Genomic DNA, 261,030 nt, shown 5'->3' with positions numbered 1-261,030 from the left:
CACTGTGGTCCCAGTCACAGAGTGCAGCCTGCACTCTGGACCCCAAAGCCAGGCAGGCCCCTGAAAAGAGCACACGGAGGAATTCTGCCCCTCCTTGCAGGCTGTGTGGGTGTGTGGAACTAACAGGCAGCCCGTGGGATTCCACAGCCCTGGTGGGCAGGGGGCGGCCTGCGCGGGGCTGATCGCAGCCTGCTCGCCTCAGCGGCACCCGCGCCCCTGGCAGGTCAGGTGCCTGCGATGGTTCTCCTGCCCCAGCTGTCTAAGCATCCACTCTGCTAGAAGTCCAGGAAGCCTGGCTGAACAAAGATCCCAGGGGCAGCTCTCCAGGGCTCACAAATCACGATGCATTGAGAAGTGTATTAAAATCCTACTTCTGTTGGCAGGGAAGCATTTGGAAAACATAATGGAAGAGACATGAAAGGCTGGGAATCTCATCACAACTGCTCTGTGGCCCTGGCTGGACCCAGCAGCCAGCCCTTCCCCCAACTCGGGGACGAGCTCTCGTTCCACTGCTGCTGATGGAAAAGGGTCTGGACGCTTGAAAGGGCAGTTCTCAGACCAATGCAAACAAAATGGTCCCATGCGTGTGGTCAGAGAAAAGCTATCTGGTCCAGCTCTTCCTTTGAGAGGGTTAGAGTGAGAAGGTAGGGATGAAAGAGAGCTTGAGGCAGAGACGGGAGATGAAGGGATTGCAGGGGAGACAAAACTGTCCACAGGGTAGGGGTGCAGGGGTCACATTCAAGCAACAGCCTACAATTTCTCAGCCACCATGAATGGAAAGGAATGTGTGTGTCTGGAGGAGAAAAGGGGTTAGGGAGGCAAAACTGAGATGCTGGCTGCAGCAGTAGGAGACTTCTTGTGGTCCCCGCATTCTGAGTACATTCTGCCAGGCTCACCACATTTGCCAGGTATGTGTGTGGAACCAGTGAAGGGAGTTGGTGGCGCCAGGCCATCGGCAGTGAGGCAGGCACCTCTGACCTTGCAAAGCCACCCTTGCCCCTGGGATTAGCCAGAACCATCAAGAGAGTGGGTGTGGGCAGGCTGCGGGCACGGGCGTGACATCTGGGCCACCAGGACAGCACGGAAACCAGGGATGTCCCCAGACCCAGGAAGGAACGGGTGCCTCCACCTCAAGAGCCCCTCTGCTCAAGCCCCTTGCCTCTGCCCGGGACCCTTCCACACCTCCCAAACATATGACACTTCGGCCTCTAAAGAGTTCAAAAGTCCTTGTCAGTCTCTGAACAATCTCCAGAGACGGGGACAGTGGGAGTGACCCTAAACCAAAGTCTGGGGCATCATCAGTCCAGCCCCAGGGGACAGAGCAGGTGCTCACGCCAAGAGCTGCTGTCCTCAGGCACATGGGGTGTCTGTAGGCACGAGGTGTCACTGTAGCCTGAGCACCTTCAATCGCCTGCCAGAAACTTCTCCAAATCCCCCTGTGTGCATGCCCATGCCAAACAGGTTGTGCGCTGCCCTTTCCGTTTCTTGGGGTCCAGTTTCAGCAAGACTGAATTCTTTCTCTTCCAGCCAAGGGGTGACTTATTTCTGCAAGTAGGAACTCAACTGTGTGATTAAAGTTAAACACTTCAATCACATCAGATGTCCTGGATGAACAGATTATTTACAAAACTAGTTTCGACCAGTTTGGCTGGAGAAAAAAAAAATCCTCTGGGTGAAAGAGGGGCACAGAAGGCACCAAAAGTTTTCTTTCCCTCATTGACCTTTATGCAGGCTGCTGTGGAATGGCACCTGGTCCCCAGGATGGCTCTCACCCCTCCAGGTGGGGCTCCAGGGCCCAAAGTCAAAGTATGGGTCCCGCCTTCCTGACTCATGGTCCCAGTCCTTCCACGGAAGAGGTAGCCCTGCAAGAGGTAGCCCTGAGCTTCTCGGAGGAGCCTCAACCCTTTGACAGCTCTCGTCCCACTTGAGGCTGGGAAAGGCCTGTGGGAGACACAGGGTGAGACTCGGTCTCCCTGCCCGTGTTGCAGGGAGCAGCTCTGCTTTGCCACACTCACGCCATTGTACAGCCCCACAGCTGATTTCTCTAGTTAGTGAATGTTTTCCTCACATTTCCAAAGGGCCTCTCTCTGTCCTTCTGCATGTCCCTGGACATGACAGCTGTCCCTGCCCCACTCCTCTAGTTGCAGTGACATTTCTCCAGACTTCTGACACCCTCATGGGACAGTCCTGCCTAGTTCTCAAAGGGCCATGGGGAGGAGGCCCTGATTCCCACTCACTCCATTAAAGCTGCCCCCATTTTATTTCTGGGCTTGGCTTAGATCCTCAAGTTGGGCTACAAATTCCACAAGGGAGGGATTATCAAATATAAACTAAATCTGGACCCAGAAAGGAGAGACATTATTGGAAAGGATTATTACAGAGGGAATGGGCCATCGTCATTGGAACAATACCGCTCTGACGTGAGGTGTGCCCCATCTCGGGTTGGAGGCCAGTGGGCAGGGGGGGGGGTGTCTATTTTCTAAGGTGTGGGGGTTGGCTGTGAACAGGATGGAAGGGGCCAGGACAGGGGTTGGGTGGGGCAGCTGGGAGGGTGGAGGGTAGGGAAGGTTCCCCCAGGCCAGCCTGTCCCAGGAGGGGCTGTCTGCCGCTGGCCGGGGCCAAGGGGCCACGTTCAGGAGTCTGGGAAGGGGAGGAGCCGAACCAGAGTCTGGGCCAGGAGACTTTTGTTTTGATGGATCGGTGGGGACAGGAGGTTCAGCTCATCACTGCTGAGGCACAGAGGGAATGTGAGGGTCCGTGTCTGGCCTGGTCACAGGTGAATGGGGGGGTGTCGTCGTGAGTGTCCTGTAGGGGCAGAGGGAGGGGCTTCTCTGCAGTGAGCCCAGTCCAGAAGTGAGGGAGGGGCTCTCAGCCTTCCCTGTTTTCCAGGGTGGCAGGGTTCTCTGAAGGCCAGCACTGTGAGATGAATATGGGTTGTTTGTCCTGCTGTCCCTGGGCACACTGCCCCACTCCAGCCACTAGCCACCTCTCCCACTGCCCCAGCGCCCCCGCTGACAAACACCCTTCATCGGGGCTGTGGACGGGGAGAGCCTGGCCTTGCTTCTCTCTGTCCGTTGTGAGCTCTTGCTGGCCTCAGACCCTGCGGGCAGGTGAGCTGCGCAGGGACCCTGAGTACCTGAGGCAGGAAAAGTGTTTTCCCTTTGTACCCATTTGTGCCTTTGGCATTTTGAATCAGGCATATGATTCACCCATTCAGAAAAACAATATTTTTAAACTATCTTCTAGAAATCAGCAGGCTCTCAGGGATGCTGGCTCTGGTCTGAAATTTGATTTAAATGGGTGGAAATTTATTGTGCCGGGCACATAAGATTTACACACTTTGCTACATAGGTGTCTGAAAGTGTGCCCTAGATGCATTGCGGCCTGGCTTTAGCCCTGATCTTGCTGTGCTTTTCCAAGGTGACTTGCAGACCATGAGTCCCCGCCTATCTGAAGATGGGGGTGTTGCTGTCCCTTCCTCGCTAGCCTTGGGTGTCTGTCTGACGTTGGCCTTGGACCCCTTCATCAGGAGCCACACTGAAGCCTAGCGGTCCCCGGTGTGGGGAGGTAGTGGCAGGGACCAGGGACTCACTAGTGCGGGCAAACAGCCAGGCAGCAGGGGGGCATCCACAGGCCCTGGGAGTTACCTGCCCTCTGAGGGTGGGAGCCTCCAGTACAAGCTGCAGGAGGCATTGGGGCCTGGATGCCTCTGAGAAACCAGGAAGCCCAAGTTTACTAATTTGCTGAAGTCCAGATTCATCGGTTCTGTGCCCCTGCTCTTGTCCTCACCAGGCCTCCCTGGGAGGGAGGGTCAAAGGCATCTTGGGACATTACTGATGTTGCCCCAGAGGAGAGTTCTGGAGCTCCCTTTGGAATGGCCTTCGGGGCTCCACACCCAGGCCCCACCTTGCTGACCCAGGCAGTTTGACCTGGGAGCTTGCCCTGGGCTCTCGCTGAGTGACTCTGGCCCTCGCTGGGCTGCTTCTGGAGGCTGACTCTCCAAGACTCCTTGTGACTGCCAGATGACTAAGATGTATCTCCCGGTGACAATGAGTCTGAACCTCAAACTGGGAGCAGATGGCTACACCAGGATCATCGGGGCCCAGTTTGTTATACAGATGGAGAAACTGAGGCCCAGAGAGAGACAGACAGAAAGATCCTCCGTTCGGGGCAAGACTATATGAGCCATAGATGAGATTAAGTACAAAGCCTGAGCTCCTGTTAGAATTTCACCTTCTTTATCAAAGAGAATGACCTCATTGTTTTCATTAGTTACATATTTTTAAATAGGTCATATAGACAAATGGTGCAAAATTCCAAAAGTTCACAGGATACATATTGCGAGCAGGTTTCTGCGCCCCCACTCCCACCCGCACCCCCCATTGCCAGCTCTCTTCCCAGGGTTCCTGGGTCCTTGTGGCCTGTTCAGAAGGGTGCAGAGCACCCAGGGGACAATAATGAAGTGCCTGGAATGAACTTAAGCCCTAGACTTTAACAGGTTACATTCTAGGAGACAGAGAGAAAGAACTAGAAATCACATCCCTTATGGAAAGGGGAAGGCCCTGGACAGGAGCCCTGCAGCTGCTCCCTCTGAGGGGAAGGAAGAGACCACATGAACTGCCACCTGGGGCGTTTCAGGAGAGGGAAGGGTCCAGAACGGATTCATGGAAGGACAACGTGTAAGTTTACGAAAGGAGGTGAGGATCACTTGGGTCAGTGGCTCTCTGGAAATGTCGGGCTGGTCTGGATTTCATTTTGGGGGCAGCGGCTGTAGGGTTTGCTTGGTTGGCAGAGAACTGCAGCAGGCCTACGGGTTGCACAGTGTCTTGTTCCCGGAAGACAGCAGGGCCGCTGGTGGAACAGCGCATTCATGCTGGTGGGTGAGCCACCGGCTGTCACCCCCCAAGAGCCAATGAATGAATTGTTCATCTGTGGGGGACGCCTGGGTGAACCGCAGGTCTACACCCTGAGCCTTGTTTGTCCATCATTTCTATCCTTGACCTGAAAAAACATGAACAAGGTACCAGGAGCAAATGTTTGAAAGAAATAATGCAATGGGTGTTGCTTTCAAGACAGAGATCCACCTCCTGCAGTGTTCCTAGGGCCTTGCGCATCCGCGCCCCCAACCCCCACCCCTGCTGCCTACTTTTTTAGCCTTTGTAGAACCGCCCTCTCCTTCCTTCTCTACCCCGACCCACGGTGGCCTTCTTTCAGATGTTACACTGCTCCATGCCCGGGACACACCTAGGCCTTTTTGTGCCTGCTGCTTCCTCACTGAGTCGCTCTTTTCACTCCCCCCACAGTAGGTCCCGTCGCTGCCCTGGTCATGCAGAGCCCTCTCTCAGGACACAGAGAGCACAGGGCTCCTCGGCCCCCTTGAGGTTTTACAGAATGTTGTGTATCACCTATTTATTGGCTTTGCTTTTCCTCACTCATTCGTAAGAACATGTTGGATGCTGCGGATTCCTGCAGACATTTAGATGGAAGCCAGAGAACAAGGGATATGCTATCTTGTTAGTCCACCCAGGATCTGAGATGGTCGTTTCTGTGTGAAATCCCAATCCACCACCCTCCAGTCAGGAGAATCTGAGCAAGTTGCTACCCTGTCCAAGCCTCAGTTTTCCCATCTGTGAGGTGGGCTTGACAGGAGGACCCATCCGTCTCCCAGGTGGCTGAGGGAGGGTTCAGGGAAGTGGCTCCACCGCCAAGCACACCCATTTTCACTCCAGAAGCCACCTTCCCTGTGGGCCCCTGAGCCCACTGCCAGCTCCCGAGGCGGAGCCTGGTTCACAGGCACACACATGCTTCTTTGCAGCTCTGCTTCATGAGCTGCAAGTACGAGGCTCAGGGAGCCCTGAGGAACATTTGCTGGGGCCCCTGGGGAAAGCTCCTGGAGGAGATGTTTCCTTCCTCTGGACAAGACTGAGCGCTCACAGTGTGAGGCCTGAAACCACTACTGCTCTGGCTGCAGCAGAGAAAAAGGCCAACGTGCAGGGCTCAGCGTCCAGGGAGCACAGAGGAGCGGCCACCAGGAGCACTCTGACCCTCTGGACGTCCAGTTGCAGAGGTCACTTGAGTTCCTACAGCCCACTTGCCCCACTGGAGGCCGTGGGGTGAATGAAAGAGTCGTCATGAACCAAGATTCCGAGCGTGGCTTTGAGCACGACATCCGTACCCAGGACACTGAAATAAGCGTCATTATCATGACTGTGAAAGCTCATGATCTCTCCAGGAGCCACTCGGGATGACAAGCGTCAGACCCTGACTCTGTCCAGGCCGTGGGAACAAACACTGTCAGGTGCAGCCCAGATGCCCCATCAGGACTGCGCCCTGCCTGCCCGGGCAGCCGCTGACAATGCTCACTGAGCCCTCCCGGACTTGCTCTTGGCTGGAAGGGGCTGTGTGCCCTTAACCAACCCCCATCTGTGGGGTGCCGGTATCCCCTGATGACTGGGCATGTGGAGGCCTCTTCGCCCCAATTTAGGACAATTCCTGGAGCCTTCTGGCCCCAGAGCTTCCATGAGGCCGGCTAAAGCCTCTGTTGTGATGGCATGCAGCACAATGTCCCCTAAGCCCAGTGCCACCTCCCTCACAGCTGTGGTCCCTCGGGGCCACCCCAGGAAGCCTTCATATCACACCTCTGTCTCAGAGTCTTCTTTATGGGAGCCCACCCCAGAGAGGCCACGCAGCCATCTCTTGAGTCCTCTGGAGAAAGGAGCTTGGGCTCTCCCCGCTGGTCTCTCTCTCCTCTCGGTCTTCACTAGAACGCCTGTTCAGTGGTCACATCAAAAGTCGGGGAAACCTGGGAACATGGGAGTTGGTAAAACAAAGTGTCCAATACCAGGCCCCAGGGCACGGCATGTCCCGATGCTGGGGTTGGCGTCCTCCTCGCCTCGTCGCCGGCAGTCCCTTCCTGCCATCTTTCTGAGTCTCTTTCTGAAGAAATATACCTGTCTCTCATCAAACACAAGGCACTCTGGGCCACCCCAAAGAACTTCAAAGATAACAGAGCTTGTTTCTGCCAGTGTCCTGAAGGCCTGCAAGCCAGGGTGTGGCGAGCAGTCATTCATTCTTCTAGGAAGAGCTAAACTCTTTCATCCCAGCAACCTGGTTCAGTTTCCTCCAGCTCTGTACATATTTTTCAGAACCCTGCAGGCAGCAAAAATTCCATTCAGTTTCATCTCCCCTGGATCGCTCATGTTTCTCAATCCCCTGCCCTCTCTCATACCATTCTCTCTGTTTATGCTCAGTTTTTGGCTAAGGGAACACAAGGTGTCCAGTAACAACAGAGTCCTGAATTTTCAGACTGCTTCAGAGGAGCTGTAACTGAGTTCAGCCCCTTTGGAAAAGGCTAGGTAGCATTGACTAAATCGAGTAAATGACTCAGCAATTCCACTTCTGGGGTTGGATCCAGCTGAAAGGTATGCGCACGCACGCCCTGGGCACACGTGAGAATACTGTTCTGGTCACAACAGCCCACACGAGGAAGCACCCAGACGTTCATAAATGGTAGAAAGGAGAAACGGTGCTGTGCTCACGGGCTGGGACAATGACCAGTGAAGGGAACGGCGACCTAGCCGCTGTGGCCCCGTGGAGCAGCGCCACAAACCTGGTGTCGGGGGAGAGAAGCCTGTGCCTAGGGCTACCTGCTGTGCGACCTTGCTTCCTGAAAGCTAGGACCCTGGGGACATCAGTGGAATGACACAGCGGGTGGTAGTGGCTCTGGGGCTGCTGGAACAACTCAGCACACACTGGGATTTAAACAGCAGAGATATATCCCCTCACAGTTTGTAGGCCAACAATTTGAGATCAAGGCGTGGGCAGGCCTGGATCCCTCCCAAGGCTCTAGGGGAGGATCATTCCTGCCTCTTGCAGCTTCTGTGGCCCCAAGCAAACCTTCTTAGCTTGTGGTCACTTCACTCCAGTCTCTGCCTCTGTCCTCCATGGCCTCTCTCTGTGTCTGTGCCCAAATCTCCCTATCCCTGTCACTGGATTTAGGGCCCCACTCCACAACCTCATCTTTTCTTGGTTACCTCTGCAAAGACCCAATTTCCAAATAAGGTCACATTTTGAGGTTTCTGGGACATGTGAATGTGGGGGGTTTGCCATTCAACCCAACGTGTGCTTGAAGAGGAGTTATGACTGGGGTGAGCTCCAGGGGTCCTCCTGCGCCGTGCTGGTCACGTTGGCCATGTTCTTGTTCTGGTTTCATGGCAGTGGCCCTTAGGAAAACCCATCAAGCTGTGGACCCTCAGGACACGAACACTTTATCTGTATGTTACATTTCAATGAAAAGTTTCCAGTAAAGAAGGAGGTCACAGAATACCGAACTCAAAGAAAACATAGATCTGCTCATTCTGAGGCAGGGGACAGCAGAGGGGGAGCTCTGAGACTGGGCTGCTGTTACTGGCCAGCGTCTAGCCTCCTGGGTGCCAGGAAACACCTTTTAGCACTTAGGTAGAATGAATAGTAAACCGAGGCAGGGAGGAGGAGGAAGACACGCCTTACCCGCTAACTCAACCATCCTGAGCCTGGCCCGATAATACTGCCAGGTGTTCCAACATCACAGGAAACACTCCGTGAGCACGGAAGGAGGGCAGCTCTTGAAATTCTATGTAGTGTTTCCTCTCACTGGGAAGGAAAGCCTTGAAACTGTGCTTTCATCCTGAGGCCTGAAATTCGGGAGAGGGTCCACAGTGCCCTAAGAAGCAGCCCATCAATAACTTTGGGTAACTGCCCCAACTTTAATTGACAGCCTCCTGTCACGTTTCTGTTTTACAGCCAGATGAGCAATTGGGGTCTGGAGCAAGATAAGGAATCGAGCTGACAGACCCCCACACATACCTCTGTTTGGGCAGTCACATCCCCCCAGGAAAGCTGGCCCCACACTTACAGTAATCAATATGTAACATTTTTACTCCCCTCCTGCCAACTATATACGTCCTCAGGACAAAGGACTTGTCTCGGTGTGCTGGGCTCTCTTGGAGCTCTGGCTGCCCGGCCTTGGGCCTCCCAGGCACTCGCCACCCTGGCCTTCCGCTGTTCTTACTTTTGCCGCCCTGCTTTGCCCTGAACCTCTGCCTTTCACCGTCCCCCCGCCTCCCATCTCAGCTGGACCCATTCTCTTCAATGGGAACAGATCACTAATAAACTCTGCACGCTAATAGATTTGGGGATACGTTAATTCTTTACATGCATCAGCAGGAAGAACCAGGTCTCTCCAGTCAACAATTCCACAAATATTTATTAACATTATTAGTTTCCTGGGGTGTCTGTGACAAAATACCACAAACTTGGGGGCTGAAACACACATGTATTATCTCCCAGTTCCGGAGAACACAGTCTCACTGGACTGCAATCCAGATAGGACCCATTTCTTTGCTTGTGGCCCCTCTCCAACTTCAAAGCCAGCAGCATGGCATCTTCTCTCCTCACTGACCTCCTGCCTCCCTCTAATAAGGAACCTGTGATGATATTGGACCCTCCTGGGGACTCCAGGATCATCCTCCCACCTCAGGATCCTGAACTTAATCACATCTGAACAGTCCCTTTTGCCCTGTAACCTAACATGTTCACAGGGTCTGCGATCAGAAGGATTCGGCGTGGGCATCTTGGGGCTGTTTACTCGGCTGAAAAGGGGAGTCTGGGCAGGTGAGCTGCACCTGAGCCGAACCCACCCTCCCACTTTGCCCTCAACCCTTGGGTGGGCCTTGGGCTGGGTTGAATGGAAAGGGTGGTGACTCAGGGGCTTTGAGAGCTGGGTTGCGGTGTGGAGTCTGGTGCCATGAGTCAGACCAGATTCCAACGCCCCCACAGCCACAGCTGTTGGTTAGGGAGCTGCAGGACTCCCAGCGTGGGGGCAAAAAAGGAAAGAGGGCCGCGTGCTACTCAAGGTCTCAAATTCTAGGAAGCCCTCTCGCCCCCTAACTTTCATGCCAAGATGCTCAAGTCCGAGATGTCATCAGGGACTCAATATTTCTTCCCTGGCAGAAATGTGGCAGCCACCCTCAGAGACCGACGGAGGTGCCTGAAGGGAAGGATTCCTGGCAAAGGGACGCTCATTCAAGCACCAGAGGCCCCACAGGTTGAGCTGCTTGTGGGAAACAATATTCTCCTGGATTCACCAGACCTTTTTCCCCAGGTTTCCCCAATTCCTTCATCACCTCTTGCCCTAAGCCTCCAGGGAATTGTCAGAGGCTAATCCACCAGTTTCTCATCCCCCAACGCCTTCCTCCGCACGGGAGGATTAGTCAGCACTCAGCCTTGCTGCCCAGCGGGCCTGTGTGCGGGGCTCGGAGAGCAGCCTCCCACAGGGACTTGCTGGGCATTTCTTTTATCCTCGGGTGAGGCTTATCCTCGGGTGAGGCTTATCCTCGGGTGAGGCTTGGGGGTACTCGGGCGGCCGATGTTAGTGCACCGACACTGGGGCTGATGAAAGCTGTTAAATTTTGATTCAAGCTACTGCAAAACGTTTAAGTATTTCTTCTGAGAAGATGTAAAGATAATCTAATGTTTTATGTGACAGCAAGAACATTCAGTATTACCTTGCTTATAAATAACCTCTTTATTGCAATGGGGCCTTGGACAGATCCTGACCAGGCATGTCCAGGGCCTCCGTCTCACATGGCTGTGGGTGGAGCTGGCCTAGTGGAAATGCCAGAGAATGAATCCATCATTCGCAGGCCCTTTGCTTGAAAGGGGAGCCTGAGGAGAGGTGGCATTTTTTTCCCTATGTGATGGGCCCTCCAGGGAGAAGCTCCAGCAGACAAACCCTGTCCACAAGTTTGCTTCTCTCAGGAGATGCAGTCAGGGTTTTCTTAAGTGATCAGCCCATCACTCTGACCATCTTAAGATGTTTTTTTTTTTTCCTCTGTAAAAGCAGCCTATAGGTTTTAAAGGTCTCTGTACCAGTGTCCTGTGCTGCTATAACAAAGAACCACAAACAGTCAGGGGAGAGGGTTAAACAACAGATGTTCATCCTCTCACAGTTCTGGCGAGTCTGAACTCCAGGTGTGGGCAGGCTGTGCTCCTTCTGGAGGCTCCAGAGGAGGGTCCTTCCTGCCTCTGCCGGCTTCCGGGGTCTCCAGGGTCCCTTGGCTCGTGGCCGCACCACTCAGGCCCTGTCTGTCCTCACATGGCCTCACCCCTTGTCTGTGTGTGTCTGTGTGTTTCCCCTTCTCATTGGATTTAGGCTCCACCCTAATCCAGGAGGACCTCCTTTTGATCCTCGTCTTAATTACACCTGCGATGTCCCTATTTCTGAAAAAAGTCACATTCTGAGGCTACGGGTAGACGTGAACTATTTTTTGGTAGGGAGGGCCCCATTAAAACCCCCAGAGACTCCACAGCACTCCTAGCCAGCACTGACCTCTCCCCTCTCCTGATGTGAACATGGCCAATCTTGGTCCATGCAGAAACCCCTGGCATTTTGTAAAATGTCCACCCACAAGAGAGTTCCACCCAGAAACTGGAACCAGGCGATGTGCTTGTGCGTTGGAGGTAGTGGGGGAAGCTGGGACCTGAGGAAACCTGACAACGACCTCCATCTAAACCAGAACCTTTAAACTTTGGAGCCAAAGGACTCTCTCTGGAAACAGCAGCCAATGGGAAGTTGTGAATAAAGCAAACAGATCCAGTGGGGCCTCGGGGTTCCTGATATTAGAGGCCTCCCTTCTCTGTTCCCTACCCCCACCTACAGAGCACCATCCCAGACAGTGGCGGGGGGTGGGGGGGGCGCTGAGGAAGGGACACTGAACTGGGCCAACTGTGGGCTCTCAGGCCCAATGTCGAGGCTCTGAGCCTTGTGTCCTCCCAACATGAAGGTGACCTCATGGGCCCACCTTGAGGATGAAGAGCTAACAGAAGCTTTGAGGTACCCTTCTTACCTTGCATCCAACTGATATTCCCGCAGCTTCCATTTCTGAGTTGGCATCAGTTAGGTGATTTAATTACAGAACCAAACACCCAGACAGAAACCATGGTCCAAGCTACCCCAGGTGGGACTCAGCCATCCTGAACCATCTCAAATGTCAGTGGGTATCGGACCCCACAGCTGGGAACATGGTACCACACTCTGCTCTACGACCAAGTGCCTCCAATCACATTGTGCTGCTTTCTGTCCTACTTAGAATAAACCCTAAATAAATAGGGCCCTGTGCATCCGCCCCTCTCACTCCCCTCAGCCTCCAGGTCATGCTTCCTGTCATGTGAGCTCCCAGCAGTCTTCGCAGAGAAGGCTCAGGTTGGGGTTTGCTCTACCCCAAGTCTCCCTTCACCTGCCACCTCTCAGCTACTTGGAGCTGGCCGCATGCCACATGCTCACTGAGGCCTTTACAGACTTCTCTGATCCCACTGAAGCATCCTCACATCTTTTATCCCAGAGAAAACTCACCTAGTCCAGGCATTTTCCTTGTTTCTCTAGAATAAACACTAGGATGGCCTGGGTATTGGAGGAGGGAGTTGGCTCGTTCTGGCCCCAGAGTGAGGTTCGCATGAGAGTTGCCCCTTCCCTGCATGGCCCTCTCTCAATCCTGTGGCTTCCAGGTGGGGCTATGGATGAGAGGCTCCAAAGGAGGAAGAGAAAGAGATGCAGTCCATACCCCACTTCCCTGCCCATGCTTTGGGGGTGGTCATGCTCCTCCACTGTTTTCATAGGCTGAATCGTGTCCTCAAAGAAGTACGGCCACGTCCCGACCCCTACTACCTATGGATGTGACCTTATCTGATATCATCAAGTTAAGATGAGGTCATATTCGAGTAAGTGGACTCTAAACTCAATGTCAAATGTCCTTATAAGAAAAGGGAGATTTGAGACACAGACAGAGGGAGGCTATGTGATGACAGAGGCAGAGATTGGAGTGATACGGCCACAAGCTAAGGAAAGCCTGAAGCCCCTGGGAGATGGAGGAGGCAGGAAGAATCCTTCCCTAGAGCCTCGGGAAGCAGCACAGCCCTGCTGACACCTTGATCTTGGACTTCTGGCCTCCAGAACTGGGAGAGAGAAAATGTCTGTTGTTTGAAGCCACCGGTGTGTGGCGTTTCTCTAGGGCAGCCTGGGACACTCCCACAGCAGTCCTCATTAGGTTTTGGAAAACTCAGTCTCCCCTTGTCCTGTATCCCTGTGTGTTGGAGGGCGCCTCCCCGCACCGTCCCGGTCCTCCCAATCCCGTCCACGTTCTCACTGCTCAGTGCAGGGACACGTGCCCTGCATTTCCTGAGAGGGGCTGTGCTCAGAACGGGCCTGCCGTCAGCTACTCCTGGGTGCTGAGAATCCCTGTCATAGCAGTGTGATCTCGGGCAAGCTTGGGTGCCAGGCTGGGGCCACCATGGGGTGGAGGAAGCACCTGCTGTTTTCATGGGGATGTGAGAGATGGGCTGGAGGAAGTTGTGGGTGAGCCTGGGGCAGGCCTTGGCATTGGCCAAAGGGCCTATGAACGACACCATGCCTTGAGGGCGCCACGTAGCCACAAGGCAGGCGGGCGTGGAGGGTGCATTAGTGTCCTAGGGCTGACACAACAGATGACCACAATGTGGGGGCTTACAAAAACAGAAATGTTGTCTCTCCCAGTTCTGGAGGCCAAGAGCCTGAAATCGAGGTGTCACAGGACCATGTTCCCTCTTAGGTTCTTGGGGAAAGTCCTTTCCTCTTGTGGCCTCTGGGTGCTCCAGGTGTTCCTTGGCTTGTGGCTGCATCACTCCAGTGTCTGCCTTTGACCTCACACGGCCTTCTCCCTGTGTCTGTGCTTCAAATATAAAGACACTAGTCGTTGAATTTAGGGGCAGCCTAATCCAGAATGACCCCATTTAAACTTAACTAATTACATTTGCAAAGATCCTACATCCAATTTAGGTCATATCTGAGTTTTTGGGTGGAGGTGAAATTTTCAGGGACACACGTCTTCCCACAGGAGAGGACTGGTAACTCACATTTGTAACCAGCTCCCAGAGTGTCTGGTACAAGTTGTCTCGCCCACTCACTGCAGAGTCCTAGGTCAGTCTTGAGCCCCGAAAAGCCCTGCTGGATCCAGGGCAGCCCCTGATTCCACAGGGCCTGGGCTTTCTCCTCGTTCCTTGCGTTCCATGCGGGTGACTTTTTCCAACTTAATCCTGCCCGGCAAGAGGATTAAGTGAGCTCTGACATTCGGATGAGACAGCAGATGGCTGTCACTTCACTGCTATCAGGCGTGCTTTGCAGGCGTCTGTGAGTCTTCTAGAGTGGATGATTTCAGATACACCATTGTCATGGCTGGAGACTTGCTGACCTCTGCCCATTGTTCCCTCACTATGTGGCCACAGAGCCCGAGTAATAAGCGTCTGGTCAGAAAAGGAAAGAGTAGGAAGCAGCAAAGATTTCCTGGTTCCAGGGCTCTCATCCATGTTCTCGGGGGTCAGGGGTACAGGGCCAGATCAAGCTGGAGTACAGGAAGGCTTTCTCCACCAAATGCAGCACCCTGTGCCTCAGGCCCCCTCCTTCCTGCTTGTGTCCACGCCCTGTGTCCTCTCGGGCCAACACACTTCGCCAGGCACAGGGAATTCTCATCCTAAAAAGGAATTTGAGTGCCTGTTGCTCAGAGTTCCAGCTTCTCAGAGCTCAGTTTTCTTTTTTCTTTTTTATGGTTTAATCTTCATCCAAGGGCATGCTTAAAGGGGAAGGGAGGGAGAGAGAGAGAGGAAGAGAAACAACAATGTGAGAGAGAAACATTGACAGGTTGCCTCTCATTCGCGCCCTGACCAGGGACCCATCCTGCAACCGAGGCAGGTACCCCAAAGGGAAATCCAACCCGCGAACTTTCAGTTTACAGGTCGATGCTCCAACCAACTGAGCCACGCTGGCCAGGGCTCATCGCTCAGTTTTCTGAGCTCAGTGTCAGGAATTAAACTATCTTGGTTCCTTCTCTCCAGGTGTTCCTTTAAAAAAAAAAAAATTATATACAGCAAAGGAAATTGTCAACAAAATAAAAAGAGAACCCATAGAACAGGGGAACATGTTCACCAATACATCTGATAAGGGGCTAATATCCAAAATTTAAAGGTGCTTACAGAACTCAATGTCAAAAAAAAAACCCCCAAAACAAAAAACAATCCAATTAAAAAATGGGCAAAGCACCTGAATAGATACTTCTACAAAGAGGACATACAGATGGCCAATAGACATATGAAAAGAAGCTCAATGTCACCAATCATCAGAGAAATGCAAATTAAAACCACAATGAGATATCATTTCACCTTTGTCAAAATGGCTGTCATCAATAAATCAACAAACAAGTGCTGGTGAGAAAGTGGAGAAAAGATAACCCTTTTGTGCTGTTGGTGGGAATGCAGACTGGAACACCCACTGTACAAAGCAGTATAGGGACACCTCAAAAAATTAAAAACGGGTCTGCCTTTTGACCCACTGATCCCACTTTTGGGAATGTATCCCAACAAACCCAAAACACTAATTCGAAAGAACATAAGCACCCCTATGTTCATTGCAGCGTTATTTACAATAGCCAAGATATGGAAGCAGCTCAAGTGTCTGGCAGTAGATGAGTGGGTAAAACAACTATGAGACATTCACATAATGGAATACTACTCGGCTGTAAAAAGGAAGAAAATGTTACCCTTTGCGACAGTATGGATGGACCTAAAGAATGTTATGCTAAGTGAAATAAGCCCGTCAGAGAAATACAAATACCATTATGATTTCACTCATAGGTGGAATCTAATGAATAAACTCAACTTATAAGGAACATGGAGACAGACTCAAAGACGGAGAGCAGGATGGCAGCTAGTGGGGGCGGGGAGGTCCGGGGTGGGGGAATTGCGCAAAAAGGGAAAAGGACTCAGGGACACGGACAGCAGTGTGGTGACTGCTGGGGGCGGGGGGTATAAGGGGACTACAAGGTAATGTAAAAAAATACAATAAAGATTAAATAAAAAATTATTTTAAAAATTATTTTAAAGGATTTTTAATTGAAGTATAATTGTAATTCACATAAGACAATGTCAACCACTCTAAAGTGTGCAATTTAGTGGCACTGAGCACATTTACGATGTTGCACAACCACCACGTCCCAGGACGCTTTCCTCACCCAGAAAGGAAACCTCATGCCCGTTAGCAGTCACTCCCCAGCCCTCTCTCCTTCTGGCTCTTGGCAGAGACTAACCTCCTTGCTGTCTCTACGAATTTGCCTCTTCTGGACATTTTGTAGAGGTGAAACCATACACTTACGTGGTTCTGTGCATCTGGCGCCTGGCTTCTTTCACTCAGCATGATGTTTGCAAGTTCATCTATATATGAGTCAGTGCTTCATTCCTTTTTATGGCTGAGCACTATCTCACTGTATGGATATGCCAGATTTTGTTTATCACCAGTAAACTAACATTTGAGGTGCTTCACCTTTGGTCATTACAAATAGTGTTGATTTGAACACCCGTTTTTCTTTCTCTGGGGCACATACCTAGGAGTGTGATCGCGGAGCCTCCTGACTTTCCTTTGATCTGACCAGAGGTTCTAGCCAGACTTTCACTGATGCTTTCCTTACCCAGCTGCCTCCTCCAGACTCCTGGCCACCTCGCTCGGCGAGAACAGGAGCCTCATTCACAGCCTTCACCAGCCAGGCGAGCCATGTCCTGGGGTGCAGGGCATCCTTCCCAAAGCATGGGTCGGTGCCTCAGAGGAGAGTCCCTGGGGTGACTCGGGCCTGGGGACCCTGCGTGTAAAAACACTGAATCATGTAGTGAGAGCTTCTGTCCTAGCAGCCCCCTCTCAGCCCTTTGGAGCATTCTGAGCAAGTCCTGCTGGTGGGCCCTGAATGCCTCTCAACACTTGTGGTTTTTCTTATAAGCTGACTTGAAGACCCCTAGCTTTTGGTAAACAGCCAAAACCTGCTAGACTCTAATGTGCATTTATGTTGTATTTACTTTTACACTTACTTTCTATTTATGGCTGATATTCTCTGAGTAAGTACACTGAGTCATTTAACGAGAAATAGTAAGTAAGAGTGCAAGGGTAGGGAGAGGTGAAATGGTCAATTGCATCATGGATTGGCCAGAGTTTGGGAAATTGCCAGGAAATCAGGCATAATGGACCAGGAAGCAGGAGACTTGGGTCCTCCCCCAAGGACCCAAGTTTTAAGATTGTATTGGGGGTCTCTCTCTCCCCTCCCTCCTCTTCCTTTCTCTCTCTCTTGCTGTCTTCCTTCCTTTCCTTTTTCCCTTTTTTTGTAAAATTGCGCACAACAAAGTCCTCCATCTACAGAGCATCACTCCATGAGTGTGGACATATACGTATATTTAGTAAACCAACCCTCATCAAGATATAGAACATTATTAAAAAGCTTTTTGAAAAATAGATTCCTGGTGAAACCTGCATGATCCTGATTTGGCAGATATTGGGTGAAACCTGAGGTCCACAGTTTAAGGAGTTCCCAGAAGGGTGTGGTGGAGAAGCCAGTTACGAGGTGCCTGTCTGGGTCAGGATCTGCAAGTCCCGGCCACAGACTCCTTCCAGGATCTTGTCCCTCCCTCCCTGCACCCCATATTCTCTCCTGCCCCAAGCCCCTCAATTGTTCTCTGATAGGCAGGTGTATAATCCATCATGGTCTATTGGACTGGAGCACGTGAGGGTCGCTATCATTCGAGCAGGGGCACAGTCACAGTCACTTATGGAGCTGAGACCTGTCTGACAAGCAGCAGAGGCTGCACAAGGGACAGCTGGGGCCGATGTGGACCCAGAGATTACCCCCAAGCCCCCCCTTACACAATATTTTGAAACAATTTGCATTAACATTTAAAAATTAGAAATACATTTAAAAATAAACACATTTCTGAATTTATCTTAAAAAAAAAAAATCCAGCCCTGGCTGGTATGGCTCAGTGGATTGAATGATGTCCTGTGAACTGAAAGGTTGCCGGTTCAATTCCCAGCCAGGGCCCACGCCTGGGTTGCAGCCCAGACCCCTGGTTGGGGGTGTGCAAGAGGCAACTGATCTCCCTCACACATTGATGTTTCTCTCTCTCTTTCTCCCTACCTTCCCCTCGCTCTAAAAATAAATTAATAAAGCCTTTAAAAAAATAAAAATTTAAAAAATCCACAATCTGGCAATTTAAGGCTCTCATTACCTCCACCTGCCCACCCAACTTATTTCTCTTCCAGGTCTGGCCCATGGAGGCATCTGCGATTTCAACTCCTGATCCACATGAAAACCATGCCCAAGAAAACATCAATCCAAATAAGGCCACCACGTTGCAGATGCCCGGTAGCTGTACCATGTATGGCTCAGGTATGAACACCTTCTCCTTAACCTGGGGCCCTCCTGGAGCTAGCAGGGCAAACAAAATCCAGGTTCAAAGTTCCTACAGCTAGTCAAAGGTTGACTCCAGGGGAGGTAAATGAATTAATTGCTTTTATATGGGACAGTTGAAGGTGGGACTAGGATCATAACTAAACCTCATGGGCACTGCCGCTCCCCACCTCCGTGCACGTGGCAGGCATGAGCCGTGGAGTATAGCACTCTTTCTCTCAACCAGGGCTCTCTGGCTTGGCTTTGGACACTGGGGGCTAGAAAATTCTTTGTGTGGGGGTGGGATGGGGGCTGGGGAGGTCTGTCCTGTGCACTGCAGGATGTCGGGCAGCGTCCCTGACCCGGACGCACTACCTGTCAGTAGCAACCCCTTCCCAAGCTGTGATAACAAAAAAGGTCTTAAGACCCTGTGCAGTGTCCCACCTGCTAGGAAACTAAGCCCAGATGCCACTCCGGGGCCTAGATAGTCAACACAGTTGATTAGAGCTGGCCCGGTGAAGCCCCTCTGTCCTTCCTCAGGGCACAGAGTGTCCTGGTTTGTATATCCTTGCTCTAGCACCGTGACCACTTCCAGAACCTCTGTTGCATCATATAGACAGGCAGAGAGCCACACTTGGCTCCCAGTGCCCCTGCTCACTGTCCTCCTCTGCCCTTTCTTCAGGTGAGGGAGTGGGTATCAGAGCAGCTCCACGGTGCACTTTGTCCCACTACAAACCTCATCTCCAGTTGCACAAGTGACAGCCTGTGCATAAAAGCTGAGGCACATTCTGTTGAGAAAGAAACCCCTGGGGACATGTTCCTTTCTATGAGTCAATAGATTTAGAAGCCAGGTAGCGCCTCTAACTGCCTTCTTGTCTCCACCCCACCCAGCTCCTACCACACAGAGGCTGGCAGCTGATGCAAGAGGCTCCAGGATTGCTTCCTTCCCAGAGACTGCATGTAATTTAAGGACGAAGTACAAGCACAAACTGCCACTGCAGACCACCAGCATTCTGGTAGGGGAAGGCGATGTGTCTGCACCAGCTGCCAGCATTTGCTCAACAGTCAGAATTGGAGGGGCCGGGCTGGAGCTCTACAGAAGGGGAACTTGGTAGGGATCCCCAGAAATGGGGCCCTCCCTCCTCCTGGAGCCCTTACAATTGTCGTGGGCATAGGAGGGAGAAAGGAAGAGTGACCATGGGTTCATCTCCCCAATAGACCTAGTCAGAGGTAGGGGGGATGGCCCAGGAGGGCTAGAGCGGTGAGTCTCCCGTCTTCAGTAGGACTGAGCAGTAAGGATCCGGCCCAGGGACTCTGGGCAAGGCTCTGGGGCCTGGGAATGCAGTGGGGGCTTTCTAGAGGAGAGCTATGGGTAGGATTGGAGAGAGAGGGGCCTGCGTGGCTAGGCAATGGCCTTGCAGCTGCATTCACGTGGCAAGCACGTGTGTTCACTTAGCTCTACATTCAGTGCGGGGCTGTGGGGGCCTGGTGCCTGTAAGCTATCCTTGGTGTTACCATTGCTTGAGTGAAAAGGAAAAGCGGTGGGCAGGAGTCAGGAAGCTGTGTCCCTCTGTTCCAGGATTTCACACTCACCACACAAATGGCATTTAGGGCTGGGTAACTCTCTGTATTGGGGTCTGTCCTGTGTGTTGTAGGAAGTTGAGCAGCATCCCTGGGCTCCACCAACTAAATGCCATGGTACCATCCTCCCACCCCAGTATTGACAATTAAAAATGTCACCAAATGTCTCCAAGTGTCCCCCAGTCAAACCCAAAGGGAAGCTGAACGTGAGGAGCCGGGGAAGCATGCAGCGGAGGGCAGCCCCCAGGGCCCGAGCAGGCGTGGGCAGCAGAAGCAGGGTCTGTAGGCAGCGCACTGGTCCCTTCAGGTCTGGGCAGAGCAGGCTCGATTGTAATGCCAGGTGGCTCCAGGTAGGCTGGAGTCACAAGGGAGGGTGGAGAGGGCACGCTGGATCTGCTTCCAGCACAGGCAGCCAAGGATTAGAGAGTTGGGGTGAGGGCCTGGTTCTGGATCAGTGCGCCTATTAATCATTCTCAGCAATTCAATTCAAAAGAGCTCATGTTAGGCTGAACAAGGCTGGACAAGCTATGACTACAAACCTGTGCCCTGAAGGTGAGGTCAAGTCCTGATCCGTGAGCCAAAGAGCCTTGTTGGCGCCCTCTCTGTTTCCCCCTCCCACGTTCTCCTGGCACCCAGAGCTACCTCCGTCAGTGTCTTCCCCCAGCTCCCTGCTTGGCTGAACTGCCCAGCAGCCAGAACAGGCTGGCACAAGGAAGGGGCCCCTGAGACCGACCGAGTGCTGGAGGGCAGAAGGAATGTGGCGAGGGGCAGTGATGGAGCACCCACCCAGCGCAGACCCTGCCTGCCTCCTCCTGTCAGTAGTGAGGCCTCGACTCGGGGCTGCCGCAGACCACCGCCCAGCCCGCGCGCTGCCCAAAGGTGCCTGGCCCTGGCCCGTGCTCCACAGGCACCCTGTGCGTCCTGGCCTGTGCCTCCTCCAGCTTGAATACGGGGCGTCTGCTTCCCTGCACTCAGATGCCACCTGCGCCCCAGCCAAGCGTCCTGTGGGACTGTGCCCACCGAAAGGGAGTGCTTTTTCACAATATCTCCCCCCAGAAGGAAAGGTTTTTTCAGTCCTCACCAAACAACCTGATCCAGCTGTCACGGTGTACCAGATCAGCCCACAAGTTAATGGTATAAGACGATGTATTTGGAAGGCCCATTGCTCTGGGCAGTTGGGCTCCGCTGGGTGGCTCTTGCTCAGAGGCCCACACAGCTGCAGCCAGGTGGCAGCTGGGCCTGGAGTCAGCTCACAGCTGCTTCTTCCACGTCTGGCCTCTGGGCTGGGCTGGCTGGAACTGCGGGGCTGGTCGAGCGTCCCTCCTCCACAGGGCTTGCTTGGGGCCCCCCATTGCTTGGAAGTCTCACAGAAGTCGGACTTTCTTATGTGGCCATTCTGGGCTCCAAGTGTGACTCTTTAAGGGTCAGGAAGTGGGAGCTGCCAGCCTCCTGAGGCCCAGCCCAGAGCTGTCACAGTGTCACTTCTGCTGGGTTCTCTTGGTCTAGCAGCCATGGAGACCACCCAAATTCAAGGACAGGAGTTGTAGACTCCACTCCTTGATGCGAGGAGGGCCACAGAATTTGGGTGACTATGTTTACTCCACCACTGGGCCATATAGACTAGTGGCGGCCCCTAAAGGACCCGGGACCAGGAAGCAAAGGGACCCCAAAATGAATAAAACCCCACCCTGCTTTCCAAGAGCCTCCAGCCTGGTTGGGCAGATGGAGGTTCATGGAGCAACAATATGGAGCACACAGGAGATTTAGCTGTTTCAGGTCACAGTGTCCTACAGGTGTTTGTGGCCTGCGGTGCAGGGTATGGGGTAGGGAATCTCCAGGGAAAGTGTAAGAAGAGTTCCGTCCTGTCTTCAGGCCTCCAGCATCTGTGAGATCAGCAGGGATCGACTGCATCTCACACCTGCCCAGGTGTTAAGGGTGTGGCCAAGAACCTGCCTGTGTGAACGGTGGAGAGGAGGCTTTGTGGCAGAGGGGGTCGGAGCCTTGAGGAACCAATGAAACTCAACATGCAATGGTGGGGGATGCACTGGAGAATGAGGGACTGTGGAAAGAAGGAGCATTTGATTGTTTTGATCATTTCTCACTTGAAAGACAAGGAGATGAAGGCCCAGAGTGGGAAGCTGCATTTTCCCAGATCCCTATCCTGGCCGTCCGAAAGCCACAGTAGAACTCTTTTCATATTCACTTTAGGCTGGTTACAAACACAGTACAGAAACCTAGTCAACAGTGATAATCATCTCTCCTCTTCTTCCCTGCCTTCCTCCTCAGGGGTAAACCCAACTTGTTCCCTCTCAACACTTTCTCTGGAGATCAGGGGAGAGACAAGCATTCCAGTTGTGCTAGGGCAGGTTGTGAAATTAAAGACTCTCTCACTCTCAGAATTGCAGAGTACTCACGATATATTTGCATTTCAAAAGAAGAGTTAGGTTTGTAGACATAAGTCCATTAAGCAACTGTGTCTTGCCTTTCTTAACTTTGATTCAGTTTGGTTTGTTTTTTTGAGAGTGTATGAGTTTCCTAGGGCTGCTGCAACGAATTCTCATAAGCTGTGCAGCTGAAAAACAGGAACGTTCTCTCTGACAGTTCTGGGGGCCAGAGGTCTGAGTTCCAGGTCCTAGCAGGGCCAACTTCCTCCAGACACTCTTGCGTAGAGCCTCTCTGTATTAGCCATGATCCTCCAGAGAAAGAGAACCAACAGGATGTGTACATACACAGAAAAAGATTTATTCTAAGGAACTGGCTCATGTGATTGTGGGTGCTGGCAAGTCCCATGATCTGCAGGGTGCGTTGGCAGGCTGGAGGGCCCACGATGTTGTTCCAGTCTAAGGGCCAGGAGCCTCCAACCCAGGAAGAACCGACATTTCAGTTTTCATCTGAAAGAAGGAAAAAGCTGTTATCTCCGTCCAAAGGTCGCCAGGCAGGAAGCGTTCCCTTACTCAGAGCCTCTCTGTTCTATTCAGGCCTTCAGCTGATTGTATGAGGCCCACCCACGTTGTGGGAGGCAATCTGCTTTACTTGGTCTACTGGCGTATATATTAATCTCATTCAAAAACACCCCCAGAGAATGATGTTTGAAAAATATCAGGGGCGTCCTGTGGCCCAACCAAGTTGACACATAAAATTAATCCTCACGTCTTCCTTCCTCTTCCAGTTTATTGCAATTCCAGGCATTCCTTTGCTTATGGCTACATCATGCCAATCTCTGCCTCCTTCCTGTGTCTCTGGGTCTCAAATCTCCCCCTCCTTTCTTGCATAAGAACACCAGTCATTAGATTTTATAATTTAATTATCTCTGCAAAGATTCTATTTTCAAGTAAGGTCACGTTCACAAGTTCCAGGGGTTACGATATAGCCTTTGGGGATTCAACCCACTACATCACATTGGATGAGGTTGGACCCTCATCCAAGACTGGTGTCCTTACAGGAAGACACGTGAAGATACAGGGAGAAGGTCGTGTAAAGACAGAGACTAGAGTGGCAGCCACAAGCCAAGGACTCTAAAGATTGCCACTACCACCAGGAGCTGGAAGATCCTCCCCTAGCACCTTCAGAAGGAGGCAGCTGCTGACACCTGATTTCAGACCTCTAGTCTCCAGAACTGGGAGACAATCAACTTTTGTTTCAAATCCTCCAATTTGTGGCAATTTGTTATGGCCACCCCAAGACACTCAGAGACCCTTTTGGTTCCTGTTTGTTATACTATATTTCTAGTACATTGAAGCTATACATCAGACATTGTTGGTCTGTATTTTCCTTTCCATCTTGTGACAGTGGGAAATTGTAACCCACCCCACCATTCTTTTGACATTGTTTCTATAAGTGCTGACGCTTGACGGATGTGTAACTTGTAGATGAACGGCATGTTGTGTAAGAATTCTAAGAACTTCCCTGGCAGGTGTGGCTCAGTGGACTGAGTGCCAGCCTGCAAACCAAAAGGTCACTGGTTTGATTCCCAATCAGGGCACATGCCTGGGCTGGAGGCTAAATCCCAAGTTGGGGGTGTGCAAGAGGCAACAGATCCACATAATCACTTGCGCATTGATGTTTCTCTCTCTACCTTCCCCTCTCTCTAAAAATAAATAAATAAAACTTAAAAAAAAAAATCTCCCTGACTGGTGTGGCTCACTGGGCAAGTCCGGCAAACCGAGACGCTGCCGGGTCAATTTCCGGTCAGGGCACATGCTGGGTTGCAGGCCAGGTCCCTGGTTAGAGGTGTGAGAGGGGACCAATAGATGTTTCTCTTTCACTGTGATGTTTCTCTCCCTCTCTTTCTCCCTCCCTTCCCCCCTCTCTCTAAGAATACATAATTAAAATCTTTTTTAAAAAAGAAAAAAAGAATCCTAGGAACTAACTTCAAAAGATACAGACTCCAATCTTCAGGCATCTCAACTCCAGGAGATTTGCTGACCTTCAGCTGTGAATCTGGGATGATGTGAAGCCAGGATGCTGCACACTGGGCCATCGTTTGCCTTATTGGAATGGACTGTGCTGGCTGGCACGTAGAACACTTTTCAACGCCCTTCCTTGGCCTTTTTGTTCTGTTCCCTTCGCTCTCCTTATAAAACCCTCTGCGTCCACTGAAAGGTGGAGATGGGTTTTGAGATGTGAGTCCTCATCTTCCCAGGAGATGGGCTCTGAGACACGAGTCCCCCATCTTCCAGGAGGCCAGCACCTGAAAACAAACCACTTTCCTTTACCTCAGCATCTGTCTCTCAGGTATTGGCTTTTATAGTAGCAGGGAGCCAGACCTGTGTTGGGTTACAATTTGTTTCTTCTTGGATTTATCATGAAATCAGGCTACCAGGAAAGTATCTGAGCTTTTGACAAAAACAAACAAACAAATTGGAAACATCTTTGTTGATTTTTTATGCACATGGACAAAAGCTCATAGGGGTAACTAGACAAGCAGAGAGGTGAAGAGGCAGGGAAAGTAAAGAGAAAAGAACGTATGGAAGCACCTGTTGTTCAGGGCCTCCTGGGCGTTTGCCGTCAGCCCTGTCCACCCTTTCTGTGCCCCTACACTGTCACTGACACCAGCTCAGGACTTCCCCCCAGAGCTGGGGCCAAGGGCCACCAATCAGCTGAGATCCCATCCCCTCCTATTTCTGGTCTGTCACCACTTAGATTAACCATACCATCCAACTGCCTGGGAGACCCTCAGCTGGCACCTTTCTCTCTGCGTGCTACCAAGCAAAACATATCAGCAAACCTGGGCACCTGGATCTCTCTGCTTTCTTCCTTCCTTTCTGCTTCCCTTTCTCCATCTTCAAAACCAGCACAGTACCATCTTTTAATTTTTCCTCTGAGTCTTGCCTCTGCTTCTGTTGTCATGTCTTCTCTGACCCTCTAACTCTCCTGTCTCCACTTATAAAAACCCAGTGATTATATCAGGACCATTTGGATAATCCAGAATAATCTCTCATCTCAAGATCCTTCATTCAATCCCACCTGCAAAGTCTCTTTTGCCACTGTGTACGGTCACATATGCAGGGTAAGCGACAGGATGTCATTACCCTGCCTACCTGCTCATCCTTCTGTCATTTCACAGTGACCAGAGTGTTCTTTTAAAAATATTATTAATTTTAATAAATAAATAAATAAATAAATAAATAAATAAATATATTTATTTTTAGAGAGAGGGGAAGAGAGAAAAAGAGAAGGAGAGAAACATCGATCAGCTACATTTCATATGCCCCTAGCTGGGGACCTGGCCTGCAGTCCAGGCATGTGCCCTGACTGGGAATGGAATCGGTAACCTTTGGTTTGCAGTCCGGCACTCACCCCACTGAGCCACACCAGCCAGGGTCAGACTGTTCTTTTTTAAAAAAGATAGATCCCTTCATGTCACTGCCTAGCTTACCACTCTTTCCAGCTCCCTATGGTGCTTAGAATGAAACCCAAACTCCTCCCCCTGCCCACAGCCCCGTGGGGAGGTGTCCCTGTCCCTCCACCTACTTCATCACTCACGACACAGCAGCCCACACCCCAGGTTATTCCTGCTTCAGTGCCTGCCTCAAGAGCCCTTCCTTGCCCATACCCTGAAGGAGCCCCTCTGTTTAATTTATTCACACATTATCATTATCCTAAGCCACCTGTGTTTGTTCACTTGTTTCTGTCTGCCTCCCCTCCATAAACTGCATTCGGTGAGAGCAGAGGCCTCTGTGTGCCTAGGGCAGCCTAGCACACGCAGGGCACTCAGCAAATATTTGTAAAATGAATGAAGGATGCCAGCAGGGGCTCATGAGTTAAAACCCGCCCTGTTGCCCGTTTCTTGGCAGAGATTTGTTGTCCAGCTCCCAGCCAGTTTTTTCAGACACACAAAGAGCCCTTGGCTTGGGCTGGGGGAGAACAGAGGGCACAGTGTGCTGTGTAGACGCTCAAGTCTCAGGCCACTGGACACTCCTTGTGCCACTTCAGCTGATGAAGTTCCCTCCAGCTGTAAGGAAAATGCAGTAACTCAGGGAACTGTGCCTCTCTGCCGGTCTTCTCCCCCGCTATCTGGGAACCTTGCTTATTTGACCTGGCACGTCCAAGTCTGAGTCTGGTCGTGGCTACTGACAGCAGAGATCACCATTTGCTGGCTGAGTGGCACAGATTGGCTGAGATTGTTAACCACAATGGGATAAATGACACCCTGTGTCTTGGCAGCAGAACATAGCTTGCTCCCTTCTGAGTGGGAGAACCTCAGGGAGCCAGGAAGGTGGTGATGCTCAGAGACAAATGGCAGCCAAGGCCAAGAGCAAGGAGCATAGCCAAGTCCCAGCACAGGTGCCATTCCTGCCCCATGCCTCAGGGACCATTACGTGGCTCTGGTGTGTTTGTTAATTACAGCAAAATTATACAATGCTCTCTGAAGAATGTAAGCATTGCATGATTTTGCCCAAGGCTGAAAAGGTGTGTCCACTAGCCAAGTAGATGAAAGGCTAGTGAAGGAAAAGTCTTTTCTGAGCTAATACAATGGAAAACTTAATGTGAGTTGATTTATATTTGCTCTCCTGGGGAGGAGTTCTCCAGAGATCCTGGAGGCCAAAAGCAGACACTCAAGGTGGGGAATTGGTTTGCTTTCTATGGGACAGGTCCAAGGGGTCCAGGGCAGTCATATTGGAGCCCTTGAAAAGCCTCAGGGTGGGGGCTGCTGTGGGGATGCACCAACCACTCACAGTGCCGTGTTGAACCACATTTTGCACAATGAATTTCTGCATCCTTGTTAAGCCCATGTTTGTATCATGCAATGTACAATCGAGCTGGCCTCTGACCATCTCATGGACAGGGGAGCTTGCCACATCAACTCCTGCCCTGTGCGCACAGGGCAGCACTCCTCAGCTTCATACCTGGGACCGTGGCCTCCAAAGCTCTGGGCACATCCCGTTCCCCTCTCCTGTCTTTGTTAAAACCTGCAGGATCCTATGTGTTAATTCCCAAGGAATGAAACAGCTGGAGGGACCCCAAAATTGCTGGGTTCTTATTCCAACGGATTAATGGCATCCCTAACCCAATCAAACAAACCTGAGAAGCTGCTTTCTTCCAACTTGACTTCCCTCTAGTCATTTATTTTTCATGTCAGTTTCAGTTCACAAAAGATTTTGAGCAGTGTGTGAGTCTTCGATCTTAAATAAGGGAAATGGCCAAGTGCAGACTTGTGGGCCATTTCAATAGCCTCTCCCCGAAGCAAAGAACACCGGCAGCTCCTGACATTGCCCTTCGGGGCAAAAATGAGCCAGTCATTTTCTGTGTGAGTACCGCGTGTTAACCGATTGCGCCACTGGAGCTCTGAGCCAGTCATTTTCTAATGAAAACAACAAACTGGTTTGGCTTTGACTTTGAAATTGAGGCCTCCTGGCTACTCCATAAACTGCCAAAAAACTAAGATGATGACAGGAGAAGCCAGTGGGCTCAGGTGGGGAAAGCTGAGGCACGTTGGGGCTCAGAGTGTTTGTCTAGTTTCTGTGAGAGGTTAGTGGAGGGGCTCAGAGACGCCAGAACCGAATTCCCACAGACCCTGATCCATCACCAAATGGTCAGGGAAAACGCTGCGGTCACGTCCTGGTTTCCTCTTTACTTGAAGTTCCTTTGGTGCAAAATGTGGGAATGTGCCATGAAGCCACTTCATTTGGGATGAAAGAAATGTGTTGGTTTTCTGTGGAATCATGGCGTGTCCAACCTCTCACCTGTACATTACGTTGCATGTTGTTCCCTTCATCTTGAACAGCTAGAAAGCTCAGTCCTCCACATCTCCTTTTTTCCCATATTGTCTTTGTCGTTCTCAGTCTTTTGTTTTCACGTTTAAGTTTTAGAACCAGCCTGTCAGTTTGTACACACACACACAGCCTTCTGGATTTTAGTTTGGGAAAAATTGACACCTTTCTAGTTTTGAGTCTTCCTCCCGTTATTAAAATCTACCCCTCCATTTATTTAGGTCTCCTTAAATTTCTCCTCAACAATACCTTGTATTCTTCAGTGTAGAGAGTCATGCACATCTTTTGTTCAGTTTATTCATAGGCATTTGATGGTTTTGATGCTCTTATTAATAATAACTTTTAAAGATTTTAATTTTCTATTTGTTTCTTGCTGCTATGCAGAAAAATAACCAATTTTGGTATGTTGATCTTATATCCAGCAACCTAGCAAAATTTACTTGTTAAATCTAATAGATTATCAGTGTATTCCTTTGGTTTTTCTATATTATATTGTGTCTGAATAATTACAGTTTAGTTTCTCCTTTCCCAAATCTTATGCCTTTTAATTCTTTTTCCTGTCTTTTTGCTCTGTGCAATGCTAAATATATGTGGTGAGAGAGGACATTACATCTTTACCTGTTTCTTATTCCATCTTCCACCAAAAAACTCACAAAGAATTCTGGAAAGATGGAAGTGGCAGCATAGTTTTTAGATATTTGAAAATCCCCACTTAAAAACAGATAGTACAAGTAGATGGAAAAATAAAAACGTCAGGGACTGTCATGAGTGTACAGTGGAATTTTCCAAAGAAAACAGTGCTGTAGCCCAACAGATTAAATGCAAAAGCAGACATAAGAATCAACCTGTTGTCTATTTTTAAAGAAAATATTTATTTATTTTTTTAGAGAGGGTAAGGGAGGGAGAAAGATAGGGAGAGAAACATCAGTGTAAGAGATAAGCATCAATCACCTGCCTCTCACATGTGCCCCAACAGGGTACTGAACCTGCAGCCCAGGCATATGCCCTGACCAGGAATCGAAGTGGGAACCTTTCACTTTGCAGCACAATGACCAACCGAGCCGTGCTGTCCGAGGCTACCTATTGTCTGTTAAAGCAGATGTTAAGACATTTGCAAAAATATAAAACATGCCAGTCTTCTCACTAAATGTTGTGTTTTCAGAAATACACCTTTTATTTTTAAAAAAAACATGTCGTTTATGTTAACATATAATAGGATTATTATTGCTATTTTAAATGAACTAAGAAGAGAAATATTTAAAATAAAAATATTCATGGATAATATCTAAAACAAGAGACCACATGAGGACATGGGGAGAGACAGCTGTCTGCAAGCCAAGGAGAGAGGCCTCCGGAGAAACCACCCCTGCTGACACCTTGATCTCGGACTTCCAGCCTCCAGAGCTGCGAGGAGGTAAATCTCTGTGGTTGAAGCCGTGGTCTGTGGGACTTGGCTATGGCAGCCTGAGCAGAGTAATGTGGGGGAGCGGGGGACAGGTTCTCAAGGCCCAGAATGGCTGCACAGGTCCTGCTCTGCAGGCAGTGTCTGCAGGGCCTCAGGCTGCTCTGTGACCCAAGTCACCCACAGAGGAGAGCCCTGAGGGTGGGCACTGATGGAAGAGGAAGCTGGAAAGGACACTGGGGTGAAGGAAGGCAAGGAGAGCAGAAACAGGGATACCTGCTGCCAAGGGGACAGGACCCAGGGTGAGCGCACGGCGGGAATAGGGTCAGCCAAGCCACAGGTGCTTGCCTCTCTTTTTTAATATACTTTTTTTTTTTTTTTTGAGCATTTTTAGGTTCACAGCAAACTTCAGTGGCAGGTTCAGGAGGTGCTTCCCCACACGGACACCCCATACCACAGGGGTACACCCGTCATAGTCACGAGCCCACACTGATGCTCACCATCACCCCGCCCATAGACAGATAGTGCTTTTAAGAACAAGTGTATTCTTTTTTTGGGTTGGGTGTTAACTTTCCTAAGCCGCTGCTGTGAGGTATGATTGTCCAGAGGAGATGGAGGTGGGAATGAATGTGGGGGTGGTCACAGTGTACCAGTAGAAAGGACAGTCACTGAGCCACTGTGGCAGCTGAACAGGAGAGCCAGAAGGGCTAGAGTGGGCTCAGGGGAGGTGGGAATAATCGCTCACCTGCCTCTCCCAGGTACAGAAACTTCCAGGGCTGATAGGACCTGGCAGTCTAAGCAAGTCAGCCTCACGGGCCCAGCAAGTTTGCAGCTCCAGGTTCTGGCTGCTCCGTTGCCTCCACAGAGGCTTAGTTTCTTTGTGCTCATCTCTCTGATTTGCAAAATAAAGCAGAGGTATTCTGCAAGCCCAGCGTATCAGGGGAAAGAAAGAAGACTGTTAGCAGATCAGCCTGAATTAATGTATCTCCAGAGCTGGGAGAGGGCTCGGCAAGCAGGCGAGGAGAAAAGTGGCTCCCCTCATCCTGAACTCCCAGCATTGTCAGAGCCAAGAACTCGCACTTGGGAGCCACTGCCCTGTGCCAGGCACCGCTTTGAGCACTTGACCCACATCAGCCCCCTCAGCTCTGCTCTCACATCTGAAGGCGCCGCAGCCGTGCCGGTGCACAAGAATCGTGTGTTTTCCCATCCCGATATTGTCCAGAGACCACTGGACTCAGGGCAGAAGGCTGTCCTGTTTCTCCAATTCTGGTCTGAAGGGCTGAGTGACTCAGAACTCTAGTCAGAGTGAGGCCCATCCCCTCCAGTGTCCCTCAAGGTCCTTATGGCTTTATTGTGGTCACTGATTCAGAAACGCAATGCTTCTCTCACAGCACTGGCACTTCTCAGAGCCTGAGACATTTGTTCATCTGAGAAATATTCAAACCTGTAGAGAATTTTTGTGAGCTTATTGGAGCCACACTGACGACAATTGCGAAGAAGCAAAACCTCAAGGAATTGAGAAAATGCTCTTGAGAATGAATGGCAGGTTTGCACCTTATTTTATGTGTTACAATCAAAAGAGGTGGTGAAAGGGGTCACATGAAATCCATTGGTGATAGATTAGGGAGGTGGGAGAAAGCAAAGTGGGAGCGGGGGTGAGGGGGACCTCTGGGATCAGATAAAAAGTAGAATGATAGAGACATCTTTTCCATAAATGGGTGCGAGATAGTTAACAGTCAACAATTAACAGGACAATGATAACAATGAGATCTGTGGTCTCTCTGGTGCAGTGCCTGTGCTAGGAGGGGTCTGGAAAAAGGAAATTTGACATCCCAAAGGTATGTTATCATAGATGCAAAAAGACAACAGACAGGCTCAGTTAAGGTAAAGAATGACCTTTGTTAGGGAAAAATGCCAGCCTAAGACGTTACTACATGCCATGACCTGCTTTTAGTTAGAAAGTTTTTCATTTCAGACCACCCTATGTGGTTACGTTAGATCTCTGAGTTTGTAAGGCCACCATGCAGCCCTCTCCTGAGCTGGTCAGGTGTAGTGTGTGGCCCCTTTTCTTCCACATGTTTTGAGCTCATTTTCCAATCACAGCAAAACACAGGTCATCTAGGGGCTGAAATGCCACTGACATTCTTGCTCTCTGTGGCCCCCGAGCAGGAAAAACAGGTAACTCAGCATTCCCTCTCATGTACTGGTGAGATACATTTTGATTCCTGGATCAATGATTCCTGGTCTCTGGACGATATCGGGATGGGAAAGCCCATGGGTTTGTTCTGACTTTCTGAATGGAACCCCATGACCTTTGGGCAGCTGGACAAAGGTGTTGGAGTTCTGGAAAATGAGCCTGGGAAGATCTGACCTCGGATTTTCTTAGACAGGGATTCTCTTCCATTTTCTAGAGTAAAGAACTCATCTCGACAGCCTCTCAGGGCTACGTGGAAGTGTGTCTCAAAGATGCCCCATGTCTGCACTTTGGCTCTGGGGTTTGGGGAAGAATGTGGAGGGTGGACATTAGTGAGACACAGCTAATTGTGAAAGCCCTGGAGGCAGACATTTCAAAATTCCAGGCCATTCCAGGCATCCCAAGTGTACAAAAGGGCCAGTCACAGAAGGAGGTGATTCTGTCTAATTAATGGGATTCTCGGAGGCTTTAATCCCTGCACTACTCAAGATTCTAGATCATTCCTGTCCCAGAGAACTCCCCCTCTTCACATCTCAGCAATGTGTGGCACAGCAGCAAAGCCTGTGGTTTGTGCTAAATAGTAAATGACTGATACTTAAAAGCTTGAGAGTGAGGCCCCTGGAGAGAGGAGAAGGCCAATGGACACCCCAAAGGGATGGGGGAAGACCAGTGTCTCGGCTGCTTGGGGAGAGTCAAACGGATGCCCTCTGCCTTTTTCATCAATCACCCAAAGGCATTTAAGAGACAACTGAGAACTACTATCAAGGGTGTCTTTTTCTCCCCAGAACCCAGGGTAGAGGCTACAGGTTGGCGGGATGGTCCAGGGCCTGCACTCCGAGAAATGAGCCACATCTACACGCAACCCCCATACCCTGCATGGGATCTTGGATGGGACCAGACAAAGGGCATTATTGGGAAAACCTGCGAAGTCCCTATGACGCTTGGAGTTCAGCTAATTGTCAAGTCCCAATGTTGGTTTCTGGGTTTTGATGGATGTGCCATCAAAACGGGAGAGGGATACACAAGAACTCTTGGACCTATCTTTGCAACTTTTCTGCAAATCCAAAATAATTCCAAAAGAAAAAATATATATTTAATTTTTAAAAAGCCACAGGTGAAAGCACTAGGAGGCTGGGGATAGTGGAGGGGGCAGGTCCAGTGGGCAGAGGGCGGGGGTGGAAAGCTGTTTATAAACCCTGCAGTAGGAAAAAAAAGATCACAAACCCTGCGTGGGAAGGAAAGATCACAAACCCTGCATAGGATGGGGGCAGAGAAGGGAGGCTGGCTCTCTCTGTAGGACACTCAGGGCGCAAGCTCTGGATTTTCAAGCGCTTTGAAAATGAGGATGTTGAAGGAAGGATTAGGGGCAGACAGTTGGCAAACGGTCTCCTGCGCCCTGAGCCCTGCGCAACTGCTTTACCACTTGGCAGGCAGAAAGGAGGCTTCTGTATCATTCTGTTTGCAGAACAGTTGAGCAAACAGTATTTAGGGGTTTCCACAGAAGTCTGAAGATACTGGGTGTCAGTGACGAAGGAGATTGCAAACATCCCAGTATTTGGTTGGCCTTCTCTCCCCAGCTCCGCTGTCCTGTTGGGATCATGACAGGCTGGCAGCCCCCCCGGGGCACCCAGGGCACCAGCCATGCCCTCTCCCGGGGTCCTATGTGTGTGAGTGAGTAGATGTGAAAAGCGGCGGGCTCTATCTCCTCCGTCATCCTGTAAAACAGTTGCTAAATCGGCGCTGAAGCCCCCTTTAAGAACAAAGAGGACAACAATGCAGCTCCTAACACGTTATTCATGTGGGAGGGAGCGGTGCGTTCGGAAAGACTGCTTTTCTGAGCCATCACAGCCAGCCTGGAGAGGGGACCGGCGTGCAGGGGCTGGGCTCCTGGGGACCCACAAGCTCTGTCCATGACACCGACAGCAGGCCAGCCTCCGTGGCACAAAACACTCGTGCCCAGGTGCTCTCCCATGGGCTCAGCCCTGGCGGAGGCAAGTCGGAGACAGAGGCGAGGAGTGATGATGCAAGGCTGGCATCAAGTTGCCTCTGGGGGAACCCGCCGTCTGCATGCCAGGGCTGACCTCTGCTGGCTGCCTACTACACTGCCGAGCACATGGTTCCCTTTCCTGGGCCATGTTGCATCAGCCAGAGGGAAACTGCAGGCGCTGCTCTGAGGGTGTGGTGGGTGGGGGAAAACGTACCTCTCAGGCTCCTTTCTCAGTGCTGGGGGAACTGTGTCCACAGCCCATAGCCCTGGGCCTGACTCCAGCCAGGGAAGCTAGTGACCCATTACGGCCATGGCACTGCTCCACACCTCTAAGAAAGTTTGCTCTGCTGTTGCTGAGCCCAGGCCCTGAGTCTGATTTGACCTCTTGGCCTCTGGCCCTTTTTGTCTACATCCTTGGCCCAAGATAGGGTCAGGTTGTCTGGTCTTTGCAATGGCCAGAAAGTGCCCAGTCTACTCCACCCTGACCACCTGGAGAGCAAACCAAAGTGGAATGATGTTAAGAGAAAATAAGACATTGCCTTCTACTTTTAAGTATATTATCACAAAGAAATGGAGACCTCTTCCCCAGGACTGGGCAGGCATGGGCTAAGGGTCAAAAATGGGAGGTGAGGTTGCGCACTTCACATAGCACCTGGTAATTTTTAAATGTGGTAAGGCTTTTCTCTATTTTCGCTTACCCTTTTATTTCTACTATCAAATATACAGGGTCCGGTACAAATAATGTCCCTTTTTAGTGACAAAATCTTTTATTACAAAATCATAAGCATGTAATTCTGTAACATATCACAGTCAAGGACACCATATGACATTTTAGGGGAAATGTTCAAATTAAAACTATAAATCATGACACTCATATTATTACCCTACCAACCACAGTCAAGCAGGCATTACCTCTGCCAGACCCTGAATACTGTATAACATTTCACATGTGCCTGTGGAGGAAGCTCATTTTCCGTGCTGTGATTGTTGCACCCCCTGCTGGCCAGCCATCTGGTACTCTGTGAAGGGCGCGTTCTTTTCCCGGAAGACTTGACGTCAGTCAGCCAGGAAGCGGTCTTTAACGTCATGGGGACCACTTTGAGTCAGCGAGTGGGTGGCAATGGAGCAACAAGCCCCGTGAGTCCCTTAACCCTACTTTCCGTGAGGTGGGCATGGCTTCCCTGAACCCATCCACCGTCATCTCCTGACCTCTTCACAGCACTGGTCTTACAGGCTTGCTACTTTTGGGGATGAATTGAGGGTAACATTGAGTATATTACTCACGTGAAGTAATGGAGTAATGGGCCAAAGTGGAGGCTCACATGGGAAGGTCCAAGTAGTACAAAAGGAGCATAAGTCATAGCAATGACACAAAGTTATAGCAGTGTTACAGGTGTCCTGATTTTGCCTTGGATCAGCTTCCACCCATTCCCGGGAATAGCCTACCTTATGTTTTTCCCCTCAGCACTGGCAGCGTTTCCAGGGCCCATTGCTGAAGATTTCCCTCTGTCCACCCCAGGCCTTCTCAGGTTAGAGCGAAAAACAGAACAGGAGGGGAGGGAAGAAATGGTAAGAAACAAATCAGTGAGAGCCAACACCAAATGTGTTAATGGGGATATTAAGGATCAGAATTAAGGGTTTGCAATGAGACCATCAAACCTCATGCGAAGCCCATTAGTAGGGGAAGCAGGACTTCATCTTATTCAGGTTGCATCAGAACTGGCTTATCTCTCATTCTAGCAGCTGTAAATTTATCCATCAGTCCTATGTTTCTCTGCTAGATCTAAATATTCATTTCTGTCTCACTTGAGTTTTGATTTGAAATGTGTGAGACTTTCAGTGTTTGGAATGAATGATCTGTGTATAGCACTTATACTAAGTAAAATATCCATCCAACTAAAATATTCCCCTCCTCTGACCATGCCAGACAAATGTTCTCTGCATCAGTTTGTGAGTCATTTGGGGACTTAATAGAGTCACTGTTTATTCATAATTTATAAGCATTTATTTTTTAAAAAGACTTAATTTATTTTCAGAGAGAGGGGAAGGGAGTGAGAGGGAGAGAAAAATTGATGTCAGAGAGAAATGCCGATAACTCGTTGCCTTCTATATGCCCCCCGACCGGGAACGGAGCCCACAGCCCAGGCACGTCCCCTGACCAAGAATCGAACTGGCAGCCTTTCACCTTTCAGAGTGATGAGCCACATCATTCAAAGTATAATTTATTAGCATTTAACAAACAGTGCAACATTTTGTTCCAGGGATAAAAAGATGGATAAGGCTTGATGATTAAAATTTAGTGGGAGATACAGCACATGGATAATTAAGATGTAGTAAGTTTCTAGAGTATTCTTGTGACCATTGGAGAAATTGCTTTTAATAGGAAAAATCTTTTTTTTTATTGTTGACACTATTATAGATGTCCCTCACTTCCCCTCTTTGCTCTCCTTAGCCCTCCTCAACCCTCCCCATAATCAGAAAATCTTGACTTACTTGGAAATTAGACGACATGAATATTTTTCCTAGCATGTCTTTGAAATAGTGGGCAACACTTAGTCAATTCTCCAATCTTGTTTCTGAGTCCTTCTTACAACATATCAACCCTCAGATTCTGATACAGAAGTTTGTTGATTTTCCATGTTTTATATTAATTACATCATTCACTACTGTGGCCAAGTATAGGAAGATGTGGTTAGCTCTGTGCCCAGAATGTAGATTTCAGAACTGTGTTTCTGTGAAAGATTAACTTCTGACCTCCTCCAGGTGGCCTGAGATTGGATGAACAGTGAGAGAAAAGCCCTTTGGGAGAATTTCCTTTTAGTGGGTGCAATCTATTTTCATGGGTCGGCAGTTGGAATTTAAGGGGCTGCTTACTGCATGAACCCAAAGCTTAAGCTGTTGGCTAGGAGATGATTGGGCTCGACAATTGAGCTGGTCCCTGGATCAGGCAGGATTAAAGAGCCAGGTGTCCAAAACAGTGATATTATAAGAATTTAAAAATGTCAACTTAACTTTAAGAATCATCAACAGCTTCGCAAAGATTATCAATTCCCAAACAAAATAAAAAGAAATCTATATTTAAATATATTTTAGTGAAACTGAACATCATAAAAGCAGAGAAAAAATTTACATTTCAAGATCTTTAGAAAATCTCCAAACACCTGGAAACTAAATAACACACTTCTAAGTAACCCAGGGGTCTAAGAACCAAAAGAGGAAGTACCTTAATCTGAATGAAAATGAAAACACGACTTACTAAAAATTGTAGGGTGCAGTTGAAGCTGTATTTAAATGGAAATTGAGAACGCTAAACTCTTAGATATCTTTAATTAATTAAATTAGAAATAAATAACAAAAAGATCTCCAAACATTTGCACATTAGGCAGCATTCTTTAACCTCAACGAAGAGAATGTTGCTTTTGTCCACACTGGAGCGATGAGACCGAATTTATCCTTTTGCTTTAGACAATTAGAAAACTGGACACAATATGTGAAATAATGGTTTTGATTTCACTCTCTCCCTTCTCTTCCCTTTCCTTTTTTCCTTCTCCCTCTTTCAATATTCCTTACTTGGATTCACAAAGCATTTGCAGAATATCATGTTTTTCTCATTAGAATGAAACCTTTAAGCTGGTGGCTAGGTCTTCTGTTTTGTATCTCAGGTGGCTTGGTACAATGTCCACACGTTGTAGTATCCAGTTAATGAAATGATCGTCAGCCAGTTCAAACCATGATCTCATTTTTCATCACATAGAATCTCTTAAATTTGCTTTTTATTTTTTCTAAGCTTTCCTATGTTTTCACTTGATTCTCCCAAGAATTCTGTGTAGTAGGTGGGCAGATTTAAGTCTTTCTCTTCATATGGGAAATGTGTAAAGAACCACCTCATCTATACCATGCTTGAGACACCTTTCCAATTACAGTGATTCTTGGTGGTGACAGAAAATTAGCAGTTAGTTAGGTCCATTATTAATATTTTTCTCCCTTCTGGATTTCAACTTGAAGATGGCAGAGAGCGCCTGACCACACACAAATGCACCTGAAAGTTAATGATGCATATTTAGACTTAAGATAATCCATTAAAGTTTCAAAAATATGAATTTCACTATAAAAGGACATTGCATTTAATCTTTTTACTATTTTAGGACTCTGCTCTCATTTTTAATGTTCTATTCTCTTTCTTTCTCATGAGAATTTCAACTTACATGTGAATCACCATGACACATAATCCAAGAATCTTCCAATTCAGCTTCAAGATTTTTTCAGGTAATAAAAGTATGAGGCCCCACATCCACCAGAGCCTTCTAAATCTTCAGTAGGGAATGTGCTCTGCTTTTGCAATCCTTAAGAGGGGACTTCTGTAATGTATTGCAGACAAATGTGCTGTGACTGAAGGGTCATCTTGCTTCAAGTGCATTGCCTCAGGGTTACCTTATATTCTTAGAAAAGTATAAAAGAATTAGGCATGTTGTTAAAGTCATATTGCACTAGGAGGAGAGTGATATTTCTGCAGGTCAATAGTCAGGGTTGGTCTTTTATAGCTCATTGTCAAAGACGATTATGTCTGGAGCCAGGTTTCTGTGAAATTCTGCAGCTCCATCTTTATCTGCTTCTTTTTTTTTGTTTTGTTTTTAAAATCATCACAGGTGTTCTATTCTCTGAAAGGCAGTCAGAATCCTATTCTACCTTTTCTTCCCATAATATCCCCAAATTTCATTTTCTTTTTAGAGAACAAGATTTCTGGATAAGCTTGTAGTTGTGTGGAAAAGCATTTCTCCCTGCCTGTTCAATGATTAGTAGATTAATTAGATCGAAGGTAATTTCTTTAAGGCTGAGCTCTGTGGCAGTTCACCTACAAAGTAAGAAGCTAGGTATTTTTTTATTTGTGCTTTCCTTTTGCCAAACATTTTCTTGTGATTGTCCTTAATTTGTCCTATTTCTTTGACTAGAAACCATCTTCTAATCAATGACAATCATTTTCAATCTGCTATGTTTAAACCATAGTATTCTATATCCTGCACACTGTTTTCCCATTTATTACGATATTTCAGCTCTGGCTGGTGTCACTCAGTGGATTGAGTGCCAGCATGGAACTGAAAGGTGCCAGTTTGATTCCCAGTCAGGGCACATGTCTGGGTTTTGGGCCAGGTCCCCAGTTGGGGGCTTGCGAGAGGCAACCAATTGATGTATCTCATGCATTGATGTTTCTCCTTCTTTCTCCCTCCCTTCCCCTCTCTCTCAAAATCAATAAGTAAAAAATTTTTAAAAAGATATTTCAGTCAAATACTCCAATACAATTTCCTAGTGGGCGGCTCTATGTCCTCAAGTTTGATAAGCTGACTACCCTTGGAGGGGAGATGTCATTAGTCTTGTTCTATCATGAAGAAACAGGTCCTCTAACACAGGACATTGAGGAAAGTCACATAGAAAGCAGAATGGCAGGGCTGAGGTTTGCTTGTTCAGCACAATATTCCTGATAAGGGGAACTCAAGAGTTAAAGATTTTAGTTTGAGTTACAGTTCATAGGCTTAAGTGATTAACTCACGTGGAAAGCTATTACTCCAAGAACTGGAACACATGACCTACGCAACTCCAGGAGGTGGACAAGCAATTCAACCTTTGTGCCCCAGGAAAGTCTGCAAGCAACAGAGATGGTATCTGAGCCTATGTCCCTGATGCAATAAGTAAGTGTTGATTAGTAGATGAAGAAATACTATGAAATTCCTCACCTGATTGCAACTCTTATCTGATTAACCTTTCCCCAACCCCTTACCTACCCTTTCCTTCACCTTACAAAAGGGTTGGCTTGAGATGAGGTTTTTAGGGTATACAACTCGCCATCTTCTCAGATCACCAGCATCTGAATAAAAGCATCCATAAATATCAATCCTCATCTCTAGTTACTGGTTCTGGTAGTGTCCGGCAGCTGAATGCCAACTTTCCCAGTTTCATACTCCGCACCTAACAGCATTGGCAGTGTTGTGTGGGAGAAGGGATTGTCTACACTTAGGGTCCGCAAGTCCTCCTAAGTGCCTGAACATCTTTCTGGGGATGAAACCACATCATTTTCTTACCAAAAGGGTCCAACGTAGAAAGAAAATATGTGGCTCCCTTACGGAGTCACCCAATTGGGTCATTCTAGGGCTAAGAAAATAGCCCAAATGCAATAAACACGAAAGACAGCCTTCAAGGCCAGGTTGTACAGCAGAAGAACTGCAAGTTCTGCGCCGCCCGGACCCCAAGGAAGACTAAGGAAGCAGGGTGGCGGGGAGCAAGCGCAGGTGCCCTACTATTGCGCGGGGCCAGCCACTTCCTCGGCCTCCACGAGCCTGAGCAGGAGGCCCTAGCAGCTATTTCCATACTCTAAAAAATGAGCACTTTGCAGCGCGCAGCTCCAGGAAGTGACACACTTTCGCGCCCGGCCCCGAAAACGTACTTCCGGCGCGCCGTGCGCCGCTCTGTATCCTAGGAGGACGGGAGCCATTCAAAACCCGCGTAACGGGCAAGACAGGAAAGAAGAGGGAGGAGGGCCGGGCGCAGAGAAGACGGTCGCCAGAATGAAAAAAGGTGTCCAAGCGCTCACGGAAGGAGGAGGTGAGCGGGGCTGGCGGGACGGACCCCGAGCGCGCGTCCGGCTGTGCGCGTGCTACCTTGCTCCTGTGTCCCGGGCGTTGCCGGGATTCGTTCGGCCTGGTGCTGGAGCGGCGGGGAGTTAGTACAGGAGGACCCGGGGATGAGCGGGCGCGGCTTTGCAAGGGGCGTGATCTGGGGACCAAGGGCTTAACATTAGAGCCTCACTGCTCATCTTTAAACTGATAAGAACAGATACTACACTTGATCTTAACCAAAAGGTCGAGAAGTGATCACTGCTCATCTTTAAGAGACGGAGAGTGTTACCGCGTAGGCGTCCGTGCAGTGAGTGGAACTCTTGGGGCTTCCCGTAAAAGTTGATGGTTGTCACCACTCTCTTCTTGCTCTCCCTCTTTCCTGTCTTCCTCCCTCTCACTTTTTCTCAGTAGGGTTTGCAAGTGGAGCAGGGCTGAGCTGAGAGCGTCCTGCTTTCTATAGACTTGTTCTCTGGCTCGCTAAGCTTATCATGGCTTTTATCAGGACAGTTGATCGTGGTTCCTGAGTGTTTGCTGTGTGCCAGGCACTGTGCCCTCTGGGCTCTATCCTCACAAGCAGGTGAGTTAGGTAGCTTTGGCGTTCCCATCCGACAGTTAGGAAATGCGAATACACCTGTGAGGGCCACACAGCTGTGAAGTGGCAAGAAGTGGGAGTTGAAGCGGGTCGCCGGAAGGCAGAGCCTGTGGCGTCCGTGAGTGGAGCAACCAAGCCTGCTCCCAACAGGAGACACCGGTGGAAACACCTGTCCTCGGATGACTGGGGTTAAGTGCATACAGGAAGGCGTTACTGCCGGCGCGCACGAGGACGGGGAGGGCCGCTCTTGCGTTCACACCGGCCGCTCCTCATTCCAGCCTCTCGTTCCTCTCGCCTTATCCACCTTAAGGAAGATAATTTCTGAGGTGAAAGACACTGGACCAGGAGCTCTGAGCGACCTGTGACTCCCAACAGCCTCCCCACCGCCCCGCCCTTCCAGGTCTTTCTGTAAAATCCCAGTCATTCAGTAATTTGTCTTGAGTACTCAGTGCAGCAGGTTTGGCATTGGGGAGGACGCTCAGCAGGACAGCAGTTATGTAACTAAGTACCCACGTAGAAGGAGCAGGATAATGGACTCTTTCGTAGGGCGCTGTGAGGGCGAAAATTGGCAGGGCCACTTTGGACCCTACCTTGTCGACCTCTAGACTGGTGGAAGCGGCAGCCTAGTAGTTACGCACCAGAAGGTTTACCTTGGAAGAACTTCCCCCAGCTACACAAGGACAGGTACAAGAATGGCCAGAGCAGTAGTGTTTATATAAAGAAAGAGGCATCGACTGTGATGGGTGTTCATGAACAGGCTGGATAGAGAAGCTGTGACGGAGTGGTAGCTCTGCCACGGTGAAAGTGAGTGGATTCAGTGTGCCCAGCTGTGTAGCAGAAACCAGGTTGGAAGAGAATATTCAGTGTGATACGATTCACATGGAACTGAAAACTGTGAAAACAGGACAGCAAGTCTTCACTTAGCCCCATCCATGGCTTCTGTGACTTTAAAAGAACTGACATACTACAAGCAAACCTTGTGTTATTGTGCTTGACAGATGCTGAGTTGTGTTCGTTTTTTTTGTTTTGTTTTTTTTTAACGAACAGAAGGTAAGACCCTCCAGCAGCCAAAAGATTATGACTCGCTTTATTGCGATACTTGCTTTATTTTGGTGCTCTGAAGCTGAACCCATGATATCTCTAAGGTGTGGCTCTGTACTGAAACCACTCTTACTCTAGGCTAATTGATACAAATAAGAGGCAATGTCCTGTGGCATCTCATAGTGATAAAACAAAATGATGTTATTCGAGGACCTTCTTCTATATTTGCAGTAAAAATGTGAAGAAGTGCTGGAGGCTCTGGTCAGGCTGCTCAGTTGGCTAGAGCGTCATCCTGATACACCAAGGTTTGGCTTCCATCTCTGATCAGGGCACATACAAGAAGCAACCAATGAATGCGTAAATAAGTGGAACAGATCGATCTTTCTCTTTCCCCCTTCCTCCCTCTTCCTCCCCCCCACTCCTTCCCTCTCTCCCTCTCTCTGTCTAAAATCAATAATTTAAAAAAAGAAAAAAAAAGTGCTGGAGAGTAATGAGCACCCAGTTCCAGAGTGTGAAGGTGGTATACACGGTGAAGTAGGGGGGGAAGTGGCTCTTCAGGCCAAGGGAATGTGTTCTGATTAAAGGAACTGAGAGGAAGCCAGTGAAGCCTGGGGTGAGGAGGCAGGGTGGGAAATGAGGCTGGAGAGGAAGGAAGAATGGTCTGCAAGTGTCTGTAGGTGCAGGAAGGCCACCTCACCTACCTTCAGTGTGGCATGTGGAACCAGGGAAAGAGAGCTTTGGGTGTGTGTATTTCGCCAGGGCGGGCGGTAGGGAAGGAGGCAGGGGATATATCCCAGGTCCCAGCGTGAGCTGAGCTTTGAAGTAGAGAATAAGTATAGAAGGGGCTTTCCCCACAAGACACAGGTCATGCATCGCCTTTCGGGGAGCAGGGGGGTGTTTCATAGAGGAAAACAGGCACTGGAAGGGGGATAGGAAGACCAGGTTCCAATGCTCCCAGCTGGGCAGGCAAATCTTCTGTGCTGTTTGCAGTTGTAAAAAGACACCCTCTTCCACAGAGTGGCTGCAGCGCATAGTTGCCAGGCCCTCGGTGCAGGCTCCGTTCCAAGCTGACAAGTTTTGCTTGGAGCTCTTATTTTTTTGGTGGGAGGGACATGGAAACAAAATAAAAAATAAGTGAGCAGGCATTCTCATCTCTGATACCGCTGTGCAGACAGCAAAGCAGGCCGGCGGTGTTGCCCAGTGTTGGGTTTCTGGGAGGTGTGAAGTCAGTGTGGGCTTGTCTAAGTAGAAGAGCGTTTGGGGGTGTCCTTTGGGGGGAGTGTGTGGGTTCGGAATGGGATGATATGTGGAAGCATCCACACTTCCAGGAAAACCACCTGTAAGGTGAAGCTCTGAGTACTTTTGCACGGGCCAGATTCTGCCCGTGGACAGAGGGAAGGCTGCCCCCGGCTTCTGACCCCACAGTAGGGTTGAAGGAAACGTCTCATGTGTGATTGCTTGTCTGCCTTTAGGAAGATCTTGAAGCTCTCATAGCCCACTTCCAGACGCTGGATGCCAAAAAGACTCAGGTTGTGGAAACGCCCTGCTCCGCACCTTCACCGAGGTAAGTGAGCAGGACTCTTCAGTGTAGCTTCTGGCAGTTTTCTTGCATAAAGTGGGAACCGCTGTAAAGAGGCAATATGTTGTCCCAACTAACCAGAGGCTTGGGGCATTTTCACCATTGAAACCTGTTCTGATCAGCACCCACAGAACAGGCTTTCACTGTCCTCAGCCCCCCTTGTCACGTAGACACACGGAAATGAGGTCTCAGCACAGCGGCTCCCCCGGGAAACTGGCAGGTGTGAAAGCTCCCCAGCTGGTAGCAGCTGGTAGCGATGAGTGGACTGCAGTGTCGTCCTCCTGGGCTTTGCTTTGGTTCTTAAGGTGTTTGGAAAGTGCCTGACGCCGGTGGAAATCACAGTAGCTTTCAGCTGTGTTTGTATAGTGTTCTTTTAAATTCTTGTGAAGAATGTGATTATTCCATATAAATTGTATTTAAGCCACTTGAAATGAATTTGTAAATTGTGTGAAAACTCTGAAGGATTTCAAACCCTTGTGGGGTGAGCTGAAATGAGCAGGCTTTGGGTTTCATCAGCTTCTTATTCCTCTGTGTCAATTCTTGTCCTCTCGTCCTCTGAATTCCAGCTATTTGACCTTATGATTGCTCTGTAATTCTTGGTGCCTCGCCTCTGCCCTGCTGGCAAAACTGAGTGCACTGATTTAGGGTCACTAGGGAAGGCCCAGTGACCCTAATAAAGAGGTACCAGAGAAGCGGAAACACGTTCACTTCGCAAGCGCCTGGGACTGTGTGTGGTTGAGAAATGATTTGCTTCGTTTCCCTCAGAATGAGATTAGTCTCCTCAGAGCTGTTGTTGGCTGGAATGGAAGGCCGGGGGTCCAGCATCTCAGGGAGGGAGGTGGTGGCTCTGTCACCTGAATTCTGCTGACCTGGGACCCTGGATTTAATTATCACCTGCTGGCAGGGTGGGGTCGGCGACTGGATTAGCCCTTGAGCCGAGTGACCTGACCCAGCGGCTTATCAGCATCTCCCAAAGTTGGGAAGTCCTTCCTGTTCTTCATTTAATAAATTCCGTTGGGAATCTTGTGTTCCTTTCCCCTTTACTTGGCCTTATTGTTGGGGCCAAACGTAAGTTCCACATGTGGTAGTTGTACTTTTTTATTTGAATTGTCCAAGCGGATAAATTCTTGAGATCTTTTGGGCTTCTTTTGTGCAGCACCCCTGAGGGAAGCCAGTTGTAAATTAATACTTTTTGGGTGACATTTAAGAACCTTTCCTAAAGTAACATTGCCCCAAAAGCCAGGTTTAATATCAGGGTATATCGTGTTGACCAAAAAATCTGTTATATTTTTTCTGTATGATGACTCTAATAGAGCTTAGTTGTCTTTAACTTCATTCAAAACAGTTTAGTTAGATTGTATTGTGAAGCTGTCATATCAGTGTGCAGTAAAAAAAAATAAAACAACTTGCCAAAATCAGTGAACTTTTTTTAGCCATCTTAATATGGCTGGATGTGCTTAATATGGGAGGATGGAAGAACATATGCAACATTTTCAGTGTATTTTGCTTTATTATTTCAAGAAAGGTAAAAATGCAACTGAAATCCAAAAGATTTTTGAAATTTGGTGAAGGTGCTGTGACTGATTGAATATGGCAAGAGTGGTTTTCGAAGTTTCCTGGTACCACTGACGTTGTGGTCAAATAACTCTTTCTGTGGGGCTGTCTTATGCATTAGAAGGTGTTTAGCAGCACCTCTGGCCTCTGCCCATTAGGAGCCAATAGGAGGAAATAGCTGACATACTCAGAATATCCAAATCAATAAAGTTTTGGTGAAAATGAAAAATACGGCTTTTATTTTACTGAAAAAATATAACAGGCTTTTTGGTCAACCCAATACAATTAATCGAAGTACACTTGCAAATAACGCTACTATTTCACGAGTAATGTGAATACTTTATAATAACAAAATAATTCTAATTCCTTACCTTTGTCCTTTGTGTCATTGCTGTCATTCATTTTACTTATGTATAAAGATACATTAGTGAGTGTAGAAAAGCTTATATAATGAAATACATTGTTTCTTTTGTTTCAAACAAATTGTTTTCTGTTAGATAAATTAAGTAAAAATTTTATTAGTTTTTCCTTTTTCAAAAATGCTCTTTATGTTTCTGACCTATATTATTTTCCTTTCCTCTGAAGAACTTTTTAAAAACACTTCTTGCAAGGCGTATCTGCAGTTACGCGTTGCCTATTACTGGGATGTGTTCTGAGAAATGTGGTGTTAGGCCATTTTGTCATTGTGCAGACATCATAGGGAGTGCTTACATAAACCTCGAAGGTGCAGCCTACTACGCACCTCGGCCATGTAGTCTAGCCTATCATTCCTAAGCTGCAGACTTGTACATCATGTTACCATACTGAATACTATAAGCAAAACATTGAAAACGTACAGTAAAAATACAGTACAAAAGATCAAAAGTGGTGCACCAGCGTAGGGAACTTACCATGAATGGAGCCTGCAGGACTGGGCGTTGCTCTGGGTGAGCCACTGAGTGAGAGGTGAGTGAACGAGGTGGCCCTGGGCATTCCTGTACACTAACCTCTGTAGACTTTATTATAAACACTGTACACTTAGGCTACTCTAAATGTATAAACATTTTTTCCTGAAAAAAATACATCAACCTCAGTTTACTGTAACTTTATAAACAAATTTTTTTTTCTAACTTTTCAACTCTTTCATAGTAATACATGGCTTAGAACACAAAACACATTGTATAGCTGTACAAATATATTTTCTTTATATCCTTGTTTTATAGGCTTTAATAAAAATTTTACTTTTTAAGCTTTATTTTTGTTAAAAACTAAGACACAAGCACACATTAGCTTAAGCCTACACAGTCAGTGTCTCCACCCAGCTGAGTATCTAGATTCTACTTCCAGGAGTAAGTAGGGGATGAATTGAAAGCTTCCGGGTCCCGGACTACAATTTTTCTCAAGCCGTTGTCCAACTGGAGCTGGCAGAAGAACCCTGATGGGCCAGGCAGGCAGTCCTGGCACCGAGGAGGTGGAGCGGCCCCAGCAACTGCATGCTGAAGACCCCTTTCTAGATTTAGGCATCAGAGTCTCTTCCTTCCTAAGTTGAGGGACACTTCCAACTTTGCTCTTCTTTCTCAAGATTGCTGAGGCTATTTGGGGTCTTTTTTGGTTCCATATAAACTTTGGGAATATTTGTTCTAGATCTGTGAAATAGGCCATTGGCATTTTAGTAGGAATTGTGTTGTATCTATAGATTCGTTAGGTAACATGGACATTTTAATGATGTAAATTCTTCCAAACCATGACCAAGTATACGCTTCCATTTATTTGTAGCTTCCTTATTTTTTTACTTCATTGTCTTATAGTTTTCCAAGCATAGGTCTTTAACTTCCTTGATTAAATTTATTCCCAGGTCCCTCACTTTTAGTTTCTCTTTCTAATAGCCCATTACTGTTGTATAAAAATGTCAGCAATCTACTACTTTGCCAAGTTTGTTTATTGATCTAGTAGTTTTTTGGTGGAATCTTGAGGGTTTTGTACATAGCATGTAATCTATAAATAATGACACTTTCACTTCTTCCTTTCCAATATGGATACATTTTATTTCTTCCTCTTCTTGTCTGATTGTTGTGGCTAGGATTTCCAGTACTATGTTAAATAAGAGTAGTGAAAATGAACATCCCTCTCTTGTTTCTGATATTAAGGGAAACATTCTGAGTTTTTGCCCATTGAGTATGATGTCAGCTGTAGGTTGTTCATATGAGGCCGTTTTATGTTGCGGTATTGTTACCAAATCCAGCCATTGTGGGGCAGATCCTACTGCCTACCTGGCGAAACTCCAAAAACAGTTCAGTGAAAGGGAAAGGGAAACTTTTATTTAAGCATGCAATATGAAATAAAGACAACCAGTTTCTGCCCCAAAACCCATTCCCTGGCTAATACGGAACAATCACAAAAACAACCCTACCGCCCTCTGCTAGGCCTGCCTGGCCTTGGGCCACACCGAAAATACCCTTTTCTTTTCCCTTTTAAAGTACTGTCCTAGGGAGAGATGCAGGCGGCAGAAGCATCCTTGGGGTCATGACTAGTTCGAGACTTCTCCTCTGTTTCCCCGGCCTGCAGAGCTCGGGCTGGCAGCAGGCCTCACAGGACCGGCTGCAGGAGCTCCACCGTCAGGGCCCCTGCTGGAGTGTGTGTGAGCTGCTCTCTCATGGCTGATGGGCTGGGATTCTCTTGTGGCAGAGGGGCATGGGATTTGCTGCCTGGCCGGCCGAGGCTGCTTCCCCTTCTCTCTCCTGCACTTCGCTGTGCTCCTGGCAGGCTCTGGAGCGCTGGGGAGGGGCACCGGGAACCTCCCTAGGCTCAGTCTCCTGCTGGCCTGGAGCCTGAGCCTCCCCTGTCTGACCAGCAGGGGAGGGGGCTGCAAAGCTCACAGCTGTGTGTGTGTGTTCTGCTATTTAAAGACCTTCCCTCATAATCCTTGAGGAGCAGAAGTCAATGGGAGGGAATGTTCCTCCATCCAGTCACCTCTCTAGCTCGAACTTGCTTCTTTTTTTTCAGATCATGTGTTGTTCTAGTTGCTGGGGCAACACACAGGCACAGCTCAACGCCTCCCCCATTTCTTGGGAGGCATGTCCCTCGTTACAACTCCCTTCTTTAACACTCTGGACACTTGTAATCATGCAAGGGCAAATGGATGACAGCCTGGTTCTTCCATAACTACTTCCTGCTGGTGAAGGGCATAGTTGTACCTACTCCCTGGTTCAGAGGTCCCTAACACGGGGTCTGGAGTGGAGGGGAGTCTTCACACGAGGGAGAAGGATTGTGCAAGGTTCCGGTCACTTGGTTGTCCCTGGAAGGTGGCATGCATGATGTCCAAAGGATGGCACTGTTGTAGAAGTTGGTATCCTTGTCATATTCTGGAGGCAACAGATTTTGCAAGAGGGTTAGAAGGCTCAATCAGAATCACAATAACTAAATAACCAAGGTAGGGACTCTTACAGTGCCACCCCTTTTAACCCTTCTGGACCTTTTCTGTCCAAACCATTAAGGCAGAAAAGAAAGGCAGTTTCAAAACAAAGCCAGTAGGCCACCCCCTCCTTCACCAACTCATCCATCTAGTCCGGTCAAACCACTGGGCCTTAGGAGGCAGAGATGCAGGTGGGCTTCTCAAGTGGGGCCTACACCGTCTCCAAGTCTGCAAGACTCTTTTGAGAAAACATTCAGCTGCAGTGAGTGCCTTTGCTGGAGTGGCATCAAGCATTGACAATTTGACAAATCCTTCACGTCAGCTTCTAAGTGAAAACAAACTTGGAGGACAGTTAGCTGCACTAACGTCCAATATTCACAATTATTTCTATGCTTTATATCTTTTGTTACTCTACTTTCCAACTTATTGTGAAGTTTTGACTTTTAGAAACCTCAGTTTGTTTTTAAAACAGCCAAAGTAAGGATGGTTTCAGAACAAAAAGGTGGGGAAGGACTGGAAGTAGCCTCAGAATCTTGTCTCACACCAACTGGTCCCACTAACAGGTCACACAGGTGACCTCCCCTAGTTCCAAGGTGCACAAAGGCCAAACAACATATATTTGTTGCTCTCGCCCCAGCTGGTACTGCAGACAACCTTTACAAGGCCCAGATGGCAAGAAGCCCAGATGGCAGAGACATTCTCTCACCCCAGCAGGTACCACAGATGACCCAGACGAGGTCCAAATGGCATGAAGCCAAATGGCAGAGACAAAACAGCTAAGTTCCCCTTAGTCGCCATAAGATCACAGAGCACCAAGAACGGAGGTTGCTTTCACTTCAAATTAAAACTCTCACAACTTTCTTTAGCCATTCAGATCAGGTAGCCAAAAGTCCCTCGATTTGCAAACGCATAAGTAAAATGAAGGAACATTGTCGCTTTGCATTGGGGGTCACTGTCTCCTTGTGAAAGAGAATTTTCGAATCTCCTTCTGTAGTGCAGGTCCAGTTTTCCTTTCCAGCATCAATCACAGCAGCAGGATTCAAATCCTCTTCACATGGTGCCTGTTTTATATATGTATGGTGGGTCCAAGGCTTAATTCCTGTGAGCTTTAGAGAAGAGTGTGTTGTTAGTAGGACATCATCAGCGCCGTTGTTCGGCCAGCTGCTGCTCAGGGACCTGAGTCTTCAAGGTCTTTAGTGAGACTCGGTCTCCCAGCTGGAATGGGTGGACCTGCAATGAGCAAACTTGCACAAAATGGTTAGTGTTTGCCCTAAATGTTGTATATATTGTTTAATTCTTGACTTGTGCCCCAAAGCTAAAGGGGGTGTTCCTAAAACAGATTTGGAAAGGTCTCCCATAAACTATTGCAAAAGAGCTTACCTCAAGCCCACTTCTGAATGCCACCCTAATTTGGAGCAAAGGGAGTGCCTGGTCCCATTTCAAATATGTTTCCCAGCTTTTTTTTTTTTTTTTTTTTTTTTTTTTTTTTTTGCCAGGGTCTTCTTTAATGTGTGATTCTTTTTCTCACTCTTTCCCATAGATTGAGTTCTCCAAGATGCATGTAGTTTCCGTAGCATTTGCAGTGCCTGTCCAACCTTCTGGGAGATTTCCGAACTGAATGATGGTCTGTTTTGTGCTGAGTGCTGTAAGGAAACCTATGAATCCACTAGGAAACCTGGAGTTTCATCCACCCAGATGGTTTGATCGACCTGTTTATAGATCTCAGGTGGGAAGAGCTCATCTCCAGGACCTTCTGGGCAAGTCAGGAGCACCTGGAGCTGGAAAGCATGTTCCAGTGGAACCTCTATACATAATTGCCGCTTTTCAGGAGAAAAAGTTATTTGTGCAGTTTGCAAAGTAAATCTCAACCCAGCAATGGAATGGTACCATCTGGCATGTAGAGAAAACTATGTACAGTCCTCTGATCCCAAGGCTGGCATCCTAGGGGTTGAAGGAACACCTGTTTTTGTAATCGTCCAGTCTTTCCAGTAACCATTACTGCATCTGAACGTTTCTTAGTTAATTTTGTATTCGACGCTGAATGTATAGTTCTTGTATCTATAAGGGAATCAATTGGCTTGTTCCCCACCATTACCTGTACCTGGGGCTCCTATGGGAAAATAGTAATAAGTCGGGGGATGTCCAAGGGGGCCCCTGGGCCTTCTCATTCATCATCACTCTTGTCGCCTTTTTAGTATTTCTTGGCGAGGGTTTTCATCTTTGCTTTCCTTTTGGAGCTTTGGGCACTCCTTTCTCCAGTGACCTTGCTCCTTGCAATAGGCACATTGATTGGCGCCTGTGGGGCTCCTCTTTCCTTTAGGGTCCTGCCTCTTCCTGTGGTCTCACCACCCTGTTTCTAAGAACACCATGGCCTGCTTTATTGTCCTTGCTTCCTGGGCACTGTAGACTTTAAAGCTATACCCACCATCTGAGAGGGATTCATTCCCCATCCCCTGCCTGAACCCTGGAGGTTCTTTCTAGTATGTAGGGTGCTTTGCACAATTAAAGTCATGTTTACCATTCTCACATTTTCTGGTGCCTGTGGGTCAGCATCAGTGTGCTTTATATAGGCCTCACAGATCCTTTCTAAAAATTTGCAAGGGTCTTCATTTGGTTTTTGTTGAAAGGCCTATATCATAGGCTTTTGCTTGGCCACCCCTTTCTTAAGCCCTTCCAGTATGAACTTTTGGTAATGTCCAGGAAGACTAGGCCCCCATTTCATTTGGGTTCCACTTAGGCTCTGTCAAGGAAATTGCCCCAGCTGGGTCAGGGATCCCATTAGATTTCTCTTGGTGGAGACGTTGGTCCCCTTTGTTAGCCTTATTTATAACCAGTCTCTCTCATCTGCAGTCAACAAGATATTAAAGAGAGCCTGCACATCTGCCCATGTTGGATGATGAGTGTTAAAAATAGAGGTGATAAGATCTGCCATTCTCTGAGGATCATCCCTATATGAGGGGTTGGAGCTCTTCCAATTCAGTAAGTCTAAATTGGAGAACAGAGGATGGGCCCAATAGTAGCCAGCAGGCAGGCCTTCCTGAGTTACCCTGCCCATAGGGCATTGCCACAGAAAGAACTGGCTTGCTCTGATTTGGGAGGCTCCCTGGCCAGATTGGGTGCCCTGATGGGTCTTTGAGGGGGAGACCCATCCTTTGTCCTACTGGGGTGGGGCTGTGGCCTCTTTGAGCTCTATTTCAGAGGTAGCTTGTGGTGGGGATGGCAACGGGGAGGGGGTTCTCCTGCTACTAACCCTGTGTCCCCTGGGTTCAGGGGATTATTGAGGCCTATTTCCTCGTTCTTCTGTTCTTCCTATGTACTATCCAGAAGAGGTTTCAAGGTCTCTTCCCTTCTCTGCACCATGAAGTGGACCTCTGTTTCTAGTAAAATCCTATTATGCAATGACATAAATGCCTTCACAACAGGTTTTGTTCCGTTCGTCTGACTGTTGGCAGTACTGTTTCAAGTGCATGGTGGTATGGTAACTTAGTGAACCATGCAAGGGCCACCTTTCCCCACAATGCAAAACGTACATAGGCTACAAAATATTATAATAATAAACCAGTACCTCCTTGGATATTGGGTAATACCTGTGCCCCAGTATGCTAAAATTCTATCCGGGGCGCCCTCCAGGAGCCAACCCCGAACAGCCCCTGCCGGCCCAAATACACAGCAGGCCGAACCCTTTGACCGGGAGAACCCAGATAACCTGGAAACATAGAAAACTGGCATCCGCGACTCCATCCACAACTCCATTATTCCAACAGAGTGACCTTAAGCAGTGGCCTGCCCAAAGCCCATCTAGTTCTCGCTTGAGCGCTGGTTTGCAGTCCTAGAACTCGGGTGACCCCTCCTCCTTCCCAGAGTGTGTTCCCTTCCCAGACCTGTTTCCTTTCAACCTGCCAGGCATGTTTAAGCAGCCAACACCTCCAGTAGCCATGCTGAGAATTTCCTAGCAACTGAGAAACTCCACAGTCCTACTCCTCAGGGCGGTTGACCTGCCACAGCTGGCTAGGGTCCTATATGGGTCGCCATTTTCTATTACTGAACCCAGCCAGTTGAGGGTGAGACTGGCTGGGGATCCTGCCCATCGCCTACCAAGAAAAACTCCAGACAGAGTTTGGTGGAAAGGAAAAAGGGATCTTCTAAGCATGCAATTTGAAGTAAAGACAGCTGGTTTCTGCCCCCAAACCCATTCCCTGGCAAATAAGGCACAATCATAAAAACAACCCTATCACCCTCTGCTAGGCCAGGTAGGCCCTAGGTTGCACCCAAAATTCCCTTTCGCTTTTAAAGTACCATCCTTGGGGAAGACACAAGTGGCTGAAACATGCTTCTGGTCATAGTGGGTTCAAGGCCCCTCCTCTTATCCCCTAGGCCTGCAGAGCCAGGCCTGGCAGGAGCAACCGCAGGACAGGCTGCGGCAGCCCTGCTGTCAGGGCCCATGCTGGAGTGCGTGTGGGCCGCAGGCTGGGCCTGGCTTCTGTGGTGGAGGTGTGTGCGGTTTGCCACGTGGCCATGAGACGCCCAGGGTTTGTCAGCCTGGGCCCCCTCCCCTTCTCTCTTCTGCACTTGTGGCACTACAGGCAGGACGTGGAGCGCTGGGGAGGTGTACCAGGAACCTCCCCAGATCACATGGTTTCCTACTGGCCTGGGAGCCTGAGCTTCCTCTGCCCGACCAGTGAGGGGAGGAGGCTGCAAAGCACGTGGTGTTTCCCTTTGCCTTGCTATTTAAAGACTGCTCCCACGAATCCCTCATCCCCCACGCAGCAGCCGCGGATGGAAGGGAATGTCCCTCCATCCGATCACGTCCTCCATCCGATCACGTCCCTCGCCCTCACACTTCTTTGTTTTGCTGGATCCTGTACCTGTTGTCCCAGTTGCCAGGGCAGCACACATGCATAGCTCAGTCCCTCCCCCATTTCTGTTCCCACCTTGCTGAGAGTTTTTATTATAAATGGGTTCTGGATTTTTATTTTTTTATCATATGCTTATTTTTGGTGCATCAGTTGATAAGATCATATGATTTTTTTTTTCTTTTCTTTATGTGAGATATCACATTTATTGACTTGTGAATATTGTGCCAACCTTGCATCCCAAAAATAAATCCCACTTGATCGTGATGTATGATCTTTTTAATGTATTGTTGGTTCTGGGTTGCTAATTTTTTTATTTTTTTGAGGATTTTAGCCTCTTTGTTCATCAGGCATACTGGCCTATAAATTTCTTTCTTTGTAGTGTTTTTATATGGTTTTGAAAGTATGATAATGCTGGCCTTGTAAAGGGAGATTGGGAGTCTTGCCTCCTGTTGAATTTTTTGGAATAGTTTGAGAAGAGTAGGTATCATTCTTTGAATGTTTTGTAAAATTCACCTATGCAGTCATCTGGTTCAGGACTTTTGTTTGCAGAAGTTTTTTGAATCCTGCTTTAATTTCATTAGTTGTAATTGGTCTATTCAGGTTTTCTGATTTTTCCTGATACAGTTTTAGAAGATTGTATATTTCTAGGAATTTATTCACTTTACCCAGTTTGGGGAATTTGTTGGCATATATTTGTTCATAGTATTTTGTTACAACCCCTTCTATTTCTGTAATGTCAAGGTATTACTTTCCCTCTTTTATTTCTCATTTTATTTATTTGGCTCCTCTCTTTTTTGATGAGTCTGGCTAAATGCTTTTCAATCTTGTTTATCTTCTCAAAGAACCAGCTCTTGGTTTTATTGATCTTTTGTATTACTTTTTTAGTCTCTATGTCATTCTTTTCTGTTCTAATCTTTATTATTTCCTTCTACTGACTCTGGGCTTTGTTTGTTGTTCTTTTTCTAGTTCTTTTAGGTGTAGTGTTAGAGTGTTTATTTGAGATTTTTCTTGCTTTTTGAGGTAGACCTGAATTACTATGAACTTCCCTCTCAGGACTGCTTTTGCTGTGTCCCATAGATTTTGGGTTGCTATGTGTTTATTTTCATTTGTTTCCAGTTAACTTTTGATTTCTTTCTTGATCTCACTGTTAACCTATTCATTGTTGAAGAATATGCTGTTTAGCCACCATGTTTTTGAATGTTTTTAAAGTTGTTTTTTTTTAATTGCAGATGATTCCTAATTTCATACCATTGTGATCCAAAAAAAATGACTGATACGATTTTAATGGTCTTAAATATGTTAAGACATTTTGTGTCCTAACATGTGGGCTGTCTTTGAGAATGTTTCATGTGCACTTGAGAAGAATATATGTTCTGCTATTTTGGGATGAAATGTTCTGTAAGTATCAACTAAATCCCTCTGATTCAGTGTGTTGATTTTTTGGGGTGGGGAGGCATCTTAAAGATATGTCTATCAATGACTGTGGGTGTTAAAATCCCCTGCTCTGACTGTATTCCTGTCCACCTCTCCCTAATGTACACCAAATTTTCTTTTATATTTAGGTGCTTCTATATTGGGAGTATATATATTTACAAGGGGTATAGCCTCTTGTTGGATCAGTCTCTTTATTAGTATGTAGTGACCTTCTTTGTCTCTTTTTATGGCCTGTGTTTTTAAGTCTATTTTGTTGGATATAAGTACTGCTACCTCAGCTTTTATTTTGTTTCCATTTGCGTGAAATATTTTTCCATCCCTTCACTTTCAGTCTGTGTAGATCATTTATTCTGAGGTGGGTCTATTAACAGTGCATATATAGGTCATGTTTTCTTACCCATTCACCTACCTTATGTCTTTTGATTGGAGCATTTAATCTGTTTACATTTAAGTTTATTATTGATAGGTACTAGTTTATTGCTACCTTTCTTTATACCTATGTTCTTCCCTCTATTTTTCTTCTAAAAGCAGGTCCTGTAACATTTCTTGAAATAGTTGTTTGGTGTATGTGGATGAACTCGTTTAACTGTTTTTTGTTTTTTGGGGGGTTTTTTTGGTCTGGGAAGCTCTTTATTTTGCTTATCATTTTAAATGATAGCTTTGCTGGATAGAGTAATTTTGGTTTCAGGTCCTTACTTTTCACCACTTCAAGTATTTCAGCAGCAGTTTATTTTGAAACGCTTCAGTATATGAGTTAAAAATAATAGGAAAGAATTAAAACATATAAAAACACAAAAGTTAAAATAAATGTAAATTTTTGCTTAATAAACACAATATTAAAAACAGGATTAAATAATATCCACAAAATTAAAAATCCAAATTGAAAATTCATAATAAAGATGAATGAGATAAATAACAAAAGAGCATAATACAAAATATAAAAGAACACGGTCGTTTAAATACATTAATATAAAACATGCCATTAATATAAAACGAGGACATTAACATTGACGCAATCCACTCATGATTCAGATCTTACCAGTTTATATGTGTGTGTGCATGCCCGCATGTGTATTTCTTTCTATGGAATTTTAGGAATCCACCACCAGAGTCAAGATACAGAGCAGTTCCAACACCACCAGGGCCCCTCCTTGCGGCCCTTCGTGGCCATGCCCATCTTCCTGCCCCACCCACTGCCTCCACGGCAGCCTCGCTCGGTTCCTAACCACTGGCTGCCTGGCAGCTTTTGGCAGTCTGTTCTAATTTTCTGTACCGTTGTCATTTCAAAAGCGTTATGTAAATAGAATCATGTCATATCATACATGGTGCCTTTTGGAATTGACTTTTTAAAATCAGCATAATCCCCTTGAGATGCATTCAGGTTGATGCATATATCAGTAATCTGTCTCTCTCTCTCCCCTCCATCCCTCCCTCCCTTTCCATCAGTAGCACTCAGTGGTGTGGATGTGCCACAGTTTCTTCAATGGTTCGCCCATTGAAGGACAGCTGGGTTGCCTCCAGTGGTTGGCAATTAAGAATAAAGCTGCTGTAAACATTCCTGTACAGGTTTTTGTGTAAATTTAAATCTCCATTTCTCTGGAATAAGTTCCCAATGATACAATTAATTGCTGGACTGTATGATATTTGCATGTCTAGTTTCAAAACAAACTGCCAAACTTTTCCAGAATGGCTGTACCATTTTATATTTCTACCAGCAATGTATGAATAATTTGCATTCTTGCCAACATCTGGTGTTAGCACCATTTTTTAACTTTAGCCTGGTAGGTGTATGCATTGATTTTTAAATTATCACAATCTTCTAGCTTTAAGTCTTCTGACTTTAAATCCACTTGCCAGTAATAATAAGAGCTGCCCTTTATTGACCTCATACTATATACCAGACACTGTACCCAGTATTTTATATACATTGTTTTATTTAATTCCCTTTATCCCTCAGCACAGACTGGTGAGGTTAGTTAATGCTGTGCATCACAGGCAAAAATCAAACTTTTTAAGAGAAACAAGCTAGTATATTAGCCAAATTTAAAATGTGTTCATTTTTTGAGAAATTCTCATGTTTACTAATTTGATCTATTGAAAGAGTAAGACAAATGTGCAAATATATACATAAGAGAATGGCTCTGCTGACATCTTTTACAATTTAAAGAATGGAAACAATTTATGTCATCATTTGTTTTTTCCAGCATGTTTTATCTATTTAGGGAAGGACCCTGTAGCCAGCAGATGGGTTTAAGACGAGAGAATTAGACTTTTTGACATGGAGTGATGTTGTATATGTATTTCCTTTTAATCATGAAACATTTCCTACTTACACAAAATATTATATCAGTCATCCGTTTGCTCGCCTCCAAGATCTCACAGATGTGAACATTTTAGATGGTTGCTCAGATCTCCCTTTCAAGAGAAGAAGCAAATATTACATAAACTCAAACCCCACCACCTCCTCACCCCTTCCCTCCTCTTCCCAGCCCCCTCCCCCGATAACTGCTCTCCTGTAGGGGGAGGGTCTATCTGATATTTTTTCCTTGTTTGTATATGTAACTAATATATCATGTAGTTTTACAATACATTGTAATATGTACAGAAATGGGTCATAGGATAAGTATTTTTTGTAACAGGCTTTTTACACCCCACCCCGCAAAAAAAAGTGTTAGCATGCTACCCACAGTTTTGAGACCTAGAAGAAATTAATACTCTTTTCCCCCTTAAACCTCACCTACAAAACCAGAGGCAGCTCCCTGGCCCTTACCCAGATCCTACTGCCTAAGGACAGTAGCAGGACAACCCGAGGCCTGAGTCCCCTGGTCCTCAAGACAGCAGGAGTCCTGGAGGCTTTCCCTGTGCCTGGATGGCCCCAGGGCACTGATTGGTAGGTTGGGCCTCGCTGTTTGTGGCTCCATGCGACCATTAGGTGGCCTCCCCAGCAACGAGAAGCCCCTGAAGGCCAGTCCCTACTCAAAGGAACCAATGCGCATGCGCTCAGACCTCGTGGCAGATCCTGGGCGCGCCCAGACACTTCCAGCCTCAGGTTCTCCTCGACCCCAGGAACACCCGCCCTGTTGCTGCTGAATTGGTTGCACCAGGTCCCCACAGGTGGCAGTCACCAAATTTGGTTGCTTTCCCACTACAGGGCCCGCATCCCATCACTGGGCTCTTCCCTCCAGGCCAGAAGGGTTACCTGAGGTACAGGGTTTGCTCGCTTGGCATTGTGAGGACCAGTACCCTGTGCCAGGCCTTGGGCAGGGCAAAGCGGGATGCGAGGTTGGCCAGGAAACCAGTGAGAGTAGGAGGCAGAGCCAAGGCGCTGGCATCTGAGCTTAACTGCTGGTGGCAGATGAGGAGGTCCAGTCCTTGTGCCCAGGCAGGGACCCTGAACAGGAGCCTCCCTCCAGTGACAGTGTCTAGGAGGATGAGAGAGCAGCCAAACCCCATACCCAGCTCTGCCTGTCTGCACCCCACAGATGCTTAATAGACGCGGTTAAATGGCTGAGGGAAACTTCACAAGGGAAGCCTGTCACCCCGTGTGGCACTTGGGGTCAGAGCATGTTTCTTATAGACACAAGGCCACCGGTGTCAGCACGGGAGGAAGCCAGCATGTGCCCATGGCTGTCCCAGGGATGAGCCTGGCCCCTTGTCCAATCAGGAGGGAGTACAGGGTCTCCTAACAGTAAGGGGTCTTGGGACAGTATAGGGGTAACGTCTGGATTTCTTCTTGACCAAAAGAAGTCCATCTTCTGGAGGCCTGGCTATGACTCCTTGCTGTTAGCAAAATTCCGTAGTTGAAATTAACCTAACATCCTTAAAAGAAAAAATGTAGGATAATATCCTTTCTTAACAACATGTTTTGGAAAATAGTTCCTTGTCAATTAAATAGAAACTAGAATGTTTCTGCAAGCATTATTGCAGAGGCCCTTTGAGACTGTGGAAAACATCTTGTGACTACCCCACGATCAGCTGCCACCAGGTGAGTCATGGGACAGCTGGCACCCTCCTCAGCCCAAGCCTTCCACCCTCCCCACGGCCCCTGTACAAGCCATTCAAAGAACCCCTTGGGGAGCGCGACTTCTGTTTTCTGGTTTGCTCTGTTATGCACAGGCTCTTTTCAAAAAACTCTGTCTGCTTTATCTTGTACTGAGTTTAGTGACTCAAAGACCTGGCATTCGAGGTCCTGAAACATCCTCACTCCATTCATTCTCCAAAGATCACAGCCTTCCCCGTCCCCACCTTGTGAGCGACATCTCGTCTCCCCGGGGCCTGTGAGCAGCCTATGTCCTTCCTCTTCCCACCTGACCTGGCAGAAACTGGATCCTCCACCTCAGGAGGAGCTACTACCAGGGAAGAAAGAAGCCCATCCTGACCTCAAAGGAATCAGGGGATTACCCCCTGTCCCCATGGTCCCTGGTCTGGGGGACACCTGCCTGTGGTCCCTGAAAACCTCTCACCAGCCCACGGTGTCCTGGGGAACAAGGAGAATTTCCCATGCAGGAGGGGACAGGAGGGCCCAAGATCCGTGGTTGCTTCCATTTCAGAGGGGCTGAGGGTCTTAGGGTCTTACGGGGGCTTCCCCTCCCCTAACAGAGGAACCTATAGGGTCTCCTGACAATCTCCATGTGAAGCTGCTCCAGCTCCTGGGGCCTGTGGGGAGACTTAGAGCAGGTGACAGGGACACGGATGACCTGGATGTAACACTCTAATGCTGTGATGGGGGCACAGGGCATTGTGGGGATCAGCCGTCCAGGCTGGCACCTCCCCTGTAAGCCTCATGATACCTGTCAACAGGCCCTTTTGAAATTTGGGGGACAAGGAGCTCCTGAAACAGCAAGTACCCCTGGAGACAGTTCTGATATTAGATCACGATTCCTTTGGACAGTGCCTGTCCTCTCACTGGGCTTGCCCTGCCCTGGGATGGAGTCGAGCAGCATGGGACCCACAGTGGCCAGGACCCGGGGCGACTGTTCACTCAGTCTGGAGGTCAGCCCACCTCTCTGCCCAGGGCTCAGGGTCTGCTCACACTCGAGCCTGGTCAGCGTCCCTGGTGCAGCCCCTGACATTGGCTGCAGGTCTCCTTGTGCCCTCTAGGGGGAGACATTGAGACAAAACCTGGCTTTGGCCAAGGAGGTGGAACAAGCGCCTAATTTCTATAGACAGATCTTTCTGGGCCCCTCCCTAGTGCTTGCTCTGTTCCACCCACTCTTGCTCTGTAGAAGCCACAGTGCTGCTCCCCACTCCCTGCCGGGCATCACCCATGGGGAAGGCAAGTGACCGCAGGAAAGTCCCCCAGGGCACAGGACAGAGGCTGCGCCGAACTGCAGGGAGCACATGGACAGGCTCTGCGACACAGAGCAGCCAAAAGCCACGGGGAAGGAAGGTCTCCCCGAAACCTGGAATCTGAGGGCCATGGTGCCCACAGCCACCTGACCACAAACCCAGTCTTCACCTCCCAGGACACACAGGACGCCTCCCCCTTCACACTCGGGGACTGCAGGTTTTCCTGAGACGTTCTGTCCTGGAAGCAGAGGCCAGGCTGGTGACGCCTGGATAGGGCAAGTGAGTCCCCTCACCCGATGTTATTCAGCTTCCCCTTTCTCACCCTACAGGATCTTCAGCCTTCCCAAAACACCGGAGAGCGTGGGAAAGCCTCGGAGCCCCAGCTGGGTTCCTGTGTCCAAAGTGGAAGTAACCTCCAGGATTGGGGACCCCTGGGTCTCTCTCTTCACGGCAGACCCACGGTCGCTGCACGGCAGAGGCCAGGGTGGTGTGCAAACTCTCGGGGCCGCCGCACGCCTGCCGAGTCAGAATCTGCCTTTGAATAAAATCTGGAGACGTGCCCTCTCTGCCCCCACTTCACAGGGCGTTAGCCTGGCCTGCCATTCACGTTGGCTGGACAGCCGAAGCAGCATTTCCAAGGTATCACCTGGGCACCCCAAGCTTTACAAAGTTTCACAGGTGATTCTGATGCACAATGGGAGTGACTTCCCTGTGACAAGAATTCCTGACGTGACCCCAGGTTCCTGTTCTGAGGGGGAAAGTCCCAAGTGATGAGAGAAGGCTATGGAGGTCGCCTGGAACCCGGACAGCACAGGCTTGTGCTTGTCCCGTGTGGGTGTGGGTGTGGGGGGAGAATCACAGCTAAAGGAGCCGATGCCTCAGCCGTTCCCAGGGAACAGAAATGTTGACGGAAAGGGGATAGGAGACTCAGGAGTGAGAGAGGAGGGAGGAGGAGGGTCCCGGCAGAGACCCGCCCCCCCACGTGACTGTGGAAGCGCTCCTGCCCCGGGAGGAGACAGCGCCCTGGGAGGAAGGACGGCAAGTCCCGGGCTTCAGGACTGAGGTGCCTGCAGCGGTTCTGGAGCTGAAGCTCTTCTCGCAGAGGGAGGACAGAGCAGGCAGCAGACACCATGGAATCCCCTTCAGGGCGTGTCCCTTGGCAGTGGCTCCTGCTGGCGGGTAAAAAGGGGACAATCCCTGGGGGAGGATGGGAGATAGAGATTGGCTGAGTCCCCTGGGGAGGACAGCGCTCTGAGACGGCCAGGGGGCTGCTGCTTGGACCTGAGGGGGAGGGCAGAGGACAGAGTAGGATGGGGAGGGGGCTCAGCAACAGGAAATTCTCATGATCTGAAAGCGGTGAGGGGCGGGAAAAGCTTGATTGCTCTATGTTTTTAAAGTTAATAATTTCTGAACAATAAGTTTTAGAAACTGATGACAGTAATCACAAGTTATGTCAGGGGTGGGGAACGTAATGAGGGGTGCTAAACATTGTCCTTACCAAACCTCAGGTATGGGCAAATACACCCCCAGAAAGTGCAGGACCCTGGGGACACTCATTCACTGGCAGGTACTTGCAGCCTGTTGCAGGCACTGGGGGTACAAGGTCAGACGAGCTCCCGCCCCCATGGAGCTCATGTTCTATGGGGAGGAGAGGGACAAGGAGAGATCTAGGTGTGATGTCAGGTACCCACAAGCTTTGTGAAGAAAACAGAGAAGGCACAGGTCAGAAAGTGACGACAGGGTCTTTAGAAGAGGTGGTCAGTGAAGGTGTCTCCCAAGGACACCTCTGAGTGTCAGCAGGGGATGAGGGCAGTGAGGGGGTGACCTGGGCAGGCACCTGGGGAAGAACATGTGAAACAGAAAAAGTAACAGGTCCAGAGGTGCTGACCTTGACCATGGGAGACACACCCTCACACACACTCACACAGACCAAGGCTGAGAGATGAAGAGACCTGCTTAGGACCCAGGGCCTCACCTTTCCATCCCCATAAAGAGACCCAAATATTGATCAATTTCTCTCTTCCCTCCTAGTCTCACTCTTAACCCTCTGGAGCCCGCCCACCACTGCCCAGCTCACTGTTGTTTCGACCAATGCTACTGTGGGGCAGGATGTCCTTCTCCTCGTCCACAATCGGCCAGAGTTCCTTGCAGGTTATGTCTGGTTCAAAGGGGAGAGCACGGACAGCAACCATCATATTGCATCATATGTAATAGAGACTCAAGAAATACACCCAGGCCCTGCATACAGTGGCCGACAGACAATATACCCCAATGGATCCCTGCTGTTCCAGAATGTCACCTTGGAGGACACAGAATACTACACTCTACTAGCCATAAAGAGAAATTTTCAAGGTGACAGAGCAACTGGACAGCTCCACGTATACTGTGAGTGATCGCTATCTGAGCTCTGGGTATCGGGTGGGGTGAATTCTGCTTCACACACAGGACTGGCAGCCCTGGACTCTGCCTCCATCCCCCTCTGCATCACGTCCCGGGCTGCGTTTGGGTATTTTGTGCAGGACACACACAGCAGAGACAAACTCCCTGAGATCAGAGTGTACTTCCCAGATTCCAGCCCAGCAGAGACATTCACCTGAGAGAGGAGGGCCAGTCTGATGGCAGTAACTCAGCAGAGGGAGACCAGTCTCATTCCAGCCCCCTGGGCTTCTACCCAGGGCCATGGCCCTAAGACAGACCCTGCAGGGCTCAGCCAGGGCCTGGACGGAGGGGCCCCTGGGATCCTCACTGAGAAGCTCAGCCTCGTCAGCCCCTCCCTAGACCTTTGGTCCAGGGCTCCTGGAGGCCTGTGTCAGGTTGGGTTTGGTCTGTGGGCAGGGCTGCCTGGGAGCAATGACTTCCCAGCTGCCTGGGCCGCAGGGCCGTCGAGCTGGTCACCAGCCAGGGCTCACCCCAAGAGCCACATCTGGGCCGGGATGGAGCCTGGTCCTTCACCGGAGACTGTGTGGAGAGCACAGGTGGACAGGGTGACCAGGCCATTTGTGGACTGCCGTGGGGGACTTAGGAGAGTTTAGAGGAAGGTCAGTGTCTTCAGGGAGAAACAGAGGAGAGAAGAGGCTCCAGGCAGCTCCTCGTCCACCCGGGCTCAGCCCGGGGGGTTCTCTCTCGGAGTCGATCGGCTACAGGCGCCTCTGACTTGAGCAGCGCCCCATCCCAAGATTTAGGTCCGATACTGTGAATATTTTACTGTTAATATACTGACGACCTCACAGACAAATATTCATCCTCTGAGGAGAAACTGAGGCCCGGGGAGATGCAGTCACTAAGGCAGAGTCACACAGACCAGGAGAAGCTCATCAGAGTCACTTGAGGTCTGTCTTCTGTCCTGGGGGCCTTACTCGGTGTCTGTGGATCCCTAGACCAACCATTGGTTCAGCCCCTGTCTTCATAGGTGTCCTCACTCAGAGGGAGAGATTCTGGTCTGGAGAGTGAAAGGAAATGGAGAATTAATCTGTGTTTTTCTAGAAGCAAATTACCTGCAGTAACAATCAGTCAGTGCTGGGAATGCCCAGGCCTCCCCCTCAGTGGCCGATCCACACCTCCCCGCACTGGGCTCGAAATCACTTATTTTTCCCCCCGATGTGTTTGTGTCACTCCCACTAGATATGAAGGAAAGGACTTTGCCTTCTCACTCCCCACCCCACACCCGCAGCCAGCTCAGGGACCAGCACTCAATGGCTCTGTCATGAAGGAGGGAAGGAGTGAATGGTGAAGGAGCGAATGGTCCAAAATCTCTTTAGAGACTGGAGTCCGGATGCAGAGCCGTGGGAATTCTGGCCATGGGGCCAGGCTCCCTGTTTCTTGAGGGCTGAGACCCCTGTCTCAGACCCCTTGCCGCTCTCAAGAGAAATACTGCTTCCTGCAGTTGGTCCTAGGCCCTGGGGTATTGGTAATACATTCACATAGGGGAAAATTTTAACTTCTTTCCATATTTCTGTCTCATGGCCACCAAAAATAAATGGTCTGCAGGAGCCAGAATCTCAGCAGGTTCACGTTCGCCACTTGCCCTCTGTCACCCTCCCGCACTTGCACAAGTCCCCACCTGCCCGCAGCGCAGGGAGAAAGACTTCAATGACCAAGCGCAGAGACCGTGGCTCTGCTGCACAGTCAGCTCCTGCTTGTTCACCTCATTCTTTTCTAGACTATTCCGTGGACTCTGCTCTATCATTTATTGGCTCACTGGCTCATGTCAGTCACACCCACCTGGGAAGATCTGACCCACCTCTTGGCCCAGGGGCCTGAATCATCGGTGGGCAACCAGCTTGCTCACGGTCCCTGTGTATATTTTCTGCTCGAACCCCAGGCCTGGGAAATGGTGCCTCATAGGAACGCGCCTCGGCTGGGTGATGGAGGGCTGTGCCACTGGAAGGAACGGCCCCTGTTCGGCCAGGCAGTCAGCTGGTCAGTGAGGAACCAGGAGAGCTGCGTGTGGTCGCTGGCTCCCAGGCCTCTGTCTTCCGATGCTCACACCCTGATACTTAGCTGACACCTGAGAAAGCCTGTGCTTTCTCCCAGCCACAGAGCTGAAGGCCTTTTGTTCTCTGAGTGCTCAGATGCTCATGCATTTGTCCAGAGATACACAGACCTGCCTTATTCTTTTAAGGACTCAAGTTGGCCGAGAGGTGAGAGGTGCCAGCTGTGATTGAAGAAGCCGTTGGAGAAATCAAAGGTGCAACACAGGGCAATGTCCTCTCCGCTATCTGCACAGCGGAGTTACCCGCCCTCCACATCACAAGCAACAACTCTGGCCCTGAGAGCTTTGATAGCGATGTTGAACATCTTTTTGTGTGCTTATTTGCCATTTTTACAGCTTCTTTGGAGAAATGCCTGTTCAAGAACTTTCCCCATTTTTCACCCTGGCTATTTGGTTTTGTTGTTGTTGAGTTGTAGTTCTTTCTCTATTCTGGATAGTAACCCCCTCATCCTATATATCATTTACAAAGTATTTCTCCCATTCCATAGGTCACCTTTCACTCTGCTGACTGTGTCCTTTGATGAACAGTTTTCATTTTTGCAAAGTTCAATCTTTTCTTTTTTTGGCCTGTGCTCTTAGTGTCATATTCAAGAAATCATGGCCAAATCCAATGTCATTAAGCTTCTCCTTACGTTGTCTTCTGAGATTTATAATTTTAGGTCTTGCCTTTAGCATTAAATCTATTTTGAGTTAATTTGTGTGTACAGTGTAAGACAACAGTCCACTTTGTGTGTTTGTAATGGATATTGTTGTTCATCACCATTTGTTGAAAAGACTGTCCTTTCTCCATTGAATGGTGTTGGCTTCTTTGTTGAAACCATTTGCTCATGTCATGGAGGCTCTATTTCTGAGTCCCTCCTGTATTCCATAGTCTATTTATCTGTCGTTATGCCACTGCCGCAATATTTTGGTTACTTGGTAGTGAGTTTTAGGTAATTAGGAAGCGTGAGACCTCCAGATTTGCTCTTCTTTAAGACTGTCACACCAATTTGGGGTCCCTTAAAATTTCATATGAATTCTAGGATGGATTTTTCTATTTATGCAAAAATGTCATTGGGATTTCAATAAGGATCATATCAAATATGTAGATATTTTGGGATATAGTGACATTCTAACAATATTAGGTCTTTCATCTATGAACATGTGTGTCTTTTCCTTTATTTGTTTCTTTACTTTCTTTCAGAAACATAGTTTTCAGTATATACATCTTCCACCTCCTTGTTTAAGTTTATTGCTAAGTATTCTCTTCTTTCTGATACTGTTGTAAATGAAATTGTTTTTTCTTAATTCTGTTTTGGGATTGGTCATGGTTTTTGTAAAGAAACGAAGATGATGCTGTTGATATTTTTTCTCCTGAGACTTCACTGAATTCATTAGTTCTAACAGTTTTTCTTTTTTCTGTATGTGGAATATTTAGAGTTTTCTACATATAAAATTATGTCATCTGTTAAAAGATATCACTTTTCTTCTTCCTTTCCAATTCATATGCCTTTTATTTCATCCTCTTGCCTGATTGTTCTGGCCAAACTTTCAGTACTACGGTGAATAGAAATAGTGCAAGCAGCATTTGTGCCTTGTTCACAATCTCAGTAATGTTTTCAGAGTTTCTCCGTGGAGTCTTGTGTCAGCTGTGGGCTTTCACGTGTGGCCTTTACCATGCTGAGCAGTTTCTTTCTCTTCCTACAGTTCCTATTTTTTGTTAAAACAGTAACCACTTCTCTTTAGAGATTTCCTTCATCGTGATATTCAACCCACAGACCAGGGAGTAAAGTCCTGTTCATATTGAAAAATCCTGGAGATGAAACCTCTCCAGGTCCAAGATCATAAAGACTGGGTTGGGCTGTTTATATTGTCTAGTAAATTATTTAACAAGAAGTAGATGCCTTCCCACTTTCAGAAAAGTTTCTTTGGCCCCAGGAATGGACAGAATTGTCAAGCCTGCCTTCCGCAACGTGCATGAAGTTTACAGGAGGTGCAAGAGCTGATCTCTCTTGAATTCTAAGAGTTTTAGGAAAGGGGCAAAAAATTTGGAAGAAAAAAGTTCCACCTGAGCATGAGGTTGCAGGACACATGGGCTGAAAGGAGGTTCCCGGTGCTGACATGACAGAGATGTCCATGAGGACAGGTCAGGGCTCACCCCGGGGGCCCGGGGTCAGAGAGAAGTTGCAGCCCTCTCCGTACACGTTGTCACCTTAACAAAGACACTTGTCCTTCTGCAGAGATGAGGGCCATCCTTCGGTGACGTCCACAGAGCTCACTGAGGACAGTGAGTGGCTGAGACCTCTGAGGAAGGAGCCCGCTCTCAGTCACTGACCACCTCTGTTCCTCCACAGAGCCCGTGGGGAAGCCCTCCATCCGAGCCAGCGACACCGCCGTCACAGAGCATAGGGACACTGTGGTCCTGTCCTGTCTCACAGATGACACTGGGGTTTTCATCTGGTGGTAACCAGAGTCTATGGCCTACGGAGAGGATGGCGCCGTCCCGGGGCAGCAGCACCTCACCATGGACCCTGTCGGGAGGGAGGACGCTGGTTACATCGGTGTGAGGCCTCCGACCCGCCAGCTCCAGCAAAAACGACCCCTCAGGCTGGATGTGAACTATGAGCATCCCTTGTCCCCTCCTCTGTGTTGTTAAACTCTGAATAAATTTTTTCTTCCCTGAAAATGATGGTTATGATGAGGTTTCTAAATAGTTTTCCTGTGAATAGTCAATGATGATGGTGGAAAGTCCTTAGAAGACTTGCACTGAGTCAATAAATGCTTAAAAATATGAACTGACATTGCCATCATTGTTAACTTAAGGTCGCATCCGCTCCAGACCCCAGCTCTGGTTGGTCTCAGTTGCACCATCTCCACAGTGGAAACAACACCAACGCTGCGACCCTTAGAGGACGGGCGGTGGGCGTGTGGTGGCCAGTGGGGGCATATGATGAGCTCACAGGAGTGCGAGCTCTGTCCCTTCTCTGGGGCGACGTGTGGATGGCGCCTGGACTCTGGCATGGACGACAGGAATTGATAGGAGGACCACGTGCAGGGGGTCACACTGAGGAGAAATGCAGTCGACGCCAAGCAGTCTGCTCTCGCCGTCCTGCTCGGAGGTGGGAGAGAAGGTATCAGAGAGCCCACGTCTCCATCTGAGACCCTGGGACGGGGTGCACCCCGGGTGACGGGCCGTCTCCAGGCAGGTTCCGCCCCCAACTGCAGGCCTCGCCCAACCTCCGCCCGCCTGGTGGCACTTCCTGAAGGGCAATGTGTGAATCGGGGACACGAGTCTTCTGTGGGGGCAGGGAGCCCCTGGGCTGATCGAGGGGCTCATGCGGGACAAGATCTTTCTCCCACATGAGGTTCCACCATCGGCACAGAAAGATGAACCGAGGCGCACCTGCTCCTGGGGAACATCCGCCCAGGCTGACTCGAGCTAGAGGCGAACCCCAAAGTCCTGGAACATGCCACACCTTCCATGCCTGTACCAGCCCCTGCAGGCTTTGCCCACCTAAGTGAGCAACCCCTACCCCCAGCCTCCAGGGAATGGCTTCCACCCCACTAAGCCCCTGGATACCCAGGCGTCCCTGCAGGGGGCAGCCACAGGCTGGCCACGTGGGACCTGACCTTGTTCTTCCCCTCTGCCTCCCAAGGCGCAGGAGGCTCTCCGTCCAGGATCTCCCTCTCCCCTGGGGCTCGGTGAGCTGCGCAGCCCTGAACCCCAATTGGAAGGAAGCTGCCCCTATGCTCTTCCTGACTCTGTGTGGATGGCTGAGCACAAGTGGGCACAGGCTGCCCAACCCCGGGGGCCGCCCTCACCCACGACACAACACCCAGGCCCAGCTCCACAGGCCTGAGCAGAGGGCCTGACCTTCTCTCTACTCCGCAGGCCGCCGCTTCCCTCACTGCTCGGTCACCCCAGTGAGCTCCAGGCCTTCTCTCCACACCTGTCGGCACGAGTGCATGGCCCACCTCAGCGTCCCCAGACTGAGCACAGGGGTGGGTCCTGCCCCACAGCCCAGCTGAGGGACCTCATCCAGGGAAGAGACAGGGCTGGGGACTCCAGGAGAGGAGCACCCACTGTTCCTACCGCCGCAGGTGACCGGTGACTGAGCTCTCACTCTGTCCCCCAGGCCTCCTCGGAGAGGACCAGCAGTCTGATCACATCTCCGAGGAAGGCTCTCAGGGAGGCAGCATGAGGTTGAGAGGTTTAAATGCAGGGAGGTGGCTATGGAAGGTGCTCAGTGGGACAGAGGGAGGCCTGGGGACAGGGTAGGACCTGGCCTGAGGAATGGACAGGAGCAAAGGGAGGGGAAAGGGAAATCCGAGAAGGCTGCCTCCACATCTTGAGGGTGATGGGGACAGTGAGGTCTAAGGGATGTGGCTGCATGGGGTCCATTAGGGGACCTGACAGATCCCCCTACAAGGGCATGTCCTGAGGACACTGCCCAAGGGGAGGTGACTTTGCCCCAGCCTGGCCCCAAGTGCTGCCTGGCTCCTGCCTGACCTGCCCAGACCACTGTCCGTGTCCCTCTCCAGCCCAGGCATGGACAGGACCGTGTGTGACTTAAGTGTGGAGGAGGTGAGTCCCTGGGACACATGTCTAACAGATTCATCAGAAAGTGTCTCTCTCTCACACACACACACACACACACGCACGCACACAAACCCCAAACCAATCAAAAAATGGGCCAAGGACCTGAATAGACACTTCTACAAATAAGACATACAGATGGCCAAAACACATATGAAAAGATGCTCAATGTCACTAATTGTCGGAGAATTGCAAATTAAAACCACAATAACATACCATCTCACACCTGTCAGAATCGCTACCATCAATAAGTCAAAAAGTGTGGGCGAGGATGTGGAGAAAGGAGAACCCTAGCGCACTGTTGGTGGGAACGCAGGCTGGTGCAGCCCTGTGAGAAGAAATATGGAGATACCTCAAAAAATTAAAAACGGGTCTGCCTTTTGACCCAGCAATCCCACTTTTGGGAATGTTTCCCGACAAACCTAAAACACTAATTCGAAAGAACGTAAGCACCCCTATGTTCATTGCAGCGTTATTTACAATCACCAAGATTTAGAAGCAGCTCAAGTGTCCATCAGTGGGTGAGTGAAAAACAAAAACAAACCTGGTACATTTACACAATGGAATATTACATGGTCATAAAAAAAGACACCTTACCTTTGCAACAGCATAGAAGGACCTAGAGAGTGTTATGCGAAGTGAAATAAGGCAGTCAACTATATGTGAAATCTAAGAAGCAAACAAAAATAGAAACAGACTCATAGAGACAGAAAACAGGCTGACAGGCGGCAGAGGGGAGGGTGGTTGGGAGGCTGGATGAAAAAGGTGAAGGGATTAAACAACAACAATAAAAAGAAAAACAGTTCATAGACACAGACAACAGTATGGTGATTACCATACGGGGGGGGGGGGAGGTAGAAGAGGGTAAAGGGGGATAAACGGTGACAAAGGAGACTTGACTTTGGGTGGTGAACACACAATACAATATACAGATGGTGTATTAGAGAATGTACACTTGAAACTTATGTAATTTTATTAACCAATGTCACCCCAATACATTCAATAAACATTTTTTAAAGAAGAAAACATCCCCTCTTCCTGGGAGGTGCTGGTCCCGGACTGGATGACGACTGTCCCCCATCCACCTATGCAGGGTCCGTCTCCGTCCCAGTCATCGGGGGGCTGCAGCGACGCCAGGGCTCAGGCTCTGCTGGGGCAGCGAATCCCAAAGAGAGGCTGTGCCAGGGCAGCCGATCTCTGCGCGTGGGGGACCCGGCCACACGGCTCTGCCTGGGTATTTTAATTCTTTGGTACTTGATTAAAAATATACTTCTGCCAAAAGTTATGGGATACAGCTCAAGCAGTGTGCCCAGGAAATTCAGTGTCTTAGGTGGTCATATGAGAAAATGCTGATTAAAAGTGAGCTAATTATCCACTCAAAAAGTTGGGAGAAAAACTGAGGGAAGAAGAAAAGAGATAAAAGTAGAAATCAATAAAGTAGAAGATAATAGAAAATCAAGAAGATCAACACAACCCAGAATTACTTTCTTGGAAAAGAAAGTTTACCAATGTTTTATCACCTTTGAAAAAAATTTGTCAACAAAGTAATAGAGGAAGCACAAATAAGGCCTGTGAGCCATGGGAAGGGGGGATGTAACTAAAGCTGCACCCAGAATTGAAAGGCATTAAAAATTTTTAGACAGTAGAGTTGGTAATTTAGACAAAATTGACAACATTTCTAGAAAATTAGAAATAGCAAAACCCAATCAAGACTTGTACCACAACCATTAAAGGAAATTTGGTTAATAGTTAAGATATTGTCACACAAACACACACTCACACACTTGTGCATGTATGCACACCCCCACACGTGTGCACACACTCATAATAAAGCATGGATGGCTTCACAATGAATATGAATATCTCCACGGCGGGAAAATATATACCTAGACCCAAACTCACACTATACAATGATCTTTTAAAAATTCATTAAATTAGAACTTGTATTTTTCAAAAGACACCCAATTCTCTCTCACATATATATATATTTGTTTTATATATATCCATATATATACCTATATGTCAGGTAGCTATATATGTGTGTTTGTCTAGAAGCCATATCCAAAGCACATAACAAAAATCCTTCAAAAGCAACAAATAAAAGGCTGACAATCCAATGTTTTAAAAGATTTTATTTATTTATTTCTAGAGAAAGGGGAAGAAAGGAAGAAAGAGAGGGAGAGAAACATCAGTGAGCGGTTGCCTCTCTCATGCCCCCAACTGGGGACCTGGCCTGCAACCCAGGCATGTGCCCTGGCTGGGAATCGAACCTGAGACCCTTTGGTTCACAGGCCAATGCTCAATCCACTGAGCCATACCAGCCAGGGCCGAATTTTTTTTTAAGTGGTTAAAACATATGTAACATGTTTTATGTAGAATGTATGTAAACGGCCAGCAACTGTATTTAAAGAAGAATGTGCTTTATTGGTTTTTTTTTTTGAAGACACAAATAAAAGCCCTTATGAAATATTATTTCAACCACATGAGAATGGCTAAAATATAAACAGCTGGAAATCTAGACACATAAACATTGTTGGTGGGAATATAACTTTGTTAAACTATTTGGCAGAAGAATCTACAATTTATATACATTTTAGAAGATGTTCCAGCAAATACAATGGTATTACTGCAAGGACATGTGTTCGATCCACCAAAATATATGCACTTGAGTATTCACATCGGTAGTGTTCAGAAGAGCCAAAAGCAGACAGTCCAATTGTCCCACAGCCAATGGCTAAATATTGCGGTGCATGCAAACAAAGGAATAATATACAGAGTGGAAAGGGGTGGATTACTGCCCCCACAACAGCACGGGTGACCCCATGCGCAGACTTGAACACAGTTGTCAAATGCAGAAGGAAACATAACAAACAACTCTATTTGTGTAAACTTTCCCCCAGAGAACAAACTAGTCTGGGACACTACAGGTCAGAATGCAGGTGACACTGGGGCCGTGACGCGGGAGGGCAGGAGAGCGGGTCCTGGTTCGGGCGCAGCTCCCCACCTCCATCCGGGCAGAGGCTTCATGGACACACACACGTGCAGCAATGTTCATGTGACTTTACAGACAAAGGAGGTTAAACAGACCGGAACAGCCACAAAGCATCAAAGGGCAGCTCCCTCCAGCCTTTCCCAGAGAAAACGAGAAGTGAAGAACTCTCGTTAACTCCTTTAATGGGGCAGCATAACCTTCATGTCAAAACCAGACCAGGGAGGAAAGAGGGAGTAAACATGCAGGCCCTTCTCATGAACAGAGATGAAAAACCCCTAAAGAAAAATACTACCGAGATCCATCAGGATTTACCAAGTTGAGTTTGCTCCCCAGGAATGCAGGGTGGGCTTAGCAGTCACAAATCAACCGTTGCGCTTTACCACGCTAACAGGCTTCCTAGGAGATAATGTATAATGCAGACAAAAGAAGCAAAATGGCTTTGACAACACTCCACGTCCACTGGCCCTCGGACGAAGCAGACACCGCCGGCAGGCTGGGGAAGAGGGGAGCTCCTTGGCCCGAGGGAGGCGCCCACAGCGCTGCCCCGAGCCCAGGCGCGCTGGAGAGTCCCGGACGCTTCCCGCTCGTTGGGAGGGAGGCCAGGCTGCCGGTGTCCACCACCTGGACTCTGAGACGCTGGGCCTCAACCTCCTACCAGAGCTCACGCTGGCCTCACCCGTAGGGGAGAAGAGCCACAGTTGGGGCCGGTGACAGAAGCCCCGCTTGGGGCCAGAGTGTCCTCAGGAGACCTGAGCCTCAGGCAGGGCCTCTCCCTGGACGGGAGGCCCAGGCTCACAGGTCGGACCTCGGGCAGACCAGGGGGAGCTGGTGCTGGGCCTTTCCTGGGGTGACTCTGACGTGACCTCAGGCCTGAGACCCACAGCAAGTTTTCTGAGTGTACCAGAGATAAAGGGGCCACCCTGAGACGCTGTTCTTGCTGCTGATTGGGAGAAAGGAGGAACCGTGAGCCCCCTGTGGCATGGCGGGAACTGACCCAGACCTCGTCTCCTGCACCCACCCGGCAGCCCGAGAGAACTTGTAGCTTAGCTGGTGACAAATGGGGGAGGGGTGGCCACGCTCCTCTCTAGTGGGAGGCACTGCGAGGTCTCAAAGGAAGGGTGCTGCTGTGTAATTGTACTGTGGGGAGGTCAGGGACACGTAAGAGGGCCGCGGACTCAGTCGTTTCCCCCCGTGCCCACCCACAGGCCCGGGGCACCAGGGTCCTGAGCTTCCAGCCTGCCCTGGTCATCCCTTCCCCTGACGACGTGGGTCCTGGGATTGGCTCCGGGTTCCAGTCCACGCCGCCACACCCTCCAACGTGAGGTTTTTCCCTGGGGACTCTGATGTCTGGTGCAGGAGCTCCACCCTGAGCAAATCTAAAGAGTATTTGAGGGCCGGTTTGTGGCAGTGGAAACACTTGCTCCTACTTGCCTCAGGTGACGGAAAAGGTCCGCAGGGACTCGAGGAGGCGCGCAAGTGCCCTCTAGTGGATCCTTCCTGCCAGAAGAGGAGAAAGAGGGTGTGCGTCCTTGAGAGGTGAGGGCTGACCTCGGAGGACACAGGGCACATTCAGGCTCAGAAGGACTGGAACTGAAGATACAAGAGGAGGGGGAGGAGGGTGGGCAAGTTTGCAAGAGACGAGAAACAGGGGGCAAGGGTCCCCTCCCGGGAACACTGAGGGCAGGGCACACGGCAGGGCTCTCCATCTCCTCAACAGTGATACTTGGGGCTGGTCATTCTTGCTGGGGGCTGTCCTGTGCACTGGAGGATGATTAGCACCATCCCAAGGCCTCCGCCCACGAGATTCCCGCAGAAGTGTCCACACTTCCTCTGACATTGATTGCCGTATGTCCTGGGAAATGGGAGAAAAGGGGCTACCATCGCTCCTCACCTGGAACCACTGATCTACACTAATCTCTAGTATCAACCAACCGAATGACACCCTGTAGCTCTCAGTGTGTGAAGAAGAGAAGAAACAGACATCTTTGTTATCAAAGAAAAGTTAACTTTCATCGACCAAAAATTGATTTATCTGTTGAAGGAATATTCAGAGGTAACTAATTGGTGGCTACTTATAGCTCACCAGCTGGAAGACAGGGGATAGTCACAGGGCGTAACCTCACATAAGAACGACACCACCAGGTTACACGCAAAGTCAGAGGAGGGAAATTCTGCAGACACTGGGTAGAGGAAATGCATGATAACAAGTGTGTATATGCAATGTCATTACACCATCTACTCTGATGTTCTTACCATCTTAACAGGAGCCTTAGAAAGGAATGAAAAGTCCCCATTGTCATTTGAAAGAAACATATTTGTAGAAAGGATATTATGTCAAAGGAGTTTTTCTATATTTTCAGAATCATACACTGTGGAGTCGTTCCTTATATATGAACACCCCAAAATAAACTAAGTTGGTGACTAGACAGTGTTGGGCTTCATTCCCAGCACCTGTGGGCTGACAGCACCCTGCCCCCATCCCTGGGCCCCTCTCTGAACCACAGGACCTTTGATGGTCCCTCATTAAGGGGACAGACTGGTCTTTGGTGTCCTCACCATTTCTCTGTTCATTCTCAGACTCTGGGCAGAATCTGTCATCCACTCTCAAATGTGATACTTAAATTACCAAGCTCTATTTCTGTCCTTCCTCCATCCCAACACTTGGCAGTCCCAGAAGATGCCTCCTGCTTGTGATTTTGAGGGAAAGGTTCTCGAAACCAGCTGCCTCCGCCCACCCTGAACACACCTGCACCTCGAGCACCATAACCGTTACCAGCAGCGTTTGGACACTGTGTCCACGGCAGGCAGTGCCTTCCAGCTCCGGCGGAAATGTGACTCTCTGTGTACAGGGAGTGCCAGGAACGCACAGAGAGAAATCACATTAGTGCCCAAGGAAGATGATCTGTACAAAAACTTAAAATCATGGAAGAGTCCACATGAGACCCACATTCCCGAGCTAAAACATGGACCATGGGCACCTCTCACCATTTCCTAAGAGCTAACCAACACGAAGTGATGAATGATGAACTAGGAAAATAAAACATGCATCCCATTCACTGATAATTTTTAAATGGTTCTTTGTTTTCCTTAAAAGAACATTCCAGTGCATTATTTTCATTTCACAATGAGGAAGGGATGAACGGAAGGGAAGGTTAATAGCCTACCTGCAATGCTGAGGCCTGGCGGAAGTTATCCCTCTGTTTTCCCCTTAAACCTCGAATGCAAAAGTAGAGGCAGCTCCGGGGCCCTCACCCCACACCGCACAGCTTCCCACCAGAGCAGCAGGGGCTGAGGCCTGGGCTCCCTGGTCCTCAAGACAGAGTGGGGGTGGGGGGGGGCGCTGCCGTCCCTGAGCCCTGCTGTCCCTGCAGCTGGGTGCTGATGGGCTTGTCAGCCACGGCTGGAAGATTCTGGCACAGTCTTTGAGGCTCAATCCCGACCATTGGGTCAGCTCACAGATGGTGGGGTGGGGGCGGGGGGCAGAGCTCTGGAAGCCTAGTCCTTAAAGGAAAGCACCTACGCTGCTCTCAGCTCTCAGGGCAGCAGTTGAAGGTGGACCCTGACACCTCAAGAACCGGCAGTCCTGCCCCATGACAGGACCCACCAGCCCCTACAGGTGGTGGGTACCCAGACCAGGAAGCCCTTTCCCAAGAGGTGGGCAGGACCCCACCACCAGACCTCTGCGGCACTGGGAGGGTTAGTGAGGCATGTGGTTTGGTCCCCGGGCACCTTGAGTGCCCGGATACTGTGCCAGAGAGTCCTTTGGGCAGGGCAAGGAGCGGTCAGGAGTCAGAGGCTGACCAGGAACCCGCAGTGAGAGCAGGAGGCGGAGCCGGGCACTAACATTTGAGCTGAACTCCTTGTGACAGATAGGGAGGTCCAGTCCTTGTGCCCAGGCAGGGACCCTGAACAGGAGCCTCCCTCCAGTGACAGTGTCTGGGAGGATGAGACAGCAGCCAAGCCCCATACCCAGCTCTGCCTGTCTGCACCCCACAGATGCTTAATAGACGCGGTTAAATGGCTGAGGGAAACCACACAAGGGAAGCCTGTCACCCCGTGTGGCACTTGGGGTCAGAGCATGTTTCTTATAGACACAGGGCCACCGGTGTCAGCACGGGAGGAAGCCAGCATGTGCCCATGGCTGTCCCAGGGATGAGCCTGACCCCTCGTCCGGTCAGGAGGGGGGAGGACGGGGTCCCCTAACAGTGTAGGGTTGGACCCCCATTCTTTCCCCCAACATCGCAGCCCTGCCCGTCTCCACCTGGTGAGTAAGATCTCTTTTCCCTGGGGCGGGCCCTGGGGACAGTCTCTGTCCTTCCTCTTCTCAGAGTCACCAGACATGACACAAACTCTGGACTCTCAACCCCAGGGAAGAAAGGAGCCCACTTTGACCTCAAAGGAGGTCAGGGGCAAATCCATCTGCCCAGGGACCCTGGTCTGGGGGACACCTGGCTGTGGGCCCTGAACACCTCTCACCAGCCCGTGGTGTCCTAGGGAACAAGGGGAGCTTCCCATGCAGGACAGGACAGGACAGGAAGGCCCAGCAGCTGTGGCTGCTTCCATCTCAGAGGGGCTGGGACGTCCATGGGGTCTTACCTCCCCTAAAATAGAAATTCACAATGTCCCCTGGCTGAGTCTCCACAGGGAGCTGCTCCAGCTCCCGGCCCCCCGGGGAGGCCTAGAGCAGATGACAGACAGGGACACGGATGACTTAGCTGCAATGCCCCAGTGCTGTGATGGGGACACACAGGGCATTCTGGGCATCAGACCCCCTGGCTGGCACCCTCTTCCAAATCCTCACAAGACCCCTCACTGGACCTTCCTTGAAACCTCGGGATGGACAGTTCTGACACTGAAACAGAAGTCCTCTGGACAACTGTCCTCCTCTCCCTGGGCTCCCTGGGATGGAGTCGGGCAGCCGGGGATCCCCACTGGTAGGGCTGGACCCCACCCCTCAGCCTGGGGGTCAGAGTGCATCTCAGCCCAGGGCCATGGGTCTGCTCACGTTCTCTGCAGCCTGGCCAGCAACCCTGGTACAGCCCCTGACATTGGCCGCAGGTCTCCTTATGCCCTCCAGGGGGCAACATTGAGACACAGAAAATTAACACAAGGACCTGGCTTAGGTGAAGAAGATTTAAAAAATAAAAAAAGGAGTCTGATATTCATATCACAGATCTTTCTGGGTCTCTACCATGTGTCCGCTCTGTCCCACCTGCTCTTAGTGGTCCCTGTGCAGCTCCCCACTCCCTGGCACCACCCATGGAAGAGGCAGGTGACCACAGGCAAGCCCCCCAGGCAGAGGCCCGAGGCTGCCCTGATGATCAGGGAGCCCATGGACAGGCGCAGCCAACAGACATGGGGTGGGGGGTGGTCTCCCTAAAATCATCGTCCTCAAGGACCCGGGAGCTCACAGCCACCTGACCTCCCACCACAAGCGGGACACTTCTGTCTTCACACCTGGGAACGGCAGGTCCAACTGAGACTCCTGGTCCTGGGTCTCTTCGCTGGAAGCAGAGGCCAGGCTGGTGACACTGGAAGACAGAATGTGGGTCCCCTCACCAGTCATTACCCAGCTTGGCCCCATTCTCACCCCAGAGCCATCTCTGACCTTCCTGCTGGGAGGAAATGCAATCTCCCCAGAGCATCCAAGGACCTAGGGGAGACCCAGTGTCCAGCTGGGCTTCTGGGTCACAACCAAAAATAATCCCCAGGTTTGGGGACTCCTGAGACTTGCTCTATGGTGCTGACAGACCAATGACCAGGACACAGCACAGGACAATGGTGCAGTTAAGTAGGTGAGTCATCCTCTTAGGAAGCAGGGGTTCTGGTCAGCCTTGCCATCGAAAGTGCTCTGCAGACCAGAATGATCAGCAGCCCCTGACAGCTTGTTAGATGCGGACTGCCAGGGTGGGGCGGGGCTGGGGGCGGGGAGGGGTCCATCAAACACCTGCAGAGTTAGAATGTGCATTTGAACAGGATCTGTGGACCCTCCCTGTGCAGAGAAGAGGGGGAGGGGCTTACCCCTCTTCCCCTATAAGGGGTCTAAGCCTGGCTGGGCACCCAGGTTAGCTGGACAGCTGTGGAAGCACCATTTCTAAGATGTCACCTGGGTGTTGTAATCTTTAGAAAGTTCCACAGATGATCCAAGGCACAGGGGGTGACATCCCCTTAACAAGAGTTCCTGTTGCAGTCCCTGGGCTCCTGCTCCAAAGAGAAAAGCCAAATGGGGATGAGAGGGGGCTGTTGGGAGGCTACTGTGCACCCCACACAGAGCCGTGGGGAAGGCCCTGGACACATACACCGCAAGCTTCTGCTTGTGCAGTCGTGAGCAGAAGATCAGCACCAGGTGTTAATGAGCGGCGTTAGATCAGACCTCGGTTCCGCAACCTAGGTACTTGAGTTTAGCTAAGAGTAGAATTCAGAGCTAAGAGCTCAAATTATACGAGAAAGTTTGTTTAGGTAGTCACAGAGGTATGAAGTGAGCCGTAGAAGAAGTGCGCTCTGGAAACAAGTTACAGAGGCAAAGGGAGGGCTCTTGGAGCTTAGGAGAAACAGAATGAAAATATGTGCCTTGAGGAAAGAAAAGGGTGGGAAAGGCCCGGGCGTGCTGGCAGGGGTGGGGGGTGGTGGGGGTGGTGGAGAGTGAGAGATAGAGAGGGAGAGAGAGAGGGAGAGAGAGAGAGGGAGAGAGAGAGAGGCACTGAGCTGCCTTGAAGGGGTTTATCTGGAGGCTTCAGGGAAGGATTTCAACAGAATATGCATTCAATCGCCAGGTGTGCTCTTTCAAGGTCATGGTCTCTACTGATTGGTCAGTGCCAGGGCAGGGGGTCATTAGTCATTGCAGCTGGTCTTGATATCTGCCCTGCCTTCACTTGTCATGGCTTATACTAAAATCTCTCAAAGGCTCACCAAACCCAAACAAGCAGCATCTGTCCTCAGTGTGCCCCGTACCTCTTGCTAAGTGGCCCAGGCAAGGCAGTAGTGGCAACCAGCTTCAGCTGGCAGCTTGGTCTGTGCTGGGCACCTACAAGCCAAGCACAAGTAGCAGCCACTAGCAGGCAGCTCTGCAACTCATGTTAGGTGGCTCTGGTCAGGACACAGTTGCGAGCAGACCTTGTTCTGGACCTCCTGGGAGGTCTCAGAGCCAGCACAGCAAGTGGGCAGCTTCAGACCACACCAGAGCATCCTCCAATCACCTCCACAAGTGACATACTCAAGGGGTGGGCTCAACATACACCTGAGCTCCACTGACGTGAGTTCTGCTCCATCGGATCAGCCCCTGCACAGCAGTTTCTCTGCTGCGGTTGCCAGCCTGTCCTTGCAGCTGATTGTGAGAGTGGGAAATCCTCCCAGTGATGTGCCGACAGCAACCGAGAGGAACTATAAGAGGAAGGTGTACACAGCCCACGCAGGGGGCTCGCCTGCTTTGGTGATCAGGGAAGCTGCATCACGGGGCTCTACAAGACACCCGCCACATAAGGCCACTCTACCAAGCCTGGGAGACAAAGCAGCTTTACTTAACACATAGAAACAAATACAGAGAGGCTGCCAATATGAGGAGACAAAGAAACATGGCCCAAATGAAAGAACAGAACAAAACTCCGGAAAATGGAGACCTACAATCTACCATATGCAGAGTTCAAAATACTGGTTATAAGGATACTCAATGAACTTAGGGGAAGAGTAGATGAACTTAGTGAGAACTTCAGCAAAGATAGAGCAAGCCTAACAATGGAGGTAGAAAACAAAAAAGAACCAGTCAAAAATAAAGAATACAATAACTGAAATGAAGAATACATTAGAGGGTATCAACAGTAGATTCAATGAAACAAAGAATTGAATTAGCGATTTGGAAAACAAGGTAGCAGAAAATATGCAATCAGAACAGCAAAAGGAAAAAAAGAATTTAAAAATGAGTATAGTTTAAGGGGTTTCTAGGACAACATTAAGCATATTAACATTTGCATCATGGGAGTGCTGAATGGACAAAAGAGATAGCAAAAATTAATAACAGAAAGCTTCCTTAAACTGGTGAAAGAAATAGACATACAAGTCCAGAAAGTATAGAAAATCACAAACAAGATAAACGCAAAGAGGCCCACACTTAGACATGTCATAATTAAAGTGCCAAAGGTTAAAGACAAAAAAAAAAAAAAAGACTTAAAAGTACCAAGAAAAAGGCAGTTAGTTATCTACAGGGGGCATGTAAAGTATAGCATAGGGAATACAGTCAACAATATTGTGACAATTGTGTATCATGTCAGATGTTACCAGGTTTATTGGGATGATCACTGGGTAAGTTATATAAACGTCTAATCCCTATGTTAGTACATCTGAAATTAATAAAATATTGTATGTCAACTGTAATTTAAAAATTAACTATTTTTAAAAAAGACTCTCAGCTAATTTTTCAACAGAATCTTTGCAGGACAGAAAGGATTGGTACAAAATACACAAAGGGGTGAAAAGTAGAACCTGTAAGATTACTTCACCCAGAAAAGCTGTCATTTAGAGTGAAAGCTATCAAAGCTTCCCAGACAAGAGAGTTAAGGGAGCTTATCATCCCCAAACCAGGACAATGCCTGGGGGAGGCCCTTCCGCCACCCCTTGGACAGGGCGAATCTGCCGTGGCCAACGTCAGAGCGACACTGCGGGTCAGGCTCCCCGCAGAGCCTATGCCGGGGCCCTGCTGGGTCGGGGTGAGGGCTTTCAGACACACCTGGGGAGAACAGGTGTACATGAGAGGGGCTGCTCCTCCCATAAACCCCCTTTTCTTACCCAGGGCCCCAGCTCTTACTCTCTGCTCCTGGCCCAGGAGCCCCCGTGCGCCCCTCACCCCCCCCTCACATGGGGCTCCTCTCACGGCAAAGATGCCAAAAATGTGTCCGGTGCCTCCATCCCTGGATGGGACAATAAAGGGACTTACCTGAGACCAGGAGCTCCAGGGCCTCACGGGGGTGTGACCACACCTGGGGACTGTTCCTGTGACGATCATAGTGCCTGAATGTCTCTCTGAGGCTGGGGATGACAGGGCCCGCAAGGAACAGGGCCTGGAACTGCCCCCTGGGGTACGGCTGCGAGGCCAGGAGAGCCTGTGGTCTCCTTCCATAGCCAGAATGAACCTGTCACATCCATGCTCTGAGCCACCCTGGAGGGTCACGCGCCCTCCTGGGGTCACGACAGGGCTCAGCAGGACTGAGAGGCTGGGTTTGCTGTAGGATCCTAGGAGAAAAGAAGGCACCACGTTAAATGGGGCTCAGACTTCCCTCCCATCCCTTGGAGCTGGGCTGTGAGAGGGGAGACACTCTGGGAGCATCCTTGTTCCTGAGGGCAGAGCCTGAGGCTGGGACTCCTGAGTGTCCCCTCACCTGTCACCACCAGCTGCAGGACGCCACCGTGGCTGCGAGAGTAATGGTGCTATCTCCCTGCATCAGGCAGCGTCATGCGTGTGGTAGAGAACTTGGCTTTTTTCCTGGGATCCAGTGGGAACTCTCTATCCCAGGGCGTCGGGCATCCATCCCTATCCAGACAGAACTCTTTGGTCCCCAGGGTCCCCTGACACCAGATGGTCATGGCGCTTTCCCAGGGGTCACAGAGCCTGGCTCAGCCCAGATGGTGGGGTTGGGGAGGGTTCCTGGGAAGAAATCAGAGGCTCGGTCACAGGACATTTCTCAAACACAGTTCCCAGCTGTCAGTCCCAGGACCCCCCAGGCGTCTCCCATTTGTCAGCCAGGATCTTCAGTTCTCCATCCTCAGCTGCCCGTGGGGAGGCCCCTTGTCCTCCATGGGGAGTGGGACCTGGGACACCTGGGAATCAACTCACCTGCCAGCAATGGGGTCCTTGGGCTCACACTCAGCCCCGGAAGAGAGTTCTTGTGAGAGATTTGGCCCTGAACAGAAACCTCTTCCCCGTGAGCCTCCAGAGTCCTGGGGTCTCCTGACACATCAGGGCCTGGCTGTGGGGCAGGGTCCCTCCCGGACTAGGGCTTCCCTCCCTTCCTCAAATTTCACCAAGGCACAGCAGGGCCATGAGAGTGGGCGTCATGGCGTCTCCTCTTCTTGACCCGCTGTTCATAAGGAGGAGACCCTAGTGTCCTCAGGGTAGACAGACACACAGGGTGCGACCACTCAGAGGCTGGCCCTCCCTGTCACCGGTTGTCAAGTCAGCAGCCCCTCAGCCAGGAAAACAGGCTTCCCAGGAGCCTGGCTCTCATTTCCAGATAGATTCCCAGGCTTCCCGAGATGCTGGTTGCTGGTGAGGTGACCCAGGACACGTGCTTTCATGTCAGAGCCCCCCACATGGGGTCTCTTTCATCCTCAACCCATCCATCAGCACCTGTCTGTGGGGTCCTCACCATGGACAGTGGTCACCCGGGCCCTGGAAATGCTCCAGGAAGATGTGGGTTCCTATGCCCTGCACAGCTCAGATCAGCAGACATGTTCACCATCTAACTGTGCAGTTCAATTTGAGTGTCACTCAATGTGACAATGAGCACAAAGGAGAAATACAGAAAAAATAACAAAATAAGGCATATCCTTTCTCCTGGCTCCTTTAGGATATCCTTTAAGGCATATCCTTTAGGTGGCTCCAGGGTGTGGCTCTCTTTCTATCACAGCTGCCTCCCCAGATTTCTCTTTTTTCCTTAGCCACATCATCCACTCAACCTTCCTGGGAACAAGCCTCTGAGTCTTCCCTGCTTCCTCAGTGTCCCTTGTTTTTTGGGTTAAAGTCTCCTTCTCATCCTGTGGTCTTGTCTTCATGCTTTAGGGGACAACGTTTTGAGCTAGAGTTCCAATTTTTACTTAAAACAGATGTTTATTTAAATTCCCATCACCCAGTTCCTGTTTAACCTTGAGCAGTTACGTCCTATCTCTGAGCCTCGGCTTCCTCATTTTGATTTTCAGAGTGATTGTGAGTCAATGAAGCTGGGCTCATGGGAGAGAGACATCAGTTTTCAGACCAACGAAGATGTGGGTGGGTTGGGACACGAGAGGATCAAGGTGTCCACAGTCAAGGGCAGGATTGCTGGGCCCACTTCAAACCTTGTGTGCTCAAATACCAAGTAAAGCTACTTACAATAGTTCTAAAATATGTAACGACAGACAAGCACAGAAAGAGAATGGAAGGTTCCCCAAATTGAGAGGAAACCACAGCAAAGAACAGAGACTAGAAAGGGTCAGGTTGTCTCATCTCTGCAATGGCCAGAGAGTATCCAGTCTACTTCACCCTGGCCACCTAAACAGCGGACCAAAGTGGTATCCTGTTAAGAGAAAATAAGATACTTTTAAATATATTAACACAAAGAAATAGGGACCTCCTTCCCAACACTGGACAGGCATGAGTTAAGGGTCAAAATGGGAGGGTGAGGTTGCCCACTTCACATAGCACCTGGTAATTTTTAAATGTGGTAATGTTTTTCTTTATTTTCCCTTGTTATCTTATTATTGTTATTAAATATATATTAATGCAGTCATTTCATAGCCTGTGAATGAAGCTCATTTCCCGTGTTGTGTAACTGCTGCCCCCTGCTGGCCAGATGCAGGGAGTTTCCTTGCGTTTTCATCAGGTACTCTGTGTAGCATGCCTTCTTTTCCCTGAAGACGGGGAAGGCTAGCCAGCCAGGAAGCAGCCTTTAACGTCATGGGGACCACCGTGAGTCAGCGAGTGGGTGGCAATGGAGCCACAAGCCCCGTGAGTCCCTGAACCCTACTTTCCGTGAGGTGGGCATGGCTTCCCTGAACCCATCCACTGTTACCTCCTGACCTCTTCACAGCACTGGTCTTACAGACTTGCTACATTTGGGGATGAATTGAGGGTAACATTGAGTACATTACTCACATGAAAAGATGCTCCACAGCCTTGCCAGCATTTGGTGTTGTCAGTGTTCTGGATTTGGGCTGTTCTCCTAGGTGTGTGGTGTTGTCTCCCTCTTCTGATTTGCATTGCCCTGATGACATATGATGTGGAGCAATTGACATGACTTATAACATTACAGTTAAGTGTCACTTTGTAGAGAGAGGATAATTGACAGACTGGGACATCAGAGGCACAGAGGGGACGTTAAGGGCCAAAGTGGAGGCTCACATAGGAGGGTCCAAGTAGCACAAAAGGAGCATAAGGTCCACATGCAAAGTTATAGCAGTGTTACAGGTGCCACGGTTTTGCCTTGGATCAGCTTCCACCCATTCCCGGGAATAGCCTACCTTATGTTTTTCCCCTCAGCACTGGCAGCGTTTCCAGGGCCCATTGCTGAAGATTTCCTTCTGCCCACCCCAGGCCTTCTCAGGTTAGAGCGAAAAACAGAACAGGAGGGGAGGGAGGAAATGGTAAGAAACAAATCAGTGGGAGCCAACACCAAATGTGTTAATGGGGATATTAAGGATCAGAATTAAGGGTTAGCAATGAGACCATTAAACCTCATGCGAAGCCCATTAGTAGGGGAAGCAGGACTTCATCTTGTTCAGGTTGCATCAGAACTGGATTTATCTCTCATCCTAGCAGCTGTAAATTTATCCATCAGTCCTATGTTTCTCTGCTAGATTTTTCTAAATATTCATCTACGTCTCATTTGACTTGAAATGTGTGAGATTTTCAACATTTGGTTGGAATGAATGATCTGTGTACAGTACTTATACAAACTAAAATATTTGTCAAAATATATATTCCCCTCCTCTGACCATGCCAGACAAATGTTCTCTGCATCAGTTTGTGAGTCATTTGGGGACTTAATAAAGTCACTGTTTACTCATAATTTATTAGCATTTATTTTAAAAAGATTTTATTTATTTATTTTTAGAGAGTGGGAAGGAATGGAGAAAGAGAGGAAGAGAAACATGAACGTGAGAGAGAGATATCGATAATTGGTTGCCTTCCATATGCGCCCTGACCAGGGATGGAACCCGCAACCCAGGCATGTGCCCTGACCAGGAATCAAACTGGCAACCTTTCACCTTTCCGAACTATGACTGACCAACTGAACCACACTAGTCAGGGCATAATTGATTAGCCTTTAACAGATAGTGCAGCAGTTTGTTCTAGGGATACAAAAGTGAAAAAGATAAGGCCTGATGGAGAATAAAATGTAGTGGAAGAGAGATATAGCATATGGATGATTAAATTGCAGTAAGTTTCTAGAGTAGTCTTGTGACCATTGTAGAAAATGCTGTTAATGGGAAAATTTATTTTTATTTTTATTTTTTTGTTGACACTATTATAGGTACCTCCCATTGCCCTCTTTGCTATACCCACCTGCACTCTCTACCTTAATGGGAAAATCTTGACTTTCTTGGAAGTTAGAAAAAATGAATATTATTCCTAGCATGTCTTTGAAATAGTGGGCAACACTTAGCCAATTCACCAATCCACTTTCTGAATCTCTCTTGCAACATACCAACCCTCAGATTCTGATGTAGAAATCTTTGATGATTTCCCATGTTTTATATTAATTAGATCATTCAGTAGTGTGGCTAAGAATAGGAGGATGTAATTAGCTCTGTGCCCAGGACGTAAATTTCAGAATTGTGCTTCCTTGAGAGAATAACACCTGGTCCCCTCCAGGTGACCTGCGATTGGATGAACAGTGAGAGAAAAGTCCTTCTGGACCATTTCCTTTTAGTGGGTGCAATCTATTTTCATGGGTCGGCAGCTGGAATTTAAGGGGCTACTTACTGCATGAACCCAAAGCTTAAGCTGTTGACTAGGAGATGATTGGGCTTGACAATTGAGCTGGTCCCTGGATCAGGCAGGATTAAAGAGCCAGGTGTCCAAAACAGTGATATTATAAGGATTTGAAAAATCAACTTATCTCACATGTCGATGTTTCTCTCCCTCTTTTTCTCCCTCTTTTCCTCTCTCTCTAAAAATAAATAGATACAATCTAAAAAACACACACAAAACTTTACACAAATCTGGGAAAAACAAAACAAAACAAGTAATCCACTTAAGAATCATGAACAGCATCACAAAGATTACCAGTTCCCAAATAAAATAAATAAGAAGAAATTAATGCCTAAATATATCTTATTGAAACTCAAAATCATAAAAGCAATTAAAGAAAAAAATTACCTTCCAGAAAGATCTTTAGAAGATTTCCAAATATTTGAACTAACACACTTCTAAGTAACCCAGGGGTATAAGAAAGAGTCAAAAGAGGAAGTACCTTGAACTGAATAAAAATCAAAACATGACATATTAAAAATTGTAGGGTGTAGTTGAAGCTGTATTTAATGGGAAATTGAGAGCACTAAACTCTTAAATATCTTAAATTAATTAAAACAGAAAAAATAACAAAGAGATCTTCAAATATTTGGACATTAAGCAGCATTCTTTAACCCCAAAGAGGGAAGAATTTTGCTTTTAGCCACACTGGAGTATTAGGCTGAATTTATCTTTTTCCTTCAGACAACTAGAAAACTGGACAAATATATGAAATAATGGTTTTGATTTCACTCTCTCCCTTTATTGCACTGTCTCCCTTCTCTTTCCTTTCCTTTTCCCCCTCTCTTCCTCCCTTCCTTCCTTCCTTCCTTCTTCCTTGCTTCATTTCACAAAGCATTTGAGGAACATGTTTTCTCATTAGAACAAAAATTGAAGCTGGTGGCTGGGTCTTCTGTTTTGTATCTCAAGTGGCCTGCTACAATGTCCACACATTATGCTATCCAGTTAATGAAACGATTGTCAGCCAGTTCAAATCATGACCTCATTTTGCAGCACATAGAATCTCTTAAATTTGTATTTTGCTTTTTATTTTTCTAAGCTTTCTTGTGTTTTCACTTGATTTTACTAAGAATTCTGTGTGGTAGGTGGGCAGATTTAATAGTCTTACTCTCCATATGGGAATTATGCAAAGAACCACCTCATCTTGAGGTCCTATGCTTGAGACACCTTTCCAATTACATTGATTATTGGTGGTGACGGAAAATTAGCAGTTAGTTAGGTCCATTATTAATATTTTCCTCCATTCTGGATTTCAACTTGAAGATGGCAGAGAGCGCATGACCACACAAAAGTGCACTTGAAAGTTAATGATGTATAATTAGACTTAAGATAATCCATTAAAGTTTCAAAAATGTGAATTTCACTACAAAAGGACTTTGTACTTAATCTTTTTACTATTTTTGGATTCTGATCTCATTTTAAATGTTCTATTCTCTTTCTTCTCATAATGAGAATTTCAACTTACACATAAATCACCATGACACATAATCCAGGAGCCTTCCAATTCAGCTTCAAGATTTTTTCAGATAATAAAAGTATGAGGCCCACATCCACCAGAGCCTTCTAAATCTTTAATAGGGAATGTACTCCCCTTTTGCAGTCATTAAGAGGGGACTTCTGTAATGTATTACAGACTAATGTGCTGTGATGGAAGGGTCATCTTGCATCAAGTGCATTGTTTCAAGGTTACCTAATAGTTTTAGAAAATTATAAAAGAATTAGGCATGTTCTTCAAGTCATGTTGCACTAAAAAGAAAGTAACAATTTCCTCAGGGTAACAGTGAGGATTTGGACTTTTGTTCATTTTTGAATATGAGATTCAGGAGCCAGATTTCTGTGAAATTTTGCAGCTCCATCTTGATCAATTTCTGGTTTTTTGTTTTTGTTTGTTTTTTAATCATCACAGGTGTTCTATTTGCTGACAGGCAGTGCCAGAGACGATGGCAGTTAGAATCCTCTTCTACTTTTTCTTCCCATTATATCCGCAAATTTCATTTTCTTCTTAAAGAACTAGGTTTTTGGACAAGGCTTGGAGTTGCTTGGAAAAGCATTCTTCCCTGGCTGTTCAATGATTAATAAATTGATTATATCTAAGGTAATTTATTTAAGGTTGAGCTCTGTGGCAGTTCACCTACAAAGTAAGAAGCTAGGTCATTTCCTGATTTATGACCTTTCCCTTTGCCAAATGTTTGCTTGTGATTGTCCTTAATTTGTCCTATTTCTTTGATTAGAAGCCATCTTCTAAGTAATGGTAAGCATTTTCACTCTGCTCTGTTCAAATGATAGCATTCCATGTCATACAAATGGTTTTCCCACTTATTACAATATGTCAGCCAAATACTAGAATACAATTTCCTAGCAGCAATGCTAGTTCTTCAGGCTTGATAGACTGACAACTCTTGGAAGGGAGGTGTCATCAGTCTTCTTCTGGCCATGAAGAATCAAGTCCCCTAACGCAGGACAGTTGAGGAAAGACACATAGAAAGTGGAATGGTAGAGCTGAGGTTTTCTTGTTGAGCCCAATATTCTTGATAGGGGAACTCAAGTGTTCAAGATTTTAGCTTTTGTTATAGTTGATAGGCGTAAGTGATTAACTCATGTGGAAAGCTGTTGTTCCAAGAATTGGAACACATGACCTACAGGACTCCAGGAGGTGGACAAGCAATTCAACCTTTGTGCCCTGGGGGTCTGCAAGCAACGGAGTGGTACTGAGACAAATCCCTGATGCAGATAAAGAAGTGTTGATCAGTAGGTAAATATATACTATGAAATTTGTCACCTGATTGCAACTCTTATTTGATTACTCTTTTCTTCTCCTTACAAAAAGGGTAGACTGATAAGAGACATTAAGGTGGTTTTCAGGATATGTAACTCCTCATCTTCTCAGATCACCAGCATCTGAATAAAAGCACCCATAAATACCAATCATCATTTCTAGTTATTGGTTCTGGTAGTGTCGGGCAGCTGAATGCCGACTTTTCCAGTTTCATACTCCGCACCTACGAGTACTGGCAGTGTTGTGTAGCAGAAGAGACTGTCTTCACTTAGGGTCTGCCAGTCCTTGAAGGGCATGAACATATTTGTGGAGGTAAAGCCACAACAATCATTCCATTTCGAACGAGTCCAAGGTAGAAAGAAATGTGGCTCCCTTACGTAGTCAGCCAATTGGGTCATTCTACACAGGGCTACACAAATTTCTCAAATACAATAAACACGGAAGGCAGCCTTCAAGGCCAGGTTGGGTCTCTCCAAGAACACAACTGATACGCCCCCCACAAAGCTGAGGAGGCAGGGTGGAGCGGAACCGAGGGCTGGTCCGCTACCTTTGCGCGGGGCCAGCCACTTTCTCCCTCCACGCCAGCCTGAGCACGAGGCTCTCAAACCAATTTCCTATGCAAGCATAAAAAGCAGCCGGACTGAGCTCCGCACGCCCGGAAGTGACGCATTTCGGCGCGCCGGCCGCAAATGTACTTCCGGCGCGCTGCATGCTTCTCTTCTGGATCCTAGGTATCCGGTGCCGTCTCAAGCAGGCAAGATGGGCAAGAAAGGTAAGAAGGAGAAGAAGGGCCGTGGGGCGGAGAAGACGGCCGCCAAAATGGAGAAGAAGGTGTCCAAGCGCTCACGGAAGGAGGAGGTGAGCGGGGCCGGTGGGACGGACCCCGAGTGCGCGTCCGGCTGTGCGAGTGCTTGCCTTGCTCTTGTCTGCTGGCTGCCTTGGTCCTGTATCCCTGGAGTTGCCGGGATTCTTTCGGCCGGGTGCTGGAGCAGCGGGGAGTTAGTATAGGACCCGGGGATGAGCGGGCGCGGCTTTGCAAGGGGCGTGATCTGGAGGCAAGGGTTTAACTTCCGAGCCTCACTGCTCATCTTTAAGAGACGGTGAGAGTTACCGCGTAGGCATCCGTGCAGTGAGTGGAACTCTTGGGGCTTCCCGTAAAAGTTGATGATTGTCACCACTCTCTTCTTGCTCTCCCTCTTTCCTGTCTTCCTCCCTCTCACTTTTTCACAGTAGGGTTTGCAAGTGGAGCAGGGCTGAGCTGAGAGCGTCCTGCTTTCTATAGACTTGTTCTCTGGCTCGTTAAGCTTATCATGGCTTTTATCAGGACAGTTGATCATGGTTCCTGAGTGTTTCCTGTGTGCCAGGCACTGTGCCCTCTGGGCTCTATCCTCACAAGCAGGTGAGTTAGGTAGCTTTGGCGTTCCCATCCGACAGTTAGGAAATGCGAATACACCTGTGAGGGCCACACAGCTGTGAAGTGGCAAGAAGTGGGAGTTGAAGCGGGTCGCCGGAAGGCAGAGCCTGTGGCGTCCGTGAGTGGAGCAACCAAGCCTGCTCCCAACAGGAGACACCGGTGGAAACACCTGTCCTCGGGTGACTGGGGTTAAGTGCATACAGGAGGGCGTTAGTGCCGGCGCGCACGAGGACGGGGAGGGCCGCTCTTGCGTTCACACCGGCCGCTCCTCATTCCAGCCTCTCGTTCCTCCCGCCTTATCCACCTTAAGGAAGATAATTCCTGAGGTGAAAGACACTGGACCAGGAGCTCTGAGCGACCTGTGACTCCAACAGCCTCCCCGCCGCCCCGCCCTTCCAGGTCTTTCTGTAAAATCCCAGTCATTCAGTAATTTGTCTTGAGTACTCAGTGCAGCAGGTTTGGCATTGGGGAGGACGCTCAGCAGGACAGCAGTTATGTAACTAAGTACCCACGTAGAAGGAGCAGGATAATGGACTCTTTCGTAGGGCGCTGTGAGGGCGAAAATTGGCAGGGCCACTTTGGACCCTACCTTGTCGACCTCTAGACTGGTGGAAGCGGCAGCCTAGTAGTTACGCACCAGAAGGTTTACCTTGGAAGAACTTCCCCCAGCTACACAAGGACAGGTACAAGAATGGCCAGAGCAGTAGTGTTTATATAAAGAAAGAGGCATCGACTGTGATGGGTGTTCATGAACAGGCTGGATAGAGAAGCTGTGACGGAGTGGTAGCTCTGCCACGGTGAAAGTGAGTGGATTCAGTGTGCCCAGCTGTGTAGCAGAAACCAGGTTGGAAGAGAATATTCAGTGTGATACGATTCACATGGAACTGAAAACTGTGAAAACAGGACAGCAAGTCTTCACTTAGCCCCATCCATGGCTTCTGTGACTTTAAAAGAACTGACATACTACAAGCAAACCTTGTGTTATTGTGCTTGACAGATGCTGAGTTGTGTTCGTTTTTTTTGTTTTGTTTTTTTTTAACGAACAGAAGGTAAGACCCTCCAGCAGCCAAAAGATTATGACTCGCTTTATTGCGATACTTGCTTTATTTTGGTGCTCTGAAGCTGAACCCATGATATCTCTAAGGTGTGGCTCTGTACTGAAACCACTCCTACTCTAGGCTAATTGATATAAATAAGAGGCAATGTCCTGTGGCATCTCATAGTGATAAAACAAAATGATGTTATTCGAGGACCTTCTTCTATATTTGCAGTAAAAATGTGAAGAAGTGCTGGAGGCTCTGGTCAGGCTGCTCAGTTGGCTAGAGCGTCATCCTGATACACCAAGGTTTGGCTTCCATCTCTGATCAGGGCACATACAAGAAGCAACCAATGAATGCGTAAATAAGTGGAACAACAGATCGATCTTTCTCTTTCCCCCTTCCTCCCTCTTCCTCCCCCCCACTCCTTCCCTCTCTCCCTCTCTCTGTCTAAAATCAATAATTAAAAAAAAGAAAAAAAAAGTGGTGGAGAGTAATGAGCACCCAGTTCCAGACTGTGAAGGTGGTATACACGGAGAAGTTGTGGGGGAAGTGGCTCTTCAGGCCAAGGGAATGTGTTCTGATTAAAGGAACTGAGAGGAAGCCAGTGAAGCCTGGGGTGAGGAGGCAGGGTGGGAAATGAGGCTGGAGAGGAAGGAAGAATGGTCTGCAAGTGTCTGTAGGTGCAGGAAGGCCACCTCACCTACCTTCAGTGTGGCATGTGGAACCAGGGAAAGAGAGCTTTGGGTGTGCGTATTTGGCCAGGGCGGGCGGTAGGGAAGGAGGCAGGGGATATATCCCAGGTCCCAGCGTGAGCTGAGCTTTGAAGTAGAGAATAAGTATAGAAGGGGCTTTCCCCACAAGACAGAGGTCATGCATCGCCTTTCGGGGAGCAGGGGGGTGTTTCATAGAGGAAAACAGGCACTGGAAGGGGGATAGGAAGACCAGGTTCCAGTGCTCCCAGCTGGGCAGGCAAATCTTCTGTGCTGTTTGCAGTTGTAAAAAGACACCCTCTTCCACAGAGTGGCTGCAGCGCATAGTTGCCAGGCCCTCGGTGCAGGCTCCGTTCCAAGCTGACAAGTTTTGCTTGGAGCTCTTATTTTTTTGGTGGGAGGGACATGGAAACAAAATAAAAAATAAGTGAGCAGGCATTCTCATCTCTGATACCGCTGTGCAGACAGCAAAGCAGGCCGGCGGTGTTGCCCAGTGTTGGGTTTCTGGGAGGTGTGAAGTCAGTGTGGGCTTGTCTAAGTAGAAGAGCGTTTGGGGGTGTCCTTTGGGGGGAGTGTGTGGGTTCGGAATGGGATGATATGTGGAAGCATCCACACTTCCAGGAAAACCACCTGTAAGGTGAAGCTCTGAGTACTTTTGCACGGGCCAGATTCTGCCCGTGGACAGAGGGAAGGCTGCCCCCGGCTTCTGACCCCACAGTAGGGTTGAAGGAAACGTCTCATGTGTGATTGCTTGTCTGCCTTTAGGAAGATCTTGAAGCTCTCATAGCCCATTTCCAGACGCTGGATGCCAAAAAGACTCAGGTTGTGGAAACGCCCTGCTCCGCACCTTCACCGAGGTAAGTGAGCAGGACTCTTCAGTGTAGCTTCTGGCAGTTTTCTTGCATGAAGTGGGAACCGCTGTAAAGAGGCAATATGTTGTCCCAACTAACCAGAGGCTTGGGGCATTTTCACCATTGAAACCTGTTCTGATCAGCACCCACAGAACAGGCTTTCACTGTCCTCAGCCCCCTTGTCACGTAGAGACACGGAAATGAGGTCTCAGCACAGCGGCTCCCCCGGGAAACTGGCAGGTGTGAAAGCTCCCCAGCTGGTAGCAGCTGGTAGCGATGAGTGGACTGCAGTGTTGTCCTCCTGGGCTTTGCTTTGGTTCTTAAGGTGTTTGGAAAGTGCCTGACGCCGGTGGAAATCACAGTAGCTTTCAGCTGTGTTTGTATAGTGTTCTTTTAAATTCTTGTGAAGAATGTGATTATTCCATACAAATTGTATTTAAGCCACTTGAAATGAATTTGTAAATTGTGTGAAAACTCTGAAGGATTTCAAACCCTTGTGGGGTGAGCTGAAATGAGCAGGCTTTGGGTTTCATCAGCTTCTTATTCCTCTGTGTCAATTCTTGTCCTCTCGTCCTCTGAATTCCAGCTATTTGACCATTTGATTGCTCTGTAATTCTTAGTTTTGCCAGCAGAGCAGAGGCAAAGCACCGAGTGCACTGATTTAGGGTCACTAGGGAAGGCCCAGTGACCCTCATAAAGAGGTACCAGAGAAGCGGAAACACGTTCACTTTGCAAGCGCCTGGGACTGTGTGTGGTTGAGAAATGATTTGCTTCGTTTCCCTCAGAATGAGATTAGTGTCCTCAGAGCCATTGTCGGCTAGAATGGAAGGCTGGAGTGTCTGCCACCAGAATTCTGCTGACCTGGGACCCTGGATTTAATTATCACCTGCTGTCAAGGGTGGGGTCGGCGACTGGATTTGCCCTTGAGCCAAATGACCTGACTCAGTGGCTTATCAGCAGCTCTGAAAGTTGGAAAGTCCTTCCTGTTCTTCATTTATAAGTTCCATTGGGAATCTTGTGTTATTTTCTCCTTTACTCAGCTTTATTGTTGGGGACAAACATAAGTTCCACCTGTGGTAGTTGTACTTTTTCATTTGAATCATCGAAGGGAATAAATTCTTGCAATCTTTAGCGTTATTATATACAGCATTCCTGAGGGAAGCCACTTGTCGGTTGATAATTTTTGGATGACAGTTAAGAACTTTTCCTAAAGTAACATTGGCCCCAAAGCCAGCTTTAATGTCAGGATGTAATTTGAAAGGTTGGTGATGCCCTGGGTCAGCTGGGAATGCTTCGTTACAGCCGGTGGAGCTGAGATGTAATGAGATGAAGGACCTTTTGGTTGGTAATCTGTGTAACTTCACACCTCCTGCCCTTCCATCATGTTATGGTAACAAAACCATGAAAATCACCAAGCGTTGTAAGGGCACGTTCCCAAGTCGTGGCTGAGATGTAATATAAGGGGGCAGTGAGGATCGTGCTCGTGTGTCTGTGACTCGGAGCCGGTGGCTGTGGGTGGGCTCAGACAGCAGTGACTCATCCGTACTCTGTGCCTAAATTGAATTGTTTCCCAAGTCATGTGCGTTACTTTTCCACAGAAAATTAATGTGTTAACTGAGAGAAAGAATTGCGCTCAAAGAACTTTGGGGAACACGTTTCCATTCTTTGAAATTTTTTTCAATTGTGATAAAATATATCTAAAACATAGAATTTTGCCATTTTAACCATTTTAACTGAAAAATCTGTGGGATTACTTACATTCCCAATGCTGTGCAACCATCACCACCGTGTATTTCCAAAAATTTCATCACCCCAAATGGGACCTCTGCCCATAAGCAGATGCTCTCCATTCCCCCTCGCCTAGTGCTGGGTGACCTCTGCCCTACTTCCTGTCCTTCTGATGTGCCTATTTTAAATGTTCCATATAAGTGGAGTCATACAATATCCGTCCTTTTGTGACTAACATTTTTCACTTAGCATAATGTCCTCAAGGTCTGTCCATGTTGTAGCATGAGTGTAAACATTATTCCTTTTAAGATTGAACAGGGTTCCATGTGTGAATGGCCCCCATTTTATCCATTCATCCTTTGATCCATTGATGGGCACTTGGGTTGTTTCCACTTTCGGGCTATTGTGAATAGCAGTGTAATGAAAGTTGCGGTTTTCACTATTCTTGACCACAGAACTAGGGGTGGAAAATTCCGTTTAACTTTTGAGAGACTGCCACGGTAGCACTATTTTCACACTGGTTTCTTTGCTGCAGAATTTCTCAACCCGTGTAAGATGTTTCTGTGTACGATAAATCTCCAGGAGAAAAATAGAGTTTTCAGATTTTTCAAACTTACTCGATTTTTATACTCCTCCCCCCGCCCACCCGCGCGGCAAGAAGCGCTTTTTGGAATTAGTGTTATGGAATGCACCTTGGGGAACACTCGAGAGGATTTTGAAGGAAGGACATTTTCCAGTGGCTGACCTTCTCAGTCACCATAGCTTTCATTACTTTTCACTGAAATGGTCAGGATATTTGTACCATTTCCTTACAGCTATTCTTTTGTCCTCATGTACGAACTAAGTAGAAGATCATTTACCATTTTGTGCAGAAGGAGTTGTCCAGGATGTATATAGTAATGCTTAAACACTGGACTTTTAAGAGCAGCTTTGATTGTGATGTAAGAGGATAGACCCTTAAAATAAGAGTTCTGGAAAATTGAGCACATACGTAGGGGCCCCTAGACACGTCACTGCCTGATGATTTTAGCCAGATGCCGCGGGAGTCGACCTGGGCCAGCCCTCCTGGGACGGGGGGCCTGGGTGTTAGACCCATGGTCCAGACGGCTTTAAGACTAGTGCCTTCTCTTCTCAACCCCATGCTCCTCTTTCACAAAAGTTTAGAAAAGGCTTGTCCCCGGGGAAGCCCTCTGACGGAAGAAGGGACGGCTCTCAGATTGGGCAGTGAGTGGTTTGGCTTTGTGTTGACCTGCCGCTTTTATCTCTTACAGGTTAAATGCCTCTCTTTCCGCTCATCCTGAGAAAGATGAATTAATCCTTTTCGGAGGTGAATATTTCAATGGCCAAAAAGTAAAGTATATATGTTTTTTTTTCTTCCTAAATATCCATGTGTCTCTCTTAGAGTAAAATTAATTTAAAGCAGTGATATCAAATACTCGTTGGTTCTTTAACTCCCCTCCCATGTATCCCGCCTCTGAGCTGTCAGGACTGGTATGCGACCTTGTCCTTGACAAGCTAATAATATCCTTAGTGACCTTTTGGGTCACTCCTCTTCTGGCCTGCTTGAAGTTGACCAGCACGCTACTCATTCACGTTGATTGTTCATGCTGTTTTGCCTTATGATGGGTTTCCGAAGTCACTTTGAATAGGAAAAGTACTGCTTTAATTTTTATTTTTAAAAAGGCCAGAAGGACTGATGTTTCAGAGTTGTATATGAAACAGTTAGAAAAGCATAAAGTCCGCCTTCCCTGCATGGTAGACAGATGGTTTTTTTCTTTGTGTCATCACCCTGAAGGCTCCAGGGGATCAGCTGCACCTGGCCTGCATGGATAAGGTTCACTTTGCTTTCAGAAACACATTTTCCAGGGAAGGCTAGCGATTGAGATCCCTCTTTCTACTTACTGTCACTTGCGTGGGAGCATCATTCATGACAGTAAAGTCCCTCTTCCTTCCTGCAGACATTTTTATATAATGAACTCTATATCTACAACATCAGAAAGGACGCCTGGACCAAGGTCGAAATTCCCAATCCACCTCCGAGGCGCTGTGCTCACCAGGTGTGTGTCAGTATTAACCCTTATCCTTCCCAGTGTTCCTGTTAGGGCTGTACGCTGAGGATTCTGTCAGAGACTTTTAGAGTTGGTAAATGACAGGCAGCCTGGCGCAGAGAGGCTGGGCCTTGCACGTGGTCCTCACTTTCCTGTTTTCCAACTTGGACTTGTTACTGAACTTCTTCACACCTCAGTGCCTTCGCCTGTGAGATGGGGAGATGGACACCTGCTCCTCCAGGTAGGGTGAAGATCATATGAAGTAATCCAGGTAAAAATACCTAGTTCGGTGCCTGGCATGTAGTAGTCGGCAAATTGCTCCTTCTCCATTTGAGTGAGAGAGGCTCCCGTAGGCCCAAGGTGTGGTGTCTAGAGAGCTGAAAATGAGAAAACTCTGTTCAGAAAGAGGAGTAAATGCTACTTGGAAATAATTATTGTAGAACGAATGAGCCGTAACCAGGGATAATGAAGGAGCAGCGCTAAGTCAGCGTGTTGTTGGCTGGTGTTTGCTTACCCCAGGAGAGCTCCATCAGAGCTGCTAGCCTGGCAGGGAAGGGGTCCCGGTTTGAGGTTCTGTATATCCACGTGCGGACAGGCACTTGCTCACTCTCATAACCCAGTGCTTGGAACAGTGTCGGGGCTCAGAAAAACAACTGAATGAGTGATACCTGTCCAGGGTGGAGGAAGGGGACTGTATGAGCCCACCACGATGTGTGCGGTTCTCCTTTTCCTGACTCTGTACCCAAAAATAGCCTACTGATCTGCAAGTGGGTCAGAGGAGGACCTGCCTGCCCAAACTGCCTGAACTCCCTGAACGTCCTGTGCGCATGGAGGCTTGCAAGCATTTGACTGGCTTATCTTCCAGAAAAGAGGAATGCGCTTGTTTTTAGATTGAAAAATGAGACTTAGCTTGGGTTTTAATAAATGAATGGATTTTGATAAGTTTGAGTTTGTTTACCAGGGCCCACCCCAGTATCGAAGTACAAATAATCTGCCCCAGGCCTCTGAGCTGAGGGCTCAGTCCTGTCCTGTCACCGTGGTGAGCACACAGAGTCCGCAGTCCTCCCGGACACCTCGCCTGCATCCTGGGCCCCAAGAATGCGGACGCCCCGATGGAGCAGTCAGGCTTCGTGCCCGTGTCACATAATGCGCGCCAGGGGCTGCTTCTGTGTTTATTTACTCATTCATTTTAATCACAGTTATTAAATGTCCTTGAAGAATTGGAGTCATGAAAGTCTTTGAGGTTTTTAAATTCAGTTACTTTGGCAGGGTGCTCAACAGGCTCTGATTCATATGCATGCCTGATGAGGACTTTATTAGTCTGGGACTTAATAATGTCCTTGTAGTTAAGGTTGGCTTGTTGTGTATGCTGTAAATTTCACAATGAATCACAGCGATGGGAAGCAGAAAATTGCGTATAAAGTCTTTTGCCTAAAGGTCATTATAGTTCAAATTCTACCACGTTAAATTTGAGACATTATAGACTAGTTTAATGAATATGCTGTTAGAAGCCATGGTCTTTCTCTTTAATCAATTAGAGGGCAAAAAGAGTAGAAAGAGAAAGCTTATACATATACCCTTTATTCTTTCCTCCTAGATTCTGGATTTGAGGATGGGATGAAGTATATTTTAGTGCGTAATTTGAGAGTTCAGATGGCCTTTCGTAAAATGAATACAACCCAGTGAGAGAAAGTAAAGGGTTATAACATCTGCTGAATGTGTGGTTAGGTGACCTGAGAGAGAAGAAGGGAGTGGTCAAACTCTCGTGCCTGGACGCTCGAGGATGCAGGGGGTGAGGCTGTTGGGAATCGGGGCTGCGTGAGAAGGAGCTGAGGAGCATTGTGAGCTCCTGTCTTCTAATTCACCTGATACTTTTTTCTCCCAAAGTAATGACTAAAACTCCCTCGAAACAAAATGCATTCTCTCATGAAATAGAAAAAAGTTTTGTATGGCTTAATAAAAAGTGTCACCTGAGTTCTTATGTTGGCCTTTGTGCATTAATGAGCAGTAAATATTTTATGCAGAAGAGTTATTACATGAATAAACATTTTGTATATAATTAGTGGAATTCCACTGATGTGTACATTTGAACTGCTGCACGTGTTAGCCTGCAACTAATCAATAACTTCATTATGTCCCATATGAGCAGGCATTGTAGGACTCCTGGATTTTTTCACTCCGGAGATACTGAGTATCTTTTACACATAAGGCACCATTCTAAGACTGAGACATAGCGACAAAAAAGAAGGATTTGCCATTCCCTATAATGTCCCATATTTTGTGTTTACTTTGGTCCTGAGGGTAACACACGTTTTTAGAACTTGGCTTTAATGAAGCTGAAGCATGCCGCTGGCTAATGTCAAAATCCATTCAGAGTCTGTGTGTTATTTTGGACTTCATTGTGTTTTGGTTTTTTTTGTTTATTGGGCATGTGGAAGGAGAGTTAACTTCAAGCTTTCCACACATGATTTTACTGCAATTAAGACAGTAGCAAACAAACCTGAATGCTTGGGAAGCAAGTGGACTCCTGGGACAAGTAGGACAGTGGGTGCTGAAGGGGCTGGCCTTGCGCCTGCAGCAGTGCCGCCCGCCTTCCTTGGCTTGATCGCTGCCTGGTGCTTCGTTTGCGTTCGGTCCAGACAGAGACCATTGGTTGTCAGTTTAAACAGTTACTTCAAAGCAACCATATGTGTTTGTGCATGAATATGTATATTTAAAGGTGTTTTATTTTTATAGCTTTCTTTCCAAAATGCGTTAATTACCCAGAAGACAGCCTAGGGGTATAAACTCTTTCTGTAAGTTTGACAGTGCAGAGGGGAGCGAGCAGTAGGTAGGAGAAAGGCCTGCTTTTTATCGCAGTCCCAGCCAGTGACAGCGCTTCTTTCTGGAGTCCAGCCAGCTTTCTTCTGAAAAGCTGATAATAGGCCAGCTCGTACCTCAATTATCTCCTCTATACGCAAAAGGATCCTTATCTTTGAAGGGTATTATAGAAAATTACTTAGTTGAAATGCTGTGACTTTTTTTTTTAAAGCACTTAGCCCTTTTTTTCTTTCTAAATCCTCACCTGAGCATATGTTTTATTGATTTTAGAGAGAGAGGAATGTGGGGGGAGAGAGAGGAAAACCTTGATCGGTTGCCTCCTGTACGCGCTTCGACTGGGAATCAAACCCACATCCTAGGTATGTGCCCTGACTGGGAATTGAACCCACAATCTTTTGTTGTACTGGACAATGCTCCAACCAACTGAGCCACCTGGCCAGGGCTGGTTTGACTTCTTTTAAAGTAAGCTCTTCAAGATATTCTTTGTGCTGCTCTTCTTATATATTGTATTTCCATATATGTATTAGCAGTCCCACAGTGATGCAGTGTTATTATTTTTGCTTTAGACAGTTAATATTTAAAGAAATTTTAAAATGAGAAGAAAAATATCTTTTATTGATTTACAACTTTACCATTTTTAACACACTTCATTCCTTGGGTAGGTCTGTTTTCATGTGGGAATGTTTCCTTCAGCCTGAAACTTCATTTACCATTTCTTGAAGTGCAAATCTACTGGCAACAATTTTTTTCCAGCTTTTTTCCTAAGTGAAAAATGTCTTCATTTTATATTCATTCACAGGATATTTTTTCTAGATACAGCATTTTGGGTTGATAGCAGTTTTTTCTTTTAGCACTTGAAAGATGTTGTATTTGCTGGCTTGCATTGTTCTAAGGAGATTGCAGACTTAATTTTTCTGTATTCAGTCTATCTTTTTCCCCCTCTCTATGGCTACTTAAAAGATTTTATCTATCATTGGTTTTATAGCAATTTGATTTTGATGTACCTTTGTGATTTTCTCAAAGTCCAATTATATGTATGTTAGACTGTTTAATATTATCCAACAAGGCAGTGAGTCTCTGTCTTTTTCTTTTTCTTTTTCCAGTCTTTTTTTGCTTTTCATTTTGATAGTTTTTATTGTCCTTTAAGGTAAGTGGGTATGCTCTGAACTTGTGGATTATTCATTTTATGTATGGTATTTTTCAGCTCTAGAAGTTGTTTTGTTCTTGATTATTGTTTCCATGTTTTGTTTTTTTTTAAATCATGTTTTCCTTTAAATCTTTGGACACATTTATAAAAACTGTTTTCAAGACCTCGTTTGCTGATTTTCTCATCTTTGTCATTTCTGGGTCTCTTTCTACAGGCTGACCTTTTTCCTTGTTATAACTCATGTTTTCCCGCTAGAACTGTGTAGGTAGATGCTGGACTTTGTGAACGCTGCTTGTCGACTGTCTGGATTTTGTTTTAATCTATCAGCAATTGATGAATTTTGTTTTGGCAGACAGTTGTCACTTGCAGGGCATTGTGATCCTTTTGAAACTTTTTCTAGGGATGGCTTAGCCCTAGGGTATGCCCTTTCTGGGGTCTCTACTGAATGCCCCGGGTGGCCAGTGACATCTTTCACTACCTCTGGTAAATTGCCTGTTTCTAAGCTCTGTGTAGGTGCAGGTCGTTTTCAGGCCTTCAGCCTCTCAGTGATGATTCTTTTTGTAGCCTCTTCTGCAGATGTGCAGCTCAGAGGCTCCAGGGGACCCCATGTGGGTTTCTAGGGTGCTCTCTGTCCAACGCTCTGTCTGCGTATTCCAGCTCCCTCAGCATCCCTCAACTCCGACCTTTGTCTCCTCAGCTCAACAAGACCACCTGCTCTCTTGGGCTCCTTTCCCTGAACTAGGGGGCAGAGACTGCCTCCAGAGACACAGGGCTCAGGGTCACAGTGCCACATTCCCTGTTGTCTGATTCTAGTTCCTCATTGATGTTGTCCAGTTTTCTCCTTGTTTACATGGTGCAGGTTGCTCCATTCTGGTCAGAGTGGAAGTCTTAGGCCTGTCTCTTTATAGTTCTATCTTTTCTTGAATAATATACTGACTTTTTCTTTGAGGACCAGGTTAATACAAGCCCCTCAGATCCCTGACTGTTGACCCACCTTCCTATAGTTCCCACTCTTTGGACTGCAGCAGGCCTGGTCTTGTGATGAAGGGAGGGATGGGATGTAGAAGATCAACTGTGGCTTGCAGTCCTTTTTTTCTTGCCCAGAGTTGGATTTCATTTTTTTAAAATGGTTTTTACACTGATTATGTAAGTAATATTTATTGAAAAAAGAAAAAGAAAAATCCATTGCCTATCATTCTAGAACTGCTAATTTATGTTTTGTCATCTTTTCTCTGCATATTTATATTTCTATATATCTATATTTCATATTAGTTGGCCTGTACATATAGACATACACACATGTATTTTTTTCTATACTATTTTTTCCAGTTGATGCATTATTAATAGAATTATCTCTTGGCATTAAATAGCCTTCTATAATACGGTGTTTCAAAACTCCATTGTATTGCGGAGCGTGAATATATCACCTAACTTCATTAAACTCAAAAAATGTGTTCGGTCTGGGCCTGAACTAATCATGTCCACTTCAAAGATTTGAAGTGATCAGTTTCCTTTAGAGCTACTGAGGTTTTAGAGTGATAGGAAACTGGCTTGTCCCATTATAGGTCAGTCATCTGTGCTGAGGTGACACACACAAAACCGACTGAGGATGGGAGTGGAGAGGGCCGTGTTACCCTTAAGCATGCCACCAGGACCCTGCAGAGAGTCCACGACAGCAGCAATATGAGAGACAGAGCCATGGCTCTGCAGTGTTTTCAAGTGCCAGGCAGGTCAAAGGGCCTGTGCTGCAGCGGAAACCCTGCGCACCTGGGGCTGGAGCCTCCTGACAACCACTCTCTGACCCTGCCAGTGCGACTTCCCTGTGGAGGTGTGCGAGGCCAAGGAGGCGTTCACACACAACGCTCAGGCGCATCCTGGTGCCCAGTAGCACCTGACCCAGGCCCCCTCCCTCGACCACACTGTGCTTGCTGCCTTGGCCACCGTTTCCAGGCTCCTTGGCACGAAGGCCCCTTGTGTCTTTCCTGTCCACATGCCCTTGGTGTGAAGGATTTGGTCGCATTGCCTGCTTCATTGCCTGGACCCCGTGGCTGGTGACTCCCAGGGTAGGCTGGCCCGGCGCCTGTTCTGTGCCAGGTGTTGACCGAGTGAGCGTCACACCCCATATTTGTGGGGTGCTTGCAGGAGAAGTTGCTTCTGTGCCCCTCAGATATTGGGACAGGTCAGCTAACCATAAAACCAGCCACATCATGACTGTCTTTGAAGCTGTACCGTCTGTCACGTGGCACCTCATTGAGCTTTCTCAGTGGAGGGAGGGCTGTGTTGGTCACTGTCAGCCAGTGGGTTGTGTGTCTCTGGAGGGTCCAGGCAGTTGTGGGTGGTTCCAGTGGGACCTCTGAGTCTTCCTGAGTCTTCAGCAAAACCACAGAGAGGGCCGACCGTGAGGAGGGTGGGCAGGGCAGGCATTGTACGATGAGATCAGGGCTTGGGATCTCTGTCCTTGGGTGAGGAGGCCAGTCTGGAATTCTAGGGGAGGGGTTTCCAGTTTTGTGTGTTACCTTTTGACCTCCATGTCAGCAATCTTCAACAAAAAAATATAACTCAAAGCTTAAAAACCCTGGACTAGGTAGTGTATAATTGTCTTTCAAATTCTTCAAATCTGTGTTTCTTGTATTTGTGCCTGTAAAGGTTATTTTACACGAAATAGCACCCACTCTTATTGTGGCTGTCTGAAATGCATTCCCATACCCAGCAGTTTCACCTTGTTTCCTCTCATGGCACACGTAACCTAATTACTAAAATTCTGTGGCACACCAAAAAATTTTTCAATGTGACAAAAAAAAAAAAAATAGGTATACTTTTGAGTTATTTACACAGGACCGCTATTATTGTGTGTGCTCTTGCCATTTTTTTAATTTGACAATCTAAGGGAAAAGAGGTCAGTGCCCCTGAGTAAATAGCTAGGTATTGCATGTTTTAAAAATTCTTGTGGCACACCGGTTGAAAATCGCTGCCCTTACTCAATATTTTCCTTTGCTGGAAAGGCCTTTTTAATCATATGCTTTGACTTGCTTTTCTGTCCTTGTTGGGGATCTAGCATGGTGACCCCTAGTCTAGAGTCTGGAATGTTGCCCTTTTCCTGTGGAGGTGCACCTTTCGGGGGGTGATGGAAAACTCTGCTGCTTGGTTACTCTAAGACCCCCAGGCTGGCTTGGACAAACTTCTGTCTGTTCATCCTTGCATTTCTGATGCTAATGCAGGGTATGGGTTGTTGGGTGTTCTTGCTTCATTTTCATTGAGTTGGTGCGTAACCTTGGAATTTGAAGAGTAATTCTGTTCCTGGGATATGAGCCCTGGAGTTCCTGCCCGCAGCTGCTTTGCCCCTCAGGTTGGCACATTAGGTTATGGAATGTTTGGCCCGTGGACTCTTTGTTCTGTGAATACTTTGATATTCTGGTAAGCCTAGTAATACCTTGAAATATGCATGTGTGTGTCTTGAAAGTTCGACGTGGTGTGGTGCAGGGTCGGTGTGGCTTATGTGCCACTCTGTCCTCTCCTGTGTGAGAGCTTCCTGCACATGCAGCCCAAAGGGCATTCCTCACTGCTTCCGTGTGCCCTCCTGTTATGCTTAAATCTTTAAAAAATGTTAACAATATTTCATAAACATTATATATTACCCATCTTATTTGTGAGTGTGGTTTTAGAAGTACAATGCTTAATAGCTAGGAAAAGGGTTAATGAGGGCAGGTAAGCAGCTTTATTATAGATATTTAATAGAAAAATACTCTGTTATAACTGATATAATTTTTTACATAATTGTGTCCATTTTAAGGGGATGTGGGTTGTCTAAATATAAGTGGATGTTAATTTTGCAACCTAGGAATACCTGAAAGTTTATTAGACTTTGACCTGGGAGTATTTGTTAATGAGGGATTTTTCAGGAATTTTTCCCTCCGCAGCAGGAGTGTGGGTGCTGGCCAAGACTGCCATGTGCTGTGTTCTGGGGCGGGGCGGGGGGGCAGCCGCTGTTCCGCACCTCTGGGGCCGGCCAAGAGCTGTGCGGCTTTGCCCTGACCTGTGACCTTTCTTTCCACAGGCTGTGGTGGTGCCTCAAGGTGGCGGGCAGCTGTGGATCTTTGGGGGGGAGTTTGCTTCTCCTGATGGAGAGCAGTTTTACCACTACAAGGATCTCTGGGTGCTGCATTTGGCCACCAAGACCTGGGAGCAAGTCAGGTAAGGTGGTGGGTAGTGAGTCGACCTCCGGGCCCTGCCCTTGTCCATGCCAACACACTTGGTTCGCAGTGATGAGATCAGATCTTGTGGAATTCCAGGGCACATTTGAGGAGCACAGATTGCAGAGCCCTGAGGGACCAGCTTCAGTGGTAACTGCAGGAAGGGAAGAGCTTGGGTTTTTCTGCACCTTCCGCAGAGAAGCCCGGCTTGGCCACTGCTGCCTGCCACCTGGCTTTGTTGAAGGTGCTGCCAGGGTTGCTGGGAGCAGCGCTGTATTTGGACTTACTTTCTTGTTCCTCCCTTGTCTGCATTAAATTGATCATATTTTAATGCAGTTCTTCTGGGCCATCTATTTGTCTCCTTAAAGATGCTCTGGGTTTCAGCTTGCTGGAATGGAGCTGTGGTATTTACTGAAAGGGAGCACTCTGTCTAGGTGACATAGAAACAGGGGAACCAGTAGATGAAGGGGGAGAAGGCCTTTATATATCACTCTTCAATAAACGAGGCTCAGCCCTCGCTGGAGCATGATTCCTGCATCTTTCGGTGACATTGGTATGTGGTGGTCACATTTACCACTGCACTTCTCTACTAGTGTTGTTGGGCAGCGCTGCACACTTGACTCTGTGAAGAGACAGACATTGTGTCTGCATATAAATTATTTATGGGAAGAAACCTAGGAGAGGGACAGATTGAAAGAGGTAGTTGGCTTCATTCTTCTGGGGTGGGCGTGCCTGCTTGCCAGGCTCTGTGCACCATGTTGCAGGGAGTCTTCTCTCCACCGCTCAGGCAGCAAACTGGGGTTTCTTCTCAGGGGAGCAGGCAGCCTCACTGCAGAATTCTGTAGTGGTGCGAAGTGTTTTAGGTTCATCAGAGGGAAGCATCCCTCCCTGGAGGGTCTGCTTGGCTGTTTGATGATGAGTCTCTTAGGGGACCACCAGACCGGGCGTGGAGGCCTGATCTGATTGTCTTCAGGCCTAGAGTGGGACTATGTGAAGAGTCCGCTATGCAAGTGGGCAGTGCGAATAGATGCCCAGAGCCGGGCCGACCTGCTGGAGCAGGGCCCAGGGGCAGTCAGGAGGGGCCTCGGTGTGCGTTACCCATTGCTGACTCCACCTCCCTTTCTTTTACTGGCTTTTGGAAAGCTTCATCATCTTAGTAGGCACAGCAGTCAAGAAATTATTGTCGTGTTATAACTGATTTCATTATGTGTATGTTGAAACTTAGTCATTTTCTCCTTAATTTAAAAAGTATTTAAGCCCAAAGCCTGCAATCTGTGTTGTCTTGTTTTGCTTCAGTTATTTTTTTTTTTTTCAAAACCCAATTTGATTTGCTTGTTTGTTCATTGCTGGCAAATGGATTTTTGGTATTTTCTTAGCATTTTTATCAGCTTTGGTCACTGTGTGTCCAAACTTTTGGATGAGGGACAATAAACCCTCTCCATGAAAGAATGTGTACAAATCTCATCGCTACTCGGCTGGGCCTAGTGATGACGATAGTGCATCTGTGGGGCGTTCCTGCGGGACATCCTATGCCATTTTGTGACGTGCACACTTTTTTGTGGCCTTCAGCCTTTTCTGCTACCAATGAGTGGCTTGACAGAAAATTGAGAAACAGCATAAAAAGGCAAGTCGCAAATGGTAAACACTGAAAGGAGAAGTCCTGTTTGGGTCGCTGAGGGTTGGGAAAACAAGACTGGTTGCTGATTAGAGCGTTGGCAGCATCTGCCATTTCATCGTATTTTAAATGTGCGTACCCTTTGGTCCCAAATTCACTTTTAAGAATATACCTTAAAGAAATACCTGCTCTCATTTTGTACAGAAAAGTATGTACAAAAATACGTACAAGAAACAAGATGCAGAGCAACACATGCCTGAGGAAGAAGTCTGAGTATGAATGTACCTGCATGTGTGTGCAAAGTGGGCCTGGAAACCTGGCGCTTACAGACATGCATGCGCAGGCACGTGCACGCGCACACGCACAGAAAAGTCTGGATTATTTGGTCTTTTCCAATGCAAAGATTCATTGGTCTTTTATTTTCACCTGTTCTAGTGTTACTTCATTTTGATGACTATGGCTTTATAGTATATTTTAATAGCTGGAGGGTTTTTCCATTAACTTACTTCTTTGTCATGTACTGATTCTTTTTCATATGAGCTTCAGAATCAGTTTTTCACGTTCTATTTTCAAACATTCCAATAGGATTTTGATTGGATTGCTTTTATTTATTGATTACATTTAGGGAGAGTGGACATCTTTCTAATCCTCACTCTTCCCAGTCAAGAACATCATACTTATCTCCATTTAGTTAGATTCATTTTTTATTGTTCAATAAAGTTCAAAACAGCCTCGAAGTAGACTTGCAAATTCAAAGGTATAGGTATTCCTAAAGCCTTCACTTCATGTCTTGTTGTTCTCCCCAAGACACTACTTGGCACCCCCACACCTATTGTGTGGGGGCCTGTTTCCCAGCACTCCTCAGCACACAGCATTCTTGTTTGGGTGCTGGTCTTACTTGTTCAGTGTTCACCCTTGCTTCACAGTGTAGCAGGCACTAGACTTCTGGTGGGCTGTGTCATGGAATGAGCAGTTTTTCTGGCCTTATCTGTACTTGGAAGGGGCACTTTAAGGAAGGTTTCCCAGCAGGCACACTTGGGAGACTTGTCAGGCGGGGGGTGGGGGCGGGGATGGCTAAGCGCTGAGAGAATCCCTGTTACTCTATATTGGTGATTCTCAGACTTTCAGGTACCAGGTAGCACGTAGGGAGCTTTGAAAATGCACATTTTTGCCCTCACCCCAATATCAAGTCTGATTTATAACAGGTTGACGATGGGGCTCAGGAATCTGCATTTTACATTAACGCCTCCTCAGCCTTCTTACTGACACTCATCCATAAGACCCTGGACCATAGCTGGAGGCCTTGGTTACTGGTGGGTTTCACGCTGATTTTGTGCATTGTTCACTGATGTGAAATGTGTGCCCTCTTTCAGAAGTAAGAAAACTTGTGAAAAATGCTTCTTAGATCCCTAACAAATCAAATTATGAAAGTATTGCATTTGTAATTTACTAATGATTCCAAAATGAAAGCATCATCTAACCGTTGTTCAGCGGGGCTGTGCAGGCTTAATTGACACGACCCAGTATAACTCTGGGAAAGTGCAGGTGGGCTGATATTGAAGTCGGTCCGTGGGCTAGGTGATAGCATGTGGGATGCTGACTTTCGAGTTGCTGCTGCCCGTCGCTGGACTTGGTTATTAGTGCACTGATGTAAGGGCCGCTATTGAAAGAGGACTACTGCTGACAGTTTATCATCTAATTTTTTTTTTTACTGATCTAAAAAAAAAAAAAGCACAGATTTAACCAAGATAAAGACTGATTTTCCATTTCTGGGGAAGACTGTTCAGGCTCGGAAAACCCACATGATGTGGGCTTGTATCATTTGAAAAGCACAGGTGGAGTTCACTGTGAACTATATTTATTTTGTTACCAGAAGTTGGCTGGGCACGCTGCATTCCTTTTTTTGTAAATGTTTTTCACTCTCATGGGGGCAGTTTTACAGTTGGGGAGACTGCCAGTGAGGAAGGTTACATGTTGGGAAAGGCAAGCAGAGGCCAAGCTCAATCTGGAGCTGTATTTAGTCCCTTTCTTGGCTTTTAAACAGGTTTTTCTCTTTGGAGGGTAGGATGGGTTCTCCTCCTAGCTGGTGACTTTTGATTTATGTGGTATGTTTTTTTCGATGCCAATGTTCTGATTCGCGCCAGGCTTCCGCGAATACACTTGAATACGCTAACCAGTGTATTCAGCCCAGCCTTGCATGGGTGGGCTGAAGAAATGATAGCAGGAAAAGGCAGGACCTGCCTGGAGTGACCTTCTTAGGTTCTTAGGTGAGAACCGCTCTTCTGAGGTCTGAGGTCAGGTGGTGCAAGCTCTCCGGCCCGTCCCTGCAGGGGTGCCTTGAACAAGCAGCGCCTGCCCCTTTCTGTGCTTAGCAGTGGTGCTCGCGGGTCGCTGGGCGTGGAGACGAGAGCACAGGGTCGGATCATGTTCTCCTCATGCCTTGCCCTGCCACAGGAGCCACTGGAAGCTGAGTGACCTGAGCGGGTCCTGCCATCGCCCCAGGTGGTGTCAGAGTGCGCATGTGTGGGCATAACAGGAACCAAATGCAGCCATTAGCACGCAGGCAGCACCTGCAGGCTGGCGCCCTTCCGCAGCTGCTGCCTGCTCGGAGGACAGCCCCTTCAAATGGTGCAGTGGCCCAACAGGGACCAAAGGCAGGTTTTGTTTCTGTGAAAGTGCTCTGTGTTTTTTGATTTTTGTTTTTTGTTTTAAGTAAACTGTATGTAAAGAAAAGTACACAGTTGCCAGGGTCGCTGGGAGCAGCCCTGTATTGGGACTTACTTTCTTGTTCCTCCCTTGATGAATTTTATAAAAGTGCACCTGTGTGTTCAGGTCCAGGAAATGTGCTGTTAGCATCCTCAAAGCCCCAGTGGCCGCCCCAAGCACAGATTAGTTTTGCTTGGTTTAAATTTCATATACAGGTACTCTCACATTTGGCATTTTCACTGAGCATTATTTTTGTGAGATTTACCTGTGTTGCGTATGATAATAGTTTGTGTATTTTGATGCTGTATAATATTCCATTGTAGAAATGGGTCCCTGTGCATTTAACTGGTGGTGGGCATTGGAAAGTTACCAATTTATAGTTTTTATAAATGGTGTTGCTGTCGGCATTCATTTACATGTCTTATGATGAACATACATATGTGTTTCCATTAAGTTTATGTCTACAGAGTAGAATAAGGCAATGGGGGTGTAGGGGTGCGCGCGTTCCGCTGTCGGCTGCCCTGGCAAACCGCCGCCCGCACTGGGGTGCTTCCCCACAGGAGCACGGCTGGGCAGGCGAACTCCCGCCATTCCACCCAGGCCAGACCTGGGTTGGCATTTTCATCTCTGGTTTTTGCCATTCTGGTGGTGGTTCTGTAGTGCACTGGGCAACAAATGGACACTTAATAGTCTTTTTATTATCTTCATTTATGCACACCCTCCATTCTAGCAACAGACATTTACTTGTCATCATAACAGTTTGAAAGAGGAAAAATCCTAGGGTTTCTCACATCAGGAAGACCAAAGCTTAAGTGAAATGCCAGGTTCCGCCTCCTCGTTTTACGTTGGCTGTGTTCTTCCAGCTTTTGGCAGATATTTTGAGATTCCCTTCAGTCTCTCTGTTCAGTGGGAGGTGCCTGCAAAACTGCCCTGATAATTTAAAAAGGAAAAAAAAAAAAGGCCCGATTTGGCAACAAAGGTTCTATATACTAACTTTTAATATTTCTAAAACATACTATCAGTCTTTCCTTCCCCAACTGCATCTGCTCCGGGGGGTAGGGAAGCAGTGGGTGGGTGTCTGTGTTTTAAATGTATGTGCGCTTACGTGAGTTTAAGGGAAGTTAGACACCAAAGACAGGACTCCGCATCTGCCCTGCCTGCTCTGTCACTCACAGTGCAGAAGCTTCTGCCATGTTTTGCAGTGGAGGACCTGCAGAGGGGCTGGGAGAGGGAAGGGATCGAGAGAACTACCTTTCACCTCCCATTTAAGCCGGTGAGTGGCTGATAATTCAAGGTGAATCTGTGATTATCAGCAAAACAACCTTGAAATAGTGAAACACTAGAAAGGTCAGTGTCTTAGCCTGTTCAGGCTGCTATAACAGAATACCACATACAGATCTAGGACTTAAACGACAGACACTGATTTCTCCCAGTTCTAGAGGCTGGAAGTCCAAAATTAAGGCTTCCGGCAGATTTGCTGTTTGGTGAGGGCCCCCTTCCTGGTCCTCACATGGTCTCATTTTTGCTCACACAGAGTTTTTTCTTGTGCTGTTTATAAAGGCCCTGATCCCATCATGGGGGCCTGACCCTCCTGACTTCATCTGAAACTAATCATTCCCAAAGGCCCCGCCTCCAAATACCATGGGTCTGGGGGTTAGAGCTTCTACGTATGCATTTGGATAGGGGAACACAAACATCGAGCCCAACAGCTGGCATCTGGGGTTTACAAAGATCTTTCCTTTGACATAGGTTGGTTTATCAGTGAGGATCTAATCAGGAAGACACAAAGGCCACTGGCCACACCTGTGGAGGAGAACGCCAACCTAGTGGGACAGCTAGAAACCGCATCCCACTGCTCGGCTTCAGAGGTGGGGCGGGGCTGGAGGAGAGACTGAGAAGGTGCCGAGGGAGGGGCGAGGGGCTGTGCCCTGGGTCCTTCCCTCTCCTCGGTGTACTTTCAGTCGCCCATTGGTGCTTCTTGCTCTGGTGGGACTTCTCTCATAGGGAGCAGACCCAGGAGCCCTGGGAGAGGACCTGCCTGTGTCCAGCCAGAGTGCTCAGGCATTTTTAACCCCTTCTGCAGTCATAGTGGGCCTGCCCTACCAGTTCTGGTTGCCTTTTTGTTAAGGTTTGGTTAGGTCAGCCTGCCACTCTCAAAAGCCAGCATTTCCAAAGGCAAATCCCACTTTCCTCCCTCATCCCCTGGAGGAGATGCAATTGGGCAAAGGAAGAAAGATTTGGACACTTTTTCTCCATTTGTTTCTAAAGTTGGTGCCATCCTAGCTAGTTGTCTATGACTCCATAAACCACAAACAGACAAGTCAGGTTATGTATAGAACTCAGCTATTTTTAGATGTTTTTCATATGCCTAAAAAAAAAAATCAGCCTTTCCAAATATATAATACGGTGTTCTTTAGCACATTCACATAGTTGTACAACTACCACTGCTCTTTAAATATAGAGTGTTTCCATTACCCCCAAGACTCCATTCCCAGTACCGCTCACCCCCCATTTCCCCTAGTCTCTGGTCACCTTTAATCTGCTTACTATTTCTGGATTTGCCTTGTCTAGATATTTCATGTAACTAGAATCCTAGAATATTTGTTCTTTTGTGACTGGCTTATCCCTAGCACAGTGTTTTTAAGGTTCATCCAGTCTGCAATATGGGTCAGAATTTCTTTTTTATGGCTGAATATATTCTTTTGTTTTTGATATGCCATGTTTTGTTTATCTGTGAGTTATCTCCGCTTTCCACTCTTGAGAGGAATTCTGCTGTGAGCATTTGTGTACAAATAATATGTCTTTATATGCATCGAAGCACTTAGTACCTGATCAATAAAAATTGATTGAATGAAAAATATACTGTATAAGTGTGTGCGTCCATGTGCACACATGCACTGTTTTCTCTCGATTTGAGAAAGGAACCAATGTTTGTGCAGTCTTTAGCTAAACCCACTTAGTGTATGTATTTAAAGCTGTGTCTAAGAGAAGTTGACATCCTAGAAAAGAAGAATTATTAGCAAAATGATTCAGAGTTCTTTTTACAATCCTGTTGCAAAAGGCAGTAACAAGTTAGCAGAAATCAGACCAGCCCCGTAATTATAAAGTGTGTGAATCTTGGGGTATGAAACATGAATGTGGAAATAGAAACAGACATGTGCTTTGTTCTCTGGCTTTTCTGGTGAGCTGGTTGGACTCACGGTCTGAGGCTTTCTGGACCTCATAGTCAGGCAAGTTTCAATAACAGCTGTGCAGCAACTTGGAGTGAAGCCAGGAACTGCTAGGAGTGGGAGTAGAGGCTTGTGTGGACCCCCTGCACGCTCACTGCTGATTGATGATCATCCTGATTTGATGTGCTGGTGCGTGAGGGGGAGGAAAGAGCAACGCATAGAGTGTGACTGATTTGTAGGAAAACCAAAGGGGTAAGGCAAAGGATGTATGAAATTGAAGTCTGTCATTAGGGTAAGTGATCATTTTTTGGGCCATAGATTTCTTTAGTACAATACTTCTGACTTCATTTGGTATAGTTTAGTGTCTAATTAATTGGTTGTTAAAAGTGCAGGTTCTGGGACCAGATTGCCTTGATTTAAATTCTGGCTCTGCCATTGACTAACTTCATGTGTTTCTTGACTTCTAAGTCTTCATTTTCTCCATTGTAAAATGGGATTAAATATAATGTCTGCACCATGCATTTATTATGAGGAATAAATGCACATAGCATAGAGTAAACTCTCCACAAATAGTAGTTTTCTTATTAATGGTAATAGTGAAAAAAGAAATAAAACAAGAACACAGTTAGGATACCTGGATTCTAGAGACCACTATTAGTTATTCTGTACAAGATGATAAAATACCCTAAACTTACTAAGCCTCATTGTCATTATTTGATGAATTTGACACTTGGGAAAGCGGGGTCCAGTGCCAAAGGAACACTGTTTCAAATGAAAAGGCAATGTTTTTTTGCACGTGGTTCCCGCTTGGGCTGTGCCGTAACCATTTCTAGAGAAGGGGCCTTTTCTGGTGGAGGGTGAACCACTAGACTCAAGTTTCCTGTCGGATGGGCCTGTGTGATGTTGACTTAGGTTTTATGAGATAAATTGTTCCTTTGCTCAGTAAGTGTCCCAGGGCTGCCTGGTATAGCATGGTACTATAGCATGTGATTTTGTAAGGTATAAACTTTGAAATATCTCAGGGAAGCAGCATTTATGTGCCAAGTGCTTAACACTGTTTGTACTCTAATCCCATAGAGTTATTTGATGCTTGTGTATTTTCTGTAAATGTCACCACAGTGGCCCATTAGAAGGGACCTGGGTGACACTGAATGGCACCTTGTCCTGTTGGAATGCTGTTCTGCACATAATTCAGCTGCCCTGAAAGCATGCGCTCCCACAACATTGCACATGTATTTTTGTGCTACATATAGATCTGGCTGCATACAACATGGGAATTTTTTAAGACTCCATATTTAGGAGTGATGGCAGTTGAAGAGTGCCTGTTGGAGATTCAAATATAAACAGGCTTTTTTGGATGGCTTTATTTTTCTAAAGGGGTGTGTGAAATCTTTTTATGGAAAATTTTCCCATTTTGGTTTCAAAGCACAGTGGTACTTGGCTGCTGCTACCAAAAGTAAATTAAGTCCTTCGTGCCTGGATCACCAGAGGACAAAACACCCATCAGGCTAGTGGGCAGGAAACCCTTAACCTGGTGCATCTCAGCTGCTGGGAGTCATTTAAAGCTGACAGCTTGCTGACGCTTTCCATAGGTCTCTGGGTATTTAGGTTCACTGTTACTGGACTAACATTGGTAGCATTCGTCTCTCCTGTGTAATTTTTTTGAAGTAGAATTGGACCATCCTAGTTGTTGAATTGTTCCCCAGGTTGTTAAGTTTTATATCAAAGAATTTATCAAAAGGGGAGGTTGCTTCTTGCCCAGCACATGTGGCTTCTTACCAGCTTCTCTGTAGTGCAGTTCTATTATGTGGCCTATTTCCTCAGCACCCAGTACAGAGGGGATGGAGATGCTGTGCCATCCATTTCAGTCTGGGGAGTGGGGCCAGCTCCGAGGAGAGCCCTTTTCACACCATGCAGAGTGCCATTCGAGGCCAGGGCCTATACACAGTGTGGACCTGCAGATGGTGGTATCGTGGCACATCCAGACTCTCCTTCCAAGCCTTGTTTGTTTGGTATTCTTATCATGAATTTGGATAGAAAATATGCTTACTAAATATGTGGGAGAGCAGATAAGTTGTTGACAAATTCAGCATCCAAATTTATCCTGTGAACCATTTCTAGCAAGAAGTATTGAAATGGATTTCATAAAATCTATCCATTTATCATAACTCTCAGCAAGGTGGAAATAGAGGGAACAACATAATAAAGGCCGTGTATGACAAACCTATAGCTACCATCATCTTCAGTGGTGAAAAGCCGAAAGTGTTTTCTTTAAGATCAGGAACAAGACAAGCATGTTCACTTTTACCGTTTTTATTTCATGTAATATTGGAAGTCCTAGCCACAGCAATCAGACAAGAAAAAGAAATAAAAGGCATCCAGAGCAGAAAGGAAGAAGTAAAACTGTCATTATTTGCAGATGACATGATACTATATATAGAACCCCAATGATAGAATCAAAAGCTATTAGAACTGATTACTGAATTCAGTAAAGTAACAGGATACAAAATTAATATTCAGAAATTGTTTGCATGATATATAAATAAAACTGTCAGAAAGAGAAATTAAGAAAATCCCATTTATAATTGCATCAAAAAAACCCCCAAAACCTAGGAATAAATTTAACCAAGGAGGTTATACTCAGGAAACTGTAAGATATTGAAGAAAGCAATTGAGGAAGATGCAAATTGAAGCATATACTGTCCTCATGCATAGAAAGAATTAACATCATTAAAATATTCATACACTTCCCTGGCTGGGTAGTTCAGTTGGCTAGGGCATCGTCCTGGTGTATGCCAGCGTTGCGGGTTTGAACCCCAGTCAGGGCACATACAAGAATCAACCAGTGAATGCATAAATAAGTGGAAAAACACATTGATGTTTCTCTCTCTCTCTCTCTCTCTCTCTCCTCCTCTCTCCCTCCTCTTCCCCCCTTTCTTCTCTCTTTTTCTCCCTCTCCAGTTCCTAAAATTTATAGGGAACCACAACAGGCCCTGAATAGTGAAAGCAATCTTGAGAAAGAAGAAGTAGGAGATAACATGATCAAACTATACTACAAGGCTATTGTAATCAAAACAGCATGGCACTGGCATGAAAACAGACACACAGATCAGTGGAACAGAAGAGAGCCCAGAAATAAAACCATGCCTATATGGTCAATTAATCTATGACAAAAAAGGCAAGAATATACAATGGGAAAAAGACAGTCTCTTCAATAAATGGTGTTGGGAAAACTGGACAGATACATGCAAAAAAGAAAGAAAGAAAGAAACTAGACTACTTTCTTACAACATATACAAGAATAAACACAAAATGGAATGACTCAAATGTGAGACCCCAAAACCATAAAACACCTAGAGGAAAACATAGGCAGTGAACTCTATGACATTGCTCTTAGTAATATTTTTTTTGGACATGTCTCCTTAGGCAAGAAAAACAAAAGAAAAAAAATAAATAAGTGGGAACCACATCAAACTAAAATGTTTTTGCACAGCAAAGGAAACCATCAACAAAATAAAAAGAAAACCTACTGACTGGGAGAAGATAATTTGCCAGTGATAGATCCGATTAGGGTTTAATATCCAAAATATATAAGGAACTCATACAACCTAACACTAAAAAGACAATCTGATTTAAAAATGGGCAGAGAACGTAGAGAGACATTTTTTCGAAGAGGACATACAGATGGCCAATAGACATGTGAAAAGATGCTCAACATCACTAATCAGAGAAATCCAAATTAAAACCACAATGAATATCACCTCACTGCTGTCACAATAGCTATCATCAGAAAATCAACAAACGTGTTCAAGAGGATGTGGAGAAAGGGGAACTTTCATGTACTGTTAGTGGGTATGCAAATTGGTATAGCCACTATGGGGAACAGTATGGAAGTCGCTCAAAAAAATTAAAAGTAGAACTGTCATGCGGCCTAGCACTCCCACTTCTGGGTATTTCTCTGAAGAAATCCAAAACACAAATTTGAAAAGATATAGGCATCCCTATTTCATTGAAGCATTATTTACAAGATATGGAAGCACCCTGTGTCCATTGATAGATGATTGGGTGAAGAAGCAGTACACATATACAATGCAATATTACTCAGCCATAGAAAGAATGAAATCTTACCATTTGCAACAACATGGATGGACGTAGAGGGTATTGTGCTAAGTGAAATAAGCCAAAGACAAATACCCTATGACTTCACTTATACATGGAACTTAGGAAACAAAATAAATGAACAAAGAAAGCAGAAATGGACTCACTGATACAGAGAACAGACATGGTTACCAGGTGGGAGGGAGGTTGGGGCACTGGGTGAAAAAGGTCAAAGGGATTAGGAGGTACAAATTGGAAAACAGTCATGGGGCGAGGTACAGTACAGCCTGGGGAATGTAGTCAATAGCACTGTGATAACTATGTACGAGGTCAGTCAGTAGGGCGCTCGACTTAGTGGGGGAGAGCCCTTTGTAAGTTACGTAAAACGTGATGTACACCAGAAACTAATATTGATACAATATTGAATGTCAACTGTAATTGAAAAATTTAAAAAATACTTTCAGATGTGGTTAATAAACTAAATACGAGTATGTTAACAATAGAGAATAGGCTAAAATTTAAAAAATACTGATTTCCTTGTAGATTACATATATGTACAGGATTAAGAAATACGACTTTAAAAAAAAAAAGCCGCCCTGACAGAATAGAACGATTTGGAGCTGTGATTCGGGTAGGCATCAGCATAGGAAGAGGCTGCTCAGAGGCCAATGCTTAAAGGTCAAACAGGCATTGGTGACTTTTGGCTGACTTTTCATGGTGAGCTCAGGGGTCATTTTCAGTGACACATGTAAAGAGATGTTATTACATATAGGGCATTAAAGGAGAGAGAGAGCAGTATGATCAGGCATTTGAAGAAAGGTAAGAAGGGAATTCTATCTGGGTTGGAATAAGGGAGGACCCTGGGGGGCCTCAGTAAGGTGTGATGAGCTGTTCCTCTGAAATTTGCAGAAGAGGAGCTACTTAGATTGGGCAACTCAGGCTTCTTTTTTACTGTGAGATTCTGCATGCTGATGTATCCTTTAGGGCACCCGGTTTTGAGGGCAGCTGTGTAGGATGGTGCATTCTATAACTGGTTCAGGCTGTTACTGTTCTTTGCAGCCTGGAGTTGTTGAGGGCCTTGGGGTGCACTGGACCTGACAGTGGGATTCTGTAGGTGGGAGACCCAGGCCTAGAGAGCAACCGGTCACATGGGGTGAGCAGAGGTACCTGGGGTTGGGGTCAGGGTGTTGATTCCAGCTTAGACAGAATCTGTTTATCAGGTTGGGTGGTTGGTTTTTGAGTTTTAAGCATTGTTTGCATATTTTGAGTAACAGTCCTTTATCAGACGTATCTTCTGCAAATATTTTTCCCCAGGCTGTGGCTTCTTTTCTAATTTTCTTGATACTGGCTTTTGCAGAGCAGATGATTTAAATTTTAATAAAATTCAGCTTATCAGTTATTTTACATTTAGGTTTATGATCCATTTTGGATACATTTTTGTGAAGAGTGTAAGATCTGTGTCTTGGTTCATTATTTTGCTTGTGAATGTCAGTCGGTCCAGCACCATTTGTTGAAGAGACTATCTTTGCTCCTTTGTGAACGATCAGTGCCTCTATTTATGGGGGTCTAGTTCTGTGTTGTCTGTTCTGTTCCATTGATCTATTTATTTTTTCATCAAAATTGCGTCTTAATCACTGTAGCTTTACAGTAATTCTTGAACTCACATGCTGTTAGTCTTCCATTTTGTTCTCCTTTAATATTGCATTGGCTATTCCTGAGCTTTTGCCTCTCCTTGTAAACTTTAGAATCAGCATGTTGGTATTCATAAAATTACTTGCTAGGATTTTGATTGACATTACATTGAATTTAGAGATCAAGTTGGGAAGAACTGACATCTTGACAGTTAATGTCTTGCTCTCCATGAACATAGATTGTTCATTAGTTTATTTAGTTCTTTGAGTTTGTTCATCAGAATTTTGTAGTTTTCCCCATATAGATCTTGTAGATATTTTTTAAAATTTATATCTGAGTATTTTATTTTAGGGTGTTAATGTAAATGGTATTGTTTTAATTTCAAGTTTCACTTGTTCACTGTTGGTATATAGGGAAACAGTCGACTTTTGTATATTAACCTTGTTGCCTACAACTTTGCTATAATTACTTATTATTTCTAGGAGTTTTCTTTTAAATTTTGGATTTTGGGGGGTTGGCCAAAAAGTCTGTATGGTTTTTTTCCATAAAGTGAAAGACACAGTTTTCATTTTCACCAATAATTTTATTGATTTGGATATTTTAAGTATGTCAGCTATCTCCCACATGGTATGATGTTTATAGTTCTCAGTTAATATCTTGATTTGATCACTATCAGCTTCAACTGGTCTACCTGACCATGGAGCATCATCCAGCGAGAAATCTCCAGCATGAAATTTCAGAGGCCACTTTTGACACATTTGATCACAGCACCTTCTCCATACACTGCACAAATCTTTTTTTGCGTATTCAGTTTGCATTTTTACGTTTCTTGAAATAATAAAGCATAATATGCCAAAAATGTTGTGTATTTTCTTCCATCTTCAATATTAAAATGGCTACACAAAAATTCACCAATTTTGATTTTTTTTAAACGCATGCTGATATGACGGCTGTCATATTACAGTCTAACAAAATTGTTTCAAATGAAGTGAAATACAACTAAGTGCCACGAGAGCCGTCTTACAGGAAAAAAAATAAACACGCTTTTTTGCCAACCCAATACATAGATGATTATGTCATTTGCTAATGAAGACAGTTCTATATCTCCCTTTTTGGTGTGTGTAAATTTTACATACTTCTCTTGCCTTACTGCCTTAGCGAGGACTTCCAGCACAGTGTTGAAAAGGGGTGGTGACAGGGCTCATCCTTGCCTGGTACCTGGTCTTAGAGGGAAAGCTTTGAGTTTTTAATTATGAAGTGTGGTATTAGCTGTAGATTTTTTTTGGTAGCCTTTTATCACGTTCAGAACGTTCTCCTCTATTCCTGGTTTACTGAGTTTTGTTTTGTTTTTTATTTTAATTTTTATTATGAACAAGTACTTTGTCAAATGGCTTTTTCTTTATTGGTCATATGAATTTTCTTTTTGAGTCTATTGATGTGATGGATTACATTAATTGATTTTTAAGTGTTGAACCAGACTGGCATACCCAGCATAAATCCCACTTGGCCTTTTTTTTGTACTTTGCAGATTCAATTTGTTAGTATTTTATTGAGGATTTTTGCATCTATGTTTATTAGAGACATTGGTCTGTGGTCTTTTCTTGTGATGTCTTTGTCTGGTTTTGGTATTAGAATAATACTGGATAGAGAATAGAAAGTATCCTCTGGAAGAGATTATAGAGAATTAGTATGTAATTTCTTCCGTAAATGTTTGTTAGAATTCACCAGCAAACCATTCTGGTCCAGAATCGATTTCCATTCTGGGCCTGGTGCTCTCTGTTTTTGAAGGTTATTAATTATTAATTTAATTTCTTTAGTAGATATAGGCCTATTAAGATTGTTTCTTCTTGTGTGGGTTTTGGCAAATTGTCTTGTGAGGAATTGGTCCATTTCATCTGGGTAGTCAAATTTGTGAGCATAGAGTTATTCATAGTGTCCTTTATTCTTTTAATTTCTATGGGATACGTAGTGATGTTTACACTTTCATTTCTGGTATTAGTCATTTGTGTCCTCATTTTTTTCTTAGCTTGGCAAGAGGCTTGTCAATTTTATTGATCTTTTTGAAGAACCAGCTTTTGGTTTTGTTGACTTTCCCTTTTCAATTTCATTAATTTCTAGCCTGTTTCTTATTTTTTATTTTCATCTGCTTGCTTTGGTTTGGTTTTCTCTTTCTTTTACTTCCCTAATGTGGAAATTTAGATTATTGATTTTTTTATCTTTCTTCCTTTCTAATATGTGCATTCAAGCCTATAAATTTACTTCTAAGCACTGTTTTCTCTGCATCCCAAAGATTTTGATAAGTTGTTTCATTTTCATTCACTTTAAAATATTCTAAAATTTCGCCTTTGATTCATGTGTTACTTAGAAGTGTGTTGTTTAATCCCTGCATGTTTTGAGATTTTTCAGTTATCTTTCTGTTACCGATTTCTAGTTTAATTCCATTGTGCTCTGAAAGCAGACTTTATATGATTTTTATTTTTTTAAATTCATTAAGGTGTGTTTTATAGCCCAGAACATGGCCTATCTTGGTGAATATTTATGTGAGTTTGAGAAAAACGTGCATCCTGCTGTTGTTGGGGGAAGTAGTCTGCGGGTGTCAGTTATAGCCAGTTGATTAAACGGTGTTGAGTTCAACTATGTTCTCACTGATTTCTCCCTGCTGTATCTGTCCATTTTTTTAGAGAAAGGCATTAATTTCTCCAACTATGATAGCGAATTCATCTGTTTCTTACTGCTATTAGTTTTTGCCTCACAGTTTGGACACTCTATAATTAGGAGCATACATGTTAAGAATTGTTCAGTCTTTTTTCTTTTTTTTTTTTTTTTAAGAGAATTGACCCCTTTACAATTATGTAAGGCCTTTTAATAAATCCCTGATAACTTCACTTTGCAGTCTCTTCTGCCTGAAATTAATTTAGCTGCTCTTACTTTCCTTTGATTAGTGTTAGCATGGTTTTCTCCATCCATTTATTTTGACTCTACATGAGCCTTTAACGTGGGTTTCTGGTAGATGACATATAGCTAGCTGGCTCTGCTGTTTTGATCCACTCTGACAATTTGTAACTTTTAATTAGTGCATTTAGACCATTGACATTAGAAATAATTACGATACAGTTGGCTTAATTTTTTATCACATTCATTACTGTTTTCTATTTTTGGCTTTGATATTTGTTATGTTTGTCTTTCACTCTTTTTTGTCTTTTGTGGTTTTAATTGAGGATTTTATATTATTATATTTTCTTTCCTTTCTTAGCATATGAGTTATACTTCTTTTTTTAGTGGTTGCCTGACATTTACAACTAATCCAAGTATACTTTCAAATAACACTATACTACTTCATGAGTAATGTGAATACTTTATCATGAAAAATAATTTTAATTCCTTACCTCTGTCCTTTGTATCATTGCTGTTGTTCATTTTACTTGTATATGCACATACATAAGTATGTGTTTATAAAAGCTTATATAATGAAATACATTGTTTATATTATTTTAAACAAATTGTTCTTTTTAGATCAATTAAGTAAAAATTATTATTTTTACCTTTTTCAATGCTCTTTGTTTCTGACCTATGTTATTTTCCTTTTCTCTGAAGAATTTTGTTGCTGTTGTTGAATAGAGTCCACTTATAGGTGAGATCATATGGTATTTGTCTTTCATCAGCTGGCTTATTTCACTTCGCTTAATATTCTCCAGTTTCATCCATGTTGTCACAAAAGATAGCAGTTCTATCTCTCTTTTTTTCTTAAATGCAGATTGATTTTATTTATTTTTTTAAATGTCAAAGTCAATTATAAAATATTTAAAAAATTTAAAACCCTTATAAAGTCTCAGCAATTAAACCAACATGACACCAGCACAGAAATAATCAAGTAGATCAATTAAATATAATGAACATTCTAGAGACAAACATATATATCTAACAATATACGATTAAGTTGATATTTCAAATCAATGGGTAAAATAAAGCTTATTCAAGAAATGTGTGGACCACTGTTACTTGAAATAAAACAAATATAGAGCCCTATTTCACACATTATACAAGAAATATTCAGGTGAGTTAAAAATCAATATGTAGAATCTAAGGAGTTTTAGAAGAAAATAGAACTAATATTTTTCATTACCTGAAGTAAAATATTCAAATCCAGAAACTATAAAGTAAATATTGACAATATGACTATATTAAACATTTAACTATATAGTAATATACATATTTTAAAAAGTTAAAGGACAAGGAATAGAAAAGTATTTGCAACACATGTAAAACATGGTTAATAGGGTTTTTTTGTGTTTTTTGTTTGTTTTTTTTAAAGAGTTCTACAAACCTTTAAACAATCAATGGATAAAGAATACTAAAAAGTCATTTAAAGCTGCTTTTAAAAAAAATAATAGAAATAGGGAAGAAATATACAAAAACAGGTTTAGTTTCAACAAATAATAAAGGAACAATTAAAATAACATCATTGTCACAAATCAGATTAATGAGTATTAAAAATATTGGTGATATCAAGTCACCAAGTTGCCAAAAATATTGGCAACTCTGAAAAGAACTGTATTCATAGAAACTTTTTCTTCATCTTAAAGCAGTCCCTTTAGCAAATTTTGCAGTGCTGGTTTGGTGGAGGTGTATTCTTTTAGCTTTTTGTCTGGGAAACTCATTTCACCTTCCACTTTAATTGAGAGCCTTGCTGGGTAGAACAGTCTTGGTTGAAGGCCGTTTCTTTTCAATACTTGGAATATTTCTTGCCATTCCCTTCTGGCTTGCAGTGTTTCTGTTGAGAAGTCAGATGCTAGCCATATTGGGTCTCCCTTATATGTTACTACCTCTTTCTCCCTTGCTTGCTTTACGAGCCTCTGTTTGTCTTTGATATTTGCCCTTTTTATGATGATGTGTTTTGGAGTGGGCCTTATTGGGTTCCTCTTGAATGGGACCCTCTGTGCTTCCTGGACTTGTGTGACTTTTTCTCTCCTCTAATGAGGGCAGTTTTCCATCATTACTTTTTCAAACAGGTTCTTCATCCCTTGCTCCTCTTCTTCTCTTTCTGGTATCTCTATTATATGGATATTACTATGTTTCAGGTTGTCCTGCATTTCCCTCAATGCCTCTTCATTCTTTTTGAGTCTTTGTTCATTTTCTTGCTCTTTCTGGGAGCTTTTTTCTATCTTGCCCTCCAGCTCACTGATTTGTTCCTCAGCTTCATCTAGCCTGCTTTTGGTTCCTTCTACTGTGTTCTTCAATTCAGAAGTGGTATTCTTCATTTCCTCTTATCTCTTATTGATAGTTTCTATGTGCTTTTTCATGCTGATATAGTTTGCGGTAAGTTCCTCTTAGTTTCCCTATAGTTTTTGGTAATTCTCTCTGAGCTCACTGAACTCATTGAGCTTCCTTAGAACCGTTGTTTGGAACTCAGTAACTGATAGTTTACTTGCCTCAATTTCATTTAGTTCTCTTTCTGGGGATTCCTCCTTTCCCTTCCGGTGGTGGGTATTTCTTTGTCTTCCCATTATTTGTGAGACTCTTTTCGCTTCTGCTTCTTAAATTGATGTGTCTTGATTTCCTGACTTTGTGGTGTGAACTTCTGTGGTTGGAGACCACTGTTTTTACTTTCTGCATCTGCCTCTGATGATGTCAGATGTTGACCCTGTCTGACCTTAGGCAGTTTGTTCGAGACTTCCAGTAATCTGTTGTTTGTGGCTGTCTCCTTTAGCTGTTAATCTCTGAAGAACTTTTTAAAAACATTTCTTCCAAGGCATATCTGCAGTTACACATTGCTTACGATAGGGATGTGTTCTGAGAAATGTGGTATTAGGCCATTTTGTCATTGTGCAGACATCATAGAGAGTACTTACATAAACCTAGAAGGTACAGCCTACTACTACTGTACAAATATGTTTTATTTCTTTATATCCTTATTTTATAAGCTTTTATCCATTTAAAAATTTTTAATTTTTATTTTACTTTTTAAACGTTTTTTTGTTAAAAACTAAGACACAAACACACACATTAGCTTAAACCTACACAGAATCAGAGTCAGGATCATCAGTGCGCAGCCTTCCACCTCTGCCTCTGTCCCACCGGAAGGTCCTCTGGGCAGTAACACACCTGCAGCTGTCATCTGTGACAACAGCGCCTCCTCCTGGAACTCCTCCTGAAGAGCCTGCCTGAGGCTCTTCTGAGGAGGTGCCACTCTTTTCAAAAACATGTCCGTGGAGGTTGGCTAGGCTTGCTCCTTATTTTCATTATAGATTTACTTGTAAGCAGATAATGCACCATGAACATTCCTCTCTATTCAAGGAAACCTTTCAGTGTTGGGGCTCATGTTTTCAGCATTTTTAAGGGGCCTGTTGAGGTCTGCAAAAGCTTCTGGACAAAGTAAATGATACTCAGTAAGTGCCTGCAAAACAGAAGTTGGTCTAAAAAGTGGACTTTCTCTTTTTTTTAACTTTAGATCACCAGGAGGTCCTTCGGGTCGGAGTGGACATCGGATGGTAGCCTGGAAGAGACAGTTAATCCTTTTCGGTGGCTTCCATGAGAGTACAAGGTTAGTGCCAATAGCAGGAAGAGTTTTCTTTCCTGGAATAGTAAGGAGTGGGCTTCCTATGGGAAGAATCATCCTGAACACACGTGGAATGTGCTGTCCATCTCCTAAAACCAGTGCCAGCCTCATGGGCACGCAGCTTAAGCAGCCGACCAGGGCCCCACACACACGAGGCCTGAGCTTGGTTTAATGCTCTGCGGTCGCTGTCTTAAAATTCTTCATGATTATTGAACAGGTCCCACATTTTTATTTTGCACTGAGCCCTGCAGATGATGTGCTCAGTCCCGTCTAACAGGATTCTCAGACTTGAGCCTGGCACAGAACCTCCTGGAGGGCTTGTTAAAACTCTGGTTGCTGAGCCCACCTCGGGTTTCTGACTCAGTAGGCCCCGGGCCCGAGGATCTGCATTTCCGCAGACTTGCAGGCAATGCCGATGCTGCCGGCCAGGGGACCCCTCCCTCGCCGGGAATGCAGCGGCGGGCTGGCTTCTGCAGCGGTGTCTGAGGAGGGGCCTCCACTTCCAGGGTCATGGCCGCCTTGGTGTACGCCACACTGGTTTCCCAGGCCAACCTAGCAGGGCTCCTGATTGTTTTAAGTCTGTCATCTGGACAGATACCTTCTCAAATATCCTTAGTTTCGTCTAAAAACACAAGATATATACTGTGAGTAGGTTAGTAGTAGTCCTGTCGCCATCATAGTACAATGGCATTTTGGGTAGTAAATGTCTAGACTGTAATGCCCGGTGAAGGCCACGTTTGGGTGCTTTTTCTCTGACCATGACCTTGTCAGAGAAGGTGGATGCTTTCTTTCTCTGAGTGCCTCTTTCACTCTCTTCTTTCCTCCTTTAAAAAACAGCATGCTTAGCAATTTTTTTCATTGTGGTGGCCCCATTCACACTTTGTCACATTACAGATCCAATTGCACAGGGATTTTTTTGGGATAATTACTGACTTATGAAACTAAACCCTCACACATACATGTCAAGAAAGAGAAATTTGGTGAGTGAAGAGTGTCGTAATTTTTTCCCCATTCCTACATTGTAGGTTGAGGGTTGTAGTGTAATTTGGTTCCATTAAAGCTTCCATTTTCTTCAGGAATAAAGAATATTTTTATGAATTGAGAAAAAGGGATATAAATTCTTAAATGCTTTTGGGTGGGATTTTAAAAGTATAATTCAAATTAAACAAGGAGTGATTTTGTATCCTTAAAGGTGTAACTTGGGTGAAATAAAGCTTTAGTTTTGTGTCTTGTGATACAGTTACCAAGTGGTTTTTACATATTCTCTCAAAGCTACGTGTAGGACAGGTTATCTCAAATTGAAGTTGAGGAAACCAAGATAACTAATAAGTAGTAGAGCTTGTCCTTAACCAAAGATTGCCGACTTTCAACTGGCCTTGGTCTGTCCTCCTGCGCCCCTTCCCCACCCCCAGCCTGCAGCCCCAGCTCTGCCCTCCTGCCGAGTAGGTGTTTGGTTAGTTGGTGCCGTTTTGACAAGAGAGCCTGGGCTATTTTTTAAAAAAATGAAATCCAGGGAATTATTGTTTTTATTTATTCTTGGGACGTTTTGAAAAAAAGAAATAATTGTCACATACAGACACAGAGATTCATGATTTTGTCAGCACATTAATTCAGCATCTACTATGCACAGGGCAGCCCCTCCTCCTGGTACTCTAGGTTATAAAATGGATGAAGTTTTTTTTACCATGGTTATAATTTGCAACCATTTCAAAATTAGAACTTTTTTCAAAGCTATCATCATCTGTTGTTTTAAATTATTGTTTATGAAGTATTTCAAACATTCAGAAAGAAACGAAGATACTAGAACAAATAGCTGTGTAGTCACCATCCATATTAAACAAATGAGTTTGACTTTTAAAAACCAAAGAACAGTTGCTAGTTATTGTACGTTCAGAATAGGATATTTTTGCTGAAAATCTGCAGTGCGAAATCTAAGGAAACAATGGAATGTGGTGAAGTCTTTTAAAAACTACAAGCCTCTCTGTTCCTCCCACAAAATGGTGCATTTGACCATGCTGCCAGTCAGGAAGTTTATGGTTTCTTGTCATCCACCAGATGGCTTGTTCTCTTTCAAATGTGATGCTTTGTGCAGCATTTGAGAGCTTAGGCGGGCAGGCCGGCCTTGCGCAGTGGTCCCGCTGCTGCAGAGCCCCCGGCTTGGAGTACTAAAATGCGGTGTAAAAGAACAGAAGCTCCTTCTGACTGGGCGGGAGCTGTTCGCTTCCTTCATGTCTTTTAAAAATCAGTTCTAGGCTCTCCCTTTTGAATAGGAGAGTGCCTGTTACTCTTTCGGTGTAATTTTGACCCGAGGCCTGTGGCCGTCTGTAAAATTCCCGCATCAGGACCCAGCATTCTCCCTTTGCATCGGGCAAAGCTACTGCTTTCCCTGTACCTGGGGCACCCATTGCAGGGCCTTTTCTGTGTTTTGAGCCCTTTGTCGTGTAAGTCCCGGGAGCGTTAAACAGGGCAGGGCCGTGGTGCCCCCTGGAATGCCTCAGCCCTGTCCTCGTTGTCGTTGGCCTGTGCTGACGGCGTCGAAAGGCCTGAACCTCTGGCGCCTTTCAGCTTCAGGCCTCCTTGGCTCTGTCTGCCCAGCCCAGGGTCTCTTCACGGCTCTTGCCAAGCTGCAAATACCCCCGTCCTGAGAATTCAGTGAGGCGTATAATTCATTGTTAAAATTACATGCATAGTGACCTAATGTAATTATTTGCAAGATTGTGATTTTATAAACTATGCAAGGAAATGTGATATAACTTTCAGATTAAAAAGGCTTTCAGATCCAGGCAAATTACTATGTCTCTGTGGTCAGGCATTATTTTTATTTTCAAATGCAAACTCACATATGCTTTCAGTCCTGTCATGAATTTAAACTTCAATTAAACTGACAGTACAAATGGTGGAAAACTTACCTTTAAATTAGATTTGCTTTTTAATATCACTGTGTTTTTGTTTGTGTGACTTCCTTTATTATAAGCAGAGATTACATCTATTACAATGACGTGCATGCCTTTAACCTGGACACATTCACGTGGAGCAAGCTGTCCCCATCAGGGACTGGTCCCACACCCAGGTCTGGCTGCCAGATGTCCGTCACCCCCCAGGGCAGCATTGTCATCTATGGGGGCTACTCGAAACAGGTAAGATGTGGCGTGTAGTAACACAGTGACTTCTGTATGCTGCCTTTTCAGTTAACACCAGTAATAACTCACTGCATATTAGTTTCATATAAATGGTTCTTTTTGTTGAATTAGAGATGGACAGAGATGGTGTTAATCCACTCTGGCCATATTGTGTTCTAATCTGTGTGCCTGAAAATGACTGCAGTATGAGTACTGTGTGTGGGGATCTAATGCAGTGTGTTGTTCCATTGTAGAATATACCACAACTTGTGTCTCCTTTCTCCTGCTAATGGGCCTTTTCCTCTCTCACCTGCAAGCACACTGGCATGATGGTTCTTAATGCACATCTCTCGGGTCACATGCTCTTGCAGGGGTGACCAACCTGCGGGCCGCGTGGGGCCCAGGATGGCTATAAATATGACCCAACACAAAATCATAAATTTACTTAAAACCTTCTTTTTTTTTCTTAATCAGTTTTCGTTAGTGTTTGTACATTTAATGTGTGGCCCAAGACAACTCTTCTTCTGGTGTGGCCCAGAGATGCCAAAAGGCTGGAGACCCCTTAGAGGGCTTCCTGCTGGCCGCGGCCTCCGTGCAGTGGGCCCACTCACAGCATTGAAACCCACCAGCGTTCCTCTCACTTCATGCTTATCTGCCCTTCACCAGTGTGTACATGGGTCTGAATCTGAGAGGGATGAATTGGTATCTCATTGTAGGACCTTTTTTTTTCCCTTTGAAAATTTTTCTAACATTCACGGACAAGAACGAACTAGTGAATACTTATATATCTTACCACCTAGATTCTGCCATTGATATTTTGCTGTACTTGTTTTATTACATATTCATATCAATACTGCTATGCACTCATTGTTTGTTTTTAAATATATTTCAAAGAAAAGTGCAGAGACATCTGTATACTTCTCCCTAAATACCAGAATGTGTGCATCATTGAGTTCAATGCTTAACTTTTAATATTAAAACACAGTGAATTACACACATTTAGAGTGTGTACTCTCATTGGTTGTGACAAATGTGTGCACCTGTGAGCTTTGGTTGCCGCTCCCTTCCCAGCCACCCCCTGACCTCACCACCCTCCAGAGGCAAGGACTGTTCCGGCCATTCCCACCGTATATTTGGTTTGCTTATCCTGGGCCTTCAGATAGATGCATCATACAACACGTGTTCTTTAGAGAAAGCCTCCTTTCACTCAGCACGTTTTGAGATTCCGCCACTTTGCATGTTCATGCTGATTAGTATTTGTTGTATAATACACTGTGTCCATCTTTTTCATTGTGGACACCTGGTCTCTTTCCGCTTTCTGACTGCTGTGGACAAAGGGCTGGGAGCACTCCAGTGCACGTCGTTCTCTGGCCGCGCACTTCGTATCTCTTGTGTAGGTTTCTAGGAGTAAACCTGCCGGGCCACAGGGGTGTGACTTAAAAGTAGTTGCACGAAAACCCTCTGAGAGCTGTGGCTGCCCCACCTCCTCTCTAGCACTTTTTCCTTTCAGCCTTTCTGGTGGGTATGTGTCCTCTTTTGTGGTTTGGATTCTCATTTCCTCCGGATAGCATGGGCCCTCCGACCTGGTGGCTGAGCAGGCTGCCTGTGGGGCGGTTGGGACAGCTGTGGCAGGGAGGTATCCTGGGTCCCCCTTCTCCGATGCCCCCACCCACCCCAGCGAGCTGTCGGCCTTTGCTCTGGAAAGAGAAAATTGGTGTCTGACAGGAGGGTCCTGGCAAACAGGCTGGTGTGGCCAAAAGCTGTGCAAAGCACCCGGGTCCAGTACGTTACACAGCAGATGCTTCGTGGAGTAAAACCAGGGTGATAAACAGTGAAGCCCTGTCAAGCCTTGCCACTTCAGTTAAAGTAGTGCCCGGTTCTCAGTGCCTGCTTTTCTCCAGCCCTCCGTGTGAACGAGCCGGGCGGCTCCTCTGAGTCTGTTTGCCACAGGCCCGTGGCATTTGAATTGCAGGGGAAAGCTTGTCTGTTTGGATTTGGGGGGTAGGGGGGTGGGCTGGGGACTATCAGAATTAGTGAAAAATTTGAGTTGTGAATTCTGTGAAATATTAACAAGCGATGAATCTAAGTAGGTGGTAGGCATGGAATAACTGACAGAAGTCTGCTCAAATCCCTCTTGGAACATCTTTCACAGGGAGCCTCCTGGGTGGGAGAGCTCCCCGACCTGGCATCACCGCCTGGCAAGGGGCGTTGCTGGGCGACCTTCACGGTGAGCTGACAGCATGCCTAGCGCATTGTCCAGTGGAAATGCCTTGGAACTGCCTGGGAGCAGCCTGTGCAGGTGGCGTCTTAAGTCATGGGGCGTTGGAAAGAACAGCCACCCAGTGGTTTCTGTGTTTCACAAATGGCCCAGCTGGGGACCTCAGCCATCACCGTGCCTGGGTTTGAAAGATTACTGCCATTGTAAATTCAGGGGAACCAGGAAGAAGTTCTGATAACTTTATAAACCTGACCTCCCATTGGCCAAGATACTGAGGATGGCTGGAAGTGGGTCGATTATGCTGGCAGGCTAGAGAGCAGAAGTCAGCCGGCCATCCCAGTGGGAGCCAGGAGGACTCCATGGCATTTTAAAGCACAGTAGTTCCCCTTGTGTGGGGGGGGGGGTATGTTTTAAGACTCCCGGGGGATGCCTGAGACCATGGAGAGGACCAAACCCTATAGTCTGGGTTTTTCCTGTGCACACATACCTGTGACAGAGTTTAACTTATAAATTGGACACAGTAAAAGAGTAACAACAACAATAATAATACTAAAATAGAGTTATAACAATATACTGTAATAAAAGTAATGTGAATGCTTGTTCTCCAGTAATTTTTATATTTTTCAGTCCAAACCTATTCCTGAATCTTTCCATTCCGTAACTTTGCAGTAAATGGCTTGGTGTCACTCAGTTCAGGGGATTCCTTGCTGAAGTTTTCCTATAGGCCCAGTGCTTTCCGGCACAACACGTTGTCATCAGTTACAATACATTTTTCTGTTCACGTCTTCCATCCATAAATTCAATGCCTTTTCCATCTTAGCTAACTTACGTGTGCTGTGGCCTTTTACAATTTGAGGTTCAACAACAAAAGTCATGGTTTTCTTTATCCTTCTTTTCAGTTTCACTGTTAGATTTTTTTTTCTTACTGTAGATCTTAGCAGCCTCAACATACAGTTTTTTTTCTTATTAAGTCAGAGACTCTAACCGCTTTACTTAATGGAGTCACAGCGTCTCTTTGGCATGTCCAGATTGCCAGCACCCCTGTGGCTGTGCTTTGGGGTGTTAGTAAGCAAAACAAGGGTTACTGGAACACACGCACTGTGATACCACGACAGTCAGCCTGATAGCGGATTTGATTAGCGACTGACTAATGGGCAGGAAGCATATGCGGTGTGGGGGCACCTGGCGAAGGACCAAGTCACGTCTCGGGTGGGACAGTGTGAGGTTTGATCAGGATATTTCATGATGATGTGCAATTGAAAAACGTGAATTGTTTATTTGGGGAATTTTCCATGTAATATTTTGCAACTGCCATTGATGACGGGTTAAATGAAATGGGGGAAAGTGAGACCGTGAGGCAGGGGGGACTGTGGCTCCTCCTCACCTGACTGCGAGGGTGCCTTGAGCCCACGCGCAGACTGGGGTGCCTTCTGGCAGCTGGCTGTGAGTGGAACCGCCAGGCTGGCGGGCTTCCTGCCCTTGCTGTTAGTGGTATTGCTGTTTCTTAGCTCTCAGGACGGGTGCTTTCGGCATTCACACAGTTCCTGGTTTGGATGTGCTGCGAGGCTGCTTTAATTGACCCTGGAAGAGCAGGTTACTTGAACCTAACTCCTGTCTTTCAGGGCTTTTCATTTTGTTTGAATCTTGACCAGGTTGCAGCTCCTTTCTTTGGACGTCCCCCCCCCCCCCGCCCCGCCCTTTGAGGGTAAACTTTGGAATGCCCTGGAGAGCGAGGTGGCTGAGTTCATTTCTCTGGGGTGCAGGGCCTTTGCTCACCTAAGAGCTGTTGCCTCCTTTTCCAAGAACTGGACTGCACTGAAAACGGGCCCCCGGGGGTGGCCTGGGGTATCTGTTCTCATAACAATCGAAATGAGTCCATCTCTGAGTCTGAGACTGAGGGAGCCAGAGCTGCTGATTCAAGGACACGAGTACAGAGCTCGCATGCGGGCTGCGAGGACATGGCCTGAGACTGGGGTGGGTGGCAGGTGGTATGTGCAGCCCAGTGTGGGGCTCTGGGGTCTCGGGCAGACTCTGAACAATTTCAAGACAGTTGATGTTGTAACACTTGATGCACATCTCTCTCTCTCAGATATCGTTGGATTCCATTAATTGCTGTATAAGACAGGAATTTATGTATGGAGGAATAAATTCTGCTCTGTGGCTTGAATGCCTGGGTTACTGCTTTGTGGCATTAGTGTCAGTCTCTGGAGCTGCTTAGAGGAGGAGGCCCATCCTTAGAGAAAAGCTGGACCCTCTGCAGAGCTCCAGCTCACTAGATGGAAATTTGACATCTCCAAAAATTCATGCAAATTCTGTTTCCTCTTCTAGTACAGTTTAATCCAGTGAAAAGACTGACTGGGTGAAGTTAAAGCCAGTGTGATGTGCGGTAAGAGAAAGACTCTGGCACAGGTGATCTCCAGTGAGAGACTAGCACAAGGCAGTTCCCTTTGAGAACAAGGAGGTTGGATTTGGGGGAAGTCACAACACTTCAAGAAGAGACACTGCTGTGAAGGAGGAGTTAGAAAGCTGCTGAGGTGTGCTGACCTGTGAACTAGCCAGCTCCGGTTGGAAAGGTGTGGCATCCTTGTCCCCCCGGCCAGAGCTCTTCCTGGCTGCCGCTCTGCGGAGGCTGTAGACTCGGGTGAGCTAGTAGCCCACCTTAGAAAGGGTTCTGGCTATCAGGGCCTTGAAGGGGATGTGTTTAAATGCTATGGCATAAAAGCCTGTTAGCTCTGAGAAGAAATCATTGCTGTCAGCAAAATGGCACAGTTAATGAGGGCAGGTGCATCGACAACTAGGAGGCCAGAAAGAGTTTGGCTGAAGCATAGCTGTTATCTGAGTTTTTAAGGGCAAGAGTGACAAGCAGAGATGTGGCTGAATTCCTTCACTGTCCCCCCAGTGGGAGAGGCCTCTGGGCGTGAATTTAGTTCCTAATATTGTTGGGCCTTTCGGTCTGGAAGGGTGAGTAGGCATGGAGTGGCAGTCATTTCCTCTGTGTTAACCTGCTAGAAAAAGAGAAGAATATCTAGTCTTCATAAGGTGGAACATGCAGAAATTGCATCACTTGAATTGTGAACATGTTTTCAGAAGAAAAACAAGAGGCTTGCACCAGTTTTCATTTCCCAAGGCACCAGATGTTGCACACATGTGACCCATGTTGAACCTCCTTGGCTTTAGGATATTCAGGTTACATGTCCAATATATGGACAGTTGGATGGTTTGTTTTGTTTCCAAAAGGAGAATAGCTTCCCCTGACCTTACAGTAAATACAATACATGCTCATTAGTTAAAAGAAAAATAATTACGCATATACATTTTCTGGCTCTGTCAGCTGAGCGGGCCAAGAAGCAATAGCACCCAGCAGCAGTGAGTGAACCACATGCTCAGATCTTGGTTTCTAACACCGCCTTCTGTAAAAAGAGCCTGGACTCCTTGGAGGAGTGGCCAGTTCTAGGACTGGGGCAAGAAATATACAAGATGAGTCTGGAGCATCTTGTAGTACCAGATCGTAAGAAAATATTTATAAGAAACCCACATTGACTGGTTATGTCAAAGGACACAGGAGCCATCTGAAAGAGTTCCCCGTGGCGAAAGCTGGAACCATCTGAGCAACAAAATGAAATGATACTGGATTACAGCCCAGTGTGTAATGTAAATAACCATGGGTCCATTTGATTGCAAACACATGAATAAATAGATAAATTGGAGGAAGACACAAAGCTCCTGGGCAGAGTTTCTCAGAAACTGGGTGGGCGGTGCACCCTCCAGAGGTGGAGCGCGACTTCCCTCTGTAAGTGGGGGCTTCAGAGCGGTGCCCTCCTGAAGAGGATAGTGTGGACAGTTGGCGGTGGGGTGGGGGTGGGGACGAGTCATGGTGACCGCGTGCGTCCTTGATGTGATATGATGAGAAGGGTGCTCGACCTCTGGGATCCACCACCTAAAAACAACAGCCCTGCTCAGTCGTGAGAAAAGCAGTATTCTGCAAAACACCTGGCCAGCACTCCCCAGAACTGCCAAGGTCATCAAAAACAAGGCAAGTCTGAAAAACCGTCACGGCCCAGAGGAATCCAAGGAGTCATGACGACTGAATGTAGCATGGTGTCCTAGAACAGGAAAGGACAATTAGGGGAAAACTAAGGCAATCTAAATAGTTATTCCAGTTAATAGTAATTTGTCTCTGTTGGTTCATAAATTGGGACAAATGTGCCACACTAATGTAAGATGTTAACTGTAGGGGAAACAGGGTGAAGGGTGTATGGGAGTCCTTGGTGCCATCTTCTGAATTTTTCTGTAAATGTAAAACTATTCTGAAATTAAAATTTTATTAAAATAGGGAATTTAGAGTACAAATACGAAGAAGTTAAGATTTACTGAAATCCTTCCGCCCAGGATAACGTCTGCCAGGTGTCTGGGTAACAGCTCCGGCGTGAGGCCCGGGGGACGCCGCCGTGGAGAACGAGATGTCTGGCCTGGCCTGCTGGTGCCACTGGGTTGAAGCTGAAGACTCTGTGTTCAGACACCTGGGCTAGTTTTAAAAGTTCAGACAGGTTTTTGCATGGGTAGTGGCTGGCTTCTGCAGCATTCATTTGATCCTTGCAGTGAAGGCTGAATCACATGATTTGAAAGCCGATGGGAACCGAAGATACGCAGGGTCTGAAAGTGGAGGGAGAGCTGTGCTGCGATGTCGTTAGCAGTCCCGCAGGGTCTCCTCCGTTGAAGCCCCTGTCCACTCAACACAGGGTCGCTGCGGAGGCCACAGGGAGTGGCGGTGAGAAGGAGCGCTGCGGGGCTTCTAGCGTGATTGTGGTGGTTAGAATGGCAGATTTTTGAAATTCAAAATCCATTCTTAGGTCTGGTAGATGGTGCCCTGCTAGTTCTCACACGACCCCCCTTTTTCCTTCTGCAGAGAGTCAAGAAAGATGTGGACAAAGGCACCCAGCATTCAGACATGTTCCTGCTGAAACCCGAGGAAGGAAGAGAAGGTTCGTGGGCCCTGGGAGAGGACGGGCCCGCGGGTGGTCTGCGTGTTGCTGCGCAGCCAGAGAGCCAGCCTGGCTGCCTTGTGGACGCGGGGCTGGTGGACGGCGTGCTGCCTGGAGCTGTGGACACGCCACCCTCGCCCCCGAGCAGCCAGGCTGGACACTTCATAAATCGCCCCCAAGTGTCCGCTTGTCTGCACAGCAGAAGCGGCTGAGGAGTTTTCACCCTCTGAGGGAGCTGAGGGTGGACTGGCTTGAAAACACTGCCAAACCAAGAACTTCGCTTTGTAGAGAGCGGGAACCACAGCTTTCTAGTCCCTTCTCTAGTTCTTGTTCAGGAACGAGTGGCTGATGTTAGGCTGTAGACTTCTGGAACGCTTACTGTGGGGTTGACGTCCCCAACATTCACTTTTTAAAGCTCCTTTACAAAAAGCAAGGCTGTGGTTCCTTTGTCGTGATGCAGGTCTTGTGATGAGAGGACTGGACTAGACCCTAGGGACCCAGTATGACCTCGGTCTGCTTTATGGCCTCTAATGAGTTATGTCTTCTCCCTGTGAGATCTGTCTTCTGTAAAATGAGGGGTTGTGGTGCAGAATACCTTAATCTCTTCCCGGCTTTAAAATCCTTCGTGCCAAGGCTTCAGAAACATTCCTACCCAGGCGCTTTTCAGGTGCCAACTTCGCTGCATTGCGTGACTGATGAGGACATCTGCATTTTCAAGTGCGAACTTAGGTTTACAGCCATGCAGTAACTTGCTCAGTTTGTACATGAGTGGACTTGAACTTAAAAGCTGACTGTGTTCCAGAGAGTGAGACCGCAAGCTCGTGTGTAAATGGCCAGCATCCTGGCCATTAGGCCCGTGACCCCCAATGAGAAGGACATGGTGCATCATGAGCTGACGTGTGCTCATATGTAGGTGGCACACAGGTATGTCATACCTGGCTATGTGCAGGGCACTTTAACGTGTATCCTTTTCTATTTCCTCAAAGCATTAAAACGCTCGTGGTAATAAATGCCATGGCCCACAGTTGGGTGCGGCCTGGAGTCACGCCTGCACTGTGCACGGATGGAGGACATGTAGACAGGACACAGTATAATGTTTGCCGTTTGCTAATTCTGTTGTTTGTTTGTTTGTTTTCAACGTTTCTTAAAGGGAACATCTCAGTTCCTTTTTCCAGACGTGGTAGCACGCTTTGCCCCACATTTTACACTAGGTTACATTTTGAGGGCGATCACAGAAATTAGACACAAGAGAGGAGGACATAAAGCCGTGCTGCCTGTAGGAGGGCCTGTAGGCATGCAGCCATGACCCTGCATCCACGCAAGAGGGAGGGAGGACGGAGTGAGGGTTCTCCCAGAGGCCAGGGCGTGGCTTGGGCTTCTCCCAGCACTGGGCGTGCTGGCCCCCTCTTCCTGTCTCATCCCCACCTCCATCCACGGCTGGGAAGTGCCCCCTCGGGGGCAGTGTTCGAAAGGTTTGTGGAAAAGGTGACCCAATGCAAATTGAGCCTGAGGGAGAAGTAAACCTGAGGTAGGGCATTGAATTGTGTTTTGTTTTTCTACAGAGGGAGTAAAACTTGCTGTGTTTTTAGCCACAGTCTTGCAGTTTTTCATTTATGCTGCCTAGTCACTGAGGGTTCTGGGGACACTCATGCGATTGGCTAGCCCTTGGTACCCTTCCATTCCTCCGTCTTAACTCAGCTCCTGTTCTCCTGTGACAGGCAGATGGGTGTGGACCCGGGTCAACCCTTCAGGAGCCAAGCCCAGTCCCAGGTCTGGCTTTTCTGTGGCTGTGGCACCAAACCAGCAGACGCTGCTCTTCGGGGGTGTCTGTGATGAGGAAGAGGAGGAGAGCCTGGAGGGCGACTTCTTCAACGACCTGTACTTCTATGATGCCACCAAGAACCGCTGGTTTGAGGGACAGCTGAAGGTAGAGTTGGGCTCCAAAGTGGTTGTCAGGGTGTGTTGTGCACCAGACATGCGGCCTAACACGGGGCACCTGGCCCTCAGCTCCGTAGGTGACACTGGGTAGAGGCTGTGTGGTTTTGTCAGTTGGTTGGTTCTCCCAGGCCAGGTGTGAAGACCCCCAGACCCCCAGGTTCTTCCGTGTGGCTCCGTGAGCGGCCACTGGAAGTGGGGAACTGATCACCTCTGCCCCTGCTGTGGCACCAGCACCGGAGAGGCACTCAGTAGGCTCTGTCCCAGTAGTGGGGTCCCCAGGGGCCTTGGGCCTTAAGCTGAAGAGGTGAGGTCAGCGGCCTTAGAAATAGGGCCCGGGGCTGGGGAGGGCGGCTGCTCTTTGTGGCAGAGACGCAGCCCCGGGAGAAGGGCCGCAGTGCCTCTGCTGCGAGTCAGCGGAGCGTGAGGGCCTGATCTGGGCTCACCACCTTCTCCCACCTGAGGGGTGGCACTGGGTAGAGGCGCCCCCGGTGGGTGGAGTGGGGGGGCAGCCCTCCAGCTGGCTGTCCGCCCCAGGGGTGCGCGGTGCTCCCCATACACTCTGGAGCTCCCGGACCACTTTGTCTACCACTAAAGGGGGCTGTCCTGCTTTTTGTCCACAGGGACCCAAGTTGGAGAAGAGGAAGCGCAGGCGGGCCACAAAAGCAGAGCCTGAGGGTGCTGACCAGCAGGAGTGTGCGGAGGCCAGCGCCCAGGCACCGCTGGAGGTGGTCAGGGAGGTGGTCACAGAGGACGGGACTGTGGTCACCATTAAGCAGGTGCTCGCTGCCCCAGGCCCATCCAAACAGCCACAGCTGGATGAGGACGACAGCCCTGAGGAAGCAGGTGGCTCCTCGGCGGAGCCCCGCCCCCGCTCCAATGCCATGCTGGCCGTGAAGCATGGCCGACTCTACCTCTACGGCGGCATGTTTGAGGCCGGCAACCGCCAGGTCACCCTCAGCGACTTGTACTGCCTTGACCTGCATAAGATGGACGAGTGGACGGTCTTGGTGGAGGCGGATCCAGGTGAGCTCTCAAGGGGTGAACACTTCCTCAGGTTAGGGTGAGACACTCAGAATGCACCTTCATCAGGTGGGCCCCCAAGTGCCACCCAGATCCACCCTGTGCCGATGGGGCGTGCTAGCTGGCTGTTCACGTGAGGGCAGGCCCTGCTCACCCATCCTTTTCCGGGGGCTGGGGGCGTGGGCTGGTTATATCTCAAGACACGGGCTCACCCTTGACCCCACTCATGTGAGCCTCAGACCTCTGCAGGCGCCGCTCATAGGCACAGAGCTGCGAAGCAGGTTACCTGTGAGTCCTTCGCATTGTCAGGAGCCTGCTTTGCGCACACCAGCAGACCAGGCGGCCCCTTCCAGTCTGTGACCTTCTCAACCTCTGGGCCACGCTTGCTCTCTGATCCAAGCTGCCGCGTTCCTTCGCTTTCATATTGTACCACAAGTTGGTGCCAGTGATACAATGCTCATTTCTTTAAGATCTGAGACTAAAAATTAAGTTGAAACCCACACATTGAGGGGAAGGTGTGAAAGGGCTGGTGTACCCTTTCCGAAAGGAATCAGAAAGGATTTGTTTCTGTCTTACAGCAAAGCGAGGTTGGAGAAAACTCCAAGACGGGCTTTCTTGTGTTGCCAGTCTCGCTCTCTCTGTCTCTGAGGGTCCAGGAGAAGCAGTGTGTCAGGACAGGCTGGGGGCAGGGACCGCTTTCGAGTCAAGTTTCTTTAGTGAGAAGGTGGGATCCTCAGGAGCTCCCAGGCTCGGGTCTCCTGGCTGTGGGTGCGCTGACCCTCTCTGGATGTTCATTTTGCTCTAAAGAAACTCAGGAGTGGCTGGAGGAGACCGACTCGGAGGAGGACAGCGATGCGGCTGAGGGCGCGGAGGGCGGCGAGGAGGACGGGGACAGCAGCGAGGAGGACGGGGACAGCAGCGAGGAGGACGTGGGTGAGTGCATTAAAGTTGGACTGGTTTGTGGAGGGGCTCTGGAGGAGGGCCTAAGTGTTTAAAAAAACATCTGCACCCGGCGTATGTTTGCGCAGCTTGTTATTTGAGTGGTGTCATTGCGGTGTCATTTCCGTGAATTGGCACTCGTGTGTTCACTCCGTTGGGCCACGAACAGGCGGCCTACACTGCCTGACCCAGGCCTCCTTCCTCAGCTCAACGTGCTTCTTGTTCTCTCCTTCCCCGTGAAAGAGCCCCAGCGCCCCGCGGTGATGCCTGGTGAGCTGTTCCCAGACTACCTGCCTAGGACTGAGCAGTACTGGGTGAGGCTTGCCCGAGACGGTGCCGGGCCAGAAGCAAAGGAGAAGAGAGTGCTAAAGGCAGCCCATGCCATGGCAAAAGCTTTCTTTGATGACTCCGCGTGAGCCGCCAGGCTGGGCCAGAAGTTAAATAAACTGAGTGTGGTTGTCTCCCTGGCGTCACTGGTGTGATAAACTGGACTTGGAGGAAGACCACTGCAAAGGTTGTCTTCTGTGTGGCCTCGCAGCCACCAAAGTCCTGGTGGGGCCTGCTGGGCAGGGCCGGGCTGAGGGTGGGCCGCCCACATGCCAGGCAGCACTTTGAATGTGAAGTGCCCACAGGAAGCCCGTTTCTGTTCTAAAACTGGAACATCTGTGCTTCGTCGGGGGTTTCCCTTCTGCAGAACTAGGAGATAAATGGTCTGATTGACCACATGTCATCAATGTGGAGATTGGCTTTTTAATGTCTAAAAATTATCTGGAGTAGCCCTCCAACTGCCTGCATGAGTTTTCTTTTTATCTGTAAAATAAAGTAGCTCTTGGCCACTTTAAAAGAGGCGGTTCCGCTTCTTTTCTGCCACTGGCTGTTCTTGGGGCCCTCTTGGTGATCACTGTACGGGAGCTTCAGGACCGCTCCCTCAGCCTTGCTGGGGAGGAGGTGGTGGAGCTGTCCTCTGTTCCTCTCCCCTCGGGCTCCAGGCTGTCATTTGCAAAGGGACAGAGAGAAAGAAGAGTCAGAGGGCCTGTCCCCACGTAGCGTGGCTGTACGGTGCCTGGGCTGGGAGCACGGTCCCTCCCAGCAGGATACCTCGCGTGTTCACACACTGGCTGGGGCCTGCTCCAAGGGGAGGGGCAGGAGACCACTTTTCATTTGTATAACCAGGGTCAAATGTTGGGCTTTGAATTTCCACCAGGTGCATTTTTTCATCTTAAGCATCTTCAGCAATGAGAAGGTAGGATCTTAGATTTCAGTATCAGGGCCAACATCTCATTCATTAGCTGTTTAAAAAAAAAGTGGGACCGCCTGCCTCTGGCAGAGCAGGGCGTGGGCCCAGGCTTCAGCGGAAGGACAGGGGCCAGTGTGCTCCAACAGCAGCCCCTCCTTCCACCTTGCCTTTGTCTTCTCCTGAGGTGTGGCCCCCACCGGCCCCCCTGGGTGTGACTGTGTGCTGTAACAGGGTCTAGAGGGGAGGTGGGCTCCTGTAGGCTGACGAGAAATAAGCTCTTCTGCAGCTGCCTGCCGGAGCCGCCCTCTGGGGGTGGTGTCTTGCAGGGCCCAGAGATGCCCTGGTCATCGGAGGAGAGGCTGAGTGGGTGTCGGCACAGAGCCTGGCTGGTGAGCATGGGCTGTGTTGGGTAGAAGGGTGAGGCCTTCTGGCGTTACCCTGTTATTTTGGAAACTTCCCGTGGGTACTGGGGCAGCCCGAGTCCTTTTCTGACGTCCTGAGCAGAGTCTAGCCGGATGCGGCAGGGCAGGGCTGAAGAGCCAGCCGAATGCCACAGCTGGCCCATGGGAACCGCTCAGAGGCTCCAGGGCCTTTCTGCCTAGTCCTTTGACATGAGCACACCAGCTTTGATTGTGCAGCGGCTAAGGCTTTGCCAAGACTTTGGAAAGAAAGAATTGAAGGTCTGGTTGGCCCCAACACAGTTGTCTGTTATCAAAGGCCGTTTTTCTTATAGGAGCTTGTAGCTAAATGATATTTGAAAGAAGATAATAATTTCGAGTCAGCTAAGTTGAAAGAGAAATAACCACCCCAAAGAAGAAACATCTTGTACAAATACATGTTTTGCTGTCATGTCCGTGGGGCTATTACTAAAGATGCAGTTTGAATGAAGAGGTTGATCAGAGCCCATGAGAATGAAATAAATGAACTTCCAGAAGAGTTGCTGTCTCTGCTGTTTAATTGCCGTGATTAAAACACCAGCAACAATGTGCTTTCAATGTGCAGCAGCCAGGGAGGTGGGAATTCGACACAGGACCACACGGTCCCCCGGGTGGTTTGCCGAACCGAATGCCCTTGGCCCGCCGATGACCGCCGTGGCCCTGAGGGGCTAGTACGAAGCCCTGCCTTGCTGGAGCCAGAACCGCTGGGCGGCCACGCTCAGGTCCGCAAGGGCCCTGAGCGCCGCATCCTGTCTTGCTGTTCCTCGGCTGGCTGGCTGTTGCTGGTAAGCGCCCCTTAGCGCCCAACCCCTTGGTGAGCTCCACCCTTTCCCTTCCTGGTGCCCATCAACTCGCCACACCAGCCCTGAGAACACCGCACCGGGGCTCCTTGGAGGGTTCCGTGGGGTTTTGGGAATGACGAGTTCTCTGTTCTCCCCACTTCCCAGGGGCAGTGGAGCCGCTGTCTGGGTCAGGCTGAAGAAAGAGGAATTCGAAGGGGATGGTGAAAGGCAGCGGCTTTCTTGGGATTGGGTTGAATTGAGTAAAAATCAAGGGAACTGCCAGTTAAGCCTGAGAGTGTTCCTCATTTAAGTGTTGATTTTTTTTAAAGGTGTGACAGTGGTGGTTATTGCAATTTGACATCTGATTTTTTTTTTATTATTATTTTTACTAAGTTGGTACAAGCAGAAAATTGGTGGCTAGGTGACAGTAGAAGTACATTGAGGGGCCAGATATTGGCCAGGCCTCCTGGTGAAAGTCAGGTCCTTCGGGGGCATCCTCAGGGTGGGAGGGAGCTATCACAGGGCTGCCCCTTGTGAGACCAGGAGCGAGCTTGGTTTGAAGCCCCCCAAGTGTGTTGCAGTGAGAAGGTAACACAAGCGTCGATGAAGTCAGAGGATGGCAGGGAGGGGACACTTGTTCCCTGGCACGAAGGAAAAGTGATCAGCGCTAGCTCCGACGAGTCTGAAACCCACCTGCCGTCTGTTGCTCAGTTCCCTGTGTACACTGAAGGAACCATCTAGTAACTCCTGCTTTTCCAGGGGTTTTAAATCAGGAAGCAAGGTGTGTACAGGCAGCTGGTCGCCAGAGACCAGTCTCATCCTGAGTATAAACCATCGTCATCCTTTGTTTGCAAGAGAACTTCGGCAGTGCCTTCTGAGTCCAGGCTGCGCCTGGTCACCGGGGGTCTGTGACTGTGGTGCCCGGCGGGAAGCTGAGGCACTGACCAGAGCAGCTGGTGGCCCAGCGTGAGCTGGGCCCAGGGTGAGGGGCCACCATGGAAGCTGTCAGGCTGAAGAAGACGGGCACGTTGAGCTGTGTGTGGGGCTGTGGACCTCGGCCTGAGGAGGGGTCTCGTCTGTCCATGGAGCTGAGCCTGGAGAGACCATGGGATGTTGGGGAAAATGGGGGAGAAAGATGCTTAGTAGTCACCCTATGAGAAACATAGATGTTGATGTTTAAGAAAATTAAGTTAGATTGGAAAAAACAGCGCTGTGAGATCCTTGGGGTCAGTTAGCTGGCAGAGGGGAGCGAGCCCTGCGTGTCTGTCGAGGAGCCCGTCCCCGAGGCGGCGGACGGGGAGTGCCCAGATAGGCGGTGCTGGCGTGGGGGGGGGGGACGTTTCAGATTCGTGTTCGCAGAGCTTTCCTGCTCAAAATAATAAGATCCTGCAAATGTGGCAGAGAGATGCTATTCATTAACGGAGGCTCGGTCTGTAAGTTGCAATTATCCATCTTGATATTTTGTTAGTAGAAGGAACTTGCAGTGAAGACACTCATTTATGAGATGATGCAAGTTATCCAAATTTCAAATGACAGTGTTTATTACTAAAATGAGCAAAATTTTTCTTTAATCACAACAGTGTTCTTGCTCAGATAGTGAAATACGTGGTAATGGTATGATTGAAACACTTACATTCATTAAAGAAAATTATTTTATTTTCATTTTGTAAGTAACCAAGCTATTTTTCCAGCTAAAAGAAAAAGGCCGAGGTAATGTTTTTAGCTGCTTCATTAATAAGAAAAACAACATAGTCCACATTCTCTTTTGCCAATGTACAGAATGATTGCACAGTATTAGCAAACAGTTTACATGCACCATGGAAGAAAAAAATGGGAAAAAGAAAATGCAGATTGAGACAGATCTATGTTAGAGTTCATTCACAAAAAAAGGCATCTACATCAGGGTTAGTGGTTTCATGGCTAGAGTGAAGATGAGTTTCGCACACTGCTCACCTGAGCGGTGAGGATGTGTTGGTTTTATTTCATTCAGGCTACACTGGATGGCGTTTCTTTGGAAATGGCGACTGGTGCAAATAAGCAGGGTCCAGCCAGAGAATATTGTCAGGTTTAGCTCAGTGCTCAGGAGGCACTGGCAGATCAGTGGTCGGGGCACACGTGTCCTGCGTGAGCCAGAGTGTGTGTGAGGGCCAGTTAAAGGCGGGGGTGAGAGTGCAGGCCACGCTGCCCTGAAGGCGGCAGTGACCGTGCTGCAGAGCAGCTCACCCGGAGCGCCCTGGAGGGAGCGGGCGCAGAGCTGGCCCTCCGAGCTGGACTCCCTCCGCCTGAGCCTCCCTCCATCTTCTTCCTGATCTGCTCCGATGTTTGGGAAACCCACATGGGCAGCCCTCCTCCTGACCCCGCCTTTCTCAGCCTTGTGTGGAATAGGCGTCACTTACAGAAGGTCAGCGGGTGCGTCGTGTGCCTGCCCCTTGGAACTGGTAATGTCTAGAGAGGATGAGAAATTCTCGGGCTAAGTGTTCTTGCAGTATGAGTGCTCTAATCTTAACGCTGACCTCTAAGGGAGCAGCCCTGGTGTCCACCTGCCCTTAGTCGGTGTGGATGAGTGACCAAGGCTGGGACTGCCGGCAGGGCGGAGGGGAGCCGGGGTCCAGCCAAGACTGGTCCCCCATCCCTTGGTGCCTTCTGCCTTCCTGGGTTTGGGTTGCCGCTGTCACCACGTCACCAGGCAGTGGCAGCGCAGCTGGAAACCTGCATCCAGGTGCGGCACAGACATGATGGGAAGGGCAGCAGGAGAGGGTGTGCACAGAGGTGATGACAGGCATGCCAAGTGGGGGCCCGAACCCGTGGCCATGGCACACAGGGAGCCGCGTGTCTGTCTGAGGCAGCGGGGTGTGGTGGGCAGACAGGTGAGGTAGGTATGTGAGGCCTGATGCCCTCACCCTGCCCTGCTTGCCAGCCCCCAAAACCCCGGGCCTGGGCTCACTGCACCCGACTGGCCCGCGGCAGGCTCACGCCCACACCTCGCTCTGCCCCTGCCTCTGGCTCTCTGCTTCTCTGAGGTTTAGGAGCACGTGTGCACATTTCTGTCCCAGGCGCTTCCACGATGGGGTTTCATGAGGAAGCAAACTCTGAAAACAGCGTTTGTTCTGTGAGCTTGGAGAACAGTTAGCCACCTTCCAAAGCATCACTTCCGTCGCCCTCAAGGCGCCCACCTGCTCTGGGCACCATGCCGTGCTAGCGTCTCCTTCTGCACTTTTCTCTAGGTGCCAGGTGTCTCCCCCTGTGACTTCCTTTGTAAGGGCTGACCCCACATGTTGTGGTGGCTGCGATCCTGTGTTTCCATAGCTTTCAGACATCCTGCATATTTTGTAGTTCACACTGTCTAGGCATATGAATACACTGTAAAAATACAGCTTTGTTTTGCATTTTTAAACAAAGGCAACTACACTTTTTCTTGCTTCTGTTAAGGCTGAGTTAGGGACACTTCTTGGCACTTGGGACAGATCATTTTTTTAGTCTCTGCTACTGGAGGTCTTGCCTGACAGGTGGCCCACTCTGGGCAAGAGAACAGAACTAACCAGTTTACCGGCAGTCAGAGCTTCCCCCTCACTTCTTTTCTTATTTGGATCCTCGATCCTGTTGCTAGGAGCAAAGCCCTGTCCTTGGCAAGATTAAAAATGACTCAGTTGTGGTGTTTCCTCAATGTCATGAAACCGAGGTGTGGTCAGCTGTGCTCGGTACTGTCGGGTCACTGTAGGGGTGAGGCAGTACATTCAGCTATGGAAATAGAGGTCTTAAAATCTAGTAGGCACCTGAATGTTAAGTTCTGAGACCAAAGGCAAGGAAAATTGGAAGACAAGAACTGTAAGTTAAAGAAACTGAGCTTCATGTAGAAAAGAGGTTGCTCCTTCCACCCTTGGTATTGAAAAGTGTCTTACTGTGCATGTGAAATGAAATGAGCAGCTGCCCCAGGAGGAGGTTGCTGTGGGCGTCTCGGGGAGCACCCACCACTCAAGTACAGGGAGGAATAGTGCTGGTGGCGGATGCTTGCATGTCTTTATAAAGGATAATAAAAAACCCAAACTAAGAAAAAAGTGCAAATATTTTATCTACTTTAACGAGTCCTTAGTGTCGTGGACATGTGGGATCTGAACACCTCCCCTGGGCTCTCAGTAATGCCCTTTTGTTTGTAAGTGGGGTGGCCATGTCACTTACTGTCCCAGCTGGAACTCTTTTGAAAGGGAACGGGAGTGCTCTCACGCCCAGGCTGGGACAGCAGGTGTTAGCCAGGACGTGGGGCTGCTCCGCTCGTGCGCCCCGGTGCCAGGCAGGCCCTGAGGGGAGTCTGTGGGCTGCTGAGACCTCATTCTTATCTGGGGTTCAGTGCATGTCAGAGCGAGCCTGCCGTCCTGCCGCATGTGCGTTCACTCGCGCCCCGCACCACGGCGTTTCAACAAAGAGTGCATTGGTTGGTAGATGTGATTGTGGACGTCTTCAGAATGCCTGCCTTTCGATGCCTCCCCTCCCTCCTGAGTGATTTTGGCAGTGGGCTTTGCTTTTTTTTGTGGCTGCAGTGAATTTCTATCAGCAGCATCTTCCTTGGCTTATGTATTGCATAATTCACCTCTGTCTTTGGGAATCTCTGTGTGATAATGATTAAAACACAATTCAGAAGGATGGGTAAAGAGAATTTTTCAGGGGCCTGAAATTATCCAGGCACTGTACAGTCACTAAACGGACTGAAAAGCACAAGTAAATCCAATGCACAAGGCTCCTCAGGTTTGTGGTAGGGGGAACCGGTGAACCACTGGCACAGACAAGTTGCCTGGTGACCTCAGAGGGCAGCGTCCTTTCCAGCTCTTTCAGGGTAAGGTGTGAGTGCAGGTTCCCAGCCTTGGGTGGGTGAGGAGGGAGGGGAGGGGTAGGGTGGGCATGGGGTGGTGAGCCCTCCTCCCCACGGCCCCAGCCCCGTGTCTTGGGTTTCTCAATTTCTCTGCCTCCGATTTTCACATCCAGAGCATGTCAGGGGAGAAATGACTCTCAGGAGGTTGCTCTGGGATTAATTAAAACTTGTCAGCACAACTTATCAGCGCTCTGCACCACTGGGGGCCAGCTGTGACACACGTCTATTCTTCCCCACAGTCCCCTGTGTCCCCGTGAGCGCAGCACACTCCCGTCCACCAGGCACGGGCATGAGAGAAGCAGGTCAGCTGAGCCGGCCTGCCTGCCGGGGAAACCCGAGGCTCTGGGCAGGCGGGAAAAGCAGGCTGGGCTGATCTGAAGCGTTCGGCCCGTCTGCAGGGATGCTGCAGGGCAGCCCGGCCTTCCATCACACAGTTTGGAACAGTGAAAAATGAGCTTCCTGGAGTCTGTCAGACCCAGTGTGTTTTGGTCTTGGTGGAATCCATTTGGAATTGACAGGAGTGCGGGGAAATGGCTCCGCCCTCTGCAGGTGCGGAGGAGTGTCGATTTTGTTTTCCACGTGTGTGACTGGCAGCTGGACTAGTGATGGAGACACCTAGTCATGAAACCACTACTGCTTCTGTTGAATGATGCATGTCTCTGTGCTGCTGCTTTTATTCATCTACCTACCTCATGGTGTTTGCATGTAAATATGTACCCTGCATTTGTAGGTACCATTTTTGTCATGCAGTTATTAGAATGTACAAAAAAAAGTCTATGATCTTTACAAAGAGTTGCAAACAGAATTATAAAACACATATCCCAGCGTGGATGATTCTTAGAGCTGCAAGGAGCAGGCATCTTTATTTGGTTCACTTCAGGTCTGCAGCAACCACTCGATATTAAAAAAGAGGAATGGAAAATAAGATGTACAAAAGATGTAATACCCCTTTAGAAAGCAACGTTATCAGAAATGTATTTCCTACGGATCCTCCCTCCCTCTCCCATGTCCCTACTCCCCAAAAAAAGACCCCAACCTAAACCAAACTGTGAGAAGGAATGGGGAGTGAATGTATAACAGAAAAAAATAGAACTGAATTTAACTGGAACATGCTCTAATCTTTAGTTTATTTCTGGTTAAAAATATAGCAATCCAGTGCAGTGTAGTAAAGAAATCTGCTTGAAAGATAGCAGAGAAACAGCTAAACATAAGCAAAGCAAGGCAGAGTCATAGACGGGCTGTACCCAGGGCGACTGTGGGAAGTCACTTTCAGGACCTTCTCAGGAGTGAGCACAGGGGCACCTGCGTATGGACGTGGCCATGGCCTCATAGACACGTCCATACACACAGGCCAGGCTGGCTCCACAGCCAGGACCAAAGGACACTCAAACATTCTGGGATCTTGTTCTTCTGTTTGGGAGACAGAGCAATGCTGGTTGAGAAGGCAGAAACACCAGGAACCTGTTTGACTGAAACAAGTTGCGTTACATGTTCTGGGGGAGATGGATATGCAGCGATTTCTCAGGAATTTCCAAGCCACTGGGTTTCAACCACATTCCTCCTGTCCTGGGACCAGACCAGCTCCAGAGAATGAGTGAGGCATCTGGAAGGAATAGGCATATCCGTGGGGGAAGTTGCAGGCACAGGACAAAGATGTGAAACCCATGGGCTGAGTGACAGTGAAAGATGATGATGTCATATAAGGGCCACAGACGTCTGGCAGGGACATGGGAGCCTGTATACCTGTCCTGCACAGTACGTGCAGGAATGCCACATGCTGAGCCCAGACATGATGGCCCAGGGGACCCCACACTGCCCCCTGCCCTCCCGCACCAGCCCTGGGCTTCCACAGCCACCGTGTCCCCAGCACGGCTCCCCTGGGGCCTGGCCGGAGGCTCGGGGAAATGGGGCGGGGCCGCGAGGGGAAGTAAGGACTTGGCTTTAAGACTTGGTGTGGGGATCTGGCCTTGTCAGGAAAGCCACCGGCAGTGCCGAGACCAGGGCAGGGTTATGACCTGTTTCTTGGGGAAGAGAAGATGGACCTCTGCTTCCTTTACCGTGCAGCACAGATTTAAAATAGAAAAAGGCTCAGGCTGCTGCCAGCCAGGATGGGACACCCTCTTTCCCCTGCCTCACGCCCACACTCGTCACCCGCTATTCCAGAACAGAGAGGAAAAGCAGAGTTCACGGACTCCCCGCATTACACCTCAGAGCAGCTGCTGCCCCTGGCCGCGCGCAGCCGGACACTCGGAGGGTCTTCCTCGGGCTGCCGCCTCCTCCACGTCCCAGGCAGGAGTGTGATGACATTGAGGACGATGACGATTTTATTTTTTTGCCGCTGATTTGCCGGGATCCCTTTTCTTTCCACTTCAAGCTGGAGGGTCGGCGTGCTGGCCTCCTTCTGCCATGCCACACAGCATAGTGTTATACAAGCAAAGAATTTTGGCTAAAATCCAAAAAACATTACCCAGAAAAAAAGGCAAACTGTGAGTAATACCCAATCGTGTTGTTCTGTGAAGAAACTTGGAAGTAGCTGTCGGCTGTCCAAGTTATGATCCTTTCCTTTTTATTGTTTTTCTTTTAACGTTCCCCTTTTGCACACCAACTGGTATTTTTGCTAATGTGACAACCTCATCAGATGAAAAAGTTAATAAACAAAATGGCGACTCCGATGTTGAGCAAGATCACCATGGCTACCAGGATGGGAGCCGAGCCCTGGAACAGAAGGAGAGAAGACGTGAGCCCGAGGCCTGGTCTGGAGTGTTCTCTCTCCGGCCATCCTCCTCGCCCCCTTTCCCGCCCCACCCCCAGGCCAAAGTAGGAGGTCGGAGAGGGTGGGAGGGTAACGGAGCTCTTGGGAGACAGAAACCAAACATCTAACTCCTCAGGGCATGAAGCCCTTTGGGAGTCAGACTTGAGGAAGAGGTTGCCTACTTGATTCTTAGTCTGCTGTTGCTGCTCTTAGGACTCCTTATGGCTCTGGAAACTCTGGCATATGCACTTCCTTCTGGTGCCCCAGGTCTCTCTTTAAGTAAACACCCCCGCCCATATCATTTTTGCCTCCAGCTCTGTACAGCTGGGACTTCAGACATTGTCACTCAGTTTCAGAGCCTACCCAGAGCGGACCCTAAATTCATCCTGGGATCCCAAAACCAGCAATGGGAGAGAACCTGCTCTAATAGGCCTCTGAACACGTCATTCTCAGTAAAAACCTTCCCATGAGCTGCAGGGGCTCCGTGCTCACTGCCATCCCTGTGTGGGCCCGGCCTCCTTCGTAAGCAGCAAGGGGCGCTTGGTTTTCCTTCGAGCCTTTCCTGGGTTGTGAGGTGCCCAGCGCCCTCGGAGCGGAGACCCTGGCCCTCCTGGGCGCGCAGACCCCAGGCGCTCCTCCTCAGCTTGCTGTCCTTGAAGCCTCTCATTGAGGGGTGCAGAGCCTGGTCCCCCTTCCCCCCCCCATCAGGGACAGGATAAGAGGCAGCACCCAAGGCCTCTGCTGGAAGCTCCCCGCCCCGTGGGGTCCCCAGCTGCCACTCAGGACCAGGTGTTGGTCTGGCAGAGTAAGTACAGGCACCCAGCTAGAAGCCTTGCACCTCTCCCCGAGGGACCTTCACATTAAAGCACCTAGATATGCCAACATGGTTAAGTGGGTAATTAGGGCACCCTTCCTGCACCTCTCACCCCTGCCCATCATGCGGCTCTTCCTAAAATAGCCACATACACAAGTGCCCGCGGGTGGTGCACACTACCTGCACACACACCATACACACATGGGTGCACATGCACATACGTTTGCAGCTGCCAGGCTGGGAAACATGGAGTTGTGAGTGCCAGCTGGTATTTAGGTCCCAGGGGCTGCTCTCCGGGGGGTCTAGGAGGATTTGGGCACGGGGAGGGCGGGAGCATTTTAGGAAGCAGACCACCCGCAAGAAGGACACACAATGATTTGAAGGGGAAGCAGAAATGGCCTCGAGGGCCAGCACACGGTCTCCTGGCAGGGAGCTCTCTTCCAAGGGGCACTACGTCCTGAGATGCTGGGACGACACCCAGCCGAGGAGCATGACTCATGGGGTACGGACGTGTGACGCACAGGTGGCAGGCCCCGGGTGTTCCTCTTGTACGAGTGAGACTGCAGGTGCGAGCGTGTGGGACAGCACGGGTGTCTCCCGGGTGTGCACGTCTGAAGCGTGTTCCTTGGGCCTTCCACCTGCCGCTTGGCCAAGGGACCAAGGCAGGTCTGCTTACAGGTGGAAGCCACCTGACGGGGTCTTCTGGGTGCAAGACCCCTCCCCAGCCCCCGACACAGAGTCCTGCCCAGGGGACTCTCTTCCCTGCAACCCGAGAGCCTGGGGAGGAGGGCCTCTAGGCAATGCTCCCGATGCACCGGACGCACCTGAGAGGCACGGCCCTCGCTCCTGAGCAGCTCCGGGGCCCTGCATAGCAGGCCGGATCACGGCCCCACCCAGAGCCACGGACCCCAGGCCCAGGGTGGGTCAGAGGCCTCATTCTAAGGAGCTCCCAGAGCAGGCCAGGGCGGTGTTCTGGGCCCGTCTGTGCAGAACCATGGCTCTGGTAGGAAGGGGACGGTCCCTCACCCATTAGAAAGCAGGCTTTGTTGGAGCAGGACATGTGTTCTGGCAGATGGGGGGAACCACAGTGCTGGCTCATAAAGAAATGGTGTGTCCCAGATGATGTGGACCTGACCCAGCCAACATCCCACTTGCTCCCTGTGTCTGGCCCGGTCTCTCTCCGGGACTGGGAGACCTCGGAGACAGTGACAGACAACCTCCAGCACAGTGGAGGACTGTCCTGCACAGCTGGGAATTTTGAGCGAGTTGGGGGAAGGTATGGGTGAGGCTGAGGTCCTGTGCTGCCCAGTGTCTTGCTGGGAGCTTCCAGAACCGCCCAAGCGCTTCCACCACGAGGATCAACCCGGAGTAACCCTCTTGAGGATCTGTCTGAAGGAAATGCCACCCAGCGTGGCACTGGCTTCCTGTGGCGGGGGGTGGGGCGGGGCAGGCCTGCAGAACTTGGGTCTCAGGGTGGGCGGGCCTGGGCTTTTACTCCCCGGGACTGTTGGGCGCCCACTTACCGTGCTGGACTTGAGCTCATCCCCGTTCTCCTCGTCGGACTCCAGTGCCACAGGCGAGGACTTCTGGGGCGGGGAGAAGGTCAGGTCCCAGCGCAGCAGCCGGGGCTCGGCCCTGTCGCCCAGCCGCAGGCTCTCCAGTCTCTGCACCGCGGGCTCCGCGCTCGCGGCCGGCCGGGCGTTCTCCTTGTTCTGGGACTTGGACCTCAGTCTCTGCACCCCGAAGCCCCGGTCCTCGCCCTGGCCGCGGCAGGCAGCCCCCCTGCTGTAGCGTCTCTTCTGGGGGTGCGCTTCCTGCACATGCGAGTCCACCCTCAGCAGGGGCTTCATTTCCATCTCGTAGTTGCTCAGCTTTTCCTCATCCAGCTCCAGCAGCTTGGCGCCCCCTGAGCCGGGGTTGCCAGCCCGAGGGTGGGAAGTCCAGGAGAACGCAGGGGGCGACTCCGTCCACCGCTCCCGGGGCTTGGGGTTGCCAGGCTGCTTGTGGCCGGAGCCCCGGGTGCGGAAGTCCTCTGCGGGCTGGCCACTGCGGAGGGTGCCGCTGCGGACCCCTCTGGAGCCCCCCGCCTTTTCCTCACCCCAACTGTTGCGGCTGTAGTCCCCTCCTCTGCCCTCCAGGAGCATCTGGATGTCCCCGCCTCGCTCCTCATCCACCGATACCTGCCTTGAGAAGTGGGCGACTTTGTTCCTGGAGGCAGGGGCCGGCGGTGGGGTGGCTGAGGGGCTGGCAGGGAAGCTCTGCAGGGGGCTGTCATCGGGGGTCAGGTCCGAGGGGGTGGTGCCCTTGCGGTACAGCTCCGGGCTCTCCTGCTGCATGGGCGTCCCGATGGAGATCCCCTCGATGTCATCACTGGAAACCTGGTGCTTCGGCCGCTGGTACTCGAGCCCTGCGTGGAGGGGGGGCCGGCAGTGCACAGGTTGGCTTACTCAGGCGTGTGTGGAGGCCTGGTCTCGCCCAAGGATGGCAGGAGAACAGTCTGGGACGCAGTGGTTCCCAAAGCCCCTCCATGGATCCCGAGCCCCTGCCCCACAGGTGCTTTGAGGAGGACCAGGTCACTACAGGCAGTGGAAGACAGACTCTGGCCCCGGTCCCCAGCTGCAGGGCAGACCCAAGGTTCAGAGGGCACTAGGACTTGGGATCAGCCTGCTCTGGGGGCAGCGGGGCAGGTCTTCAGGTCCCACCCCCATGGGCCCTCTTGGTGAAAGGAAGCATCTCCAGCTAGGTGACCACCTATGGGGTCTCACAGCCTGGGGAGGGAGGCCACACATGGTCCCCAGCCCTGTCCAGCCAGGCCACCTCCATCTCAGGGTAGTCTAGGCCTTCCAGTGGCCTGTCCTGTCCTGAGAGAACCGGGGTGGGAGGTCTTCCCCACCTGGGGCCAGGCCTCCCTCCCCGCTTCCACACTGGAGCCTCTTGAGCCAGGGCAGGAGGCGGCCTCGGGGGACACGGCACCCTCAGGGTGGCCATAAATTTCTTGGTCCAAGCGCCCCTTTCGTGAGGGACACCCACCATGTCGGTGGCACCTCTGGTCGCCGGAGGCTCCTAGCCTCACTTTGGGGTGTGAGATGCAGCAGTGACCAGAACAAAGGCCGAGCTGCGGACCCTAGGAAGAGCTGCCGTGGCAGTTCCACCGGAGGGCAGAGGCCCCCAGGGGAGCCCCGGGCAGTCCTGGACAGGGAAACCTGAGACCCATGATCGCTGGGGAGACAGGCGCATGGGGCTCAGGGCGAGCACTCGGCCTCTGCACCTGCGCCAACTGCCTCATGGGGCGTGGCCTGGGAGTCCAGGTCTCATTCAGCTACCACACCTGTGCGCCCATGGCGCGGGGACAGGGACTGGGCTGCAGCCTCCACCGCCGTGCCCCTCCCTCTCCTTCGCCGGTCCCCAGCACAGAGGAGGCTGGAGAACAGGCTGGAGGGTGTCTGAGGAACCACGTGGGGAGCTGCCCTCCCTGGGGGCCCCACGGGCGCCACGCGGGAGGGCCCTGGGCCCATCGTAGGACTCCCGTGACCACTCCCCCCTACCTGCCCCAACTGTGATCTGGATTCTGAGCCCTGCAGGGGCCCGTGGCCTCCCCAGGAGACCGTCTGGCCTGCGGACCCCACAATCCAGAGAGGGGCCCTGTGCCCAGCTCCAGCACGCTGACTCAGCGCCACCAGCCTGGAGTTCGTTCTCAGCTAAAATTAGTTCCAGAGCACGTGATGTTCCTGGAAGCATCCTTGTGAAAATGCAAAACAGAACATGTGTGGCCAAATGGCACCTTTGTTCCCTGCCTTGGATTCTCCTGCCTCCCAGAAGCAGGCCTGGCCTCTCGCTGCCCCAAAGGCCAAGACCCAACCCATGAGGCCAGGAGCTTCAGGGCTCTCAGAGGTGAGCTCAGGGTGTGGTCTCAGGACAGAGGCTGTGTAGGCAGATTACATCCTAAAACAACCACTTGTGAGCATGGCTCTAACTGTTCTCCAGGGCTTCCTGCTGCACAGGAAGCTTCCAGAGGAGACCAGAGGGAAATGGGGCACAAAATGGGGCGGGTGGAGGCAGGGCTGGTCTGGCTTGCGAGGACGTCACCCCAGCAGGCCTCTCTCATCATCGATACTCTTCTCCGGCCCTCTCTGCCTTCCTCAGGCCTGCTCCACACAGAGAACAAGGGTCACAAATCTGGCCAACCTGCAGTGGCTTCTAGCTCCTCCCAGCTCCCACCAAGGACATGGCAGAAGCTCCCCTCACTGTTCCAGAGCCGCTCTGTTCAGCGTGGCCTCCAACAGGCACGCATGGCCGTCTGCACTTAAATGTACATTAATCATGATCAAATAAAGCTAATGATGCTGGTCCTCAGCCACACTAGTTGCAGTACCCACATGGCTAGTAGCTACCTCGTTGGACAGAGCAGTTGTAGAGTTGTGTGTCAGAGAAAGTTCTAGAATAACACTGAGGGAAGGGCAGGGAGACTGCATGCACACGCAGAGTGCACAGACATTCTGCATCATGGGAAGCAGGATAGTGATGCTTGGGAACATGTGCACGCAGGGACACAGCCCTGGAGGTAGGGAGAAATACTGAAACCACACACCCTGACACGCGTGTCTGAGGGAGGCGTGTGCCAAGGCCCCTTGCAGGGACATACACCAGCAGGAAGGACATCGCGAGTAAACATGAGGTGAGATGGCGACGGGCAGAACCTGCTGGTGTGTGGCCTTGGAGGACACCACCCTGCCCCACCCCCGCGCCGCGCCCCGACTCACCATTTTCCCTGTGCTGGAAGGAAGGTGAGAACTCTTTGGCAGTGATCCTGGCAATCCGTGCTTCCTCCTGAGCCTTCTGGGCTGCGGTGAGGGCCGCCTCGGCCTTGGCCCGGGAGTGGGAGGTCCTGGGTGGGGAGAGACAGAGGGCAGTGAAGGCATAGGAGCAGAGAGGCGGGGCGGCTGCTGGTCCCCACAGTGGGCTAGGCCAGGCAGGACAGGATGCCGGGCGCCTGGGGGTCATGCCCTCTGACCACCGATCTTTCATCCACTCATTCAGCAAACAGCTCCGGGGACCAACCGGGCCAGACAGACTGCCAGCCCCTTTGGGCAAAGGGCAGACCACACCCTGTGTGGGGCCTGGGCCCCAGAAGTGAGTTCGGCCTTTAAAGGGGAGATTTTGTCCTGGACAGAGCTCCAGGCCCTACAGCAAGGAGTGTCCCTCCTGCCTTGCGTTGTGCCCACGGACCGAAGGCCGAGACCTGTGGCTGACTCGTCTCTCCGTCCCCAGGGCTGAGCAGGCACTCAGTCAGTCCTGACCTGACAAGAAATGAACAGTTTGGGGGGCACTTGTACCCCACGGCCCCCTTGGAGGTGAGTGACTGGCCATTGGGCTCTTGAGCAGGGACAGAGAGGCTTGATGGCAGGACCGGTCAGCTCTCTGCAGCAGGTCAAGGGCATGAGGAAGAAAACGCTACCCCCGCACCAGGCACGGCTCCAGGCCCAGGAGGGGGTGGGCCACTCATGCTGGGGGCCGCGCTGCTGCTGAAGGATTCTCCAGACACGTCCAGATGCCTAACACCCTGTGCCCAGGCTGCCTGTCAGGTGTGAACCGGGCCTCATTCGTCCCAGCAAATGGCACCGCCACCCCCTGAGCTCTGCCCTGAGAAGGAAGCACAGGTGAGCTGACAGCTGGGGAAGGAGGTCCTGGGAGGCTGGAGCTGGGACTGCAGCTGGTCCCCGGCCCCTCCGCCTGGCGCTTCTTCCCCTCAGACACCCCACATTCACAGGGCCAGGCTGGGCAGCGCCCTGGCCATCATCTGGCACCTTCTGGAAGCTGCGATCACCGACCTGTATGTGGAAGAGACAGGCTTGGAGAGTTGAAGAAGCTTGTCCAAGTCCACATGAAATATGGTTTCCAGATGCTGAGAGAAGGCAGGTCTGTTCCCCACAGGCCCTGCCCAGAGGCAGGCCTAACCCCCGCCAGCATCCCAGCGCGGGCGCCGGCATCCCTCGGAGCACAGGCGCATAGGTGTAGCCCCTCCTCTTAGGAGCCGAGAGGCCCAGCGCAAGTCACGTGTATGTGCCGCAGTTTCTCCTGTGGTCACACACAGTCAATGACACCACCGACCTCACGTATGTGTGTGGGGGCACATGAAATCCTGTAACACAGGCTGGGGGCAGGCAGGGGGGCATCAGAATGAGTTTGCTCTCACATCAGTAAACACCCTGAACACGCACCATGCAGCAAACCCGGTGATGCCCTGCACCAGGACGGAGGCGGGGACGGGGGCCAGCAGTTTGCTTGATGTTGCTGCCCTGAAACTTGCTGCCCAGTCAGTGGTCCCAGGACTCTGACTCAGGGCCCCAGGGTATGGGCGGCCCCTCCTTGCTCTGTGCCTCTCCCCAGCTAGGCCCACAGGAGACCCCCCTCCTCTTATAAAACGAGGCCGGACTGGGTGCCTGAGGCAGGGTGATGCCACGGGTCCTTATGCCTCACTTGCCTGGAGTCCTGGCTCCTGGGGCACTGCTTCCCAAGACCAGAGGAACAGGCACAGTGACGAATCCCCCAAGGCAGGGGGCGCCTGCCCCTCCGAGGTCTGCTCACCACGCGCCTCTGAGTAGACTGACCCTCCCAACATCCAAGTTCCCCACAGTCCACAGGCTCAGCCAGGGGCCCCCCCGCTCCTTGTGACTGAATAGTCTGTCTTCAAACTTCTCCCACACTGACTAGAAACAACTTTACTAGAAGAAAACAAATGCATGTGACATACACACATGCACAGTACATAAAGCACAGACAGGTGTCCAGGAAGTGAAGCGAGCAGCCGAGGTGGCGCGTGTGGCCGTCCCCAGGGTTCCCGCGAACGGGCCTCCCCCGGCGCAGCCACAGCCCGCGGCCGCCGCAACACCTGGGAGCATGCCCCGGAGACAGAAGACTGAAGAAAACCTCTGTGAAGATGTAGTGTTGAGGGACTCCTCCCCTTCACCGAGTTTCTCTCCTAGACACTGGGAAAGGATGACTGTCGCTCAAGATAGCTGCAGCCCCTGTTCCTTGGGAGTATAAGCTGAGAAGCACCACCTTCTAGAAGATTCCTTTGGAAACGGTTGTAATTACAACAAAAGAGAGGCAGGAGCCTCATGGAGACAAAGCCATTAATAAAGCACTAATTATGAATGCTTCATTTGTATCAGTAATAAATCAATTAGATAAATCATTACTGCAGGCTTTAGCCCGTCCCCACCCCACAAGCTCCTGAGCGACCTCTCCCCACTGAAGCCAGTGTGATCCAGCCCTGCGGTCCCTGAAGGTCACAGCCACGAGCTTACGAACAATAGGGGCTGGAAGAGGTGCATCTGTATCTTGAGAGCCGTCAGTGTGCTCACGTGAGAAACGCTGGGTGGAAGCCAGACCGAGTGGGGGCCAGTGAGAGGCCTCGGTTGTCCGAGGCCACACCCGGGGTGGGAGTGTCCATGATGGAGGGGAAAGGACAGAAGGGCAGGGAGGGCAAGCAGAGCAGCTCCCACCACTTCTGCACCTGCCCTGGGCTGAGGCCCAGCGCGCGGGCAGCTGGAGCAGCGCGGCCGCCCCGACCCGAGACCCACAAGCTGGCAGAGGCCCTGAGCGACCCCCTGGAGGGCCCGAACGCGGGCGTGGGGGGGGGGGGGCCTCTGGGCAGGTCCATGTGTTTCCTGAAATTGTACTCAAAATGCTCTACATGCTCCACCCCCAACCCAGGCAGAGGGTTCACGCTCCGTAAGGCTCTGCGATGCCCCAAAGCGAAGACGACCAACTGCAGTGCGGACACAGCGGGCCCTGGTGGAGAGACGTGCAGCCCATGGCGAGGCGGCCACGCTGCCACGGCGCGGTCGCAGCCTAACCCTGGCACCGGTCCGGGGGGCGGGGGGTGCCCTGTATGCACCTCTGTTGATATGATGAGGCTTCTCTCCAGAATGTACCATGGGTTGCTTTTTTGGTTTTCTTTTTTGGTAATGACTGTTTTATTGAGATGTGACTCACATACTATCCAATCTTCTGTTTAAAATTCAGTAGTTTTTAGTGTGTGTATTGGCAGCTCTGCACCCATCCCCACAATTTGCGAACATGGTCGCTGCAAAAATCCCTGCCCCCTTAGCCAGTCACCCCCACCCCGCCCATCCTCCCCAACACCCTCCCACCGGCCCCAGGCAACCTCCAGGCTCTTTCTGTCTCAGCAAATTTGCCTCTTCTGGACATACCATACCCAACTAGGGTTCCCCGCCCCCACCCCCAGCCCTTTTTAAAAAAAACTGAGGCGTAATTCATATGACATAAAGTGAACCATTTAAAAGTGTTCAGTTCAGCGGCATTTAGCACGTCCAGCATGTTGTGCAGCCACCACCTCTGTCTCTACAGAACATTTCTGTCACCACAGAAAAGAGGCCCGAATCCATTAGCAGTCGCTCCCATTCCCACCTACACCCCCGGCCCCAGGGGGCTCGGAGCGACAACTCAGCACTTCCCACCTCCATGGCCAGCCGGGGGTCAACGGCAGGTGGCTGCCATGTGGAATACCGGGCCCTTCCCCCAGCTGGCCGAGTGCCCCTAATCCCAGGGACCTGGGATGATCGGCTGGCCAAGGAGCATCACAGCTGACCAGATGCATGTCCCCAGCGCTCTGTGTCTGGCTGGGACCCAAGCAGGTGATGTCTACCCTGAACCCCTGGCACACTTTTATCCACCGAGTGTGGGATGGGCCTGGCGCTTGGGGTCACACAGTGCGCTCATGGCAGATGATGGAATGTTACAAAGTGAGTGTATTTCCGGGGCTGTGACTGAGCAATAGAGACAGCAGGTGGCCGGCGGTCAGGGGACAGGGCGTGGGGGCCTCCCAAAACTGGTGGTGGGCGACACCACAAGCGAGGAGGCTTCGAGGGTGGGTGTTGGGAAAGGCCAAGGAAGGGGAGCAAGGTTGGGGACCAGGAGGACCAGGCTCATTCGTGTCTCCAGGCACACTTGTCACTACAGCATTTACTTACCTTGTGCTTCATCATCTAACAAGGGGAGGCAAATGAACGAATAACAGAATGACTTAAGGTCCCGAGGAAACGAGGGGAGTGGACAGAGGCAGGAAGCCCGAGGAGAGAGTAACAGAATGCGTGCCCAGGGCCCGGACCACCAAAGGGCGTGGGTTCCGGGAGGCCCATGCAAGCAGGGAGCAGCATCGATGAGGATCAGGGTGCACATCAGCCCAAGTCACAGCTGCAACCAGGGGAGGGACACCCAGGGAGGCCCAGGCCCTGGGCCTGCAGGAAGGCTCACTCAGCCTCACAGCTGCCCTTGGGGGCTCCCTGTAAAGACCCTCCATGCAGGTTGCGGGGGCCACGCGAAGTGAATTCAGTGAAAACGAGGGGAGGCGCCCAATGACCCTGCAGGCCAGCACTTGGGTCTGGAAGGCGCCCGGCGCGGTTCTGTCGAGGTTCATCCTTGAAGCCGGGCGTGGAGGCTTGGGAACGTGATGGCGCATTCCCTGTTGCCCACTAACAGCAGACGTCCCCGTCTCAGCAGTCACTGAGTTGGGACTGACCACGCTGCAGAGAGGGGGCAGCAGGGACACGGCCCAACTGAGGAGGGGAAGGCAGGTGGCCCAACTCAGGGCAGAGCTAGCGGCTGCTGGGCTGCAGGGGGAATGGGGAGCTATGGATGCTTGTTGAGGAGCAGAGGTTCAAGGTGTTGGAGGGACAGTGGGTGCCCAAGTCCACAGCCAAGCACAGCACACTGGATTGCACAAGGCTGCCCGCAGGGTGAAGTTATAAGGAAGCATCAAAGTGAGACTTTTATGTTTTTTAAAGTAGCAAGTTTGATGGTTCCTCACTTAGAGGAATAATGTGAACTTTTTTTATTATGTAAGTGCCCACCTCACAGAACTCAGCTTAAATCCCCCAAAAGTCAGGCTCATGGGATGTCATTCCACAGCATCTCTGCACACATGCATTCCAGCAGCATGCATGCAAACACCCATGCCGTCCCCTCCGGTCCCCTGTCCTCACTGGACACGGGTGGCTCGGTGAGGCAGCCTCTCCTGGTGGGACGGGAAGGACCATGTCCAGAAGGTCAAGCAAAGATCATTCTTTCAGGGCACAGGCTACTGTTTTGTCCTGAACCCTTGGAAATAAAAACCACCCCCGCCCACCTGGCTGACTCCCAGTGAGGCTCCTGGGAGGGCCCATGGCATGTGGCATCCTTGGGGCACCGCCAGGCTCTGCCGAGGGTCCCAGGAGCTGCACCCCACCAAAGCCAGCATGGCGGGGTGTGCCAAGTCGCTCCGCTCCTCAGGCCCCATGGCCTGTCATCACAGCGCCTTCCGACCCGCCCTCGATGGGTCACGAACGTCCCCCAAGACCATGCTCGGCTGGACAGGAAGGCGTGTTGCTCCCCACCTGCTCCGGGCTCCTCCAATGCACACACAGGACAAGTGAGCGAATGGGAAGCATCCCTGAAGGGGCTACTATTGGTTTCCACAGCTTCGCTTAGTAAATATACCACAAACGTTAATTCCACAACATCTCACGTGTATTTACATACATACGTTCACACATACATAAGAAGAATATGCTGTGCCAACCCGAAAATAAAATTAAAACAAGACGAGTGCATTTAATTGAGAAAAAAGCCTCCCAGTGAATCACAGAGGTTGATTTTATGAGCCTTTCAGGACTCGGGCCAGCGCCAAGCTTGTGCATGGGTGACCACTGGGCTCGGCGGGGGGACAAGACCCCTCTGGCTGACATGGGCAGGGGGGCAGGGGGACGGGTCAGGACGGCCCCTGAGCTCCAGGGGTCTCCTCAGCTGTGGCCACTACACAGGCTGCACCTCAATCATGTTCTTCCCCTGCCCCCACTCCCACGCGGCTCCCACCACCAGCTGGGATCCCAGAGAAGTGGCCACGAACGGCGCACCGGGTTCCTGGGCTGCAGGGGGAATAGGGAGCTATGGACGGTTGTTGAGGAGCAGAGGTGCTGCTGGCCGGCGGGCGGGCAGGGGCCAGCTTCTTCCACTTGGGAGGCCAGCCCTTGCAGGCAGCTCAGGGGCTACAGAGAAGTCAAGGCCACAGAGGCACAAGGCGAGGGCCAGGCGGGCACGGGGTGACCTCCCCATGTCCCCGCAGGTCCACCCTCAGCACCTGCACTGTACGGAATGCTGTGCCTCCACACTTTGTCCTTTTGGAACATGGAACTTGGAAATAGGGCCTTTCAAGGGGTGACAACACCCTGACAGCCTGGCTGCCCCCAGTGCCTGACTCCGCAGGTCGGGGTAGAGCGTGCCTGGGAACTGGCTGCTGGAGGTCCGGGGTTGTCAGTGTGAGAACCTTTGCACGTAGTAGGAGACTAAATTCTGTGCCCCTCCTCACCGCCTGCTGCTTACAGTTCCTCTGCATCCGGGGCCCTAGCGAGGGGAGAGAAGCCCTCTGTACGCGGCCAGACCCCAAGTGAACCAACTCAGCCCGCCCCCGCCCCGCCCCCGCCCAGCCCCCTGGAATGACAGCACACCCGCTCCAGCCCCGCCCCGCTCTCCGTCTGCAGAGGAGCGGGACTTGGGACCTGCGGGTGGGTCTCCAGCCTCGCCACCCCTTCTTCTGTGTCCAGAACTGGATTTTCTTCACGTGCCCTGCTCCTTGTCCTCCCCCAACCAGAGTCGCCTCCTCGAGGGCAGGTCTGCTGGACCCAAAGCTCTGTCATGCTCTATCTTGGGTCGCCATAGGATGAAGCCACTGGGCACTCCGCTGTCAGCAGTGCTGGTGACCAGGGACTAAAATGGGCCTGGGGCTTCCTGAGCTTCCCCTGAGGAGATCGCCCTTCCCACCCATTCAGCACCTGCTGAACACCTACCATGTGCTTGCTGTGGCCCCAGAGCCGTGGAAAGAGGCGGAGCAGACAAGGAAGCAGAGAGAAGACGGGGCACAGCCTGCCCTGGACGCGTCGTATAACTGGGTTAAACAACACGCAGCCTTTGAGTCTGGCTTCTCCCACTGAATGTCATGTTTCTGGGGTTCAGCCCCAGTGCAGTGTGTGCCAGTGCTTTTCAGGGCTGGGTAATATTCCATGGCATGGCTATTGCACTGTATGCACGTGCCCCATGTGGTTTATCCAGCCCCCGCGCTGGTGGACACTCGGTTGCTCCCACATTCTGGCGACTGACAATTGTGCACTGTGAACATGGGTGAACACGTCTCTGCGTGAATGTGGTTTTGCTCCTTCTCCTTTTTTCCCTTTTCTGGCTCCTTCTCCCCTCCTCCTAATCTTCTCTCCTCTTTTCCTCCCTTCCTCCTGCCACCTGATCCTTCCTCCTTTTCCCTCCCCACTTGGCCCCAAGCGTCACACAGGTCTCCGAGCGGAGGTGGCTGTCTCGGGCTGGCTGCCCCCCTCTTTGGGTGTCAGGGGCGTCAGCTTGCTGCAGCCAGACCCTCTGTTTTGAGTTGAACGGACCCTGAACCTTCTACCCTCTGATCTGGACGCTTCAGATTCAGACAAGACTGGGCTGTGGGGACAGGGGCAGGACTGGCCTCCTGTGGGATCCAGGACGGGGTCCCCATCCCCTGCCCAGTCCCAATTCCAGGTGTGGGCAAGGCCATGCTCCCTCCAGAGGTTCTGTTGCCGCGTCCCTCCTGCTTCTTCCAGCTCCTGGGGGCTCCAGGCGTCCCTGGACTTGTGGCTGCATCACTCTAAGGCTGTTTTAAACAGACTCTCCCCTGTATGTCTGTGGCTGCTCTTCTATCTCTTACAAGGACACCTGCCATCAGATTTGGGGCCTCCCTCACCTGAAAGTATTGCTTCTCCAAATCCTTCACACTCAATTCCATCCGCGAAGACCCTTTTTCCAAGTAAGGCTGTACTCACGGGCTCCCAGTGGGCGTGTCTGTTGGGGGCCACCACTCAGCTTGTGGGGGCCCTGGCTGGGTAGCTGGGGCAGGAGGCAGGGCCTGTGCCTGCCAGACACAGTGTATTTCCATTCAGTGCACAAGGCCGCCTCCTGCTGGTGGGAGGGCCGTGCCAGACCCATCTATGTCCCTCCACCCCGCACAGGGCCTGCGGAAGGACAGGTTTCTTTAGGGCAGGATAGACAACTGTAGTTTCCTTGAAGAAAAGGTGATATCTCAGAGTCAGAATTTAGGGAAATGCAAGTGCGGGAATTACAATATCACCTTACTTCACATTGGCCCCAACCCCTCCCTTTCGCAGGCAGCACGCCGTGCCAGTCAGCCTTTGCCTCTGCATTATTAAATACGTGCTGAGGAGCTGCCTTCCAGCCAAAGAGTAACTGTCTCAATAAACGATCAATACACGGAAATGTGATAAGACCTGTTATGTAAGTAAATGAGCAAAGTGCTTGCTTCACAGAAAGTCACGCCCACTTGGCTTCCCATTGACGGGTCTAAGAACCAGCCGGGCAGCTCCAGCCTGGGTGGCAGCAACAGAGCCAACGCTCCTGGCCGCGTGCCAGGCTCCCTCACTGTCTCGTCTGATCTCCTGCCCACAGATGGCCACCAGGTCTGACCACCCACCCCCTGTGGGCTCAGGCCCCTCACGCACACTCCCCACTCCCCCCGACCCCCCGAGGTCAGTGATGCCCTCTCTCGCAGGTGAGAAAACGTGGGGCCTGAGAGGTCAAGCCACTTGCCTGGGGTTTCCAGGCCACGATGGAAGAGTCCAGGACGCATTGGGTGGGCCAGGGACACACAGCTTTCTGCATTTTAAGGGAGACTGTGCCACTGTCGAACAGAAACCGGTCCCAGTGCCTCCGTGGGGCTCCCATCAATCGGCTTGCTAGGTTTCCTGACTCAGGGTCCGCCCCATCCCACCCCTGCCAGTGTGCCTCTCAGCGTCCACACGTCTTAGCCGCGGAGCAGGAAATGGGCAGGAAACGGGCGGGCTGTGCCATTGAGGCTTTTCCCTGGGAGAAATGCCGACCAGAGCACGCTGACAGGCAGGTGACCCAGCCGAGAGGGTGAGGCTGCTGACACAGGGCAGGAGCACTGATGAGGAATCAAATCTTGAGATGACTTCTCACAGATGCAAAAACCAGGGCCATGGAAATGAGGGGGCACACCCAGCATTGCACCCCGAGCAAGTGGAGCTGGGATCTCAGACCGCAGGGGCCCTGGGCCCCACATGGTGATAGCGGGCTCTGACAGCCAGCAAGAGGCGGGGTGGCTTTCCTTCCTATTTTAAAAATATACTCCCCCCCCCCTCACTCCTGGAAGATCATGCATTACAAAGGCTCTATGTTGTTATATCTGAGTGGGGAGGATATGGGTTGAATTGTGTCCCCAAACTACATGTGTTGAAGTCCTCACCCCTGGAACCTGTGCATGTGACCTTATTTGGAAGTTAGGTCTTCCTAGAGGCAATGAAGCTAAAATGTGATCTTTAGGGTAAACCCTAATCCACTTATAAGAAGAGGGACTAGGACACAGACGCAGACAGAGGGAAGGACAGGGGAGGAGGCCACCACGCACTACTCAGGGAGAGAGGCACCTGGATCTCGGACCTGCAGCCTCTAGAACCGGGAGAGAAATCTCTGCAGTTTCAGCTACCTGAGCAGGCTAATGTGGTGTTGGTAGGTTCTTTCCACAGCCTCCTTTTATTTGTGGCATCTCTTCCTCACTGGCCACTGCTAATCCTGAACTCACACCCTGGTCTTTAGTTCGAGCCAATCCCACTGACCTGGTGGCTCAGGGATGTTCCCACTAAACCAAATTCCAAGGCAAAGGCAGAGAATCTCTCGCCCTGCCTCCAAAGCAAGCCCTGCTTCCGGGCCACGTATGGCAGACAGGGAGACAGCCCAGCCCAAGTTGTTCCTCCTGGGCTGCGGTTGCCAAGGCAACCCTGCCTCCTCAGGAGAGGGACCCACAGGAGGACTGGGTGTGCAGCAGGCCTCCCAGCCCTCAGAGCCAGTGCCCAGAGCAGGACCCAGCCCTGGAGGCCAGGCCCCCTGGCCAGTCCCTGCAGGCCTGGAGCCCCTCTCTTCTGGATTTAGGATTCCCAGACCCTTCAGCCCAGTGTCAGCTGGCAGGGGGCTCAGCCCACAAGGAGAATTAGTGTCATTCCTATTTTACAGATGAAGAAAATAAGGCCTGGAGAAGCTGGAAGCCAGCTTCCGAACCCAAGCGCCCTGCTCTGCACATCTGCCTGTGAGGTGCTGCAAGCTGTCCTGAAGCGCCCATCTCCTCAGGGGTCCAAACCTCATCGCCCGGGACTCCTGAGCGAGGACGCCGGGCAGCCGGCCAGTGCCTCCTCCTCCTCCCGCCTCGGCCTCCGCCTGCCCCTCCAGCCAGCCCTGTCCCCTTGCCGCCTTATGAAATGTATTCCGGTACACAGGCTGCCAGTCCCACTCAGCTTGGACCCAGTGCTTTTTCTGAATGAGGGGCTGCACCTTTCACAAGCGCTGTGACTTCCTCACCAGAAGTCTACACTCTGATAAGCCGTCTGTAAGCAGGTGGACCCTCTCCAGGCTGGGCTGTGAGGGGAAGGGGTCAGGGTCGGGGTGGTGCGGGGGTGGGGGAGACGCTGGCAGGGAGCCAGCGGCCTCAATGACCATAGCAACACACACGGCTATGTTACGCTGAGAGCAGCCCCAGCCTTGCCTCTCACGGGGAGCCAGGGCCTGCAGCATCACGTGGGAGACGGTCAGATATGCAGGTTCAGAGGCAGCAGCCTCACCTGCAGAACCAAAACCTGCCTTTTACTGAGGAACTCAGGTACTTGGCAAAGCCTGGGAAGCACCAGCTGATGGCACAGGGAACGTGCCATCATTCTTACATTCTGCCTGGGGCTCCCCCTCAGGAGGTCTCGGAACCACACACTGGAGGGAGGAGTCCCTGGGAAACGTCTGGGGCACAAAAAGGCCAAGGAACTTGCCCCAGCCATACCCAGCTCAGAAAAGGCCGAGCTGGGATGTGACACATGGGCCAAGGGCCTGGCCCATGACGATTCAGGGGGTGCGGAAAGGTGGGGTCTTCCGTGGGAGGCCCGGCCCTTTACCTGTGGAGAGACCTAGGCTGGTCACCAGGCCGCATAGGCCTCAGTTTTCCCATCTGTACAATGGAGCTGTCCCAAGGATGAACTGAAATGGCACAGGCCACGCTCCCAGCATGCCCGGCACACAGTAAATGCTGGCGCATTTGGAAGCCGTGTTCTTTCGGCCCTGGATGGCAGTCCCGGCCCAGCAGTGGGGAAGCGGGGCGCTGCAGGTGCCTGATCCAGCCCTGCTCCCTCCCTAGGGTGGGGAGTGCCTCTCCCCCAGGGCCGTTTCCTGCTGCTCTTGTGACTCAGACAGGATTTCCCCCAGGCGTCCCCCGGCCCCCACCCCCGAGCTGAGAGAGAGTGGATGCCTGGCAGGACCGGTGGTGCTCCGGGCACAGACCTGCACGGACAGCCCCCGTGTAGACAGTCCCCCAGCCTTCCATGGCCACAGGGTCAAGCCCCACCATGAGGGTGGCACCGACAGGGACACAGTGTTGGGAGGAGCTGCTGCGTTCAGAGCAGACGGGGGGCCCTGGAGTCTAGACTCTGGCGGTCCCGCGGGAGTCCTGGGGCCCTGTCCCCCCACTTGCAAATGGAACATCTCTTCTTGGCACGGCCCTGAGGCTGCTCCATCTGAGGAACCCAATGGACAAGGATGCCTTGGAAATAAGATTAATATCCATGCCAGGGGCAGCTCCCACGGCCCCGCCAGGCAGACATCACGAATCAGCCGCTGCTTTCTCTCCAGGGGCTCTGGCCACGGCCTGGGAGCCCTCTGCATGTTCAGCCAGCCTGACCTGCCGATCAGAATCAGCTGACAAGCTGCGAGCCGGGTGCCTTCCCTGGGCAGATTGCTACTTATTTCTGTATCAGCATCAATTGTGGAGGGACCTGGGCCAGTACGATTACCATAAACACACTGTGAGCAGTGCAGACACCATCCAAAGGGAGGACTTGCTCTGCCTGTGCCAGAGGAGGTCAAGGGCTCACCGGTGCTGTGCATAGTTAGGTCCCTAAACCTGCAGCACCTGCATCACTGGGGGGCACCCAGAACGCAGATTCTCAGATCCTCCAGCCCTGCTGAGTCAGGAAGACCAGCCTTCTGCCTGAACTAGCCCCCAGGGGACGCTCACACACACACGGACCCGTGCCCCAGAAAGGCCCGCGGGGTCCTGCGCCACAGCCCTGATCAGGCTAAAGCCGGCCACGGGGAGCCGAGGCTTGGGGCCTCTTTTGAGAGAAAGAAAATAAAATGCCTGCGTGAGTATGTTGTTAAAACCCTGACAACTGTGCTTCACTGGTTCCTGGGATCTTCCTCTGGGGGAGGGAGGCCCAGCCGGGGTGGGGCGGGGGCTGGTGGACGCTCAGGCAGTGGGGTTGGCAATGCTGCAGCAACACCGGAGGGTGCAGGTGAGCCATCAGGTTAATTCAATTTTGTAGCAGACTGAGTCACATCATCGAACATGAAGTTTTCCTCGGAAGGCTCCTCCTTTCCAGGAACAGGAGAGATGGTGACTTACGCATGGGTAAGAGCAGCCTTCCCAGCGCCCACGTGGTCCCAAGGTCCTTCCCAGGTAGGCCTGGGCTGGGGCTGCCAAACATACCAGTTTGCTGGCCAGACATCGCCGCAAACCTCTGAGGCCCGTCCACAGGGAAGGTGCCCCCCCCCGCCCCAGGCATCCTGCCACCCTGTGCACTCACCGCCGGCACTTGCACGTGGGAATTAGTAAGAGGGACATCGCTCACCATTTGTCATTCACACTGTGTTGTTACATTGTTATGGGCAGCAGGCAAACCGGCTGGGAAGACCCATCAGCCAGAGAGGCCGTGGTTCTTAGGTGTGTCCTCAACTCGCAGCGGCCCTGCCCACTCCTCCGTTATCTGAGCGCCTGAGCGCGGTGGTCAGGGATCTCACATGCTCTGAGGCCAATGGTGCAGGCTGCCCGTCTCTCCCTCCGCCAACAAATGGTAGTCAGGGAAGGTCAAGTGTCCGCCCTCAAGCCACACTGGTGGCACAAGAAGGTTGAATCCCCAATGTCTGCAGAGGGCCCATCCATAGTGTTCAGCTCCAGGAGGAGACTCCGACACCGAGGACAGGAAAGGCCTTGCCTTTAAGTCACTCACACAGCAACCTTCCTGGAGTTCTGCAACTATGTCAGATCCTGTCCAAGTACCAGGGACACAGGAGGAAGAAAGACCTCGCACCTGCCCCAGGAGGCTTAGAGGGCAAACAGGCATCAACTGTAACCAGTTATAACGTGTGCTGCAGAGAGAAAGATTGCTGAGAATGCATTCCCAGGGGTTCACACCTGGTCAGGGAGGGCTTCCTGGAAGAGGTGACAGTGAGTTGGATTTGAAGGACTAGCAAGAGAATGGTAAAGTGAGTGCAAGAGGCTGGATGGGGCATGTGGAGGTCTTGGGTGGGAAGCAGGGGCATGGTGCACCCAAGGGCCCAAGTAGAGAAAGGAGCTGAGGCAGGAGCTGGATCACATAGGCTTCATTTATTCCAAGGCCAGTGAACGGTCTCTGAAGGGTCGTGGTCAGGATAGGACCAGCTCTGAGGTGTGCGCTGAGAAGGGCCCTGTTGGGAACACATTTAGACGCAGATCACAGAACCAACTGATCACCGCCCTCTACAATGTATGTGACAGCTTCATATCCGCCGCCTGAGCTGATCTGCATGAGTAAGGTAGGGGATTGGCAGGATTTAAGAAAAATTTATTAATGTCAAAAAAGAATTCAGAGCCAAATGGTATAAAATGAAAGTAAAGTCCCCTGTTGCAATTATTCTAATGGGGCTTCCTACCAGAGCCAGGGCACGAGGGAAGGAGCCTGAATCCCACCCGAGTCCCTGGAAAGCACAGGTCACCTGGCCAGACCCAGTTTCAACGTCAAAGATGAGCAGGTCACACAGTGGAGCTGCCTGAAAAGCTGTAAGACATTCTAGATCAAATCGCAACAACGGGCCTTTCTTCCTCCTGCCACATCTTCCCTACCGCCATTTTTTCTCCTATTAAAAAAATCTTCAAAGGAAAAAAAAAACAAACCCAAAGTAATGAAAGAAATGGTGTCTGGTGCACCAGCGGGCTCCAGCCAGGCTGACTCACAAAGGCAGCCAGAAACAGACGGGGGTCAAGGAGATGCCACATGGAGGGACATCAGCCACCAGCGCTCCGGACCAAGCCTGGAGATGAGCACGGGGTTGGTCCTGGGGCGGCGGGGGAGGGGGCAGATATGAGGCCAGGCGCTGCCTCAGCCTGTGAGACCCCTGTCCCGGGGCTGCAGCAACAAGGACCCCAGACGGGGCTGGGGAAGGGGCGCTTAAAACAACATCAGCTCTCACACAGGTGTGGAGGCTGGGGGGCCACCCTCCCTCTGAGGGCCCCACGGACGGCCTGTGCCAGGCCTCTCTCCCAGCTCCGCTGTGGCTGGCGATCCTTGGCTCGTGGCCACGCCACTCAGTCCCTGTCTCCGCATGGCCTCGCCCCTTGTCTGTGTGTTTCCCCTTCTCTTCTCGTAAAGGACACTCTCACTGGACTTAGGATCCACCCTGATCCAGGAGGACCTCGTCTCAAGACCCTAACCTTAATCACATCTGCAGTTGTCCCTGTTTCCAAATAAGGCCATGTCTGAGGCTCTGGCTGGACATATCTCTTGGGGGCCACCATTAACCTGCTGTGGGGAATTCATGCTCCATTTCTCTGTGACTTTTGATCCCAGACCCTGTGTCACTTCCAGAATGCGGTCCTGACCCGTCCCCCCACCAAGCATTCCGGGCTTCGTCAAGGCTGGTGTTGTGCCCCAGGAAGATGTTGGGGGGCTCAGTGTGCTGGCCTCCAGACTCCCCACTCACCCGCTACTTCGATGGGAGCTGGTTGTGCCTCTTGGAGCCTCAGCTTCCCCAGCTGTAGGAGGGGCACAGTAATGGGGGTCCTTGCAGGATCCCGTAAGGAGTCATGAGACAGCACCCAGGGGCCCTTCATGGACAGTGTGTGGGGTTTTTTTCGAGCAGCTTTATTGAGGGATAATTTGCATACCGTAACATTCTCCCGTTTAAATGGTATAGTTCAATGGGTTTTAGTACTTTTGGAGTTGGGCAACCGTCACCATAATCTGATTTTATTATAACACTGTCATCACCCTTAAAAGAAACCTCGTACCCAACGGCAGTCACTCCCCATTCCTCCCCGCTCCTGCCAGCTGCAGTCTGCTTGGTGTTTCTGTTGTTCTGCTGAGTATTTCTCTCAGGGAGGACTTAAGGGGCCAAGGGCTGGCTGGTGGGGCAGAGGCTCAAGCAGCGGTGTCTGAACCTCCGTCAGTGGGGGGCGGGGAGGCGGAGGGGTGGGGAGAGTGGGCGGGTGGGTGCGGAAAGGCTACGGGACCATGGGGCGGGGCCCCGCACAGCAGCCCCTCCCCGCTGCAGCCCGCTCTGCCGTCCACCACGCCCAGGCCACCTTTGAACTCCTTTCATTAGGGAGCTCTTTACTGAGTTAAAAGACACTCTTTGCTGTAAAATCTGACAGAACTCTGGAAAAGCGTGCTCCTGGGACACAACAGAAGACAGAGGGCAGTGCAGAAAATTTGCCTCCAGACACAAACCTCCACAGCACTGCTCAGTCACTGCAGGCCCCCAGCCACGACCCGGGACAGCGGGTGTGGTGGGCTTAGTGAGGGGCAGGCGGGCTGGACAGGCGGGCTGGACACGTGCAGGCACCAGGAACTCTGGGCACAGGGGCAGGGCCTGCCCAGAGGCAGTGGAAGTTCTGATGAGGACGTTAGTCTGGACACAACCACAGAACAGAGAACATCGACAATGCCCTGGGAGGGACTCAGGCCCTGTGGCTTGACAGGCAAGGAAGGGCTGGCCAGGAGAAGACAGTTCCAGAATGAAGGGGCAGCAAGTGCAAAGGCCCAGGGGCAGGGGAGGGGGCAGCGTGTTCAGGGACTGAGGGAAGTGAGAGTGGACAGGGAGGCGGAGGGCACAGAGGCATCTGCCTAGTGGGGAGGGAGTAGGGTGGTTGAAACAACCCTAAGACACTGGGTTTAAAACCTTCCACTGTCACACATAACAATGGGGATGCAAAACACAGCATAGGGAATGGAGTCGCCAAAGAACATGCATGCCTGACCCATGGACACAGACAATGGCGTGGGGACTGCCTGAGGGAGTGCGGGGCAGGGTGGAGGTGGACAAAGGGGGAGAAACTGGGACAACTGTAACAGCATAAACAATAAAATATAATTTTAAAAAACCCTTTCACTGTTGGACTATTGTGGCTGGATATTTTCTTTTGAAAAATATACAAAAGCAATAGAATTTCTTTAAAATTTTTTTAAAAATAAAAAACGTGGAGAAGGAATATAAATTTCCCCTTTCAACACTTTCCTCATCTATTCAACATCCCATAGATAACAACTCTTAATTCTGATGGATTCTCTTTCAGCTCTTTTTCTATATACTTACAGGCATATATATCTTATTTTTGAAATATAAATGAGGCCATACTCTACATATTTTTGTCCTATGGATTGTTTGTGCCTTTAATATGTCATATACATCTCTGCTTATGAGCTCACCAGGCTATTTCTTATTGTTTTTAATGCCTGCATAATATTGCATTAAAAGCTCGACACAAGCCCTGGCTGGTGTGGCTCAGGGGACTGACTACTGGCCAGTGAACCAAAGGCTCACGGTTCAATTCCCAGGTCGGGCACGTGTCTGAGCTGCCGGCCAGGTCCACCCTAGGGGCCATGCGAGAGGCAGCCACACATTGACGTTTCTCTCCCTCTCTTCCTCCCATCCCCTCTCTCTAAAAATAAATAAATAAAATTTAAAAAAAAATCAACACAAGTGTTAGCATACTGCACTGTTCTGCCTCTTTCTTTTTTTTTTTTAACCTAACACGGTATCTTGGAGGGTGTTCCACATCAGCAAACACAGATCTTTCTTATTCTTTTTAGTGGATTTTGTGCTGAAATACAATGAGCCCACCCCTACTGAGGACATGTAGGCTGTTTTCCACTTTCTGCTTTTACAAGTCATGGTCCAGTGACACCCTGGTGCATTTGACATTTCTCACACAAGTCTCTCTTCAGGATACATTTCCAGAAGTGCAGTTGCTGAGTCAACGATGCAATTTAAATGTTCTATATTCTGAACTTTGATAAAGATGATAATTTTGCTGTCCAGAGAGGTTATACTAATTTCCAGGAGCAGTACAGAGAGGACCAATTCAGTGGGTTATCAACTTTTGTAATCTTTCCCGAGCTTGCAGGTGAATCGCCGTGGTATTACCTCTTTGTGATTCTAACTCGCACTTCAGTTATTAGGAGTGGGGGTGGGTTCTCCCTTGCTGGCGTGTAGGAGCATTCACGAAGACACCCTAGGAGGCTGCTGCTGCCCTGCCCCATTCCACAGGTGAGAAAACTGAGGCCTCAGGAGACGCAGCCCTGTGGCTGGGGTGTTCACCACCTCCGGCTGCAAGCCCAGCTGTGACCTGAGCCAGGGCCGCCCAGAGAAACTGCCCCGTTAGGCCCTGAGCCACCTTGTTTTGGAGGTGGGCCTGGCCATGGGGTGGAGAGGGGCACCTCCTGGTTGCCATGGCAACCCACAAGCTCCTGCTCATTAGAAACTGGAGTCTCCTGAAGAGTTGATTTCCCAACACTATTTCTCCCTCCTCCCGCCTCTCCCCCCCTCTGGGCTGCAGTCTATGTTTAGACTGAGCACCCCCTCTTCTCCCTCACCCCACACCCCAAGCCCCCGCACACCAGGAATAGCAGGCAAGCAGCCCCCCACAATTAGCCTACATACCCACTGAACAAGTGCCAAGATGGCTAATTAGGATGCTGCGTTTCCACCCAGCACAGGCTGGTGCACCGGCCACGCCTGCCTGTGACTGTCCCTGTGGCTGGCCTGGGCAGGGGCGGGGGGTGGGGTGGGGGCGACCAGAACCGGCAGGATTGGGGGAATGGCGCCAGGGCAGGGGCAGATCCCGATGAGCCAAATCAAACCCTGGCTACTGTCTTTCTCGGGTGCAAAAAGGTCGGGCTGGGACACATTCACTTAAAACCAGCCAGGGAAGCTGGCATGCATGTCCTCTTTAGTTTGCCCGCTCAGTGCCCTGCGTGAAATGTGATTTTTGAAGTAACTCAGTTATATTCAGTTAAAATGGGAGCCGGGCTGTCTATGAAGTCTGGACTGGGCCCAGGGCCACCACGTTCCCCTCCAACGGGCCTGCCGTCCCCAAGGCCGGCAGACAGGCCGCCGGGAGGGCAACCTGCCGGCCAGGGTGAGCAGGCGTTGGGATGGGGCAGGCCGCGAGGCTCCTGCCCTGCCGCTCACCAGATGTGCTGTGGCCCTGTCAGCTCGGGTTGGCCGTGCCCTGGGCCCCGACCCTCCAGGGCCCCAGGGCCCCACCAGGGTAGAACAGGGGATCAGTCACCATCTTGGGATGGCAAAGGGGACACCTGCCCCAGGGGGCAGTGCATGGCTGAGACCCTGTCTGTGTGAGCTGAGGCCCCAAGGCCCCAGCGCCGGTCCCGTGGGACCTCACTCACACAGCAGTTTCAGAGCTACAGTGACTCAGGACGTCAAGGTGGTGACTGCCATGCGTTAAACCCAAGCGCAGGGCCCTTCCAGGCGTGGGCCCCGGGTGGCGGCACTGTCCACACAACTTGCTTTCCCCTACTGCCACCCTCTGCCTCCTGACTCAGGGAGGGCCCCTCCACCCCTGACCACACGCCACTTCCTCTGGGAAGCCCTTCCTGTCCCCACCTCTCCCTGCCCTCCTTAGAAGCTCCCAGAGCCCTGTGAGAGCAGGGATCTTTATCACGTGCGCCGAGACCGGAGGCAGGTGCAGGGCGGGCCCCATACAAGCATTTGTTGAATTGAGGAAGCAGTATATTTGTGTGGTTCTCCAGAACCATCTGCCTCCTCCCCACCAGCTCTTCGGGGACGGGGATGACGGTCCCATCGGCAGTGTCTGGTGCACAGTGTGTGCTCAGGCGGCATGAGCCTGAGGAACGACTGGACACAGAGGAAGACAGGACAGCCCGCGCAGAGGCACAGAGGGAGGGCCGGTAGGAGGCTGCCAGAGGGAGGGGCTGCCGGTGAGGGCAGACCCTCGCCCACGGTCGACCCACGTGGATCCTGGAACCTGGCACAGTGCTGTACACACAGCAAAATCAACAAGTGTTTGTTGACAGAATAAATGAAATGAGGCCAGGCCAGGCCCTGGGGGACCCTGGATAGCAAGCAGGGATGTTAATCAGGGGCCACGCTCCCTGCTCCCGGGCCTGGCAGAGAGCCTTCCACTGGCGAACGCAGTGCAGCTCACGGGTTGGCTTCTCCTAGGATGTTAGTTACAGCATAAATAAAGGCAAAGGCCATGTATAGGAGGAGCCATCTTTCTAGCAGATTCTCCCCAGGCCACCGCCCCCGCTGCTGGGCGCTCATGGGTTAGAATGTTAGCTGCTGCTGCTACTATTCAGCTGCTGCCAGTTCAGCCCCCTCCTCACAACCCATCATCCTTTCTGCTCCTGTGGAGTGAAAGCCAGTCTCTGTCAGGCCACGGACTTCTAGGAACCAACTGCACGGCAGGGTGGGCCTAATGTGGTGCTGACCCACTATAGAGAGTTCCTACCTCCACGTCTCCGGCCATGGAAGGGGCTGAGATGTTCCGGGCACAGTGAAAGGAGAAAACCTCCTGCGCACAGCCCCAACCAAGCGGGCTGGCCCAGGGCCCCAGGGGCTGCAGATGACCACACGGAGTCCACCGGCAGGCAGAGACGTGGCTTCACCTGTGGACAACCTAGCCCGGGCCCCACGCGCAGCTGGACCCCTACTGCGCGGCCCTGGCACAGTCCTCTATCCTCTCTGAGCCTTAAATGTAAAATGGGGAGCGGGCCCAGAGAGTCAGCACATGCAGGCCTCCCCAAGGGCCAGGCACCGGGCTTGTGCCCTGTGAATGTTGGCTGCTGTTGCTGCTATTCTTGCTGCAACCAACGTTCTTCTTCCTCTTCCCTCCGCTCAGGCCGGCTTGGCCTCCCCTGCCCCTCAGCGCCGGCAGCTCTCACACATCACGCCTCTCATTCCACGGGGACTGGCAATCACTGGGAGCCTGCGCTGCAGTGGAACCACTGAGGTAGGACGCAGCTTTTGCTGCAGGCCGAGGACCCCCAATGCCCTGCACCTCCTGTGCAGCATCTGCTGGAGCACCTGGCGCTAGGATCACCCCACTTCCCAGAGGGGGACACTGAGGCACAGCACGAAGCATGTTCCACAACCTGCTCAACTTGATAGGCAGGGGGCTGAGGGGCGACGGGATCCTAAAGCACCTAAAGGCAACCAAGTCTCTCCTTCATTCAGCCCCTCCCAAGTCAGGTGTGGGGGAGATGAGACACCCAGTCTGGGCTTTCAGCCCCACCCAGCAGGCGGGCTTGGAGGTAGAAAATCCCTTACCGACTGACCCCTGCGACGGGGTTTCCTGCAAGAGGGGAGGGCGGGGAGACCAGGGCCTTTCAGCCCACCCTCACCCCTACAGCGAGCTGCTTCCTGCACCACCACCCTTGTGAGGACGCAGGACAGGCCCCACGGACAACAGACATCCCTTGTCCCACTCTACATGAGACAGGAGACGTCAGCGGCGTCTCAGTGTTTTTGCGTCCATCCAGAGAAGCTGGGAGAGATTTCCTTGGTAATTTTCAGTTCTCCGAAGGCAGAGCTGCATGAGCTTAACCTCAAGGGACCTCGAGACGCTTAATCAGCTGTTCGTAAAACGTCTGGAGCTCCCTGGAGACCCATTCCAGGTGTGTGCAAGGGGCAGGCTGGGGGAACACTGCCCAGCAGGTCAGCCGAGAAAAGACGGGGCTCAGAGGCCGGGGTCCAAGCCCAGGTCCCTTGGGGAAGCCCTTTCCCATTTCCCCAGTGGAAGGGATGGGGAGGTGGCCCCTGAGCCCAGCTCTTTGGTCTGTAACGTCAAGAGCACCAGGGTCTCAGCAGCAGCCATGGAAGGACCCATTTAGAGACAGGCCATCCGTTCAACCAGCCAACACATGGGCCCTGCTCCCTCAGGGAGGGAGAGGACAGGACCACTGGTCGTGAGCATTGCCGGGCCTGAATCAGCTCCTTTAACTCTCTGCAGACACAGAGCAGGGACAGGTGATCCTCTCCTGTTTTACAGGAGAGGAGACAGTGGTTTGCTGTAACAGACACAAAGCCAGATGACAGACCACACTCCATGCTGAGTGAACCCTCTCCCCTGGCCCTGGCATGACAGACAGCGAGATAGTATCGTCTCTCTAACAGACAGGAACCGAGGCTCAGCTACACTCACCGACTCACCGCCCAAGTCCCGCCAACGGCTGGGGTTCGAAAAGGACCCAGAAAGCGAGTGTCTGGGGAGGCCGAGTCTGCAAGCCAGGGGCAGGCCTATGCGGAACCCCAGACAGGAGACAGCAGTCTACTGACCGTCCCCGAGCAGCACGGACCCTGGGTGCCAGAGGGACTCCATTAGGATCTTGGGACCATCCTGGACGCTCCACCTGGGCTTTCAATGCCATCACGAGTCTATTTATGAGGCAGGCAGAGAAAAATTTGAGGGAAGAGGAAGAGGCCATGTGACCACAGAGGCAGACACTGGAGTGATGCCGCCATGGCCGAGGGCCACTGGGAGCCCCCAGGGCCTGGAAGGGCCTTTGGAGGAAGCGCAGCCCTGCCCACAGCTGGACTGCAGCCTCCCAGCCTCCAGGGCTGCAAGAGGGTACGTGTCTGTTGTTAAGCCCTTGGCCTGCGGTGCTTTGCTGCAGCGGCCTGAGCAGACGGAGACCCTCGCCCTGCTATCGGGGGAGCACACAGGCGCTGCAGCCAGACGGCCGGGCTCCACAGCCGGCTCTCCTCACTTTCCCCATCTGCAGAATGGGAATAACAACACTGCCCACCTCAAGGGGTGACCGTGACGGTTGGATTAGGGTTACCACGGGCAGACTGACATCCAACATTATTCAACATTTATCTGTAATTCAACTATCGCTAAGCCTCCTGGTCTGTATCTGTTAAACCTGTGGATTAAAGATGATACTGCGCATCAGCCAAGTAGAGAGTTAGGCTGGAGGATGTGGGGCCAGCCGGCTGCCCGGGGTCAGGGTCAACGACCAGACCCGATATCAACACTGAGAAGAGAGTCGTGATGATAGAAATTCCAATGAGGGACAGAGCATGATGGAGAGCAGACAAGGTGCTCTGTCAAATGGCCCCGTCAAAGGTGGGGGACGAGGATGTGGTCTGCCTGGTGCAAGCTGGGCTCGGTGGGGATGTGGGCGGAAGCGAGATGAAGGCCGGCAGGGAGGACGGCACCAGTGTTAGAGGTCAGAGAAGCCGAAATGGAACAGCAGGTCCAGAGCAGCCACCAGCTCGGGTGTCCTGGCTTGGTGCCCTGAGCACCGCCCTGGGAAGAAGGTTCTAGTCCGGCCACTCTGCAGTGAGCTCACTACCTCCCCCAGAAGACGATGCCACCAGCAACTCCTCCTCCACATCTGAGGGAAGAGCCTGGGGTGGGGAGCAAGGTGGGTGACTAGCACTCTGGTTTACCCATGCAACACACAGCCGCCGAGTGCCACCTATTTGCTGGGAGCGAGCTAGATGATCCCAGAGAGGGACAAGATGTCTCCTTCTGCACGCGAGTTGCTCAAAGTTTTGTGCAGCGGAAGTCTGGAGGGGACAGAGTGCAAGCTGGGCCAGGGGCAGAGCTGACCCTGGAGTTTCATCAGGGACCTGGATGCCTGGGTGTGACTCCAGCTCTGCCACCTACTAGCTGGGTGGGACCCTGGACAAGTCCCATGGCCCCTGGGGCCTCAGTTTCCCCACAAGTGAGATGCTGATTGTAACGCCCATCTCACCCAGGCCTTGTGAGGATACCGAGTGTGCGCGGCCAGCAGTTAAGGGGATATTGACTCTGGTGTTCTCTCTCGTCCTGCCACTAGCGTCCGCTGAAGTCACTTATTCAGTGGTGACGTCTGTCCACTAGGTGGTCCTACAGGTGTGTGTGTGGAGGCACCGTCCTGTCCAGCCGTTGAGGCCAGGGCTGCTGCACCGGCATCTCTGAGCCACTGGCCCTGCCCAGGCCTCCAGGCAGGAGCCACTGGTTCAGTCTTTATTGTGCCTTCAGGTGGCAGCATCAAGCCTGACACCTGGGGACAGACATGGAGGAGACACAGGCCTAGCCTTCAGCGACAGAGACACAGCACCCTGCACACTCCAGCTGCATGGCCTTCGCCCCCACTTTCTCTGTGAAGCGGGACGGTAACGGATGGCAGGTCGAGTGCAACCGAGATGATTAGAAACAGACGACCGGTGCCACAGGGGAGGACGGGGTGCTGTGAGGCACAGCCCTGGCGCGGGAGAGGCTGGAGAGCAGGCGCTGTGGATGGGACAACCGTCCCGTGGAGCTGCTACGGCGCCAGGCTGCGCTGCTGTTCCTCCTGCCGTCACTAAGCTGCACCTCAAACCTCAGAGTGGCCGAGAGGTGACGCGGGAGGGGCCTATAAGCAGTGGGAACTGGCCGGGTGAAAGCCTGGGGTCTGCTTGTTTTAGGAGAGTTTAAACTCTTATATATGTTTAATTGTTTTGGGAACTATACGTATTGAGTGGAAGGGCTCAGCTGGAGGAAAGAGGCAGAAATGTCGGAAAAGGCTTGCTCTGCGTGAGCTCCCAGGAAGATGCGAGGGTAGGGGGTCTGCTCCCAGGTTGCTCAGCCCGGAGAGAGCAGAGGCTGGGGGCCTGGCCCTTGGCTCTCGCTGGCCCCTGGTGCTGGGGCTCTCCTCCCCAGTCTCCCAGGATGCCCTGCGATACAGTCAGCTTCCCTGGCGTGAGGGGACCTGGGTGACATGGCGTCTCGCCTCCTGGCTTTACCCTCATCTCTCCTGTCGCCTCCAACTCCCTGCTGCCGCTGTCTGCGTTCACCCAGTTTCTAGCGGATGAAATTGTGCATAAGAAAACACAGAAACTATGTTATGAACAAATTGTTCCCCCATATATCAATCATGTTGGGCCAATTTGTGTCTTCAAAACAAACTGACTGACTGCCTCTGTCAGGAAGCTAACCTTGAAACAATCCTATCACCCTATACCTGGGTGTCCAACCCACAGCCCACAGGCCACATGCAGCCCAGGATGGCTGTGAATGTGGCCCAACACAAAGTTGTAAATTTACTTAAAACATTATGAGATTGTTTTTTATTTTTGGTGATTACGTGTTGCAATGTATTTAGTATGTTGCCCAAGACAACCCTTCTTCTTCCAGTGTGGCCCAGAGACGTCAAAATGTCGGACGCCCCTGAGGCCTATACAGATCCAGAGCAAACCTGGCCGCATTGCCAGCTCCTGTCAGCACGTCTATGGTCTGCAGAAGGGCTGGAGAACAGCCGGCACCAGCCGGCACACGGTGACAGGTGAGCACACGGCTGTGGGGCTGGTGGTGCCAGACCCCAAGGGGCCCTGGAAGTTGTTGGGAGAGGCCTGTGCTCTTCCCTGCAGGCAACAGGGGAGCCCTGGAAGGGTCCGAAGTAGGAAGGGCCTTCTCAGGTCAGGGGGCTGCCCTGCGGAGGGTGGATTTCAGAGGGAGGCCAAAAGGAGGCCGTGGGACACTCAGTTGAAAGGTGATGAGAGTCTGACCAACATTTTTACTTAAAGGGTAAAATGAAAAGCCAACCTGAGAGATGCGGCCCTCATCCGAAACCCTCTGTCGGGTCTGGCAGGCGCTAGGCTCTGACCCAGGACTGACTGTGGATTGGCCCAGGCTCCCTGACCCCTAATCTCCTGTTCTATCTACCCCACAGAACCTTGTTTCCCTACAAACACCCCAGAAGTTGAGTCAGGACAGCAGAAACAAACACAGAATTAACCTGGCCCATGAGCTCATGGTCTCAAGAAATCAGACATGCGCCTTGTAAAATCAGGCGGTGGGGGGAAAACCCTCCAATTGTCCTTTTGGATTCGGTTTTGAGACCATCGGCCACTGGTTCACGTGGACCTCAGAGGGTGACAGAGCACTTCCTGGCCAGCTGTGCCTCATACAGAGAGCCTCGCCCACAGCACCCGCCTCGTCCTCGTCCCTGGGGCACACCTCCCATGACAGGGCTGCTGCTGGCCCGGCAACACTGGCGGCCGGCCCTCACACAGGGAAGTGCAGGCGGAGCCTGAAGCCTCGAGCCAGGCCCGTGAGCGTCTCTGGGCCAGTGACAGGCACTTCCAGTGCCATCCCAGGACCGTCTGAAATACATAACAGAAGCCATGTGCAGTTACGAAGGGAACTGATTATTCTGAAATGTTATTTACTGATCGCATTTGTGAACGAGTAGTGTCACATCGTGCTTCTTGGTGAATGAACACAGGAGACAAGCTGCAGCAGTGTGCCGAACGCGGACGGTGATTCAGGAATGGTGCTGGGCGAATCTCGCCTCATGATGTGGAAATACCATCCGAGGCTTGTACAGGTGGCAAAGTCACAGGCCCTGCTACTGCCACTGGGGCTGGAGTCACAACTGGGGAAAATGCTAACTTCTGTCTAGAGGTTAGCGCAAGCGCAGATGTGATCTTTCCCCACCCTCGGTATTGTCCAGGGTTTCTGAGCAACGAGTGGAGGATGGGACTTGACCCCCTCGCCACCCCCAGGAGTCGTGGGAAGGCCTCTCCCCAAAGCAGGGAGGGATGGCCCAGAAGGGGAGAGGTGGGGCCGGCTCCTGCCTCCCCATGACATCACTCCACCCTTAATGCCTTTCCCAGACTAGGAGGGGCAACTCCTGGCAGACAGGCAGTGGCAGCTCTGAGAAGGGGCACCTCACAATGTCTGGAGAAGGGTCCTAAAAGCCCCCAGGTAAGCAGTGCCTGGGCCACCGGTAAAGGACAGCAGATGGCGCTGCTGTGGGTGGGGTCACAGAGCCTGAGAGCACAGCCGCAGGGGCGGGTGTGCGAGGGCCGGAAGGGCCAGGATGAGGCCGGTCAGTCAGGACAAAGGCTCCCAGACCGTAGACACCACCAAGGCCCCGGGACCCTGCTCACGGTGGTGGGAAGCGCTGACGGTGCTAGGAGCCTCCTGCAGGCAGGGGGTGAGGGGACCCACGAGAGGGAGGAGGCACGGGGGGGCCACTCTGGAGGCAGAGACACGGAACTGACAGGGCTTGGTCATGGGTCCGCTGGGGCTGGAGGAGGTGGGGGATCCAGGATGTGTCCAGGTTTCTGGCCTGCCCAGGTGGGCGGGTGGAAGTGCCTTCTACTTTGACAGAAAACCTAGATTTAACAGAAGCTGGTACAAAATGGTACAGGTGCACACCCACTAGGATGGCCACTATCAGAAAAGCAGAAGACAGCAAGAGTTGGCAAAGATGTAAAGAACCCTTGGGCACTGTTGGTAGAACGCAAAATGGTACAGTTGCTGTGGAAATAGTCTGCAGAGTCTTCAAGAAATTAAACACAGAATTACCATATGACCCAGCAATTCTACCTCTGTCTGGGTACATACCCAAAAGAACTGAAAGTAGGGTCTCAAAGAGATATCTGTGCACCATGTTCACAGCAGCATTACTCACAGTCACTGGAACACGGAAGCAGCGCAATCTCCATCGATGCACGAGTGGATAAGCAAACTGTATTCTGTACACACAGTGGAATCATGTTCAGCTTTCGAAAGGAAGGAAATCCTGACACGTGCTCCCACATGGGCGGGCCTTGAGGACATTATGCTCAGGGAAATGAGCCAGACACAAGAGACAAACACTGCGTGATTCCACGTCCGTGACGCCCCTAGGCGAGTCAGTTCACAGACAGAACGCAGGACCGTAGTTGCTAGGGGATGGGGGAGGAGGGAATGGAGAATTCGTGTTTAATGGGGACAGAGGTGCAGTTTGGGGACATGGAGAGGTGTTGAAGACGGGTGGTGGCGATGCTGCCAAGGCTACGGACGGAGTTAATGCTGCTGCGCTATACGCTTAACCATGGTTAGATGATAGCGTGTGTATCATATGTATTCTACCACAGTTTAAACAATTGAGAAATAAAATGCCACAACCACCAAAGGCCAAAGAGGGTGAGCAATGTGCTCTAGAGTTCACCTCAGCAGCCAGAACACCTGTGCTGGCCCCCGGAGGTCCCTCCTCAGGGGCGGCCAAGGGGGGACACGCGTGCCCCTCCTGGTGACCCCCTTCTGCAGGCCCCTGACAGGCATTACTAATCCATCAAGGCCCTTCCACTGACCCGGACTTGGCCTCTGAATCCTTCTCGGCCCAGAGCCCTGGGTAGACCACGTGCCAGAGGTGGCGGCAGCCGCTCCCCCCACGCTGCCCCACCGTTGCTCTAAGCCAGAGGCAGCTCCGGATGCAGGGTGGGCTGTCTCAGGCCTTGGCCCTGCTGCCTCCGCCTGGCACCTTGGCCAGCGCCAGCGCGAACCGATAGCCGAGGCCGCAGGCCTGTGGTGCCCTGCGGTAATCACTCCCAGTTCAGACACTCTCTGTAATTACCCGCCAGGCACCAGCCAGTCACACCGCCTGCAGGGTTAATAACTAAGAGGGGAGCTTCAGTCAGAAAGGGGTGGGACCCGCAGCTGTAGGGGGCAGACGGCGGCTGTGCTCGGCCCCTGCTGCAAGACTAGGCTGCAGGCCGCTGGACAGCGACTGGGGCGAGGGTTCAGACCCTCCTATGACCCTGCCATCAGGCCCCAAGCAGGCAGCCTGCAGAAGGGAGGCGGTCAGGAAGCGAAGCTGGCTTGTCCAGCACCCCCCACGGGGGGAGCCCGGCCCTGCACCCCACCTCCCAGCCTGCCCATGCCCACACCTGGCACCACCCAGAAGCCCGCCCTTGTTCTTCACTGTCCTCCCTTGCCAGTCGTCCCCTGGGTCTGTGTCAGGATGCACAGGTAGAAGAGAGATGGATGGGAAGAGAAGGGGGACAGAAAGACAGAGAGAAACGTATGGTCAGACAGAGAGACAAAGAGCAATCTGGAGACAGCGACTGAGACACAAACACAGAGAGGGCATCCTTGTCCTAAGGCGCCTGCGTTTTTCCCAGAAGACAGAGAACATAGAGTGCTCCACCGGGATGTGCTGAGTTTGGGGTTCAAAATCCTGCCTTGGCTGCTGAGTGGCTGTGACCTCAGGAAGTAACTTTCACTTCAAGTTCTCTTTTTGTCTTCCTATAAGGACACAAGTCCTCTAGGATCAGGGGCCGCCCTCAGGACCTCACCTAACCTTAATTACCCCCTAAAAGCCCATCTCCAAATACAGTGACATTTGGGGGTTGGTGCTGCACATGTGAATTTGGGGGGGTGCACAATTCAGTCCATAGCAGATGGTATATTAGGAAGGAAGTCAGATTGACAAGACTGTGACATGGATGATCCCTGAGAACATGATGCTGGTGACACAAAGGGACAACTACTGTGTGAGTCCAGTCGTATGAAATGTCCAGGAGACAGAAGCAGAGGAGAGGTTCCCAGGAGTGGGCGGTGACTCCTTATTTGCGAGTATGGGGTTTCTGTTGGGGGAGGGCCATTGAGGCTCCACTGTGGAGCAGTGACCCCGCCCTCGGCAGCCCCGCCCAGGACGCCCTGCAGGGGCTGGATGGGCAGCTGGTCGAAGGGAGCGTGCATGGCGGGGTGTGTGTGCAATGGCTGCAGAGCAGCAGCTGAGATTCCTGAGTGGTACTTGGTGGCAGGTGTGTGTGCACGCGGTCCCTCACCTCATTTGACCCAGGACCTCCTATCAGGCAGGAAGTGTGGACCTGGGACAGCTACACCACTCTCTGTGCAGGGCTGGGACACTGGCCAGTGCTGTGCGTACTGGCCATTAAATATTTTGATTGTCACCCCCTGGGAACGGTTATGATCATTTAGGGAAGACAGGGCATGAAAGGGAAAACAGAAACGATTCCTAATCCCTGGATAGGGAAACTGAGGCTCGAGGAGAAACGGCTTTGTCCTGTGGCTGAGTGGGGAGGGGGCGGGGAGGCCTGGGGTGGCAGTGTCTGTGTGGCCGTCATGTGGACCAGGCTCCTAGGAAGCTCGCTGCTCTGGCTGGGCAGCCGGATGGCTGGGGGTGGCGGGAGGGGCTGAGAACACTGGGTGCGCACAGCAGGGGTCTCCACCTCCTCTGGTGCATGAAATCTCAAGAGCATCAAAGAGAAAGCAGAGCAAGGGCTCGAGGAGGCTGACAGTCCCCAACCAGCCCTTCCTAGCCCCACGGTGCCACACAGCCCTTGGCTAAGGTAAGTGCTGGGTCACATCCTTTGAGTACCTGGCAACAAAGAGAGGCTCTTCTGTGGGCCGATGTTTTCCCAGAGTCAAGTGGGGATGGAGGTGGGGTGGGGGAGGCTTTATCAGGAGCACTTGTCAGCAGATCCCCCGCCAGGTGACCAGCGCACGTGCGTGTGGTCACCCTAGGCCTGGTTCCACGTGAACTCCCTTCAAGAGCAGGCCTGCAGACCCCACCTCAAAGCCTCCCTGGGGGCTGGCCCCAGCGGTCACATAGCCTCAAGGTCCGAGAAAAGGAGGGGGAGGTCCGCGAACTCAAGGGGGCTTGTGGCTGAAGTCCTGGGCCCTCCCTGACAACCTCCTGGGTCCCCACCTTTGCTATGAGGACAGGGGAGGAGACCGGGATGTGTGATCCCTGCCGCAGGGACTCCTCCTGCAACACTGCCCTGCTGAAGCCATCAGCCCTGCAAGTTTCGGCACCGCCGGGGCCCAGCGCTGTCCCCGTCCCGGGGGAGGCGAAGGGGCCTGGGAAAATCACAGGTACTAAGTCACGGGGCCGAAACTCCTTCACCTAAATATTCACAAATATGTACTTTTAGCCTTTTTTTTCAAAGATAGCCTCATAGTATACATGTGATTTTTAAAGTCCATAATCTTTACTGTAGCCTTACATCAAGAACCCCTAGAAGGCAGCCTTGCTCCGGGGAAGGAGTGCACCATGTCTCAGCGATCTCTGTTATCACACAGAAGGAAATGTTCAGAAGTACCTGGAACGAGGGATGGTGGTGGACTTACAGGAGAAGCGCACAGACTCCTCCTACAGACGCATGCACTTCCGTACGGACGCATGCACTTCCGTACGCACGGGAACACACACCGACAGGGGCAGCCCGATGTATTAACAGTGGCTCTGCAGGGTGGTGGGGCCTGCAGGCCGCATTTTTACCAGGCTCTTTAATAAAAAGAGGAAGAAAATAGGAACCTCAAGAGCAGGCTGAGGGAGAGACACATGGGGCCCAAAGGCCAGCCTGAGTGAGGAGTGAGGGCAGGTCCCTCCCCAGCTGGGGGCCGGAGTGGGGGCAGTCTTGCTGCAGAGCCTGGGAGTGCATGGGTCCCACATGCCTGCAAGCCAAGTCTCTTGCCCACCAGCTGACCCCCAGGGTCACTGCCTGGCACTAAGGGCAAGTGAACGCTGGGGCAGCACTCCCATCCAAGCAGCACAGAGGGAGCAGGAGCCATGCTCGCCTGGGGACGAGCCAGCACGGGGTGAGGCCTTGACTTTCTGGGCCCTGGGGGACCCGCCAGCAGCCTGGAGGGATCCCATGGGCCTCCCTGAGGGTAGGGCCTGGTGCTGGAAGCGGAGAGGCCCCACAAGCGCTGGGGCAGGGTGGACTTCAGTTTAAGCAGTCAGGCTGGACTAATGGCTGTAACAAATGGGCCCAATGACAGATAGCAGCTCAGGTAAAACAGGTGATTACTTCTTGTTCACGTCCAGTGAGATCCAGATGTTCCTGACACGGAGGGGGGGGACCAGGCAGAGACCACAACCAACTGTTGGCCTCACAAAGAGGCCTGTATGTGCCCACTGTCTTCAGAGCAACTCAGCGCATGGAGGAAATGTTCTTGCAGAAACATACAAGCAAACACCATTGAAATCTGATCAAGCCTCTTGGTCTAACTACCAGTTTTAGGATATCCACAGGACAGAGGAACATATTACACACACCCGAGCACTCAGCAGAACCCTGACTGGGTAGTCCGATACGACAAACAACCTGGCTATCTCAAGGGGAAGAGGCAGGGAGGGAAGCTAGAGCTTAAAAGAGATCTAAGAGATACATCAAACAATGACAGCATATGGATCTTAGGTTAAGCCTGATTTAAACAAATAATTAAAAATGAGGCAGCCCTGGCTGGGTGGCTCAGTTGGTTGTAGGGTCGTCCCATACACCAAAAGGCTACAAGTTCTATCCCTGGTCAGGGTACGTACCTAGGTTGCAAGTTTAATCCCAGGTTGGGGCATGTATGAGAGGAAAGTAATTGATGTTTCTCTCTCTCTTTCTCTCTCCCCTTCCCTCTCCCCCTCTTCCTTTCTCTCTCTCTAAAATCAATAAACATATCCTCAGGTGAGGATTAAAACATTTTTTAAAAAACAGTAACCTTGACCTCTCATCAAGATTAAGGCATAGGAACATGCCTCACCCCCTCACACAAAGAGCAAAAATTACAACTAGGCTACAAAACAAGTATCACCCAGAATTGTCAGAAAATCGAGCTGTACGGAAGCCTGACAACCAGGGATTTAAAGAAGCCACATTCATCCAGCTGGGTAGGAGGGGCGAAGACGTGCAGAGAGGTGTAGAGAGGCAGAACGGGTGGTCCCACATTCATGTGTGGTGAATGAAAATTGGGAGGGATACCTCAGGAGTGAGGGATCCCAGGCAATACCACCCAGCCCAGGGTTCCAGTGCCAGGAAGATAAGGCCCCACAACTTCTGGCTGTAAAGCACTGGGGGTTGGGGCAGTGAAAGAAACTGCAGGATTCTCAAGAGACTCCTCTTAAATGGCCCGCAACGGACTTCGGACTTACGCAGATTCACCCCCTCTGGGATTCAGCTGGAAGCGCACCAGTGGCATATGGGGAGAAACTGAAGTGGCTGGCATCAGAGCGAGTGCTGGGAGACAGCTTCCTCCCAGATAAAACTCCAAAGGCCAGGCAGCAGCATTGTCCCCTCTGTCTGAGCCTTCCCACACACAGAGCCACAGAGCAGTGACATGGGTTTCCCTGCCCTGGGGATTACCTAAGACTTTGCCCCATACAATTTACAGCTGTGCTTTTCTACACTAGGCCACGCTACTAAGACAGGGAGGCAAAGCGGCTCTACCTAATAGAAAGAAACAAACACAGGGAGGCTGCCAAATTGAGGAGACAAAGAAATATGGCCCAAATGAAAGAACAAAACAAAACTCCAGAAAAAGGACTAAATAAAGTGGAGATAAGCAACCTATTGGGTGCAGAGTCCAAAACACTGGTTATCAGGATGCTCAAGGAACTCACTGGGTAATTTAACAGCATAAAAAAGACCCAGGCAGAAGTAAAGTCTACATTAAGTGAAATAAAAATTTACAGGGGACCAAAAGTGGAGGGGATGAAGCTGAGAATCAGATCAATGATTTGGAACATAAGGAATAAAAAAGCATTCAGTCAGAACAGTAAGAAAGAAAAAGAATTTTTTAAAAAATGAAGATAGAATAAGGAGCCTCTGGGACATCTTCAAACGTATCAACATTCACATCATAGGGGTGCCAGAAGGAGAAGAGGAAGAGCAAGAAATTGAAAACTTATTTGAAAAAAAAAATGAAAGAAAACTTCCCTAATTTGGTGAATGAAATAGACAAACAAGTCCAGGAAGCGCAGAGAGTCCCAAACAAGATGGACCCAAAGGGGACCACACCAAGAGACACATCATAATTAAAACACCAAAGGTTAAAGATAAAGAGAGAATCTTAAAAGCAGCAAGAGAAAAGCAGAGAGTTGCCTACAAAGGAGTTCCCATAAGATTGTCAGCTGATTTCTCAAAAGAAACTGCAGGCAAGAAGGAACTGGCAAGAAATATTCAAAGTGACGGGAAACAAGAACTTACATCCAAGATTACTCTATCCAGCAAAGCTATCATTTAGAATGGAAGGGCAGATAAAGTGCTTCCCAGACAAGATAAAACGAAAGGAGTTCATCATCACCAAGCCGTTATTGCACGAAATGCTAAAGTGAATTATAGGAGAAAAGAAGATCAAAACTATGGATATTAAAATGGCCATCAATTCACAACTATCAACAACTGAATCTAAAAAACAAACTAAGCAAACAAGCAGAACAGGAATAGTGTCATTGATATGAAGACCACTTGGAGGGTTATCCGCTGGGAGGGGGAAGGGGGATAATGGGGGAAAATGTGCAGGGATTAAGAAGTATAGTTGGTAGGTACAGAATAGACAGGGGGATGTAAGAATAGTATAGGAAATGGAGAAGCCAAAGAACATATATACATGACCCATGGACATGAACTAAGGGGGGCAGGACTACGGGAGGGAAGGGGGGTACTGGGTGGAGGGGTACACAGGGGGAAAAATTGGGACAACTCTAATAGCATAATCAATAAAATATATACATTAAAAAAAAACAGTAACCCTGAGTGGAGGGGTGGGTCAAGGTTCAGGAAAACAAGATGAGTCAGGCTCCCAGGGGTCCAAGCCAGGTGAGTGGCCTGTGGCATTCATTAGATTCGTCGTTCCACTTTTGTATATGTTTGAAATTTTCCACAGAGTAAACATAAAATTAAAAACACAAAGGTCTGTTCAGAAAGTATCCAGCCAGGTACTATGAAAAAGGGAGGCATTTATCGAAGAAGAAACAAGACACACAAAACACTGAATATAGGACAATGATGTCTCAGTCCCCTTCAAAGTAGGCATCTTGGGACCTCACACAGTTCTCCCATCATCTCTTCCACTGTTCAAAACACTTTACAAAATCCTCTGTTGGAATCGCTATCAGCTGCTCTGTCATATTTTCCTGAATCTCATTGAAGGTCTGAAATCTCTTCCCTTTCAAAGGTGATTTTAGTTTTGAGAAAAGCCAGAAGTTGCAGGGCACCAAATCTGGGTTGTAGGGGGTCTGAGTCACCTGGGTGATTTGATGTTTTGCCAAAAAACTGTACAAGATATGATACATGCGTGGGCTCATTGTTGTGATAAAGCTGCCAGTCACCACTTGCTCATAGCTGCAGCCGTTTTCCTCATACTGCATCTCTCAACCGGCGAAGAACATTGATGTCTGTAGTACTCCTTATTAATTGTTTAGCCTGGAGGGGCATACTCATGTTGGACAACACCTTTCCAATTAAAAACACAGTTAACATGGTCTTGATCTTGCTGCGACCTTGCCGTGCCTTCTTTGGGCGTGGAGAACCAGGCAACTTCCATTGGGATGCCTGGGCCTTTGTTTCTGGATCATAGCCGTAGAGCAACAATTCATCTCTGGTAATGACCTTCTTGAGGAATGTTCAAGCTTAATGCAAAATTTGAAGCAGATTCACTGCTCTACTCACTCAGTCATTTTGAATGTGACGGCCACACAGTACACATGCTCATTCAGTGGCATCTACCACCCCTACTGACTAGTACAATGAAGTCGTCATCATTTACGCATGTGCGCTTCAGTCCGCTCCCTCGGCTGCCAGGTTACATCAATGTCATGCAAACTGTTCTCGTTGTACTAACAATGGCTGGACTTTTTCCAGACAGATCTGGTGAAAGTACATGGCACACTCACATTCACAGCAGGATTGTGCACAACAGCCAAAAGGTGTAAGTAACCCACGTGTCCACCGATGGATGAATGGATAACTGCTGTCTCTCTAGACAATGATTATCCAACGTTGAAAGGAATGAAGCACTGACACATGCTACAATATGGATGAACCTTGAGGACAATAAGTTAAAGGAGGTAAACCAGTCACAATAGTCAAGCACTGTATGGTTCCACTCATAGGAGTTACCAGAGCAGTCAACCGAGAGAGAACGTAGGATGATGGCTGTCAGGTCTGGGTAGGGAATGCAGAGTCAGTGTTTAATGGGGACATGGTTTCAGTTTGGGAAGATGAGAAGCTCTGTGGATAGAGGGTGGTGATGGCTGCTGCACAACAGTGTGAATGTATTTAATACCACGAAACCGTACACTTAAAAATAGTTAACATGGTGATTTTATGATCTGTGTATTTTACAATTAAAATTTTTTTTATTTTTTTTAAAGATGTTATTTATTTATTTTTAAAGAGAGGGAGAGAGAAAGAGAGGGACAGAACCTTCAGTGTGTGGTTGCCTCTCGCTGGAAGAGGGAGTAGGGCCCAGAGAGTGGGGACCTGGCCTGCAACCCAGGCATGTGCCCTGACTGGGAATCAAACCAGCCACCCTTTGGCTTGCAGGCTGGTGCTCAATCCACTGAGCCATACCAACCAGAGCTTTAAAATTTTTTTTTTTAAATAAGTGAATGTTCCTCATTGGTAATAGCTCTCCTCCAGGTGGCAACTCACGACCCAGGGGCCTTTGCTCTTCCCTGGCTTCCAGGGCTGCCAGCTGTGTGCTGGGGAGCCAGGAACCCTGAGGGGAAGGTCATTTCCTCTTGTGGAGCACAGGGTCACCTCAGCCACAGGGAAGCTGGGAGACACCACCAGGGGTGTGCAAGGGAGAAGGGGACCGGGTTGGTGGGCTGAGAGCCAACCCTGCACAGTCACACTGGACCCAGCAACCCGTGGGATAGAGAGGAAACGGAGCCTTGTTTTGCTTTAGGTTTCCTTGTTATTCCAGGTACATTCCTACTGAAGGCCATTTTCAAAATAGAGAGAAAGTGGTGAATCTGCCCAAGCCAAGAGAGTGGTCCCATGTGACCTGGTCCCTGTGAAGAAGGTGCAACATCCTCCTGCACAGCTCGCAGGCATGGGGTTACGAGTAAAATGCACATGAAAGTACATGACACACTCACGTTCACAGCAGGATTATGCACAACAGCCAAAAGATGTAAGTAACCCACGTGTCCACCGTGGCTCACCACGCTCACCGTGGCGTCCAACAGCGGCAAAGGAACCGTGCGTGGACTAGGCCCAGCGTTTGAGTGCCGCGTGGTTTCCTGGGGCCGCTGCAGCAAATGAGCGGGCAACGCGTGAGTTAGAACAAGAGAACTTCTGGCAGGGCCACACTCCCTCCTGGGACTCTAGAGGAGGGTCCTTCCTGCCTATTCCAGTTCCTGGGGACCCTGGGTGCCCCCGGTTTGTGGCTGCATCCCTCTAATCTGCCTCTCCATGTGTGTCTCTGAATCCTCACATGGCCTTCTGACAAGGACACACAGCCTTCTTAGAAGGACACCTGTCGCTACACGTGTATGACCTCATTTTAACAAACTACATCTGCAAAGATCCATTTCCAGATAAGGTCACATCTGAGGTTCCGGGTGGATGTGAACTTTGGAGGCACTGTTCACCCCAGCCAGCACCCCCATGGTAAGTACTGTGCTTTCACTGGCCCGAAAGTGGGTGTTCTTGGTGTTCTCATCCATTTACCACAGGTGGGGGGACCGAGGTCCAAGTAGCTGAGCTGGGACTCTAACATGTACACTATCCTCTTCCCCCAATCCAGGGCCCCAGGGCTGGGGGTGAGAGCTCAGAGGAAGAGGGAGTGGGGCCCAGAGAGGCCAAGATGAGATGGGAGAGAGATAGGCATCCTCTTGCTTCCCTGACACTCTTTCACTCGCCAAGTGCCTGAGTGGCATCCCGAGGTTCAGGAAGGGGCCGGGGTCTGAGGAGCTTCAGTCTCTTTCTTGAGGCACTCAAGCCAGGGAGGGCTCTATTAACGCCTCTGAAAAGAGGAGTTGCAGCACAGGGACCGAGTCTCCTTGGTGACAACTGCAGAAAGACTCGGGTCTGCCCCCAGACTACCCCCACGGCTTCCCCAGGGCAGCGCCATGGGGCCAAGGGCTTGGAGCCTGCCAGTCACTGTAGAGCAAATGCAGGTGACAGTAAAAAGGACACAAAGATTTATTTAAACCCAGGTTGCAGACAAATCTCCAAAAATGGTGCACAGGGCCAACAAGCACACACACACACATGACAGATGTTCAACATCACTCGCTATTGGGGAAACAAAAATGAAAATCACAAGAACACACCACTGCACCTCCACTGGGATGGCTAGAATCAAAAGTCAGACAACAATAAGTGTTAGGAAGAACATCGATAAACTGGAACCATCCGCAGTGCTGATGGGAATGCAAAATGGGGCGGCCAATGTGGGAAACAGTGTGGCGGTGCCTCAGAAAGCTGAAGCTAGAACTGCCATATGGCCGAGCAATCCCACTCCGTGGTGGACAGCCAAGAGAACGGAAAACACATGTCCACACAAAAATATGTACACACATGTTCATAACTGCATTATTCATAACAGACGAAGGTGGAAGCAACCCAAATGCCCATCAGTGATGAATGGGTAAGTAAAAGGTGGTCGGTCTATCTACAGTGGAATATAACAGCCATGAAAAGTAATGAAGCTCTGGCACACGCTACAACACGGATGAACCTGGAAAACGTTATGCTGAAGGAGTGAAGCCAGACACAAAAGGTTACATAGTGTGTGATTCCATTTACATGAAATGTCCAGAACAGGCAAATTCACGGAGAATGTAGATCTGTAGCTGCAGGGGCCGGTGGGGAGGGTGATGAGGAGGGACGGCTGGTGGGGAGCCGGTCTCCTGTTGGGGGTGATAAGATGTTCTGGAAGTAGATAGTGGCGATCGTTCACAACTCTGATTATACTGGAAATCACTGAATAGTACACTTTAAAAGTGTGATTTTTATGGTATGCGACTATATCTCAATAAAAAAAGTGATGGAGACACTTCTCTTTTTTCTCACAGACATGAGTATATGAATCTCTGCACTGCTCCCTTCTGAAGTTGGTTTACTCAGCCCCCCCACCAGGGACTAACCCTGCCCCACTCCACGCCCTAGTGGGGTGACCATCAGGGCGTCTGTCCTCTGCTCACCCCTTTACATTTGGGGTGGGCACATGGCCTGGTATGGTCAATCAGAAAATCCCATCCCTTGTGGGCCGCGAGAGGCCAGGTGACTCGAGCAAGGCCAATGGACCTTTCTAGGTCATTAGTATACAGGTGCTGGCGGGCAAAAAGACTTTCCCTCCCTCCAGGATCGAGAGGTGTAAGGGTTCTGTGGGTAAGAACCTGCTGGTCTTTCCCACTGCATATGCACAGAAGCTGCTGGGGAATGCAAGCAGCACAGAGAGGAAAGCAGAACCATGAGGGGAAGAGAGAGGCAGAGCCCTGAACCCTGACCCAGCTGTGCCTGAGCCAACCTGAGAATGAGAGCCGATGTAGGGCCTTGTTGCTTGAGCTCATTTGAGCTGTGATTCTGTTGCTTGCATGGGTTTTGAGAAAACCTCAGTGGTCAAAATGAGTCTTCAAAATCACCTGTAATTATATGTTTAGGGGTTCTGTTATACACAATCTTTAAAATAATGGAACCTAAGCTATGCATGAAGTTCCCATTTCCCATCTTGTTGCTTTCACACCTGCCTCCAAGCTGGTAGGGTTTAACCTATAACTTTAATGCTCCAATGATGTGACTTCTCTGGGCACAATACAGCTGGCAGAAGGAGACCTGGGATGGGTGGCCCATTGTCTGGCAGAACCCATTAACGGGTGTTTGGAGGCAAAGGGCCATTTGGGGCAGAATCTGGGGTGGTGGCGGGGAGGGGTGGGGAGGGGAAATGACAACAGACAAAGCCTGGACCTCACCTTGGAGGAGTGACTGGGGCACTTTGAGAATAGTGACATCTGGAAGCAGTGGCAGGTTCTAGTAGTAACTGAGATAACACCCACTTCCATCTCTCCAGACCACCTGTAAAATCCGTCACACATACGCTCGCCTTGGGTAGGTCATTTTTCATGGAAAATTCGTGCTCAGCAAAAAGCCACGAAAGCTGGAGCAATGCCCATAAGCTTGGGGGCACAATGCATGAGCACGTGAGAACCCGAGAACCAAGTGAATCTGAGGGGGAGGGTAGGCGTGAGGGTGAGCTGACTCTGGGCTGTCCAGGTGAGTAAGTTCTGACCCCTGCTCTCTGGAGGGCAGGCTTGATGCCAGAGGCAGGAGCTGTGATTTACAAGGGAGATGAGATGAAGAAACGGGAAGAAAGACATTTACAACCACAAGAACAGCCTATCTGTGGGGCAGTGTGCCAAGTATAGTGAGTTGAATGGATCCCCAAATTTACATCCACCAGGAACCTCAGAGTATGACCTTATTAGAAATAGGGTCTTGCCCTGGCCAGGTAACTTACAGCATTGTCCCAATACAGCAAGGTTAGGGACTTGATCCCCACTAAGGGCACATACAAGACTCAACCAATGAATGCATAAGTAAGTGGAACAACAAATTGATGTTTGTCTCTCTCTTTCTCTCTCCCCCCATCCTTCCTCTCTCTCTCTCTAAAAATCAATAAAAATTTTGTTTAACGGAATAGGGTCTTTGCAGACGTAATTAAGGTCAGGTCAAACTGGACTAGGGTGGGCCCTATATGCAATGATGTGTTTTCATAAGAGAAGACACAGAGAGGAGGCCACATGAAAACACAAGCATTGAGACTGGAGTGATGCGGCCACAAGCCGAGGAATGCCTGCAGCCACCAAGAGCTTGAAGAGGCAGGAAGGACCCTTCCCTAAAGCCTCATGAGGAAGCAGCCCTGCTGACACCTTGATTTTGTACATCTGGCTTCCAGGACTGTGAGAGAATAAATTTCTGTTGCTTTAAGCCCCCCAGTTTATGGCACTTTGCTACGGCAGCCCCAGGACACTTACTCAGAGATGATCAGGAGTGTCTCTGAAAGGACCAATGGCCCAGTGTGGCTGGAGCCCATGGTGTGTAGGGATGAGCGCAGCGAGGACACTCCTTTCCTCCTCCAGGAACTGCCCGCAGAATGCTGCATCAGTTAGCTACTTCCACAACAATCCTGCATAACAATTCCCCTCCCCCAAAGGGAGGTGGCTCCAAATAATCATTTATATTTTGCTCGTGCATCTGGGTCATTCCAAGGGTCCCTCACCCCCAGGAATGGTGGGGTTGGGGAGGGGTGGAGGATGGTCACTCCCGGGGCACGCTGTCGTGACATTGGCAGAAGTACAAGAGGGACGCGCACACAAAGCCTCCCAGGGCCTCAGCTTGGGACTGGCACACCGTCACCGCCGTCCCAGCCTGCTGACTAAAGCCTCCAGTGGGAGGGCCAAAGAGTCACAGGGCAAAGGGCGTGGGCCCAGCACTGGGGAGAGAAGTCAGGGCCCAAGGTGAAATCTACCACAGCACCTTCAGGTTCTCAGCTGGACTGAAATGAACTTAAATGAAATCAAACAGACTTCTCAGTTCTGACCGATGTGGATACGGCCGTCCCGGGCACTGAGGGCTCTGTTTCACTCAGGTGGGGAAACTGAGGCTCAGTGACTGGCAGGAGTTGAGGGCTGAGAAGTCCCCTCCACGCTTCTCTCCCTGCCTGCTTTAACATGTCACGGGAAAGAGAACCAGGGGTCCTGCCTTTCCTTGAGACATTGTTACTCTTCACAACAACCCCAATGGACACACACTATCTTCAACCCATTTTACAGAGTTGAAAATGAAAGCCTAGGGAGTTTGTGTACCTTGCCAGAGAGCTAAGAAGAGCAGAACCACTTACCATGTCTTTCAAAGATGGACAAGAAATGGGGCCCAGCTGCAACAGGAGGGTTTGGGTTTAGATTTATAGGAAAAATGCCTGCCGTCACCAAGTCTGGGGACGTATCACCAAGACCATTTTAGAATCCCTTCCTCTAGGGCCTTGTAAAAGGCAACAACTTGTCTTACAAGGAAGGGTGCTTGGGGTGGGGTGGGGCAGATTAAAGGATCCACAGCACCTGGGCTGACTCTGGGCCCCAGGACCGCTGGCCCAGGCCTCTCCTGGACGTAGCCAGCACGGGGCTGGCTCCCCGCTTCCCCACATCACCCAGGGTGCCTTCCAAGTGCCAAGTGGGAAAGCTGCCTGTGGGTGAGTCAGAGGCTCTGTGCATTCTGTCTAACAAGTGGCTCGGAGTGAAACGGGCCAGATCTTAATCACATCTGACAGTCTGTGTCCCTTGACCCCATGCTCGAGGGTGAGACACGGTGCGGCCAGGACCAGAAGTGGTGGAGGTGGGGGCAGGTGCTGGCTCCCCAAGTCCCAAGCCCCTGGCGCCTGCCAGCCCCCAAGAAGCACCACAGAGATGCTAGACACAGGCCCAAGGTCAAGAGTTCCTGGATCCCTGGGAAGGGACCCAAGGTTTGTGGGCACACCCGGCCCTGGGGCAGCAGCTTCTCACCCCCCAACCGAGCCCTCAGCTGGCCCTGCACCTGGTCATTTCCCAGGATCGTGCACCCACTTCCTAGTCTCTCCTTCTCTGTGTTTTGTTTATTTGTTTGTTTGTTTCTTATGTCCGGAGGGCAGAGCTGGAACAGATGGCTGTCGCCCAGTGTGACATGTGGCGGGCCCTCCCCGGAGGCAGGAAGCTGCATGTACCCTGCACAGAGGACCCATTCCACCGGGCCTGGAAGCTCGACTGCGGAGCAGGCCGCACGGTGGGCGCAGGGAGGGGACGGGCGGACCTCTTCGCAGGGGGACACCTGGGGAACACGGGGGTGGGGGACGGCGCTGGGGAGCGCGAAAGGCCCTGTTTTCAGCCCGCACGTGGAGTCATGGGTTTCCTGCAGAGCGGCAGCAAATCCGCAGATGCTCAGTAGCTTCAAACAATACACGTCGATCACCGCGTAGCTCTGGAGTTCGGTAATCCAAACTGAAGCTACTGAGGCTGCAATCAAGGCGTGGGCAGGGCTGTGTGCTTCTGGAAGCTCCAGGGGAGAATCTGTTTCCTCCCATTTCCCAGCTGCCAGGAACCGCCGGCATTCTTAGCCTGTGGCCACATTGCTCCAACCTTTGCTTCCATCATCCCAGCTCCTTCTCTGACTCTGACCTCTAATAAGGACCCTTGTGATTACACCGACCCCCCAACCCCTCCCACCACGAGATAATCCTGCATAATCCCCTCATCTCAAATTTTGCCACTCCTGCACTGTCCCTTGGCCATGGAAAGTGACATCCACAGATTCCAGGGAGCAGGACATGGACGTCTTCAGGGTCCATTATCTGCCTGCCTCAGAGACAAACCCCTCAGGGGCACGGCAGTGGTCATGGCTACCCCACCACCTCCTCCCGCCGGCCTCCCTCCCAGACAAGGTAAATTGGTGCAGCCTTTTTGCCAGGCAATGAATGTGGAAGCATCTCCCACAGACTTTAAATGCACCCATCTCTCAGCCAGCAGTGCCTGCTCTGGGATGGCGCAAACGTACCCACGCCAGCAGCAAAGGTGGGTGGACAAGGATAGCTTCTGCTGCCTGGCGTGTAAGACCGAAAGACGGGATGCATCCGAAACATTCATAAACAGAGCAAGGGCTGGAGCGATATGGAGCATCACGTAGCCATTAGAGAAACCTACAAGTCTGCATATGCTGACACGGAAAGATGTCCTTGATGTAAGTGAGGAGGAAAGAGAAACCAACCCCAAAACAATGTGGACAGTGCGACTCCGTTACTGTAACAAGAAATCATGTAGGTGTGACATACGTGTCTGCATGTGTATTGAAAAGAGACGGAAAGGACTGTAATTCTCTATAAGGAGATGAGCAGGTCCTGGTGGGACACAGTTACTTCATACCGATCCGTTCTATTGTTTTAATATTTTACAAGAATATATTATCATTTTAATATTTTTAAACCAAAAACACCACCCCTCCCCCGATTTCAGACCCTCAGAGATTCTGTTTCCTTTGAAATGCAAAGATGCCTCAGTCACAGAGCTCCAGGAAATCTGGGCAGCTCTGTGCAGGTCTCCCTGCCCCAGCTCTGGGACGTGCCTGGGGCAGGTCTGTGAGTCACAGGCGCAGCGGAGCCACTGCTGACAGCTGCTGGCAAACAGGCAGGGAGCCCTGAGACCTGGCGGCAGAGATACCAGCTCAGGGCTCAGCATACAGCAGGCGCTGCCCTTTTGGAAAGCCCTCCCCAGGCAGGCCACACCTGAGGTTTGTACAACAAATCCTTCCTGTTCGGGGCAGTGCTGTATTTAAAGAATACTTCAAGGGAGCCAGCCAACACCCCCAGATTCACGAATGAGGGTCGCTGAATTTGGACTAGGTCTGAAGGGGCTGAGAGATGGGGCAGGGCAGGAGGCAGCACCCCAGACGCGAGGTCTAGTCCTAGCTCTGAGGCCCGGTGCCGACCTGTAATACCACCCTGCCCGCTGGGTCCGCTTTCCCACAGTGCTGGCAGAGGTGGTCCCGTCCTTCAGAGGGCCTACCTGCCTGGCAGGAGGGTTCTGAGTGCAACAATCAATTAGCCATGTCTGCCATGGTTGCAGGAGCAGCAATGGCTGCCAATGTGCCAAGAACTTGTCATTTCCCAGCTAAATGCCTATCGAGGTCCCTCCTGCCTCCACCTGCGATTCTGCTCACTCAGCAAATCATCATAAGACAGGGTGTCAGCTGACAGCTGGCACGCAGGCCCGTGGCTACAGCCCTGCAACTGCCATGATGACCCAGCCGGCTTCAGGGCACCGGAGCAGGTGCCCTCCTCCGCCCGCCACCTCCGGGCAGGCTCCTGCCCCCGACCAGGGCAGACAGCTGCGCTCTGAGCCCTGGGCCTCCCAGCCTGGCCCTACCGCCAGGCCGCACACCCATGCTCATCCAGCGCTGCCCCCATGGGAACAAGAGATCCTCGAAAAGCACAGCCGCCGCATCTGCAGCCTCCTCAGCCCCACGCACAGTGAGCGGTCACTCCCAGGAAGCAGGGCTGGCTCCAAGCTCTAGGCTCCGGGTTGAGTGCCAGAGGGAAGCCAAGCCAAGAAGCCGGGGGTGGAAATGTGGAGGCTTTGGAGCATCATCCTGCCCAGTGTGTTCTGACTACCTGTCCCCTCTACCCCTGCCACACAGTCAACCCAAGGAGCAAGTTCAGGAGCCAACCTGGTCCCCTGAGGGGATCTCCGGGAGACGGGGGCGTTGTACACAGTGAGTTCTCATCCTCACCTTCACAAACACGCCCCATGCTGGGGCACCGTGCTACACACCGCACACACTCTATCTCGCGGGATCCCCACAACACAGGACCCCAGGGGCAATTTACCCGCACTGCCCTCTGCGAAGTCCGTGACCCGCCCACAGCCGCAGAGCCAGCCGGCGCATCAGGACGTGGACCACACCTGTGGGCTGTCGGGGCCCAGGCACTGCGACACTGATCTAACCCTCAGGAGCACACGGCTCTCTCTCCCACGAATCTGCCGGAAGACACTGCCCTGCTGGACCCAGGAGGGTCCACCTCGCACCCTTGAGAGTCTGTGGGCCCCCAGGGGCAAGCAGGATCCCACAGTCCCTTGGAAAGGGCTGAACACTCAGCTGTCGCAGCCCCCAGTCCTTATGAACTGGACCCAGTCACCCCGTGCCCCAAGGTGGCCATGGCCACCGCCACACCTCCAAGTCCCCAGAACCCAGGGAAGTAGCTGGTGCCCCTGACAATGAAAGAAGGTGGGGCCCACGCAGTTATACATCATTCACAGTGTAACCACTGCACAGATGAGACGCTATTAAGCTAGACACTGTCCCAGGCTCCAGGGACTCCGCAGCGACCCCCTGGCCTGGGGAAGTTCATGTTCCAACAGAGTGGAGTCGATGCATGATAATAAACTCCTCCTCCTCTCAGCTTTTTACCCCTTTGCAAAGCCGCCTGGCATCTCTTCACAGTAACATTGGAGACAAATCACGGAGGAGGCAGGGAGAGGGGGCCCCAGCCAAAGGAACACCACCGGACTCCCATGGGACTCTCGCGGGGTCCGCAGGGTCCACTGAGCCGATGCGTTGCACACTCTGCCCTGGCTCTGGGCAGGCGTAGCTTGTGGACTCCAGTTCTCTCTCAGGGCTCTGGGTGCAGCATCAGACACCTTCTCAAGCCCGAGCCATCCACCTAGGATGCTGCTGGATGTCCCGGGGCCACCACAGGGAGGTGGGGAGGGGAGGGGCAAACGAGCCACAATCTGCCCCACCGGCCCCCAGCTTGACTCTGAACAGAAACTTCATCTATTTTATACCTTGGGGAACTGTAAGAGGTTGCATGACAAAGGGCTCTGGACTGAAAGTTAAAGTGTGACAACCTCTGGGCTAAGTGTTCTCTATGCCTCTTTCATCTCTACTGGGTGGACAGGTTTGTATTTTGATTCTCAGCCAGACCACAGGCTGGACCAGGCCCTCTGCTGAGCAACGCATGATGGCCAGCAGCTAGGAGCTCTGTGATTGACTAGCTATGTCTGCCACGGACGAAGTAAAGGGTGAGGAGCAGCCAGTGCAAAGGTGACAGATTTGCTATCTAGGTCTTATAGAAACCATTTCATAACAGTGCCCGGAGTGTATGAAGGCGAGAGAGGTCTATACCTGTGGTCCATCAGAATACAGGCACTTAAAGCATATTAACCGAGAGTGCCCCTGAGTTTCCCTTTTGGCTGGGACTAACTTGGCTGAGTGACAGGGCAGAAAGGAGTACCTGACAGCCCATCGCTCACGGGAGTTCACAAAGGGGTAAAGAGGACCCTACGGGAGGAAGTCACAGCTGATGGATGGCAGTGCCTCCTGCTCTGATTTCATCTCATCCAGATCAGCCAGCCTGGTGCCTCCCCCCGAAGGCCCTGTCCGGGCACCCTCGACCTTCTGCCTTTGTCGCAGGCACATCTGTGAGCGTCTCTTCACCCCTGTGGCCTCCTACGAGAGAGAAGAGCGGCGGTTCTCAGGCCAGCACCCCGCAGAGGCCTCGGGAATGCCGCTGCTCAGGCCCACGCCCAGACCCGCCCAATCGGAAGCTCTGAGGGGGGGGCCCAGCCATTTGCATTTCATACACCTCCCAAGGGCGCTGAGGATACCGGACATCGCCTGCGGGGATCTGAAGGGCTCTGCAGCCCAGGAACTCAGCACCTCGGGGTGGCCAGCACGGGTCTGAGCACCCCAGGCAATCCCGGCACACACACGGGGTGGGGCGGTGGGGGCTTGGGAACCCACTGCAGACACTGCTCCGCCTTAGCTGCGTGGCCGGTTGCCGGCCCTTGGCCGCTGTGGGTCTCGGGCCCCTCTGTGAAATGGAGAGAATGGGGCCACCTCCCAGAACTCAAACTGTGTGAACCCTGTTTAACAAGAAAGCCTGCGTCTCCCTCCTGGGAACACAGGGAAGGCCCCGGCACTCTGACAAGGACACACCAAACCGTTTCTGACTCAGCTGAGTAACCCATACCCAGCCTATCGTAGCTCCCTTGTCACCTGGGGGTCTCTTTCTTGGCTGCGACAGTGACCGGAGTCCACCTGGGGCCAGCCATTCCGCAGCCCCATGGAGCCACTTTCACACTCCAGTGGAGGGGTGGGCCCTGGGGCTCTGGGGTCTCTCTTCCAGCCATCCATCTGCTGGTTTCACTCTTCAGGATGAAGCCTCTGTTCCCTCCTCCTTTTTCGCAAATCTTAGCCCACAGAAAATGCAGGATACACAGCTCCACCTGCAGCCTGGAACAAGGCTCCTTACCCCATTGCAGTAATCAAAGGCACCGTCACTTCCCACCTCCAAGGAGCAACGCGCTGGGCCAGACTAGGTCTCACCTGTGGATGTGCAGACATGCCCACCGGGCACTGGAGGGTGGGAGGGGCCAGCATGGCTCAGGAGAGCGCTGGGGAGGACAGTGGCGCACACCAGGCCTCCCACACGCGGCGGGCTCTGTGTGCTGCCCCTCCCATCCTTCGACGGGAAACCTGGCCCAGAGAGGGCGAGCCTCTCCCCCAGGTAACTCAGCAGTGATGGCCCAGGCTGGACATGGGTTTGCAGGCTCCGTGAGCTCAGGCTCTGAGAAGCAGTTCCCAATGCCGCCTGAGGTTTGCCCTCTTCTCAGACATGTTTTAAATGCTAGACTCTGTGACTCTGTTCCCATGACCCAGGAGACCCACCTAGGAGGAGATGGGAAGGGGCATGGGGGCTGCACCCTCTCCCACCCCAGCACCGCACAGGCCCAGGCTCTGTATCACCGCTCCCACAGTGCCCATGTCTCCGTGTGCGCGCGCCTGAATGTGTATGTGAGGGTCTGAGTTGTGTGTGTAAGTGAGTGGTATGAATGTGTTGATGAGAGTGCATGCGTGTGTTGTGTGGGGTGGGCATCAATGTGTGTGCGTACAGAGTGCAACACTTCCGTCAGCCCGCCTAAGTCTGGTTCTCACAACGGGGTGGGGCTCCAAAGCCCCACGTGCAGCAGATACGTGCAATCAGGAACCCACTTGACTCCTCCTGACCTCAGACCGGGCGCTGGCCACACCCTTGACCAGACTTGATCCTCTGGGTCGCACAACGACCAGCCCTCTCCCTTCCCTTGCTCAGTCCTCATGCCCGTGAAGGAACACACCGGCGAGGCCGCCCCAGAAGACGCGGGAGCACCAAGGCTGGCTGGCCAATGCCCCAGGGGCCCCGAGCTGCCCCAACCTCTTTGTGCCCCTCTTACACCCCTGGCCCAGCACCTGGCCCTCTCCTGGTCCTTGCTGCTCATCGATCAGCTCTCACGAAACCCCACACTCTCCCCCTGCCCTGCCTGGAGGCTGGGAGGCCCCCGGCCCAGGCGGGAGCTGTCCTCAGGTCCCAGGCCTTCAGGGCAGGCAGGTGCCACTGCTCCTGTCTCACAGGTGAGGACACCAGGGCTCAGAAGCACTGAAAAAGGCCTGAGTGGAGCCCCCGGGGGTGCTGGCTCTGAGCGCTGCCCATACCACCACCTTGGTTCCTTCATGGGACAAGCACCCTCAATTTCTGTGGGGTTTGTCAGAAAACTCCTCAGCCCTCACAAATGTGCCCAGTCGTCGGACTCTAAAATCAAACCTGTTCTGTGCCCATTGAATTCTGCGCTTCAGCCTCCCGGGCCCTTGGCTGAGAACCAACCTGCAGGCCTGACGGGAGCTGTCACAAGTGCCCCACACTTTTTTTTAATCCTCACCCGAGGATATATTTATTGATTTCAGAGGGAGAGAGAGAAGCATCGATCGGTTACCTCCCATACACGCTCCCACCGGGGACCAAACCTGCAACCTAGGCATGTGCCCTGACCAGGAATCAAACCCACGACATTCTGATGTACAGGACGAGGCTCCAGCCAACTGAGCCACCTGGCCAGGGCCCCGAAATCTTCGGCAATGCCATGCCCTGCCCTGTAACTCCTTCTTGTCCACTGCGGTCAACAAAACAAACATAACACAAAAGGCAAGAAAAATAAACACTGAAAGGAAAGAAATAGGGCAAAATGCCAACAAGAGTCTCTGGTCACATATCAGACCAGACTTCATGTTGCTCTTCTCCTTTTACATTCTATTTTCCAATTTTTCTATATGGAGCAAGTATTACATTAATATTGGAAAAAAATAACTATTGAACCTCATCTGGTCTTAAAATACCCGGTGAGTAGTCATAAATGCGGCTCCTATTTATTTCTACTGCCTGAGCGTTTCCTGGGGAGTAAAGAGGAGGTGAACAGAGCAGTTCTGACCTCAGTGTTCGGGTGATGATGCCATTTTTCTTTCGGCTTCTGGGAATGGATTACGTCTCCCTCTAAAGCCTCAGATGCTGTGAGTGGCAGGTATTCTGCCAAGAAACTGCAGCTACCATTTTTGTCCTTTCACTATGGATCAAAGGTCATTGAAAACTTGAACCAAGTGGGCTAAAATTTTAATTTAGTGATGAGGCTGGGAAGGCCTGAGCATAACGGAGCAGGGAGCTTTCCTGGAGTAACGGCGGGCCTGCCCCTGATTGGGAATAGACTCATCCAGAATGACACCTGTCCCGGAAGCTCCCGCCTGGGCACCGCGAGGGGCCTGCAGCCGCCCCCAGACCCTTGTCCCAAGCACCAGGACTCTCAGGGCAGACCTCAAGGGCCCCACCCTGGCCCGGGAAAGCAAACAGACAGCGGGAGCTCCTGGTTAACGCAGTCAGGAGTTGCTCCTTTAGAAGCCAGGAGTGGGGCCGCCTGAGAGCCCTTGGATTTCAACAGGGCAACTTCTCCGACCCGTAGCAGGGACCGGTCTCGCTCCCGCGGCCCACGGTCTCCCGCAGCCTCACCTGGACCAGATCCGGGCTTACAGGCTTACCTCTGCAGCCCCCAGGGGGACAGTCCCTGGGCACCCCCTTTTCCAGCTCTGAAGCCCCCACCCCTGGACCAACACCAAAGATACCTCCAAATCCAACGTGGTGCCCACCTACATCAGCTCCAGACCCACTACTTAGGGTCCAGCGGCCCTGCTGACCCCAAACTCAGTAAGTCCTGCGTACCATTCAGTCCCCCACCCAAGTTCTAATCAGACCCGGCCCTTCTTAGCTTCTGAGATCAGACAAGATTGGGCGCATTCAAGGTGGTATGGCCGCAGACTCCGGAATCCCATTCAGAGTAGCAGCGGGCCCACAGCACCCAGGTTTGCCTGGCGCCTACAGCCAACCTGTTCAGCTGTCTCCCAGGGCCCAGGGACAATCTGGGCTGGAGGCCAGGTGGCCAGGGCAGCTTCCACCCTCCTTCCACATCCCAGCAATGCTGGGCTCTCCATGCCCAGCTGGGCATGCAGCCTTGGGAGCATTGCACCGTTCTCTGCGCCGGCACTGTCCTATGCATCTTACCAGCAGAATGGCCCACCTTCTTTATTCATCAAGATTTTACATTTAACATCAGCATATAAACAGACAAAAGAGATCCTGCTCTATTCAAGGTGGGGCTGTAGGACCCAGGACCTCTTGCCTCACCTCTGAGAACATCCGGGGAACCCCAGGGTTCCAAGGGGCATAGTTTGAGAAATGCCAGTGTAGGCCTCTAACGAGGCAGCATGACTGATGAGATCGGGCCCAGCTGGCAACTCAGAACCACCCTGCTGTCCCATGCCACCTCTGCACCCGCCTACCTGGAGGCCGCAATCTCCGCCTTCTGCTTGGCAATGGTGGCAGCCCGCTCCGCCGCCTCCACAGCCCGGTCTACCTTCTCGCGGATCTTGCTGGCGCGCAGCGGGATGAGGTTCTTGCGCTTGCCGCTCACAAGGATGTTCTGCTTGTACTTGCCCTCCTCCTTGGTGCCGTCGGGGAAGGTCATGCAGCCGTAGCCATGCCGCCGGTTGCTGGCCCACTCGCCCTCATACTTGAGCCCATCAGAGCGCTGGCTCACGCCGAAGCCCGCCCGCTTGTCATTCTTCCACTCGCCGACGTAGGTCTCAGTGGTGGTGGCGTCGATGTCGTCCTCGATGACCGACAGCTCGGCCTCGCCCTCGCCCAGGCTGATGGTGGAGTGGATGTCGCTGGCCGTGGAGCTGACTGTGCTCATGCCGGCCTCGCTGCGGAATGAGCTCTGCTTGCTGCGCTGGCTGGCCAGGCTGCTCTTGGACTCCGACTTGCGCAGCTTCAGCCCGCTCAGCAGCGAGCGCCGGAACAGCCCCTTCTTCTTGCTCTTGAGGATCTCAGAGTCACTGTGGGCCACAAGCACGAAGCCCCCTCGGGACACAGCTGGGGAGCCGGCCACCGCGGGGGAGGCGTCAGGGTGCAGCGCGGCGCCATTGGTGTGCTCACTGCGCAGAGAGTTGATGGATGTCCTCAGGGGCGAGCGGATGACCGCCGCCATGCCATAGGGGACACTCTGTCGCACACCATATCCTTGGCGCATGCCACCGACCCACTGGCCCTGGTAGGTCCCTGTGGAGACAAAGGAGACAGGGTGAGCTCCCAAGACAGTGATGGAGCAGGGGTACCTTACACAGTGGACGGAGCCTCCACGGTCCTCTCTATCTTAGAGGACAATTTGGAGAGGCTGAGTGAGGCTGAGATCATGGTGCATTTTTATGATTTATATACTAATGGTTGTTCTTAAAGACACTTCCATCTGGCTTCCCACAGTTGTATTGTGTTCTCTCCCTTAGAGTTGGGGGAGGGGGAGGGGGAAGAGGGAAGGGACCTAATAGTCTGTGATGTACAGACAGGAGCACAGAGTCAACAGTAAACTGGAGAGCTCTCCCTGTACATGGGCAGAAGGCCACCCCAGAAAAGACTGGGGAGTGAAAGAAAAAGCACATCCTGGGTGAGCAGCAGCTATAGAGACACAGATCTGGGCTACAAACTGAGTACTGAAGAGGCTGCTCTGGAGGCAGTAACTTCCCCATTGCCAGAGATATCCAAGAAGAGTTTGGAAGAGCACTTGTTGGGGACACCTTTAACTGCATGGGCACCTAAGTGCTTGGAGACCTTAAGGCATTGAAATCAGCAGACCTGATATCCTCAAAGGAATCAAAAGGGAGGGCTTGAAGAGATATTCGTCACATTCATAGGAGCACTATTCACAATAGCCAACAGGCAGAAACAACCCAAGTGTCCACTGACGCAAGAATGAATTGACAAAGTGGGGTCTATCCATAGCATGGAATATTATTCAGCCCCAAAAAGGAAAAGATTTTGGCACATGCTACGATATGGATGAGCCTTGAGGACATTATGCTGAGCAAAGCAAAAGGGCAAAAACTATATGATTATATTTATATGAGGTATTTCAGATAGTTCAATTCATAAAGAATGGAATGGTAATTGCCAGGGGCTGGGGGAGAAAGAAGTGGGGAGTTGTTTAATGGAAACAGAGTTTCTATTTGAGGTGATAGAAAAGTTTTGAAAATAGAGGTGATGGTTGCATAACAATGAATATAATTAATGCCTCTGAACTGTGCTTTTAAAGGTGATTAAAATGGGGGACCTCTGGTCAAGTTGGAGGTGTAGGTACACACACTTCACCACTTCACAAAAACACAGAAAGAATTACAGCTAGATCTCAAAAACAAGTAACACCCAGAACCGTCAGAACACCAAGTGTGGAAGTCCGACAACAAGGTTTAAAGAAGCCACCTTCATCCAGATGGGGAGGAGGGCGGTGTTGTGGAGAGGCTGTGTGGTGTGGAGAGGCGGTGGTGGCTGCGGCAGGATGGACAGTCCCACCTTCACGTGTCATGGGTAAAAATTGGGAGGGATACCTTGGGAGTAACAATCCCAGCCCAGACCACACAGCCCAGGGTTCCAGCACTTGGCAAATAAACCCCCATTACCTCTGGTTGTAAAAACCAGTGGGGGTTGGGGCAGCAGAAGAAACTCTGCTGATTTTCACCACTCTGAGGGCCTGCACGATCTTAGAACGCACAGGGCAGCAGCTGGAAGGGTGCCAATCGCATACAGGAAGTGAGTGAAGTGACTGGAAACGGGCGAGTGCCGGGAAAAACTCCAGAAGCCAGGCAGAGGCATCATCCCCCCCGAGGGAGCCACAAAGTGGTGGAGTGGGGTTCCCCGCCCTGGCAATTAACTAAGTCTCCACCCCACACAATTTACAGGTGCCTTTTCTACATGGGCCACGCTACTAAGACAAGGAGTCAAAGCAGCTCTACCTAATACACAGGAACAAACACAGGGAGGCTGCCAAGTTGAGGAAGCAAAGAAATATGGCCCAAATGAAAGAACAGAACAGAACACTAGAAAGAGAACTAAACAAAACAGAGATAGCCAACCTGTCAGATGCAGAATTCAAAACATGGGTGATAAGGATGCTCAGAGAACTCATTGAGTATGGCAACAACATAAAGGAAGAAATGAAGGTTAGACTAAGTGAAGTAAAGAAAAATATACAAGAAAAATAAGCCAACAATGGAGGGAAGGAAGCCAGGATTCAAATCAACAATTTGGAGCAATTGGAAGAAATAAACATTCAACCAGAACACAAAGAAGAAAAAAGAATTCAAAACAATAAGGCGAGGCCTAGGGAACTCTGGGACTTCAAATGTACCAACAGCCAAATAATACGGACGCCAGAAGGAGAAGAGGAAGAGCAAAAGATTTAAAACTTATTTGAAGAAATAATGAAAGAAAACTTCCCTAATTTCGTGAATGAAATAGACATACAATTCCAGGAATCACAGAGAGTCCTGAACAAGATGGACCCAAAAGGGACCACACCAAGACACATAATAATTAAAATACCAAAGGTTAAAGATAAAGAGAGAATCTTAGAAGCAGCAAGAGAAAAGCAGAGTTACCTACAAAGGAGTTCCCATATCAGCTGATTTCTCAAAAGAAAATGCAGGCTAGAAGGAACTGGCAAGAAGTATTCAGTGATGGGAAACAATCTAGATTACTCTATCCAGCAAAGCTCTCATTTAGAATGGAAGGGCAGATAAAGTGTTTCCCAGACAAGGTACCGTATTTTGCAATGTATAATGCACAGCCATATTTATATAAAAACATTTATATAGATACGAAATTTAGTACTACCCATGTATACTGTGCACTCTCATTTTCCCTCAAATATTTGGGCAAAAAAGTGCACATTATACATGGCAAAATATGGTAAAGCTAAAGAAGTTCTTTATCACCAAGTCATTATTACATGAAATGTTAAAGGGACTTATTCAAGAAAAAGAGGATCAAAACCATGAACATTAAAAAGTCAGCAAATTCACAATTATCAACAACTGAATCTAAAAAAACAAATAAACAATTAAACTAAGCAAACAACCAGAACAGGAAGAGAATCATAGGTATGGAGATCATTTGGAGAGTTATCAGCTGGGAATGGGAAGAGGGCGAATGGGGGAAGTGGTGCAGGGATTAAGAAGCAAAACTGGTAGGTACAAAATAGACAGGAGGATATTAAGAATGGCATAGGAAATGGAGAAGCCAAAGAACTTACATGCACGACCCATGGACATGAACTAAGGCACAGAGATTGCGGGAGAGGAGGGCGGTACCAGGCAGAGGGAGGCAAAGGGGGAAAAATTGGGACAACTGAAATAGCATAATCGATAAAATATATTTTAACAGTGATTAAGATGGCATATTTTGTTATCTATATATCACCATAAAGTTTTTAAAAATCAGCAAAACTGGGCTCTTATTCTTGTTCTATTTATTTCCTGTGTGACTTTAGGCAAATTTCTGGACCTCTCTGACCCTCAGTTTCTTCATCTATAATAGGAAGAGTCTAAAATTCCTCATGCCGTAAGTCATTGTGAGAATTAAATGACCCTCAGCATGGTGCCATACACAAAGTAAACCTCAACTGCATCTGTCCTACTTGTTATTAGAATTATTACCAGGCCTCAGCAAGACACCAATGAGGGGACACTTCACTTCACCCAGTAAGAGCTTTGGGGTGAGAATGGGGGTGGGTTCTGTCCCATCACTCTTCCAACCCGCTGCAGCAGAGGCTGCCAACCAGAGGCTAAAATTTGCCAATATTCAGGTTTTATTTGTCCCACACAGCATTGTTATTCAAAAATTGAAATTAGGCCCTGGCTGGTGTGGCTCAGTGGATTGGGCACTGGCCTGCAAACCAAACGATCACTAGTTCGATTCCCAGTCAGGGCACATGCCTGGGTTGTGGGCCAGGCTCCAAGTAGGGGGTGCACAAGAGGCAATCACACATCGATGTTTCTCTCCCTCTCTTCCTCCTTCCCTTCCCTTCTCTCTAAAAATAAATAAAATATTTTTAAAAAATTTAAAAAATTAAAATTGTCAACATTTAAAAATCAAGAGATTTCACATAAAAGTTTGATTCTCTTGTTTCTTCTAAAAAGTACAAGATTTGGCAACTCTGGGTCTTTATTTTCAGGTAGCAAAATGGACTGGAGTGCGGCAGTAGTTGCATCTTCTAGATAGGCATGTCCCTTCCAGTTTGCCCCACACACCACTACTCCCTATTGTCTCCCACCCAGGCCCTCTCTTTTGTTTATGAGTCCTGCACTGGAGGTAAATCCAGACTAAGTGTGGAATCCCAATACAAGGCCCCAAATGATCTGTCACTGATGTGTCACCACTCCACACTGCCATCACCCCCAAGTCAGAACTGGTGCCGACCCATGGACTTCTCTGTCTCTGAGACCTTGTCCACACAACCTGTCCTTACTCAAAATCCCCACCCTACCATTCAGATCACATCCAACCCAGCCCATCTTGCACCCCGTTCTTAAGACAGCTTGGTGGAGCACTCCAGTCCACAGCGTTCCCCCCAACCCCCAGCACCCAAGGCCTTGGGGCCTGTTTCCAACACTCCATGGGCAGCCTCAGGAGAGCACCTGCGTTCTTTTGTTTGCCGAGTGCATCTTCCCTGCTCATCCAGATTACATGCTCCCCAGGGGGAATGGGCTTTGCATTCTAGACCCCTCATTTTCTACACAATGTGAGCCCAGCCCTCAGAGGAGGATGTGCAAACAGCCCAGAGTTGGCCAGGGCCCCCGACAAAGACCTGCACGCCCTCTGCTCCAGCAGAAAGCAGCCTGTCCATTTTTTTTAAAAGATTTATTTATTTATTTATTTATTTAGAGAGGGGAAAGGAAGGAGAACAAGAGGACGAGAAACATCAATGTGTGAGAGAAACATCGATCAGTTGCCTCTTGCACGCCCCCAACCAGGGACCTGGCCCACAACCCAGGCATGTGCCCTGACCAGGAATTAAACTGGCGACCTTTCAGTTTGCGGGATGACACCCAAACCATTGAGCAACACTAGTCAGGGCACAGCCTTTCCATTTAAAAAGTGATGCATGACCCAGGTGTTTTCTAGGAGCAGAGTCTGCGACCTTGCGAACATGATCCTTTGGGGGAGGCGGCACAGGAGGGAGGAAGGGCAGGGAGGAGCCTTGAGGAGGTGGTCTCAGCTGGGCGCCTGCCTCAGCCTGATGGCATGGGGAGCTGAATGGAATTCACCCAGCCCTGAGGAGAGGGGGCTGGACTCCTGGACCCCTGGACCCCGAAAGCTGGGGTTGGGGCTACACGGTGAGGCAGCTAAGGTAAGGAGTAGGCCCACTGCCATCAACACGGGAAGCTACCCCTGACTCAGGGGAAATGCTGAGCACCCGCTTCCCTCCTCCCACCCCTGCCCCGACCAAGGGCTTTCCTGCTTCAGGAGGCGGTGGCTTGTGCTGGGTGCTGGGCAGCGGGCACCTTCTCCCCGAGCAGGCCTTGCACACGCATGCCCCACAGCGCCCCCTGCCTGTACCACCGCCCCAGAATCAGCCAGTCTGGGTCCCAGCAAGGACAGTCGGCAGGCAAAGGCAGTGGCTGATCTTGTGCCACTCAGCATTCCAGCGTGGCCCATGCTGGGCAGAGACTCCAAGGCCTGCCCCAGTCCAGGGTTATGAGAAGGATCCTGGGGCCTGGCTCTGCAGCCCGGTGGCTTCTCCCCTGCCTGGGCATGCGGTGGCCTGTGGGAAGCTGGCCCTTTAACAAGGCAAGACTGCTGGCTGGACAGCGGCCTTCCCGTGGCCCCCTCCAGCCGGCGACGGGCTACCACTCCGAGGACTCTCACCTCCAAAGCTCACCCCCGGCTTACTGCCCCTTCTACTTGTGCGCTGGGGATGGGGCTGCCGGATGAAACACAGGGTGCCTAGTTAAATCTGAGTTTCACATGAACAACAAATAATTTTTTAGGGGACATTGCATGGGACATACCTATACCAGAGAAGATCACACTGGTGATCTGAACTTTAAATGTAATTGGGCACCCTAGGATTTTTGCTGAACATCGTCACCCCATCTGGGACCTCCCAAGGTGGCACCAAGGGTTTTGCTGAGGCAAGGGTGCTAAGGATGGCAGCCCCCTCGCAAACTGGGCATCCCTGCAAAGGAGGGAGACTAACCAGCCTGCCCCCAGTAACTCTGCTTCCCTCAAAGGAGGCTGGGCTTACAGGTAAGAATGGAATGAAGGTTAAAGAGCGAAGGAAAATGAACCAACAAAAGGGGGGGGCGGTTCTCTCCATCCAATGGAGTGTTACTCAGCCTTAAAAAGGAAGGAAATTCTGACACATCCCACAACGTGGACAAACCTTGAGGACACTGTGCTCAGTGAACAGGCCAGTCACAAAAAAGACAAATACCGTATGGTTCTATTTACATGAGGCCCTAGAGGAGTCAAACTGATAGAGACCGGAAGTAGAAGGGTTGGTACCAGGAACTGGGGGAGAGGGGTGGAGAGTTAGTGTTCAGTGGGGACAGAGGTTCAGTTTGGGAGGAAGGGAAAGTTCTGGAGATGGACGGCAGGGATGGCCGGAGAACACTGTGCCTGTGCTTACTGCCACTGAACAGTACACTTAAAACTGGTGAAAATGGTAAATTTTCATGTTATGTATATTTTGCCACAAAAAAGAAGTGAAGGCACTCACAGGAGCTTCACGCATGGCCCGGGGGAGGCTGTGAGGTGCAGGGGCTTGCGGAGCAGTGAGGAGCAGGGTTTGAACCCCAACTCCACACTCTCTGCATCTGTAACCTTAGGAAAGTGCTCTAACTTCTCTGTTCCCCTGGTTCCTCATCTATAAAGTGGGGAAGGTGGTTGTGCAGATAAAACGAGGTAATCAATGTAAAGTGCTGGCTGGTCATTAACAGTCAGTTAACAATTGTTAATCATCATTATCAAACCCTTAAGGAGTAAATAGCACCTCAATGCTCAGTTCACACCACGAGCCAGACATCACTATTACTGTCCCCTAGACGTGAACGCACAGACGGTGTCCAGCAAAAGACCAAAGGCAAACATTAGCTTGTTCTGAGTGACAGAGCCGGTGGCGCAATGGCTCCAGGTCCAGGCTTTGAGCTGTCCCTCATACTCTCCCTGAGTTCCCATGTCATGTCACCCTGGCCTTCCATGAGCCGCCCAACCATGTCCTTGAGGAGCTGAGTGACCAGGAAAAACCACAGCCTCTAAGAGCCTCAGTTATCATATCAGTGAAATGAGAGCAACCACTCAGCAACTTATTCCTGAATTCTGTGACTCTGGAGATCCCTTGATGGATTAGCTAACACTGGGAAGGGTCAAAAAGTACCCGCAGGGCAAGCCCTGGACCCAGACGAGGGTGATCAGTGAGGAGAAAGGACCTTACGTCACTCTGAGTCTGGAAGAGACAAATCCAGAGACAGAAAGCAGACTGGCGGTTGCTGGAGCTGGGGGTAGGGGAATGGACACGGGTTGCCTTTTGGGGTAATGAACAAGGTTTGGAACTAGGAAGAGGTGATATTTGTACAACATTGTGAATGTGTTAGATGCCATTGAACTGTGCACTTTAAAATGGTTAGTTTTACATTATGTAGATTTCATATCAATTTTTTAAAGATATGACTGGTAGCAGAGAAATGAATGAAAGCACAGGAAAAAAATTATGTTTATAGAATTTCAAATTCTCAAGACAAGATAGAAGAGCTGATCAACTGTCGCTGGGGTGGCCCGCCCAGCGGTGCTGGGGCTCTGGGCGAGCGGCGCCCACAGCCTGAGGTCCTCACTTCACTCCTCCAACCTTGGTTTACTCACCTGTATGATGGAGGCAGTGCTTGTAGCCGTACCCTAGGTTCACATTCTGTAACGTATGCACTTAAGCACCAGGCGTGATGGGGTGGCTAAGCCTACCCTGCCCAGAGTTTGCAGCCTTGTTGTATTTGCATCTGCCCCCGGTGGGCACTTATCTCTGATTTCATAACTGATGTCAATAAGAAAATGGGTTTCGACATAGAGGAACACTCTCCAGATTGGCTCTGCTATGACTGCCCCAGGCAGCTCGTCCTCGTGGCTCCACTGCCAAGGGTGGAAAAGAGCAAGAGCGAGAGCGAGAGAGAACGCCAGCCAGCTGGGCAAGGAGAGGCTCCGCCCAGAGGGAGGCTCCGGGGCATCTGTGCCCACCCTCGCTGGGCCTGCTCCCTCACGTTACTTCTCTCTCTCACTGAGGTGGGGTGGGAGGTCCCCATCACCCAGACCTGTACAGGAGATCGGGGTGGGCTCAGACCTCCCTAAACCTCGCCTGTCAAATGCCAACTAGAATGATCGAGACAGCAGGGAAGAGTGAGACGAAGCCACCAGTGGGCCTCACGCTTGGACAGCATCAACATCCCCCACCAGGTGTGTTAAAGCCCGTTTCTGCCCCCACAGGGTGGGTGCCCCCAAGCATCTGCATTCCCAATGCGTTCCCAGGCGAGGCCGACGCTGTACTCGAGGGACCCCACTCCGAGTTTCACTCCAGCACCTGGCACAGCTCCTGGCTTGTGTGGGCACTGATGTTATTTGGTTCAGGAAACATCTGGGTCCGAATTTGAAAACCAGAGCCCTGGGCTGGAGCACAGCCTGGCTGGCTTGGCCCACGCTGCTCAGCCAGCTAAGATCCGGCCTCAGCCCCTGGCGTCTTGGGTAGTGTGAACGGTCAGCTCTTGCCAAGTTATCTGCATCTCCCTCGGGCCCCGTGCATCTCACACACACTCTTATTTTCCTCCCCCGCAGCCCTCTCCCATCTGCTGAAGTTCTGAAGTCTTCACCACAGGCCCAGACGACCGGCCTCGTGGGAAATGCAGTCTCACTATGTGCCAGCCTCCAGAGCTGGGACGGCATCAGCTTGGAGATGCCTGGTCAGGTGAAATGGCCTCTGGAGCTCTCGCAGCACCAGGCTCTAGGCGCGTGTTGGACGGCCGCGAGAGGCCCATGTTGCAAGGCGTCTCCCTGTGGGTAACGAATGGCATTTACAAAGCTCCAGGCCCCTTTTTTTCACAGCTGGACCAAACATCCTTTGCCACCACCTTCCTGACTCATCTGTCCCAAGGCCCAGACAGCGGTCAGAGGGGCCATCTGACCACTGTGAGGATGCACCAAACAATACTCCGTTATTTCTTTTGCTTCGCAGTTCAACCCCCAAGTGGTTTCCCCAGAGTTTGTGGACACAAATGTCAGAGTGCACCGAGTTAAAAAGACCACCACAGCCATTTCCAGCGCCTCCAAGCCAGGCAGCACTCTGAAATGACCTCAAGGACGTACCTGCTTCCCAAATGTCTCCAAAGATAAGTTGAAAGTCACCTGTTATATTTGTATTTCTTAAAAAAGAGAGGGGGGGAAATACACATTTCCGGGCCCCAACTCTGACCTACTGAATCAGGATGGCAAGAGACGACCAGGCGACCTGTAATGGTCACAGGCCCCAGGTAGCTAGCTCTCCTTGTCAGCGCATCCCTGGGTGTTAGGGCTGTGGAAAAGGAAGATCGGGAGATGAAGCTACTAGTTCAAGGTCACCCGGCTCATGGGCAGCAGAGCCAGGGCAGCAGCATCATGGCACAGGTGGGGTGTGCAATGTTCTGGAGCCTTCCGTAGTTTGCACTGTGTCCTGAACCTATCTCCACCTTTTCTACATCATCAATAATGGTTGCGACTAGTCTAACACATGAATGCTACACAGTCATATAAATGACAAGCCAACCCTGTCCTGCAGGATACTTACATAGCCCTTATTTTTGATAGCTAATTTTTGGACACAATGTTAAGTTATAGCCCTAGGATAAATTCCTATAATGAAATGGCTTGGTTGAAACGAAGATTTTTTTTTAAAAGGTTTTTGATAAACTGCCCTCGGAAAAGATTATTTCCCCCACATCATCACAGGCACCAGAAAGTATCACTTTGAAAAACCTGCATTACCTGGGCTCTGAGTGTTACTGCTAGTGGAGTTTGTTGTGGATGAACTCTGTTCCCCCAAATCTGTATGTTGGATTCCCAGCCCCTGGTGCCTTAGAATGTACCCATATTTGGAGATATGGTGTTTAAGGAGATGATTAAGGTAAAATGAGGTTGTGAGGCAATGAGCACATGAAAAGATGTGCAACATCACTGATCATGAGGGAAATGCAAATCAAAACCACACTGAGTACCACCATACACCCACCAGAAGGGCTACTATCACAAAAACAAAAAACAAACAAACAAAAAAAGCAACCAAGAAACAGCAAGTGCTGGCGGGGATGTGGAGAAACAGGAAGCCTTGTATACTGTGGGAAAGTCTGGCAGTTCCTCAAGAAATGAAGCATAGAATTACCATATGACCCAGCAATTCCACTTCTGGGCATATACCCAAAAGAATTGAAAGCAGGGTATATGCACACAAACAGCCAAGAAGTCCAAGCAACCCAAGTGTCCGTGGAAGGATAAATGGATAAAGCAAATGTGTCCATCCATAGCATTGACTATATCTCAGCCTTAAAAAGGAAGAAAATTCTGTCACATGCTATAACACAAGTGAATCTTGAGGACATTATACTATGAAAAATAAGCCAGCTACAAACATACAATTACTTCTATGAGATAGTTAGAGTAGTATAGTGAGTAGGAAGGCGGTGGCAGGGATTGCGGGGGGAGGGGCATTACTGTTTCATGGGGACTGAGTTTCGGTTTCATGGGACAAAGAGCTTCCTGGAGATAGATGGATGAATGTATTTAATACTGCTGAACTATACATTTAAAAATGGTTACGACGATAAATTCTATGTTATGTGTATTTTACCACAATTTAAAAAAGATTCTTGGCTGGTGTGGCTTAGTGGACAGAGTGCCGGTGAATTAAGGAGTCGCCAGTTCTATTCCCGGTCAGGGCACATGCCTGGGTTGCAGGCCAGGTCCCCAGTAGGGGGTGCACGAGAGGCAACCACATACTGATGTTTCTCTCCCTCTCTTTCCTCCTCCCTTCCCCTCTCTAAAAAATAAATAAATGAAACCTTTAAAAAAGAGAGAGAGAAAGATCATTAGGGTGGGCCATAGTTCAATAGGACTGATGGTCCTGTAAGGAGAGGAAGTGATACCACGTGAGGAGGCAGTGAGCGGGTGGCCATCAGCAAGCTAAGGAGAGAGGCCTCAGGAGAGCCCAGCTCTGCTGGCGCCTTGACCTTGGTCTCCCCACCTCCAGAGCTGTGAGACATAAATGTCTGTTGGTTAAGCCCCCAGCCTGTGATCTTCTCCTACGGCAGCCCTAGAAAACTATCACAGGATTCTCAGACGCTAGGCAGCTGAGATGACTACAGAAGTGAGAAGTAAAAGTTAGAAGGACAAACCAAGAGAAAGGATAAAAGTCATATCGCTGGGAACATATAAACAATACACTTTAAAAGACAGCCTCCTCCCCTCCTGCAGGGCACAGGAAGAAGAGTTTCTGGAGAAATATTATGGAACAAAAAGTTCATGGCCAGGAGGCCACCAGGCAGAGAGGAGGGCGCGGTGAGGCACAGACACGGGAAGAGTGGAAGGAGGTCCTCACTCTGAGCAGAGGCCTGCCTGCTTCCCCGCCCACCCCGCTGGAACCACTGCCCTTAGGTGGGACAGGGGAGTTCCTCTGTGGAGACTGAACTGCGCCAGCAACGAAGGCTCTGCACGCAGAGCTTCCCGTCCGCTTTTTGGTACCTGACTCTAATAAATGAAGAGCCAAAGGTCATCAGACCCTTGCAGAAAGCCTCCCAAGGGGAAGACAGAGACCAAAACATACCCATACATGGGAAAGGAATTTGGGGGAGTCGTGAAAAATGCAAAGTGTGAAAGGAGACATCAGAGGAACCAGAAATTACATCTTCAGATCAGTTACTACATCCACAAAATGAGACTTGAATGCAATTAAAAAAATAATAAAACATCAGAGAAAAAGAAAGAGCTCCTGGAAATTAAAAGTATGAATGGCTAAAATCACAATTTTGGTAAATGAGTTGGAAGATAAGCTCAAGAAAGTCTTTCCATAAACTGGAACAAAGAGGTAAGCAAAGTAGTAAGGAATACTGAGGAGATTACAATCATCCACTAGGCCCCACACCCATATAATAGGCGTTCCAGAGATCAACAAAAAAAATCACGAAGGTATAAAATAGGGGAGCGTCCCTGAATCGAAGGATGTGAGTGTCCACGCTGAAGGGGCTCACAGACACCTTGCACGACAAAGGAAAGTGACGCATAGCAAGACATGGCATTGTGAAATTTCAGGAATCCAGTAAGCAAATTCCAAAATGCTTCCAGAGAAGAAGAAGGATAGATTGCATGTGCAAGACTGGGAATCAGAACAGCGGAAGACTTCTCGATAGCAATGCCAAGACCTAGACGTCAGTGGGAAGTCGTCCCACCCCCACCACCGAATTCGGAACAAAAATAATTATCAATCTAGAACGCTACGTACAACCAATTCATCGACCACGTTATCTAGCCACTAAAACTGTATCTTCTATGCATCCTTTCTCAGGAAGCTACTGCAGCGTGCACTCCACCAAAAACGAGGGAGTAAATCAAGAAAGAGGAAGACACAGGAAAGATCCAACACAGGAGAGGCAAAGGAAATTTTCAGGAAGAAGAGGGGTTAGTGTGAATGGGGCTACATATATGTATATGTATATATGACTTACAGAAAACATTAAATGAAAATACACAAATATATAAAAAGTATGTATAAATGTATACATATATGTATGTTATTTGTAGAGAATCTGGTGGGTTTATTAATGTGAAAACTGCATTGTATTTTCCTGAGCATCTGGAAGGTGGGGAAAGAAATAAATAGTGATTTTTTAAAAACTGCAGTTGCAAAAATGACACAACTACTAATTCAAGTTGTGCATGAAAAGTATATAGAATCAGTGCATTGCTTGGCTCAACAATTAGCAATACTTACAGAGTCTTTTAATAATGAAAAAAACTGACTATGATTAACAAAAAAACTGACAAAATACTGGAGTGGTTAGGGAAGGTAAGAAGAGGATTCTAAAAGACTGAAAATCTTCATGTACAATAATAGGAAATCAATAGATAATGGCTAAAAGTGATTATGAACCAAGAAAGTGCTAAGAGCGCTTATGCAGCACCTTGGAGGCGCGTCTCTGAAGACACAGCTGAAAGTGTTCAAGTGCAGTTTGGGGCCACAGCAGATGGAGGGGGCCAGGGTCCCGCTGATTTTTGTTCTAAGCACTATTTTGGTTTTAGCACTAACTGACATCTTAACCTATGAGCACATAGTATCTTTTAAAGATGAAAAATTTCAAGGGGGATGGGAGGGAAGACACCTTTACGAGAAAACTCTCACAATGGTGATATTATCCTTTTTTCCAGCTTTAGACACCAAGGCTCAGAGAGGCTTTGTGCTTCGTAGGGGTGGGGATCTGAACCCGGCCGCCTGAGGCAAAGCCCCAACCCTGGCAGAGGACAATGGCCCAGGGAGTGCTCAGCCCATATATTTAAAAGGCTGGTGGGGAAAATAGAAAGAGGGCAGAAGGGGCAGGTCAGCGGTCTCCTGTGGGGGAGGGTGGGGAGCAGCTTCCCCGAGAAGGCCTCAGACACGGCGCAGACTGGAGGCAGGAAAGGGACCGTCAGGCCACTTAAGAGGCCAGGTTTATCTCAGGCAGACCAGCCAGGAAGCAACCCTGCAGTCAGGACGGGGTAGAGAGTCCAGCAGACCCGGGGGGAGGGGCAGGTACGACCTGCAGAGTCACCTCCGCCGCCCAGGTGAGAGGGTTTGGGGCAGAGGCGGAGTGCTCAGCCTCAGAGCCGCAGAAAGCATGACGACCGACCCACGGGCGCCCACCTCCGCAGCCTTCCAACCTCGGGGGCAGACCCCAAACTCCACACTGTCGTTATGGAAAGGGCTTTTTCTTTTTAAAAATAACAGACTATTTTTTAGAGCAGTTTTAGGTTTAGAGAAAAACTGAGGGGAAAATATAGAGATTTTCCATGTACCTCCTCACCCCCTACCAGACACACACTTTCCTATTACCTCATATTAGTGCGGTCTTGTTACAATCAATGAGCCAATACTGATACATTATTAAGTGGACTCCATAGTCTACATGAGGGTTCACCCTTGGTGTTGTACAGTTTATGGACTTGGATAAATGTATAACAACATGGATCCACCATTGCGGTATCAGAGGTTCAGCGCCCTAAAAAATCCTCTGTGCTCCACACATTCACCCCTTCCTCCCACCAACCCCTGATCTTTTTACTGTCTCCATAGTGTTGCCTTTCCCAGATTGTCATAGAGTTGGAGTCATTCAGCAAGCAGCCTTTTCAGACCGGCTTTGTTCACTTAGTACATGCATTACAGCTTCCTCCGCGTCTTTTTGTGGACTTGTACCACAGTTCGTTCATCATTCCCCTACTGAAGGACATCTTTGTTGCGACTGGAGTTTGGCAATTATGAATAAAGAGAAAGTCTTTTTCACATAAGAAAAAAGAGTCTAATCTCAGATTAAAAAATGTTGTTTGATATTAAATATTTATCTCTAAAACTTCCTCGTGTTGGCTGCTTTCTCAGTTTCGGACCCCGGACGACACTCCTGGGTCCCGCAGTCAGGAACTATGGTCGCTGTCTCTGAAGAATGTCAGCTGATATTTGCTGAGCACCCAAAGAACATGGAGCGCCAGGTGTTGTCATTTCACAGTAGCACATGAACTCAAGAGAGGTGAGGTGATTTGTCCAAGGCCACACAGCAGCAAGGGTGGAGATCTGACCCTCCCCACTTAGCTATCCCCAGAGCTAACAGGGGCTGTGGGGCATGGGAACCCCCTCCTGACTCCTTGTCTTCGTCATGGGGGTGGGGGGGCCCACAGCTCTGTTGCTGGCGGATCAGCGCAAGTCTGGGAAAAAGAGGCTGATCCGTAGACCTCAGCCAGGTGTCCCCTCTTCCGGAGTATGGTGGTCCCATATTGTTCCCTCCAAGCCATACTCCCTAAGGTGAGAGGCTCTGCTCACCTCATCACCCTGACCTCACCAGGGCGGGCAGCCTCACCCACCTGCCAATAGGAATGGCACCCCAACATTGCTGAGTGCCCACAGTATGTCTACCAAGAGCTCTCCTGAGGCCCTCACTTGGTTCTCACAACCACCTGAGGGGGATGTTACTACATCCTGGTACCCACTTTACAGATGAAAACAGAGGTGTGGTGAGGTTAAGTCGCTTGCCCAAAGCTGTGACGCTGAGGAAGAAGCTGAGCTAGGACCCCTGCCAGGAGCGTCTGATCCCCAAGCCCACATCTGGCTCCTGGTTCCCCACTGCTCCCCACCCAGCGCTGGGGCCGGCAGGGGCAGCGGGAGGGCGCTGGGCTTCGCTTGGAGGAGGCCTACTGCTGCTCCTGACGCCGCTGATGGCAAGTGCTGCCTTCTCCCCACGGTGAACAGCTCAGACGTGCAGACTTAGGACACCTGGGCATCCCTGTGCCAGTTCCCAAGGGTCGGCCCCTCGTCCTCAGCAAGCAGGGGCCACCCTTGCCCCCAGCTCCAGATTCTGCCAGCCCCTGATGCCCCTCGCTCTGGGCGTGAACACGGGAGGCCAGAACAGAACTGCGGCACAGAGAGGGCGCTGCTCTGTATCCTGCCACCTGGGGGCACCTTCCCCGGACCCACACTCCCCTCTCGGTCACCTGGTCACCCAGCAGGCACTGAAGCTCATCAGCTGCCCAGAGCCCACAGGGCCAGCCTCTTAGAGGTCAGGGGTTAAGAGAAACACCTGTGAGGTGCGGTGGCAGTGAGTGTGGGAGGGGGAAGTGAGGGAGCCCCTTTCCCGGGAGAGGACCCTTCACCGGTGTGGCTGGAAGTTAGGCAGGTCTGGACTCAGGTCCTGGTCTTGTGACCCTGGGCAGACTCCCTGACCTCTCTGAGCCTTGCTTTCCTCACCTGCAAAATGGGGATAAACATTATTTCCGAGATATGACAGGAGCACAGCGAAGGGATGGAGAGCCAGGCTGACAGTTAACAGCAGTGAAAGCTTGCACAAGTGACCTCACTTCGCTGTGCATTTGTGTCCCCTTCCGTGAAACAGCGACAATGACAATATCCAGCCCACCGGCTTGTGGTCTGGTAAGTGAACGGGCGCAGAGGAAGGCACCTGGACAGCTCCCGACAGGCGGCGCGCCTGCTGCGGCTCCACGCCGTGGTTCTCCCGGCAGCACCCATGCCACCGGGAACTTACTGAAATGCAGATTCTCAGGCTGGACCCCGACCCACCAAACTCTGGGGGAGGACAGCCAGCCAGAGATGTCATGCGCCTTCCAGGTGACTCTGATCTAACTCAGAGTCCAGAACCCAGGATGTCCCATTAGTGTCACCAGGGGAACTTTGAAAAATGATCACTGACGCCCAGGCCTCCCAGAGACACAGATGCAGTGAGTCACGGGTGAGGCCTGGAGGGTTTCTAAAGCTCCCAGGTGATTTTTTTCAGAACTAACAATCACTTTCTTTTTTCATTATGTTTTTGAGGACCATCGATCCTGTTGCTGGAAAGCTGCAAGACGGTCCTGCTTCCACCTTCACTTCAGACGGTGGCCTCCTCCCTCTCACGCTCTCCGGGAAGCCTCACCCTTGCCGGCCCTCCTTTCCCACTGGCGGCCGGCCTTCAGGCCCAGGGTCCGCATTAAGATGGAGGGTTTGTGAAAGGACGATAGGATTTATGAGCTGAAGTTGCAGGAAGAGACACATGTCCACCCACAACTGTACAGAGGGGTTCCAGACCTCCCCTAGGCCGTCTATGCACCCCAGTGAGACCCCTGCCAGACTCAGTGTCCAGAGTGCGGGACCAGGTGACCTGCTAGGGGACGGGGGGAAGCCTTTGTATGGAGCGCCAGTTCCACAGGGACTGGCGGAGGAAGTCACCCACTAAGCCCCTTGGTTCAAGCCAGCTCCCTCATTAACTGTGGGGCTGGGAGACTGACTCTCAGCTTCCACATCTATAAAGGGTGATAGACGGTAACAGCTCCTAACCCGCGAGGCCACAGCAAGACCGTGACTGGACCTGAGACCTTGGAGCGGCCGCCGAGAGTGAGGGCCGGGCCCCGTGTGCTCTTTTATCCTCACGGAGGCCCCCAGGTGCTGGTCATCTCCACATGGAGGTCCCCCTAGAATTCGCCCTCAGAAAAATGAAAGAGCGGTTGGGAGCCAGTTTGTCTGGCAACGTCACTTCCTTCCCAGTGACTGCTGATGTAGAGCGCGACCACTGGTCACGAATATTTCAAAAATTTATATGGAACCATAAACAACCCTGAATAGCCTCAGCATTTTTCAGAAAGAACATAGTAGGAGGGATAACAACACTTGGTATGAAACTATGTTACAAGGCCACTGTAATCAAAACAGTCTGCTACTAGCATTAGAACAAACATATAGATCAATGGAACAGAATAGAGAGCCCAGAAACAAAGCCATGTTTCTATGGCCAATTAATATTCAATAAAGGTGGCAGGAGTATAAAATGGAATAAAAACATCCTCTTCAGCAAATGGTGTGGGAGATCTGGAGAGGCACATGCAAAGAAATGATACTTGACCACCAACTTACACCATACACAAAAATAAACTCAAGATGGATAAAAGACTGAAATATAGGTGGTGACACCATAAAAATCCTAGGGGAGAACATAGGCAGGAAAATCTCAGATACTCTGCACAGCAATATTTTCACCGATATGTCCCCTAGAACAAGGGATATAAAGGAAAGAATAAACAAATGGGACTCCATCAAATTAAAAAGCTTCTGCACAGCTAAAGAAAACATCAGCGAAATGAAAAGGGAATCAACCATATGGGAAAATATATTTGCCAATGACACCTCGGACAAGAACTTGATCTCCAAAATATATAAAGAACTCACACAACTTCATACCAGGAAGAAAAACAATCCAATTAAAAGATGCACAAACGACATGAACAGACACTTCTCCAAGGGGGACATACACAGGGTCCAGAGACATATGAAAAGACATTCAACATTACTAGCCATCAGAGAGAGATGCAAATTAAAATTACAATGAGATACCACCTGACACCGGCCAGAATGGCCATCATACCCAAATTAACAAACAACAAGTACTGGCGAGGCTGTGGAGAAAAGGGAACCCTAGTGCACTGTTGGTGGGAATGCAGACTAGTGCAGCCATTGTGGAAAACAGTATGGCATTTCCTCAAAAAACTAAAAATGGAACTGCCTCTTGCCCCAGCAATTCCACTACTGGGATTATACCCTAAGAATCCTGAAACACCAATTCAAACGAATCTTTGCACCACAATGTTCCTAGCAGCGTTATCTACAATAGCCAAGTGCGGGAAACAGCCTAAGTGCCCATCAGTAAATGAGTGGACCAAAATACTGTGGTACATTTACACAATGGAATACTACGCAACAGAAAGAACGAACTAACTCCTTCCCTTCGCCACAGCATGGATGGAACTGGAGAGCATTATGCTAAGTGAAATAATCCAGGTGGTGAGAGACAAATACCATATGATCTCACCTGTAAGTGGAACCTAATCAACAAAACAAATAAGCGAGCAAAATAGAATCAGAGACATGGAAATAAAGAACAAACTAAAAGTGACCAGAAGGGAGGGGAGCAGGAGATAATGGGGGAAAGAAGGGTAAGGGTCAAGGCAGGGAACATTTATAAAGGGCACATGCACAAGGACAATGGGGAGGGGGAGAATTGAATGTGGGGGGGGGCAGGGCAGGGGAGAGGAGTGGGGGAAAAATGCAGACAACTGTAATTGAACAACAGTAAAAAATGTTTTAAAAAAGAAGCTGAGTGGGAATATAAAATGGTACAGACACTTTGGAAAACAGCCTGGCAGCTCCTCAAACAATTAAACCTAGAGTGACCATATGACCCAGCAATTCCACTCCTGGGTGCCTACCCAAGAGCTATGAAAGCACACGTCCGCACAAAAACGTGTACACGAATGTTCAAGGCAGCGTTACCATAAAAGCCAAAAGGTGGGAACAACCCAAATGTCCCTCATTGGATGGCTGGATGAACTAAGTGTCGTCTAGCCATACACTGGAATATTACTCAGTATTAAAAAGGAATGAAGCTCTGACACATGACATATGGATGAACCCCCAAAACATGGTGAGTGAAAGATGCCAGTCACAAAAGGTCATGTATTACACAGTGCCATTTATATGAAATGTCCAGCACAGGCAAATCCATAGAGACAGAAAGCAGATTAGTGGTTGTCAGGGGCTGGGGGAGAGGGAAATGACCGCTAGGTATGGGGTTTCTTTCTGCGGTGCTGAAAATGTCCTACAATTGACTGTGAATACACTGGGAGTCATTAAATTGTGCCCTTTATTTTTTTTTAATTTTATTTATTTATTTTTAGAGAGAGGGGAAGGGAGAGAGAAAGAGAGGGAGAGAAACATCAATGTGTGGTCGCCTCTCACGCACCCCGTCCTGGAGACCTGGCCCACAACCCAGGCACATGCTCCGACTGGGAATCGAACCCGAGACCCTTTGGTTCACAGGCCAGCACTCAAACCACTGAGCCACACTAGCCAGGGCAAACTGTACACTTTAAACAAGTGAATTGTAAGGGATGTGAACTATAGCTCAATAAAGCTATAAAAAATAAAGCTGCGAGTTCGTGGTCCCCTCTCTGCAATTTGTGCAAAGAGCAGGCCTGGCGTGAGGCAGCTCCAGCCTTCCTTCGCCCCGGGGAGGGGTGTGGAGGCCTCTGCCCCTCCTCCCAGACATCGCAGCTGCCCTGTCCACCCTCTGCTGCCCGCACATACCCAACGCCTCTGTGTAACCACAGTCCCCCTCTTTGCCAGGCCCCTGGGGGCTCTCTCAGGATGAGTATTTCCCAGAGAGCTTCCTCAGCAGACCAGGGGCCCCTATAGCTGGGGTCTGTTTTCAAGCTGTGCCACAAACCTGTACCAAGCACCCTGAAGTCTGCCCAGAGGACCCCCAGTGGCCCGCGCAGAGGAGAAGGCTGGGTTCAGGACTCCCCACAGAACACGGCGGGGGAGTGTCCGATATCAGACGTGACATTCTCCCTAAGGGCAGGGCTGGTGCCAGGGCCCCCAGCCGGGCTGTGCAGACTCCCAGGGGTCCATGGCTACAACCAGGGGTCACAGGGAGAGAATTGGCCTTTTTTTTTTTTTTTACTACCTGAGGTGTAAACAGGCACCAGACCACTGTGGTGTATGGCCATCCTGTGACTCTGTCACCAATAGAAATGGCACGTCTCATGAGAGCGGCTGCTAACACCCTGGGATAGCGTTACCTCCAGGCCTGTCGCTGCCGGAGCAGGGCCGGAGAACTCAGGATGAACCTCACGCCCACCCTGCCGGACACCAGATCGGCCGGCCGAGGGCGGACAGGGCCAAGGACACACGGCGCCCACAGTCCCTGCCTGCCTTTGCGGCCCCACCAATGCCACTCCAAGCTTGTGCTGGCCTGGGGAAGGGACATCTGGTACTGTCCTTCATGCCCCAGAATGCTGCTGCCCAGAGCAGGTGGGGCCCGATAAATGGACTGGGGACCCTGACCTTTTCTGGGGTCTCCTACACCCCATGCTGCCTAGCTCCTCCTTCAGGTCCCTGGCCAGAGTCCCTCAGGGAACCTAGCCAGACCCCACGGCAGTCACACTGGCTCAGGGGCGGAGAGCTCCTTCCAGGCACCTGCCTCGGTCCCAGTTGCACAGGCAGGAGGGGCTGGGGCCCCCAGGCTCGCAGGCCCTCGAGGGAGGGGCCGTGTCTGTGCTGCCCCCAAGGGCCCAGCACCCCGCGGTCCGCTGGAGACCACTGCAGAGTCAGCAGTGCCCATTCTCGCCCACCTCTCCCTGTCCTGTCTTCTCAGTTTCAGGTCAAGAGGGAGACAGGGGAACGTCTGGTATTCCAGAAACTTCCCTCAGCCATCACCAAGAGTTCTTGGGGGCACCAAGAGGAGCAGGAACTGTCAAGAAAACCAGAAGAGTGGCTCGGGAGGCGGAGGCAGAGGCCGGTTTGACGGTGTGAAGGCCTGGGTGTTCCCACCTCCTTCCCAAAAGGCCCCCTGGCCCCTGGGCACTGTCCTGGCTCCAGCGGGGCCGGGCTGTCCCCACGCTGGGCATAAACGCCAGCCTCAGGTAAGGACCCCTGAGACCCCAACGAAGGGAGAGGAAACAGGTGGCGGTGGCGCCCACCAGCAGCAGACACGCTCCCCTCTTGGCTACAGTGAGGGGCCACAGCTTCATGCGGAGCTGCTCTCCGCTGCAGATGAGACTGAGGGGATCCCCACCAGAGAACGGCCCCGCTTTCCGACAGCCCATTGTTGAGAGTGACTCCCGCTCCCTTCGACCCTCCCCAAACCGCCCACCCCAGCCCAGCCCCACCCAGGCTCTTCCAGCACCCCCTCTCCTATTCCCCTGGGGAGGGTCCGCCCCGCTGCACCAAGGAGTGACCTTGACTGCTCCGCCCCGGGGGAGCTCCTGGGGGTCTTGGCGAAAGGCTCCCACATGCCTGCACCCCTGAGGGAGTTCTGGGTATTGCCACAGGGTTCCTCCTCTCTGGCCACTGTGGATGGAGAGGAAGGCCTGAAGTGGGGGCGGGGTGGGGTGGGGGGTGGCTGCTGCCTTCCTGAGGGTCAGAGGCACCAGGGCTCCGCCCACCGCCCCTGATTCCCACAAGGTCAGAATCACCTAGACAACCGTCCAGCCCAGCTTGCCCAGAAGGCAGCACTGTGTTACCTCAAAACCCCCCACACTCCAGGGACCCAGTTTCTAGTTAATGCTCCTCACGGTCTTGAGAGGGAGGCACAGGACTGGAAACTGAGGCAGGGAGGGGCACTGGAACAGTATGGGCACTCAGTGCCCCTTCCCTGTCCCCTCCCCTATATTGGAGTCTCTGTGACCTCAGACGCTGCCTCCTCCTCAGGCAACAGGGCGTGGACTTAGAGGAGAGGTGCCTGAAGGCACTCAGCCCGGGAGGCTACAGTGCAAATGAGCAAGAACTGCAGCTTCAAACAGGGTGGTGTGAGAAAGAAACCGCACGTCCCTGACAGCAAGGGCAGTTCATTCTCCCTCTCTCTCCAGCTCTCTCCTCTCTCCCCCCTCCCAGCGCCCCATCTTCACAACGCCCCCATCTTCTGCATCTACACTCCCCTCTCCATAACTCTCCTCCCCTTCCTCCCTTTTCTCCTCCCTCTCTCTGGCCTGTCTGTCCCTCCCTCCGTCCCTCCCTCCCATTTCTCTCTTCCTCTGCCTCTCCCCTGACCCCCTCCCACAGTCTTTCCACTCATCTCCTCTGGCTCGCACTTTCCTGCCTTTCCTCCCATTGCTCAGGCCTTCAGCTAATAGGACACTGTGCCTGTGAACGCTTTGTGGCCCCTGTCACCAGAGCCGCCTCCAGCCTGAGTAAACCCTAACCTCTACTATAGTTCTGCCACATTCCCTCGAGGATACACACACACACACACACACACACGCACGCACGCACGCAGTTTCCTCCAAATTTGGCCCTGCGCCCCTGATGCGGCCACTTAACCTCCACTCAGGGAGCACGAGTCCCCACTCTGTCTGCAGGGTGCTGGCACTGAAGGAGGCTCCCAGCGGGGCGGTGGGCTCGGACCTTGGTCCCCAGTGGATTTGCCTCCTGTCTTGTTTCTCCTAACGATAGAGTTCTGTGCAGGCCCAAAAGGTCAAGACAGGGCCTCCGATGCCCAGGAGGGCCTGCCCTGGAGTGTGGCCCCTGGTGCTCCGGCACAGCCCAAATCACACTGGTTCCCAGGTGGCCTTGCTCCCTCTGGCTCTGAGCGCTTAATAATGTTTCTCCTGGAGCATCTGTGATGCCCTCACCTTCGGGTCCCCGTGGGAAAGTCACTTCCCCAGGGGCTTCCTAAGCTGCCCTGGATGCCCATCCAGTCTCTCTGTTAGCCTGGCCTGGCCCCCTTTCCCATCAGCATTAAAACTTGAGGAGCCGTGTCCTCAACACAACCCCAGAGCTCTCTATTCCCTGTTGTCCCTGGAGCCAGCATTGCCTGGTACACAGCTGGTGCTTAATAAATAACCCTGTGGATCCCAGCCTCCCTGCAGATGCCATGGCTGTTCTCTCCCTTCTGGTAAAGCCCTGAATGCGGCCCATCAAAGCCTCTGCAGTGAGAGCTGGGCGGGATCACCTGACTTCTCGGCCAGTGGACGGCGGTCAGAGTTCTGTCAACTTGACACTTCCTGAGCACCTACTGTGTGCCTGGCACCGTGCTAGGTACTCAAGGGACAAGAGAAAGGTGCCCACACAGTTTATTTCAAGGAATCCACCATCCGTTGGGAGAGGTTGCATCAAACAGCCTTTGTGGGGGGTGGTCAGAAGTCGGGCACTGGAATCTAAGTCACTGGGGGTTCTACATTATATTAAAAAGAAAGAAAGAAAGAAAGAAAACCCACTCTGACTGTTGTGGCTCAGTGTGTTGGGCCTCATCCTGTAAAGCAAAAGGTTGCCAGTTTGATTCCCAGTGGGGGCCCATGCCTGGGTTTAGGGTTCAGTCCCCCAGGTTGGGGCTGTATAAGAGGCAACCAACTGATGTTTCCTTCCCTCTCTTGCTCACTCCCTTCCCCTCTCTCTAAAAGTAAATAAGTAAAATTTTTTTTAAAAAAAAAACCTTACAACTCAACAGTAAAAAGGCAAATAACCCAATTTTATAGCGGTCATGGATCTGAAGAAACATTCTCCAAAGACATACAAATGGCCAGTAAGCAGATGGAAAGATGCTTAACATTATTAGGAAAATGTAAATCTAAACCTCAGTGAGCCACCACTTCACACCCACTAGGACGGCCATGATCAAATAGACATAGTAACAGGTGTTGGTGAGGGTGCGGAGGAACTGGGATCCTCGAATGCTCTTGATGGAAATGTACAGTGGGGCAGCTGCCCTGGAAAACAGTTCCTTTAAAAGGTGAAACATATGATTCAGTAATTCCATTGGTAGATATTCACCCAAGAGAATGGGAGACATATATTCATGCAAACACTTGTACAAGGATGTCCATAACAGCACTAATTACAACAGCCCAAAGTCCATCAACTGATGAAAAGAGCAACAAAATGTGGTCCGTCCACACAATGGAATATTATTCGGTCTTAAAAAGAAATAAAGTTCTGATACATGTGACATGGATAAATGTTGAGAACATTATGTTAAATGAAAGAAATCACATATTATGATTCCATTTGTGTGAAATATCCAGAATAGGCAAATCCATAGAGACAGAAAGTAAATTAGCAGTTGTCATGGGTTATATCTCAATAAAGATGATACCAAAAAAAGTCACTGCTATACCATCTGTCTCCTCGCAGGATGCAGGCTTGATAGGGTACAACCTCTTGGACATAATAAAGAAAAGTGGGGGAAAGTGTGAAGTGCAGAATTGGGGCTCCAACCCACTGTTGGTGTTTCTTAGGTTTAAAATGAAATGACAACGGTGGCAACGATAGCGCATTTATGGAGCACCTGTGTGCTGGAGCGTCAGAAACTCTCACCTGGTCTCACACTCAGCCTTCAGGAAGAACCCATGCAGGCTCGTAACAAAGGAACTTGGATCTCAACTCAGTTCTATGCCATGTGATCCTGTGGCTTCTGAAGTGTGCCTTGGGCGAGTCCCTCTAACTCACCCACCCACTCCATCCCACCCCACCTGGTCTCCTGTCGGTGAACGGGCAGGCACACTGTCCTATGGGCCTGGCCTCATCAAGTGGCGGGGCAGTAAGATAGCGCATGCCCCAAGCCAAGCAAGTGCTGAGTCTCTGTCCTATCTCTGCCCCACTTGTCCCCCCCCACATCCCACCAGGTACAATGTCACCCTTGATCTGACTACATCTTCCACCGCCCAGCTCAAATCAGCCATGCCCCTTGGCCCTCCCCGCCAGCGAAGCTGCCTCCCCGCCACTACCACCTAGGAGCAGGATGGTGCCCGCATTTAGATCTAGACTTGCAACCCCCTCCACACCCGCACCCTCGCCTGGTCGCAGGCAGCTTGCCGCGTGACTCTCAGTCCCACACCCACTCCTCCCCCAGGGTGGCCTCTCTCTTAAAGAGGAGCCAGCTGTCCTGGGCTCTGTCCTCCTGCTCGGCCCCCCTGCAAGCTCTCAGGGTTCTGGGGTTCCCCACCCACTGCCCTCATCCAGACCCAGGCCATCACCCCCTCCCCCCTGGACACTTGCTCCCCCAGGCTCCCCTCAGCATCAGTCTTCCCCCCATTTCCTTCCCCACCCAGCAGCAAAGGTGGTTGTCTAAAAACAAGGCCCAGCCAGTACACTCCTGGGCATTTATTCCAGAGAAATGAATGCTTACGCTCACACAAAAGGCTCCACACGGAAGTCTGCAGCAGCTGATTCCCAACAGCCCCAAACGAGACATACCCAGGTACCCCTGGCCCGGTGGCTGTTAAACACATGGCGGCCCACCAGCACCACGGAGTACTAGGCAGCAATGAAAAGGAGTGAATGACTGATACAGCAATGACCTGGATGAATCTCCAAAGAAACACGGTGAATTAAAAAAGCCAACTCCAGAGATTAGTCAGCATATGATTCCATTTATAGAACATTCTTGAAATGGAGGGCAGGTCAGGGGGCGGCCAGGGGTGAGGAGGTACAGGGGTGAGAGGGAGGCGGGCACGGCTATAAAAGGATGAGTGGGGGAGCCTTGTGGTGATGGAACATTCTGTGTGGGACTGTATCGGTGTCAGTATCCTGGCTGTGACATTGTACTAGAGGTTTTCAAAGATGTTATCATTGGGGGAAGCTAGGTGGAAACCACAGGGGATTTCTCTGTATTGTTTCTCACACCTGCATGTGAATCTATAATCATCTCAAAATAAAAAAAGCTTAATTAGAAAAACACAAGTGTTTCTGTTTTTCAAAACAGATAGTGTTGCTGCCCTGCTTAAATTGTTCAGTGTCTTTCCATGGCCTCCGGACAAAATCCAAAGTCCCTCCCGTAGCCTGGAAGGTCTCTGTGCTCAGACCCCCAACCTCCTCCCCCTTGGCCTGCTGCAGCCATGTGATTCTTCCTTTGGGTCCTGGAACAAGCCAAGCTTGTTCCGGCCTCTGAGCCTTTGCACATGCTGTTCTGCCTCCCTGCACGTCCTTTCTCCCATGCTCCACACAACTCACATCCTCCGGCTTTCCACTGACTCACATGCATCATTCGTTGTCCAGCCTTGACTTCCAGAGCACCGCCCCCTGCCCTCCCTTTGCCCCCACTACAGGTGCTGTGGCCAAACTACAGGGCACAGGGAACAACCCTGCAGACTGGGTCTCTGTCCTCTAGGAGCTTCCAGTCCAAGGGGAGGAGACAGCCCAGGAGCCACTAATCACAGTACCCAGGAGCACGCACAACAATGGAGGGCCCAGAGGCACTGCAGAGGGCGGAGGAGGGATGCCCTACACCTGGCAAACCCACCAATACCCGACACCATCCTCGCCAAAGTGCATTTCAACTACTGCTCCCCTCTGTCCCCAGTCTACCCATAAGCAGCTAGGCCTCTGAACTCAACAGTGAACAACCAAACGGCCAGGGGCGGGGCCCCAGAAAGGTTATGCACAACAGGTAGCGGGACAGTCTCCAGCTTGGCACGGGGGTACCTGCTCATGACCCCTTGGCTTTGCTTTTACTACCAGCCCCCAAGAAAGGTGAGGGTATGACAGCTGTCTACCAGGGAGCACCCTTCCACCCCATATTTCTGGGGGAGCCTCCTGTCTCCCTTAATTCCTGAAATCCTCTCCACTGAAAAGCCTTCCTGGGCTTCCCTACAGTCAGACTGCTACCCCCTATACCTAGAAATGCCTTCTCTCTCTCATAGCGGCCCTCATCCCTGTGGCATGGCCCAGCTGGGAGGGGCACAGGTGCTGCTCAAGGTGTGTCCTCAGGACCCCCTGCATCAGGTGTGTGATCCTGCTGTAAACTCCTGAGCTCCCTCCTGAGGAGCCTGTCCGGAGGCCAGGGCTGGGCAGTTCAGACTGGTGACTACACGCTGCTGAGCCCCTGTTCCCACATGGCCCGCTCTGCCTGCTCCTGGGCGTTGCTTGGACCACAGGCCTCCAGGAGCCCGCTGGCTCCGCCCTCCTCCCATCTCCCGCTTGCTGTGCTCACTGAGATCCATCTCTGCACATTTAGGCACCTGTGGAGAATGGAAAGGCTCCTATCCTGGGGTCCATGGATAAGTCCCAGGTAACCCAGTAAGTGTCTACAAAACATTGCAGGTGTGCAGGGACATGCATGTGTCCTGGGAGGGGACCCACAGCTTCATCACACTCTCAGAGGGGCCTGGAAAAACACACAACTTTATGGATGGCTGGGGAAAGGCCCATCAAAGGCCAGGTTTAGAAGAGCATGGTATCACCTTTCTCTGCCTCTCCTGCACTGTTTGGCCCTGGTCTTCTCTCCAGGCCTCTCAGTTTCCTCATCTGCCAAACAAGTAAGTGTCTGAAATAATGGCTCCACTACCACATGCTGGAGACAGTTCTGGCGCCCGTTGAGCCCCACCATCCACAAATAACCTCTTCAAGCCATACGACCCTGTAAGCGTCACTTTTCTCATCTCTTAAATGGGAATACATGGCTATCTAAAAGCACTGTTTTACGGAATAAAAGAAATAACATTTATGGTAAAGTGCTGTACAGAGCGAAGTGGACATTTAAAAACTGTATCCTTCTTTCAAAGGAACCTCCCTCCTTAGCTCTGTGATTCTAGGTTTCACTTGCGTGTCTTGGAGCACTTTCAAAGTGAAGTGTGTGAGGCACTGCAGTAAGCCAAATAGTGACCGCCCCCCAAAAAACGATACACCGGCATCCTAACCCCTGGTACCTGTTAATTTGCCCCTTATAGATGCAGTGAAGTTAAAGATCTTGAGATGAGCTCATCCTGGCTTTTGGCTGGGCCCTACATCCAATGACAAGTGTCCTGATAAGACAGGAAGAGGAGACGGCACAGACACAGAGGAGAAGGCCACGTGGTGATAAAGGCAGAAACATAACAGTACTTTTCCTTACTGTACTATAGCTGTTGTGCTTGGAAACTTTCTAGTCAATTTCAGTTTTTTAATTGAAGCACAACATTAATGTCATGAGCCGTCTGACCCAGAGTTTGAAAACCTCTGTCTAGAGCAGCGACTCTTGGCCCTGGCTGCCGTAATCACACACGCAGGCTGGGTGCCCCCTCCCCGATGCCGGCTAGAGTGCTGGTGGATGGAACCCCAGATGCATCCCGGTGATTCTGACGTGCAGCTGAGGATGCTCTGGAAGAGAAGCCCTCAACCTGAGCTGCACGCTAGAGTACCTGGACAGTTTACAAAAGACCCCCAGTGACAGACTGCATGCAGACCACCTCATGCAGCCCAGGCATCAGCATTTTTCAAAGCTCCCGGATGACTTCATGCACGGACAAGAACGGAACTGGTGTGCGAGAGCAGTGGTCCCCACACTTGAAACCCCTGGGCATCTTCCCAGCACTCGGACTCTCAGCCTGGAGGCCTGCATTGGGGACGGAGAGTCTGCATTTGTAACTGTCTCCCAGGGGACCATCCACGGTGATTCTACTGGGCAACAAGGTTAACAGGCATTAGCCTAGAGCCATGCTTCTAAAGGTGGGGCCCTGGACCAGCAGCATCAGCGTCCATTGAAACTTGTAAGAATCGTCAATTCCCAGGCAAGATCTCAGGGGTGGGGTCAGCAATCTGTTTCACTTGCCTTCCAGGTGATCCTGACACGCACTCAAGTTTGTGGAGCACCAGCCTAGAGTGACAGGCAGCGGCAAGCCAACAGCCTGCCCAACTCCTGTGCTCCTCCAGCTGCCCAAACTGACCCTTGATTCTTTGGGGGGACCTCCAAAGCACCAGGGGAGCCCCCCCCTCAAGGTCCCTAACATCTGTGACATTCCTGGGAAGGCAGGAGATGGCACATGTTGAGAGGGAAAGTGTTGTCATTCCGTCACAGACGTGAGAACACTGAGGCCGAGAGAGGCCAAGGCTTCTTCAAGGTCAGCAACTTTGGTCTTGGAGCAACAGCTGCCCTGCCCACCCTCCCAGATTCAACTCAGGTGCCCCCTCCCCTCGGTACCCCTGCTGCTTACTCAAGGATGCACACACTCCGTTCCCATCTCAGAACTCTCACCTGTGGTAGTTCCATGCCAGATCCCCAAAGTCTGGCTTGAGAAACCCCTAATTATTTCACATTTTAGTTTTGCATCCAGACTGCATTTTTTGGGGGTAGAAGTCATGTCATCCTTTTACTTATATTTTATTTTTTATTTACCTTTTCCTACATTACTGCAAACTATGTACCACATACATAGTGCTATATAGACTGAGTATCTGTGTCCCCAAAATTCACATACTGAAATCCAAACTCCCAATGTAATAGTATTAGGAAGGAACTCAACTTTCTTAGAAAAAACTGACAGGACTGGAGTGAAAAACAGGCAAACACCCCTAGGGGTCATGAAGGGGGAACCCCCAGAAGTGGCATTAGTGCCCTTATAAAAGGGATCCTAGAAAGCTCCTTTGTCCCTTCCACCATGTGAGGACACAAAGAAGTTGGCAGTCTGCAGCCTAGAAGAGGGTCTTCACCAAACACCAAATTTGTCAGCACTCTGGTCTTAAACTTCCAGCCTTGTGAGAAATGAATGTCTGTTGTTTATAAGCCCCCAGCAGGTGGGGTCTGTTAGAGCAGCCTGAACGGACTGGCACACAGAGTATGTGCTCAGCAAATATTCCCAGGTTACTTCACTGAAAGTGGAGCTGAGCTTTTCTGTTTTTATGCCTTGAATATAGTAGGAATCAGTAAATGTTTCTCAATGACTGAATGAATTAAACCAAGGAAAAGGTAGCAGTAAAGAGAAAGAAAGTGAGTAGATGAAAGGGTATTTTCTGCTCATCTTTGCTAGCACTTTGTAATGAATGCTTCTCTTTAAATAATGCTCCAAAAATGTCTTCTGATCATGACTGGTTTGCACCATTAGAATATTATTACTCTATTATTCATTGTATTCAACACCATCTATCTTACTCAGGTAAAAGGCTGGCAGAGACCCTTATGAGCAATGGCAGAGCCAATAACAAAACAGAACTGACCAAAGAATTCTAACAGTGATGCTTTAAAGAGAGTTTTAAATTTTCCCTTTAATGTCTATGTCCAGTTCTAAGTTCTTACAATGAGATGGACGTATGAAATGATGACGGTGAATGAAATGATCAAATACTATTGCATTTCCCAGTTCATTCATTCCACATATATTTATTGAGTGGCCACTAGATGCTGGCACTATTTTAGTCCCTGGACACACAGCAGTGACCGGCATAAACAACATATCCCTTCCTGTAACCAGCTCTCTTGCACTCCACCAGCACTGTCCAATACGGTACCATCACTAGTCACATGTGGCTACTGAGCACCTGAAATGTGACCAGTATGTGTGTGAGGCTGAGGCACTGAGTTTATCAACTCTATTTCATTTTAACTCATTTAAATTTAAATGCCAATAGCCACATGGGGCCAGCCACTGCATTGGGCAGGGTTGGTCTCTATGACTAATCCATTGATGCCAATTTAAAGAGAAAGATGGTAAAAGTCTTTCACTGGTGCTATAGACAAGATCACTCCTTTGACTTCTTTTGGTTGTGCTCTTATAGCCTCTGCAAGCCCCATGGAAACAGGGCACATACAACGTGGGGCAGAAGTAAACCTCGGACTTCAGAGCAACTTCTACACATCTTACTAAAGGACCCCACGCCAAACTCGTCTACTCCAGCTGGGGGAGGCTCTCCCAATTCAGCAGGGCACACCAGGAAGGCACTCAACTTTTCTAGAAAAGACTGACAGGATTGGGGTGAAAAATAGGCAAACACCCCCGGGGTGGTGTTTCTTGGAGTAAGGAACCCACATACTGACAGAAGGAGAGCGGGCAACTTCTGATGGCCAAGTGCGCAGGAGGTGTCAGAGCCAGGCGGGCACTGGCCAGGAGACGTGGTTTGGCTGGAAGAGGTGGCCTGGCAAGAATCAGAGCAAAGCCAGCGGCCCAGGCAGGATTTGTGGGGCGCTCTCCAAGGTGCTGAAGAGACTCCTCTCTCCTAAAGGAAAACAAGTGGACCCCGGGGGAGCGAGCTCCTTGGTCTAAACTGCACAGCCTGTGTGTGGCAATGCCAGAACCCCCAGAACCCCGCAGCACTCCCCTCCCTCTACCACGTGGCCTCTCACAAAGCAAACTACAAATTGGGGGAGCGGCTCATCCAGGAGGGGGTGGACCATTGTAGAGAATTAAAACAAACACCACTCTTCTTGTAGTGCTCACAACTCTGAATATCTTGTTGTCATTTAAGGACATGATGAGCTTTATATGCAAAATTGCCAGCTCAGAGTTGGTAGCTAGTTATCTTTACAGTAGTAGAGGCCTGGAGGAAATTGAGGAAGAAGAGAGTCATGATGAAAAATAGCAGAGGCTCCTGGCCCTCCCTCTACAGCCACTATCGCCCTTTGTTTTTCCAGGGTCTTCCTCTCTCCAGCCAGAGGGGCCCCATGCCCCTTCCCTCAGGTTAGCTGCATTAACTGTTAATGTCAGCTAGGGGCTACTCACTAACGCTGGGCAGAGCGGCTATTTTCGGAGGGTGCTGATCCTCACTTCCTCACCAGCTCTGTTAGGCTTCCTAATATAAAGCCCGTCAAATTGCTCCAGGGCTGCGCTGGGTGAGGGAGTCTTCAGTAACACTTCTTTCTCGGCTATTATTGGCAACAAAGAACTAGTTATTTGCCTTTTTCTTCTCCTTTCACCTCATGAAGCCTTCTCCCTCCCCAAAGTGGCTGAAAGAGAATTTCTGAGGAGATGCTTTTATCTCCCACAGTTGAGTGCTCAATTCTTTTTATTTCTAGGAGTTCCGGTGGGCATAATATGAGGATGGTCCCACTTCCTCCTAATCTGGGCATTTGGATTTAAAAAATTTACTTTCACATATCTATTGCTAAGCACTAAAAATATGCTCAACGGTTGTTTCTTGTGTTTGAATAAAGGGTTTCACCCCTTACAAGGGGCACAGCCTGCATAAGCGTATACTTAAAGTGGAAACGAAGCCTTCCGCTCCATCTGTAATCTGAGCCCTCCTCTAGGGCTGGCGCTCTCCCTTTACAGGGATGGCTGCTTCTCAGGAGCAGGAATCGGTAGGGATTGGAGTACATGGCCAGAGAACAAAGCTGGGAGGGTGCACGTGGCTGTGTTTTGGGGGACAGGATGGAAAACGTCTCTGGGTGACAGGGGTACTGTGCGCCTGTGCGCGCAGGCGCCGGGGGATCCGAATTTCAACTGTGGGCGTGTGTGATTTGTGTGGGTGGAGGGATCTGGGCGGGTGAACGGAATCTGTGTATGAGGGGGAGAGGCCGGGTGTGTGAGATGACTCACATCTTTCAGCCTGTGGGAGGGTTTATTTGCCGGGGTAACTTTTGGTCCCAGGGGTCCTTATGCACACAGCACCCAGGAGGAAATATTTACCTGTGCAGCTTAGCGCAGGGGGCCAGCACGTGGAGAAGAGGAGATGCGACCGGTGGGACCCAAGTGGGGGCGTCTGAGTGTGTGTGTCTGCGAATGTGCCCTTGCCTACAACTCTGGGCTGCTGCACCCAGAAGGGAAGGATGGGTGTGGAGGAAGAGGGAGGAACAAGGAGGTAGTTTTGAACGAGGCAGTTTAGAAAGAGGTGTTCCACACAAATGCACAGGCTCTGGAATGGCCACCCTGAGAGTGAATCCGGGCGTGGCCCAACACCCATCTGCCTTCTCTGAGCCTCCACTTCCCAACATGGGAAATGGGGGGAACGATCCTGGAGAGGTATAGGAATTAAGTGCTATATTTCACACAAACACCTGCTCCATGCCCTGCACACGGGAGGTATTTAGTATTGCCATTTATTATCCTTTTCAAAATCATCACCATCATGTCTAGCTATGGGTTCTATAAAATAATCATTACACGTGACATATACTGCATGTGAACTATAATAAAAAATAGTCATAAATAATAATGAATGCTTACTGGAAGAGCCATGTACGCCACCTCAATCAATCCCCACAGGAATTCTTATCAGCCCTTTGAACAGGTGAAGAAACAGAAGCTCAGAGAAGTTAAGTAACTTGCCCAAGGTCACAAAGCAAAGGCACAGCTGGGATTCAAGCACAACAGCTGTAAACTCGGCAGCATGCGCTGTCACCCCACAGCCCCAGCCTCACCATTTCTGTGGAGTCACCAACAGACTGGGGAAGCTGCTCAGCTCGTTTCAATGAGCAATACCTGCCTTGCGCTCATGGGAGGATGAACCTGAAGGAGGAGGAGTTGGCAGAAGTGTCGCCAGTTGAAATGGATTCCATACCAATTCCAGCTAAATGTGGAATACATTTGCCGTTTGTGCATTATTCATGAATATCACTGTTTTCCCAAGTCAGCACTGGGAGCTGGGCTGAAGTTTGGGAGCTTTGCTGATGCCTGCCCAACATTCCCATCCCTTGTGCTCAGGAAAAGTTGGTTTAGACCTTCAACTCATTCAAGGCTCTGCCCTCCCCGAAGGAAGACCCATCACAGCCCACCAGCTGACTGGGGAGAAAGTGTAGAGGACCACTGTTTTGTTCCAGCAGATTATGACACCCCACTTTAGCTCTGCTCGCTTGATGGACTGCTCAAAGGCACACATTCTCCACAGTCACCTCCTTCCTCATGAGAAGTGGAGGCTGTGTTGCAGCAAAGTGGCCCCTGATGTCTGGGCTTGATTATCCCAGGCTAGAAGGGTCAGTTCGATTTCCCGCTATGCCATGTTGCAAACCAAAAGGCCCTGGTGCCCTGCATCTGTGTGTCTGCTTCTGCTGGCATACAGGTGGTGTGACGAGGACAGATTGGGGTTCAAACCCTCGACTCTGCCACAAAAGGCAGGGAGCCTGGCTCCTGGGCCTCGCTACCTGCATCTGTAAAATGGACATGAGTCCCTCCATCACATGACGCTCAAGCAAGAAGATGCAGAGGGGAAGTCCTTTAGGGAGCTAACCACTGCTTAGCTGTTAGGATCGGGTATAGAGACTCAAGGACATAAATCCAATAAAAGAAGCGTTTCTCACATCAACATGTCAGACCCTAAACGCATGGCCAGCCATGGAATCAGATCCTCTCTTCCCCCAGCAATCACCATGTGATTACCACCCTTCCTTCTAAAACAGAAGCTCCGTGAAGGCAAAGGTTTGTCTGCTTTGCTCACTACTATTTGCCCCGAGTCCAGAGCACCTACTCATTGGAGGCACTCAGTAGATATTTGTTGAATGAAGGACAGAATTCTTCAGGCCACTGAAGATGTCCCGGGAAGGTGGGCAGCCTGGGGTGCTATACGTCACCCTCAGGTATTCCGAGGAGTTCCTGACTCCTTTCCTCCACATGTTCCTATGTGAGGCCCTCTGCACAGGACCACAAAGTCACTCTCCTGGCTCAGGCACAGCTAGGAGCACCTCTGGAGGGACAGATCTGCAGAGCAGCCGGGCCAAAGCCCAGAGGTGACAACTGCCCCTGGGCTCCCAAAGCTTCCAGCTGGGAGCGCCAGGCTGCTCAACCGCCCACCTCAGCCACCCACACCTGCTGCCCAGGCCTCGCAGTGCCTGCACATGGGTGCGCGCGCACACAAACACACACCCACGACCTGGAACCCAGCAGGTCGGTCTGCTCGCCTGGCCCCCATGGCCCAGGTTCAGGAAACTCTCCAACCTGATCAGTGAAAACAACAGCAGCACAGTGGAGGCCGCCTGGGACCAGGGCTGGGCAGGGCTATGACAGGCAGGGGCATTATATAATTAACTGCCCCCACGCCTCCTCCCCTTTGAGGAATAATGAACCCTGCCTCTCAGTTGCATAAGCCAAAATAATAATTACTCTCCAGCCCTCTGTCACTCCTGGATGTGGCCGGGGAGCAGGTGTTTAGCACTTGCTTCATGCGACTTGGAGAGAGCGAGCAGGCAGGGAGAAGTCCACACATACACTCATGATTTCTATGGCCACCAGAAGCATACAAGTCACTGCTGTGCCCCACTGCATGCCTCAAAAATTACTACCGCTTCTGAGAATGAGCTCCCAGACTGGGGCACGGGCGGGGGGAGTAGCAGCAGAGAGCTGGCTTGTTTGGGGTCTGGCTTCCAGGAACAGTAAATGCTCCATGCCTCTCTGATGCACCAAGGAGTGGATACTAGAGTGTCTGGGACAGGGGGGTAGCAGCAAGGCCAGCAGGGCTCCCTGAACGGAAATCTTACAGCCGTGGTAGGCAGCTGGTGGACAGCTCCCTGATTTCCTGCACCAGCTCAACCCTGAATGTGGTGGCATCTTAGAATGAAGGCACAGACCATTCCCTGAACTAATGGGGAAAATGATTCAGCCACTGAACGGTGAGATTCCTGGGCTCTTGCTAAACAGATGGGCCTCCCTCCCTCTCTGCCTTCAGCAGCCTTCTCTGACAGCGCTAGCCCATGTCCAACCACCTAGAAGTTTATTGCCTTGTTGTGTTGGTTTGGGTTCATGTCCCCCGCCTCTAGCTCTCCTAATTGCTCCCCTTCCATTGGCTTGGGTTGATCAGGTCTCAGGGAGGCCCTTTGGCACCGCAGGAAAGCAAGAAGCAAAGCTGGGGCCTGACTCCTGGAGGCCCACACCAAGGGAGCTCTGTCAACAAGGGGAAGGGGGCCTCTTCCAGCCCCCGGCTACCCTCAGTGGGTCCCAGAGGAGGCCCTGGGCCCAGTCTGGCCTTTCTGTAAGTCTCTGGCCTGCTCTTGGTTGATGCACAGACACTGCTCAGCTCTGCAGCTCCAGGGCCTGGCTCTGCTCCTGGAAAGCCCCCAACACCCTTCAGCTGGCACAGGGGTGCTATCCCCCACCAAGCAGTGGGGCAACCTGTAGCCAGGGCAGCCGGGCCTCCAGGGAACCCCGGGAAATGCCCAGGTGCCGTGGGCCCCACTGGAGGGAGAAGCTCAACTTCCCCAGAGATAAACAGAAGAGGCAAGAGAAGGTCCCTCCTCCGCCCAGCCCCCGGCCCGCCCGCACCAGCGCACCTACCTCCATCCGAGTAGGTCTCGGTGCCGTAGCCGTCCTGCAGCCCGTTGCTCCAGGTCCCTTCGTACTTGGCCCCGTTGCCCGTGCACTCCCGCACCCCGTAGCGCCCCTTAAATCCGTGCGTCCACTCGCCCTTGTACACCCACTTCCCCTTGCTCTCCAGGCCGATGCCGTGGCGCTTGCCCTGCGCCCAAGTGCCCTGGTACGTGTTGCCGCTGGGCCAGGTGTAGACGCCCAGTACCTCGAAGCCGTGGCTCCACGAACCGGTGTATTCGCCCTGGCCCTTGGGGCCGGTGCAGACGCCATGGCCGTGCGCCTTGCCGTCCTCCCAGCCTCCACAGTAGGACCCTCCATCGTCAAAATTAAACCTACCCCCACTGGACATGCATGTAACTCGGTTTGCAAATCCCGCAAACGGTGAAAAAAAAAAAAATAAGGCTATCAACAAACCGGATTCTTGGTTGGCTGGCTGGTTTTGTTTTGCTATTTTTTTTTTTTTTAAAGAAAGAATGGAGAAAGCAAAAAACACAGCGAGCAGATCCCGAGCGGCGGGCGGCCGCGGCGCCGGCTTCGGTGGAATTTAAGTCAATCGGGGGCGATTATTCATTTTCGAGCTGCGCCGCGGAGCCTGACCAGCGTCTCGCGCTCCCGCTGGAGACAGGACCGGAGGGGAGGAGGGAGGGGGAGGGGAGGGGAGGGGAGGGGGAGGGAGGGGGCAGGAGCAGCAGTGCTGGTGCAAACGGCTCCACCTCAGCGCGAAGTGCCCCTCAGAGGCGAGCCCGCGGGGCTGGCCACGCAGGCCGGCGCAGGGACGGAGGCTCAGGCTCGGGGCGCAGCCCCCCACCTGCGGCTGCCGCGCTGCGGGCGCCGGAGGGCGGCGGCGGGGCCCGCGGGCGGCGGCACGGGCGGCGGCGCGGGCGGCTGCACCATATTGGGGGCCACGGGCCGGGCCGGGGCGGCGGCGGCAGCAGCAATGCGGCGGGTCGGGCGGCGGCGGCAACAGCGGCGACGGCGTGCTTTCTGAGCCCGGCCTGCGCGCTCGGGCCCGCGCGGCGCGCGTCCGCACCCCGCCCGCGCGCCCCCGCGCCGCACCCCGCCCGCCCTCGAGCCCCCGCCGCGGTCCCCCGGCCCTGATGCGCCAGCAGCCTGGAGAGGGGGCGCTGCCCCACCTGCTGTAGGGCGCGGGGCGCCGCCCGGGACCCCCGGCGTCCCACCCTCATCCCCATCCTGCGCTACTTCCCGCTGAGCTTCCCCCACTTGCCCGGGCCCGCCTGGAAAAAGGGGTCCAGCCAGGGCACCCCAACCCCCCTTTTCCCGGGACTTGGATTTAAAGGGACAGGAACTGCGTAACGGGAAGGCGCCCAGCACCCAGGGTACTCTCTACCCCTGCCGGGAGCCGCGAGCGAAGACCGGCCGAGCAGGCCCGGAGCGGTCCGGGGGCGCCCGGCAGGTTCCCGCTCCCCAACCACGCGCCGGGCCCCTCCCGCCGGGCTCCTGTCTGAGACGCCTGCCCGTAGCTTGACTGGAGAGGCTCTTGGCAGACCACAGGTGGTTTTCCCTATGACAAACAATCCGTCCTTTTCCTTACAAGCAGTTCGACTCCAAATGTGGGAGGGAGGGGGGCCCTAGCCTCAGAAAACATGTCCCCTCCCCATATAGTAATAGAAAGGCTGGTCACACGCACATATCTCGGCATAAAGGTACCCCAATCCCGTTTCTCCCCCGCGCCCTGGACAACAGGTAGCCCCCCACTCCGGGAGTGGTCAAGCTTTGGGAGTAAAGTGTGACCTCCACTCCGGCGTTACTAGGTCTCTCTCCACACAAACTCCCACCCCCACCCCCAACCCTAATCCCACCCCCCAAGAGATAGTGTCTGATTCCTGGACCCGAGTATCCTGGGACCAATTTAAAATACATTTCCTGGACCATAAATCCGCAGGCAGAGCCCGCGTTCCCAGCTCTCTGGGAGCGCATGTGGCAAATGGCAGCAACCAGTGATTTGGAGGGCGGCTGCACGGGGTCCGAGCTAATTGGAGTGCGGGCGGGTGACTCGGGCTGTGGGGAGCCAGGAATTGCAAGCCAGGCGGTGGAGCCTGAGATTTAGCACAGCAGAAGGGGTGCAATGAAACCTCCAATTAGCCAGGGGCTCTGCTCAGCGTTCTCCTGCCTGCATTGTTCCCGCCTTTGGGTAAAAAAGCCCTCACTGGAAACGAGCTCCTCCTCCGACCCCCAAAGTTCAAACTCTGACTTCTTGTCTTGCCCTGGGCACCCAGGCCCCTTCCCTAAAGTGCCACTGGCTTGGAGGGCAGTCACCTCCTCACCGACTCCCCTGGGGAGTGGCTTTTAGGGAGTTTTCAGTTTAGCTTTGTGATTCGCAGTTAACAAAGATTCAAAGTACTTCCTCCGCCCTGTCTCCTTGTGCTGCTCTCAATGCCTGGGGGTAGAATTGCTGGGTCAAGCACTTCTCGGGCCTGGGAGAAGTGGCTCTCCAGAGCACCTGGAGAATTTCCTGCCAGCCCTGCAGTGCACCTGCGCTTTCGACTCTCTACTTCCTGGCCAGCACTTGGTATTATCGCACTTATATTAGGTTTCCATTTGTTTTATTTTGTTAGCCTAAACGGGTATTAAACAGCATCTGTCAGGGCTGTTTGGTGAAAATGAAAAATTACATATAGTAAATGTGTAGGCAAAAGGGCTGCAGACTCTCCTCACAAGATTCAGGTTCAAATCCTGCCTCCTGGGGTGGCCAACTGTGTAGCTTTGGGCAATCACTTAATATCTCTGAGTTCAGTTTTCTCATCTGTAAGATGGGTATAATAGTAGTTCACATACTATTTAATAACCGAGAATTTAAGTAACTAGTGCTCAGCGTGTAGTAAGCACTGAAGAAACAGGAAGTCATGTTGTTATTAGGAGACCAGTCCCCTAGCAAGGTCATGGGATCTTACATGGGATCCCCAGCCTTCAGCCTGCTCCCCTGAACACTGTTGATATAAAATCTCTGTTTCTCTTGTATACTCTGCACTTTTTTCTTTCCATTTATTTCCAACCCTTTTTTTTGCTGATTCAGCAGCCCTTCCTCACAGGAGCAGTGGATTGCAACTGAGATCTTATTGGAAAATGGTGATTGGTTCCAAACAATTATTGGTCAGCACCTTCTACCCCTGGGTAATGCATACCCTTCCCCTGATAATTCCAATACGTGCCCCCCGCCCCCGCCAGCACTGACCCTCCCTCCTCTCCAGTGCCTGGTCAGATTAGCTCCAGTAGTGACAGATCCTACTGTCTGAAATACAGACTTGGGAGGCATTCATTTTGTGCAATTTGGAAATCGTTCTCCCATAAAGTGGGGCTGGAGGTATTGATTTCATTTTGGAAGAAACTCTCCAAGGCTATAAACATAGTACCACCCAGCAATTTCAAAACAAAAACCAAGGAGAAAAACTAGAAACTCTTTGACCATGCGGAATTTCATGGCCTTGTGCATCAGACTCCTGGCTGAATAGCTCACGTCTGTGATCTCTGGGCACTCCTTGGGGGACTTGGGCTTTTATGTCCCCTCCCTTCATTAATACCAGTTTGGAGCCTACCTAAGTGAAGTGTCTGGCCGGAGGGAACATAATGACCAAGCAGGATTCTAGCCCAAGCAGTCTAGTTTCCAGCCTGTAACCTTTCTGGCCTCCAGGCATTGTACTACCATTCCCTTCTCCCTCTCCTGAGACCATGACTGGGAAGTTTTCTGGTTTGGGCTCCTGAAAAGCCTTCTGTTTCCCTGTATAACAACCCCCCACCCCTTTCATCTCCAGAAGCCTGTTTGTTTCCTTCAGTTACCTGTCTGCTCTTCTGTGCCGGCGTTCACTCTGACACTGTGAGATGTCTGCTTGAAGATGTCCTATCCCGGGTGCTCTCCTATAAAGCGGCATGGACACCACTCGTGCTGAGAGGTGGGCCAGCTGCGAGTGTAGCAGAAGTGATACAATACGACTTCAAAGGTCAAGGCATAAATGGTGACACAGCTTCTGCCTCATGGTTTCAGGATGCTAGAGCTTGGAACAGAGTCACCATGCTATAAGGAAGCCCAAGCAGCCCATGGGAGGTGCACGGGAGAGTACACAGGGACTCCAGCCCACAACCCCGGCCGAACTCCCAGCCAGCGCAGCACGTGTGGACAGACATGTGAGTGCACCATCTTGAACTAGATCCTCCAGCGCAGGCCAACCACCCCCATGAACGCCACGTGGAGCAGAGTTCCCACCCATGGCGCTTTCCCGGCCATGTCTTGTCATAATTTCAATTTCTGAACAAAATTAGTGATTGTTGTTACGTTAAGCTAGGGGTTGTGCAAACTCCAGCTCAGGGGCCAATTCTGGCTCACTGCCTGTTTTTGTAAGTAAAGTTTTATTGGAACACAGCCGCCCCCCATTCATTTACATATGTCTATGGCTGCTTTCCCACCACAATGGCGGAGTTGAATCATTACAGCAGAGACCATATGGCCCATAAAGCCTAAAATATTTACCATCTTGTTCTTTACAGAGTTTGCCAAGCCCTGTGTGTTAGTCGACTCAGGCTGCCATAACAAAATACAAAGACTGGGGGACTTAAACACAGAAATTTATTTTCTCACGTTTCTGGAGGCTGGAAGTCTGAGGTTAGAGTGCCAGCATTTTGGGTTCTGGTGAGTACCGTCTCCCTGTGCCTCTCACTGTCCTCACAGTTGGGCAGGCCAGGGAGGGAAGGAGAGGGAAGGACCCAGTCAGCAGAGGTGAGCAAGAGTGCCCTGGTGTTTTTTTCTTATAAGGACACTAATCCTATGGGCTCAGGCCCCACCCTTAACACCTCATTTAACATTGTTTACTTCCTTATTGCAAATCCAGCCACACTGGGGGTTGGGGCTTCGATATATTAATTTGGGGCGGGGAGGGGAGGGCGGGATGGGCACGTTCAGTCCATCAAATCCTGCTTTAAGCCGCTGAGTGTTGGGCGGTCTGTCACACAGTATCGGTAAGCAGAACAGACTGTAAGCTTCATGCAGGAGCTATCTGTGTGGTTCACCCTCTGCCCCAGGAGCAGGAACCATGGGTGTATGATTCACTTTTGTGACACAAATTACCAGCCTGCGAGTTGGTGGTAAGTAGCTTGGTGTCAGGGAAGACACCCTCTGGGCATCGGGGGACCTGAATTCTGCTGTTGGTTCTGACACTAACTTGTGTGATGTCGGGCAAGTCTACCAGCTTCCCAAGGCCTAGTGCCTTCACCTATAAAATGGGGAACTAGATGGTTTCCCTGGTCTCAGTTCTGTAGCTGTAGAATTTTCCTCAGCCCCTCTTCCTGCAGTCCAGTGTGACCTGCGCTGCTGCGTAGGGGGTGAGTTTACTCACAGTCTCTGCGCAGCGGATTGTTCCTCAGGACCGTGGGTGTGGCACGCGTGGAGCTGCTGAAGGAGCCTACAGAGGGTCTATTTTTTTGGTGCCTCCTCCAGCCAATTTTAGGGTTTGGCTGATAAGCCTGTGGCAATCTAGAACTGATTCCTTACACAACTCGTGCAAATGTGGGAGGTCAATGCGGCAGGAGCGCCAAGAGCAGTTGTTAGAGAGTGTGTCCACAGTCTCATCCATGTAGTCAGTCCCCTTCACTGCCGGGGTTTGAAACCCGGCTCAGCCACTTGCTTGCTGGGAGCCAATTATGAGATATCTCTGTGCCTCTCTCCTCATCTTTAAAGTGGCACGAACACCTGTTCCCACCTTGTAGGGTTGGGGTAAAGAATAACCAACTTGACACAAGTAGGAAAGGTGTTGGGTGGTCCTTAGGACCTTGTTGGTCCTCAGTAACCCTTAGTTGTTATTATTATTTCTTCCTTCTCCAGGGATGGTTGTTCCCAAGAACAAAGGTGGTCATCTGCTACAGGAGCCGCCTATGGCCCAGAGGTGCTGCAGGTGCTCTGTGTCCTCCCTCCTCCTTTCTCTCCCCCACCACACAGCTTCTGGTTGTAACTCTCCACCTGTCCATTCTCATGCCCCAGGGAAGAGATGAAAAATTGCTTAGAGCTACTCATCAGCGTCTAAACCTTGAGATTGTCCTGGGGCTCTTGATTCTCTCTAAACCAGAGGCAGAGAAAGATACCAGCCCTGGGCGAGAGCAAGGTGAGTAATCAGAAAGACGGAATGTTGTTGGTTGATTGCTTTGTGCCAGATCTTAAGCACCTTATTTCATCTAAATCCTGGCATAAGCCTTTGGGATTTAGACTACAAGCATCCTTCCTTCTTAAAGATGGGGAAACTGAGGCACAGGCAAGTAAAGTGAATGGCCTAAGGCCACAGACTGCTAAGAAGTGTAAGCATCAGGGCTTGACCTCAAAAAGACAAGGAGAAATTGGGGGGAATCTCCCTCCTGAGCTACTGTTCACTGCCAGAACCCAGACTTCAGGGCAGTCCACTTTTTTTTTTTTTTAATTCTTACCAGAGGACATGCTTATTGATTTTAGAGAGAGAGGAAGGGAGGTAGGGACAGAGGGAGAGGAACATTGATCATGAGGGAGAAACGCTGAAAAGTCCTACTGGCCCCGGGACCTAACCCAAACCGTAGGCATGTACCCTGACTGGGATCCAAACGCGCGACCTTTCGGGAGACCTTTCAGTTTATGGGATGAGACTCCAACCAACTGAGCCACAGTGGCCAGGACTGGTATCCTTGTTTTTAATTAATTGCTGACCAGCTCCAGAGTCAAGGGTCTGCTAAGGAGAAAGGTTGAAAAATCTTAATCAGAGCTTGAAATTCAACTCTAAGACACCTGCTGGGTGTGTTTTTCCCTTACCCTGTGGATGCGTAGGCCCACATCTTAACCGTAGGAAATGCTAGGAATGACAGTGTCTAAAAGCACTGCCAACTGTGTGCTGGGCACTGTCTCAGCATTTTCCAGTTGTTAAGTTATTCATTCCTTATAACAACTCCAATAAGTGGTTCCTAGAGGATGTTTTTATCCCTGTGTCATGGGTGAGAAAACTGAGGCAGAGAGCAGATACTAGTAGGGGCGACTTGCCTAAGATAGGCAAGTAAATTCTTTTTTGTTTTTTAAAGCCTCACCCAAGGATATGTTTATTGATTTTAGAGAGAGAGGAAGGGGGAGAGAGAGAGAGAGAGAGAGACATCGATGTGAGGGAGAAACATCGATTGATTGCCAATCATATGCACTCCAACCAGGGATTGAACTCGCAACCTAGGTATGTACCCTGACCAAGAATTAAACCTGCAGCCTTCTGGTGTACCATCCAATGCTCCAACCAACTGAGCCACCTGGCAAGGGTGGCACGTAAATTCTTAAGGAAATGGTTCTGCAACCTTGACATTCCAAGTTCAAGTGTTTCCAGGCTCATGTGCTCTATTTGTCTTCTCCACAAGGAGAGCCAGGAACCACCCCACCCCCCAACCATCTTTTATAAAAACAGCTGGTGGGTGCCTGCTGTGAGCTGGGCTCTGTGGCCCCAAATCCCTACCTCCCTCAAGCTATGTCAGTCCTTAGGGTGGCTGCCAGTAAGTGGCAGTGTGGATTCAGAGCAGGTATATGGCCATCCCTTTCTACCCTGCTGTCCTGCAACAAACCTTCATCCTCATCCCTAAACTACCTTCTCCAACTCAGCCATTGGAATCATGGGATCAGGAGCTTGCAGCAATACGGACCTCCACTCTGCTCTGCCTGGTGCCCATCCCATGAAGGTAACAAGTGTAGTAACAATAGCAGCAGCAACCTGTTCAAGATACAGAATGTTTTCCTGTGCATCTCCTATCACTGTTTCTCTCCGCACATCACAGGGAACAGCTATTCTGACTTGTAGCACCATAAATTTGTTCTGCCTTATCCTTGAACTTCATGTTAATGGAATCATACATTTGTGTCTGGCTTCTTTCATTCAACATTATGTCGGAGTCATCTGATTAGAGATGACTCTGTTCTTTGTTGTTTTCATTGCTGTATAGTATTTCATTTTATAAATATCCTACAATTAGTTGATCTATTTTCTTGTTTATAAACATGTGCGTTGTTTCCAATCTGGGGTTATGCTGAATAAAGCTAATATGAGCACTCTTGTATGGCACTTCTAGAAGTGAATTTACCGGGAACTCAGGTAGATGTATACTTAATGTGAGCATTTAGTTTTCCAGAATGGTTGAGTCAATTTGCACTGCTCCAGCACAGGGTGAGAGTTCCAGTTGCTCCACATCCTAATCAACACTTGGTAATGTCAGTCTTTTAATTTTAGCCAATCTAATGGATGTAGAATGGTATCTTATTGTGATTTTAACTTGTATTTCTTAAACACTTTGTTAATTAATGAAGCTTATTTTTTACTTGTATTTTACTATTTAATTTTTATTTTTGATGTTTATATTGATTCTTTTATTTATTTTTTGTATTTATTTTCATAGTTTCCCTCTGAGGATATCATTTGCTACTGATTTTCTATTTAGATTGCTAATGTAAATTCTTCTTTGAAAATAAATCTATCCAAGTCTTTTTTTTAAAAAAAAAGGGTGGGGGAGATACACTTAGAGAATAATATTATGCAGTTAATAGGCCAGCAGGGACGAGAATGTGGTGATTTAATGGAAGAGAGGTGGACCTCTCTGACCTCGAGGATGAAGGTAAAAGCACGCTCTGGACAGAACCCAAGAACTGAAAAGTCAGAACCCAAGGCTCTCCCTTTTCCTGGGCCCTGCTGTCTCTCCTCCTGGCCTGTGTGCTTTATGTTTCTGCTCTCCATACACCCATGTTCTCTGCCACAGTCTGCTCTTCCCAGCATCTCTCAATCCCTCACACTGACAGTCCATACCTGGACTCTGTGGATCCTGATTCCTAGGAGAGAGATTCAGCTGGGCCAGTGGAGGTCAGGTGTCCATTCCTGACCCAGTCAGCTGTGGTCAGGGAATGGGGTCCTGCCTTGTGACAGCAGGAAGAAATCATAACTGACATTTCTATGGCAAGTAGAGGAGGCACATTCTGAATCAAAAATTGGGATGTGTATTCCATTGAGGGGACAGATGATTTGGTATTGAGAATGGGAGAGCTATGAAAAAATGGCAGGCATCATCTTACTTCCTTAATTACCAAGAACTAAAATGGTCTATGACCCCAAAGGAACACTGTCACTGGTCATTCAATTTCTAGCTAAAGATAATCATGAAGAGAGAAGAGGAGGAAAGGAGGAAGAGGAGGATAATGCAGAAGTGATTTGGATGGATTGGCAAGAAGGAAAAAGACAGGGGTAGCAGTGGTGATGGTGGTAAAGGAGATGGCAGGGATGATAATGGGGATTATGGTGATGAGGATGATAATGGTGACGATGATGGTGATGATGGTAATGATGATGATCACAGTGATTAATTTTACATTGATATTCTTGGCTCTGTGCTCAGTACTTTACATTTGCTACCACCTTTAAGCCTAAAACAACATTATGAGACGAGTACTATTATTATCACCATTTTAGAGGTGAGGAAACAACACGTAGACAGGTCAAGTGACTTGCCCAAGGTGGAAATGAGCCCAAGCAGTTGGCATCAGAGTATGGGCCTGCAACCCCTCCACTTGTGTCTCAAGTGTGTAAATGCCCCCTCACTGGGGAAGGAGAGTTTGTCTGGCCAAGCACAATGTGGTTTTGCTATTTTTATTTGTATGGTATGATGGATGGTTATATTGCAAATGCTTGTGAACAACCACCGAGGCCAAGGAATTGAACATCATCAGCACCCCTAAACCCATGAGGTGTCCCTCCCCAATCATAACCTCTTCTCCCCCCCAGACAGAAGAATTAATCTGAATTTATAGTCATCTTTTTTTTAATAGTTTTATCACCCATGTATATGTATTCTTAAGCACTATAATTTAGTTTTGCTGGTTGTTGAACTTTATCTGACTAGAATTATACTAAGTTTATTCTCTTTTGCCAACACTGTGTTTGAGGTTCATTCATATGGTTGTGTGTTTCTGGGGTCCGTTTGTTCACTTAGTTGTATAATATTCCCTTGTATGAATACCCATTCTCCTGAACTGGACATTTGGGTTGTTTCCAGCTTGGGGCTACTACGAACAACTGCTTCGACTAGTGGGTCTATGTATTCTGAAATACGTGCACACGTCTCTTTGCCCAGGAACACTTGTTCGCTCTCAGGACTCACCATAAACATCCTTCTCCAGGGATTCCTCTTCTCTGAGCACCTGTGCACGTGTCACTCTGCCATGTAGTTACCTTTTAATTCAAGGTCTCATTCACTCACATGGGACGAGGGAGTGCTGCAAGGTGAGACCCTGTCAGATCCCTCTCCTCCCACCTTCACACCCAGCATGATGCCTGGCACACTCTAGGAATGCAGTGATTGCATTTTGAGTAAATGATGAATGAACAAATGAATAAATGAACGAACAGTCAGCATTGCCCTATGTATTTGTAAAACTGAAGCTTGTCATGCAAGTGAGTGGTGGAGCCCAGAGGTGCTGTTAAGATGTTCACTCAGCTGTGGCTGCTTCCGATCTGTGTTTCAACCTTGTATGACACGGGCCGATATCACACACATGGCACCTGGGGACACTGTCTTCAGGCAGAGGAGTGGGGAGGATCACAGAGGCCTCACTCTCCCTTCCTGCTCAGTAGGCGGAATGTTGGATGCATAAAGACATCCAGAAAAATGCTTGCAGCCGCATTGCCTTTTTCTATTTCCTCCTTCTCTGCCTCCCAGGGCTAATAAGTGTGATTAAACCTCATTAGAGCGAGACAGCTAATGGTTTCCTCATGCCTTTTCCTTATCTACTGTGTATTCAATTTGTCCTTCCCCAAGGAAGATTAGTGAGCAGGTAGTGGCAGAAAGAGGCCCATGGACCTGCTGCTTCATCAGAGAGGAAGATGAAAGTCACGGAGTATGGGCAAGGGCTGTGGGCAGGGGCTGAGCTGCCATAGGTTGATGGGTGTCTCCAAGGATCAGAGCCTCGGAGACACCCATCAAAGGTGAGCAGAGCCTCAGAGATTGTGGAGGTGAATCTGGAAGTCACAGTAGTGGACTGGAGGACTGGCCAGAAAAAACCAGCTGGTGGCAGGCCAGGCCAGGTAAGTTCCCTCTTATCCTATCGGTGATGGTTTCATCAGAGCCCACTGGTCTCAGGAGAGCATCCAGCCTCCTTAACATGGTTGACAAGGCCTATGCTACCCCTCCCACCTCCTCCCTTTCTCCTCCCTACTTCCTTCCCCTGTATCCCACCCTGCCCAGGCTGGCCTCTTCCCTCACGTATTCCGTCCCCCTCGCCCGCAGCATGCTTTCATATCTCAGCTTAGTAACTCTTTTTCCCAGGAAGCCTTCCTGACCCCCATCCCACCAAAGCCAGGATAGAAGCTCCTCCCCTGTGCTCCCAGAGCTCCTTGGACCTTCTGACTCTTAGCATTTGGCGCACTGTATGGTCCTGGTTTGTTTTATCATCAGCTTTCTCTGCTAGGTGATTAGGGGCAGGGACTGGGATCACTGTGTTTGCATTTGATCCCAACTCAACAGGCGCTCAATAAATATGAGTTGGAGAGATTGAATGAATAAGGCGGTCACGTGTTTGCTCAGGACCATGGAATGACTCAGAGGTGACTTGGTCTGGGGACAGCTCCTTTCCTCTCTCAGCCCTGTCCCCTGACCTTGTCTTCTGCATCGACAAAGGCCTCCCTCTCCTCCTTTCTAGTGGCTATTTCTTGCGCCTATTCAAGCTTGCAGTGGACATAGGGTTGTTCAGCATCTGTTATCCTTTACTTAGGCAAAAACATTCAGATTGCTTCCTGATCCTCAGCCCAGGTATTGGGTGGTCTTCGCCCAAGAGCTGCCGGCCTGTTTCGGCCCCTGAATCACATACTACCTGAAAGGAGACCTATCTTTGAACTTACCCACTTCCTGAAGTACAGGGGCCAACAAATTCCATTTTGCTTATGTTGCTCTGAGTTGGGTTTTCTGGTATTTGCAAAAGGATGTTTTTTTCTTAACAGCCGTATTGAGATATAATTCACATACCGTATAATACATGTATTTAACCCATATAATTCATGTTTTCAGCATAATCATCAAGTTGTGAACTATCACAATGTAATTTTATCTTTTCATCATCCCAAAAAGAAATCTGTACCTATTAGCAGCTGCTTCCTATTCTCCCTTCCCCCAGCCCCTGGAAAGCACTATTCTACTTCCTGTCTCTGTGGATTTGCTTATCCTGGACATCTTCTATAAATAGAACCATACACTATGGGCCTTTGGTAACTGACTTATTTCACTCAGCATGTTCTCAAGGGTCATCCATGTTATAGCATGTATCAGAATTTCATTCCTTTTTAATGCCAAACAATCTTCCATTGTATGAATGGACCATATTTTGTTTATCCATTCATCAGTTGATGAACATTTGGGTTGTTCCCACTTTTGGCTGTTGTGAACAGTACTGCTATGGGCATTCATATATAGCTTTTCTGAGGACATGTATTTTCATTTTTGGGGGGTATAAACCTATGAGTGGAATTGCTGGATGATACGGTAGTTCCATTTTACCTTTTGAGGAACTGCTGGACTGTTTTCCAGATCAGCTGCACTATTTCCCTAGTGATAGTGATGTTGAGCATCCTTTCATGTGTCTGCTGGCCACTTGTATATCTTCTTTTGGAGAAATATGTATTCAAGTCCTTTGCCCTTTTCTAAATTTTTATATATATATATATTTTTTAATTTATATTTTTATTATTGAGCTATGGTTCTTTATATATTCTGGATACAAATCTGTTATCAGATCTGTCTGCTTTGCAAATATTTTCTTCTATGGGGGGGTCTTTTCAGTTTCTTCATGGAATCTATTTTTTTGTAGCATAGCTTTTTTATTTTGATGAAGTCCTGTGCACCTATTTTTTGCTGTTGTTGGTGGTGCTTTTGGTATCACTGCTAAAGGACCTTAACTAACACACCTGCCTTCTTTGAGAGGATTGCTCACCCTCATCAGTGTGACCTCCTGGATGTCCTTCCAGCGTGGTGGACTTGTCTCCCAAAAGAGAGCCCTGAAGACAGGAGAGGGTCCGGATGATGTCAGGGGCATTTAATGCCCCACAATGGGTTCTTCAGGAGCGCACTCCAGGCACATGGACAGCCTAGCTTCCAAGACATTCACTCCTGTTTCCCACTGTGGCCAGAGCTGATTGGACACACAAGGGCTTCCTGAAGGAAGGGCCAGCGAGATATGGAAGACACAGAGAGGGGGCCCATCAGAGAGCGTGAGCACAAGTTGAGCCCCACCCCCTATAAGGAGCTGAAGAGCCTGGAGCCGGCCTGAACCTGATGGCTCTCCAGGCCCGTTACAGCTTCTGTGAGCAGCTGGCAGCCAGTGTCCACCATTTGCAAGGGAAGAGCTGAGCAGATTAGCTTCTTTCTGTGCTCTGCCCCCTCCCTGCCCACCTCTCCTGCCTCCAAAACATAGACCCTTCACCCTGAACATTCAACGACTCATCTAACATTCATTCAAGAAACATGAGACTGGGGATGTGGTAAAGAATAAACCAGGTGTGGCCTTTGCCCATGTGGCCAGAAAACTATCACATCGCAAAAGCTCTGACAATGGAAATTGTAGTTACTGATGATGTGGAGGACAGGCTGGTCTGGTAAATAGTTATGTCAGTTAAGCACTCCCCTAAATGAATAAATAACTTCATGATAAAGAATTTCTGAAAGCCTGGACTGGACTCACAAGATGTGTGCTCAGCACTAATTCTACGCTTTGCTAGCTGCGTGGCCTTGAGCAAATCACTCAGCCATCTGAGCCTCAGAGTCATCTCCTGTCGACTGGGAAGAAGAACCAGCTCCTCCTCCCTGTAGAGAACTGGGTTGTGCACACACTACAAATGTAAGTGATGGTCTGTGCTGACCTGGCAGGAGGTGCCGACAATCCCTCCATTTATGAAAAGCTGTGCGCCAGGAGCTGGCCTAAGCATTACCCAATGGATCAGCACAATAAGCCCACAAGGGAGGCACACCCAGGAAAAGAAACAGAAGCCCCAGGAGGGGACAGAGGCAGACCCTGTTGGGCCAGGGTCTCCGTAGTCCCCTGGAGAGCTGGGAAAAGAGAATAGTGGTTCTCGTTACCTCCCACCGGTCCAACTCCCCCACACACCTCCCTGCAACGGGGCCACGGCTTTAGAAAATGAAAGGCAGCTCCCCTTCATGGAAAGTGTCAGAGGCCTCTTGAACGATAGCTTCCTTCTTCACAGAGCAGCTTTTAAAAATGTGTTTGGTCCATATTATAACTATTACACTTAGTATGTACCTTTTGGAAAACATGGAAAAGCACACACAAGAAATGAAAACCTTCATCATCCATCACCCAGCAGTTACAATTAACAATTGATTTATTTCCTTCTGTCGTTTTCTTCTATGCATAATTAACACAAATATATAGATGCTCTTTGACTTGTAATATTTTTTACTTATGACAGGGTATTGGGCTGTAATCCCACTGTAAGTCTAAATGCATTCCAAACATCTAATCTACCGAACATCACAGCTTAGTTTACCTTAAAGGTACTCAGAACACTTACATTAGCCTGCAGTCGGGCAACTGTCTTGAGTTTCATCTTAAGAGTAATTGCCTTCCTCTATTCCTCTCACCGGAAGCGGGAGACAAAGATGGGAATTTTTGTAGACATGATGAGATGCAAAAACCAAAACATAATATACAAAAATTGCTGGCAACACTACATAGTAGAGTATCAGTTGTTTACCCACGTGATCATGTGGCTCAATGGCCACTCAGCAGCCTCGTAAGAGAGTATCACACCACTTATTAGCCAGGAAAAGATCAGAATTCAACATTCAAAGTAGTGTTTCTACCATATGCGAGTCGCTTTCATACCATCGTTAAGTTGAAAAATCATAGGGACCAGGATCCTACTTTACAAAATTAGGATCATACTGAAAAGGCTGTTTTGTACTTACTTGTTTTTCCACTTCACATTGTGTCCTGAACATTTTTCCATCATCAAATTGTATTTTACAGCCCAACTTAATGGTTGCTAATGTCCGTCATCGGCTGTTAATAGCAGCGAACACTTATGTATATGTATAGTTTATGTCATGCTTTGGAGTTTATAATGTTTACATTGTGCTCGTATGTGCTCAATGCTTTCCACAGAGCACCTCATTTAATCTTCACAACAACGGCACAAACTAAGTCTACTATTATGATCCCATACAGAGGAGGGAGCTGAGGCACAGAGAAGTAGAGCCACTTGCCCAAGGTCACACAACTGCTAAGTGGTGGGGTCAGGATTCAAACCCAGGCAGTCTGTCTCCAGAGTCTACCCGGCCTCTAAAGTGCCCTCATTATGAGCAGAAACGGGATAGGGATGATCCTGGCAGTCAGACCGAGTGGTGGCAGGAAGGCCAACTGATTCTGGGCCCAGCGTGTAACTGATACTGGGCCACCTGTGCCTCTGTCACATCATCCTCAGAAGCCTGTGGTGGAGAAGGTGGTCATGCCTGTCTCTGTGGACACGTGTACCTGCATGTACCTGCAAGAAGTGCTGGGAATCCATTTAACTTGGAACTCCCATATCTGCAGTAATATGAGGAGGTTGTCTTCTGCCCCAATTCCCAACCCCCTTGGCCTCAAGCACCACGATCTAGAATGAGAACCGTGGCTGCCTATGGTGATGCCGACCTGAGCCACCAGACAGGGCCTTCACCGGCCAATGGCAGCAAGAGCAGAACACAGACCTGGGCTCACAGAAAATGCGCATCCCTCTTCTTGGAAGCCACACGAGCCCCTGAGAGTCTGCAACTTTTTACAGGGGCAGGAAGTAGGAGAGCATTGACATCAGGCCAGCATGGAGGGGTGTCGTTCAAGTGCGCATGAGGCTGCTACCTGGGGGCTGGGTGGTATCTATGCTTCTAACTGGAGAGCAGGACACCCAGTTATACAGGCAGACCACATGCTACCTGGCCAGCCCCCAGAGCTGGAGATGCATCATTCTGCTCCCTGACATATGAGTAACACGGTGATGGACGTGTTTACACAGGTAGACGGAGGGTACTGCTGGGGGCGCCAGCGGCCCACGCCAACTATCTGAACTTAACTCCTAAGTGTACTGTGTCCTGGATGGATAACCTTGGGCTCCTTAACTTTCACTAGTTCTTTCTTTATCAGGGAGCCACCTCCCAGGGACACAAACTGGGACATCCGCTGTGTCTGGGGCAGGATGTCCATGGTAAGCACTGAATCGCCATGTAAAACATTTCCATGTGGGCATCTCTGATTGGTTCCTTTGGATAAATTCCGAAATGCAGAACAACCAGGTCAAAGGGCATTTTGCAAACCTGCTGCTACCACCTGGATGGTCCTCCTTGTTACAACTGCTCAACCTTCCGCAGGGGTGAGAATCACCTGCCTCGGATTCTGGTTTGGCAGGGCTGGGCAGGGCCTGAAGGCTCTGAGTTTCTCTCTAAGGCGCGCTGATGCTGCTGGTCCCGGACCGCCCTCTGAATAGCAGGGGACCCCAAGCACTCACAGCTTCTCTGCTACCCGCTTCTTGCAGACAGAAAGGCTGGTGCTTAGTGGGGCCAAGGCCAGACAGACCACGGCCCCAGAAAGCGCCGTTCAGGGCTGGCTGGTACGGAGCCGCGGGGGCTGGAGAAGCCGCTCCTGGCGCGCTGCCTGCGTCCGCAGAGCTCCTGCCCTCCCCGAGGAGCCTGAATCTCTGCCATTAGCCGTCAGCCCAGATGGGCTGTTTATGCGCCAATTCCTGTGAATCTATTCCACCCAGAAAGGATTAGTGAGACTGGCTCTCAGTACCGAGGCCAGGCAGCGGGGGTCCTGCCTTGCTCGCGGAGGGCCTTTCCCGCAGGCCTCCCAGCCTCCGGCTTCCGTCCTGCGGCGCGAGAGCAGGCCCGGAGAGCAGGGCTGGCCGAGGGAGACCCCGTCTGGACAGGAGCGTCTGCGCAGCGCTGGCAGCTCTGTCTCCACGGCCAAGTCCAGCCTTGGGAAACAGACACACGGTGTACGCTGCAGTTCATTCCACCTGAGAGGCTGCAGGTACCTCTGTGGTCCTTGGGTGAGGGGCGGGGGCGGGGGCGGGGGCGGCGGGCAGGGAGTGGAGGGTGCACAAGGCTCAACAACTTTAATCCAGGGGAAAGCTGGGGGAGGGCACAAAGTAGTGTTTTGCTTTCCACATGAGCCACTTAAAATTGCCAAGATGAGGCCACCTTTGCCTTCTGAAAGGGCAATTTCATATGGTTCAATATTCATCCTCATTGCAAAACTTCAGGGTCATTTTAATAAATACCCCATTTTCAGGACATGTGATGCTGACATATTTGTACACAATCACATAGTGCTACCGACATTTACTGTTTTTCATGGAATTTAAGATGCCACCAAGCATAAGGTGCCCTGGGCCCCTCTGTCCCCCTGACCAGCTGAGGAATTCCGCTGGCAGTGCTCTGGGGACCTTTAATCAGTGCCCCCTATTTTCTCTTTCCAGCATTTTGGGGCTGCTGTGTTCCATGGCACGCATCCCAGAGCCACATGCCCGTGAGGACTGATGAGCCAACACAAGACAGAGGACCCCCACACGGCCCGGCATCTGTCTGGTGTCAGTGGGAGCTGACCTCCTTCGCAACTCCACCCGCGAGTGCTGGGAGAGCAGCCGGGAGGGGCGGGGGCGGGGCAGACTGAGAACCTGGGCAGGGTGCCGCTGCTGCGCTCTGTCTGATCCCAGGAGACAGGCAAAGATGCCAATATGTTTCCGGCTTACCGACTCACCTGGCCCCCACCTTCCAGAGGAAGGAGGGAAAAGCTTCCCAGGTGTCACTGCGCCGTGGCCAAGCTGGAAAAACAGGGCAGACCCCCTCCCAAACTTGGATGAGCTCCATAAGCACCAAGAGGGTAGGACCAGTTGGTTATTCCTGTGATGAGGCTTTCTGGGGAGAGCAGGGCAGCCTCCCAAGTTTCTCCAAAATGACTTGAGGATGCAGAGAAAGGAGGCTGCCTGGGGTCTTATTGGGGTTGGAGTAGGGCCAAGAAAGGAGCTGAACGGAGCTATGTGGTTTGAATCCCCTGCTGCGAGCTGGGGAGCATGTGGGCTTTCTTACCAGCCTGCCAGGATGTGGGGCCAAGAGAGAGCAGGGGGAGGCTGAAAGACTTCCCGCATCCAGCATCTAAAATGGAGTCAGTCTAGTTCCCATCCCCATGCCCGCTGCCTGGTTCCAGGCCACTATGTGTCTGGCAGGACACTCGTGATATGCATGACATGCTATGTGTACACATGTGCACATACATCATGCAGGGAGTCTTGACGACCCCTGCGAGTCTCCAGCATATTAGCACGTGGGGTGAGTTCAACCCCCCTGCCCCCAGAGCATGCTCACAGCACAGTTCCATTGTCAAAATACACCAAAGATTCTAAAGTATGAGCGGTTCAATGTGTACCAGACACCCCGTACCACCACCCAGATTAAACAAATGTTAATCTCTCCCCTATTCGCTTTGGAGTGTTTTTTAATGCGATCAAAGTTAGAGAGAGGTGAAGCTCCCCTCCACCCATCCCTCCCACGCTGCTGGGAGGTGACCTCCTGCTGAAGTTACTGCAGGGCAGTCCCATGCCTGTTTCCCTCTGGCTGCCATCATCCAGAAACCCACGTCAACAACTCCGTGTCACAGAACTTACAGAAAGGCTAGCGCACTATTCAAATCCTTTCACATCCCATTTTTCTTCACTCTATGATGTTTTAGGTTTTTCCATGTTGCTTCATGCAGTTCTTGTTCGTTTTTCAATGTAGTACAGTACATTATTCTGCTGTGTGACTAAACCCCAGCTTGCTTAACTATTTTGCATCCTGATAAACTTTCAGTTGTCTCTCATTTTTGCTTATCGTCATTGTTTTTTAGACAAAGAGTGCAAGACCATTCAGCCAGGAAGTGGCAGGCCAGGAGATGAGCACAGGTCTTCAGACTCCAAATCTACATACAGTTCCTTTTATTTCATCAGCAGAGCATCACTCGCGAGCTCAGGGCCTCGGTTAAACCACACAAACCTCTGGCGAGGTCACCTGCTGTGGTGGTTTTAAAGATACATCCACAAGTTCTTGGATATCCCACCCCTTGAGAGGCGGAGCTGAATTGTCCTGCCCTTGAGCATGGGCTGGACTCAGTCACTCACCTCTAACAAATAGAATGTGGCAGGAGTGGTGCCATGTCACTTCTGAGATTAGGTTATAGGAAGACTGGCCTCTATCTTAACCCCTCTCTCTCTCTCATCACTCACTCTGTGAGAAGCCGGGTTCCATGCTGGGAACTGCCCTATGGAGAGACATAGCAAGGGAGTGAGGCCTCCCACCAACAGCCAGTGAAGACCTGAGGCCGGCCGACAACCACAGGTCAGTTGAAGCCCCACATGACAGCCCTGACTGCAACCACATGAGCCGGAACCACTCAGGCAGCGCCCAGATTCCTGACCTGAAAAGACCACGAGATAATACATGTTTGTTGTTTTAAGCTCCTGGCTTTGGGGATATTTGTTATGCAGCAACAGATAACTGATACACTCATTTAGCATCACCCAGAGGCCAGGTGGTAGAACACAGGTGGACTCGGGCATCCAGCTGGCTTCACCACCAACAGTCTCTAAGCATCTATCTCTTCCTTATAGTGTCTGGACCTCAGAGGGCCTGCAATGACCAGAAGCCACCAGCATGGACCCCATCACAGCCTGCTGAGCTGTGGCCCCTCCCTCGGACTGACCACCTGGGCAGCATGTCTGTATAAGCCCTGGTAGTAAATGCATCCTCTTCCAGTCCGCCTCCAACCCTGCCATCCTCTGCCAATTCCCTCGCAGCCCTGACCGGCTGCCCCTCCAGGGATTGTAATCCAGTCTGCAGGGAGCTAGCTCCCAGTTGAACTTTCTTCCTGAGTGTAAATTACTGACACGGAACCTGGCACATGAAGCATTTTGGAATTTTCCTCCATATTACAAAGGTTTGGAGTCCGGTGGACCTGGATTTCCAATCCCCTGCCCTTCACCTGTCCTCCCTTCCCCTCACTCTCCTCATTGATAGTTGGGTCAATGATTGCACCCGTCTCTAGG

The 261,030-nt window shown here is 50.1% G+C and overlaps 2 protein-coding genes, 1 long non-coding RNA gene and 2 pseudogenes across 3 annotated transcripts; 2 read left to right on the top strand and 3 right to left on the bottom strand.

The window, feature by feature from the left end:
- The first annotated feature begins 40,089 nt into the window (after window positions 1-40,089).
- On the top strand, window positions 40,090-67,180 carry LOC129083140 (uncharacterized). The gene is made up of 7 exons (XR_008530465.1): window positions 40,090-40,237; window positions 43,357-43,448; window positions 49,949-50,134; window positions 54,494-54,662; window positions 60,317-60,665; window positions 62,019-62,372; window positions 66,813-67,180. It is a non-coding gene; the product is annotated as an uncharacterized LOC129083140 (long non-coding RNA).
- Window positions 40,397-40,507, bottom strand: LOC129083241 (uncharacterized; annotated as a pseudogene).
- Window positions 67,181-77,454: 10,274 nt separating the features above from the next.
- On the bottom strand, window positions 77,455-82,092 carry LOC129083012 (leukocyte immunoglobulin-like receptor subfamily A member 6; annotated as a pseudogene).
- Window positions 82,093-89,239: 7,147 nt separating this feature from the next.
- KLHDC4 (kelch domain containing 4) lies at window positions 89,240-139,335 on the top strand. The gene is made up of 12 exons (XM_054588938.1): window positions 89,240-89,398; window positions 92,470-92,561; window positions 95,555-95,633; window positions 96,242-96,340; window positions 104,353-104,489; window positions 124,158-124,250; window positions 127,243-127,402; window positions 134,509-134,584; window positions 136,303-136,511; window positions 137,143-137,545; window positions 138,350-138,475; window positions 138,725-139,335. Exons 1-12 carry the CDS (start codon window positions 89,300-89,302, stop codon window positions 138,895-138,897), a joined length of 1,746 nt encoding a protein of 581 aa, XP_054444913.1. The 5' UTR covers window positions 89,240-89,299; the 3' UTR covers window positions 138,898-139,335.
- Window positions 139,336-148,380: 9,045 nt separating this feature from the next.
- On the bottom strand, window positions 148,381-241,490 carry JPH3 (junctophilin 3). Its single transcript, XM_054588937.1, has 5 exons — window positions 240,905-241,490; window positions 204,193-204,970; window positions 154,128-154,252; window positions 150,891-151,774; window positions 148,381-148,516 (listed from the first exon to the last, which is right to left on the bottom strand). Exons 1-5 carry the CDS (start codon window positions 241,284-241,286, stop codon window positions 148,436-148,438), a joined length of 2,250 nt encoding a protein of 749 aa, XP_054444912.1. The 5' UTR covers window positions 241,287-241,490; the 3' UTR covers window positions 148,381-148,435.
- Between the last annotated feature and the right edge of the window lie 19,540 nt (window positions 241,491-261,030).

The sequence above is a fragment of the Pteronotus mesoamericanus genome, unplaced genomic scaffold (assembly GCF_021234165.1).
Source record: "Pteronotus mesoamericanus isolate MK-2021 breed Mesoamerican mustached bat unplaced genomic scaffold, CSHL_Meso_final scaffold_165, whole genome shotgun sequence".
In the NCBI taxonomy this organism is placed as follows: domain Eukaryota; kingdom Metazoa; phylum Chordata; class Mammalia; order Chiroptera; family Mormoopidae; genus Pteronotus; species Pteronotus mesoamericanus.
This window is presented reverse-complemented; position numbering and strand designations above follow the sequence as displayed.

Excerpts from the sequence above, each read along its gene's own strand:
- KLHDC4 (XM_054588938.1), top strand. The coding sequence starts at position 89,300 with ATGGGCAAGAAAGGTAAGAAGGAGAAGAAGGGCCGTGGGGCGGAGAAG. Across the intron at positions 134,585-136,302 it reads ACCCGAGGAAGGAAGAGAAG|GCAGATGGGTGTGGACCCGG; the intron begins GTTCGTGGGCCC and ends CTCCTGTGACAG. Across the intron at positions 136,512-137,142 it reads GGTTTGAGGGACAGCTGAAG|GGACCCAAGTTGGAGAAGAG; the intron begins GTAGAGTTGGGC and ends TTTTGTCCACAG.
- JPH3 (XM_054588937.1), bottom strand. The coding sequence starts at position 241,286 with ATGTCCAGTGGGGGTAGGTTTAATTTTGACGATGGAGGGTCCTACTGT. Across the intron at positions 204,971-240,904 it reads CGAGACCTACTCGGATGGAG|GGACCTACCAGGGCCAGTGG; the intron begins GTAGGTGCGCTG and ends TTGTCTCCACAG. Across the intron at positions 151,775-154,127 it reads CTTCCAGCACAGGGAAAATG|GGCTCGAGTACCAGCGGCCG; the intron begins GTGAGTCGGGGC and ends CCCTCCACGCAG.